The sequence below is a fragment of the Dromaius novaehollandiae genome, chromosome 2, assembly GCF_036370855.1.
Source record: "Dromaius novaehollandiae isolate bDroNov1 chromosome 2, bDroNov1.hap1, whole genome shotgun sequence".
NCBI classification, from domain to species: Eukaryota; Metazoa; Chordata; class Aves; order Casuariiformes; family Dromaiidae; genus Dromaius; species Dromaius novaehollandiae.
Window position 1 is genome coordinate 142,077,032 of NC_088099.1, and position 262,587 is coordinate 142,339,618.

General features: G+C 39.7%; 3 protein-coding genes and 1 long non-coding RNA gene across 8 annotated transcripts; 2 read left to right on the plus strand and 2 right to left on the minus strand.

The window, feature by feature from the left end:
• Window positions 1-108,463: 108,463 nt before the first annotated feature.
• Window positions 108,464-113,989, minus strand: LOC112994971 (uncharacterized). Its single transcript, XR_003262068.2, has 3 exons — window positions 113,406-113,989; window positions 113,147-113,317; window positions 108,464-110,502 (listed from the first exon to the last, which is right to left on the minus strand). It is a non-coding gene; the product is annotated as an uncharacterized LOC112994971 (long non-coding RNA).
• Window positions 113,990-114,036: 47 nt separating this feature from the next.
• LRP12 (LDL receptor related protein 12) lies at window positions 114,037-165,469 on the plus strand. Its single transcript, XM_026119589.2, has 7 exons — window positions 114,037-114,478; window positions 141,938-141,994; window positions 149,072-149,207; window positions 150,701-150,903; window positions 155,927-157,028; window positions 157,643-157,775; window positions 162,225-165,469. Exons 1-7 carry the CDS (start codon window positions 114,400-114,402, stop codon window positions 163,086-163,088), a joined length of 2,574 nt encoding a protein of 857 aa, XP_025975374.1. The 5' UTR covers window positions 114,037-114,399; the 3' UTR covers window positions 163,089-165,469.
• A 9,056-nt stretch (window positions 165,470-174,525) lies between these two features.
• On the plus strand, window positions 174,526-242,678 carry DPYS (dihydropyrimidinase). Of its 5 annotated transcripts, XR_010387985.1 has the most exons (12): window positions 174,526-174,916; window positions 178,990-179,148; window positions 181,632-181,811; window positions 182,896-183,085; window positions 187,338-187,494; window positions 188,492-188,633; window positions 190,639-190,781; window positions 199,997-200,204; window positions 202,697-202,802; window positions 204,285-215,697; window positions 216,800-216,931; window positions 242,434-242,678. XR_010387985.1 is itself a non-coding variant. In XM_026119601.2 (10 exons), exons 1-9 carry the CDS (start codon window positions 174,647-174,649, stop codon window positions 202,769-202,771), a joined length of 1,524 nt encoding a protein of 507 aa, XP_025975386.1. In that variant the 5' UTR covers window positions 174,526-174,646; the 3' UTR covers window positions 202,772-202,802; window positions 242,434-242,678. The 5 variants fall into 5 exon arrangements, 1 of the variants encoding a protein (XP_025975386.1); XR_010387984.1 differs by having other exon boundaries at window positions 204,285-216,931; XR_010387986.1 differs by having other exon boundaries at window positions 181,632-181,727; window positions 204,285-216,931.
• On the minus strand, window positions 212,209-225,936 carry DCSTAMP (dendrocyte expressed seven transmembrane protein). Its single transcript, XM_026119604.2, has 4 exons — window positions 225,875-225,936; window positions 219,010-220,061; window positions 213,042-213,365; window positions 212,209-212,311 (listed from the first exon to the last, which is right to left on the minus strand). Exons 2-4 carry the CDS (start codon window positions 220,033-220,035, stop codon window positions 212,228-212,230), a joined length of 1,434 nt encoding a protein of 477 aa, XP_025975389.2. The 5' UTR covers window positions 220,036-220,061; window positions 225,875-225,936; the 3' UTR covers window positions 212,209-212,227.
• Window positions 242,679-262,587: the final 19,909 nt, after the last annotated feature.

The window sequence follows — 262,587 nt, forward strand, 5'->3', positions numbered from 1 at the left end:
GGCTACACTGCACGAAAGCAAAATTTGCTGCATGGTTTGCAGGCCGGTGTTTGCATTTTGACATACAGTCAGTCATTCAAAGTACATTGTGCTTTGCAGTATCATTTATCTAGTTTCCAATTAATTGAGAGTTCAAGCTGATTAACTAAAAGTCCAGTTCTTGCCCCTGAACACTAGCCTGAATCACCTATTGTCTTCATGCTTACGTAAAATCCCATTATTCTGATGCTTTGAAAGTCTAACATTTGTGCTGTATTGCCTTCATGAAGTAACTAAAGGCCCAGAGAAATGCAAGTCCTGTGATATCACAGGATCATTCAACACAGGGGAATCTTGCAGTTTCTAATCATGAAGGAGTAGCATACTAACAGTTCATGAGAAACACATGGTGTGACATTCTGAGGTCACTTTTCTATCTCATATATAAACTTACAATAGTGGATTTTGACTGAGCAGTATTGGATCAAAGAACAACTTCAGGGAACATAAGTTAAGATTCAAATATCAGCTAAGTGATTGCTTAGCTACAGAAAGAAAAACATCTCTCCTGAAGTGAGAGAGTTTTCTTGTCCTGAGTTTCAAAGGCTTATTCTTTACAAAGTTTATTGGCTTATATTTGGATTAAACTCTTCACTTTGAAACTTCTACCAAGGGTTTACTTCCAAAGCCCTACACTAGTTACATAGACAATATATCAGGGTCTAACAGGCCCAGTTGCCAGTAAGGAGATTTATATCTAATTTATGCTTATATTTGGGTGACAGTGTTTTTAGAGAAGGATGAGAGAATATCTTTTAGCATTGTTTGGGATCAAACTTTATATGGCATTTTCATTGTAAAATGGTAAATAAGTGATCAGCTGACAGCGTAAGCATGAATGGTATGTCATAGATGATTCTCAGAGTGTCTATTGAAGGAGCTGTAAGCAATGAGTATAAAAGCCCCAATTACACATTAGGCTTTGTAGCAACTCATAACTATGGATAAATCATTTATTAATGCATCTGCTGATCATTTAGTAGCATTTTATTGGCCATTTATAAATGAATATGTAGTATAAGATCTAATCGATTGAGTGAGAACTGCTCACATACATGAATGGAAACATTCTCATGCTTAATGAGGAAAGTGAAATGCTGTCTGTTTTGGATTTCTGACAGCAACTCAATGGCAGAATATATTTATATTTAACTTGCATGATAAGCTAACAAGTATATTTGATTACTGCAAGAGTGAGCATGACTTCAAAATGGCATTCTAGCTGTATAATGGCATTCCTATATAAATATCTAATGCTATATCATTTAGGTTGCACATGCAGAGCTTTCAACTGCACTACTTGTGAGTTTGGTAGACATCACAGTTAGATGTAGGTGAAAATGCATTTCACATTACTCACTTTCTGGTAAAATTAGTCTTGCAAAACACAGAGGTAACAGACCAGTGTCTGCTCTGCTTGTTCTATGTTATGAGAGAGTGACGGGATCAGAGGAGTGCCCTGGAGGGAGACAGACATCGCACTATCCGTCGCAGCACTATTCGCCGAGGGAAGCCGCTTCTGAAATCCAGCCTGGAGCAGGAATGAAAAATGAAGGGAGTCACCGTACAGATTTGGGAGACTGCAGTTTAAGAGAGACTACTGAGAAGAGCAAGGGGAAAATACATAGCTAGGCTTTTGCGGTGATAGAAAAAGAAAGACTCTAGGGATTAGAGAGGAGTGTGCGAAGTTTGGTGCAATCCAAATAGCTTCCGCATGGACTGAACCAAGCAGGGGAGTAGAGACAGACCTAACGGGACTCAGTTACAGGACAGGGGTTTTTCTCTTGCTTGCAACTTCGGTGCTTTCTGCCACAACTACTTTGCTTTTTTCTATTTAAGAATCTGTTAATCACCCTAGTTTAGATTCCACTACAACCCAGCATTTTGAATTTAAAAGTTTTTGCTCAGGAAGGAGTCACTTGCAGGGTATAAAATGTAGGCAGATGCATCTCAAATTCCTGACCAAATCAGAATTCTGTCACCCTGTGTTTTCAGTGTTTATTTTCTAAAAGCCTCATCTCTTAGAATCAAGAAATAGCAGAAAAATGTTCATTAAAATGGAGTTCCCAGACCATGCAAGGCTAAGAAAATTTTGAAATCCACCTAACTGATACCAAAAAGCTCAGAAACAATACAGTGGGGGAAAAAACCCTCTAAACTGTATTCTTTTCAAAATTGTGCTATTTTTAAACCAGTCTCAGGCTTTTTGCAAACTTTAGGTTGGTAATACTTTAACTGTTTTACTTCAGTACTACCAGGGGATTGTGAATTATAGAGCATTACAATACCGTAAGAAGTTTACACTCCCTGAATAATAATGAAAATGGTTAAAAAGATCTCTCTGATGTGATGCATTGTTAAAGGTGCTGTCTTCCTGTGTGCAACCTGGCAAATGATAGGGATTAAAATCCCACACAGCATTTAATTGACACTGGTGGTCTGGGTACAGTAAAAGTTGAACAAATAGATACAATGCTTAGAAAAGGATGTTTATGTGCAGGCTGGAAACACATGAAAAGGATTAAGTTAATAAATTATTGTAACCCTATCACTTGACCTAGGTCCATAACTCCTGGCTATTGTAACATCTGATGCTTTTGTTCTGAATCAAATACAGAAAAAGATCTTATCAATCCTTAAGTGTGATAGGCTATGTCACTATGATATTCTAATAAGGCAAAGTATGGCTGCCTTGACTCTACCTAGATGTTTTGAGTCTGCTACACTTTTGTTAATAATGTCTCTTCTTGCATTCCCTGGTAGTACAGGTTTGTATGAACTGATGATCTATCAGAAAAGACTGAAAAAATGAATTATGAAGTGTGGGTCATTATCAGTGAACAGCTCATCATCAGTCACGTGGTGAGATGGTGACTGGAAGCAGCTGTGATGGGGACAGGGTGGAGAACAGATTGCACAGACACCACAGGATCATCTCCCCAACATAGCAGATGCTGCTAATGGGATTTGGATTGAGCAGTAGGAGTACAGATCCCTTTGCACTTCCTTCTGGCACCCACAATAAATCTACCACTGGACCAGTTATAAGCCACAGCATCGTTATATTCCTGCCTGAGTTACTGTGCAGGTCCTCAATTCTTAAAATCTGTCATTTCACTCAGAAAAGCTACCATTTGCTCTCTGTTTCAGTCTTCTGTACCAATTTTGAACTACAAATATTACTTTGGCAGGAATTTCTCATTTCTTTTTTTTTTAGTCAGAGAATCTTCCAGATAATCAGACTAATCATTTTTCTAATATATACATATACCATGAGGTCAAAAGCATCTCTAATGTGTGGTCATATTGAACTGCCACTCTCTCAGTGTGTGACATGGAGCAAGCATGCTGCACTGGAAGATGCTAAGAGGGAACAGCTACAGCCTCTTAACCAAAGAAATCCTTAATGTATTTTTCTTAAGCTTAACGTTTTGCAGAAGTATGCTGACTTCGACGAATTCTCATCAATATACAAAAATAATTTCAATAGACTGAAGTGGGCTGCTAGGACACACTATCCTGCCAGATTCAGTGACTCTGGGGCAGTATTGTCACAGACTACCTTGGCTGCATGACTAGAGAGTTTCCAGGTTCCCTGCCAGCAGACTGGAACTTAGAAGTGCCTACACCACCTGCTTACAATGAAGGTCTCCAGATACTCTGGATCTCTGTTGCAGCCAGGAATCTGGCCACAGTGAATGCTCTGCAGGACTCAGTTTTAATTGTGACTTTCTAGACTTCTATACTTCTAATTTTGAGACAGAGGAATTTCCTGAATCAAGGGAATTCCTCAGAGTAATGCAGACCTTTCAGACAATTCAAGTTTCCCCATTTAAGTTCCATTAGTCAGAAATAGCTTCTATATCCTTTGACCGGGGACAGTGTGACGAGTTCCCAGGAGCTGGAATAGCTGATTGTTCCATTCTTCTTAGAAAAATGTAGCAAAACATAACAGTTTCTCCCCCCAAAAATTGGTTCAGATTCAGTGTGAGGTTAAGACAATGCAATTTAAGTATCTCCGCATAAACTTCCGTATGTGCACTAGGTATCTGAGTCAATGCAGTTCAGCATACTGCTCTGTGTAGCCCTATGTCCTTTGAGCTAACCACGGATGTCCCACCGGTCCTCCTGCTGCCACTCCAGGTGGTCTCCTTTAGGCTCTGTGTCATATGGGTAAACTTTTGCATGTCTGAGATACCTTAGGGCATCTCAAATTATATTACTTACCTGTCTAAGGGCAATCATATCAAGTCTAGTGGAGTCAACAGAGCTTAGATGGGTAGATTCCTTTACTGAGAACATGGTAGGTGTGTACTTTAGATGAGCTAACTTAATCTATAGTCTCTAGCAACTAGTTCTTCATTGACTACAATGAAAGCTTATAGACTTAGCACCCATCTAGGCATCTGCCTGTAGAGCCCTGAATTTAGGTCTTAATCTAGGGCTAACGACACTAAAAATAAGTTATATAAGCAGTCTGTAGATATCTGCCACTAATTCCCCTTAGTGCAACATGTATTTCAAATCACATGGTGAGGAACTGACCATGTAACCCACATTTCACAGCTGCATCTAATCATGTCATATAAAAGAAATGGTCCAACCTGCTTATTTGGAAGATTTGCAGATGTTAGTCTAATGACACCATTTGTGGTAGATAGAGAAATATGGGAATGAACTATCTGGAGAAAATTCATGATAGATTCTTTGGTGACTATATACAGGTACAAGGAAAACACTTTTATTTTAACCGACATCTATAATCTTAGAATATGTCTGTGTCAATGTGCAATGAAGGCATATCCTAATAGGATGAAACCAACAAGCTCAGGTACGAGTAACAATTTAGCTATGGAAGAACAGGGGTCAGTATTATCTAATATATCCTGCTCTTCCACAATCTGCTCTGTACATCTTTGTAGTTTTTGCAATGGCTTATGATCAGGATTGTCCTACAAATACACACACATAATTTATATGTGTACAAAGCACAACAGAATTTACCAAAGAAGATAACCTTTCTGATTAAGTGGCTGAGAAATGAGGCTAGCTGAGTCTAACATTGGATGAACTCCGAAACATCCATGGCATATGGAAACAAACTAAGTGCTTGCTGGCACAAAGTTGAAGATGGCTCCGTTGTGTTCCATTAAGAGGATGAATGTGTCCTAATCACAACTCCTAAAATAGTCGCAAACTCCATCAAAAGAAATTCATTCAGACCAGGTGCACCTCTTTTCCAATAAAGTTTTGATGGTAGGTGATAGATGGTAAACATAAATTAGCTGTACTGGATCAAAGACCAGCTGTAATGATGGGGAGAGAAGAATGGCTGCATTCATCATATCATAAAGCAGAAAGACACACAAAATGGTGCTAGTTAAGCTGAGCTGAGAATATGTGAAGGAAAGAAAAAGGAAAGGAGAACTAAGATATAGAAGGGAGACTATGAATCATCAAGCACCATCAGTATCCATATCTCACAAAAATGATTAGAGCAATGTGAAAAAGCTCTTATTTTCCAACAGGGCTTTGCAGACCATTTAGGACCATTTCATTATGTTCTTATTGAAACCTTTAAAAATGTTATGAAAGATTTTTGCATCACAGTTTTCTTTTGAAATGTTGCATGCTTTAATAGTAATATTAATTTTTTTCAAAATATAACATCCAAATACAAGCTATCAATAATATTAAAGCTTTTGCTAAAAATGAAATTTGGCCATAAATGAAAGCCAGACATTTTTTACACAATAAGAAAAACCAGGAAAAATGGAAATTTAAATATTTTGGATTTTTCCATATGAAACAGTTTTGATTTGTGAAATCTCATAGTACAAGAAAAAATTAAACTGAGCTTTTCTAATCTGACGTATTTTACATAGCTAAATGATCCCTTTCCCACAGAGCTCAAAGTATAGCTGAAAACAGAAAAACAAAAATTTTGATGTCCTGCTCTTTTCCTGGACTTTATTCATCTTTTGCCAATAATTCACTTTCCCTAAGAATCTGTCCTTTTACAAAAAAGCATTACTCCCTCCTGAAGTGCCTAATGATTCAAATTTATTATTCAAAACTATCAGTATTGAGATCTGGTCTTTGAGCTTCATTAAGCCTATGGCCACAGGCTGCAGAATTTGAAGGACACTGGGGATGTAAAGGGGAATCTAAATTTCTAAAGTTAAAATGCTTGGCCCGTTGTTGGAGAGCAAAGGCTGAAAAGAACCTATTTTCTCTAGTACTCAAAACTGACTACATAAAGTTATAGGATTTGAATCATCTGGAATTGCTTATGTTTGCATTGCATGACATTACAACAGCAACAAAAAGTAATGCTTCAAATGTAGTATTGAAAGTATGGAAAGTCAGTCTGTCCTTCCTTCCTTTTCTGCAAGCCTTCTTTGGGGTGGCTACCTTCTGTTTGTATAAACCACTTACTGAAGTGGGGTTCTGGCTTATCCTAGAATTAGATCAAATAATCAGAATAGCAATAATCATCAGGATAGTGATAATAACAGCAGCCCATCAGGCTCACCAGGCAGCTACAAGTCAGCATGCCTGATGGTATTACAAAAGATACTGCACTCTTGGAAGCATTTGGAAACTCCGCTGGTGTTATGCAGGATTTCTTTGGCCTTTCTTTAAGAGCTATGCTGAGTAAGGACACAATGGATCTAAAATGAATTCATTTCCACACTTACGCAGAACAGTTTAACCTCAACAGACTGTAAAGTCATTGAAGGTTTTATTTGTGAATCTCTTTGCGATTATGCTTTCCCTGTGGAGAAACTCTGCTGCTGACCTACCTATAGCTAAGGGGGGACTGGTTCTTCCCAGAATCTGTGATCTGCCTCCTAGGCCATCCCGGACATAATTTACATATTAAACAAAACAAAAAAATTTTACACTTCTTGAAATTAACAAATGATGACAAAAGCCAAAATAGAGCTGTCCATTGGTAACCCTCTCCCTGGCACCAAAGAAGTACTTAAAAGGCCAGCTGTGCTTCTGATTATCTAGTAAATAAATAAATGCATTTTTCCTTCTGATGAGCTCTTCAAGCCTTTCTGGAAAAGGCATAGAACTAAGTAGCTCACGTTTCAGAGTGCGTTTGGACTGATTGTGTTTTCCAGGTTTGTGAGAGATTGCTGCCGTGCTATAGATGCTGTAAGACTATTTGGGTATTCTTCAGAAATGATGAGAAAAATTTTGCAGCATACAAAATATTTTGTTATATTGATGTAGTTGACTGTGGTGTGGCTGGGTAACCAAAAAAAGAAAAGTTCTTTTTGTATAGACTTCAATCATTTCCCAGTACTTAGATGCTAGAGTAATCAATGTACTCTAACATAACTCAGGTAAACTTTGCATAACATGATGCTAAGTATTTTCCATATCAAATGATTTTGACCCAAGTTAAATGAGTAACAACATTTTCATCATTTTTGACAGGGGCACACTTAGGCTGCAACACAAAAATAGAGTAGCAACACACCTAGACCTCACGTGGCTTGCTGTGCTCTGTGTACACTGGAAGACAATTTCAGTTGTTCATGTCCCATCTCCTCATGAAATGAGTCAACCTGTATCTGTCCAGTGATTTTTCATTCTGTTAATGACTGCCTTTCACAACACTGATGAAATTGCCTCCTTAGAAAATTAATGCTTAAACCTGCCTTGGCCCATGAACGTCCAGTGTTGTTGTAGCCATGATGGTCTAAAAATGCAAATGAAACAAGGTTTTGGAATGACCTGAAGGAGAGATTGTACACCTGAAAGCTTGTCTACTTTTTCTGGTTGCACTAGAAGGAGAGATAAAAGATATTACTTTTTGCCCCACAAGCTTTCCCCAAAGCTAGAATGAATTTATGTATGGACATTGACTCTGATCTCTGCTACAGACAGCTGAGGTTGGATTTTCATTCCTCCGTAAGAGATACTAATCTGTCAGGAACTCTAAATATACTTTTCCATCAACTCTTACAGTGATATACAGGGTCCTTCCTAAGTCATCTCTTTCACGGCCACCACCGTAGGTGTTTGGACAAAAAAAAGATAGAAATCTTCCTGTGTTTGGCAATGCTTTACTTACATGGAAGCTTCTGGGAGGTACAGACAGTTGGGTGTACTTCAGAGCAATTTTAAGGTTATTCTGAACTACACTGTAAGGGCTTTAGCATGTGCCCACGAATGAACACTGGCAAAGAATTGTTCCCCTACTTGTCATCTATATGGAACTGCAGTTAAGTGCCTAGTCATATGTTTATACACATTCGAAGCAATGAAAAGACTGTGTGTATCCCAGAAAATACTAAATCAAATGCATACGAGTGTTTTGTTACCTGATAGTTGATTTAAGAAGGATCAGTTGATTTCCCATTCTAAAACATTGATGACCATTTTGGATGTGACCAAGTAAAAATTACAAAGGTCATAATTTCTCATCACAACCCTTTAATTGCCTTGGATACAATAGATAATGCAACAAAGTGCAATGTGCCTGTATTTCTTACTTTCTTGCACTTTGCCAACATTTGCATAGTTGTCTTGACAAGCTAGTCTTATTCTTTTGAGATGAAATGCACAGTTGGAAAACACAAATAATTCTTTTTTACTGAGAAAAACATCCTTCTGTTGGTTAATAGTAATCAAAAGTCATTGAAGTGTTTACTGGATGGCTAAGCAATGGGACTTACTAATAGCTCTTCCTTCAGAAAGGGTTATCAGCCTGTGCTTCACTTTCATGTTTTGTGTCTTTTATCTAAGAAGCACTTTTTAGGCCAACAATTCATGACAAACATAATGAGGGTCCATGCAGATTTCAGATTGCTAATCAACTCACATAATTTGTCAATGAATGCCAACCTATCATATCTACTTAATGTATAGCATGCTTAAAATAAGCAGAACTGCAGTGTATATTAACACAAAAGGGGTATTTCACTGCCAACAAAAGACTGTTGTACACAAATTTTTAACAATGTGTTACTGATTCCCAAATGGTGTGTTACTGATAATAAAACTAGCCTTTACAATCATCCCTAGAATGAGTAAAGCACAGCACTCTGGTAGAGGATGCATTTGCAGAGCAGTACTTAGCTGTTCATCTTTGAGAAAATGAAGAATTCCTGACCAGGATTCAAGATATTTGGTAACTAAAACCAGTGCTTCTGAGTTAATAGTAACTGAATCATTTACGAAAGATAAATGACTGAATAAGGAATTTTAGACCTCCCAGTGCTATGAAGAAGTTCATGCAATTATAAAACAAGATGAAGCTATGCCACCTATATGAAGCTAATTTGGGACCTATTCACATGTCCTCCTTTTAATTTGGAACTACCACATGTCTTGTCACTAAAAATCAAGTTGTAGCAATGTTTGTAGAAGTATTATTATCAGGCCTATTATATTTTTTTATAAATCAGATTACTTGTGTTTTAGCTGCTGGCTGAATAGCAATGTCAAATACAGAGTTAAATTTTTAAAAGCAAAGCTGGACATTCAAATACTTTCTCTGAACACTTGTAAAACTAAATAGTACTACCTCAGAATTGTCTTGCTAAAGGGAATATGACAAATGTCCATATGGCATTTCTACATGTTTTAAAAATGAAAACTACCAAATATGCATATAATTCCTGCAAATTTATCATGTAGTTCTACAGCTAGTTTGAATTTCTGTAATATAGTGCTGTATTGACAAAACCCACACATCTGATGTGTTTGATCAGAAATAATGGAAGAGTAACTTTATTAACAGCAGAAAGAACACTTTTCAGGTAAGTATTGTTATAATTCTTCCCCAGGCAGTGTGGGTTTGAAATTGAAGGTATTTAAAATGCAAGCTTAATAGTATGATTTCAAATGTATTTAATAAATCAGTACAAAATCCTTTGTTCATTTAGAAAACTATTACATGAACTGCCTTACTGATTTTGTACAGGGATACTGACACCCCGTAAGAAAAGAATACTTAAGTTAGTAGAACTGAGCCCTGATTAAATTTTTAAGACCAATTCCTGCAAGGAAAACGGTTAAACCAGGCTTTCACCATGGCCAGTTGAATACTTCCAAGTGCATGCTAAGTTAGCTAAGCGGCTAAACTATCCTCTTTTAATCACAAGGATATGAAGGATAGTGTCAGTGAAAGGCTCTGTCTGAAGTCTGGACTTTTTAGCAGTATACTCAGCTTTGCTATTGGCTCTGACTCCTCAGTACCTGTTTTTCTCTTTTTGTAAATGGGAAAACAACAACTCTCTTTCTATTGTGCACTAAGTTTTGCCAATACTTATAGAACAATATGAAAGTCTTAGACAAAAACTGTTACAAAACTACAACATATTTCAAGGACAAAAAGTTTCAATAAATTATTGAATACAAGTCTTATATTCAGACCTCCCACCACCAACAATAATTAGTGTATTAATACTTACTGTAACTACTGCTTTATTGTATCTTAACATCTTTACTGTGTTGAAAATGGTGTACTTTAGGAACCTATTGTAAGCCAACCTGCACACTAAAACCGCTGTTCTCAACACCTGCCCTTTACAACTTGTGTTCTTCTGGGGGTCAGGGCTGTCCCATAAAAAGAGTACAAAGCATAGGAAAATGGGGAAAACTAATAGAAATGCAAACAGAGAGTATTAAGCCGATATTAGAATTATCTTCAAAGCTTGCCTGTTGGTCTTATTGGCCTTTAAGCATACATTTGCAAATTATATAAAGAAAAAAAAAACAAAAACCAAATGTTCCAAACTCTAATTGTTGTAACTTATCCATGCATTCCAGCAAAAATTTTCAGTGCACTTCAGAAATGCTTGTTCACTTGCTGCAAACCATGTCACAAATCTTCAGTGCAGCAGCTAATATTTTACAATTGATCAAATAAACTAGGATATGTATTATAAATATGTGACTTAATGAAAACAACTTAAAGATTTATGCTCCATTTAATGTACTTAGCTAAAGTCTCATGGGATTGCCGAAGGAGATAAAAACCGCAACATGGGTTAATGCTTAGTTATCTTTTGGTTAACTTATATAGCTTAGTAATCAAAGGACATGAAAGGAAAACCTTTGATAAAAAATAGCCTATTTTTAAATTCCACAAAAGACAGCTGCCTTTAAATATAATGCAATGTAAACTTTTATACTTACAAACAAGAGCTTGTAGCTAAACTTCATTTGCAAATTGTAGACAAGAAACTGCTCTTAGTTGCTTGGCATCCCATTAAAAGTAAAAATCAATTTGAGGAGAAAAATGAAGACTGTGAAATGATAACTAGTGGTGATATGTCTACATACTTTTCTCTTCCTGTCTTTCTCTGGCTCTCTGTCTTTTGCAAGAAAATGGTGAAAAGCAAGATTCTGTGATGTAGAATGAGTAAAGAAAAAAATTTTGAGGAAATATAAGTCTCTGTCAAAGTCTCAGCATTTTGCAAACTGAAACCAAAGTCCAGAATGTATTTGCTCAATCAGTCCACTGAGGAACAGTGTTATTCTGTTTTATAATTATCTTACTTTGTGTGTGAATATTGCTACTGATGTAAAAAGCTCAAGTGACATAATGCTGCTATTACAAATATTAAAATAAAAATTACTTCATAAATAAGTATACACCAGGTTGGTTCCATGCCTGAAATCAGTGTTTCAGCCCTCTCAGGATACAAGGCAGACCATCTACTCCACGTTTGATTTCAGTCTTTCTAAATGCAGTGTTTCTGTTCAAATTCAGCAGACCGACCAAGTTCACCTGTCGCTACGCACTGGTGTTTGGAAGCGTCTCCTCCTGAAGCTGATCAGCCTACATACTAAGCAGCGGAGACTGGAACAAAAAGACAGATTTCACTTGATGCCATTATTCAAATGGTGTGAATAAACACAGAGGATCCAACTTCAAACACATCTATACCTATAGACAGATGCTTCTTTCTCAAGTGTTATACTATTGGAGAAGAACAACTGATCTCACTAACTGAGAGAAGACACTCAAGGTCAGGAAGAACTGACAATATGTATTTCATGTTTTCTTCTATGGGATTTTTTTTTTTTTTCTGTTTCAGGGGGAGGGAGGAGTAGGTTGGCCTCGTGCCTGTATGTGTGCATTTCTATCTGATAAATTTGTTTACTTCTTGTCCATGTACACTCATGAATCCTACCCCATCTTCATTTTTGTTTGTCCCTTTCAGAGAGTTAGCAGCAAATTATTATTCTGCTATTACACCACAGTTTATTTTTCCCTAGTGAATGTGAGGCCAGGCTTGTTGGCTAACAGTAATGCATTAACCCAAAGTATAATAGTGGCCACTGAAGTCCAGTGGCTGCTGTCAAACACAGCATTTGTCAGAGAGGTTGGAAGATCCAAGAGAAAAAAATCTTCTAAAGAACTGTAGGATTGTATATCTTGTAATATTCATTGTGAAACTCTGTTTTGATGTTCATGGTTCTAAAAGGACGGAGTTGTGGAAAAAATTTCTATCTGGCTGTCCAAGTAGGCAAGGAGAGACAAGAGTGCATGCTGAGAGGCTGTATCAGTAACACTAGGCTTCCCCCTTGATAGCTTAATGTCAGCAGGGCTGGTCTTGTTGAAATTAATCCAGTCACAATAGTGGCATAAAGACATGCATTTATACCTCTATTGACTTTTCACGTTCACGGGATAATTGTTGTAACATTTTCTTAAAGGCCAAAGACCTTTTGATGATAAATATATCTCATTACATGGAATTTTATATGTAATCATCACATGAATCTCAGTGTAATTCAATGGATATATTTGCCATATGTTAATCCTAGCATAACAAGCCTTTAACCTATCTGACTTAATTATAGGCATATCATCAGATTTACTGTTAAAAAAAAGCTTTTATTTCTTTTTCACATCTGCTCTTAAAAACACTTTCACTTTTTTAACTCTTTTAACTAGGACTTACCTATCACAGAGTCCATCTTCTCCGCTCCTCACCTTGCTTGAATGCAAATCCCAGGGTTGCTTGATATCACTATTTGCTCTGCTGTGAAGATGTGAAGGTAGGCAGAGCTAGAGGAGGTTTTCAATGGAGCTGCTGAATAGATCCACACCTTGAACAGACTGCTGCGGAGCTTCATTTGAAATTCCTTCCAATTTTGCAATATATAATTTATCAATTTTGATGAGATTTTTCATTCAGGAGTGGTGACCTTTTCACTGCTTATGAACGTGACATGTAAGACAATGTTAAAAGCCTTCCTAAAGTCAATATATATAATAGCTACCAATCTACCTTAACAACCAAAACCTGTGGACAGTGAGAAGTGAACAGCAGATACAAGGAAAATGGAAGGAACTGGGTTTACTTGGATTAGAAGAGGCTCAGGAAGAAAACCTAAATGGTGTGTATATATGTGTGTGTGTGTATATATACATATATATATATGTATGTATGTATACCTAAGTATTCAAATGCCCTCCTTGACTTCTGGAAGAAGGATGAGATAAAAATGCTTTAATTTGCACAAAAAATATAGATTGGTTATTAACAAAAGTGTTTAGTAATCAGAATTTTGAAATATTGGGCTATGATGGGAGTTATAAGAACAGAATAGAAAACATCAGCTGGAGCTTGACTAGTATCCTGTGATCTTCCTTCTGTGAAAGTGGTTGTGCTATATAACTTCCTGAGGTGTCTTTCAGCCTTGCAGTTCACTAATTCCATTACTGCGCTCTTGTTAGTTTCCCCATCCTATTTCTTTCGACTGGTTTTACAGCACTACCTTCGCTTGAGCATAGACATTTTCCTGGGAGCCAAATTTTTTTCTAAATTAGTGCTTGTACCACACAGCCTCTTTAACATGTAAACAGATCTTAGATATTTTTTGAAACGTGAAACAACCTGGCAGAATAAGAAATAACATAAAAACAATGTATAACTTCTGTGAAAATACCATTTTCACATGATAAATTCAGTAATATATTAAGGAGAAATCCAGCAAAATCTTAATTAGATCAGGTTAAAGACCAGCTATTTAGATAAGCCAGGTGTATTCACGTTTACAGTGCCAAATGATATTCAGCCTGAAGGGTATAAGAATCTATATGAAGTAATCCCTGAATCATCAGTGATTGTCGCCAAGATGTCATCAAGGATGAGGGAGGTTCCCAAGGTCTCAGAAGAGCGGACATAGTAAGTGTTTTTAAAAAGCAGAAGACAAGGACCTTGGAATTACAGACCACTAAGCCTGACTTCAATACTCAGAAAGATACTCCAAAAATATTAAACAATCTAGTCGAAAGCACCAAGAAGATAACAAAATAAAAAGAAACAGCCAGGATAGATTTGTCAATAACAAATCACATCACATCAATCCAACTTCCTTCTTTTACAGGATGATTGGATAAGAGCACAGCAGAAGGCAGAAGATGTGATAAATCCTGACTTTAGTGTGGCTTTCAACACTGTTCTGCATACTATTCTCATAAACAAGCTGGAGAAATGTGGTCTGGATGATTTCACTAAAAGATGTGTGACCAAATGTTTGAGAAACGGTACCTAACAGAGTAATTAGTACTGACTCTGTGTCAAACCGGAGGGTTTGACTGGAGGGTCAAGTAGGATCCTGCAGGAATCTGTTCCAAGGCCTCTTTGCTCTAGAATGATTTTCATTCACAATCTCAATGATTTGGTAGAGGATACAGTTATATTTTTGATACTTGACATTTGTCGGTAACATCCAAAGAGTGAGTGGAATGAGATAAGGGCTGGAAAGCTTTTTGGCAGTTCAGTTACACTACAAACTGATTTTCATATCCTGGAGAGAGCATTCACAAGGGAGAATATGAAATGCAATCAGTATACCTGCACAATGCTAAACTTAAAGAAGTCAAATTAACAACTGTTAAATGAGGAATAAGTAAGTAGGCAGCACTAACATAAAATAAAAGGAAAGTTTGGGATTATAGAGGGCCACAAATTAAACTGTTTTTTGCTGTTACAGGAAAGGCTAGAGTTCAAGTGGAAGAGCTGATAGTATTAGCAGGAGTGTTGTGTATAAGTTATTGGAGGTAATTGTTCTGCTCACCTTGGTATAGCTCAGACCTCAGTAGGAATAATGTTTCCCATTTCGGTCACTATATTTCAAGAAAGATACAGACAAAGTGGAGAGAATCCAGAGGAGAGCAACAGGAATGATAAGAGGTTTGGAAAACGTGACCTACAAGGAAAGGTTGAAGGAGTTGGTTTTGTTTAGTCTGGGAAAGAGAAGAGCGAGGGGAAACGTGATAAGGTCTTCAAATATGTAGAGCTTGTTACAAAGAGTAAGATGATCAATTATTCTCGGGGCCTGAGTGGGATTTGTACAAGAAGAAAGCAACATAATTTGCAGCAAAGGAGATTGAGGCTACAAGGCTTCCAATTGAAAAGGAAGTTAAGGGTTCACAGAGGCAGGTTGCAGACTTGCTTTCACTGAGGGTTTTTAAGAACAAGTGAGATATGTCAGATTTGTTTTATGTACACTCAGGGTAAGGAATGAATTAGCTTATGTCCACAGATACTTTCCAGCCCTATATTTCCGCGATTCCCAGGACAATGAAGCATTGATTCCACGAACATACAAAAGGGATATATAAAGAGAGATCCTGCAGGATATGTGTATAGACCGCTTCTTGACAGTCATATGTATGACTGCATTGTGGACTGTCCTGTGTGTTCCAGCAATTAAAGAGCTCAAATGTACCCAATAAAGTCTCTATTATGCTTGTTCTTCAAATAAGAAATAATATGGGTTTTTACACATAGATCAAACGAGTAAGATGTCCTATCTACTCTTCTCACAAGTGAAATGAACACATTCATCTTGGAAATATGAGTAATATTTTGTTTCATAGAAGAAAAATGGCTGCCTTTCAAATCATTACCCATGAAGTGGCTAAAATGAACATAGATAAAGCCAATGTCCACTCTTTTGGTAGTATCCTATCTCATTACAGTGAATTAGATGACTATAAAGTTCTGTGATTTTGTAGCTGATAACAATCACCACATAAACTGAGACCAATATCACAGTCTTTGATCAATGGCAGGAATTCACTGCAGCATCTGAACCTTAGAGACTAACTTAACTGTTCTTCCCATGTTCAGATAAATGTGTAAGTAGAAGCAGTCAGGGTGATGTGATCCAGAATGTGAACTAAGCATTTGAGAACTTTGCTCTAAGTATGTGTAAGTATTTGTGCATTATCACATGAAATTTGTTAATGGTAATGAGAGCTGAACTGCTCCCATGAGGAGCTTAGAGGGGTAACAGCACTGGTTTGGTAAATCAGCACACAGGGATGCTTATTACCAATACTAAGCACTCAGAACTCATGAGTCAGGCCCCTACAAACCATGAATTTGGCTTTACAATAATAAGATGTCTTAAATATAATAACTGTAAGGTTTGTTTTATTTGCCTTCTGGGTTTTGAGCCTGCTGTGTGCACTCAGTTCACATTTTCAGGCTTTTCTCAATGACCATTAGAGTTTCATTTGCTTTGCAAACTTTGTGGGAAGGAAAGAAAGAAGGAAGGAAAAGAAAATATTTATATTTTCCATAAAATCTTAATCATCAACAGCTCTGGGGATGGTTCACTGTTCTTTTTGATGCAGGTGAACTACTTTGGCTGAGTCTACTCTAATAAACTAGACAAGATTAAGGCCTAAGTTTGAACACAAATATATGAGCATCTACACTGCTTCACTGTTAATGTGCTGCCTAGCAAAACTTTAGCTCATGCCATCTAGCTTTCTCTGTAACAATAGCTTGGCAGAGTTTATGGGACAGCACAAGTCAGGCACCACTCTCAGGACAAAAACTTCTTGTTTCAGGTAAGGGACTGGGGGGAAGAAAAGAGAGTTTAGCTGTATGGGCACAAGCCATGCTGTGCTCCTTGCCTTCTTGGCCAGAGAATGGACGCCAGGCTTACTTTCAATATCAGTATAGTTGTAGTCTGTATGCATGTTCAGAGTAGAATAAAGCTATTTTCTGTTCCCTGCTTGTTGCCCTGTGATGCTACTTCTTGCATTCCCAAGACAAAATCTTATGCTTTTTATGTGTCTTAAAGTGTATCCACTACATTCATTTTTTACAGGTAAACCACAGAATGTTTTTTCTCACAGAACTCTTCATGGACTCTTCATGGTAGAAGAGAAGTTGGAATTCACAAGGAGGACAAACACTGTCCTTGATTCTAAGTTTACTATCACTGGCTTAAGGAAGAGTAAAACAAAGTGTGTATATATGCAAACAAAGCTAGCTGACCAGCATGCTTCAAAATCCAGATGCTGAATGCTCCACTTAAACTGCACATAAAGAAAAAAGGGTGAAGTCCTGGTACTATTACCCGCTCGTAGTATTTTAACATGGATTAATTTCCTGGATTTTAACATTAATCTTTAATGAACAGGAGGATTGCTACTGGGAGAAAGCATTGTACTTAGTTCAGAAAGAAAAAAGAAGTCATTTTTGACTTCTCCCATGCTACGTTACAGAGTGTGAGGGAACACAGGGCAAGCTGGTCTCCACACCTTTCATACATAAATTAAGAAAATACAATGAGTAAATGCAAAAGGAGAGATTTAAGTCATCTATAACCATATACAGTATATTAGTAAGTAAATATGATATATGTAGACCTAGATGAATGTCACATTTAGATACATAGTCACATATAGACATAGATATACACACAAATATGTGATATATTTATATTCCACAGACCCTTCCTTATCTCGGAGTGCCTCTCTCAATAACAGCACAGTTGTAGCTTTTCTTGGAACCCATCTGAACTTTCCCTTTATTGTGAGAACACTAAATTAACATTAAACTAACCTTGAATTTAGGATTTCATTTCATGCAAAGTAAAGTCAAAAGCCAGCAGGTTACAATTGGAGCATTACAGAATGTGGCATCTCCACTGATACAGTGGGTGGGAAGAGTAAGCTATTAACATGTCTGTAACACTTTGCTTTATACACAAATACCCTGCTTTTAACTTCAGCCTTGGTCACTAAGGTCAGGTAAGACAGAGCTGACTAATAGTGTCGCTTTTCTACTGCCTTACATTGCTCACCCCCTGCAACAGCACAACAGCCAAGAGCTGGAGTGGTAGTATAGCACCTAGCAGTGGGTAGAGACAAGCTAATCAGGTCTTTCTATTAAATGGTGTTTGTTAGGGAAATGAGTGTAATACCTCCATAGGTACAAAGCTATTGAAAAGGGAGCTATTTAGCCATTCATGAAACACTGTTGTGTTAACACAATAATGAATGGGACAAGGTCCGTTATTGTCAAGCAGGTAGTGGACTTTCATGCCATATGAAGGAACTCGAGTCCCTAAATTGCTCTAACCTAGCATAAAGAAGCTAACAAAACATAGCTGCCAGCCTATTATTTCAAGTTTAAAATAAAAATATATGTGATGAAATGCTCCAACAGAAGCTGAATCTTCAGAAGTTCCAGCTCACAAATGCATGCTCTAGACTGCTCTGTGCAGTGGGGCACTGATATAAAAGTAAAAGTTAATGAAGCATGAAGGACTCCTCCAAGCACATCATTTCTGCGTATGAAATAACAGCACATTTTTTTCAAGAATTATTTTAAGCTTTCCTCTTCACTACGCTTGTATTTGAACCTGACATTCCAAAGAGGAAAGAGCCACCCTATAAGGAGCCCTTCTCAAGACCAGTGTGCTGGCCCACCAGCAGAAAACAGTGAACAAGAGTGAGGGCTATGGGCAATGCCTGCTTCCTCCACCGTTCCTCAGCTTCCTGCCATTCACACTCTGAGCTTCAATGTAGTTGAGGATCCCTCTCTATGGAAAACTTTCAGCAGGAAGGCAATGTGAATTTTGCTCCTGAAGCTGGCTATTTTGGCCATAGGTGCTGCAATAACTGGAAGGCATGTCTTAGAATGATCTAAGCCAAACCTGGCACCGTGGAACTGAAGCCATGTCCCTAAGCCTCAAGCAAGTAGTTACACCAAAAGGACTATCCTTCTTCTCCAGCAGAAGAGCCTGGTATCCTGATTCCTTGATGGAAAACACTTTTTCACCACTCTTCTATGCTAATTCAGGTTTCAAGAATTGGAAGGTAAGCGGTGTTAATTTTATAGGTGATCTTTTTCATTCATATTATTTTAAATCCTTTCAAGACTTCAAGCAATTCATGATCCAATATTCTCTTCCTAATACAGTTTTTTATCAAATACAGCATTGGGTCATTTCCATTCATAGAGATCTAAATACACTACCCTTAACTAATGGGATAGAATACTTTATGCTAAATGCACTTGATATAACTAAATTTGTAGCTCATGCTTATAATGCAATTTTTGATGTAATGGATAAAAAATTGGAACCACAAAAAATTTTAAAGAAAATATATCTGGGTCTTCAAAGACATTATAAAATGAGAGAATTGTCATGCATTTGCATAAAATATAATAACTAACACACAACTTCATTTTTTTTAATGATCTTTACTGTATTTCCAAACTGAAACAGATACACAGCGTATGCCAGATCCAAAATGGCACTCTTAGGCATTGTTCATGGAGTTAAACCTTTTTCTTCCCCCAGATATAAGCTTTGGACATTTTATCTTGTCTGAAAAATTAATGTCATATGCAATGGAAATGGGAAAAAGATCACAATGATGCTAAGAGGATTTCAGAGGTATCACAGAATGTCCTGTGTGCAGAACTGGCTTAGACAATGATAGCATGGAGAATACAAACAGAGAAACAAAACTGTCAAAAAACCAGAATATTTCCTGCACGTAGCAACAGGTAATTCCTCTAGTGTAACAGTGTGTGCAGGTTTTTCTAATTCTTTCACCTTATAGTCTCTTAGGAACTTTTTTCAGTTTAGTGAAATTTTTCACAGAAGGAGGAGGATGTAGTAATTTGAGTGTTTGTTTAGTCCTTGTTAACTAGAACTATATTTTGAACAATTATTCCTAGATTTACAATCATCAGGCAAAAATCTTCTCATTTTTCCACAATACCAGATGATTCATTTTACTTACTCTAAACAGATTCTGGATTAGATAGACATTTGTAGAAGATGATGTGCTGAGAAGCAATTACAGATTCAATAAGGACTTCTATTCAAAACATACACATGGTGTTGAAGTAATGGGATGCTTTTAATATTGCATTCAGTTTTGCTCTGTGAGGAGATGCTGAGGAAGCTGGACTCATTTAGCCTGGAGACAAGACCAAGGGCTGTCTTAGCAGCCTACCAGTACCTACCAGGAGGTTGTAGAGAAGACAGAGCCAGGCTTTTCCCAGTGGTGCATGGTGGGAGGATGAGAGACAACAGGCATAAACTAAAACAAGAGGCTCCAACTTGGATATAAGGGAAAACTTCTTCACAATGAGGATAATCAAGCAGCAACAACAAGAGGTTGGGCAGTCTCCACCCTTCAAGGTTTTTGAAGACCATCTAGGTAAAGCCTAATACACTAACAGCATAATAATACAGAAAATATTATAATCACATACTCCAGTCATAGCTTATAGTAATTGCCACATTTTGTTCGGCCTAATTCAAGAGGACTCTCAAAAGTCAGCCTAAAGAAGTTTAAGTGGAAAAGTTTATCCCCATCTCCTCCACAATCAGTGGAGAGTTATAGGCTACATCAAAGAGTGATTCAGTGCAGCACTGAACTTCAGACTCTCCAACATGCCCTCTGGAGAATATTCTTTCTCTCTGTGGCTAGAGAAAGAGTACTATAGGGTACTATAGGTAAGAGTATAGGTAGAGAGAGTACAATTTTCTCATTATAACTGGTCTTTGCTACTCTCTCACTCCTTCTGCATCTCATATGGACAACTTATATAAGGGGAACTATGGGTTAGCTGAACTAGTATTTTGCTATGATATTTCCTTTTCTATCACCATTGGTGTTCTAATAACACAGCACACATCCTTGGGACCTTCTTCACTACTTCCATATAACCATCAGATTTTTCAAAGGGACCTTCTTCTGCTACTCGATTTAAGAAGTTTTGGAGATCCAGCATAATGTGTCTAATTCTGCTCTAAAAGGCAAGCACTTACTTCTCCTTCACAGAGAGGAACTATTGAATTAGGTCCAAAGCCTCCTATTTCTTCTGTGAGTCTGTTCTATATAAGTCAATGAGGCTAAAGCTGCAGGCAAAGGAGAGGAATTAGTCCTGTTTGATGTATGAAGAATTTAATAATTTTTACAAATGTAGAAAAATTAAATTTTCATTTTCTTTGTGAGCATTTAATTTTCAATGTTGTCTGTGATACTTAGTCTCCAGAAATCAGAATCCAGAACTGTGTGTCAGTTAATGGGATCTGCAGAATTACCACAATGCATATCTGGGTTCAGTTAGTCTGAGTTTACAGCCATGAAGATCTGGCATGGTTTTTCTTTTTCACTAGAAATCTTCAGCTAGTGAATAACACAATGGCCATCATTGTGTCTTTAGAGTGAAGCCTCTTCTTAGCTGTATCACGGCTCAGCAGATAGTATTTGAGTCTGAGTATCAGGCAGGGTTCCTATAGAAAATCAAAGCAATACTTCTCAATACAGATTTAGGCTACTGTTGGAAGGTGAATTGCTGAAATTCAGGCTGAATACAATTTGAAACACGTGGGCTTCCAGTGGCCCCCCATTAGGATTTACCTTTCTTATAAACATGGATCTGCACTCTCTGTAAATGCCACTTACCAAGATGGGAGAAGTAAAAAACCTTTCTTTCCTTTATAGTATTTCCAAAATGATGTAGATGCTTGGTGAATTATTTGAGTAGTGGAACAATTATCTTGAAAAACAATTGCATATTTTTTTGGTGATTGACTCAGTATGCTAGAAAAGGCACATTTTCTAACCAGTAGAAGGCTAATTGAAATATGAAAAATAAAGCCACAAAACATAATTTTTTCAATATACTCTTTGAAGATGTCAACAAAAGAACTTGTTTGTTTTTTCTGCCAGTAATAAAACTGGGAACTTCTACCATATAGATAGAATAGATACTATCAATAAAATATAGGTGCCGCAGGGAATTAACCAGATAGATAGATATATTTATTTTTATAAGGTTAGGCTGCTCTACACCTTAAACATCACAAGCTTTGTAAGAGAAAACAGTTATTATAAACAGTGCTGAGTGGATAGCTCTTCATATAAAAGTCTTTTAAAAAGCTTCAGAAACAGTCTAGAGCAGTTTGCATTATGAATGTCTTCCTCAGCCTCAGAAATGCCTGTGAATGCATGTGAATTTGTGCATGCATGCGTGAACAGACATATGTAGAAAGGGAGATTTTGGCCTTTTGCCTCTTTGGGGAAGTATAACTTCCCTTCTCCTTCAACTTGTGGCCATTCTGTTTGCACTTGGTCTAGGGAGGGTGTGAAGCACGATCTGGTAGGACACAAAGGGCAACTCTTCTACATATACCCCTCATACACATACATATACCACTCATGTTGGCACATGTTCCTCTTTTAGTCCTAGGTGACCTGCCTGGGTCTTCAACATTTCAGCAGAAAGCTTGGGCTTTCTGCTGCACTGGACCTTTGGGAATTTGCTAACAGCATCACACTGAGCTAGGAAAGAAGATCTCTTTCCAACAGAATGGCATAGGCAAGACTGTGTTTTTCAGCTCATGGCTCCCTCTCCTTCCCTCTGCTTCTTGGGCCAGGAAAATTCATGTTTTTCATGACTTGACGAGACATGGGTATCAATAGGCATGCCATTAGGGCTTGCTTCACTGAGAAAACTAAATGCAAAACAGGATCAGGAGAAGATGGGGAACATAGCTGGAAGGGATGTAATGATGTATATCATCTTTGTACCGTAAGAAAACAAACCCTTTTTCCTCATCACGTTACACCCAGGGAGGCTGGCAGAACCTCGGCAGTAGTGCTGGCCACGGATCATCACGGCGCATGTGGCTGAAGTGGCGGAAGCAGGAGAGGCAGATAAAGGGAGGGCCATCAGAAATCCTCTGCCTCATAGAAAGGAGAGTTTGGGTGCTGCCAGCTGCCTCCAACTAGCTGAAATGGATAACAATGGGGAAGGTTATATGGAATAAGTCACACATTCCCACACAAGCTAATCTAGTTATGACCAATTTACAGCATACCTGCCCTGTCTTGTCCTTTCTTTTTCAGTTTACATGACAACGTATTATAAGACTTTGTGGTAAGAGCTCAAAAACCCAGACTCAAACTTCTTTCAACATCACTGAAGAATTAAAGGAAAAGGGGAATTTTAATACCGTGAATACAGGACTGAGAAAAAATAAAAATAGGGAAGCTGACCACTGTCATGAATGTAATGGACAGAAGTCTTTCTTGACTTTTCTTATTCAAATTTGCATATGATAGATTGTGGCTTAAATTTCTTACTCAACTACTCAGAGTACATCAGTGAGACTTCTCACTTAGGCACTGCTAAGAATATGTACTGCAGATACGGAACTGTTGCCCAGATTTTTCTAGAATGACAAAAGACATACCCTGAGCATGAGATTTAAAAAAATAATTAGGGGATATGTGAATCTATGCCTTACAAGAAGGCAAGTGTATCATACAAAATATATGTGAGTCAGGATAAAAAGGTCCTATTCAAATAGACTGCATTCTGGTATGGGAATTCTGTGAATAACTATTTTGAAAGTTGGTTTAGAAAATAATTAAATGTAAAGTCATTTTAATATACAAATGTCTGACAGGAACTTGAAGTCCAACCCTTAACCCTGAAAAAAAGATAAAATAAATTTAGATTAAAAAAGGATTTGAATTTCTCTAAAACCCACAGAAAATGTTACCATTTAGTAATGACATTCCTTCTCCATTTGACCTCAGCTTGACATGCTGAATTGCTCTGAACATCCGCTGCCATGTACAGAAAGTCCTACTTCTTAACTCTTGCTATTCTAATTTGCACACAAAAGTACACTAAAAGGAATGTTAGGGTTCTGACATAAAACAATAAAAGCAGCAAATTCATAAGTAATGAGGAAACATACTCTACAAAATGTTCTTCAGTGCAAAAGGGCTGCTAATACATCACAGGGAAGATAGAGCTATGAGAAAAAAATTGAGTTTTCTGATACATAATGCCATGTTCCCATTTCACGGAAGAAAAGAGTAACTGTGCAGCTGGTAAACAGAGAATAACATAGCTATGTATGCTTACAAAATATGGCTAATTCAGTGAAGAGAACCAAACCATTCATTCAGAGGCATGGAAAACCTACTGCCTACAAAATATTTTGGACCTCCATTCTCCTATGTAAACTATGTCTGTGAAAGCACAAAATGCACCTTCCGCTCTCTTCCCTCATCCTTCTTAGTTTTCTCTCAAACCTATTGAGATCAATGGGAGAGGAGAAACAGAGATCAAATGATACATAGGCGAGCACTTGATTTTTCATATATGTGGGTGATTGGTGGCTGTTTTGAAAGATAGGTTGAATGCTAGCCTCATGCAAACAAATATATGATACTTTAATCACACAAATAGTTCCATTGACTTCCAGTGGACTTCATGCACCACCAAAGTTAAATGCATACATGTAGGCAGAAGGATGGCTCAGCAAGTAAAATGGGATTTCAAAAAATACTCATTATTAGCTCACTAATTTCAGCGAGACATAGGGCTACGTTGCAGTTAAATCATTGGGCTTTGGAAAGCAGCATTGCAACCTCTTTGGGAACCTGCTTTGAAGAAGTGAAGAAGGAGATGTTTTGATTTGAGTTGTTGAGGAATTTTTACATCGCTAAAGCACCAAGCACAATTGTCAGTGTTAAATAATTTATTGGCAAAATTAAGGAACATATTAATTTTCCATACTGGAGAATAAATTGATGAAGGTGTTAACTACTTTTGGTATCATCTCAGCTATAAATATATATGTATACTTACACTTTGCAAATATATTTTGAGTAGACATATGTGTCTGTGGTTGGAAGGCAGGCTACTAGTTACATAAAGGAGTTTAACAGTTTCTTTTGGGCTGGCTGCAGTGAAAGACAGTGGTTACATATTCCTGCTTCAGAAGAATTTGACTCAACCTAAAACAACATTGCCAGCATTTGTTGATATTACTGTATAATTTTTTCTGGGGAATTGAGGTACTATGGAAAACAGATTCATTCATTTTTCTTAATAAACAAATCAACCTTACTCTTACTCATAGAGTCATGTTGTTCATTGCTTGCAAGTATTCAGATGATCATCTAGTATTTGTGAAAATGTTTTTTAGTTCTGAAATTATAGCACAAGCAGCATTTGTTTGAGAATGAATATCAGAACTGCACTTGTATTCATTATTTTTCATACATCGGTTTTCTATTTTAAAATGTCTTCCAATCAAGGAGCAGGAAAAGATCACATAACTCAGGAGAAAAATGTCAGTCCTTCTACCAGCTGAAAGAGAAGCAAACACCTAGTTGACTCTAAATCAAAACCCGGTAAAGGAATGAGATATTCCTAGCAATTTCAGTGGGATTTGGTGTCAGGGAGAAGCAAGAGTGAAGCTGCTCCAAGAGGAAGGACCAGCTGAGAGCTCACGAGCTGATGACCCCAGCACAGGAAAGGGCAGTCAGTGCCCTTGCTAATGGTGCACAGGAAAACTCTGTAAGAGAGTAACACAGGTAAGAAACAAAAAGAACTCGAGCCAAATTTGCTCTCTTGGTGCTAATAAAATAAGTGTCTTAGCCAAGCCGGTTTTGAATATCTTGAATAGTTCTGCCAAGGTCCCTGATATACACTTTCCAACTGCCCTGAGTCTGGGAGTCAAGATTTTCTTTGTAGTCCCTTCATATTATTCCCATCTTAATTTCTTCATCCCAGTAGTTCCCCCAAAAAATTATTCATTGGCATTTTGACTTTACCCCTTATATTCAGAAAGTAGGAGTTGTGTTCACCCACCATCAGCTGAAATATATATATTCAGCTCTTGGAATCGTTCCCCTTAAATTATTGCTTCTAGATTCCTAACCATTTTAAACCTCTGAGACTTTGGTTCTGGCTTCATTTTTGTACCTCACATCCTATATGCACACTTGCATGCTATTTGCATCTCACTTAACATCCAGCTTGCTGTCTTATATCACTCCTACACCTCTTATTCTATCACTCTAAGGTCTCTGATGCTATCATTTCTATATCTCTTGTTCTTTCACTCTAAGGACTCTTGTTCTCTCACTCCTAAATATTTCTTGGTATGTCAGGTGTCTCCAAGTTTCACCCACTCCTTAAGTCTGTTGTTGTCTGCTCTGTTGTGATCTGTTATTGCATACATGAAACAACTAGGGATATTGGACTTTTTTGAAAGACAGATATAATTTTGTTGTTTCCTTGCCCACGTTTCTAACCTCTCTAAGAACCTTTCCATCTTTTCTTGTTTCTTGTAGCACCTCTCAGCCAGGCTTCACCTATTGTTAACATGCTGGCTGCTGCTCCATCTCCAGATCATCAGTAACATTATTAAAGCCTGGAGCTACTATTTAAGAGTATCACTGCCCTCCTCAGGAGAGAATGGCAGACAAACTCAAGGGTGGCTCAAACACAGGCTCCGTAACAGCCACACCTCACAGAGACTTCCCTTCATCTCTGCTAGCAGAAACTTTACAACGGTGGTGTTCCCTGTAATGGTCAGGCAGCCTGCAGAATGAGCCTGCTGCCTGCAGAAACCCTGGATGCCTGTTCTCAACAGCCAGAGGATGCTTTGTTTTTTCACTTCTGGGGAAAACACAATGAACAAATATTCACTCCTCAGGTTTACTACTTGAGCAGTAGTAGAAAAGAAAACTTCATTCTTTGCTCTTCTTGTGAAGGCCTGCATCTTGCAGCTTCTGCCTATGAGTTCCCTTCCTGTTTCTGTTAGTCCATATGTCTCAGAGCAAACATCCCTTGTTGTCATGAATTGCTTTCTTTTTGGAAGCTCCTTGCTTGCAGAGACATATCGTTGTCTAGTCAGAAGCAATTGAGTCTTAAAGCTGATTTTACTTCATGGATAGTTTCTCTTATAAACCCACTGCAGTAGTTATCCTGCACTGAAAGATCTACACTTTCTTCTCAGCTCTATCTTTGCTGTGGAGATTATGCGGTGTCCCAGCATGCTGTAAAACCTTCACTTAAGCAGGATCAGTAGCTCCCACTGAACCAGATTAAAGAGAAGGTGGAAGAAAGCCCTCAGTGCTCTCCATTTAGTTTAAAGAATTGCCTCCCTAGTTTGCTGTTATATGGTCCTGACTCACCACTACTCCAAGGCAATTATACTGAAGTAAAAGTGGGGTGTGACAACTGCTGAATAACTGAATTTGGAAATAGGAAGCATTTTTTGCAAGGTAGCATTTCTTTGGGTGCCTGAATCTCTGCTTATCTAAAAGCTACTGATTAACTGCATTACAAAAGATCAGTTCCCAACACAGAGAATTAGGACTGGCCACATCGCTCTCATCAACATTAACTGATGTGCTCATCTATAAAGTCAGTCCTTCTTTACCTTTACAAGTAGTGAAGTATTCTGAGATAAGACCCTCACTGGGGGAAAGTGAGTAATATTCACTCTTTCTCTCCTGGTTTACCCTGGAGTGACTCCACCAACATCAGCTATGAGTTGTCCTTTTTTTGTTCCCCTATAAATAAGCAAGCGAGTGGCCAGTTTTGCTTCCCATTATTTATAAATAACAATGCAAAGCTTTATCTCAGAAGGGAATTTTAGTAGTGAAGTTACAGATCCCTTACAAGAGGGATTTATAATGGGAAATATACAGAAAGAAGCTATACCCTCAGTATTGTAATTAAGCTTTTAAAACATCCGATAATTCAGTGTTATTTGTTTTTCCTTTCTTTGATGAACTGATAAATGTCACTTGAATACTTGCGTAAGTACTCAGTAGAGTAGCTGGTTTTCTTCAAAAGAAAATAGCATACAGACTTATTCCTCGGCTACTGTATATAAATTCTAAATAGTACCTTGGCAGAATTATGAAATAAAAATGAATGCTTTTAAAGGCATTTGTGGAGTCTGGGGAATAAATGATAGAATTTTCTTATATTTCTCATATATGCAGATAACAGATACATTTAATGCAAGAAGGAAATAGAATTTTAATAGAATTTTTAACTAAAGATCTTGAAACAAAACTAGACATACATTTTAATTGAATTTCTGGCTCAAATTACAGCAAACCATTATAAATCATTAGGAATCAGTTTTAAAACTGCTTTCACTTTTACCCGTATTACAAACACAGAGGTAAGCTTTTACAGCTACAGATAAGTGTTAATAAATTACCCGAATTTCAAAATTAATGGCTGCCCGGCTGCTTTGGGGAGATATCATTGTGTTTCATGAATATTTTGATTTTGTGATTAGATCAAAATGCACTGAATTCCTAAACAGTCATAACTAAGGTCTGCTGATCATAAACTGTTCTTTTTTAATAAATTATATTCCTCACAAATCTGCTGATATGGAATAATTAGAAATTGGTTGCCTGCATTTACTGTAATATTTGCATGACTTTAGATCTCCACCTACTGATCTAGTGGCTGGCAGGAAATGTACATTTTGTACATTTCTAAATATACCTTGCCTGCAGAGATAATGGTTTATATTGTGATGTTAAGAAGGTTTTTATTTGCAAAAAACAAAGAGGTGTCACTTGCCAGTTCTGGGAGACATTGATTAGGCTGTTTATGTCATTCCTATTCAGAACTTATTATTTACAGCTTTCCTGTTTCCTTTCCTTTGTAGGAGATAATGATCTGTCTCTTGTAAACTGCTTAAAGTGTGCCTATTTTCTCTTTTTTTAGGGAGTCTTGAAATACATTTTATAGAAGGCAAGCATATTGAAATGGAATGTAAATGGTGTAAAATACAGCATATGAATTGAAAATGATATCTGTCAATATAATCTTTAAATTAAGTGGTATACAAATATTTATAGTTAGGAAATGAAAATTGCAAACCCATTTTTCATTGTGGAATGCACATGTATCTGAATGTGATCCTGTAAGACATATACATTCTATAATTAAATGCACTTAGATTTGGGGGACTGTTCATTTTAAGCATACCGTACATGTGCATATCTGTTTTTTGCTACAGATCTTCAGTGAGGGAGGGAGTGTGCATCGCTATACGGCATTCAGCTCTTAGAATGTCCTAACCACATGGCTTCCCTATAGATTCTGTATAACCAGATACCTTAGGGTGCATTTCAAATATAGGAAGGTGCCTTCACTTTTCTGGCAAATGCAATAAAGATTTAACACATTTCTTAATGCTTACTATACACCCAGTATTGAAGAGACAGGCTACAGCCTACTATATAATACACTTAGATGATGGGAGTAAGACAGTATTGGGGATATTCACATGCTAAAATTAGAATAATCCTCTATTTCAATAAAGCAAATAGCAATTGTCACCATTGCTGTGGCTTTATATTGTGAATGATATATCCAGCAGAAAAGACTGATTACAAACAAAATCTTCAGCTGGATCACAGCCTTACAATTTATTTTAATGAGAATATATCTTTATTAAGAAAAGTTCACCCTGCTGTCTGTTTTCTCCCAATTGTCATTACAGTTTTTACCGCAGCCTGGTGAAAATTTTCTTGCTCCCACACTGGACAAGCGGTAGACCTGTAAAGTGATCACGGACAAAGCTGTTGATTACTCACAATCATGCTCTTTCGACATTTCAGCTAAGTCTTTGTGATGTTTATTTTGTGGATATTTATCCCATTCTTCCTGGCTGTGTGACCTAATTGCATTAGTACTGAGTTACATCAGCAATATAGCCTACACCCATTTTAATTATCCCCCAAATTAATTTTTTTTAAGATAAGTGTAAAATCAGTGCTGTAGAGGGAGAACGGCTCCAATGCTTACGCTTGGTGAACGTGTGCCGATTGATGCTTTGTCAGTAGCCCTCAAAATTGCCACAGAAACATTATCTTTGTATTAAGGAGTGATTTTTCAACGCTAAAAAATCTGATAATTTGGTCGAGTGCAGATTAATAAATATGACGATAAAAGAAGGAATCTCATTTGTTATATCCTTTCCACTGGCCATACTGGAACCCAGATTCCCTGGCTAGGGAATATTTCCCTGGCCAGCCTGGCTCCCTGGCTGCAGGTCCCCGATTCGGGGCCGGTGTTATGCTGGCCCTACTGAAGCGTACTGCTTGTAACCAATCAGTAACTGGTGGTCGGAAACAAACCCAAAGGACAAGGTGTATTATGCAGAGGGGTGTGCTACGTTCCCTGTCTGTTTACATATAGGGCACATAAGGGGTATATTGACTGTTAGGGACGCCGTTAACGATAGAGAAGGAAGAGGCTTCCATAGCACCAAACCTTAGGTACTTAGGTGCCTAAACTGGAAGGGTAATTCGCCTGTAGTTCTAACACAGGCTTCTTCAGCGAACGATTCAGGCAGGAAATTAACTTAGGCAGGCTAAATTTTCCCCTGGAGGAGGCACTCTCTCTTCATTAGCTGTACTGGAAGCTTAGGGATACCAGCCTCCTAACTTAGGCATGTAAATTAGTCATCTAAAGTTGGCCAGGGAGAATACTAGCCAACTGGCAAACTAATTACACAAATAATTAATAACTGTACAAAGACATCACATGATACAAATCATTAATAATTGAGCTGAATTTTTTTCTAAACTACTGAATCGGAATTTAGCTCTGGGAAACAAGGAAATAATCTGGAGAAGAAGGCTGATACAGGAACGAATAAAGAGATGGCCAGATGCATCCTCTGGGACCCCTGACATCCATGGAAAATTAGGTGCTCTGTGGATTGGAGACATACAGATAGAAAAAGCCCATGGCATAGAGTTAGAAAAATACATGTTTTACTTTGAAAGCTATGTTTGACCAAGATATCCTTTAAAAGTACTATGTAGGACATGAGAGCTGCTATGGTTACACCAGTGAAGACTGTCTTATTTGAACCTAAAGATTTCTGTGAGAATCCTAATTCTACCCTTAGAGGATATTACTAACTCCCATTGATGTTAGTTCTTCCTGGGACAAAGTTTGGGCCTGAGGATTGTTAACTGGTATAATTCTTATGAAGAGAGAATATACAATTCTTCTTGCAAAGAAGTAACAAGGGATAATCTGAAGTGCTCTAAGCCACCATCAGGAAGAATTATTATCTTTTCTTTTTACAAGAAGAAAGAACCTACATTTAAGCTAATATTGACAGATCTCTGCAGACCAGAAGAGAAACAATCCCACAGCCTAAGCAAAGCAAAGAGATCAGTCTCTGACATCCTTTCAGAGACCAGCTGCTGGTGAAAGAGAGCAGAGGAGCAGCGAGCCAGAGGAGCAGACGTGTGCTGTGCATATTCCTGGAACCCAGTAAGTAGGCCTAGCTATTTAGCAGATTTTGTAAAGTATCTTTTGTGTGGAGAATAAATAGACTAAAATATGATCCTGAAATCTTCAGGATCATACATGGCATAAGAAACTTGGTTAGCATCAGTGTTCTGCTACTGAATTATTTGTACCTGTGCATGTTTGCATTAGCGATAGTGACTTCAAAGTGCTGTGGTGACAGTCATTCTGTATAATGCTGAACAGCCAAGCATGTTTTAACAAGGGGGCAGGATTACATTTTGAACAGTTCTGGTGCTATTTGCTTTGTGGAAATGCTTAATTGTATGCTAAATTGACTGTAGACTTGATCTTTTAAAGCTCAGTTTTTCAAGGGTACCTCAGGGAGTTAGCATCCACCTCCCATTGACATGCAGCGTGATTTGGGCAGGGAACTCCCTTAGGCTCTTGTGAATATCCCAGCCTTATTGTCCTTTTCTGTGCAAACATGTGACAATCATTGTCCTGACTGGGGGGGGAGGGGGGGGTTAATTAGTTAATATTTATATCCTGTTGTGGAGATTGTAAAGTAAGAGAGAAGTGCTAATTGCCAGTATTATTATTATTGAATTAGAACAAGAAAAAGCAGGGGAAACCTCTCCCGCACCCCTCAAGTGACAACTAGAAGTCAGAAACCTATTTGCATGGGGTTTTGAGGGAAGATATGTTGTTAAAATACTCTGGCGTAAAGCGGGTAACTTTTGCACATCGTATGTCTATATGCACTGGTGGCCCCCGTCTCTGTGGCACAGGGGATCTGTGAGATGAAGAAGCAGGATTGTCTCCTTCTTGCCAAAGAAACACAGGCAAATCTCTCTGCCTGGGTCATAGTGAATATTGTGTCAAAGATACAGAACCCAGATCCCTGCTATTGCCCAGCAGCGCCTAAACAACAAGACTTGTTTTGTATATACTCAAAACCAACATTTAGCCTGTGTCATTCAGACTTGAGGATTTGAGATTTTGCTTATAACTTTCCTAAGACCTTCCTCAAAAAATGCACTGAGTCTCTCAGTCTCCTCCATCCGTCCCTGGGCATCCAGGGACTTCTTTCTCCCATTAGTGGCCTGACCACCGTCTCTGCAGGGCTGTGCTTCCTGGACGAGGTGATTGTGACAAATCACTTGGTCTAGAGATGAGGAAGAGTATTTTCCCCTTCTGGGTCCATTTGGCAAAGATCTCAATGGAAGGGCCAGTCTGGATTAACTGAATAGGAAATTTATGTTAGAAGGAGAAATGGCAATATTTAGCATGTTGCTGCTGCAGTCGCCATCCCCTGCAGATGAAGGCAAAAGAGACCAGAGGTACCTGAGGCTTGGGACAGGGCTGGTAACAATTTGCCTGTCAGAAGTTGCTCTTCATCTGTGCTCTATTCGACCAGAGCAGCGGATGAGAGGGTTGAGAAATGAACTGTCATTGGGACAGACTGAAAAAAGCCAGTCTCTACTTATCAGTCACGTGGTATAAAACCTTTCACCTCTCCCTGGAACTGATTTAGTGCCTGATGTGTGGGGGAACAGCCTATCATTATCAAGTTAAAACATTCTGCTCTCTGTTCAAAGCCATCCTTGTGCCTGATTTTGTACTTACTAATGCACATACTATTACAATGACACACCAAAGCAATATCATTCTGCGATGTAAAACAAGATCAATTTAGGAAATGAAACCCTAGCCTCCACATACTCTGAGGAGGCTTTGTGACTAATTAACAGTGGTCCACAAAGCAAGAGAAACGCAGCATCGCCTCTCATATACTTGTATTTTTTAGAGTAGCCCCTGACAATGGCTAAAGAAGGGTAAATTATAGCTCTGCTGAACAAGTCAGATGTGCAAAATACCGATGCGTTACCCAGATTCCGCCTAGCCAGAATGACAACTGGATACACTAAAAGCAAAGAGTCTGTTTAATAAAGAGAGCATTACCTATGAATATTTATTCATATGCATATGTGTGATAAATTTCTTCAAACTGCAGTTGGAATCATGACTGGCATGTGGAAAAGAGCACACAAATCTGGAATAGACTAAAGGTGGGTAGACAAAATCAAGAGGAAAAGGGGTATCTTTAAATATGTTCAACTCAGGAGAACAAAGAAATCTAGGAGTAGACTTCCACAGCACAGCAGAATTTATGTTAGAGGTACCTGAGTTAGGTGCAGGTTAGGTGGTGTATCCCCATAGCAAAGAAAAATGCTATGAAAAGATAATGCTTTGGAACTCAGAAGCCATATAGATGTTGTTGAAGATTATTCCTTCTGATACCAGGAGTTGCTCACCGGCTGCTCACTGGGATTCCTGTAAGATACGGTGTAGTGTCCTGCAGGCAGGTGTGCATTCAGACCTGCTGGACAGTGCAGAAGGAAGGGCAGCCTCAGTCACTGTTGCTCTTGCTTCTGCCCTGACCCATGAATTTTTCTGCCTGCTCCTGCATGAGAACAGGAGCTGGCTCTCCCTTGGCTGGGCCTGTTCTCGCTTTGATTAACTGCTTATCCTGTTTTGGGGCAAGCTCCTTAGGCCGACATTTTCAAAATTAAGCACATCAACCAGACACTTGAACCCCTGGTAGGCACTTCAAAGAGTGGCCTGATTCCTCATCACGTAAAAGCTACAGCTGTCACCAGATTTACTTGGAGGTATTTGTGGTCTGCAGCTCTAAAAACTAGGCCATTTTTATTTAGAGTCCTAAAAACAAATTCAAGTACTTAGCTTTAGGCAACTTCATCCTGAACCTTGGTCCTAAGCTCTTTTTTAATTCTCTGCTTAGTAAAAGAAGGCAAATAGTTACTGTGTACATACATCAGTGTTGTTCTGAAGATTAGTTAGGATTCATAAAATGTTATGCAATATAGTAAGGCATATCCACTTTTATTCTATAGACACAGCAAAAATAAAAGACAATCACCTTTGTTTAATTTTTTCTGTCACCCACATCACAGTATTATTCAAGCTATACATTAAACTTGTGTTTGCTGCATGGGCTGACCCTCTCTGGAGTGAGAATGGAACTGTTGTGGGACAGTTGCTTTGGATCACTGTTGCTTCATTTTAAATATACAGGGCTTCTTTGTGCTGCTGTTAGAGGATTCAACGCAGAAGCCGCTTTCCACATGCTTAGAATGAAACTCGATCAAGTTAATGGTGGGGGGAAGCTCAAGAAAACTTTTCCTCATACAGGGGAATGTTGTCATTCCACTTCATAAACAAGTAATAGGAGGGCCAAATAAAATAATATTAAGCGTTTCATTTATAGCTGTGTCTAAACACATTACACTTGAATCTTATTGTCTTGAACCTGTGGGAACATATATAAAGATGCTCCCTAGCTTCAAGGAGTTTAGAATTACAGGTATGGATGAGCTTTATGTAAAAGTTGGATTACAGAGTTTACTGTAAAAATCCTAGGATTTCACCAGTAATTTATGGGTAGATCTTGCTGGAAGAGGGTAATATAATTTAAGATTTTGGAGGAAGCTATTTACACAAAATAATCTGTTCCTACTTTGCTCCAATAAGAAGTTAAATGGATTCAGTGGGCAGGTTCACACAAATTCTGTTGCATAGGTGGGCTATGAATTTACTCTGAGGAATGATGCACACCCACAGCTGTGCTGATCCCCTTACTACGTTTGAGAGCAATTTTTTGTCAACAAGGAGCTCATAATCAAGCTCACAGTCTTCTTAGAACAGTGATTGCCTCTAATCCTGCACTCATCACCAAACCTGGAAATAGCAGCAAGATGCATAGAAAGATTATCAACCCTTTTTGCAATAAACCTGTCTCATGACTGGTGCCTCTTTCACCTGCCACTTCTTTGACATTCAGTCACCTAGATAATGATGTGCAGAGATCAGCTTAGGGTTGGAGGTCAGAGGAAGACATAGAGAGCAATGATGTATGTGGAGCTCATTATGTCCTCAACTCTAGTTAAAGAATCATAGGATGTAATCATAGATTTCATGTTTAGCAACTCCTGATATCTCATGGTTATGCTATTTCCAAAAAATAACTTATTGCAAGTGTGAAGCAATCGGCAAGGAGGATGCAGCTTTCTCCCTGGTTATGAATATTTATTGTTATTCATGCACATTAATCAGCCCTTTTCAAAATAATAAAATTATTTCAGAAAATAGAGGAAATTATGGTTTTGAAGAAATAATTCAGCGGAATATTGTCCAACAGAGGATCAAGTATTAACTATTGCTCAAGCTGTTTTCCAGTTGATTTGTGGTGTAAAAAGTGTATTTTATACAAAGCTCTTAGTTTGTCCTAATGGATAAAAAACTTCAATATTTCCAGTGTATAATCATAGCCTTTCAGTATGTGATGCAGTAGTTGCTGCATGGGATGAAGTCTTGGGCATCTCTGACAGATGGAAATATCTCTTTCACTTGGAAGTATCTCAGGGTCATATGTTCTACCCCAAGGAACCTAGAGGGTAATAGAAAAAAAGGAAGATTCCACATCATATAACTTTTTAAACATAATAGGAATTTTTTGTGATAAAGAGGATTTATATTTGAAAGTTTGCCTATCAATTTAATATATTAAAAGTAAGAGATTAAGGTGTACAGATAAGAGAAATCAAAGTACTCAGCAGAACAATCACTGTCATAGCATGCGATGCCCAAGTAGAAGATGATCCTTAGAGAATACACACTTCTCCAGGTACTAAGCTAAGAAATCCTTCATACCATACATGACAGCACAGGTCATATACATTTCAAATGTATATGCCAAAAAGATCGATTGGATCCAAGGCACTGCATGTTGTAATGGAAATACTATAGCACAATATTCATTGATTGAAACTGAACATTCATTTCAAAGTAAATTAAGTATTGAAATCTTTTCAGGCTCCTTCTAAATCTGAAAAGTTATTTTAATTTCTGCAGTTAATTCATGCATTTCAAGACTGAAATGATAGAAAAAATTGCTAAGGTAATGTCATCTGACTTCCTATATAGGACAGGTTTATATAAATTAATATTCTTTACAAATAAGCAGAACTGTAATAAAGTAATACCTATATTCTAGAATTGTTTTCCTTTCATTGAAACTTTCCACAAGACTGCTCATTTCAGGCAATGTCAGAGGGGATATTAATTAGTATTTTTTGTGTAGCACCATGAAAATTATCAGTTGTTGTGGAAGTTCTCCATACTGAGACAATGCTGGTGGTAGTCATTTTGCTAAGAAGTTGTATCCTTTCTGCCAAAATATTAAAGGATCACAATGACAGACTGAGATAAATATCTGCTCTAAAAATCCTTTCATGCACCCGAGGAGTCTCAAGGAAGAAGAATACTAAATGACCTTTCCACCCCACTAAAAGATATTTCAACAATACTGTGAAGACAGCCTCCTGCCTCTGTTAGAACAGGACTTAAAAATATTCTGGCATTTTGGGTTGTGTGTGAAAACTTATATAAAGTAGTATCAAATCTGGAACAGAGAAGAACCCCACCCCCTGCCTCCCTACCAGTCCTCATTCCTTCCTTACCTCAACACACAGTATTGGGATAGGGCTTAAAAAAAAACCTGATAACAACCCAAAAACTCTCTATCATGGGGAAATCCCCAGTGATGTAATCATGGCAATGTCAAAGAAGTGGATATCTGCTTTTTGAAATAGGGACATGGCTTATTGGTGACTTAGGTTCGAGTCTTAAATCCTCTCAAGTAGGAACTGTGGCATCTTAAAAATATATGAAAATTGGATCAACTCTTTTAGGCCTGAAATTTTAGAATTAAGATAGAACTAGTCATAAGAAAGATGTTGAAAGTTTTCCAGTGTGAGCTGCTGTTTTGACTGAAAATATTGAATGAAAAATATTGGTGAAAAATGCTTAGAAAGTATTTAGTAATCCTGCTTTAATTTTTTCAGTATTAATGTTTTATGACTTACATATTTATTTTTATATATATTAACTTCAAAATATAAATAAGCTTTAAAGATAGTTGAAATATTTCAAATTTATTGACAGAAAGGATTCAAGTGGCCATAAATGAAAATCTATAAAATGGTCCCCTCGAAAGAAGGGAAAACTTTTTTTGAACTTTATTTTACAAAAGTTATAAAATATTAGATTTTGTCCCTAAACCAAAAATATCCTCTTCACTTGGCAGAAAATCTGTTCTTCAGCTAGCTCTATTTTGGGAACTCAGCACTAAGCATATGTGTATCAGAGTGGTATTAGCCCTAGTTTCCATAAATTACATGGAAGTTTGCTTTTTCTATGGCTAAATCTGTTTGAAAATGTCATTCTCATTGATTATGCAGAGTTTGATCATTGCTTAAACAGAGTAATTTGACCTACTGATTTAAAATGTCAGGAAAGGCAGTTCTCAGTCATACTTGGAACAGATATTTCATCTTAAGTATTGGGTTTCCCCAAGGCCGATTTTTCTTTTCCATGAACCCCTTCGTTCTGCCTTCACGTCCCTCTATCCAGCTCTGCACTTTCCCTCACTACTGCGCTTTCCTGTAAGATGACGGCTCTGCTCCCATGTAATATGTAAACTCTGTTGTCTCTCCTTAAAAGCAGTGAGTAGTGCCTGCAGGCAGCAGCACAACACAAATAATCAATACTCAGTGGCGTTTGCTGAGGGACTGAAGGTGAATAAACCAGGATCTAGGCTTTTTTCCCCCCTCATTCAATAAGAGCCTTGTCGCTCTCTACTGATTCACCCCTACTTTCCTCTTCCACACATATCACAGCATCACAGCTCCCCTGCGCTCCTGGCCTGATTTCGGTAGCTCTCCCCAGCTGATGCACACGCAGTGGAGAGATGATTATGTTAAAAGACAGGTAAAGTGAATGGGAAAAGTTCTTAATAGGCCAAAACATGGCAAGACGGGACTGGGGTTGCTCTCTTTTCCAAGCAATTAAAATCATTCCTCTGCCTTCACAGAGTGTGTCTCTGCCCCGTAGAAAACTCTGGGAGGATAAGCAGTCTTCAAAGCATGACACCTTTGAGATATATCAGAGGATTTACTGAATATTTTATAAGAAGTGATGATGCCAAAACTAACCAGTAGCTGTTAGAATTTAAAGTCCAGTGTGCAGAACTCGTCACAAGGAAACAACGATGCTGCTGCTGATGCAGATAACTAGGAAAGCGGGGAATGAGGGTGGCTGGGGAAACCACTGGCTAAGATGGTACCGCAGTGCCTCATGTCCTGCACAGATACTATCACATCAGCCTCAAAAGTAGCCACTAAAGTTACAAAGAGACAGCTATTTCAAAGCATGCTAAGGTTCAGTTCATCCTCTGGTGTTAAAAGTGTGCTGAACTTCAGTTCTGGCTTCAGTTCTTTGCAAGAGAAGTTTCAACGTGAACTAACGCATGTCTCAAATGATCAGTCTTTAAAATTTCTGCCTCTCTAAAGCTGTTCACAGATACACCTTTTAGAATACATATCTTACAGGCAGCACAAAAACATTTTAATAAATGCTAACATGTTTGTAAACACAATGAAAATGGTATTTCCCACTGAGCAGTGTAAGATCATTTAAATAAAATATCTGCCTTTGGACATCAGACCCTGCTGGTGAACCCAATAGGATTTGCGCTTCATTTTGCTATTGGAAAGCACGGCATATATGGACATGTTTTATGAGAAGTGATAAAAAGAGAAATCTCTAACCCATGACATCTGTACAGATTTCTCTTTTTTAAATCTTTGCATCTTAATAGACTTCCAAAATTCGTCCCTGAAAATGTGTTGACTTGTTCTGAATGCCTCATGCTAAGAGGTGAATATCAGTGTGAGAATTCATTATTTTAATAGAACTAAAGTTTGACAGAGGTAGGAGAGCAGAATGCAAATGTCAACATTGCTGGAGGTACCAGCAAACTGATAAAGCCCATTTATTTGTATGACTATATTCTCAGTACAACAGTGTCGCTTGAATATCTTCATTCACTTTATGTTTATTCTAGCTTCTTTACAAAGATTTCCATCTAAGACCAGAACCTGAAGTCCTAGCTCGGTAAATACTGTGTTCTCACTCAAGAACATATTATTTGGGCCAAATCTTGAAAACAGTTAAACCTGTGAATATGACCAGGTTTGCAAGGTGCTGAGCTCTTCTGTGCAGTCTGCAAGCCCATCAGCCTGCATAAGCAGGAGTTACATGTAAGAGAGCATGACCACCCACGTGGACTGAGGCGCAGGTGAGCCGTGAGGACTGGGATGCACACAAGCCCTCCCAAGGTTTGGTCTCTTGATTTCAGTAGAGAATCGAAGACAGGAGGGTCCTGCTGGGCAACCGAGTCCTGCCGCCTGCTACCACAGGCAGGCTTTTCATCCATCTGCTGCTCTTGCACTGTTTGTTCTTGTGCAAGGAGTGTCTTTTAAGTTATAGAGCTCTTCTCTCTGACCCATTTATAGAAAGCAGTTGTATCTCTTCCAAATGTTATTGTAGACAAAGCAAACCAAGCTCTTTCTCATCTGAAACAGTGGGGTTTTTTTCCTATATCCTCCTACTAGCCCCTTTCACACCTCTTTCCATTAGGATTTTTTTTAAAAAAAAACAGAGATGCCAGAATTTTGCACAGGGTGACAAACGAGGCCTTACTAGTGCAATGGCGCTACTACTTTTAACTCTGGTGAGATCTCTTCTGCATGTCTTTTTCATGGCTGCTCCATCCTGGCAGCCTGCAGCCTTCCTGGGGCCACGCGGCACACCAGGCTAACACCCGCCACTAATACAGGCATTTCCAGCTGATGACCTCGCTCAGCTCTTAGGAGGGTTTTCTGTTAATATTTTTCCTAATAAAGACTGAGTTGAAACTGGTGCATAACTTTGGAAACAGCTTCGTGGGATCTGAATTTTAGGTAGCTATCGGATAGCTTTGCTTCGAACAACTTTTTTCATGTGTTATAAACTGCCCAATCTGTTTAACTAATTATGCATATTAGTTCCCCTTTCTGAAAGAAAAGTTATCTAAAACTGGTTTTATTTTACTTTACAAATATTATCTTTCTGTCCTATAGAGTGTATGAAGAAGACTTCTTAAAAATATGTACCCACAACAGTTATATCTATTAGTATTTCTATAAGCCATTATTGAGGCTAATGAAGCAATATTCTCATTAATTTCAGTGATGTATATTCAGTAGCATAATTTATGACATTTGCAACACTGGATGGCTACCAACTAGGAAAATCTAGTTATGTGAGATACAGCACTGAAAAAAATCTGAGGGAACACATTTTTAAACGCAAGGTCTGAGTGCTGATTGACATGCTTTGTACGATAGTAAAATCTGGCAGGTGCATTAACTTGCATTCCTCTGATCTGTACACATCCACACTTGTCTTCTTAGGGTACTTGGTAATAAGCTTCTTTAAAGATCCCTGAGTAAGCACTGAAGATAATATCTGGAGTATGTAGCACTCAGTCCTTTTAGAATGGCTTTTTCCTGCTCCTTTCGTTTTCTTAAGAAAATGTCAGTTTAATCATATCTTAATGCTTTGATAATGCGTTTCTTTACATAGCTGTAGAACACTCACTTCAGTGTTTTAAAAGAATTAATGTAGATGTAAAAATGCCAGTTAAATGAGATTTCTTCCAACAGGCTAACAAAATTGAAGAGCAAGGCTTCAAAACTTGCAAAACATTTGCACAGTGACACAAATATGCCTTAATAGAGCCCACTCTGCATATATAATTGTAGAAAAAAATGTGTTTTCATTCTGCAGCTTCAGAGAACCTGTATACACTCTCATGTGTTGTCAAATGTTGCAGCCACCTTTTTCACAGAAGTTGACTTCTGATCTCTACCTAGCTGTCCACAAACATTACCAACCCAGAAATTGTGATGGCAGTTCTCTGTGACTAAATATGAGTTGCCAGAACTGACCAAACTCATAATGGCATGCTCTTCTATTGCTTAAGACAGTAAGGAATTGCCTCATGTTTCCACTGGCTGGCTCTGTACCAATAGGTATGTTAGGAAACAAATTCATCTTCTCTTAGAAGAAAACACAGTGAAGTCCCAGTGTGGATTAATTACCATTGAAGAGCAGGTGCATGGTAGACCAGACTGATGGAAGAGCCTTCTGAGACAGGCGTCCGTTCCTCAGTTGAGTTCTACCCAGTTCACAGTCTTCCAACAGATGAATCTTGAACTGTTCATATATGCTTGCAAAAATTATCATGATTTTACCTTTTAATGAATTTCTTACAAGTACAAACACTGAAACAAAACTTCACATACAGCAAAAAATTAAATATTATGAGATGTGTTACAAAGGCATACTTCGAATACTGTATCACATTCATTTATGCATACATACCAAAACAATCAACGGCAAAAATGCAAACATAATTTTTTTTTTCCTGTTCCTCATCTCAGAGAGGATTTATGCTGTTTGACATTTAACTTACGGAGTCTGCATGCCTAAGAGATTCTACAAAATTCCTTCTTCACCCTTGCATTTGACTATCCCTAGAAATGCACTTTTTATTATTGATTTGTAGGCTCAGCTCCCCAGATAGGTCTAAATGGAAAGGTTTTGTGAGTCTTGTACGCTAGTTTCTAAGATTAAAAGAGGCCCTTTCCTACTTTCCTCCAAGAAGAGCATAATTTATTATGTTCTGCAATATATATTGCATGAGATAAATTGACAAGTTGCATGTCTTTGGCTGTAGTCACTTTCTATAAGTAGAAAATGCTTGTAATTCCCTATGTGTCTTGTAAAAGTAAATATCTACTGTGAAATCCAAATGCAATTTGGCAGGACATAACATCAAGTAAGATGATCCCATCTTCGGTATTTGCTTGAAATGTCAGCCAAGACTCTAATGTTTCAGCAGGCCTACAATAAAACCAAGGAAAATCCTCATCCACACCTATATGAATGCAATGAACTTAATGAAATGAATATAATGAATGAATGAACTCGTGAATCTAGGATATGTGTGGTCTGGTACTATTTTTTAAAAACTCTTACTGCTAATTGATTTCATATGAATAAATGTTTGGAGAATGTGTCCTGCTTTTTATGCCCTATGTCAGAAGCAGCATGATCAAGGCTGTAATTGTAAGAATAGAAATAGTGAAGCACAATGATTCAGAGAGTTCTTCTTTCATTTATGGCCTGATCTAAAGCCCGTGGAAGTTAATCAAAAATTTTCCAATGATGCAGTAGTCTTTGGATGAAGGCCTTACACTGGTACGAATAAAAAAAGCAACCATGAAATCTACAAAGTTACATGATTGTGCTACAAGTGAAAATGAGAGAGAATTAAGCCCACATCATTTATTAAGAGTTCTGTTTGTGACAATTTATAGCTATTGCCCAATTTTACAGCCTACACAGCTTGGAGACAAGAAATTTGATAGGCTTGGTTATATTAAGGGAACGTCCCATACTGTAGATCAGATGCGTTTAAGAAGGGCTAGGTGTGTTCCTGCTTAGCAAACTCAGTTAGTTAAACTTTAATCTTTCTTTTTTATTGTGTGTATTAGCCCTTCAACCAAAACCATATGGTCCTTAACTGTTGAAAAAACATGTTAACATTAAGTAACACAGGAAGCTTAAACAAAACCATGTATTATATACCAAAACCATATTTAATATCTTTGTTTCAAATGCATTCAGTAAAGCAGATTACTATTTCAGCAAACGCCACCTTTTCTTCCTGCTCCGGGAGGCTGATTTCCTCCTGCACTGATGAAATCTTCCACTGTTCTATTTTGTGATATGTCAGCTTGATTCCAGCTCCTTTGTTTAATGTGTTTTCCCTTGGACTGATTCTTGTTGTAATTATATAGACAAGTCTGTTCTTTGATACCATGCAGGCCCCCTGCATATCCAAGGCAGTGCAAGCTGGTTCCTCTTTGCTTCTCTAGATCCACGTTAGGAAAAGGCAAGGTCACCTAACATCAAGAAAAGCCATTATTTCTTGATGAATATTAGGTGGGTCATTGCAAAGACTATTTTGATGACTAATAATCAGACTTCTTAAGTACTAGGTCAGGAAGCATATATCTTTTGAAACTGAGAACTGAGAAGTAGTCACAGCGTTTCAGAAATCAGAATAGAAAGGTGAGTAACTGGGTCTTTGTCTTTGAACTCCAGTATAGATATTCTGACAAAAAAGTTCTTTGCCTTTAAAGAATAGCAAGATGCAAAGAATGCTTTATTGGTATTCTCAAAAATGTAATTTAACTTAGATGAGAGAGAACAAAACTGAGATCTCTAATGTAGAGTAGCAGAAGAAAGGAAATGGCAGAAAGAACTGCTACTGTTGAAACAAAGAAAGTGCAGAATTTGACACAGAGATAAAGTCTTTATGAAAATTAACTTACAGGAACTCTTTCTTTGAATGAATTTTTAGCTGTTCTCTTCACCAGTCTCAGACTTTTAAAAACTGATGGGGCTGAGACTGTGTTTGTACTATATATGGATGTGTGTAAAAACCACATGAGCCCAAAGGCATCTAGATCTAGAATTCATGTTTTGCTCTGTATCTAAATGTTAGGCTTGATTCTCATCTTCATGATAGGATGAACTAAGACTGCAGACTTGAAACAATGATGTCTTAAAAAATCTGTAGAGCTTAAGATACTTGAAAGTAGACTTAAAAACTTTGCATTTTCTTTTCCCAAATGATGATTAAGGGCTATATTTTGTGGGTGGATCTCTAACTAAGGTTATTTTGTTCAAATAAAATGTCCTCAAAACACCTGAGAGAAAGTACTTCATCAAGTTGTCTGACACAAGGAAGATGCCACAGCTTTGATGTGAAGAGAAATCTCTTTTTCATCCAGTCTAATGAATGCAAAGTCCAGCCTATCCATCCAAATTCTTTATCTGTACCTTCTTCCCAAGCTCTTTTGGTCCTCCACCAAGGCAAAATTTGTAAATGATTCAGAATCATCAAATGGTGTATCAGATTAAGGATGCCACCTCTTTACCATTATGTACATCTGATGTTCACTTTCTCCTGTCGCACATTAGATCGGTCTTACAGTGAATGGCAAGCTCATAGGGCACGGATCACAGTGGTTAGGTAGTGAGTTTTTCCAATGAAATCTAGTCCTGACTGAACTTGAATATTGTGTCATGGCACATATCAAATAGTCTTAAAAACTTAGTAAACTACTACAGATGTTGAGCTATCTGATTAGCCAAGATTGCCTCCAACTGTTTCAGCTTGTACTATTCCTTGCAACATAAAGCTGTCATTATATTTGAATGCTGGGTGTCGATTTGTCACTCTAAAATTACCAAAAAGGAATAAAGATATCAGATTATTCAATTAACTCAGTTTTGCCCTGCTTCAATTAGAGGTCCTAAATACTCTAATGAAAATGTCTTAAGCCCTCCGCAAATGAAAAGTATGTTTCTCATGGTGAAAATTAGTGGAAAATACCTTTTATTGGTAATGTTTCCTTAAGAAAAGGCAGGCTGCCAGAAGCATACAAGCACACATTTATTGGGTCCTTACTCAATAAATCCCCTCCTGACATTAATTTTCTTGCCAACTATTGTCTGATTGCTAAACCTCCCATTTCTGGGCAAGATTATTGAAGAGATGATAGATAGCAAATAGTGTCTAGCAGCATCTGCTCTTAATTTTTAGACACCAATCAGTCAAGCTTCAGACCTTGACATGGCATCTGAAGGGCATCAGTCTCAGTGACTGAAAATCTCCCTAGGGCAATGGGACAGTGGTAGGTGTCCTTACTAATAGCTCTAGGTCTTAGTGACCTTCGATCTTTGATTCCAGAGACTGTCAGGTGCTGTTTATTTGACTGTGGAACCTGAAAAGGACTAAAAAAATTACTTTACCCTTTCTTATGGTCAAAAGGATCCTGATGGGTTATGATCATTCACTTTTCCACTTTGAGAGTCTTTGCTGGGGCAGTCTCTGGAGTACAGCCCTGACAACCTTAGCCCTTTTCTTCTGTGCCGAGGGGAAGATGTGCTAGGAAGCAGCGAATTTGAACAGAATGGGGCACATCTGCAAGTACACAGCTGATAATATTCTGCTCTGTCTCGTGTTTTCTCAGTGCTTGATAGAGACTTGGCCCTGAATGAAGTCCTGCCAGTTAAAGTCACGCTGGCAAATGGCACCCACTAATGAACCAGTAAAACTTATAACCACTACATTTAGGAAAAGTATCTGCCTGAGCATTTTATAAAGTGATACGTGGATCCGTGGTTATACTACATTCATTCTGCTTCTGGATTCCCAAATATCCATAAATATGTTTCTCTTCTGCAGTTACAAGAGAAGCAGATGCCCTGATTTTCAGCCATGATTCTCTTTTGTCTGGGGTAGACCATAATGTGCCTCATATATGACCTGCTGTCAAACCTGCTCTGAACATTTACCTAGGGGATGTTTGTGTTTGTCAGCATGAAGAGGAATACTGAGAATATATTATATCATCACTGAATTCTGAATGAAATCTTTATGACACTCAAATACAAAGCTCAACAGTCAAGCTCCACCTAATTCGGAGAAAGCTCCCTTTTCTCTCCCAAAGCCATCCGTCTATTGATATGCTAAGTGGAGCCAACTGAAGAAAGGGTGGTTTGGGCAGCGCAGAGAACTTGCTCTCTCGTGGTCTTCTACATAAATCAAGTTTCAAGACATCCAGGATGCAATGCAGTAAATACATGAACAAAAAGCTGTGTCCAGGTGTTGGCAGTGGTGTCTCGCTCATTCTGTTTCGAGGCTTCCTCCCTCTCTGTCTGGGGGAGAGCAGACTATCTCTGCCTTCTCCGGGGAAATGGTTGCTTGTTTACTCGGTTGCAGCAATGATGGATGTCTTGATTTAAAAAAAAGGAAGAAAAAAAAGCAAAAAAAGGTTAAAAAAGGACCAATGTCAGCAAATGAGAGCCAAAGAAAAAGCCATAGATTTAAAGCATTAATGAGAAAAAGATTCTGAAATAGCTCATTGAAAAACCTTGTTTGTGTTGATGGAAGCATCACAAAATAGTTAGCCACTGTCTCCAGGACAAATTTTGTGGACATTTAGCTTTTGTGTAATACTGTGAATTCTGAATCCCAGAATGACCCTCCACTGCCTCCTCCTTTCCCCCACTGGCAGCCCTGTGCCATGAATATCCCCCCATTCCAAGAGTTCATCGTGTACCACAGCCATCAGCAACACCACTCACCAGCTTCCCTCCCATTTGGATTTGGGACACATGAGGTTTTTGGAAATCTAAATCCCACAGGAATCACTGAATCTGCCATCTTCCACTTCCAGCTTCACAGGTTCAAATAGTTACAGCAGACAGTATAAATATAACCAGGAACTACAAATCAGGGAGATCTAAAATTGTGTGTTTAAAATCTTGTAATCATAAATTGATTACAACACATTCTTCAGAGTTTGCATGAGACATTTCTTGCAGTACATCAGTGGCTGTAGTGCAGTACCCTGAGGTTTAAGACCTGTAGTATAACAGGATGTGAACAGGGGAGTAAGTGAATTTGCAAATAAGGAACATATTTATACAGAGTTATAGGTATTGAAACAATATGAAGTCTGAGCAACATAAACCCAATTCAAGTGGATTTGAAGCTTACTTTCATGTGTTCCTACCCAATTTGTATTGTATCTCAAAATGCCCAAGAATTTATTATAACAGAAATCTGAGAACCCGAAGGAGGAGCACAGAAAAACAGACCAAATACCACAGGGGCACATGACCCGCAAGTTAACATAAAATGTTTGCACTCATAATTCAGCTTGAGACAAATTTTAAATTCATTTCCAAATAGAATAAGGTGTAAATACTCTCCTTGAATATTTTGATCAAAATTTTTTTTTGAAGATATGTTTTCCTGGCACAAAATTGTCCTAAAATCATTGGGAAAATGTATCTCAGCTAGGAATAATGTAGGGAAGATAGAGTAACTGGTAGGAAATATTAATAGCATATACATTTTCAGCAGACTGAGGGACTCTCATAAATAAGAGATTATAAATCAGATTTATAGAATTCACATAAAAAGCTAAACTTAACCAGAATGTCATGAAGAAACATCGAACAGTGAGGTGTATTATACTGTGCAGTGATCTCTGAAGGGAACTGTAGGAGCTCCATCACTTCAGTCTCTTAAGACTGGATTAAAGAAAACAAAAATATACTTTGGGAGAGAAAATTGAAATTGGAAGATGTGGAGGACTAAACATTTCTAGTAACAGATCATCTCTGTCTCCTGTTCTTTTCGCTTTATTAATATGAGAAATACAAAAGAACAAGATGCAGAGCTATGCATCACAGCATATTATTATTTCCATAGGCAGAATCTATCTGATGAGGTTTAAAAAATCCTGATGCTATACTGGAGAAAACTGAAGCATGAAAAACCAAGCTGAAAACCTGAACAGTAGGTACCCAATTTCTGATTCTGATTATTCACTTCCACACAGTTATGAGACACTATATAAGGGACTTGTCTATTGAAAGTCCTTGATTACTGCAAATTACTGCAGTGTCACAGATCCATTTAGCTGTTTCTCTTAAAAAAATCTGTCAAGCTTTTGAACTGATAATATTAACCTGTATTTTTTTGCCTTTTGCAACAGTTATTCAATCAGGCTTCCTATTGTGGAGAACGTAAAATAAATTACTTGAGAGCCTGAAAAACTATAGTTTCAAGCTAATACAGCTCAATCGTAGCTCTTTTACTCTAAATAAAATTGTATGTATGATGGTCAGATAAAGGTTTCTTTTAACAACTCAAGCTAGTGATGAAGCAAATTATTTTAGAAAACAGTTCACTGCAGAATCTTTTTTTCTCTATTGTCACTATTGTTGATACTATTTGGTAAAAATCAATCCTAATGGTTAAACTGTAACTGGAATATGTATCTTTATTCACAAATCCAATATTAAATAATCTGTACTGAGCAAATCATGTAATCACGTCTCACTTCATTCCCCTACAAAATGAGTGATGTCCCCTGCCCAGCCTCATATCAAGCTTGGAGTCTTAATTAGTTAAAGCCAGCTAAGTGCTCTAAAATTCCCAAACAAAATATACGACAAACTGAAATCATCCTTGTTTTTGCAGCTCTCTTCTATTTCCTTAAACATCAACAGATCTTTTCCTACATTCTTTTTTGTTTTTTGTTTTTTGTTTTGCTATTTTGTCTACCTAGCAAGGTTTTTTCCCTGTGCTATTATAAATCTCAGGTTTAGATTTGGGAGAATAAAAAGCCTCTGTACAGATATCGGTGTAACTGTGGATGTACACGGCACATAACAGCAGCTGAGATACCACAAAATAAAGGTAGAGTCAAAGAAACATACTTACCTAAATAAAGAGGTGCTGGCAAGGAAAGTCAGTGAAAACCTTTACCGTCTTTACTTGGAACTAATATGAAAGGTATCAAAAGATTTCAACATTTCAGGATTTCAAAATAACAGGAATTCATAAGTCTTAAGAAAAAGGACTTTGCTAAAGTGAAGTACGTTCAGTCTTTGCAATGTAATTGAAATTGCACTTGTAATTCAGGCCCTGGAATTAACCTACTGAAGCAAAGCTTGAAAAGATTTAGATTCACTCTGGCTACCAACAATACAATAATGTCTTACACTTCCACAACACCCTGTCTATTGGTGATGCTGCCAAAATGCTGTAATCTGTCATTCTGAAGCTCAGAGTTGCTAATTGTTAAAAAATGAATCTGGACATCATTTCTGAGTTTCTCTGGCTGAAAACTTATACAGACGCAAGCACTTTTTAATCAGGATAAGATAACAACTGGGCTCTTCATTGAAACACTTCTGAAATGATTTCTACTATGGTGTTTAACTTCAATTTTTTAACTGTGAAGAGGTGTGTTCAGAGCAGAATCTCAGCGCTTCCAGTCCATTGACTGTGACGAAAAGAGTATCTCTCAAGGCATTGTCACGTTTAAGGCACAATTCAGGTCATCTGAGCTACCATTTTATTTTCTAGGCATGATCCCATTGGGTGTTCAGCGCCAAGGAGAGCGGCCAGGGCGGGAGAGGAGGGAGCGAGGACGGGGCTAGAAGAAGGGGCTGGTTGAGGAAATACGAGCGCGTGACTGCAGTGTGAGGCAGCCTTCCTTTTGCAGCTATCTGTGGGCTTCCCATGCAAGCAATTTAGTCAAACTCTGCTGTTGCACCTTTATCAAATTTGGCAACAGTTCAGGAAGTAAAGTCAGGCAGGTTTAGAGCTTTATTTTTAATAGGCATGCTCTTTTCCTGCTTCCTACCAAACAATACTGCAAAATGAGTAATATTGTTGTGATGAGGAACTTAAAATTTCAACAACACATGCAGCATTTTTCAGAGGTTCTTGATTATTTAGAAGCCTAATTAAATGTCCAGGGGACACTGAAGCCTTCACTGTGCCAACCTTAGCACCCTGATCGCAAGCCAGGTTCCATAGATTTCAGGAGGCTTTGGATCTGGCCCTCTCAGAAGAAGAGAAAGCTACAGTAATGTACTAAAATTGGTGCTATGTAAATAGCTAAAATAATGGAAAACATAATGAGTTCAAAATTACACACACAGAGATAATAAACAAAATGCTTTGTGCAGATGCTGTTCCCACATGAAAAGAAGAAATATTACTAGGAGTACCATCAGGGGGGTATTGCTGGATAAATCAGTATTCTTTCCTGTGTTTTATATGATACCCTTCTGGGAATGGTATTTGTTATCACAAAATACGTATACTTTTTGTCTCATAAATAAGACATTATTTGGTATTAAAATGTGGTATTTTCTGCTAAAAACACCCTCTGCAAAACAGTGCCATTTTACATACATTTAGCCTCCTGCTTTCTCTTTTAAAACATTTATTAACCAGAAAGACCTCACTGACATGTAAATTTCATTTTCTATGCCCAGCAGATTAAAATACATCTGTTTCAGACATCATTTGGTAAAGAAATAATTTGAATAGTTCATTTTATTAGAAAAAGATTTATGTCAGCATTCAACTATGACAAGAGAGGGGATAGTGGCATGTGCACAATACTAGAAACAGATTTTCTGTGAAAAGTATCTGTATTGAACAGCATTGTGCCAGAAATAACGTTGGCTTTCACAGGACTAGGTTAACCCAGCAGGTTGTGGACAACACTGGTGTTTCCAGGCAGAGATATTCACTTCCCTCCCATCTTAATTCACGCAGGCACCTGAATTAACAGTTGACTGAATCAGTGTAGATTTAATACACATGAGGTGAATATGCATGATGAGCTACATGGGAGTCACTCCTGTCTGGCTGTACCGGGCTCCACGTGTTCGGGAGGGGAATTTTGTTTTCTTGGGGGCCGAGTCGTACTGCTTCGAGAGAAGTTACCCTTTTATTATACTTTTATTTTCTTATAATTTGCACCAAAATCAGTAGGCTAGACATCTCTTTCGTAGAGGTATGCAGATACAAAGCATAATAAATACAGGAATAATACATTGAGCTGCAGTATCCTATGCTATATTATCTAGCAGCCTATTATAAAACACTGGGATACGAGAGGTGATAAAGTGCTACACGCGACTAGGTAGTTTAGGAGGATGGCACACAGATCCCATCTGATCTAGGGCACTAGTCTGAAGGCAACCTGATTTTTTGTGATTGAAAGTCATTCCCATCCAGTCGGCTCTACACAGGTTGAGCCAATGATAACCTCACATTTTTAAGAGAAAGCACTCCCACTAACAGCAACTGAATTATAGTTTCTATCAGGACTTGGCAGAAACGACTACAGTATTTGTAAATATTTGATTTTTTAAATTTCATGACAGAATGTATGCTATAGTAAATAGTAACAAAATATTCATTTCCTGAGAATATTCCCATCAAATTCAGAAAAACACTTAAGCTTGTCAAAGTTACAGTACACGTTCAAGAACTTTCCTAAGTAAGGCAGCTGTCCTGAAGTGAAGCCCACAAATAAGAGATGATGTGTGTGAGCAACTTACTTAAAATAATTGCAGCATTCAATGAGCTGTTATGATTATTCCTGAGACACCCTGGCAGGTAGGTTCAGAAGAGGGGGGCACCTAAAATTTTGGTCCCTCCTCTGCACCTCTAATGCGGGCATACCACATTAGCAAAGCTCAGCTACACATCTGGAGACTAAATCACCACAAACCTTCAAATGCAAAATACAAAATAAAGCTGTGTGACACTGGCTGAGCATATTAGAGCACTGTAATGTATTCCTGTTCACATAAACACGTGATAATAGTGAACGACCAATGCAGGTTCATACACAAAAACAGAGTACCGAAACATAGCAAACAAAAACAGATGAACTTCAACAAAGCCATCATTAGAGCTTGATAAAATAACCAAAAAAAACTGCTGAAGTTGCAGATCCCTGTTTATGGAACAGATCTTTTCAGACATACACAGAACTATAATACACTCACCTACAAGATAGTGGCCATTGCAAGATATTAAATATATATATATATATCAGGTTGAGAACTTAGACTAATAAAATATAGATAGAATAGAAGCAAATCTGGAGGAGAATGGTAAGGCTTTTTAAGTACTGGTTATGGTATTAAGAAGCTTCAGTGATCATAATTTCTGTTCTTTATGGCAAAAGGAGTATATAAATTTGCCCCATGGAATCTCAAAAGGTGTAAATCTCTCCATTGCCCTGGTTCCACTCTGCTAAAGACAACTGGTAAGAAACTGAGTGGAAAATCCCATTTGTTTCAAGTCTCCCTCAGACTCACCTTTGAATTTGGCCAGCTGAAATTATAGATTTAAAAAACTGTTCTTCACATTGCAAAGCAGTATTATAAGTATGCAAGAAAGAAATCTCGATTTCTACAACAAATAATATCTAAATGCATTCAAATTATTTCTTAAATAGGTATCTGTTGCATTGCCCTTTGAATATTTACAAAATTTATTTTTGCGTATGTATCAATATTCAATTCTATGTAATAATCTTCAGTATATATATTAGCCTGTGTGCATGGTAAGCTTGTTTTTATGCATGTATTATGTTCTCTATATAAATACACACATACAAATCAGAGAGTTTTATACACTAGGATTAATTTTATCTGAATTTTATGCTCACACTTGGAAGCAGTTACAATAAGTTTCCAAGGTATAAGAATATTTTCCTATTTTTGCATTATAAAAGAGGGAGTAACAAATGAGCTTTTGACCAGCCTTTCCTGTCTGCAGTGTGTGCTGCTACATTTGATTAGAGATCTCATGAGAAGGACATTTGTGATAAGAAGGTACTATATGTCTCAATTTAAGGGTCATTTTCTGGTTAAATAAACCAAATTAAACTGGCCATAGCAAAACACCAAATGAGAAAGTCTTTTGTATTACAGCAAATATCTGCAGTGTTCCTTTTGTCATGGACTTGATTTCCGACTGTTTGTACCTTCTGAAAGATTTACAGTAAATGAGGAGTAGAGAAGATGGCCACTTCATTGTGTTGAAATAGGCTAGGACCCATACTCCATTTATTTTTCATGAATGAAATCAGGTATGGCAATCCTTGGTTAACCCATTCCTGCCTCAGACAATCCCTCTTTTATTCAGCAAAATAAAATAGCCTTAAAGAAAGCAGACTAAAGAGAATCCTTGTTACTACAGACTGGCTGAGAACTGTGTGTCTAAAGCTGTTTCCCTTATGAATTAAATTCCTGGCAATGAAACAAAATATATATTACTGTATCTCTGAATTAGACAAAGTGACACTCACCCTAAAGGACTGCAAGCTGTCTTACAAAGTGTGTGTATATGCTTGTTATGCACGCAGCGTCTCAAGAAGGTAAAATTATCTATCAGAATAATTTTTGGAACTACCAGGAGAGTTGCCTTTTAACACCGGAAGGAAAAAGGATGCACAAAAATATTACTTGACATAATTATGTTTTTCTTTTGAGAGCAGGACATGTAAGCAGCTTTTATCGCATGCAGCTGGCACAGTAAAGCCCAGGTGCAGAGCGCGGCGGGAGGCAGGCGGAGGCTTGCGCCCGGGCCGAGCAGGCTGCGGGGCCGAGCTTGCAGGATTGGGCCCACGCCTGCTGCCGCTCTTGCAGAGCGCTGTGTGGATCAATTTGCTGGCAATGGTTTCATCACCCACACTTTCAGTTAAATATCATTCAGTTACCAAGGCCTGTAAAAGTCAGAGAGCCAGAAAGAAAGAGATCTTGGAAAGATCTGAGGGAAAAATGGCATTTTTTATTAGTATAAAGATTATTTAACTTTAGAGCTCTACTAATGATAATTTCTGTGACCAAAAATGTCCCCTTATGATTAATCAATTATGCAAACCATCCCCATTTCAAGGCTAGTAAAGACTTATTTAATGACATTTTTCATGCATCTCATGTCTTTAATATATTATTTTTTCCCTTTGCTCTGACAGAGCAATCTGCTCTGCAGAAGAAGTGCGGTGTGCCATCAAATAAAATCATTCCCCCTATTGGGAAACAATTGTTTATTTATAATACATTCTCAAAATTGATCCTTTTAAAATAACGGATTGTTGCCTAGTGTTCAGCTTGTTTCTCTGCAGCATGTATTATTCCTTCATGGGAATGTTTTAGTAGAGATTGCTGAAATATTAATGGCATAAGAAACTGAGAATACCAGGTCTGTCGCAGGTTTTTTTTGCTGTCCCTTCTTTCTCCTGCCTGAGGAATGATCCCATCTCACCTTGGAGCTACCTGTCTCCACAGATGCAGAGAGAAGTGATTCAGTCCCTTCACTAATTCATTTCTGGGAATCTTCTGGGCAGCGACTGGCAGTAATCCCAAACCGCATGTTTTATGATGTGGACTATTGTGTCCCCTGTGAAATGAGCTGAGACTGTCAAACTCATTTTAGTGGAGGCCAGCCTGTAACAGAGTCCGAAGGCTGGGGGTCGGCACATGAGGTGCCATGCTGCAAAGTGATTGACAAAAGCCTCGTTTACTGCAGGGGGGGGAAAAGAATCCGTAAAGAAAGGAACGATTTCAGACAATGGCTCAAATTATGATTCACACTTTATGGCTGAGCTTGATATATCCTGAAAGAAAGAGGTACTTACTAAACAAACAACAACATGTTAACAAGAGGGATTAATTTATTACCATGAGTACAAGTCAGAGAGAGATCTGGGGAAGATTGAAAGAAAGCGGCTTTCCCAGCTATCCTGCGCAGGTTTAGCTAGCACACAAAGATCCCATTTATGGAAATAACAATGCTGGGGTCATTAGCAGCGCTGCGAGTGAGCCACTCCGCCGTCTCTTCCCTTGTCACCGGCCGTGTTACACGGCAGCAAGACGATTGTCAGCATAAACTGCATCCTGCGCGGGGAAGTGAGGAAACAATTGCAACGTGCCACTGCACTTAAACAAATAATTAGCATCAAGACGCGCGTGTTCCCTCCAATTCCAAATGCATTCCCTTCTCTTTCATAATGTGCGGTGTAACCGTAATTAAACTTGTATGTTTAAAAGTAAATATTTATTTACTGTAGATTACCCTTCCCCCCACAAAATCCTAGTAAAAATATAAATGCCTGAAGAGTAAACTTGCATTGCATGTACTCTGCCCGTGATAGAACAGATTAAAATAAAGAAAAAGCAGGATAAAAGATAGTGTCTTACATGGCTGACTCAAGATCCCCATCTAGCGTCCGCATGAAGATTAACAGAACCTTTGTAAAACTAATATTTTAAATTAAAAAATGGAAGATTTCTTTCCTTGAGATTTTAGGTATCTTCATTTTGTGATGCACCATGACACAAAAACGGGTTCATTTTATGGCCGCTGCTTGGTTTTCCTCACTTCATTTCAGGATTCACTTTGCTTCTACGCTGTCCCCTTCTGCCCTATTCATGTTCTCATACTGCCCTCCTCACCACTGCTTAGGAGTATCTTTAAGGAGAACACTAAACGATAGGACTAACATATGCCATGTATTTTTCTCCTGTCTTCTCTTTAGTAGCAAACTATATTTAGTGTCATGTTTAATTAGGATATATTGCAGGGAAGAGTCGCTTGTAAGTCCAGCTGGATTGCTGTTAATTGCTTTTTCTTGGTAGAGGTGTCATGGCATAGGTACATATTGATCTGAACTTTTGCCATGAAAGGCAAGGTCGAAGAAATGGGCTGTGTGCTCAAGGCAGCAGGTACTGGGATTTGAGACAGTCCTGCGGCCTGTCTCTACCACTTAGGACTGCTACATCCCCCTCCCGTAGAAGTAACCAGCCTAATGAAGGGTGCGATGATCAAGGGGTGTTCCCACAAGTAATCCTACAATGGAAAAAAAAACCAAAAGCAGCTAACTAAAACAAATATTTAATCCAAACTTATCATGCACACTAAAAATCTTTAAACAGAATACTTAAAGTTGTGTGGGGAGGTGCTTTTCCCCTTGCTGTCGTTCTACCTTTTACTCTTGCTACAGTCTAGGCTGAAAACAGGACAAGATTTTAAAAGACTTTCATGGTGTGTCAGTAGTAGTCCTTCTCAGCTAGCTTCTTGCAGCTAGCCAGCTTCAGGAGCAATGCAGGGAAAAAAAGAGCAGCATCGGCTTTACAACAGCCGTGCCCAGGGAAGGGCCACCCGTACCTCTGCCACCTCAGCCCAGTGCTGGCCCGTAGCTCGGCTGTGCCTGCGAGTGGTGGCCCGTACCTCCTGCCTGCAGCGTAGGTCCCTGCAAGGCTTGTTTGTCCGGGCAGGGCATGCAGGGTTGTTACGCTACCATTCGATAGTCCTGCATGGAGAGGCTCTTTGGGCACAGGGTGCATTGATGGCTGCATGGCTGCAAGCCTTGCTCAGGTGTGAGGTGCTGGAGGTATCCTCAGCCCTGGCCAAAATCAGCTCAGCATGAGCAGGAAGAGAGTTAGAGAAATGCCAGTTGCGCTTAAAAACAAACCAGAAAAAGGCTGAGCTGCTGAGAAAGGCTGGCTTTCCAATATGAAATATGATATAATAATAATATAATATAATAATAATAAAAATACATAAGAAAAAAAAAATCTCTTCTGAGGTGTTCCTCAGCTAAAGCAGTCTGGATGAAATGAGCCTGCCAATACCTGAGGCTTGTGCTCCTTCCCTTCATATGAACTAGAGCACTTGTGCATACTTACAAAGCTGACCCTGGTTTTCCTGATTCCCAGGTTTTTGCAATATTCCTTATATTTACAGTGGGGAGTGCCACTAGAATCAGTAATATTTCTGAAAGTGGGATCAATTTTTTAAGTGCAGGACTGTAACTAAGCACGTTACTGCCATGCTGAACTCAGCTAGTGAGCACAACTCTCTGAGCGGGCTCCTAAATCCAAGTGGATATTCTGTAAGGCAGGGCTAAAATGCTCCATCTTTCTATATTTAAGTTTTCAGATCGAGAGAGAGCTTTCTTACACACAAAGACCATCTACTTCTGCTGCACTATATAGAGGATTAACGTTGTGCCTCCCAGCTCTAGTCAGAGGCATGTGCCAGGAGCTGTACAAGCACAAGTGAATTAATGGGATCATGTCCCATATGCCTTAACATCTAAGTGACAAGATGGGTATAGACAGATTGGAAAGAACAAAACAGTTACTGCACATGATGGACAAAGATATCTATATACCCATTATCCAAACAGCTTCAGATTGTTTTGTAGGCACCAAGGAAAATGAGTTTTAAAGATGGAGGTTAAGGAGACTATTTTATGGAGCTACTGCGGAAACCCCCCAAGTCTGGGGGCAGCATAGGAGAAAGAAGGAAGATACCTCCACCAAAAAGTAAAAGTAGGCAGCAGCAGTTGGCAGTCACAGGGTGGATGGAGGTGAGAATCAACCATGTCAAAACTTAATCAAGAGGTGGAGGGTGAGAGAGAGGATGAGTACCTGATAGCTTAAGTGAAAGAAACACAGGAGCAAAAAGAAGGTGAGAGGTGGTAAAGGCCCTTCCGTCTAGTGTGGCCAATATATTTCACGGGACAGCAGTGTCTTTATTCCTGTGTGATATTGCTGAGGCACCAAGGAGTGAGGATCAGCAAGGTGCTTTGGCGTACTATTAATCATATTGTTCTTTTCTCAAAGTAAGAATCAATTGCACCATTTAAAGGTTAACTGGAAAATCATAAAGTTCACATATATTCTATATGTCCTAGAAGTATAAATATCCAAAAACTTTTTAACTTCTTTTATTTTTAAGCAAAATCCGATCACTTCTTTCATAGGGCTTTCTCAGTGCAAAGTACTGTGCTTCATATACATATATGTATAATATGCTTCCTTTGATTCACAAATCTGTAGCTTTCTTTGCCTGCACTTATATAAGCTGTTACATATTTTGTTCAACATAAAGGATCAGAAAATGGCAAATTAACAAATAAAATGAGCATTAACAGATTACTCATAATTTCCTATGTACCAAAGAAATAATCAGGTTCTCACTGGTCACTGCGTCTCTTCCAGTCTTTATAATAAGGCCTTGTTATCCTTGCTCCTGATGCTTTTAATAGGAGCTCTTCTACCCAGATTTCTTTCCTTTTCAGGCCAGTCCTAGAATTTCTTCTCCACCACGCCTCCCTTCCCTCATTTTGTATGATTACCCAAATCAGGTCTCATAGCTTCCAGTCTAGTATGTAAACATCCTCCCATTAGTAGTTCGGCAGGGATACATTTTGTAGAACTATGTGGTGCTGTTTGATAAGATAGCAGGAAAGAAGCTATTTTCTGATTTAAAGATAGTGTATCTCTCTTGACAGTTTGTGTGGCAGTTTTAAAAGTTCTAAAAACATTTGGATTCCCATTAGTACTCTGATGGCAGGGTAGAGATAAAACATGTCAAATTTTTCAACGTGCAAAAATTTCTTCAGTTCTTGAGGTATAAACTAGGCCCTATTATATCAAGCATTAATTCTTTCAGAATACCAAAAGCCACAGAAATGAAGGGATCCATATAGTGGAAGAGACTGTATTAGGAGAGACATAGGCAAACTCTGGCAAACATGTTTTGACTGTGTAGTTCTCATTTGGGAAGGTTTTATCCAAGAAAGGGTTGGCAAGAGCAGTATGATCTCATTGCTTTTGGCATGATGGCCACTTTGCAGGGATTTGTTGGTGAAGGATAAGCTTTCAGCTGTAAAAACTGACAAGGTTTACAGTTATAAATTGATTTACCAGTATTCTCAGCATTTGACCACCAAGCGTGCTGTCTAGCTTAGGCTTTCATGTGAGGCATACTTGGAGGGCTTTCATGACAGCATTGTTGGCAGTAATGCTCTGGCACTGTAGGCTGGACACCCACAAGAGGTATCTGTTTTCTACTGTTTTCTTCTTTTAAATAATTGCATCTCAAGGGTGGTGTTGTATACTTTCCAAAGGATGTATGGATTTGGTGACCACCTCCCATTCAGGGTAATATGGCCTCATAGCTCATTGGGTGCTGTCTTTATTGGGCATACTAGCAGTATTTAATAGTGGTTTCATGGCCTTTTCTTGGGATGTCCATGCAGATAAAAACTGCTGTACCTTTGGGAAGCCTGTAGTCTTTTGCTCAGTCCCCTCCAACCAGTCCTTGTCTGGTGACTTGATATCATTAAGGATGTATTTACGTTGTCCTTAGGTGGCATGCTACCACACAGTACCAACACCAGTATAGATAAATGGAGACAAAATCTGTCTTGGGCTCAGGATAAAAACAGAGAACAAGCCTGCCCTGCCCTCCATGGTGCCAATTTAAAACTCTCACGTGTTTAGCCACAGAAGCTGCAGTCCCAGATTTTGACTGGTAAACTCTCCCTGTGTGCTCCTTGTTCCCCAGGGGAAGCTTTACTTACCTCCTGCTATGAACAGTCAGAAGCTGAGCTATAGCTATAGTTAAACCAGACATTGTTTATTCTAAAGAAAGAGATAGGAGTTACTGACAAAGCCAAGAAATAAAATAAAAGACTGATCAGAGCCTTCCCAGAAGAATCTGAACATCGTTGTGAAATAGTGGCAGTAGTAATCTTCCATGGCTCTGACTCTCTCCTCTGTATCAGGAATTCCTGACAGGTTGCCCAGAAGGGAGTCTGCTTTTCTTCATTTTCCAAAATATTTGGTACTTGTTTCCAAGAAGATGCTGTGGCAATACCACCTCAGTTCTCCCAAGGGAGCCAGCAGAGGAAGCAGCTCTGAACTGTGCTCATCTCAGCCACAGTGGTGGATGTTGCTTGAGAACTGCTTTAAATCAGAACATTTACCAGATGCTCTGCCCCACCAACTTTGGCAGCTGTACCACCAGTTTCCATCCCCATGATGGAGTAGACCTGGTGTACAGCTTAGATCTCCCACAGGCTCTCTCTGCATACAGCTTACTGGGACTCACTACCTGGGTTCTGCCAGCAAAACACAAGAATTGAATCCATCTGAAGGGCCTGGGGCAACAACAAGGGTGATATCTGTTAAAAACTTTCACCGAATCTGCATCCCACAAGACGTAATCTTTATTTTCATGTAGAACTCCAAGTTTCAGAAGAGAGGACAGGCTTGGATTTAAAATCTACAAAGGTTTCTTAAAGTTCTACCAATTCCTTCTTTCTTTCTTGTATCTTTTGGCTGAAGTCTGGAGAAATCGTTATCATTTGCCCTTGGAATTCAATGCTTCTCTCTTTTCAGGCTGCCTGAAGGATCTTCTCCTTATCTCTCATTTCCACTAAAGTCAGAAGCATTGTGTTCTTAGAAGGAGTACCCTTGGGTTGGTTTTGGGTGAGTATTTTATAACATCAATCAATACAGGAAACATCCTCACATTCTGGCAACTCCAGAATAGTAGGCTGTCATTTTTCTAGGAAATCCACTAGATCTTTGCTGTCAGCTCCAGCAGAAGCTATTGAGATTTATTCATACTGAGAGTCTGGTTCAAATATTAGCTTTTTTTGAGAGAGAGTTTCAGCTCCCTGAACATGGATTATGTGGCATGTTGTAACAGATCTTTATTTAGCCTGCATGCAAAAGTGTTTGTGTATATGAGCCATTGATCTATGCAGTCAATCTGATTTTCCCCCACATCAACATAAAGCATTAGTACTCACTAACTTTGCTAGAAGCCAAACACCATCCAAAAGACAAATCCAAGGTCTGCATTAGTAATCAGGGTATAAATACGTGACATTACTATTCTGTTCTCATTCTTTTCCCCTCCCTTATGTTGGAAATCAATGAGTCATTTGCAGAGGTGTGGGGCTGAGTGTGGGGGAGAAGAGAGAGCTGGCACAGAAGACATCTTATGATATGTCATTTAATGGAATCGATTCAATCCTCAGAGGTGCTTTTATGATCCAGAGTAAAAGCCCAAAGCTGTAATGGCTTAGCAATATGCAGAGTTGTAAATCATTTACTTTATTGAGGGACAACCTCAGTAAATAGACACAGGACCGCAGGAGAACTAAATTCTGCTTTTGCCACTACCATTGACCTGTGCTGGGACTTTGAGCGAATCACCCCAGCTGTCCGTGCCTCCCTGCGCCCTTCTTATTTTGTGTATTTAGATGGTGGGGAGGGGAGCAAGAAACACTCGTTGACATAGCACATTCTACAAAGAGGTTTCAATCTCTAGAGACTGCTTAAGGGGAAATTATTATTATTAATCATAAATTCCAAGGCAGGCAGAGAGCTGGTGTGATAGGCCACAGTGGCTGCTGAGTATTAAGGGATACACAATATTTTCCAGTATCACAGGTGGTGGGAAATGCTCTGTGCCTGAGGGCTTTGACCACAGGTTTGCCTCTTCAAAAGGTGCAGCCAAAGAGGGCAACTGCGGGAGCAGACAAAATTCATTGCCCCTCCTTTAGGGCTCTGTTTTTACAGAGGTGGGAAAGCAGGGAGGGTATTAAAGCAGCCCTTCTGCTTTCCTTGTTATCCCCTGTGAGTAGCCAAGTAGCCAGTTCGCTCCTGCCTTTGAGCCACAGGCAGGGTACCAAAAGCAGAGGTAGAGCGGGGAGGGGGCAGAACTGAAGAAGACGAGGAAAAAACTCACAGCAAACTGAATGGCAGCATGGCTGAGGGCTGTGAGGATAAGAAAAAATGATGTAAGGGCAGAGCAAGGGCAGACATCTAATGACAAATACTTCTCTAGGAGACTTTAATCACAAAAGCTGACAGTCTCCATTGAATGCTATATCCTTCCACTCCTGACCACAGTGCCAATATATTTATTAGCATCCTCAAGTCCTACTTAATTATATTTATTAATTGTCTCCTTTTCCTCTCTTATTTTCTTCCTGGATTTCATTTCTTCCTTTCTCTTTCTGTTTTTGCTTTCTGGTTTTTTCTTTCTAATTCTATTAATTGGATGAGATAGAAAAGATTTTGTAAAAAGCTTTATATAAAAATAAAGATTCCTTCACTGGATAAGTGCCTGATAAGATGAAATTACATGTTGGCACATGCTGTATGTATTATGGGAGTGACATAGTCTCTGCAAAGGTCAAGACCTTGCTCTGTTTGCTGAAAAGATGGAGAGCAAAGAGATCCACAGATTCCAGTTCTACGATCCTCAGATGCTTGCACTTGATTAAATTAAAACAGGGAACAGAACAAAAACAAAAAAAAGAGAGAGAGAGAGACTGGGTATGATGGATTTCTGCTCTGTCACATCCATGCTGTAGCTCTGGAATACACCATGAGACCGCCATCCTTCAGTAGGCATGCAGAGTTGCACCTGACCCAGGACGTGGTGGAAATACCTGTGTGAATTCCCACCAGAGCTCCCCTGCCCCAGGGGAATGTCCCTTCCAGCAGCTCAGGCGCTTCCCTCCAGCTGTGACTGCTGTCTGCCACAACCCATCTCTTCAATGTTAGCACCTTGACGCAGGCAAGATCTTCACTGGAAATAAATCAGTGTAGCTTCACTGACTGTAGTGAAATGATACCAGAGTAAAACAATTTAGAACGTGCTAAAATCGTCTTGAAACTAACTGAAATGGAAGCCATTAGGAAATTTTCTCTCAAGATTCTAAATTCATTCAAATTGAAAGGTTATTACTTGAAATAAATAGGAAGAATCACGTATACAACAGATTTCACATCTTCCCATTTAAAAATTAACCAAAAATGAGTCACAGATTTGTCAAAAATACTTACTATATGAAGTAAGTGGAAATTTTATGAATTATTTCTTTCTGGAATTCTGCATCTCCAGGACATATTAAGAATTTGGTATTTGCAGTCTGAGATATTTATTTTTGTTTTGACTGAACATACAGATCAGTGATGGATTGCTGCTCATTAGTATGAATTTTATGTTGTTGCACATAAGATTTACTATCCCATAAATAATATCAGCAAACTCATTTGTTAGCATTGCCTGACAAAATGAAAACAAAAAGAATATAAGCACAGCTGAATATAATCTATTTAAAAATGGGATATTCACAGAATCTGACATTTTTAAAGCCTCTTTGTATAAGTCCAGTTGAATGTATGCTGCGAAGTAGGCAAATCTCTAATATATTTAGGGAAGAAATGTGAATTTATGTTCCTTTGCGTCATTATAAATAGTCTCAAAGGGAACTGGAAGTGTATGTGGATGAGTTTCAGTGATGGGAACAGCTGGGGCAGCAGTACAGACCAAAAGATAAGCAGAAGGTGGACTTTGGGCACATGAAGAGAAAACAAAGTAAATTCAGTCCGTAAATATGCAGCAGGCAGAGGGAGGCAGTACATGCTCTGAGGCTTCTCTGATGTGTAGTGAGCCAAAAGTCAAAATAACGGCGGTGGTAAGTTAAAGCCATTAAGGGTCTTTTTCTTTTTTCCACCCGCGCCTCACAGCTATGCCCAGTTCATGCCAGGCTCTCTTCCCTTGCAGGAATTGGTAGCAGCCTTAGTCGCTTTCTGGGGATTTTTCCGTGCTGAAGCAGCAGAGGGCAACAGGAGACGAGCCTGAGCGGGGTCTCCAGCGGTGACCTGAGACCCCGGGAGTCTGCAGGGCTCTGTAGCTCTCAGGAGCAGGCTGCTGGGATACTCCACGGAGAGTATTTTGCTCTTCATAGTCTTCCTGAGTCAATTTGCTTCGTTTAAAGCCTGTTGTGTTTGTTCTTGAAATAACTTCTCCTGAGGTGGAAATCTGTATTTGCTCTCATTTGATGTTGGTTTTCACGGGCAGTGCCTGTATGGTACAGCATTACTCTGGTTTTGTATGAAAGTGGTATGGGTATCTTGAAAGCAGACAGCTCCTGCTAAGTGATTTTAGATTTTCCTGGGAATTGCCCTCCCAGAGCTTCTTGTAAAGGTATAGCAAGGGGTAGAGGACATATATTGCTAGTTTCTGTTTATATGCAACTATGAAACTTAATATTATCTTTCAGAGATAAATGGAGGAAAACTCTTCTGCGGCTCTGTGATGGGTTTTTTTGTTTCTTTGTCTTTTGGCTGAAGGAGTTGGTCAGACTGCTCTCTAAATTAGAAGTGCAGTAAAGCATCAGGAAGTTTGGTGCAACAGTGTTACGTGTGGCTGTTTATGAAACTAGTGACTGTGTGCTCAGCTTCCTTCTAAGGTTTGTGTTGCTCTTCCTTCCTTGATGGTACAGATTATCTCTTTTCCTACATTATTTTTATTGAAAGATGAGAAAAGTGCAAAGCCCCAGCTTGCAAAGCATTTGCAATCACAGCTGAGAAATGAGTCATGCCATAATAGAAACTTCCCAATAACGCTGCAAGATTGGTGTGCATAAGTTGTAGTCACAGGTTGTAGGAGGACAGAAAGACTAATTGTAAGTATGTGCTGTTGGCAACATTTTCAAACGCAGGAAAGATAAAAAGACTGTCAAGGAAAAGTGAAAGAGCTGATAGGAGGGAGGCAGCTGCTCACAAAAACAAAAATGGGGGAGGTGGGAATGCCCTGTAGAAAGTGTGTCCTGTTAGACTGAGCTGATGTTTCGAATTCCTCTGAGATGAGGCTGTTTGACTAGCCCACTGTTGATAAATAAAACATTCATAAACTAGGTCAAGATTAGAGCTGTGAGACACTAACAAAACTGAATGATGAGCAGCTCTTTTATGGTGTTGAATAAATACACCAAAACTCATGAGCTGAAGCTATTAAAAACTGTTCATTATTGAACCTTAAAAGTCCAGGAGAAAAATGAGGGCCATAAGGAAGAAATCTCTGGAATAATTCCTTGGGAAGATTAAGTATTTGAAATACTGCTTCTCAAATTTGGCTGAAGCTCTTCAGCTTCAGGAACTTGAACTTTGAACAATTTTTATATTTATTTAGGAACTTGCAGAGTTCTGTTCAGTAAATTCAGTCTATACCATAGAAATAAAACTGGAAAATGAAATGGAAAACCATTAAATAAACATGTTTCTTTCTTCTTCACGCTTTTAGTTTGCACTGAGTTTGACTGACATCTTCTAAAGCATTGTTCTGTGACGCCAGCGCACATTTAACACCCTGTGCCCCCATGGCTGGGAACTGTGAGGGTACCTTGAAGTTTCTTTCTAAGACAGTGGCGACAAGTAGAGGATCCCTCACACTGGTTCAGGAGACATGACTGTTGGCTGGGATGAAACTTTATCTGAGGTCTGGTTCTAGACCCAGACAGGTGTAAGCCTACTTGTTAGGGCAATGCAATTAAACTGTGGGGTTATTACTATTTCATTTCTCATTCCACAATCTGTGTCCCTGGTGTTAGTCTCACACATTATTCACACTTTGATTTCAATTTGACTGAAGTCTTAAGTACAAAAATCATGCTTATTGAAAAGCTGTTCAGTCTCCTGGGTGATGTAACCCTGCTCCTGACTTAAGTGCAGCTGGTTGCTACTCTAATACAGATGAAAATAGCACTCTAGCGTGTTTGTAAAACATATCCATAGGGCTCCATCCAGAGGTATTCAGTCCATGCAATTTTTGCTAAGACTGATGATGTTGGTATGCTGTCGGGTGTGCTCTGTTACCTGAAGTATCTGCTTCTAAGATGTACTTCTGAAGAATCACTCCAGCACCTCGGGTTGCTTCAACATGTATATTATTTACTTATCTGAGTACTTCAATACATTGTAAATGAAGAAAGTAAAGAATGAAACACATGGGATCCAGAGATCACACGCCCAGGAGATCAGACTTTGAATTTGGCCAGACAAAAGCAAGCTGTGTGAAAGAGAAAACATAGTTTCATATCATCATGGATTTCTGGAAGAACACATTTTACCATTTATCTGTTCAAACACCACTGAATATGGATGTATATATCTGGCGTTAGTAAAGGCCACTAATCTGAGACATGAGATAAATTCTGCTTGCAAATTGCCAGCTGATTTCCTATGCTATATTCTTCGGCAACTCGTTTCACTCTCTGCAGTTCTTTGTATCCCTTTCTCAGCATTTTTGCTTGAACAGTGAACTTTATGGAGTGTCTCTCACTACGTGTCTGTACAGAGTCTAATACTGGGTGGCGAATGCTACAATAATATAAATTATTATCCATAACAGTGAAGTTAGTAACATGCTGAAATGACTTGATCAGGGACAGAATGCTGGTTTCAGCCAAACTCATGAGGCTTTTAGGCCTTGCCTGATTTAGACGAGTCTGAATTCATCAGTAAGCATTCTCATTGTCTCCATTTTACTTTGGTTTTATTTTTAAAGCCTCAAAATTCAGCAAGCAGTAACAATCATTTTACTGCATTTTAAAATTTGTGATCATGGAGTACTTGTTCAACAGTAGATTTTAATATGTCTTTCTAGAAAACAAACTTAGGAAAGTGGCTGTAATAGATCTAATTCCTTTTTTCTCCAAACAAGAGCAACAACATTTCTGCTGCAGACACTGGACAACTGCAGTTAATAAAATGAGCGTATATTGTTCATATTCCACTAGAGGCTGCTGTTTAGTAAGTATTGAAAATCTGCTCATGCCTTCTGCCAAGCTGCTGAATGGATCTGGAGAGAAGGGGCAAAGTCTTGATGCAGTGAACAAGCTGCTTGCTAAAAAATAATACTTGTGGGGATGCATATTGTTCTTCTGTATACTTCCTTTTTTAATACGTAGTCAGTGGCCACTCAGATTTTCATTACTAGTGCAGTCAAAAACACACTGACAGCATTTATATACTATGAATTTGTCCAGAAATTCAAAAAACAAACTATGACATGTTTCCTTTTTATAACAATATTTCATTCATTATTGGAAAGAAAGATATTGTATATCTGTAAATTTATGAAATGGATCTCACAAGTTATTTATACTACTTTGTATTTGTATGAAGACATTATAGTATTTATGACAGAATGAATAGAAGGAACCCAGGCAGCAAGGTTATGTACATAATATAGGTCTTGCATTTTGATTATTACTTTTCTTCCCATATGGTGACACTTGCATCAGTGAGTCATATTATATATGTGCAGTAGTTTTTATACATATTTGCACATACTTCTCTTCAAGACACTTCTCTCTGAGATATTTTGTGAAGGTGAATCAAGCAAAGGACTTCCCCAGCTCTGGGCATGTAGAGGCCCAGTTAACTATCCTTGTACGCATGATCTTTATGTGCCTCATGGTTTTAAAAAAAATCAGTAATTTTTCTCCAATATATGAACATAAACAGGTCTATATTGATATTGCCACAAAACCTGATTTTTCAAATCATAATTCTCTCAGCAACAATTTTTCTAGGGTAATTTGACTGCTTACTGTGTATTCTGGACAAAGATACACATTAACACATCTTTTTACCAGTGCTCAAAACTTACACCTTCCAAAAAGAAAGCCTGATTAAAACCCTGATTTTCTCTTTTGGTTCATAAATTGCTTTTGTGAAACTGAATACAGAATTTTTCTGTTACTCCTAAGAATTTTCCTTTGTGTCCTTGTGATGACACAAACCTCTTCAGTAAATTAAAATGTGGGTCAAGATCTAGGCATAATGGCAACACCATCTGTAGAAAAGGATTGCATATAAGCTACTTAATGCAACTTTTGAGCCAATCTTCTGTTATGTTGATCCTGTTGTTTCTTTCAGGGGTCAGATTGTGACCGTGATGCTGTTTGTAGACTGAGTTACATCCTGCTACTGATTAGGGAAATTCATTACTCCTAAAGTTATCTCTGTCTCTTCCAGCTTGCTGAAGACCTCTGTCTAGAATTTCACTATCATGATTTTAAGACAGCTTGAATTTTATAGCTTATAAACTATTGTTGCTTATGGTAGGTATCTGGACGTTAGATAGTATCCTTAGTCCTTTGTTCCTGCTCATATTCGTTTGTATCTTTTTCTGTTTCTATATTAAGAATAATAAAATTACTATAACAAGCCATCCAAAATACTCCAGTCTACTAGATTCCTTGTCTACTACTGTAGCCTCGCTTCTTAGTAAGGGAGATCAAAGGTCTGAACACTGGCATTTGTAGTTGGCAGTCCATAACTTACTTGACCTCTGCAGCTTATATAATTAAGCTCTGCATGTCCTTTTCAATATCTGTCACCATTTATCTCATCGACCATACTGGTTTCTAGAGGGAGAAAGATGGCATACAGACCTTGGTCTGTGTTTCGCTCTACATTCACTCAAACTGACAGGGACTGCCCTCTTATCTCTTTCCTGGTTACAAATACTACTGAGGTATTTTCACACTTTATTTTTTCTTCTTTCCCTTATAAATGTTATGACTCTAACTTACTACTTAGTTTGCATACAGTTCTTAAGTGACTTCTGAAGCTAATGCAGAAAATGAAATGAAATGAATTTGTTAAACAGACACGGACATAGTAGCTTCAAGGGAGCAGAAACAGAAATCCACTCTTCTGAAGAAGATGTCTCGCTCCTGATAGTATGAAATGAAGGAAAAAGCGAGACTCCTACCTCACAGCGCACTAATGCTGGTTTGGTCACTTCCCCCAGGCTCAAGGATACCTGTGGAAATGTTATACCAAGGCAGTGTGAGAGGGTGATAGGAAAGAAGTTCATGTGCATGACTTCACTGGCCTCTAAACTGCTAGCTCCAGACTATTTCTAAGATAGAGAATATTTGTGTGGATTGAGTAAAGTATTTCATTTCAAGTTTCAGCCTTCACTTGAAGGTAATTTTAATAAATTTTCTCATTTTTGTTCTAATGTGAAATTAGTTTGTTTTGAAAATGTCAAAATAAATACAAAGTAAAACCTGAGTGAAAGGCTAAAATTGAGATGAAATCAAGAAAAAATTCTCAAAGCTAATTCCTCCCTGCCTGGAATAAAAAAAAAATTGTTTTAATTAAAAAAAAATCCTCAGCTTTCTAAAAGGATGAGGGAATTTCCCCCAAAACACGTGTTTGTTTTGCTTAAATCAGCTCATTTCAGCAACCCTGCTGTGTATGCAGCTGTGCAGTCCCATGGCATGGTTAAATCCAGGAGAGAGGAGATAGCAGGCCCAGCCTCAGCAAGGAACTCAGTGTGTACATCTGCCTTAATGCACAGTGCAAGATTGGGATATGACACTAACCTCAGAGTTTTTGACTACAGAAGACTGAAAAATGACTGAAGTGCGAATTGCTCTGCCGAATGGCAGATAGTACAAACACTGTCTGTTACTTCTATCCTTGTTTCCTCTTGGCCTGCTTTTCTCGTGGAAGTATTTGAATGCCTTCCAGTAACACATTAAGTGAACTCACTAACACCTATCACGTGTTGTTCTTTCCATCCTTCTCTCACCCCTTCCTTGTGGAAAAATATTTATCCAACTTGTTGATTCCTGTTGTTACAAAAGCTAAGTAGCAGCATGCTAAGCAAGGCACTTGAAAATCTTTTTTCTTTTTTTTTAGATGGCAGGATAAAAGTATGAGAAACAAATTCCAAAATAGGAACTCTCCCAGATTTTTTAACATCTTCAAAGCTGGAATGGAGATTGAGCCATGGTAGCTGTTCTATTGTTTTTCTGTTATATCAGCATATAGCAGGAATCTACGTGTATAATCAGAATTCTGATACTGTATTTCTGTGCACACATAAAACAGGTCAGAAAAAAGCCTTCAGAAAAGTAAAGGGAAAGGACACATGCAGAAGGAGAGCCTCACAAAACTATTTCAGAAACAATCATAAGCACAATTGCTGTGTATGTTCTCCCAAAGCTCCACCGAGTCACCCTAGGGCACCCCAGTAGAGCAGCTGGGGAACACTGTGCTACTCGGCTGTGCCTCCACTATTTGCTCCACCTGGTAGAGAGGAAAAGGAGAGGCTGCTGTCCTTAACGGTTCGATACTGACTGCAGTTTTAAAAGCACAAAATGCAGTTATGTGTCTTGCTAAGGATGACTTTCAGAGGGAATTGGAAACTATGGGTTTAATACCAGAAATCAACGAGGAGCCCGTCCTGCGAGGTGGACCTCAAATACCTGTTAACTGGCTGCTCTCCCTGCTCAGTGGAGTGAGCTACTGCCTCCAGACTGAGCGCTACACAGGAGCTCTTTGAAAGTAGAAACATGTCTACAATTGGTATTGGTACCTAAAGCCAATGCACCAGCTTCAGGCTGCCGTGAGCTGCCTAGAGCCAGCCAGGCAGCTTTCGCTGAAGGTCAGATGTACGCCTCAGGGGCTGTGAGGTTCGTTGCCTCTTCAGCCCAAAGCAAGTGTGCACCTCGCACCTTCTAGAGCAGTTACCACAACCACCACAGCCAAAGTAAGCTCAGATTTCTCCTTCTACTGCTGAAGAACTGCTTCTGGGTAGAAAGGAGAGGGACACCCATGGGGTCAAAAAAGGGAGTGCAGAAGAGGGGCTATGACTGTAACATAACAAGCTAGATTGTTTATGCATTTTGTATTAAACATCCACTAGGCTAAAACAATAGCGAAAAACAGAACAAATCGCAGTTCTTTTCCCATTTGGCTGACAAGTTCTTATCACTTTTGACGCATATTTTGGAATTTGACAAACGAAAAAACATGTTCTTGCCATGAAATAATTCAAGTGAGAAGTTAGAGGAAATTTTAATGGTCATAAAATGAACAGGGTCTCAGATTTGGCTGACAAAATCACTTTGGCTGACAGCTTCCATTGTGGTGGATGTGATAGGTTTAAAAAGAGATAGGAGGCAAATTATAGGTTCTCTACAAATCAAACCCACCCAGTCGATTTCTGCAGTAAGCAGTCATTTCGGCAAGTCTCTGCCAGTTGGAGCCCAGGGTAGAAGGCATGCTGCACCTGCAAGAGGCTTCCTTGGAAAGTCTGACAGATGAATACACTGAATTGTCAGAAATACTTTGCAGGGCTGTAGAATTAAACTTTGAAACTTTTATCCTTTGTTCATAATGTTTAAGCATTTATTTTTTGGGCTGCTTGGCACATATTGTTGAAGGACTAATCCATGCCACCTCTGGATAGCATATTATATTCTTCCTGCAATCTGTCCTAAATTATTCCTGGTTATCTTGCTTAGGTAAACATAAATGTTGTGTCACTTTCTCTTACCTCCACTTTCATTTTAAAACCACTTGCTGGTGCAGCACACTTGTTGCTGAGGAGCCAGTGGAAGAGAGCATATAGACAGTGGGGATGAGGCAGCGAGACACAGCTGGTGCTGGGAACGGAGGTCGAGCATGCAGGCGCTGGGGAGGCCCCGGATGGTTTATTTAGCATTTACTCTTGTCCCTCCAGAGAGAGAGGGAATAGCGGGTGGGTGGAAGGTGTGTCTGCATCTGCTGTGCAGATATGATGGTGCAAGTCCCCTCCCCATCTCTTTCTCCACTCAGTAGTGGCAAAAAGGTTGTAACTGGCTTCGTGACAATCATTCACCATCACCATCTGATTTAAATGCTGCTATTAAATATGGCACGCAAAATTCATTCTGGGTGTAGCTTTATTGAAAGTGGCACTTAAGTGCGCTGAGTGAATACTGATGAATGTTCTTTAATTAAAATGCTATAATAAAAAATACAGAACATCTGCACCAAGGTGCTAAGTAATCTGTCTAACCAGATGTCTGATTTTAAGTTCAGTCATATTACAGCAATATTATATAAAATTTTCAAACCGGAAACAAGGTTTCTGCTTTTCATATGCACATTGTATTTCTTTTTACTCAGTGCAAATCTTTTCAGACTGCTTTTGGTTTTCTTTGAGGTTAAATGAGCTATTCTCCTTTGGGCTTCCAGTTAGCCAGTTGACATGCTACATCGGTAGATGACTCATATACAATGTTTATTAACTAGCAAATTTCCCTCCTTTATGGTGGTTTAACATCCTAGTATTAATTAAATCTAAACTACCAGAAACAAATATACATGCCAGCATGAACTTTTATGATAAACTTGGTTTGCAGAAAACATTTCAGATAATCATTCCCAGTGTGTGTTGCAGGCAGTCTTTTTGAATATGAGACCTTTATTTGAACAAAGCGACCCGACATAATAGCTCTGCAGGGAACTGCTAGCCTCTCCTTTTAGTATGGAGTCTGTGCATTTTAGCATAGCTTGACAATATTGCAACATAATCCCGCACTCTGCGTCAGTTCTAACAGGTATATTCTGTGAAAAGACAGAGCAAAGGTCAAACCTGAAAGAAATTAGATCAAGAAAGAGGAAACTTTTTTCCGGGAACGACTGATCTGACACTCATACAGCAGATTCACACACCAGCATCCTTTCATTCCGTTTATTGTATACCCTTGTCTTCAGAAATGAAGTTCTAGACTGGCACACCTACTTCTTTTGCTATCACTAAAACTTATCCAGCATTTACCAGTCAGTTAAAATACTGGCGCATACCTTCCACATTTAGATATAAACTCCTCTTTACCCTTAAGGTTCTTCCTTCTTTAGTTCCAGCCTGGGTACCAAAACTCATCCTGGGGCAAAATGCCGGTTCCGGCAGAGCTCCGCGGAAAGGTCAGAGCTCTGAAAACGGTCTACGGCCTGCTGCACATGGAGTAAGTGCGGTGCGCCTGGGACTGCAAGGCATACATGTTGCCGCCTCAGCGCAAGCTTTCTAGGATAAAGCCCTCTGCTAAAAATAGCTTTGCCTAAAGTTTGACACAGCTTTCCAGAAACTCAAAGAAATAAAAATGTGTTTTTGATTGTGCTTCCAAATGACTGAAGTTTACCCCAGCTAACGCTTGTCATTCGCTTCCCTACAAAGAGAGCAACATTAAAAATGTTATTAAAAAAAAAACACAGAGAAAAAGAAGGAAGTTTTCTAAGCAGGGAAGTGTGAGTTTAACTTGCAGACCAAGACTGTAATGAGAGACAGGGATGCCAAAAGACCTTTTGCCTGCCAATTTTTATGTGAGATGGGTAGCTTTTTCCACAGGAAAGTGGAATGACCCTGAAACCCCCCTAGGCCTGTGGCTGTTGGAAGCATAATGTTTGTAGGAAAAAGGAAAAAAATAAAGCTTCTTATGTTCTGTAAGAAAAGTTATTTGGGGAGGCTAGAAGGGGAAGTCAGGGGGCAGAAAAGGAGGTGCAGTCTGTGTACAGTGGAAAATTCAGAAAATGTTCAGCCTGTTTTCAGAAAAGAAAATAAATGGTGTGTACGGACAACCACAGGGAGGGCATAGAGAAGCTGCATGGAGTATGGGGAGAGCGTTATGTAGGTCAGGAGGGGGAATGAAAGAAGATGTACGAAAAGAAAGAAATTGGGGCTGGGGCAAGTGGATCCCAGGGAGAAGTGGCAGAGAAGTGATCAGTGGGATCAGGAAAAGCAGATGAGACTGGAATCAGGAAGGATTCGCTCTCTCCTTTTCCCACTGGGCATGCTGAATGACCCTCTGTACGGGAAGAAAGGTCCTCTTTTTCTAGAATACAGCAACGGGACGTTTGGATAGTCCCAGCCACATCTTCATCCTGCCTGAAAACTTCTTCTGAGTGGATTTTGAGTTGTTCTTACATTTCTCCCAGATTTCATGATATGCAGCAACCTGGTCAGGGTAATTCCTTCAGGTAATCTAGCCAATGTGGTGTATCCTACATCCTGAGCAAGTCCACTGTCTAGGGGCAGCGCATGTACAGTGATTCCCAGCACTTTCAGGAAGAACCAGCTGTGCCGTATATTAATTTTTTCAAATGTACAAACAATCCTGGCTGCACCAGGCCTGTCTGTATTTACAACATATGAACAGAAGGCGTCAGTGTGAAGTTACTGTGGAGGCATGATACAGCCTGTGTCAGGCAGTCTTTTCATAAAGACCTTAAGAAAATGTTGAGGTTTGCTTGTTTCAATAGGATTTTCCAAGTTTTCTGTTGAAAGGTGGAAAATTAACTCATGCCTTTGGCTGTCAATCAAGTAGGCCCCCATCAGCTCCTGGGAGAGCATTACTGAAGCATTCAGCAAAAAGCAATTCATTCAGTGTAATTCCTTTCTCCTTTGAATGTACTCAAGACATTTTTTTATGTTGCCTGGAAGTGGGGACTGGGGTCTGTTCTTGGTCTTCTGTACACATGCTGCTATGTGCTCTTGCTTCGGCTTTCCACGTGGCCCTGTCCTGTGATGCTTGTGCCCCACTTCCCGCCCTCTGCATCATCGTGCTCTGCATCTTGCCCATAGTAGCAAAAAAAGAAACCCCTCCAAGGCAACATAGCCGAGCAGTTACAGTTCTCTGCACGTGGTAGCAGTACAAGGGGGGAGGCAGGGGCAGGAGGCAGGGGCAGGAGGAGCCCTGCGGGCAGCTGGGGGGATGTCCTGGAGGCTGCCTGCTGTGGTGCTGGCTATGCCCTGAAGCGTGAGGTCCCAGTGCAATAGTTGCCTCTGATTTATGCTTGCAGTAGCAAAAGCACTGGGTAGCAAGGAGTAAGTGTTCCTGCGTGAATGGTTTCTAGAAGGCAAATGGCTTGAGGGAATAAGAGAAGGAGAGATGAGCTAGAAAAGCTGTCACTTAATTTTATCGTGCCATTGATCCTGTCAGGATGTGGGGGTTGAGATTCAATGTATGTTTGCTCTCTACAGAGCTCCACAGAGAGCAGCTTGAGCTTTCCACAGCACCCCTAATCGATCCAAGTGTAAAGAGAAAGCCTGTTCCTTGGGCTGTGGAGTCACAAGCAGCCACACAAACCAGTTGCCATCTCTCTCCTTCTGTACCACTGACTTAACTATTCAAGCTTATAGGGTATCTAAGATTGAATGATTTTAGATCTTTCCGAATGTTCACCGCCTGGTCCTTCAGCTGTATGTGATGTGCACTAGGGGGGGCGTCCAGGATTCTTTCAGATTCTGGGATTAGTTGTGCTGAACCCGAGAGATCATCATTTGTCAAGTGTGAGAATTTATTGAGAGATAAGAGGTTATAACAAAGCTAGAAGTATAGTAAAGCTAGAAGTATAACAGAACTGAAAATATATATACATATCAGAGCTCTACAGTTAAATCAATGGGAGCACAGCACAACAACCGCTCTCTCCCTTTATGGGCCACCCGTCCTGCACAGTTTTCCCCAGATTCTCGAGCAATGGGTGCACAGGACAGCCACCACTTTCACCCTTCATGGGCCACCCTAACGGTATAATATTTCCCGGTTTCTCCTCACCACTGTTTCTCCTCACCACACTGTTGACATCAGGGGTGTCCCCACTGATGGGTGAGCCCTCCGGTCCGCAGGCCAGCTGACCGTGGGTTTGAGTCCACACCAAACGTATGTGGCTTACTCGCTTTTATACCCAGTCAGAGCAATGCCAGCCCACAGCTACACCAAAGCTACATGGCTCTAGTCAATACCAGTGTGCCCATCAGCAGGTCACCTCCAGCTCAGCCCACAGCCCTGCTCTGTGGGTAACAACATGCCCATTAACAGGAAATGTCTACGACGTGGGTCTGCGGTGTCACTTCTCCCTTGTCTGGTCTTGTCACACATGGGGTCATTAGAGGGCGTGCCCCCAGGCTGCAGCAACTCCACAGGGTGGTGGCGCTGGTGACGGTGCACCCGGGGTTTGTTACCTCTTGGAGAGTGCCCCAGAGCAAACTCCTCTTCTATGGGCTGCACCATCTGCAGTCCCACACTTGCCTGTGTGGCACCTGTCACTATGCGAGCCTTTGTCATTGGAAGGGCCATAGGACTAGAAGGAACCACCTTTATTATCAAAAGTTTGTGATAATTGCACACAATTCCTGCAAATTTAATTCTGCTTTTTCTGTGCTAGCCACAGAAATTCCTACAGCCTCCTTCACATCTACTGCAAGACTTCTGTTGTGACTCTCTGCCACCTGATTATGGCTTGGCTGCTAATGAACTGAGATATAGGATGAATGCAAGGGAAGATACAGCAAATGCCTTTCCAATCTATTCCATTTGCCTTTTGCAACTTGGCATACAAAATTCTCAGAACAGCAAGGTTACTAGAGCAAGGATTTTCTTTTTGTCCTTGTCTGAGCCTTTCCTAACACAATGGAGCCCTAACCCTTGATGTGTGCTGTATCATAAACCAACAAATTACTGTAGCTTTTAGGTAGTAAATAGTATGAACCAGACAAGAAAGAGATTAAGCTTTATTTCTAAGGACAGTGCAGAAGTAATGACTCAAAAGAACATTCTGTGGTCTAGAGCATCTGAGTTTGCAGGTTGTATAAATGATCTCTTATAGGCTTCTCTGTCTTAACACACGCAGTGCAATAAGAGCACCCAAGAGAAAGAAAGTGTAGGCTTAGTTTAAGGAATAGTTAGCACAAAGAAAGGAAAGGTCCTTTATCCCAGCAAGAGTGTTCTTTGGAGTTCCACAAGGATTTGTACTTGGATCTCTGCTATTTCCATCCTATATGAATGGATCCAGACAGATGTACCAAGTGTAAACGGGTTAAAATATTCAGACTGAAGTGTTTCAAGAGCAGACTCAGCTAAGTGTATGTTAGCAGGAGGAGATATCTGGAATAAATAGTTTTCAGAAAATGTTTTCTGGGAGTGGGATGTAAAGGGAGGCGGTAGATACCTTAGTTATTCAGACAGTCTTTATTTGTCTCCTCTATTGTTTGTTTCCTTTCTGACTACTTATTTACCTTAGCAAACTAATGTATGAATTAACTAGAACAAAGTGGGGAAAAAGCGACGCCTGTGGAAAAATAAATGATGATCATCACATTTATATAAATGTGTGGGTAGAGAGGTTTATGCACAAATGTGTGTTGACCATCTTGCTCTGCTTTTCCTCTGGTTTATTAAGAAGTTTTAATTTAAGCAATGAAAAAGCAGTTTCTTTCATATGTATATGACTAGTTACATCTAATTCTGCTGTCTTTCTTTTTTTTAAGAGAAGGCAATTCGCCACGTGGTTCATGTTTTGTAGGAATGCAGTATGTATTTATGTAGCTCAAAGTCTTTTCTGCTAGCTGAAAGTCATGTTTGTGTAACTGACAAGTCAAAACAAGTTCATTTTTTATTCCAACTGGGTCCTGAGGATGTTTAATCAACAGGGTAGTCTGAACAAGTCTAGAAAATTAGTGTTGTTAATTAATAATTATTCCTGTTGCAGAGATTGAAATGTTTTAAATGAAGAATAGAAGACCAAGTTACACAGATTTAATGTCTTCTTTTTTCATTCTATTTTAAAAATATAAACAATATATTTTTATTAGAAATGGTAGAAATAATAAACATTTTCCAGCTGCTGTGGTAAATAAATCCCATCAAGACAAACATCATGAATAATCTTCTGAATTTGCATTGTTTCTGTTTACAAACTATTCCCAGAATGTCTTCAAGTCTTAGAAGTGTTTGCCTGAAGACACAGGCAGTACGTACGTCCACCCATGGATTCTCCCCCTACTTCGACTTCCCCCACCTCACCATCCATAACGTGGGCTATGCCAAGTTATGCCACATGGGATTACTTCTGGTCTCTGGTTTGCATAAATTTAATAAGGGAAAGGGAATCTAATTAACATTAAAGATAGCTGAGTAAGCAGCATAAACTCATATATTTTCAAAGTAAGCAGGTTAGCTGCCCAAATACCTCAGCTGCCGAGCTTTGCACAACTGCATTTCCACCACGGTTCATGAGATCTGTGGTTTTGGAAACATTTTTGACAACAAAGAACCAGACTTTCACATGAAGCCATTTCAGAAATCAGACATAGGTATGAATAAGTGAACCCAGGGAAGCTGAATTTGATAATAAATGTGGAAATGAAAAAGGCCCTGAAATTGGCTAAAATGTATTTATTTTCCTAGCTGTCATATTCATACTGTGCTTGCTGCTACCAATGGCTTCTCTTTTATATAAAATATGCACCTGAATAGTTGATACTAAACCATGCTCTTGCTGTTACTTCATCATCCAGTTTGTCTTGTCTTTGTCATACTCTGATTTTTTTTGGTCTCATCCACTATTAATATACCATCCATTTGCGCTGTGGATATAACTGACTGAGTGCTTGCCTGTTGTCTTGCATAATGCAGCTTCCACTTGCTCCAGCCATCTATGTGCACCACAATACAAATCATTTCAGCTGCAGTGCTCTGCTACATGTGATTCGTTTGAAAAGGAAAATCGTCATAGATTCGTGAATTCCAAATGCATTCTGAGTGTCTGCACCATGTAGCAATTTATAGCAACTGAGTATCTGCCCTTAATACTTGAAAGAAGTATTTTGTTGGGAAGCGAATTGAGGCTCTTTCTACATCAAATATGTGTGTTTGTACTTTTCTGTTGTGCTCATGTATGTGATTGCCAGAATTTTCCTTTAGATATTCAAAATGAGATACAAGGCATAGATGCTAGGAGTAGTAACTTGTCTGCCACAGGGACACCCTGAGAATTATATACTATCGCCAGTGGTGGGCAGTGGCAAAGCTGGCGCCTGCGCAGGACAACAGATTGCTGAAAGCTTTCCAATGGCACTGACCCTGCTGCTTGCTTTGCCTGTGGCAAAACTGGGAAGGCTCACACTGGGAGCTGAGCTACTGCATGAGGACGAGGGCGAGTGTAGGCAGCCCAAGCCAACGGGAGCACCCGTTCTGCCTCTCCAACAGCAGCAAAAGCAGCTAACACTGTACCTTTACCAGCTTTCCCTGCTGGTTGTCCCATGGTAGCTCTGCCTCCTCCGTCCTTAGAGTGGCAAAATTCAATTTTACCAATGCATCTGAGAATATATGTCTCTGTAGAATACAACTCCACATTTTGTTATTAAAATACTGTTTGTTTGGGGGGTTTTCCTTCTCCCGCACAGAGCCTTCCCTTGTGGCGACCTCACAATATTTTCTGCATGGCTTGAATGGCCTGAAAAGCAGCACTTTAAGGGTTATAAAAACGTGCCTAGATTTTTTCCAGCATTAGAACTAGTAGAAAATCCTGAAAATTATCTTTTTTAAAGGGTGAAACTGAGTATTGTCCCACATTTTAAAAATTCATCTTTTGATGAATATGAAAAGCTCCTTGCAGTACAAAAGTTAACACAGGGCTTGATCTGAAAGTGAGCATTAACCAGCAGCTGATCAGATCATGAAAATTATTTATTTTAGCTCTTTTGACATGCTTGTTCAGTTTTCCCACCCATGAAGATTGTTAGAGTGCACATGCACCCAGCTTTTCATTTACCTGTTAAGGCTAGTGTGGAAGAAGTGTGATTACCTCCTATTTTGTTAACCACTGCATGATTCTGGCCTGCTATTAATAGACACAGACTTAATATAAAATCCAAATTCTAGATCTGAAGCCAGAGCTAAACTTTCTTAAAGTTCCATACTTTCTCCAAGGGAATTTTGGGATCAAGCTGCTTTCTGATTCTTTCTGAATGATCAGCTAGGCAGAGTAAATATACTCACCTTCAACATTTCGTTCTCTAGAGGGTACCTGGAGCAATTCAGCATAAATTTTTAAACTTCCACATTTTCTTCTTAAAATAGGTACATGCCCTTTTGACAAGTGGCATCAATAGAAGCCCATAAAATAGCTAGTTTAATACCATTTAATCATGCAGTTTTGGAAAGCATTTGCATAACAATGTATGACAGTTACACCTTCTTTAGATGGTCCCTCAGAAATGTACTCAAACAACTTTTCTTAATTAGTGGAGGACTTAAACATCTGCATGTAATCTGGTTTCTTCCATGGTTCAGAGTCGATGCCAGAAGTCTTCTGATGTGTAACTGTGCCAGGTCTTCCCTGATCCTTGCCAGACTTCAGGGGAAAGGATTTTGCCATCTCTCTTCAGAAGTTGATGACAAATTCCTCCTGATTTTAGTGGGGACAGGGTTCGCCTCAGCACATGGGGCTGCTGCTGGAGTGGCTGTCCTGTCCAGCCAGGGCACAGAACTGAGAGCCTCATGATTTGTGATCATTGAAGATGCCTTTATAAGAATGAGTGTATTAAAATGCCATTGATGGATCCAGTTTTTAACTGGTTCTCAGTTACACCGGTAATCAGTTAGCAAATGATATGAAAGCAAATAAGCTTTTAAGACCCATCTGGAGGGAAGACATGTAAGAGACGAGCATATTTAGCCTTAAAATTATCACTGAGTTAACTACAATCAGTGTTGCATCTCATGTTCTTTATGGCTTTGCAATTTAAGAAAGAGTAGTTGCTTGACTTTAGTTAGGTGCATTTGGAATATTGGTTGCTTAGCCAGTGAGGCCTAAACTGATTTAAAATGAAAGAGCAAGGCAGCAAGTATAATTATTTTCCATGGAAATTGTAAATATTTGCTGTCTATTGTAACCATTCTTTGAATTTACAGTTCTGAAGTGCTTATCATATCTTATCTGTGATTTGTTAGCTAAAAAAGTGGGGAAGAGTGAGAGGATATGGGAAGCTATAAATAACACTGCAAGCTCTGAGTGGAGTAACTGTGTAGCTAAAAAAAATTAGCTGAACAACTTCTTGCAACTGTTTTTGTTCTGTGTCCTGTGGTTCAGCATAGCCTACCTGTATCTGCCACAAGATGGATGCAATTAATCAAGAAAAATCAGCTGACCCTCCCTCATTCTGTTACTTCTGCTTATCTCTGCGAGCGACTTGCCACAGCCGTCCCTCCAGGAGCTGTGCCCGGTGGCTCTCTCGAAGCGAGTCGGGTGGCCAGGAGCAGCAGAAGGGACATTTGAAGAGCGTAGCTGCAGATCCTGTGCTTGCCGTCAGTGGGACTTCGGCAGATTTTGCCTCCCCGTTTTGTTTAGAGGGTTGAGGACGGCAGGCGGGAGCTGGGTGGATTAGACGCTCGCCTGAATGCCATGCACACACCGCAGGACTGTGTCCTTTCCCTCACTAAATAACAGGAGTTTAGAGGAGAGTCTTGAGACTATTTCCAGCCCTTTAATCAGTCATTCACTGTAAAATCTCTGGTTGCCATTCATTTCAGCGTGGCAGACAAAAGGCTAAGGGCTGACTTGTTCCCCAACTACAGACTATGGTCAGAAATTGCTAAATGAGGGGTTTTCAGTGTAGCAGATGAAGACGTGACTAGTAGCCAGTAGCTCATGCTCGACAGATTCAGTCTAGAAATTGAATGCACGGGCTCAGTTGCTTTACAATTTCTTTGTTGTTGCTTAAACGGTGAAGGTAAACAACCAACCAATGAATGTTGTGGATTCCCTATCACATTTGATAATTTTTTTAATAAATCCAAACCATTTTAAATAGATCTACATGTTTTTAAGTGGTCATTTATTCAGGGAAATTCTATAGCCTTGTTCATAGGAACCCCTCATAGTCTTTTAATCTGGAAGGTTTTGTAGCTACTTTACGCACAGAAGCAAATTAATATGTATCAAACAAGAGTATAATTTCCCACTGTGCCTGCCTGAATCTGGTGGGAAGGGAGAGAGACAGGAAAAAGATATATAAACAAATACCATGTGAACTAAAAATAGGATCTGCATAATAATTTTCAGCTGGTGGAGAGGGGGGTTGATGAGTTCCCACAGAACTGGGAAGTAGCACGCATCACCCATTCTCAGGAGGTCAGTAGCCATGGGGGGTTTCATCCTTATTCTTCCCTTCTGAAATCCACTAGCATAACAAAGCATAGAAACAAAACAGAAAATATTCATTGCTGCCTTGTAAGATTTAAAGTCTTTTCCAGCTTTTAGGCACTCTTCTGCACAGCTAATCTTTTCCTTTTGGTATGACTAGGAGGTGCACATCTAAGTCCGAAGTGACAACAAGAAGTAATCGAGATAACCCTTGTTGTGGTGGCTCCAAAACCCCTGAGGTATCTACGCTTTGATTCCAAAAATTCTCACCCGGTGATCTTACATCTGGTCTCCCATGCTTGCGCAGCTGGTTCATTTTGGTTTTGTTATCAAGCATTCTTACTCCCTAGCTATCATAAAACAATGCTTTCTGAAATCTTCAAGCCTGTATAAATATTTCTGCAGGGGGTTTCCTGTGTGCTACCACCGTGCCCAGGCTCCAGCCACATCAGGATGCTATTGTGTAGCAACAGTACAAACACGTAGTGAGAGAAAGTCCCTTCCCAACATGTTAGCTGCTTAGGTAGCAAAGGGTTTTCCTTTCATCTGACAAACGCAGAGTTATGGCACAGAAAGATAAAGTCAGTTGGTGAACACAGGAACTGACTCCGGGTTTTGTAACTGCAAACCCAAGCCCTTAATCACGTGGCAATCCAGCCAAACTCTGTTTTAGCTCTGAGTTGTTCTTTGTTTGATAGAAAGCCTTTTCTTTATTATTTTCTTTTCAACTTTTTTAAGCAGCTGTTCCCTGCAGTAGTTGCTGCAGAGGTCCTAAAAGATAACATTTCCTTGAAATTGATTGGTGTACTATCATTTCCTTGACAGTCTTTGGGGAGAGGGTGATTTAAAAAGCTGAATAATGATAAGCATATGCATAAGGACATTGCTATAAAACAAACATTTTTTAAGTCTGATTCTTTTTTTAGAACTATACACATAGTGACAACTTTCTGAAATCAGCACTGTTGATCTAATGGCACGTTAACGTAGAGTTATCTTTCATATAATAGTCGATACTTTGAGCGTAGGAACAGTGCTAATGTTCTTATTAGCAATTATATGAAAAGACCATTTAGCATAGTTATAAACTATTGCTTTGTAAGATTTAAAAGCAGATTCCAACTCTTAAGGCCTGTACTATATAGCTAATCTCTTCTGTATGACTAGAAAACGTGCTTCTATTGAAATGTACGTAAATGAGACACATCAGGTCAGTGTTAAAAAAGTAAAGAAAAAAAGATTAGCAGTAACTAAATTGAATGAATTACATACACACTGACAAAAAACACCGGATTTTCTCTGGATGCAAGATTATAGATATTTTTCCTGAATATCATAATATGTTTTCAAGAGTCCCTAAGGGCTGACATCTGAATCTTATCATATTTTTTGGGAGAGGAATTATTTCTTAAAATTATGGACTACAATTAATTCCTTAAAAATGGTTCAGGAAGAGATTAATAAGCTATATTTTACCTGAGGAGAGTTGGCATTTCTGAGAGCAGAACCTACTTCCAAGGCAGTGTAAGAGTTCTGCGTGTGCTCAGTGTCATTGTAAATTACCCCGAAATGGATTTCAGTTGTCAACATTTTGGCTGGCAATTGGAGGTAGCTGAAACTTTTCCTATAGAAATTTTCAGCTGAGTGTCTTAACCTTTACTTTTGTTCAGGTCAAACGGTGAGGAACCCGGGTTTTTCCGAAGCTCAGCAGTGCTGTTATCAATGATGGACAAACTGCTGCTAACGTTTACACTAGGCTTCAGCTAAACTCTTGAGGTCGTGTCAGTAAAATATCAATATCTCTAGCCTTTTCTTTGTTGAATGCAAGTTCATTTGGTTATTAAATATGTTGGCTCCTAAGAGATTTCAATAAATAACCAAGAACATATGGTTTTCTGATATGTGGTATAGCAATCTTTAGGAACAAACTGGAATTGTTCAGTACAGCTAAAGTACTCCAGTTTAATCCTTATCATTTTATTTTAGATGATAACTCTTCTGTAAGTTTACTTCAGTATATCTGAATTGAATTTTCTTTTTTATGATATTTTCTTCTGTGGTAAAATTTGAAATTTTATTTAAACTTGGGAAATCTGGAGTTGTTAAAATGTCCAAGGAAAGGAAAATTCCAAATTTTGATGAGCTTAACTCTTAACTTTTGATGAACTGTTAACTTCAGCCAAAATATCATCATTTTTCCATTGTTTGTATATATCTGATGGACAAAAAAAGGTTACAACACAGGACTCCCACTCCAGGAAATGTTTAAAGGCTTAAGAGAGTATTTTTCTATGATATTCCTTTTAATTTTTTTTCCATGTTGTTAATAAATAACAAGTGACTTTCCACGCAGCCTTTCTGAAACAAAAAAAGTATGAACTCTTTAAGTAAGTGAGTCATTGACATATTTTTAAATGTTTTTTTCCAATACAATTTGGTCCAAACTAACAAAACCTCATAAAAGTTAAGGTTTCATTACATTAATGTTTTCTGCTTTAAAACAAAATATGATTCTAATAATAACAAACTTTCCGAAGCAGCCTGAGATTTGAAGTTGGAAAATGTTACGTAAATGTCAAGTATAGTAAAAAACATAGTAAAAATGAAAGGCACCAGAGATCAGTTTCATTAAAAAAATGAAATTGCACATTGCTATAAAATACTGTCAAAAGCCTCATTTTTTCAGTGAGGGTTTTTTTTTCCTATTTGTTAACTTCTCGCATGGAATCCAATACAGAAATGCTGAAGCAGGCCACAGAGAGGCCTGAATTCTGTGTACCTACAGCTTCTCCTGCATAATAAAACAATGCTAGTTGCAGGATTAGTTATTTCATTAAAGATTCTGACATCAAAAATAATTTGATAATTAAAGTAACAGATAATTTAATATGCAAACTAGATCACTATCAATTTCCCCAAACCCTGTGCAATCAATGTAATAGAGTTCTCCTTTTACAGTGCTGTGATTAACCTTTGGATTTCCACCAATACCATGGTCTGGCAGCACAGCGAAGCATCAGTCATTTACAAGCCTATGCCACAGTCTGTTGGTTCAGGAAGTTCAGCAAAAGATCACTTTCTTTAGGAGGCAGGATTACACTTGTCCAACAATTTTAATATTCCATGGACAATCATGTTTCTGCATCATATCCTGAGGATTATATCTCATTGTTATCCCTAGGAGCTGAAAGGATCTTTACTTTGGTATTTTGTGAGGAGAAATAACTCTGAAATAGCTTCCTTCTGGAACCAAAGGAAGAAAAGCAAGCTGGCATGTTAGCTGAGGGAAAGTGTGTCCCAGAGCCAATGCTGCTGCCTTCTGACAAGAGCTGTTTGGCTTGCAGGGGGAGCCTGACTTAGCTGTGATTTATAGTCCCCTGTTTCTGGGCAATTTTGACAGTTCTAGCAAAGCCCTGTTGGTTAAGTTCACGCTTTATTTGTTCGTGTGATTTATTTTCCAGATGTGACTGAGAAAAAAAGAGAGGCGCTAGTCTCACTCCTGTTGTAGTACCCCTAAGTCAGGCTTCCTAGGCCTTTTGTACCACTCGAAACGTTCCCATCCCTCTCCATATTTTCTTCATTTCTGTTTTCCCGGTGAAGAAAGTCTTTCTGTCCCAGGGTGCTCCTCCCATCAGGGTTTTCTGCAATTACCTTCTCTCACAGCAGCACTTCTCATTCTCCTCATGCCTCCCTACCGTACGACTGCAGTCTGTCTTGGAGATAAAATCATTAAAGGTGCCAAGCTGTTAAACTCTGTGCTGGCCTTTCTAGTCTACTGTCAACCAGAGATGTGCTTAAAATTACATTTGTGTTAAACAGATACTCTGACCATATCCCTAAATAATGAAAATGGTCAGAAATGGCATGCTTCAGTTATATGCTAGACATAAAAAATGTTGCTGGACTGGGGGCAAGGGCTTACAATTTTACCCAAAACTTTGGTTTCTCAGACTACCCTAATTAATAATTTCCCTTGTTGCCTTTTCCTGGCTCGGTCACAATTGCTATTGGCCTTTGGAAGCTCCACAGTCTGCCCAGCCTGCGCTCTAAGGGCAGATTTATATTGTAATTTTTATGTGGACCTGAGTACACAGTTGAGTCAATATGAGCTTCACATCCACAGTATTTTGACACAGCCTGTATTCAGGTGCAGGCTTTAGGTGAGCTTTCAGGAAAAGGTTTGAGCTCGTTCTCCCTTTATGCTTCTACCTCCAACGAGGATAGGACAGACATGATCTTGTCTGTTCATTACACACATTACTGAATAATACTTTGCAAAGATACTGACTGCCAGGTGAACAGAAAAGTTGTCTTGATTCCATCCCAAAAGGGCTTGCTGTCATGTGCAGCAAGGCAAAATGGGATTTGTAGGCAAATCTGTTACAGGAAACTTCCTTCCAGCAGTGTGGATGCAGGGACTGTACAACAGCAAGCCTTACTCTCAGGCCTATTTTTCTGTGCATAGTAGAGGAAAAAACATATTGGTATTCCTAGAAAACAGGAAGGTCTGATTATAACTTTTCAGTTAACACTATTTCTGTTTTCTAAGAAAGCTGAAATGAAAGACTGTCTTGAGTACATTTGATCTAAATTAAAATCTTTAGAACTGAACTAAAACATTTTATTTGAAGTCAGTTCAACCTTTGAATGTTTCTGATGTTTCATGAATTTGTATATACATTTTGGGCTCCTCCTCTCCTCTGTGGTCTGAGTTTCTTATCTCTTATATGCCTCTCTCATGATGCATTGTAGCCATGTTGTCATGGCAGGAAATGTTGCCTAACCCTTAGGAAGGAAGGAGAGCTCTAGAATGACAGGTCCCACAAGGCGCTTTGCGGGCAATGTCACATGGCCTTGCATAAACTTTTGTCAGTCCTGGTTAATGCAGGAAAACAAAATATGTTGATATGAAAACGCTGAAATGTCTCATTGTGGTTTGGGGAGAAAGAGATCTTTTCAGTTATTCCAAAACATTTCAAACTTTATTTCTCAAAATGTTTTGATATTTAGTCTGTTCATGGAACAAAACTAACATCAAAATATTTGAGCTTAGAACACATCTGAATGAATAGTCGTGGGAGTCTATATCAGTCAAAAAAAGAAGGAAAGATGCTCTGGATGACAAATCAGGAAAGAAATAGATTCCCAAAAGACAGTGACTACACCACAGAATATTGGATATACAAGCTAGATTAGGCTTTTATGGGAATGATACAGAACTGCTTGTCATGTATAGCGCAGTTGATTAAACGAGGTGACTCAATTTGTATTTTCATTTGTCTAGGATGTGCTACTACTTAACTGTTTCCTCTATGTGGGTGTACCTCCATAAATCCTCCCCTGGCACCTCTACTAGGAAACTATCTTATTGAGTTGAGATTCTTGACAAAATCTTTTTTTTCTGTTGTTATGTTGTCTACCAAAGCAGCGAACTGAAATTAGCTGGCTAGTGTTTCTCACTAGATTTGGTCTGTGGGAAACTACATTGATGGGCCAGTGCTGTGAAAGCACTATGTGCTTTTAAGATATTTACATTCTGTGAAAACAGGTGACTGGATAGAGGAGGGAGATACCGTAAGTGCCCTCAGGAAAAGATGTTGGGTGAGTTCATCCCCTTTTAGATACTGGGTAATCAACAGCAGAGGGATGATACACAAATGAGCTGACCCTTCAAGAATTTGCAGATGAGCTTTCACCTTTCTGGACAATTAAGGCAGAAGTGAGGAACAAGCTGTAGAAACCATTTATTTTTCTGCTTATGATGTTTTAAGAGAAGATTTCTCTTCCCTTTTGCCTGATACTCCTGTGGTAGTCATTCACTCAAAGAGACAAGTTTTGAATTTGGATTAAGGAGCTGATGGAGAAAACTTTCTTCCTGAGGTGTCTGTGTTCTTGCAGTCCACCAAAGCTTCCAGCCACCTTCTAGCAGTTCCACCCAGTCTAGCAGTCCTGGAAAGTGTCAGTGGAAGAAAAGAAACTGAAAATCCACATTATATATATCTAATTAATCTCTTTCTTCTATATCATGTAGCTATCTCAATATATGAGCTAGATATGCTCTGGTTTCTGTTTATGCCACAGCACTATGTTTGGAGCAAGCTTCTATAGAATGAAAAGAGTTGGGAAGGATCTGATTTATGAGTTCTGCTTTGTCCTTTTTTTTGCTTTGACATCCTGCTATCAAGTAGCTCTTCTGAGGAAAATGAGATGAGCCTATTAGGATTTCTAGATCTAACTGGTATTAAATAGAAACAACTAAAATACTTGGGCTTCATGAAGCATGGAGTTAATACTCTATGACATTTTGATTTAAAACCTTGCTTTGTTTCAGAACTGGAAGACATTTTACTGTAATTAATACAACACGCAGGGAAGGGACATTCCATGAGGACCAAAATCTCATCTTTAGGAGCAATGCTATGCCATAAAATCTGTGCTAATTAAATTTGTACATTCTGCAAAGACAGTGGAAATAACCATTTACTAAGGAATGGGTGTCACTTAGTCAAATGCCACTTTGACTTTAGTGTAGATGTTCAGCAGAAATCTTTTGCATGAGATTTAGATCTCTTTCTAAGAGCAATGCTTTATCTAACTTCTAGAGAAAAAAAAATCAGTCTAAATATATGAGAGATCAGTGTAGATGATTTGTACTGATCTCAGTCTGAAGGCCACTACCACTGAAGTTGGTCCTCATCTACAGAATGAACTGAACCGAATTTCCATTCGAAGTAAACAGTAAATCTGGGAGGAAGTCCAAATCAGAATTTGGATGCCATGGCTTGTCTTTCTAGATAATGTCTACACTTTTCTTTCTATAGTTGGCTCTTAGATTTATCTCTATTACACTGCTGTCAGTGCTCATTGATTTTGCACATTCCAGCTTGAGGGGCCATTTAATTAACATTAATCTGTTTTGAATATGCAGCCTGCCCTGCATACATAAGATGTGTACACTGTAGTAACCAGGTTCTTGTAAAGTACTATCTTTATGTAATTAACCATTGATAACCTACACCTCATTTACAGATAAGCTCCTTTTATAAATTGCCTGTAATGCAATGATTTTTATTATTTTTTAATGCAAAGTCCTTTGCAAAGCTTGTGGATGTAATTTCTTATTACAAAGGCTGACTTTTAACACCAGTCTGGTAACTAGACTATACAGCTGGTTCTTGAAGATAGGCCTTTGAATCATTTGCCATCTGGTTACTTGAAAGTTTATGTAAAATGAATCTGCTGTCATTCCCCAGATGTCCAGACACTTTTGCCATTTATGTTAATTGACCCAGTTTGCTGGCCAGCTCCAAAGAAAGGACAAAGAATGACTAGATTGTAGAGATCAAATTTCTCTCTCTCACAGAAATGATGGAAAAGATGAGAAGACGGAACAGGAGAGCTGGCATTCTTTCTCAAATTTTACTTTCCAAGAGGATTTCTTCTTGCAGCAGTCAAGGCAGGAAGGAATTTGTAGAAAACTTGAACGAGAGTTTTTTATTTCATTTGAAGAAAAGATTTAATTCCCAGAGGACACAGTGTCTATTAGGGAAGTGGAAATGTACATTCAAGGTGAGAGACCAATATTAGCCAAGCTAAAAATTATTTTAATGGGTCACAGAAGAGTAACCGGTTATAATTTTTTTTGCCCTATAATCAAGGTCAGGGGGAAAGAACTAAAGATTTATTCCAAGTAGTTCATATATGTCTTGAATAAAAAATTGTGAGAAAGGAAAAACACAAGTTGCCTGCCTTGTTATTGCAGGTATCAAACTACAGAACCATAGTATCTAATCTGAATCATTCTTTATGAAAAGGTGAATAAAATGACTCGGAATTGTGAAAGGTGAATTTATTGACTGTAAAGAACATTAATACTGGAAATATGGAAAGATTTGTGGCTCCTATGAAAGCTAATCACTAAAGTCAATCAGGTAAAAAATCGTATCAAGTCTGAGGTATCTAGCTCTTTGATTCTAAGATTAACCAGAGTCCAAGAATTTTGCTAACAGGAAAATTTCATATACAGGAACTTCAATGTTTCTGAGCTGCTGCTTACATCAGAGGCATATGCAGACAGTATCCTTACAGTGGTAATCAAGTGAATCATGCGTATTCCATGGACTAGATACAGGAGACACCTGAATACCCACCATGTCAAAACTAGAACCTCAGCTAAAGAAGTACAAGAGGTAACTAATTGGCTTTGACTTAGAAGCACATTGCTGTTTTTTAAAATGATTTGATATTAAGTGCAAACCTGTGATCCATATGATAACCACTTTCAAAATTCTGGATGCTCTTCAAGGCAAAAGGTCTAACATCAGAACTAGATGTAAAATCTCTTGATATTTCACTGTCATTTTGTTTTATACAGGCAAAGGCTCCAATGATGGATGAAGTTAAAAAGAAAAAAAAAAAAAAGCAGATGAACAAGTGCTATGCTACTTAGATCTGTTCTGGAAATTGGTAGCTGCTATGTCGGTAAAAATACTATTTTGCTGGTGTAAGCAAGGCTGTGGACAATCATCCTCTTCCAGGCTGGGCCATTATTGTCCCCAGGCTGCTCATTGCTTGCCTGCCACTCTCCATAGCTTTGCAGGTGTAAAAGAAACCATGCGACCAGTCCTAATCCAGCTGGATATCCTGAAACTGGAGGCCTGTGTGGAATGAATCCACTGGCCATGCGTGGAGTGAGTGGAGAAGGGAAGCATCTCCCTACCAGCAGAACGGGGATGGGGACAACCTCCAGCAAAGAGGAGACAACAAACAGCTTGCAGAGTTTTGCTGCTTTGCAACAAATGTCAAAAGATTATTTTAGGATGGATTGCTGCCATGGTTGTTCCTCTATAACAGCAAAGTTTTTTTCTGGAGAAAACAGTTTTAAAACATTCTATAGAGAGTAGCATGAAAATATTTGTTCATAAAACCTGCATGTAATGAATATGCAAGAGGATGTGCAGACACGTTTAACTTTGGCTGTTTTTGCAGTCCCCATATATCTGAAGATAGCTTTTATATGGAATACAAACACACACACACACACACACACACACACACACACAAACACATATATATATGAAAAGTGTTTAACATAATCCAATAGTTTTTCTATATGAAAGAACATAAAATGTCCTGATTTGATGAAAAATTGCAAAAAAAAATCTCAAAACTAATATATTTAAATTGACTGGTATAAAATAGAGGCAGTTTTTAAAGGCTAGGAACATTTTCAGCAGCACAGACACTTTAATTCATGCTCTGTGCTGAACTAATGGCAGCTGTATTCTCCAAAATTGCACACTTGGCCCTGTCCTCCCACACTCTCTCACAGCTAACCAACAAAAGCTCTCAAGGATTTAAAAATAATCTTACTGAGCTCAGGGCAAAGGAGGCTTTTACACTGATGATATGCTATGGGCCTTTTGTAAATCAGTTTATCAAACCCAAGACAAAACTACAAATTTGGAGACAAATTTTAACGCTAATTATGCATGTGGTTATTATTAATAAAATAATAAACTCATAGACAGTGGTCTAGTGGTCATTATGTACTGACTATTAGTTCTGCAAGTGCCTCATTTAGGTTGCTTTTCAGGACTCAAAATAAAGCATTAAAACTACCACTGGCATTTTTAACTAATGACAAATGTAGACGATTTTGATGGAACCTTAATTTTCTGGGGAACTGATACTTATCACCATCACTGGTGCTAATCAATTGGGGCCAGTGAGACGTTCCACTGACCTCCGTTAAATTTAGGCAGCAGTGTTTGAAAATAGGGCACCTAATTCAAACTATGTTTTTTGACAGTGTCATGTCTAGTCCAACATACGGACCAAAACAAAGATGCTTTAAAAATGTTGTGACAGTTGGTGAAAATGATCATAACAAAGGGAGGTGAAGAAATCATTCCTTTTTCCAGAGGAAGCACTTATCTATAAATTATATAGATATATAGCTATAGATATAGATATGTAGATAACTACTATTTATCAGCAGTAGGTACTATGTAAGGACGGGTATTGACACATGCAGCCTTACAGCAATGGTACCAAAAATCCCAAGGCTACAAATGAAACAATGCAACCAGAAAAAACTGTGGCAATAGCATGCTAATAAGGCTGCTTACATAGTTACAAAATATAACCTGATGTATTTTGCTGACTGTGTTTAAGATTTTTCAAGAGTTTCCTCCTCCCTGTGAATGCATGGCATAGTCCCCAGCTACGTAGCAGCCACTTGCTGCTGCATGACCCGTTGCACCAGATAGGGCTAGTCACTGTGCCATAGGCAGACTCCACGTTTGGGGCAGGTGTCTAATCTTTCTTAATGTTCATAGTGCACTGTGGCTGTGCAGTGCATGCACAATCATTTTAATGCTTTCATCACTTACACCATCCATGAAAATGTTAGATCAGATTGACCAGTCTTGACTATGGATCTGCATTTAGCTTAAGGGTAGTTCAAGAGAGATTCTGCCCCAGGGCCACATAATGCAACTGGAAGCAGAGCTGTAGCAGCGCAGGAGCTGCTGGAGAATCCAAATACTAGACTGGGTTACCCTTGGGCTCAGCTATGTACCCACCGCAGTTTATATTGCATTTTCCTCTTTATTAACTACTGCCTTCAACTCTTAGTACTTCAGCCATATGAAAATTTGGATAGAAAATTGTTAGGGTCAGGATTAAGATCTATGCTGCCAAACACAGGAGATACGACGTCTTTGCTGTGTATCAGCCACTGAGAAAAACACCACTCCAATGTAGCAGGGCAACAAAGTACAGACGGGGCAAAAATTTCATTATCAAAGGGCTTTCATATGTCAGGCATCCACCCAGACAAGATTTAGAGGACTGGAAAGGAAGACAGGTCTGGGCAAAACCCAAGCATTTGGTGGCCTTGCTCACTATCAAGGGCATCCTGATTCACTCCCTGATTCCAGGGCAGTGCCACAGCCTGCTACGTTTTGTGGGGAAAATTTGGCACAGCCGGTAAGCAGAGCCAGTGACTCATTGTGAGATGTCTCTTGCACCTTATACATGTCCTCGTGGTGCAAGCAGCAGCTTTCGTCCTACTTCTTGAGCCACGGGCCAGAGGTGCAGCTGAGAGGGGAGACACCGCCAGATGTGCGAGGGCACAGTGCAGGAACTAGTTGCAGATTTTCAGCTCCTTTTGAGACTTACTGAATCTGTGATTTTTAATTATTATAAATATGGGAGTCCCTTTCCCTTCCTCCCTCCCTGTGTTACTCCAGCACTGTGCCAATGAAATGCTGCTGGCTGCTGAAATCAGAAGGCTTGCATTTAAAAACAAGAGTAGTCAGTGGTGAATTTAACATATGGTTTTAAACTGTAAGCAGTCACCAGAACTGAGCTGGTGAAAAAGGATGTGGGACTAAGTGAGGGAATAGGGGAAGAAGATAGAAATGGTGGGAAGCTAGAAAAAGCAGGAGGAAGGAAAGAGCCTGGGAAAATTAGGGAGGAAGGGGATGGAAACAGAAGCATCATTGTGGGCAGAAAAGGGGGCATTGAAAGTGAACACACAAACACTGGCAGCACACTGGGAGAAAGAGAAACACAGAAAGCAGGGAAATGAATAATGTATTGCTTCATTTGCACTTTAGTTCTTAAGTGGATTTTGAAGTTATTACTGCAATCTTAAAGTTTTCCAACTGAATTGGAATCAAGTCCTCACTTCACCCTTCACATCCTATTAGGCAGTTCTTAGATCATAACTTATTTATAGGCTCTCATAATCTCCCGTCCTGACTATTGTAGCTTTCTTACAACTTGACCTTCTTGAGCCGTATGTGTCTTCCATAAGGCACAGACTAAATGGAGCCACCTCAGCATCCACCTGCAGATCACTTTCCTTTTCATCATTTCACTCTGAGTTTTGGGTTCCCTTCTACAGCCTTCTGAACAAATTCTCCACTTAGCAGATTTTGCATCATCCCATCTACTATGTTTATAGGGCTGGCTTGCAAGTGTGATTTGTTCTCCTCTCCAAAGATACTTCTGTGTCTATGCCATGTTGCCCTGTATGTCTTGAGTCTCTTCTGGGTACTCCCTTCCACTTTGAAGTCAAGTAGAACCAAACTGGTAACATCAAACCGTATTTGGTGGAGTAGAAGCTACATTTCAACACAACAGAATTTTCCTGCCAAACTCAGTCACCAAGATGTAGTCTATTGTAAGCTGCATCCTTTCAAGTACTCTTTGTGATTTTTATGTCCTTTAGGACAAATTTTGCTTCTTTGGCTGGAAAATACAAGAAAACCGTTTCAGAAAGTGCTGAAAGTCTTTATAGGAAATGGCTGCGGTAAACAGGCCTTGACTTGTGGTCTGGCTCTCTAAGCTCTTGCTTTAGGCTACTGGGTTCTCTGAATCCCTCCAAGAAAAGGAAACGGAAAGCAATTTCAAAGGTGATTTGATTTATGATTGAATCAGTTTGGAACTGAGAAAGGAAGAGACAGCTTGACTCCCCACCTCTTGTATAACCTGTTCAGCCCTTCCACCAGCTTTTCTTCCCCCTCTAGCACAGAAGGACTTAACCCATTGTACATTTAATTATTTCAGTAGCTTGAGGTAGCTTGACAGGTCAGGCTGCCTTCTTCTACAACTGCTGGATAATGTAGGGAATTAACAATAGGCGGTGATGCTATTATACCCGGAGACTAATGCCTGAGAAAGGACCACCACTGTGATGACTCACTGCTTTTCTAATTAGCAGATTACAGATTTCCTGATATCTTTGGAGAGGCAAAGCAGTCGTCACCAGAAACAACCGGCCCTACCAGCCCTACCTCTGTTAACCAAGCAAATGGTAGGCCCTGTCCTTTGCATTCCTCGCCAACACACGAAGAGCTGGTCACACTCAGAGAGAAAGTGAATTACAATCACAGCAGAAGCCTTGCTGTAATTTCATTTGTTTCTCATCATATTCTTAAAATTATTTTGTTTGTATAAAAGTTATTGTTTGGCTTTAGGGATCTAGACATCCAAAATATTTGATCAAGGCATTTTAATTAAGATAATGAGATAAAGATGATAACACAGTAAGTATGATTAACATATGATTTTGGCCTTTATTACAGGAAAAATATGGGAGTTGACAAGATGTATGTGTGTCATCAGATCAAGTTTCATTATTTGTTTTATAGAATTGATATTATTTCCAAGCTCACTAAAATAGTGTGTCTCCAATCTCATAAAATGGTGCAGTTTGAGATTCTCAGAAAATTGAAAACCTCCATTTGTGCTTTAGAAAATTGCCTTTGAACATTTAAATGACTAATGTTTTCTTGTAAAATCATTTTGCATGTCTTTATAGTATTCTGACATTAATGAGGCTGACAGTTAAAATCAGAACCATTAAAATACATGTGAGCAATTAAATGTTTCCTTTGCACCAGGAAAGCCTGAGTCTCAGTGAAATTACCTATTGTATCTGAGGAAACGTGATGTTATAAACCAGGCTGTTAAAGCTTGCTAAAATATTCAGTCTGTGTTTCTTCTATGTGTAAGAGGAAGCAAATGGGGTGGAGAAGGGGTTGCTGTTTAAAATTTGCCAAAATCTAGAAGCTTTACTCAGTTTTTATCCAGCCTATATTCCAATTAAACATCCATTGGCTTGAGAAAGTGGGACAGCCTGCAACACTATGTACAGCAATGCAGGCTATGTCTATGCTGTGTTTGGTGGTAACACTAATTCTCTAGCCTAACTTCAATCTTTGTTGCCCATTTCTGGTAGCTCAGCTCTCTATGCTGGTCACACCAGCTGGGACATGCTGGGATGCTAGTTTGTGTCCCACAAACCTTTAAGCCTTGCAAGCTCTTCTAGTATACACTTTCCCTCATCAGAATCACAGCCTTTTCACATCCCGCAGTCACCACAACTCAAGTTATGCCCAAGCCCTCACCTGTCAAGCACCTGCACAGCAATGCTGCCTGGTGCGCCCATGGCTGACAGCAAGTCTTGGGAGACCTGGGACTGGAAGGCCATGAGATGCCTACTCCCAGCTCACCCAGACTTACCTTTTCGCTGATATCGAAGTGAATTAATGTTGTTTATGCCAACTGGCAGACTGCTTCTGCCCACCCTACTCAGTCATGTCCACAGCTCAAGACAGCCATCTCTGGGGAGAACTGCTGTTGGGTAAGAAGACACCAGCAATTGCTCCTTGGACCATGTACTCCTCTACATCATGCACAACCAGTATTATTTACTAGCATCTTTTTTGGTTTATAACTGCACAGATAGCAGAACTGAATGCAGATGTGTATAGTTACACTACTACAGAATGTTTTCCCCTCTGCATATGAATGCCAGCACCTATATCTTTTTTTTTTTTTTTTTTTCTACTTTATTGCCAGCTTAGTTTGAATGAATGGACAAGCACATATAGCCTCTGACTCATTTTGGCACCTTATACTGATGTTATTAAACTTTGGATCCATCACATGCTGTTTTACAGTTCTGCAAGCAGTTATAGTTTAGGAAGTATTTGGTCAAAGTCTCCAGTCAAGGATGGGCCAGTGTCCCATCTGCTTACAGCAGTTTTAGAGTAGAGAAACCAAAATGCACTAGCGTGACCACTTGTCCTGCCACATCTGTCACAATCAGCAGTATGCACAAAGCCTCAAGAGGAAGAAAGCACCCTCTGTTTTTTCTGCCATGAGTTGGCTCCCATATACAACAAAAGAACAGGCCTTGATTTTCATATCACAGGTTACATGTTCCACTCCAGCAGCAGGAGGATGAGACTGGCCATGATCTCAAGCCGTGAGTTAATATGGTATCAGACAAAGCCTGCCTGCTGTGAGATCAGTCTTTTATTTACAGTTTGGCAAAAGAACAAGGCAACTCTGCCTAGTTATCATCAGCAGAAAAACCTTTGTCCGTTACATCAGGTAGAAGATGTATCTGTCCCTCTTAGGGACCTCCCTATCCACAGGGAGATGTGCTTTTTTGCTGTTCCTTTTGAGGTACCTATACCCAAAAGGCAAAAATCTCATTATCCTTCTCTCTCCTTGGTCTGGATACCTTTTAAAATATTCCCTCTGGAAATCAGGCCCACGATTTCCAGAACTTACACTAACAGACTCACAGAATTGTTGGGGTTGGAAGGCACCTCTGGAAATCATTTGGTCTCACTCTGCTGCTCAAGCAAGGTCAGCTAGAGCAGGTTGCCCAGGCCCATGTCCAGTTGGGCTTTGAACATCTCCACAGACAGAGACTCTACGACCTCTCTGGGCAACTTGTTCTGGTGCTCAACCACCCCCACAGTGAAGACATGTTTTCTTATGTTCAAGTGGAATTTTCCGTGTTTCAGTTTGTGCCTGTTCCCTTTCATCCTGTCACTGGGCACCACTGAGAAGGGTCTGAACCAACCCTCTAGACACCCCCCATCAGGTATTTCTGCACATTGATCAGATGCCCCTTCAGCCTTCTCTTCTCCAGGCTGAACACTCCCAGCTCTCTCAGCCTCTTCTCGCATGGGAGAGGCTCCAGTCCACTAATCATTTCCATGGCCTTTCGCTGGACTCGCTCCCATACATCCACATCTGTCTTGTACTGGGGAGCCCTGAATTGGACACAACGCTCCAGATGTGGTTTAGACAGGACGGGTGGTCTGGTTTGGTGATGGCATCTCAGTCAAGGCTGAGCTTACCAGCTTTTGGTAATAAGAGTAAAGCTGCAGAGCTGCTCCAGACTGAAGATTTTTGTCAGGATACTGAACATGTTCCACACTGAAGTTTTATTTTGAAGGAAATTGTTTCCTGCTCTGCATGCACCAGTCTGTGCTGTGACTGTGTGTATATGTTGTGAAATTATCTGCCTACCTCCACACTTTTCCTCACAGACATACCAAAGTACAGGCGATGTGGATGACTGGAAGACTAGGACTCCTGCAAGAAATTCAATCCAACAGCATAAACTCACCCACTCAGAACATATTGCCACTGTTAGTGCTAATAGAATTGAATTCAGCTTTTGTTTTTCAGGAGCCAGGTGATAAATAACTGTAGTTAGGAACTTAGCCACAGAGCATCAGAACATGAACACGAACAAGATCATATGAGAAAGCACTGTAATTCCAAAATATGCTTTTATGCCCTAAATATTGCAAGTTTTCCATCTCTCTTGCACAAAATCTGCTTAAAAGTACTCTGAGCAGAATCTTTACTGCAGAGAACTCCAACTGCTTTTCTACCAAAGGTGCACAGTGCCAGTGCATACGTTCCTGTATGAATTGTGAAATGGAGAAAATAGAACATGAGGCAGCCATGACTAGGTTAACAGTAAATTAGCATTTTTCTATTGGAGTGTGAAGAGGGAGGTGAGAAGTATTGTTAATTCTCAATCTCCCTAAAGAGTCTTAAGAAAACTAGTCAGTTATCTTGGAACTTAACATTTTGCAATGCTGCTTAACATTCAGCTACATTAAGTGAAAACCAGCACGGGCTGCTGTGCTGTACTTATTAAAGCTAACAAAGCATTACAGGAAAAGATTTATGGTCACTAACTGGGAGGGAGGAAATGTGTCCAGCAAGATGGAAAAGAACGTAATTCACAGTGCAAATGTTATTTTTATTCAGTTTGTATATATATTATCTATTATTTACCTAGTGTCCCAAACTTAAAATACAAGCATTTCTGAAGAAAAGGAATGCTTTCATTAATGAAAAAAACCTTTCATGTAACAAATGAAGAACACAAAGTACAATGTTTTATAACATTGACCAATTGCCTCTGTAGTGAAGACACATCCATAGATTTAAACACCTAAGGATATAAACTGATGTAAGTTACAGTGGAGCAATTTCACTGCAACCGGTGAAGTTACAAAATGTTCACATTTGTATGAGATCTTTTCTCCTATTAAAAACCCATGCATAAGGTACTCTTCTGACTGTTGCATGATAGTCTTCTTAATCTTGGAATACAGTACAAAGAAACACAGACATATTGCATAATAATACTCATTTAACAATGCATTCTGGGTAGAAGTTTTAATCAAAATGCAAAAATACACAGCATCTTCTAAGTTTCCCATGCTAATTGTGTATTGGGGTATTACAGAAGATAAGTGTCATGCTTCTGAATAAGGAGAGTAGGTGTGGAGGGACAATTTGGGTGAGTTCTGAGCTCATGCAAGCAAGCAAACAGTGAGTCCAGCAGTTGCTCAGCTCTGTCCTGATTTTTTCCTCATCTCTCCCAGTATAGGTCTAAGAATACCTCCCCTTTAAAAACAACCAGGGACAGGTATATGACTCCCCAACAGAATGGGAAGATAAATAGCCCTTGTTAAGAGAGAAGTTCTTCTCTTATGCCTCCACGCATTTACTTGCCACCAATTTCCTGCTTGTTAGGGGTTTTTTTCCCACATCATCTGTAGTTGGACATTGCTTTGAAACCTGAAAGGCATGAAAGAAATCTCCTGTAGGAAGACAGACTATCTTTAGTGTTTTCCTTTTCATATACTTGCAGTAAGAAAGGAACCTCTGAGAAGGGTGGCAGTGAACATTGGGGAAAAGGCTGGAGAAGAAATAGGTTTTGTAATGCTTCATAATAGGCTTGAAAAGATCCTTTTAGTAACCTTTCTGCCAAGCTCAAAGCTTTATCTTGTTGCCTTTTGACTTGAGTGCTTACCCAGTATTCAGAGCTGTGCTCAATTATTCTGCTTGTAGGGGAAACTGATTTTTACAGTAAGGTCTTTTTTTGGTGAAATTCAGTTTATTTACCAAGAAATCTATACAGTGTCCTGTTTGTGTGGATGCTAAGAGCAAATAGCAGTAGGCAGTTCACTTCCTCAGATTTTCCAACCTGTCCCTTCCAGTGAGTCTCATCTCTGGGGCTCAGTACGTTCCCTTCCCACGTAATTGCAAGTGCGGCTTTGCAGCTTGTTGATTCTGCCCTACCTTCTTTTCTCCCTTTTGCCTTTCATCAGCAGATGCACATACCTGCTGTCAGTCAGCCTTCTAGTCCGTGTGGTTTGGCTGTGCTCAGGCCCAGCCGTGCTGGCTTCTGGCCTGTCATTTCAGATTCGGTCACTCCTTCATTTAGCAGGAACAAAGGCTGCCTTGCCTACTCATGGACTCTATCCAGGTAGTTTGCTAAGGGTAAACACTGGCTTCTTCCAGCATAACAGCATAAATATCTTCCTCCTAAAATTCCATAACTTCAATACTGAGAATATTTTTCTCTTTCTGTATGTTATCTTGTGGTTAGCGTTTGCAGAAAGCAAAAGGAAAGAGTAATGCTGGCTATTCTAATTGATGTATTTGTTGAAATAGTTTCTTAATATATATTTATATTCAGATTGTACAATGTATCCTCTCAAAATGAAAAGGAAGTCCCTCTGCGCATGTGCAATAAAACAGGAACATGAACACCCACCCGGTTTGGAAAGCAGTGTGGGCGCTCCAAAGGCGGAGCTGGAGCTTTGGTTTGGACCATTACTTGTAAAAAACCTGATTCATCAAGATATAAAAATACTAGTGTAGGCTATTTATTTTTATGCAAAATATTTATAGATCCAGAGTCTTAAAAACCACAATTGTATCATTTAAAAAGGTTTAAAAAGCCGGTTTGAATGTGAAGATTCCTTAGGGAAGGAATTTTGCTCTGTTCTATTGAACAGAAATATGGGAAAACATCAAAAGAAGAAATGAAGTAAATATGTTACTTAACAATAATATTGACATTGACATAATAATATTGACGACTTGCACATAGAACCATTTTTTTTATTTTTAAGCTGATAACATTTAACCTATTACTGTTTATAGAAGGAATTTAGCATACTTTTGGAAAGAATTTAAATTACAATCCTAGCTGTGGTGTGGTTTTGTTAATATTTCACTTCTGAGTCTGACATCGTCAAGTGTATTTATAAGAAGCAGAATTTTTTTTAACCGGAAGAGCTGTCCAAAACCAGACTTTTCATTTCACCACTAAAATATCAGTATTTAGTAGCAGTTAACAGACTGAGTGACATCTGTGATATTTTAGTTATTTATTATTTAACAATATTAATTAAGATTTCATTGTGGCTGCAAGAATGAAAAATATTGACTTAAAATACAATTATATGCTAGTTCTTTTACACTGAAAATTTTCTTGGTGTGACTTTCCCTAGATTTTCCACTGATAAGAATATGGTTGTTGTTTAAATAATGCTGAACTTGTTCTTTCCTGCAGGGAGTGTATGACACACAAGCCAAATGTTTTAATAGTTGCAACAACTAAATATGACAGTGTTTAAATTTCTGGCTAAAGTCAAATTTTGTTGACTGTTTGGTCTGCTGAATTCTTTTATAAAATGTTGCCTGCTGCATTGGGAAAAATTATGTCTGCTCTCTTTGTATTCAGATCAATGAAAGACAGCATTTGAAGAAATGCTGCATCAGATCTATTATCAGCACTCTTCATGTTTATAAAACATAAGTTGATTGATCTGTTATTTTGATGTTCTGCAGAGCTGCCCAGATAATCTCTAAGGATATCATTGAAATTGAATATTTATTAGAGACATAGTTTGAGAGTTTTCATTTCATACCTTTAAAGTCTATTGAACTTAAGAAATTGGCATTTTCTTTTTTTTCTTCATTTTTTGTCATCTGATTGCTGAAATTCTATCTCCTGTATTCCATCAGTGAGCCATTGCAGCAGCATTTTGGATTTTGTTTTGTTAAGAATTATGACAGTAGATCAAATGGTAAATTGGTTATCTAACAGATGTTTTACATTTTTCAATTCGCCAGTCTCTTGTTTCGAACAATATTTGTCTGATTAAGGCATTGTACAATTCCTTTGTATTTCTGTGACAGTTAACTCAATTGTTTTTTTTTTAATTTCTTAGTAATTAATGTTAAAGGACTGTTTACTGAGCAAGCTAAATAGATATAAGTAGTCATTCTACCTGTGGTAAAACTCATAAGTTCTGCAGTATAGTCAGTACAAGCTGCTTTTATGAATTAAAAATGTACAGAGAGAAAGATTCCTAAAACTTAAAATACTTTGAAGAGGACAAAATATAGGTCAGCCAATCTGACAGTTGGAAGGCTCCCAGTGTGACGCTATGAAAGTCAAATGTGATTTTGCTTGCAGCCGCTGGTTGCTAGCACTGTGCAAAACAGGATTTAAGTGCATGAAAAGTCAAATTGGCGAGGAGAGGTATGGACTCGGACCCTTTTCTCGGCAGCCTCTGTATGCTGGCATAACAGTAGCTTTCCCAACAGCAGCATTATCTGGGATGCAGCCACATGGCATATTTGACTGATTGCAGATATACTTCACCTTCTGCATTCCCATGCGTTCCAGGTTTTCAGTAAAGAAGTAACCAAGTTACCTGGCAGGGTATTTCCATTTCACATCCAAAACAAAGCATTCCACCCGGTACACATTCATTTCTGCCCCAGGGGACCAGATGAGAGCCCACATGTGACAGGTGGTAGTCATCTCCCTAATCCCCTACAAGATACTGAGATACCATGGCAAGAAATGCAGTATAAAAACGTATATGGAATAAAATAGCATGAAATATTGCCTGGGTATTTTGCTGTTGACTTCAGATTAATCTAAAATTCCACCTATGCTGGGAAAGTTTTCTTCAGAATTTCCATCAAAACTAGATTTTTTTTTTTATGAAGTCTTTCTCCCCTTGTTACTAGGCAAGTTCGCTCTTTACTATTTATCATTGCACTGCCTTACCGGAGAGGGATCTCAAACTCATGTTACTATTGGCTTTGGACTTCTGAAGTTCTATGAGATTTTATAGCTGTATCTAACGGTTACTTGATCAAAATCTGAACAAAAATATTAAGGTGTCATATGCCTTTTTAATCCGCATCCTCTGATTTATTATTATGAGTCCTCACCAGTGTAGATACATACAGATTTTCTTATTTATTACCTTAATTAAGTTTACTATAGTTCAAGATATGTTTAGCAAATTGTAATTACTAGTATTTCTGTATATATAACAATAATTTTAATCAGTCCATCTTTACATTTCCAACTCCTTAGATATGATTCTGGCTCTCCCTTAGCTTACAAAATATAATTACTAGTCATTCAGTAATTTTATTAGCTAATACCCTAAAGACTATGCAATGCATATCTTCTAGACTTGATCATTTGTATATATTCTATTTCTTCATGTATTCCCTTACCTGCCAGATCACCAGATAGAGTGACATAATCTTCATTGCTTAATTATATTTATTAGTCAAGGGGTTTCTACCCCAGACATATAGCTTCCTAATAAAATCTGTTGAACAGATTAGCAACAGGTTTGAAAAAAGCTCTTGACACTGGGAATATTATCTGCTGGTCATCTAAGAAGAAGTGTAGGAGAATAAATACCCATTTATTATGTGCAGAATGCCTTGTAGTGAAGAAGCACAAGGACAGAATGAAGGCTGTATGTACACCTATAGTTAAATTTTCTTCACTTCTGAATGCACTGCAATTCAAATTATTTTTCCCCTTAACATATGTGTGTGTGTATTCCTTAAGTGGGTAGGGCATTTTCTTGGAGGGATGGAAGAAGGGTAAAAAAAGGAGCTTGAAAATCTAGTGAAACCTAGTTTACAAGCAAATTGCACTAAGCAGCTATAAATTCCACATGGGAGATTTTCAGGTGTTTGGTGGTCATCTATATACGTGGAGCATTTCCTAAGAAATTAAGTTTAATGGCTGCAATTAAAATGAATCAGGGACCTCATCTTGACGCAGGATATTTGCATCCCTACTGTCGGTGAACCTCTACCTCATGGATGCACCTTTTGCTTTTGCACTGTCCTAGGTTTTCTGAAAAGAAAGCAAATAAGCATGTTTTCTATTCACAAGTTGCACTAGAAACCTGCCGAATTCCCAGATATCCATTTCATGGTTGTACTTGCCTTTTTAGAGGCAGTTCTTAAATCCAGTTTACTATATATATTATAGTATGCTTGAGATCAGAATCCTTGCACTATTGGCCCTGTGCTGTCATGCAACAAAACTCCTCATCAACAAAATCTTCACATTTTAAATGGGAAAGCTGGGCAAATGGGCATCAACTTACTCTTTAGCTTAGAAACAAAGACTCAGAGATTGATTTTTCTCAGTGTCACTGAGGAAACTCTAGCTGTGGCAGAGTTTAAAAGTTCTCTCTTGATTTAGTCTCATGTCTGAACAAGAATAGTTTGTGCCAGCTCCCAGGAATGTCCTGTCACCTGCATTCCAATCTTCTATTATTCTTAACCATCTTTTTTTTTCTTCTGGCAAAGCCTAAATGTCACAAATTGTTGCAGAGCTAAGTAGATCTTACAGGTAGGCTGGACTATCCTACGCAGAATACTCTGCACTGAGAGTGTGACTTTAGTCTGGGTCTGCCTAACAGGCAGTTGAAGTAGGCAGCAAACCAAAATACATGTGATACGTTCCACATCTCTGTGCTACCGGTTGGAAGAGCAGGAAGCGAGGAAGTAGTGCACAGAGCGCTAGATTGCACAGGAAAGCTGCAGCAGTATGTGGAGATTTTGATACCCTTTCCTTTGTCAAGGACGTTGTATTCCTTAGAGCAACAAGTGCTCTGTCTGTACCAAACCTGGCCAGGAGAAACCAGCACGCTCACTACTAACAGCAGCAAAGTTGGAGGCTGTCCTGACAGGTTTTTTGATGTCCCAGGTTGCTGGAATAACATTTTGTAGTTCTGCCCATATTTTCAGCAGGCTTTATCTCCTCCTACAGGAGTAAACAGCTAGAACAAGACAGAGATTTGCTTCTGCTTTTTATATTCACATCCAGACTAGGACGCTAAAGTCTTCCAAGGGAGCAACCAAGTGAGTTCCATCATCCCCTCAGCATCTACAACAGCTTCTCTAGAAACCTTTATCTGTTTAGGGTATTTAGAGATTAATAGGATGGCCAGTATGTGTACTGTCTCTGGACACACAGATTAAGTGTGAGGAAATAATGGCTTTCCCTTAATTTTTATCCTTCCAGCCCTAGATCTGTGATGAATAAGAAGCTGGGGGAGAATGAAGCAAAAAGACTAGTCTTTCACTGTCAGCTAACTGGGTTTCTGTGGCGCTGACCAGTCATCAGCAACAGGGCTGTAGATAACGATGGAGGGTTTATTATTGACAGAGCCTTTGTCTTTACCCTTTTGACCTGGACAGTTGTGAATAAACAAGTAAGATTTGCACACTATGAAAAATTACAAAATGCTTTTCTGAATTTTAAGAGTCTCATGTGCTGGTTCTGAAGAAAATATCCTAGCTGCCAGAATTTCCAGGAGTCCTATATATCCCCTGCAATGCAATTATGCAGGCTCAGTAGAAAAGTATTCTGCACATTTGGAGCTAAAGGACAATATAATAAATGACTGCAGTGAACTTCATTGCTATTGCATCAGATTGCATCTGAATCCACTACTAGTCGGTTTTCTGGTGTTGGAAATCAGCCCTTCAGGATCTCCTTGTCTTCTTGCTTGCACCCTCTTTGATACTGCAATACTAGTTCAAGTCTGAGGTATATTAGAAGCAGCTGTTTTGCAACAAACAAACAAAACCCTTTGGCTACTAGCCGTCATCATTTTCTTCCCTGTGAAAAAAAGCCAGCTGCCTGTCTGCAGAAGAGCAAACTTCATCCAATGGCTGAACTTTTTATAAATGAAAAACTTGGAACTTGAGCCAAGAGTGGTTTCAGGAAAACCTGGTATCAGTGGAACTTCATTTACTTTGGGAAACTGCTAATTCCTGCAGTTCATGATATGGCCTGTAGCTCTAAAATCTCTGAATACTGCCAGAGAAATATTTCAGTGTTACTGTGCTGTTCACTTGGTGTACATTTTGCTTTTAACACCATACTCGAAGATTTCTACAAGTCTGACAGGAATATATTGAAAACATCGTTTACAATCAATAGGCAACGTAACATGAAGTGCAAAACTGTCTGGCACAGAGGAAAATGTAAATGTGAAACAGCTGAGCTGAGTCATTACATTTTTTACTATGCTGAAAGAGGGGGAAGGAGACACAGTGCTTCTCAGAATTCAGGTGCTGATTCTAACCCACCGATTTTAGTGGCTACAGGAGAACAGCGAATTCAAGACAGTCTCTTCAGCTACATATATCCCACTATTGCTTACTTACAGCAAATGTGTCAATAAATACAAATGGGATTTGGACACCCAGGTTGTAATTTACCACCTATCATCTTAATCTTACTTTCACGTTTTCCTTTTTGCCTTTAATTAAAAGATGGAGAAATGGTAAAAAAAAAAAAAAAAAAAAAAAAAAAAAAAAGTGATGGGATGTCTTCCTTTGATTACTGAATTTGTAGGATATCTTTCTTTACTCCAAGGTACCTCTTTGTCACAATGTACAATGCAAATATTGAATTATTAACCTCAAAACATTCTATTTTCATTTATATTACTGAACATTGTTCTTGAATATACTAATGCATGCCTTTATGAATACACACAAATTCCTGAAATGCATTTAGTCTATCTTCTTTACAATTTAATATAGATTTAAATTTACAAATAAAGGCAAACTTGTACAGCAGATTGCAAATAAATGTAGTATTGTCAGAGTTGACTAGAACGCTCTATAAAGTAACTTTGTAAATGAAAAAAACTGATCTGAGTTCCAATTTATGTGCATATTTTGCACTCGCTTCACAATTAAAAAGTTCTTTGTGTGAACTTGCAGAGCTTTGCAAAGCCCTGACATTCTTAATCTATTACTACATAGTGTTTGACTTAGTTTAAAAGGGTGAGCATATGATGGTATTGCCAAGTTTTATGAGACAAGTCATATGCCAAGTCTTATTCCAGAGTCTTACGATTTTTAAATAACCATGTGATTTGGGGCAAGGAAAGGAGAGATCCAGAATGACTTGTGGACTGTTTGGAATAGGCACTAATAAGATTAAGGTACCTAGATAGCAGTGGAAATATAACAATGTGTGTATATACATACACAGACAAAAGTATATATATATAACGTATATGTATACATACACACACACACACTGTATATGTGTACATATATATATACATATATATATGTACACATATACAGTGTGTGTGGGTGTACACACTCTGTCATTTTGGACCTTGACAGAATAACTGTTGCTTTCACAAGTTGGGTGGATATGTGTCTCTTTGGAACATTTTTTGTTGAAACCAGTAGATGTCAATCACCATGTCTGGATTTAGCGGCCTGAGAGAAGCCCTTAGAAGCCCTCTCCTCTGACTTTGGCGGAGCTGTGGGTTATGTTAAAATCTTACTACAGTTAAATGATCTGACTCATAGTTCTCACTAACCTTCATCTAAGAGATAACATCTCTTCGGGGTTTATGACTGAAGTTTCTCCTGCCAAATCAGTCTTAGTCATATAAACATTAATAGGTGCATTAAGAGCCAAATTATGACTTTGAATGGTAGTTTCCATTGGATGGACAGTGGAAAGGAAAAGTAACACTGAAATAATGTAATCCCTCTCTGAATGTCTGGCTCCTGTAGAATCCCCTTTGAAGCTGGAGGGAATCCCACGTAGCAGCCACAAACAAGCCTTCCTCTACGAGTTCGCAGCACACGGTACTCTCCAAATTGCAACTCACATCTGCTAAACGGCATTAGGTATGGCTAAGCCAAATGAAATCTCTCAAGAATTTTCAAACAGCAACATTCCAGCTGCCATTGTGTAAGAAAAACAAAGCAGTTCAGTCTTAGTACTGGAAAACAGTAAAAATAAGATTTGGCACATAGTAGGGAAGGAGACAGTGCACTCCTGAGCACTCTGAAAGGCACAGGCTGAGATCCTGCCCTCCAACTCAAAGTCCTCCCTTGGAGGTTATGGGTGCACTGGATAAACAGCTGATCTGGAACTGTGGCTAAAGATTGACTGTATTCGACAAAAGATAAAAAATCGATTTAGGCACTATATTAACACATCACATTGGTTGTGTTTCCATTTGGCCCTGTCCAGATGCAGAACATGGTTATTTCAACAAAACTACAGTTTATTCTATTTGTTAGATCTTTGTACTATATGTTAGAAGTAGTTGACTATCTTCGATTTTCTGCTAGTTCTCTCTTAATGACCAAAGGGAGGATGATATGTTTTTGCAGCCAGGTTAAGGACCTTCTAATTCAACCTAGTTAAAAATCAAGGATACTACCAGTTCCAGTATGCAGATTGAAAGAGTAATTGCTTCAAAAATTGTGCATGAAGTAAAATAAAGTGAACTTAGAACATGAAACATTGCACAAAAAACTGTATGTTTTTTTATAGTTCCATCTACTCTAGCTAATTAGCCTCTTAGGTTCTGAAAATTGCTTATGAAAAGTTATGTTAGTATTTTCTTTGTAATCATTAAACCTTTTTTTTTCTTTCCTTTGATATACCCAGGTCTTTCACCTGGTCCTCAGGTTTGTCTGCTCTAGAATTAAAAGAGTATTAATAGCTTAGGGCTTCATTCTGTCCATGAATCAGCTGAACAGCTGCGGTCTTTCTATGATTAGATAATTATTCAAAATTATTTGAATGCTTTATACAAGTATCTTAGCCTATAAATTCATTTTTGACGAAACTTTAAACTCAGAGCTTTCTTGTGGGTTGATCATAATGCTTTATAGAGTAAAGTGTATAGATGTGTAAAAACCATGTAATTTTGATAGAGATTTTAGTGGTAGAATTTTCTTCCAGGTATCAACAAGCAGATCCTGCTCCTTAGTCCTGAAAAGCTAAATCCAAAGGTAATGAAACGGCTGCTAAGAGCAGCTTTAGGTGTCTAATGACTAGACTGGAGTGAAAGATTAGATTTTCTTTTGTGATGTGACATGCATACAGACTCAGATTCTCTCCTATCTCTTGGTGCCATTCAACCTGTTTAGGTAACCACAGGTGCTTATCTAGCATCTTTGCACTAGGTAAGTGCACTAGAAATCCTGTAGTAAAATAATGCTAATATAGTAATTCTTATGCCACTGCTGGGACTGGCATTAAAGTTACAGATAGGATACATACTTTTGCTTGCCATCTAGATCCACATTGCCACAGTAAGATCTAAACTGCTTTAGTTAACAGTAAGGAAAGAACAAAAGCAATCTTAACACCTGTGTTATTAACATATTCTAGGTGGTCATCTAAGCATTATGCCATACTGTGTAGCTTGCAGGCTGAATTAGGTCACACTTTGTCACAGAGCTTATTTCAAATTGAAGTTACTTCCTTTCGATTTTATTAACAAACCAACAGGCTTGTGCAACATTTCCAGAAATGTCTAAAACTAAAAAAATAGTCAATAATAATTCATGCAGCATATGACAGAAGTGCTATTATTGTCAGTGAAAGTACAGAGCCTGTGAGGAGAACTCACAATTTAATCTGAACAGTCAGTTGAATATAACATACTTGTAATAACAGCTAAAGCACAGTACCTGAAACATGTAGGAGAGACAGTCCAGATTCAATGAAAGATAGGAAAAAAAATATTATTATATTAGGGACATGAATTTCTTTTAACAGGGCTAAGAGAATTTGCACGCTGTTTTCCTTAAAATCTTGCCTGTATACAAATCCCTTTCTCCTCCTGGGGATCCAGTTCATCTGTTTAGATTCTACCCAAAAGAACTTACAAACTGTCTATATACATACAGTCCCAAAGGGATAAAGCATGGAAAAAGAGCATTGTCTTATTGCAAGTGGTCTGAGCAGTTTCAAGAAACTAATCTGAATCCTAGAGGCAGTTAGGGCAGCACAGTGCTTAAGCTAATATGCCCTACAAAATCAGTTTGGGTGCAAGGCCGTGGTGGCGCAGCTACACTGTCACTGGCTCTAGACATACTTCACTGTTAAGCCAGCTCTATCTGGACAGTTCTCCACTGTGCAACGTACAGCATGTCCTATGTTTGCACAGTCCTTAGCATAATGGGACTCTATTCTTGACTGGCCTCTAGCACAGCGATACTATTTATAAATGCCAGGGGAAATAAATGATCATATAACACATTTGATGTATTTTCTCCTGCATGCAACAGCAATACTGATATGTACACCAGCACAATGCAAGCAAATGCTGATGCGTGCTATATATTTTTAACACAATGGCCTTGATCCAGACATTTCTGGCACCATCTTCTATTACCTTTCATCATTTTGCAGTGAAGTTATGTAGGGTACTCTAGATTTGAGACAGCTGTGGTCTGGTATTAAAATTGATGTTGAATAAAAATCTAGCTTGTTAGACCATTTACACAACTGCTGTGCAAACAACTGTTTGCTTGTTAAAAAAAATCAGACTAAATGAAACAAACCGTTCTTTCCCAGTCTTCATATGTTGTGCTGCAAAAGAAATACAAGTCTGACAGAAAAATCCACTTTCTCTGCCACTTTTTTTTTATATACCTTAAGTTTATAAATAAATGATTTGGAAAAATTAGTATCATAAAATTAGAGTATTTAGAATTCCACTTATGTCCTTTGTATGATAAAGTATTTGAGTTCTGCTGCACAAACAGGTGAAGTAAATTTAGATACAGTAGAGGTCTCACCAGATATGAAAATGTGTTACTGAAAATATCAACATTTCTTATGACCTCAGCTCAGAGAGGTAAAAGTGCAGAAAGTAAGGAGATGGGTAAAGGAAAGTTATTGTTACTTCATTTAGCTGAGATCCAGTCAACACCTTGAATTTACCCATTCTTTCTGTGTATTACAATGGTGCCTCAAGGTCCCAGCCAGGACTTGGCATTAGAGAGACATACTGTAAGATTGTCTCTTACTGTTTTACAGACAAGACAGAGTAGAGAGAAAGGAATGAGTTGGGGAGAACTTCTGCAATGGCTTGTAAAACTGCTGTTGAATCTGTGGGTGGCATTTGCTAACAGCATAGACTAGAAGGACAAATAAAGGAAAGGGAGAACTGATGAGGAATGGGCTTGAAGAGAAAAAAAGTGTAAAGATGTAGAGAAGGAAGTGCATGTGGCAGGCAATAAAGTGAAGCTGAGGTGACTGTAAACAGCCAATCACTAAAAAGAAAACAGTGTTAAAAGTAAAACTACTGTAGTGGAAGAATAATATGCTGACACCATTGGTGGTTTCCTGATAATTCTTGCTGAAGTTGCCTCAGTATCTTTGCATGTTAGACTTGAGGTTCAGGCGGGCAAACAAGTGCCTGTTATGACAGTCTTGGTTGGTCCAAGGTAAATCACGTGTGCGATTTCAGGCTATTTTATCTTCACCTGCCTTGAAGTATAAAAGGATGATGGTGTCAATTTCTGTGCCAGCTTAAAAGTTACTCACACTGATAAATGTTTATTAGTCATTTTCAGGTAAGAGTAAAAAATACACATATATGCAGTCATGATTAGAATTTTATGTACATAAAGTTATGTCTGTGATTTACTAGGCACTTTCCAGGCATACGGGAAAGGATATTCTTTTCCTCAAACATTAAAGAGAGTAGGATAGAGACAGCTGTAGGTAGGGGCCAATAAAGGGAGTAGCAAAAAAAGGAGTATGACTTTTTAGTCAGATAACTGTGCCAGGGAAGAATTCTTTTGAGATATTTCAAAGTTCATAGATTTGGTGAACTTGATAAGGGGGCTACATGGGAAGATGTTGTCTGACATCCTGAGTGCCTTATCTGAACTACTAACACATTCTCTCCCCTGGACTTACAAGCTCCATTTCTCTCCTGTGCAGGCACACTGCTCCTGCAGAGACCATTTCTCTAGATCACTACTTTCTTATCTCACCCTTTGCTTGCCAAGCTCATTTACTACCTAGGCAGGTCTCCTCTGCATATCATCCTTTGTTACCCATCAAAACTCTCGATCCAGTTCTGGTTAGAGGGAAGGGAGAGCTGCCTAGCTATTACCTTGTTGTTGTCTCTCAAACATCTCTTTTATGTTTACTCAGACTCCTCTGAGAAACATCACTGTGAGCAGACAGATGATATTTTGAAACAACTACCTATCAAACTGACCAATACTCTGTGCTTGCCCCTTCAGTGAAGAGGTGGTAAGGAAGATTGTTTAGTTGCCATGCAGGCTGAAATTAAGAGTGCTACAAAGATGCTTTGAATGAGGAAGAGCGAGTGAAAACTGGCCACAGTGGAAGCAGCAAAGGATAGAGGAATATGGGTATGAAAGCCCCAATGCCTGGGTGGGACTCAGCCTGGGGGACTCAGTCTGGGCCCTGATGCTTTCAGCAGTGCCTTGGCCGAAGAACTATAAAAAGACCGAGGCTGGGAGCAGCCACAGGATCTGTCTTGCTGCACTTGCAGCAGGGTGGAAGAGGAAGTGGTGGGACACTGGCTTCTTCAGGAAATCCCAACTCTCTAACCTTTTGGCCATGCTGGCTGAGCACTCAGGGCTCAGATAAATATGACTGTACGTCTCCAAGTGCGTGTTTTCCCTGTCAATTCTGCTTTCTTCCTATTTACATCAATCAACTACTCTCAATAAAAACTAAATTGAACGTAGCTTGTGTCTGGCTAGTTACTCCTTTAGAAAACAGTTGAACAAAAGAATTTCAGTGCCTTCTTCCCAAATCTATCTGTTTTGACCTTGAAGAAATCTTTGAGATCAGTGCACATGATGCCACTGGCTGATGCTTTGCACTCTGCTGCCATTAATGATGAATCTGGGTACAAGGTAAAGAGTAGCCGCTTGTTTGCCTGAATGATTGAAAGCAGCTCTGCCAGCAGGGATGTTTGGGTTGTTTGGAAAAGCTTTTAATCCGAAAAGATAATTAATGCTGTCTTCTCTGTTGCACAACCAAAATCTATGGAAAGAGAATCACATCAATATCACACCTCTCAATAACGTACAGTTGCATGGTAGAAACTGGGCTGAACTTGAAAGACAAAAATTAACTTTGGGAGGAGTGGAGGAAGGTGAAGGTTCATGTGCTGATTTGTTTATATAATGTTGTCCTACCTCTACCAGATAATGGCAGGCCTAAGTTCCAGGAGGGACTTGCATCTAGCTAGTACAGCTGTAATTACTGTGGGAGGGTTCAAAGTCTCTGCGTTTATTGGTTCTGTGTGGTGTCTGTCCATAAAAGCAGCCGTATCTTTCTCCGTGGCTGCAGATCAAGCTTCTTAGGAGTCTTTCCAGGGTCCCACTAAGAACATAACTAAGAACTAACATAAATAAGAATAACATAAATAAGAACTAACATAAGAACATAACTAAGAACAGAAAGAGGAATGGAATAGGTTGAGTAGGAAACAGGGTATCTGAAGGTTTCAGTGAGAAAATTGTTCAGACTTGTAAGCAGAAAAGAGATGGTTGTTGACTAAGATACTGTGAATGCTTTACTTTTTTATATAAACCTATTATACTGCTTCCTTCTCCCTTAAAGTGTTAATTTTCTATGCATACCCATGGCTTCTGAGAGGTGAACAGTCGTGTTATTGGTCATAGGTTCAAAATGTGACTGGACCAAATTCATCAAAGAATAATCCATTGAGGGATTTCCAATTCAGTGAGGTTCTGAGCCACAACTTCCCAGAGAGTGGGGGAGCACTCATACTTGCCTGGTTCATAGGTTCAGAATGTGACTGGACCAAATTCATCAAAGAATAATCCATTGAGGGATTTCCAATTCAGTGAGGTTCTGAGCCACAACTTCCCAGAGAGTGGGGGAACACTCATACTTGCCTGTTTTACATTCTTTGGCAAATATTATTGATTCTTGATCTTCTTCATGATGCTCATCCTTAAAACAAACACCCCCACCACCCCATGCAGGCCCTAAATATACTCCTCTTACTCCCCAAATAGAGAGGGTTGGGAAAGAAGCATGGGAGAACAAATAATAAATGAAAAAAAAACAGGTCAATAAGGAGGAATAGCATAGAGTATCCCCCAACAGCACTCACCATTCACAGAGACCACTCTGGTTTGATCCAGTATATCTGTTCTCACGATGAGGCACCCCAGCACTGGATGTGATTTTGCTTTTGTAAGGAATGGTATTTTCTTTTTCAGGTAGATCAGTTGATCTAGTAGAACAGAGAAGGCTTTGGGCACATGACCGCTTGGCTCCAAGTCTGCAATAGACACTGCTAAATATAGAAACTGTGTTGTGAATCCCACTTGATTTTGCTACCCAGTTAAACAACTGAAAGTGATAGATACCTGTGCAACCGGAGAATGAAGTTATTGAACAGAAAAAGGTAACTGCCTATGAACAGAGTGGATCACAGCGCAGGAGTTATGGGGAAATTATGAAGAGTCATAAGGCTCTTTCTGTGGGGTCCATAATTTGTTGTGCATCTACAGCAGAGCGGGGCTCTTCTGTCCCCAGACACATGCTAGCCTTTAGGTCTCCCTTGTGAAACGAGGACTTGGAGGTCAGAAATACACCACCCACCACCTCCTCGGGGCTTGACAGCTTGCGTCCAGCTCCACCCGCAGAGGGTCCGGCGGGGTGAAGGGACAGACAGGGCGCCCCGCGCGAACCGCGCTGCTCCGCGTGCTAGCCGGGAACCGAGCCTGGCCCGCGGCGTTCATTTGGGGCGGGTTCACCCTGCCCTCGCCCCTCCGAGCCGCTCTCCGCGGGGGCAGGCCGCGCCGCAGGCCCGTCCCGCCGGGAGCCGGCGCCGCGGAGCGGGGAGGGCCGCGGCGGCGGCCCCGGGCCCAGGCCGGGCCGGCGGGCAGGGCGCTGCCGCAGGCGGCCGCCGCGGGCAGGGCCGGACCCGGCGGAGCAGCAGGGAGGCGGGACGGCGCCGCGGCGGGGCGGAGCGGGGCGGCCCCTCCCCTCCCCTCCCCTCCCCTCCCCCGCCGTTCAGCGGCTGTTTCTCCGCCCGGGCCGGCGGCGCCGGTAGCGACTCCATGCGCTCGGGCCGCTAGTGCGCAGCCGCGGCGGGGCGCAGCCGGGGAGGAGGAGGAGGAAGCGGCGCGGCGCGGCGCGGGGGGAGGAAGGAAGGAAAGAGGCCGAGGCCGGCGGCGGCTCATGGCTCCCCGAGCGGGCGGGTGAGGCGCGCGCGTGCGGGCCCTAGCGCTCCCCGAGGCGGCAGCTCCGGCGGGCGAGGGGCCGAGGCGCGGCCGGCCCTCCGGCGGCGGCGGCTCCGTGTCCGGGGCTCGGCGGCGGCAGGTCCGGCTCCTCGTCGCCTCCCTCCGGGCTGGTGTTATGGCCCCTTGGGGGAGCGCAGAAGGCTCCCCGGCTTGGAGGTCCGCGCAGCTCCTGCTCCTCGTCGTCTCCTGCTGCGGTAGGTGCCCGCGCGGCGGCGGCGCCAGCCGCTCGCCCCCGGCCTCTGGGCCGCCGCCGCCGGCGGAGGGGGAACAAAGCGGCCTTTCTGCCGCTCGGCCCGGGCCCCGGTGGGTGCCTCGGCCGGCCGCGGCCTCCCCCCGCGACGGCCCCGGGGCTCTCCCTCACGCTTCCCCTTCCCTTCCCCCAGCCCCGCTCTGTGGCGGCCGCGACTTGCTCGGCTTTTTTTCCTCTTCCCCCCGCCCCCCAAGCTGAGGGGGCGGAAATCTCCTCCGAGGAGTCCCTACAACTGCGTCTGGGATTTGGCGCGGCTGCCAGCCCGGCCTTTATCTTCGGCAGCTGTGCGCGGCCGGGACCTCCGGGGCTGCCGTGCGACCGCGCCGGCAGCCAGCCCCGAACCCCCGGAGTCACGGCCGAACGGCGGCCCGGGCGGGGCAGCGCCGCGGGCAGGTTCCGCGTCCGGCGCCGGCGGTGCGGCCTGGTCCCGGCGGGGTGCGGGGGTGCTCAGGGCACAGCGCCGGTGTCGTGCGAGTAGTTTGTGACACATCAGTACAGGCCTCGGAGCAGTCCCGGAGCCTCTGCTTCTGCTCAGCTTTGTTTTTTCCTTTTTTTTTTTTTTTTTTCTTTTCCCCTTAGTTCGGACTAAAATGGGGTTTCGTTTCAACCAAGCCGTTTTGTTCTTTAAACAAAACTGACGTTAATGAAAAACACATAGCTGTTCCAGTGCATTTACTTACTTTAGTCGTTACAGCATATAGGTAGCTTCCATAGACCCAAACCCAGATACCTTGGAGTGAAAATTGCCTCGTGTTTTCTTCCAGAGTTGTGTCTGTCTCCCAGGCTTGAGCCTCGGCTCTGCCTCTGGGTCCCGCGGCGTGCAGCACCCTTCTGCGCGGGGAGGGCATGTGCCTTCCTCTTAGGAAGTTATTAGCAGTGGCCCTGATTTAGCAATTTCTTAAGCAGTCGCCTTCGTTGTAAACATGCGAGTGAGCATATTGAATTGGAATCTGTTTAGTAAAACAAGCCTGAGGCCTGGACTCGAAGATACTTAGGGATTTTCTGTGCAAAGGGCTTCGTCTGGCACATGCCTGTGCTGCCAGTATCAGCGCAAATTCCAAGTGTAGGTGTACCACATAAACTTGTAGGGATATTTCCCATTTTATTGATAAAGTACACTTACATATGTAGAAGTTAGGTAGGGTTCTTCTAACAGAACTACAGCCAATAGTTATGCTGGCACCAAAAAAGGCTATGCTGCGGAGAAGCTCTTAAACATTTAATTTTTAACGCTTACTCCCTAGTCACACTAACAGTGCTAAGTACTGACCACTCTTGTCAACATACATGCGCAAAAGCAAGAAAAAAAAGTTTTAGAAAGTATATAGGCTGTTAAAATTTGATAGGTCAAAAGCTAAAGTGAAGTGTCAACTTGAGAGGAGTTCGTTTATGGTAGAAAAGGAAGTGATAGGAAAATTTCAGTCCTGGGCATGTTGAGCTATCCTTACGTTTGTATGCTTAATGTACTTGAGAAACTGGATTTCTTTGCAAAGGTTTTTAAGGAATTCTGTGTATTAATTTCTACTGCAGTAGGTAACTTGAGACAGTGATGCTGTAACTTGTGTGGTATTGACAGTATTTCCACTATAAAATATTAAACAATGAGCACAACTTTTAGTCAGAGGTTGGCTGTAGTTTAAAAAAAAATCCTTACTGAGTGGCGTTTTACATAGGTCTTTAATCAAGGCTTTCCAAAATATAACCGAGAATGAGGTCTCTATAACTTTCTTTTGTGATTGCCTTGCTGAGAAACACATTGCCATCGGTCGCCTCTGTTGCCAGGAAGGGGAATCAGCTTCAGATTACTATCAGCGTGCTGCCTCATCCTTCATGAGGGATTAGTTTGCCCTAACAGTTTTTGGTTATAAATGTTTGAAGTTCTGTCCAGTTTCACTGCTTGGAGGAAAGGAACTTTTTTCTCCCCAGTCAAGGGCACCCAAAAGGAAAGCAAGTATTCCTTCTATAAGTATAGCTTTATCTCTAGCTGATGTTTTTGTTTCTCTTGTTTATTTCTTGTGGAAGAGGGAAACAGGAGTGGGAAGGATTCCCCATTAAGGAATATTACTTTCCTTTACAACTGCTTTTAGCTCTTCCAAAGTAAAGTAATTTAATATCAACATGAATTTCATCAGGACACCACTGACAGCAGTGCTCTGGACTGTGATGTAGATCCTGAGCAGATCCTTATAGATTTCATTGTGTTACTGCATGTTAAAGCTTTGAACGTGGTAGGTGGTACTCCAGGTAGAACACACTTTGGAAAAGCAGCAGTGCATTGCTTCGATTGGCTTCCGTTACGAAGTTGCACAGCTGTAATATCTAGAGTTTTCCACGAATTAAAATACCAAATTCACCAAGATTGATATGTGGGCCTTGCGTTCTCCAGAGAGAATGTGTTTCTCTGTTTTCCTGTGGTTAATGAATTTTTCAAACCTTCCTTCTGATGATGACTATAATCATAAAAATTTGAGAAGGAGGAATACTGATGTGTGAAATACTGGAATAGCATGGACTAGCAAGAATTTTAGCTTGGTAGAGTACTGGGCAGTAATACTCGATCTTGATATGTCTAGCCTCCATGTTGAGTTTAGAATTTTATATCAGAGAAATATGTGATTGTGCATCTCTATATATAATTGTGCATCCCTGTATATAATTCTGGTATGGCTTTTACTGGGAAAAATATGAAGGCACTTCTGTATATCTCACAGGCCACAATCAGTTGTCTATGTTCAAAACAGAACTGTGTGTGGCATGAAGATAATTTCCTTTTAGGGGAAAAATCTCATTTGAGAAATTGGTCTTGTTCTTAAGGGCAGAGTTTTCTAAAGCAGAGTTTGATGAATGATCAACTGGAAATCAAATTAATCTTACTTGTTTTCTTGTTAAAACATCAGCTTAGATTTTAAGCCAAACTTCTAATGTCATCATTTTGTTTTGCTTTTGTTTAACCCTTGGCAGGATGATAATTTATATCTTACTGGTTCTGTAATGCAGTATTTTCAGAACCAGTTAGGGAGGGATTGGCATTTCAGAGTGGAGGTTGAGTTACGAAAAATTTCTCTGAAGAGGCATAGTGCAAAAGGTAGGGCATACTGCATGTGGGATGTAGTCTGAAAGTGTAGATACTCGGCTTCCTCACATTTCTGGAGAATTTTGTTACCTTAACTATACCTGTCACCCCACTATATTAATTTGAATTTGTGTTCCACTGAACAGAAGATTATAGCGAACTTTTATAGTGTTCTCTACAGTTGGTAGTAATCAGTGCTGATGTGCAGTAGGTAAACTTCCCTGTGCATTTATGTGATGCTTCTAGCATCACCAGGTGTAATGAGTATAAAAGAAAGATATTCTGGGTACTAGGACTGCGTGACTGAAACAGTTTAAAGGTAAAAGTTGGTGTCAGATACAGATCAGTCTTAATTCTCCTCATTTCCAGGTTGGATTTGGCTCTTGTGAGTACTTCTTGAAATATCAGTGACCGAGATTCATTATAGGAGGTCAGAAGATGATGTCTGGTACTGAAATTGAAACAATGCTGTATGTTACTACTGAGACTGCAACTCCCTTGACATTAATCTGGCCCATCAGAGAAAGACGTTTTACACTTACAAGCTTTATAACATTTAGTTCTGGAGTTGTACCATTCCAGGTTTCTATGGTACAAATGTTACGTGAGGTCACATATGTAAGTGATTATTTAGTTTTAAGTTTAGGCAGGTAGAATCATTGTAAAAGTTCACTGGTCTGGACCCAATTTCTATTTCACATCAGTTTGATAATGATGGTATGAGGAAGAATAATGGCTCCTTCACCCTGTTTGAAATAATAGCTTGAACATGTAAGCAAATAAAGCCTGCCAGACCGTTTGTTTAATTTCCTAAAGAAGCTGCACTGTAAAGCCAGAACAGACTGTACTGGAGGAATGGTTTGGCTTAATAGAGTATTGTACCTTAAATTCCTGAATGTCCCTTTTTATCATTTTTATGATATACTGGACAAATACATTTTGCTAAGCCATAAATGTTATTGGCAAAACTGGTGCATTTAGTATATTAGAATGGTTTTGTAGTCCTTGAAGGGAAAACATCCTGATTTTAATGACTTATCAATTTATATTATCTAAAAGGTTCATCATCTATCTGCTGTTCGTGCAAATATATATTCAGCCAGTTGTTCAGAGCCAAAGTTAGGTCTGTAGTCAAAGTATCTGTGATATCACTTGGAGAATATTTGAGGGGAGAAGAAGAAAACCCAGATTCTGGACAACCTCATAGCAAAAGGAGTTTGAAAATTTAATCTAATGTAACCAGTGTGATTGTAGGTATGTCCTAAATGAGAATACCTTCAGCCAGAGGAAGAGCAAAGAGGTGCTTGTAACTGGAATCAGTACAGAAGCCACCTGACTCCATTCCTGTCATCAGAGCAAAGCATAATTAGCACAGCTCCCCCTCTAGTCCTTGCTAGGAAAGGAGGAGCTCTGCTGGGTTAGTGTTGGGAGGGCCCTGCAGGTGAATTTCTGTGTGACTCCTTTACTTTACTTGATCCTACTTCAGTATCAGTTATAGACAGGTGTATCTGTATTGTTTTCAACTAATCCCTAAAGTTATTATTTTATATTTGTCCTAGCTAAAACTTGTGATTATGATTAGTTTTGTGGTTCACTAACAGATCTTAAATTCTTAAACCAAGGTTTAAGAATTTATCTTTGGTATATTGCATAGATCACTTTTTATCATGTGCCTCAGTTTCCCAAGCTGTGGAAAGAATTTTTTTTCATACTTATGAAGTATAATTCACTAGTGCCCTTACAAAATATTTTAAATTCTTGAGTAATTTGTACAGCGTAAATAGCATATTTTTTCTTTCCTAGATCTCTCTGTTTTCCAGTTTGTGTTATATTTATACTGTCCCAGATAATTAATGATGATGTTAAATACTTGATCAGCTGAGATATCTAGCTAGGCATTATTCAAGAGTGCAATTTGTCAACAACCTTTGATTTTTTTTTTAAACTGTCTCACAGTTCACACAATAGAACTCTAATTCAATTTAGAATTGATAGCTATAGCATTTTACAATACTGATGATTATTGAGGTGTCAGTTGGTAGATACGATTCAGCCTACTTAGTTGATGTGATCGTAAGAAAACATATAGTACCAATGTACTTGAATGTTGTGGAAGTTGGTTGTAGATCTGAGTTTAAGTGCTTGAAGCCTCTCTCCTGTGTTTATTCCCTCAGTAGAAACAACTGCTTTAAGTATTTGAAATGGTAGGTTATATGGTACGGTACTGTGAAAAACTGTGTTGTTCTGATTGTGTTTTTTGGTGTTTTCTCTATCTGAATTTTTTGTGGCAGCTGTTACTTTATTAAAGCTTTTTTATACGAAAGTTTACAGTTGCATTGAAATACATACTATTGATTCATGTGAATATCTAAGTTTTAACTACTAAAATTAACATAAATGTTAGATCAATACAAATACTTTGAAAAGCAGGTCACTTCTGAATTTTCCGTTTTGGACTTGCTTCTGGGAACAGATGCTTAGAATTTGGTTATACTATGTAACTTTTGCTACATTGTTAGTTTGTTGGTGATCGAATTATTCTTTTGAAATAGTCTTTTTAACAAGGCAAGCATTTGTGGTAGCTATGCACTAGAGTTTTTCCTTCTGTGGTATTTGACACTTGTAATTTTAGGCTTTGGGGGAATTCCTTGTAACTTCCTCATCGGTTTCATGAGCAGCAACTTTCTGGAACTAGTCAGGAGGAAAAAAAAAAAAAGAAAAGAAATATTTGTTACTAGATCAGAAGTAAGCTAGCGAGGAATAATAAAAGCCAAAAAAAAATTAAGGAAAGCTTATAAATGGAGCGTGTTTTGGAGAAAAAAATGTCGAACTAACACACTTGGTTTATAGCTTGAATTGTCATAAGATTTTTCTCCCTCTTTCTTTTCACTGCAGTGTCCTGTGAGTTGTCGGTGCTTTCCCAGATGCCTTTAGTGGGTTGCCGAAACTTACTTGAAGTGAAAGAAAGCCAAACTTGCTTGCTGTTACAGTAAACTGTAAACTTTCATCAAAGCAGTGAAAGTGAACCAAACATCTCTGTGCTGTGCTACAGTGTATGGTGAACGAGTGAACTGGGTGCTAGGATGTGAATTGCCTGTGTTTACCCGCCTGACTATGTATTTGTAATTCATGACTAGCCTTCCCTTAACTCAGATGTTTCCTCTGCTAAGTGGAAGCCCCTGTGACTGACTTTGGTAACAGCCCAGAGCAGAATTTTTAAGTCAGGTGCTGCTAGAAAACAGTAGAGTGATCTTCTAACAAGCAGTGTGAATGCTCTTTGACAGGTGGTAGAAGACTATAATGAAGTCACTTGTGTTTAAAATTTAGGGGAAAATTATTCTGCCAAAGGGTCCTGTAACTTTGGTTTTTTACTCCAGCTTTGAACCTAGTGTGAGATATTGTAGGTCCCTCTGAAAGTACAGACTGTGGGAATAGTTTTCCTGAGGAAAACAATTCAGGGAATTTTGTTTATCCTCTAATTTATACTGTCTTACTGGTAATAAGTTCTTTCTACTCAGTGATGTCTCTTAAAAATTTAGCGGCCTTCTCCTTTTAGGGAACTTACCCTATAGGGAGAACTATTTAGTTACTGAAGGTCAGCAATTTATAACAGAAAATTTAAGTATTGTTGGTGCATCTTGTAGAGGAAAAACATATATATTCTCACTTCTAGATTTTAAGTGTATATGAATTTCCATAATACTTTTGGCTCCTTTTTTTCTACACCATACAAAGTCTATTAGAATCTAAGAATAAAGTAGTATCCTTACAGGATGTGTCACTTTTATGAGATTCTTTTGAGTATCTCAGGTAAATGAAAATAAAAACTGACATTTTCAAATTATAGTAACTGGGACTGAGACAGATAATGAGTAGGTCACATGAAGTAAAGAAATCGTTATATATAAAAGTGTCGCTCTCATTGTAGAGTTCTAAATGTGGGTTTTAACTGCATTTTCCTGTAAATAGAGCTTAAAAAAAAAAAAGTCCTCTTCAAAGAGAGGATGATTCTTGAGTCCTAACAAACATGCTGTATTATTCATCATATTCTTGTATTTACACCAGTCTGCTCTCCATGCTAGTAAGCAATTACATTTTTCTGCTTGCTCTCTTCTAAAGAAGTGCTTGGAGACAGTGCACAGGGATTTAACTTGCAATGCTTGTCTAAACCATATGGAAATATTACTAACTGGACTTGGGGATTACATATTTCATTTTTGCCCCCAACTGGTAGTTTTTCTAGAAGTCTAGAGACAATACTTTTCTTCTCCGTGGTGCAAATATTGGTTTAAATATTCTGCAAGAGAAACTTCTTGGCAGGTCAGGAAAATGAATGATAAAATCACGATTCATATGCGTCTTGATCACAACAGCTTGCAGCTGGAAGTAGTGTCTGGAATCAGTTTGAGTAGTTGTTTAATCAGTGTTTTTTTTGTTTTTTTTGTTTTTTTGTTTTTTAAAAAAGCATCCCTCACCAGAGCAGCTTTCTATTGTTCCTATGTTTTGTGTCTAAAAGTACTGAAAAAACAACCAGTTCCATTGCTCAGGATTAGCTAATATCCGTGGTTAGAGATGGTTCACAAAGACTGGAAAACCGGGGTAGCAAGGCAGGAACGATTGGGATGAGTCTTGAGGAGGTGAATTCATGGCTCCTTGACAGAGTGGCAGAACCATTTTTTAGTGTGGCAGAGAAAGTGCAAGGTGTCTTGGGAACAGCTGCTGCTTAGGACGCTGTGAAAATAGAAGGGAGTAAGGGAAGCAGCCTTCTTTATTTTCAGGAATGTTATGGTGACTGACTGAGCATCTAATCAATTTAAGATGTTACTCTTAAGTATAATCAGCAAGTGAGAGAAAGGGTTTGAGTGCAGGAGAAGCTTGAGTGTAGCCTGGGGTCTAGCCTTTGGGCCTTCCAAGAAATACCAGACAGGGAAGCATTATAGAAACTTCCGCTTCCTGCTTCATACCCATACTTCAGAAGATAAGTGAAAGAGTTGACAGATCTTTGAGCATTTTGGTAATGCAAAGTATGGCTTTTATCAGCATTTTGAAACATCTGTTTTGTACGCTGCTGCGTACTCCTGTTTCTTGCGGGTACTGGTGTTTGGGAGTTGTGCTTTCTCCAGCTGCTTTACTGCTGGATGTGTCCAGGAGCTGTGTGTTCCTAGAATCTAGTTTTTTCTGACCTCCACATTGCTGCTGATCCTGTTGAAGCTGTTTTCAGTGACTGTTGGCTCCTACCTAGATGTTGTCCAGTCATTTTCAATCTCTGTCTTGAAGTTATCTACTGTATTGTCTGTCATTTATATGAACTGTAACAAAATTTCTGTAGTACCAGAATTCTAATGTGAATGACAATCCAGTATACCAAAGCCAAGTGGTGGTGTTACTAATGTCCAGTGAAGTCCACAATATTAGCTTTCTCTTTTTCTTATTCCAGAGTGGAAATCCGGGGCAGTGCTGCCCTTATGTCTTTACACTGTCGATGAATGAGTCTGGAAGAAGGAGCAGAGCTGTATTCTCCTTCCATAGAGAAGAGCCAGCTTGCTCTGGGATCAGTTGAAACAGCCAGTGCTTGTGTGTGGTGCCTTTGGGGTCCACGAGGAGTTGTGCTGGAAGAGGAGATCCTTTATTCTAGGTGTACAGATTAGAAGGAGCAACAGGGCTGCAAACTGTACCACCTAGTGAAATCCCCCAGGGGTGATTCCCTTTGGTGAAGTCAAATCTGACAGGAGTGAAACGTTAAGGTTGAGGGGAGTCGAGAGATCCTCTCAGCACTGCCAGTTAACCAAAAGTTCTGGTCGAGCTTCATAGTGACTTTTTTAGTGTCTGTATTATGAAAAATTCACCTGTATATCCACCTTAAAATGTTAATTAAAAGCGTGAGGATCAAGAATGTATACGCGGGCTCCAAGTGAAAAGGTCTGCTTGGAAGCCCTTTTGTCGGCTTTCCGGAACTCTCCTGAGTTTGTGGCTGGGCAGAGGAGGTGAATCTGAACTCTGTGTAGCCACTTAGAGCACTGGACATGAAGGAAATCACGCATAAAGTGATTAATCAACAAAAATAAAGATGAATTTAAAGTTTTAATCTGAGATCCTGCTTGGTGACCATAATGCATATATGGGAAACGATGAAGCACTTGGGCATCTGAATTTGAAATAAATGTCCACACTTTCTCAGATACATGTGCATTGCTAAAGTAAATTGGCCACATCAAACAGCAGGGTTTTTTTTTTCTCCCAAGGGAGGTAGGTGACTGAAGGGAAGGAGGTCTGAACTAGCTTTAAAGTTGTAAGATGTTGAACACAGTTTATAAATAATAGTTGAACAATATGCTTTATATAACAGCAGCTACATAGAAATTAGAACACGTAGGCCTTATGTCTGAAATTGATCTTGTGCTTGTTACCGTGCTATGTCATTTTTTTCTGCCAATTTAAAATTCATTGCTGTTCTTTAAAAAGGGTGTAGGAGCAAGTGCTGATTTTTTGTTAACAAGTAGGCTTTTAATAGAATGGAATGTCTGTCTATAAATGTAGGGTTTTTTTATTTTTTACCCTTAATATTACAGAAAGAATTAGTGTGTTAAAGCCTAATTTACCCATTATTCCTTTTCTAGTTACATTCCTTAATAAGGAAATCCTATTTGAACCATTTTTTTCTTCCTTAGGTTCTTTTTGTAACAACACAGAATGAAGCAGACCTTCTCATGGCATGGTCATCTATTTAAAAAAAATATATACATTACAAAGTACTTATTGCTTAGAGTGAAACTTCTCAAGATGCTGATTTTGCAGAGCACTCAAGAGTTATTGTAGGCCATCCATCTCTGTTGTAGATGGTCCATGCTAGAAAGCTATAGAGTTTGTTTTGCCCTGAGAGGAAAAAGGCCAAGAGAAATAAGATCTATACCATCACTTTTAGTTGCAGCAAGCCTAATAGTTACTCTCTGGAGACTGATCCAGGTAAAGTATTTCAAAGGTGAATATATAGACCTCAAGAGAAATCAGGTTGTCTTGGTGCCCCAACACTTGAAATAACTGAATACAAGTTAAAGTTTTCTTATAATGGCAGTGTTGAGCCTCAAAGTATGTCTGTAGATCTAGAAAGAAAAATCAAGTAAATAATTGTCAAGTGGATAGCAATCAGTGGTGTTATTTGTGAAGTATAAACAGTGTAAGAATCTGCAAGTATTCTGTCTTCATAGTATGTACTTCATCACAAATAAGTCTTGCTCTTCAGTTTTGCAGTCTATATCAACTTGAAAGTACTTGCTAATTTTAGAAAGTAATATGTATATACGGTCAATGCAAGATGAGGAATGTAATGGGAAACTTAGATACCATGACATACTCCAGACTTCCTTTATGCTTCTTTCCCCAAACTGTACTTCTTTTAGTGATAGCCTCTTCCTTTTCTGAATAGCAAATACACAGCGAAACCAATGCCCTTAAACTGTGGCTTATTATTATTATTCATTAGACACAGTTGCCAGTGAGGAATTGTAAGGGATGTAATCTACTTTCATCAATGCACAAGTGTAACAATGCTTTTCATGCAAATTGAAAAGAAGCTACAGCCAAAAGAATACAACTGCCTATCAAATTCAGTAAATGGTATTAACATAAAATACTAGTATCTCTTCACAGCTATTTTCCAAAGTATTCTTCCTCCCATTTTTCAAAAATCAGTTTCTTTCATTCATACAGTGGTTTTGAGTGTTGCAACAAATAGCTGCTGTTTGAGTTTCTTTCCCTAGTTGGCTGTTACTTCATATGTGCCATCTCTTTGTGAAAGAGCTCTTGTGTATCAAGCAGTGACTTGCTGGTACTGAGCTTCTTTTTTAAAACCAGGCTTACACTGAAAGAATACTGCAAACTTAATTCACATCTAAATTTACTGTGTTTTACTGATAGGACACTCTTGGAAACAAACCTTGAAGGAATATTTTTCTTTTAAAATAAGTTGTCTGAGAGCTCTTTATTGTCCGAGGTTTAAGTATTAAGATAGGTTAATAACCCTTCACACAGATAGTATTTCTATAAAGTATTCTTGTTTACAGGGTAGAAGGTGAAGCACAGAAAATAAATAGCTGTTCTGCAGATGTGCATGAATACAGAGTCTGCTACTGATGTGGTAGGCGAGCATGAAGTGGGGAGTATTGGTATGGCTTAACTTAAGGCAGAATCAGTAGGGAAAAGTAGGCTTATTTAAAGTTTGACAGGCTACAGTGTCTGACTTACTTATCTGATTTGCTCTTCAAAGTAGTCTCCTTCCTTCCGTTCTCTCAATATAGGCAGACTAGTCCATTTACTTAAATGCCCAAAGTTCAGTAATGTTAACGTCCTGCAGTGTGCTAAGCATGTGATCCTGGAGATTGGCTGTGCACGTACTCAGTTGGAGGAGGGAGGATAAAGGATGAAGAGTGCTCCTAAAGTGTTTAAATGCTAATGGCACCCTTTGGGGAGGGTGCAATTGCTGGAGTTTTCTTTGTGGAGCTGAAAAGAGCTACCTTGAGAGTAGTGTGTCTGTTCTTCTGGTGTTTAAAAGTCCAACTCCTATCCTTTTCTGTTTTCACAAATGTAACTACCAACTGATTTCTGCCACCCCCAAAGTGCCAGTCCTTTTCTGCTCATAAGAATCAGTCCATTGTATAGCTAAGCTATTCTTTCTTAAGTGATGCAGACTGCTTTAAATGGTCTAGTGATGGTCTGCTGCTGTCATTTAGAGAGCTCCTTCAGACCAGCTTTCTCTTTCTGGAAGCAGAAAAGTAAAATATTTTCTCGTGGATTCTTAAATTCTATGTGGATTTTCTTACATTTAGTAAAAAGTAATTCTGCAGTGAAGCCGTCTTTCTGGAACATGAGTAGAAATGTATCCATTTTCATGAAATTCTTATTAACTTGATTTTTGGGATTGTTATGCTGCTGTTGAAGGTCACAGAAATAGTTTGAGGTATTCAGAAGCTGTAGGGAATGTGCAGATGCCTACAACTGTTCTTGTGCTCTGTGATTCACAGGAAACTGGTCCGAGGTAGATATTCAGATAGCAAGTGTTACTGAAGCAGTGAAGAGGTGCAAACTGAATAACTGAAATGGCTTTTGAAGTATCAGGTTGTGAACTGGATGAACTAAGGGGTGGACAGTAATCATGTAACCTGCCCTTCAGTCATTTAGTGTTGATCTGAATGATACTTGGCAGGAGTTTTCTCAGAAGATGAGTGGAAAGACATTTTGTTATAGTATCCTGTATCTTTTATAAGATATTTTTTAGGAAACTAATTGGAGTACAGCAGAAAATTCATAGGTTGTTAAAACTGTTATCAGACAGGAAGTAAATGACTCATGTAAATGTCCAAGAATGTGTTTTTCATCAAGAAAGGGATAAATGAGAAGAGCTGGAAGAACCTGGGTCAAGGCAAAGATAGAGATAAGGTATACTGGGTGTAGGGTTAGTATAATGGAAGGTAATTATAAATATGAATGTCAAGGTAAATGGTGATAAGGAGTTTGGCTACACCTGTTAGACCACATTCTCCTCTCCAAGGCATTCATTCCTCTGATTACGTGCAAGCCTCTCTTCCTGTTTGTGCTTTTGTCGTAGCAGCTATGTCCTGGAGCGTGTGTGTGTGTGTGTGTGTGTGTGTGTGAGTGTTATTTATATTACTCACGCCTGCCTGCTGCCTTTCCCCTCCCCATGGGAGCTGGTAGTTTGGTAAGATTTCTCACTGTGCTGCAGTGTGAAGCCTTCTGTGTTTTCTGTGCCAGGTTCCCAGGATCTGGAGGGGTTGGGGAGCATGGTACATGTGTGAACCCCTATTCCTAGTTCTACCAGTGGAACTGGCATGTGGGTAGGCCTTACCCTTGCTGGGTCAATAGCTGAGAACAGGTATGTTGGAATGAAGCAGCATCACGCAGTGGCGAAACTGAGAGGAATGGTATAGTCTCAAGTACAGCCACGTTCATCAGATCCACTGAGGTGAGAAGCAGCAACTTATATCTTTGTCGTTCATCTCTACAAGTTTTTTCATTAAGATGGTAACATCATGTAGAAGTGCATGGACCAATTCACTTCTCTTTAAATATGCCTGTCTATTTCAAGGTCATCTCTAACTTTTTTGAAATCCATTTGCTCTTTTGCATTGCTATGAATTTTCAAAACATGCAGGTTTTGAGTGCAGTTGAACACCAAATTTTGATTTATCGGACCCAGAGATAAACAAAGCCTGTCTGATAAATTTGATAGACATTACCAATTTCCTGCAAATTGCTCAGAATTCAAATCAGTTCTGCTGCCCTAGGCAGATGTATGTGGTTGACAGAGGCTGCTGAACAGCCAGGAGCAGCTGTGCATGTTTGAATGACTGTGAGGGAAAGCAGGCTGTAGTTCAAACTCTATATTATGAAGAATAGTGACAGAAAAATGGAGGACAAGGGACTTTTCCTGCATACTTACAGTTACTGTAATGTAGTAAAACTCTTGGGATTTTTGTGACCGAGACTGAGACTTTTCCTTATTTGCTCTGTTGAGAATAAACACAGAAAGTGTGTTTATGGTCATAAAAAAAACCCTTTATTGTACACAGTAGTACCTCAAGTCATTGTGATCATTTAATTTCTTTAGGAAACAATTGCCTTTCATTTAAAAAAAAAAAATCCGTATAGTAAATTAACTCTGTGTCTGTGTTTCATTTAACTTTCCCAGTGATAACTTGCCTCTCTGAGGGATGTAATTTGACAGCAGGGAACTGAAACACTAAAGTGTTTAGAAACAAACTTTTTGTTCTGCCCGCTTTGACTAATGTTACATATGCTATGGCTGTCTTCAAAGTTTGCTGTACCCTGCCGAATTGCAGCTGCCTACACTGGCTGTCAAGTCAAATGCTTAGTCAACTCTATAGAAAGAACTTCTTTTTGCTTCATTTTACAATTGTGGGGATGTGGTACCATCCAATACTCCTGTATTTAGGTCCTGAAAGTGGAAGATTGTGTTTATCTTTTCTAATTACTAGTAATCGCCATGGCGAGAAGGCATCAATATCCTGCAGTACTGTGCAATGTGAAAAGAAGTGTTCTGGCTCTGAGATGTGCACCTCTTTTCATCACACGTAGAGGTGGCAGTGTTAACTGCCTCTTTTTATATTGCAATACTGTTTTATAGCTGTTTTCAGATAATCTCTCTTGCTGTCTCTATAGCTACCTCTAGCACAATTAATAAGAGTTCAGACTCTCACAAATATTTCCCAAAGTTTCCAAGGGACAGACCTTATCTCTAGGGTTCAGAAGTTTGAACTTTGATCTGGCTGTTTTGGGGGAGAGAGGAAGGGTGTGGGAAAACTAGGAATGTTAGCACTGGATAGCTGTAGGTCAAAGTTGTGTTTCACTCACTATACTGTTAGTCTCTACCGGTTCCTTAGTACTGATCACTTGCCACTTATTGACATAATTCAAGTTTGTCTGTTCTTTCTTCCATGTTTCCCGTTATCTGGGTAGATGCTCTCCATTGGATGCATAAAGCCATCATACTCATTTTCTTCAAACCCTCTTGGTGTGGTTCCTATGAAGCAGCTTTTGGGCTGGGATTTCTCATTGCTTTATGTATCATGCTTTTTCATTGTCCCTTCCTTCACCTTGTGCAAAGTAACATACATAGTTTTCACAAAATAGTGAGCTCTGTGGAGCAAGAGTTGTTTTTCTTGTTTGTACAGTTCCTGACAGAATAAAGCTATAATCATGATGAATACTTACTTGGGCTGTTATGAAAAACTGCAGCAGTAAGTTACTGTGTTTCATAAATATCATAAGCCAAGTAAAGCAGAGTCTAAACTAACTTTTCACAAATTTATTTTTAAGATACTGCATAGTGTCTGAAATTAAAGGGGTTAAACTCTCTTATGGGTATTCTCATGCTGATGTGCAAGTTGCAGCACCAGCATCATTCTTTCAGGACAAAAATCACAGGACTAATGGTGGATAATATGGAAGAAAAAAAAAGATCCTCTTCCCAAAGAGAGGGGAAGAAATGCTGTTTTGAGTCTTAGAACTTTATACCTGTTTTTCCTGTTGTTTTTTAATTATAGATGTAGACTTCTGAACTTCTTAAAATGCTTGTGGGGCTTCCTGAAGCTTCACGGGTTAGAATCAATGACCTGTGCAGTAGCTGTAACAGAGTTCTCCAGAAGTGTACACAGGTCTATACATTGGAGAGAGAATAAATTTTACTGGACTGTAAATTTTATTGGATATTTCCCTTATCATTTGTTTGCTTGTAGAAAACCAATGTGCTTTCAACAAATGAGTTTTGAAAGTAGCAATACTGCTACATACAGAATTCTTACCAGTGCTGAACTTACCTAAGTGTGTGTGCACACAGTTCTGTACCAGAGTATGCCTTGGCTATTTTAAGATCTGATTCTTAATTAAAGAAGTCAGTAATCTCAGTAAAATCAATTTCATATCATACAGGCAGTCTGTCTCTTATTAATGTCTGTCCTCTTTTGAATAGAGGCAATTCATGATGCATTTTGAGGAATGCAGTGTGTTACGGCTGGCAAGTCATAACAAGTTAATCTCTTATTCTTTTCTGAAGTCTTGACGATGTTTAATCAACAGTAGAGTTAGTTTAGGCAAGTCTAGAAAGTTAATGTAGCTAATTAACAGCCTTTTCTATTGCAGTGATTGAGATTTTGAAGCTGACAACTGTAGAGAAAACAGCTATGTGGATTTTTTTTTTTTTTTTTTGTAGTGGGAATGGAAACATCTACATATTGTGGTTACCTCAGAACTAAGTGACATCCCTCTTTCTACCTGCTGTAGCTAGAGCAGATCAAGTTATTCGTAAGAATGCTATGAATTTTGCACATTGGTGTTTGCACGAGATTCATAAAAGGCTTTGTTTGACAAATGCTTGAAGGCACAGGCAAAAAGAGTGTGGTGTCTTAGGAGTTCTTTCCTCCCTCGGCTGTTGCTAACGCTGCTGTTGCACTTCACAGGAAGGGTGGCCTGTTGAGTTCTGCTGTGCGGAGTTACTTCTGTGCTCTCAGTGAAGCCTTAATAAAGGGCAGAGACACTGATTAATATTGAAAGATGGCTAGGCAGGATGCATGGTGCTTTATGCAAGTTCAGTTTCAGTCTGAATAGGTGCTAGGGGTCTAAATTTAAACTCTGGTTACCAAACTTTACATAAACAAGTCTACACAAGTATTTGTAAGGTCTGATTTCTGTAAACTTTTTTGTCATTTAAAAAAAAACGAGCTTTCTTAGGAACTTTGCACTTAATCAGAAGGAAAACCAAACACATTAAAGAGCATAAAAGTTTGTGAAAATCAAATGTTTATTTCTAGTAATAAGTAACGGGAAGGGAGGAAAAACAATTTTATCTTTCAAATGGGGATATTTTTCCTAATGGACTAAACATGCTGTGCTTTTATGGCTTTTATATCTGATTGGTTTATATGTGCAAAGTGTGTGTGTGAACAATCTGCACAAAATTAGTGTTGCTTCACCCTCCTTTACAATAAAAGGCTTGCATTCGGTTCAGTTATATGTCATTAGAGCGCATGCAGCTAGGATGCTTTGCAGTTGAATTCTTCCTCCCTGGTGCTGGCGTCCCGAAGGCAAAGCGGGAGCTGCGTGGGTGCATACTCGAACTCTCATTGCCTGCTTTGCTCCAGCCGGTGCTCCAGGCAGAACCCAGCTAATCCAGAATTCACTATGTGGTTCCTCAGTCCACTGCCTCCCTGCTTTTTGCCTCTGTCAGAAATAGGAAATTTCCTCCTTAGTTTCTGCCTAAAATGGAGAACCCATCTTTTGGGTAAGGACTTGAAGCTTTTTGTAACTGATTTTATTTTATGAAGCCAATGAGCCTAAAAGTAACATTTCTCAGTATTTTGAAACTATTATTCTTTGGACATATTTTAGGCAGTGATTTTTTTGACTAATGTGACTGGTATTTCTCTTTTGGCATATTCTGTTTTGAGCCATTGATAATGAGTTGGCCCCATAAATAATCATATGGCCTGGTACTTGGAGAAGTGTTTGCTTTCTCTTTAAAAATTTGTATGAATTTCCCTTCCTTCTCCCTCCCCTTCCCCTGCACCCTCTCTGCCTCCCCCACAATATTGAGTACTCCTACACTTCTTAAGTCTTTTTTGGAAAAAACCAGTTGTAAATCTGAGTCATGCTGTCATCTGGAACTAGAAGCTCAGGCATTTTGAGGGTTCTTGATAGGGATTCATGGCTTTCTCCTGGGTTAATAGCAGAAAATATTTTCATTTCTGCAAGCTTATAATAGATTTATGGTGGCTGTTGTATTACTTTTTGAATAATGATTTCATTTCTTCTGTTAACACTTTTTCAGGACAGAAGGAAATCAAATTATGAAGAAGAAAGGATATGCAGCAGTATTATATGTTAAGAATATATGACCTGAAACCCTGATTCTACTTTCTTATTTCTGATAGAGCCCTGAAATCATCTGCTTATCTGTAGATGTTTTCTTTTTAGATGTTTTATATCAGCCATATGTGGATGGTTGCCTATGAGCGCTTGTTCCTGTTGTTGTTAGAAATTAAAAAAGGAAATCAATCTAAACCTCCGTGGAGGAAAAGCAAAAACAGGTATTTTACTGCTAGAGCAGTATAAAGAAAGTATAGTAGATAAAAGTATGAAGCATGTGGGCAGTTTGAATCAAATCTGAAACATTTTTTCCGCTACCATGTAAGGACTCTGCAACCCACACATCAGAAATTTCCTCTAGTCTAACACTTCAGTTTCTCAAACGTGAAATACTTCTAACTTTTGAAATGGAATTTCATATGAAAAGAATACTGTTGTTAGATATGTATGAAGGCTCAGAACAGTCCTTTTTTAAAATAATTGAGTTATTTTTTTATGGGGTTTGTTTATTTTTATTGAGTTTTATTTTAAACATAGCTGTTCAAAACAGCTGAGAACCCTCAGCGTTTTCAAGGTTTGTAACTAATGCAGCGATGGAATGTTTTCAAATAGGAGAGCAAACTGTTAGGTTTGCATTCATGATAGGGTATAATAAGTTAAGAATAGGTGCCTCAGCCTTATAAAGGAGATATTTCAATTAAGTGTGGATAGACAGTATGGTCTCTTGGTTCTTTTTACTAGCTTCTGATCTAAACCTTTTTTTCTGATTTCTTAGAGTATCAACTTTTTTTTAAGTTACTACAGATTTAGCTGTAATTTAAAAGACTCTACCCACTGCTTGAACTATTTAATTGTTTTTAGTAATATCTTCATTTTCTCTAGTCATGATTTAGTTAATTCAAAACATTATACTTAGAAAACACTAATGTAAAACACTGCTACCTTAGAATACTTGCAGCTTGCAGGCAGCCACCTCAGTCAAGTAACTTTAAACCTGACTGAGCATAAATATAAGATTTGACATGAATAGAACTACTTATGTGCTTAAAATCAGGAATCTTGTTGATGCTGAGCCAGCGACTGTGTTAGATGTCCAGTTTCCACTGCTTGCTGCCAAATATATTAGAGTTGACTATAAATAGTTTGTGGAATTTTTGAGTGAGAACAGAAAAAAGAAAACCACGTTCTCTTCTGCCCCCACCTTTTCTGACTATGGCTGGAAAGTTTTAACTGTGGGTTTTTTTTTTTTTTTTTGTTGAAACTTTCACACAATTCTTCTCTTCTATAAAGGTGTTTTTGTTATTAATTTAAATTTTTGTATTTCAGTGCAAATACACACAACTAAAAATGTCTCCTGGAATTTGCAGGTGTGGCCCAATGGTATTGCTCCACCTGGAGCACTGAATCAGAGTTGCCACGGTTACTGCTTACCGCCTCTCTTTTTGAGACCTGTGAGACTCAGCTTATCTTGCTAATTATTTGGGCAAAAGTCTCCTTAAAGTGCTTCCTGGTCTGTGCCTTGCGAGCGTCTCTCTTGCTGGTGAACCCAGAGAATAGGTTCGTGCCGAATGAAACACAACCAAAGCTTTGCATGTTTAACTGGCAGCAGCTAAGAGCTGTTGCTTCTCATAGAAGGGAGAAAGAAGACGGGAAAGTTGCTGAGAAGCCACACCGTTAGTGTGGGAGTGCGTGAGCTGGCTTGGTGCGCTGCAGCACCTTCCAAACATCTACTCAGCCCAGCCCTGTAGTGCTGGGGCAACTGGGGACTGTATTTTGATGCTCCAGCATCATCTGGCAGCGCCCTGTATAGCAGGGCAATGGCGGTGAAGGATTACGGTTCTTACGGTGTTTTGTCTCTTTTTGTCTCCTTCTCTCAAAACTACATCTGCTTCAAATTTTGCATTATGCTAACATCTCATTATGGTGTTATATAAAATTTTTTGAATGCTTTATTTTCTTTTGTGTGCTGTGACAGCATTCACAATCAGTGTAATATTAATGAATAATATACTCTGTTTAATGAATCCAAAAAGAGCTTGCATAGTTCGTACTAAACAAGGAGAATCTGAAGATTATGCTTGAAGTTCTAGAAATGGACGGGCCTGAAGCTGCTGCGAGCAGATAGTTAGTACAGTGTCTGTGTTAGCAAGTCTTACAGCCTAGCAGGAGTGGATTTGTGGAGCAAAACAAGTTGTGTTGAGGATTTAATGTTTACACTGTGTGCATTTCTTAAGGGTTTTCTTTGGACTAGCTCTGGTTTGGCCCAGAGGACTGGATACCCATTAGCAGTAGGGGTGTATCTCCCAGATTAGTGTCATCCAAAAGGAATCCAGTTTGTACGTTCCAAGGCCACAGTGCAATGTGAACCAAAGCATGTTAAGTGGGGCAGATCAGGAGATTCAGAAGTAGACTCCTGATCTGAAATAAGATACTAATGTAGACAAATCCCAAGTTTGCGCTGTAAAATGGAAATAGGAAAAAATAGGAAATATTTCATGTTTTAGCCGAGCAGTTAATGGATCCGTTACAACCTTTTCATTCTATATTCTTCAAAATGTTCATGTACATAGTGAACTTTCATAGCAGAGTATCCTTTTTAATAGTATTTGAAGAGAGAATACAGACTTTTTGGTGGGGAGATAATGTTACAATACTAAAGCATTTAAAGGAAGTATAATGTTTTTCTTTCTGGATTTCTAGGTCAGTGTTGTCAAGGCTATAGGAGTGAGGATGCATACATAGTTGTATATATATAGTTCATTCAAGTGTTGATTAACTTTGAGATTAGACTATTTGCAGAGAATGTATTTAGAAACTTCCTGGCTACATGTACTTATGAGGAGAGATGAATGATTATTGAAGATCTGTTTTTTGAAAGTATCATGCAGCTATATCTCATTTGAGTCCTTTTGTGAGGAGGAAAAGACAGTATAAGAATGCTGGGAGGGAAATGATATTTCAATGTTGCACATCAGGTTTTAAGTATACAATGCAGACTTTTCACACCATAGACATTCTTTTATACCTAAGCAATAACTTTCAAAGCACAAAGAGGTTGATATTGGTTATTTTTAAAAAAGAAAAGGGTAAAAAAAGATCCTGAATCTTCCTAAAATAATTGCATTACAGAATTGATTCCATAGTTCTTGTCTTAGTTTTCTAATAAAGCTGCATCAGAGTTAACTTAAAATAAAAACAGTGCATTAAAAGATAACAGCATTGAGTATTGTAAACAAATGCCATGCTATATCTGCTATTTTTACAGTGAAATTTTGTTTGTTTCCTGCTTTTGTATCATAAACATTTAAATAAGCTGCTATTTCAGTATAGTTTCATGTTAGTCATTTTTGTTCTTTGCTTAATTAAAGAAATTAATTATGCTATTATTGTATTGGAATCCACAACACTCATTTCCCATGAACATTTTCTTTCACTGTTGGAAGTTTTAGATGTATTTACAGTATCTCATTTGTAGCAGATGTTCTTCCATTACAGGGATTGGGAGTAAATCTTGTCATACTGATGCTCTGCCTGCTTTTGGTAGGAAATTCTGGCTGATGTCTGCACAGCAGTAAGGCTTTTATCTCAACATTTCTGTCATATTGCATATGTAATTTTATATTAAAACAAATGGTTATCTAATGCTTCCCTTACCTGGAAGTTTAATTAACATCTTACTGCACAGCTTTAATCTTAATCATATTTTACAAATGACCAGCTGAAATTCCCAGGAATCCAGTATTTTATCCTGAGGAAAGATGGCGAAGAACTGCACGCAACTGATTAACACAAAACTGTTGATGTTTAAAAAAACAAAAAGTAAATTTTGTTAATGATACTTGTATAGATTCTCCAGCGAAACTGGAGATTATTGAGCAGATGATGCCTAAGTCAATCTTGTCACTTCTAATGGTGCCTTTTTTAATTGCCTTTTTACATGAAATGTATAAATACAAAAGCATGTGTTGCCTTTTTTCTTTCCCTGTGAAGTAAGCTGCAGTTGGATATATAACAAAAATTTCTCATCAAAGATGCAATGCACTATACAAAAAGCAATGGCAAAGATATTAGTCTTTGAGTAGGAAATGACTGCATATCACTAATCTTATCTTGAGTAGTCAATTCAAATACGCATTGCAGTACAAACATGTTAATTTGATTTCATGTGCATCTCTAAGCAAAAGAATGCCAAGTTTGCAAACTAAACCATCAGCAGTCAGGAAATATTAAAATGGTGTGGCCTGTAAGGGCTGTGACTGGTTTCTGTAGGAGTCTGGGGAAGACGCTGCTTCGCTTTGTTACTGAATACAGACACATAATGCATGTTGCCTGGCTTCAGTGGACTGTGTCCTCTGAGCTCTGCCCCACCTTAGTTTGGAGGGTCCCCTGTGACTATAATACTGTTTATTTCACTAACTGTTCTGGGAGGGAAAGTTTCAAATGCTTAGACTGCTGTCTTTTTTTTTTTTTTCCTCCCCCCACCCCCCAATATTTCCATTTGTTCAACTTTCAGTTCTCTATTTCTTACGTTCATTTCACACGTACCTCTGTTCCTGTCTTCTGAGGAACCCAAATTCTCAATTTCTGCAGTACAGTTAAGCTGTAGTAGGAGTGCATTTTTCGAACAGGAAGAAAAACTGCATGAGAAACCAAAAAGATATTCTCAGAGACTTATACATTGTAAAGAATAAAGTATCAACACAAGTCCTTTCAGTTCATTTGGGAATTTATTTGAGTTTGAGGATATGAATGGTAGCAAGAAGTGTGTTTTTTCTGAATTGCACAACTTCAATTCACTGCAAACTACTCCTTTTAAATTATAGGAGTTTGGCAGAAATATATCCATATATCTATGGATACGTAACTCTTTGCAGTTCCTATAGCACTAAATCCCTGCAGCTAATGCATTAATTCTAAATTTATAGTAGCATAACAAATACAAGTGGAAACTGTTCAGGAGATGAGGAGGTTGCAAATGATGAGCCAAAGGACTAAGGAGGATCCAAAATTTGTCAGTTAGAATTAAAGTTTGATTGAAATTTAATGCAAGATAACTTCAGCTGACAAGCATCATGGTGTAAACAAGTCAAGTTTACTCTTTCTAGCTTACAGGATGGACAGGAATTTTAAAAGTAGAATGAAGAAAGGAAGTTTAAATGGTCAGAGTGCGTTGTCTCAATTAAAGCATGATAAAGAATATTTAGAAACATATGATATAGAGGAAGAGCTATCCTGATAATTGTGGTTCAAGAGAAATATTCTGTTCAATCTGCTTATGTAGCATTATGCACCATATTATGTTCTAACTTAAGGTAGTTTAGAAAAAGCTATCTCTTTGTAGCCATTCTGTTATGGCAGTTCAATTTTATACAAATCTGTTTTTAGGGGTTTATAGCTTGGCTGTTAAAGCTAATGGCAGAGACTTAAATTGACATAAGAGAGTTCAGCTTGAATGCAGATACGTCTGCATTTTTTTTGTGGGCAATAATTACTTGCTTTAACAGCAGAAAATAACAGCTGCTTAAATGTGTTGGTTTTCACTGTGGATTTTTGTTTTTTATTTTTTTATTTCAATGGTCAAGTTGATTTCTCTTTAGGACACAGTTTGTATTTAATTCAGTCCCAAGATACGTGTTTCCCTTCCAAACAGAAGTTTTAAAGTTACATTTTGAAATAGTGATGGAGAAATTTGCATCTACCAGGTTTTTTTTGTGCACTTTTACAATACCCATCACTTAACTATATGTTCTTATTACTGGTTTTAGTCAAACCGAAGTTTAAAACGAGGTTTTCATTTAAGAGCAATTATTTGCTCTTTGGTTTCAGTACTTAGATAATCTTGATGTTCTTCATCTGAAACCCACAAGTTCAGATAGCTGGAATGCAGAAACTCATCTTGTTTAAGCTGGACCTGTTGATGAAGAAGGCCACTTAATTTGGGGTGGGAAGGGGAATCCATTTGGCTAACCATCTCGAAAGTGCATGAATTCCAGTGAATCTCAAAGGAGAAGCTTATTTCAGCACTGCAGGCTTAGTTTTGTACTCTGAATTTATATGCGGTTAGTCATTTGAATCTGAGATTCTTTCTGTTTTGAGAGAGGGAGATCCTGGGCATACAGCTGGAAAGGAAGCTTGTAGGGGGCTAAACTCCTGAAATGAAGGCTACTACTTTAGGTTAGCTTTCATGTTAGTCTGAGCATCTCATTTACTGTCTGGGTTTCAAATATGTAGACTCTTACAGCTGTTTTTCCCGGAGATATCATACTTTTCAAGTGTTAGAGCAGTGTTTTTTCACACTTTTTCCCCTTCATTTTTCTCTGCAATTTGGTGGGACAGGTTTACTGCTATAACATTTCCCTTGCCCTGTGTCATGTTCCCCCCACACCCTGGCCTGTCTTTGTTTTTTCAGTCTGTGATGAAACTCAGAAGATATTTGGACTGATTAATGTCTTCTGACACTATGGCTTTTTTCCTCTTTGTATTTTTTTTTCCACTCCAGACTCTGTATGGGAGCAGTAGGGGCTTATGGCTTTTGTTTGTTTGTTTTGACTTGTTTTCTTTTGTTTCTAACATGGCTTCATATAAGCCTGTGTGTGAGAAAGGCCCCAACTGCAGTGGAGCTGCTGGTAGAGCCGGTATCTTCTTGTCCACTGCTTAGGTCAGTCAACTGTGAGACATGAATCAAAACGAATTAATTCAAGTGTTCATGGAACGACTTGTTGTCTCTTTCTGCCTGCTAGTAAGACCAGGTAGCATCTCACAGGGTTTGAGTGCAATAGAGAGAGACTGACTAAGGTCAAAGGGACTGGGCTTTGTGCTTTGAAAATGCAATAAAATTATGTGGATGAGTCTGTCAAAATCAGAGACCAACCAAGTAGTTAAGCCGTTCTTTGAACATTGAAGGAATTTTTAGAATCATTGAAGATGGAAAGTCACCTCAGAAACTGGAGGTTGTTTATAGAGTATTTGCAGTGTGGAGCAGTCTGACTCATTTGGTGACTAGGTGGCTGGTTTAGATTGCAACCAGTGAATCTTTAAGCACATTTTCAGCGAGGAAAGCAAGAGACTCATTTGCACTTAACTAGAAAGCTGATAAAAAGGTTCCATGTTTCCATGTTTCTATTTAACCTAAAATTTACCTATAGTTTAACATATCTCATGTCCCATTTATCAAAGACTCTATTCTGGATTTTTTTAAATGTTTATTTTTATCTTGAGCCTTGCCTTTTCTTTTTCTTTTTTTTTAAAGTTAAATCCAGTTCCTGCCCAGATCTTAAGCTGCAAAACTAAATTTGTCATATATTTTGGGTTAATACCACTTAACTTGTATTAATGGTGTTAAAAAGCTCCTGTCCATTTGTCATATTATTTATAAAATTATCATAGTATTTATAAAAGGTGATCATACAATCTTGATTAGACAAGTGATCTTTAGGGAGTCACAAAAGCAGCAAGCAATGTACTAAGTTAGTTTTCTGACAAACAAACTTGCTTTGGTGCAGGCAGCATGGATTAGTGCATGAGCTGCTTTGTGTCTGTCTTTCAGCGCTCTGCCTGTTTATTAACCAGCTCTTGTAACTGATGTGGACAAACTTTATGTCGAATTTTGTTAGATTGTGCCTGTTTCAACTTAAAACTTCAGGTTGGAATAGGAATGAATAATAGTTATTTAAGAGAAATCTAAGAAATATGAAAGCATACTGGTGCACTAAGGAAAAAGTTATTTACTCATACACTGTGTTAATCACCTTTGAAATTTTTTAGTCTATTTATGTTCCCATATCTTAATGGAAGTTACTGTTCTATTATCTGATATATTGATAGTCTAGTGGACCCTGTTTATATGGTTACATATGACATAGTTGTTGAGGTCGTATAAGAAACATTGCTGACTCCTTTCTGAAATTTTTAGGCTGTTACTAGCACTTAAGTGACATCTGAGCACACTCTTTCGGTGACAATTTTCAATAAAAAAGGAAGGAAGTAATAATCTGAGAGGTCTGTCAAGTTCATCCTTCATGTAACAAATTATTATTGAGAAGGAAATATAAAATAAAACCTCATTTGATATTATAGTACTTGGATCCGAGTTCTGACTTCATCAGACATTAGTGCCTCTTGAATTTTTGAAGTTGGTTTGAAAATAAATGTGACATCACTTTGTATCGAAAGGTGTTAGGTCACAGAGCATATTTATATTAAAAAAATTACTAAGTCCTCCATTTTGGACATTGACTTAAGTTCTTTCTTAATCTGATTTCTTTAAAGTCAGTGTACAGAATTTGAATGTGAGTACCATTTTAGTATGCTTCTGGTTATTACAGATTTACAATTTATTTTTGTCAGTGCTCTTTTGTGAATACATTGCACTTCTTTCTATCACTTCAGCATTATGTCAATATTTGCATGTTTTGTTATTGTATTTTTACCAGAACTTCTCTCACAGGAGGTTTTTTTTTTTTTTTTTGGGGGGGGGGGGTGTCTTTTTTCTTTTTCCTGGTCTTTATGCATGGCCAGCTTGTATGTAATTCAAACTTTGGGGGTAGTGGCGGGAGGAAGCTTCTCTTCCCCTTCTCCTTCACACTGAATGTCAAACTTAATCTTCTCCCAGACACTTTGACTCCCTTCAACCAAATTTTAATATCAGCTTTTCCATATTTCTAAATGTTTGTGAATTCCTTTTTTATGCTGTTCTTCTTCAGTGTTCAATAACAACTACAGCAATAATTAAACATGCTAGTAAATTCTTTTTGAAGGTATAAAAATGGTGAATGAGCTCTACTATAATTTGAAAGATGAAATCTCAATAGGAGATTTTTAACTTAAAAGGTCTTGAAATGTTTTCCTTAAGGTTAATTGTAATAATAGAAAACAAGGCAAAATCTGAAATGTGCTTCTGTGGAATCATCAGTTGCAAGTAAAATTGCTTCACAACAAAGATGAGGGTTTTTTAATAAATTTAGAACTAAATATTACTAAAAAAACAAAATTATCAATTTGGAGATTTTTTCTCTTATAGGGGGATTTTATGTTCCTCCCTAATACAATACTTTTTGAAAAGAATAGTTTTTGTTTTAAAGTACTTTTCTTGAACTTGAGGGTAGCTGCAGTGTTTGAGAGCTTATTTTTTCTTCTTTATTGAGACGAAGCAACTTGTATGTAAGTATTTATTATATGTAAATATCTATAGTTAATACTTGAAAAAAACACTGGGGAAGGTAAAAACAAAACTCTTTTAAGATTCCAGGGATTGAGGAAGAGGAGTAAACTTTGTGTTTTCTACAAATTCTGATCATCAGACTTCTAATTATGTTGTGTGGATCTTTTGGGAAGTAAAAAAAATTGTCATTGCCTATTTGTTGCCAACCTCAGGAACAATTTCTGAAGCGTTTTATTTGTAACCACTGTAGCTGAGGAGCACCACGATGCTTGTTAAGATATATCTGGTTTAGATCAACTTTAAGTTTAATACAATAGGAATTTGAATATTCTTTGTGTGTTAAGGTTCTTTTTACCCCCAAATGACACACTTCTTCATCTAGGAGGAGATGGGGAAAATGCATTAAAATAAACCTTTCCTGGAGAAGAAAATAACAGTTGAAGCAAAGTGCTGCAAAAAAAAAATCTAAAATGTCCGAAGTTCATCAAAGCTCTAACTGCTATCCATATTTTACCTAACTGCTACTCCCTCTTTAACTTTCTAGTATGTTCAATTGTTCCTAATACGTTAATGATGCTTGTTTTTATTTTCATTATATAATAACTGTTTCTCTAGTTTTCCTCAAAGTTTTACACTAAAATGGGCCTAGGGCCTTTAATATTTAATGTTAATTAAAATAAGTTCAGTTTTGTTCTTTTTGTTCTGTAAAAGGGTATCTGAAGAATTTTTACAAATTTTATCTTGGAAATTAGCTTATTCATTATGTTTAATTTTAGGAAATGGTGCTCTTGCAGAACATTCTGAAAATGTGCATATTTCAGGAGTGTCAACGGGTAAGTCATCTTTCGTAATGTTTAAATTTCATGCATGACTTAAATAGTAAATATTGAAAGCCACCTGGTATCTTATGAAGAGATATTTGGCTATAAAAATTATTACTGCCTTTTGCAGCATGTAATAAGGAATGAAGCAACTGGAACATGGAAAAATTCTCATAAGATAAAATTGATACCTGCATGCTCGTGAACAGATTATGGCTTTCTAAGTGGACTGCTTAATTATTTTTCCATACAAACATTGAACTAAGAGAAAAGTTGGTTTAAGTTGAATTGGTATTTTCTTTCCGCAGTGAAGTTTTTGTGAAATGAAATTTATTGAAATGTAATTTTGGACACTTACTATCAAATAATAAAAATCCAGGAGTTATGCATTTCAGCTGATTAGATTGAAGCAGTAACTGAAACTACTATACACTTGACTGCACAGTTTCTTTAATAAAAGAAAAAGAAGAAATTTAGAACTCCTAAAACTGAGAAACTGTATTCTCCGAGCATCTCATCAGGGTACAATAGCGACTGACATTGTTCAAAGGTTGCTACGTTCTTTTCTAGCAAACCAAACCCAGGGCTTCGTTACCGTTCTGCTGTTGTATGCAAGTCTTGGGCCTCATCTGGGCAACAGCTGCAGTTGGGAATATTCCGTACTACTGATGTGGATGCAAGGCTATTAAGGCATTAGGTGATACCAGTGCGTAGTCTTTGTTCTTCAGATCTTAAACAGCATCAGCTAAGCTGCAGATGGTATTTTACATTTCTATAATACAGATATATTCAGAGTGTATGGAGTTAGGGAAGTGAGGACTCTCAATGGGTAGAAGAATGTAAGCCTGATGATTTTCCTAGGAAAACTCCTACTAATCTCTGGAAACCAAAGTGATTTTTGAAACCCTTCTCCTAAAATAAGAGTCAATAAACAAACTCCTCCTTTTGACTGCAGTTTGCACATCTTGCTGTAGGTATTCATGCACTGTAGCTTCAAATGTTGAATTGCTATTTGTATACACAGTTAAATTTTTAGATGTATGTACTGTCAGTGGATGGTCTCTGTCACACCATACTACCTTCTCTTTCCCTTTCATATTTTGCCACACAAAGACATGTCAAAGTCTAATTGTAGTAGCTCTTTGCTACCCATTCTTCTGCTGAATCATCAAGAGTGTTGCTTTTCAGCAGCAATAATGCACCAAGTGTCATATACAGTATATTTATGGCACACTGTAAGTAACAGCACGGTTGCTTGCCGCTCTTTGAACAATTGTTGCTGAAATTGGGTTGTATCTAGCAACGAAGACAGCCTAAAAACTAGCTATGCAGTTTTCAGGATATGTTTTAATGACCCCTCACCCTTGTGTTTACTGCAGCGGTGCATGTCACGGGTCGCGGCACAGGCAGAAAAGCCTTTGCTGGGCCAGAGGTGAACCAAGTTTGTGGCTCTGCTTTCAGTCCTTTGGTCAGCATGCTGCCGCAGGCGGTGCCGGGAGGAGGAGAACACAATGTACTTTTCTGTGCAAGATAACAGCAGCTGGTAGAGAGACCTTTAGCTCCTGAGAGGAAAGATCCACTTTCCAGCTGGGAGAAGAATAAATATCAACACTGTTCAAGTTTCTTTCTTAATGTAAAGTGAAAGTTCTTCGGTGTAGAATTTGGGGGGTTGTGGTTAATGAAACCTTGAAGAAAGTGTGAAGGCAGGCCCAATGGCGTTCTCCTCACGTTTGTATGTGTAGACGTCTCGCAATATAGGTGCGTAGTCCCAGTATAAAAGATGAGGATGGACTGTATATGATTTGTGAATTCCTTTGAAATAATCTGTGGGTTTCCCAAACATTTTTTTTTTTAATTTGCAGATCATAGTTCCATTAAACATACCTGAACAACTTTCATTTATCGGGAGAATTTTAAGTCAAGAGAATTTTAAGTCAAATAGAACCAAAGACATCTCACTTTTAATCTTTCTAGATCCTGCTTTGACTTGGTGTTGAGACCAAGCAAGAGATGTTCTTAGACAGTTGCTACTGAGAAAGGATTTGTCTTGATCGTAAATTTCCTGTCATGCTGCCACTGTAAAGCTACATGACCAACCTAACTAAATTATGTTTTAATAGCACAGACTTCTGTAGTCTCTGGTATTTATGCTTCTGCTCTGTGTTATACATGCCAATGTGCAGGTACACTTCTAATATGTGAGAACGCATTTTCTACCAACAGCAATAAAGGAATGTTTCCTCTTGTGTATGAGCTATCTCTAATGAACTAGTGTTTATGCCTTTAAACCTTGAAAAATTGAGAAATATTTTGAGGCAAAAAGCATGTACTATGTCTGATCTTTCAGGTCTGTCTTTGGGGTAAGGAGCACCATAAGTGTTCAGCTGCAAAATCATTTTCTTTCACCACCACCCCTCTTTTTTAAGGCTTCAACACTGGGAAAACATGTTGTTCACAACAGCACAAATTGCTATGACTCCTTTTTATCCATTGTGTCTCTGTATTGCAGAGCAAAGGGCATTTTAAATTAAAGCTTTTCAGCTTGACTTGGAGGCAAAGATTCCTTTGCCGCCTTCCCCAGTAGAGCTCCAGATCAGACTTGAGGTGGGTCCTGAGAGTTACAAATGCAATAATTATCCTCCCTATTTATGGTTTAGACTTTATCACCACATTATTCTCTTTTTACTCTAAGCTGTTTTAAACACCTTCAGATCATTTATCCAGCTGCATTCATGTCCTTACCATGTCCAATATAATGCATACCTTATCATCTTGTAGTTCACATTGAAAGCTAATTCTTTTATCTTTTCAACTAATCTCCTGGCATTACTGTGAAGATAAATCCTTAATCTCCCTTTCCCTGCTTTTCTGAAGTGTCTGTTTTCCTTGACATGTTGTTCACCGTTATTACAGGTACTTTATTTCTCTAGATCTTGCTAGGCAATTCTTGCATAGGTTTCTTGATTATTTGCTTGTTATAGCTTGCAAATCGAATGTTGTTCCATAATATTTTCATTAGCCCTCTTTTCTGTTTACTAGTCAACATCCCGTAGGTAATTTATGGTCACACTCTAATGTGGGAAGGTGAACAAATTTCTGAAAGAAGAAAATAAGGAAAACTTTTCTACAGCATGTGCTTAAAAAGTCTATTAGAAAATCCATGTATACCAGAAAGCCATGTGCACAGCTGATCCTCTTAGCAGTTTTTTTTGACCACTGTGTTGCACCTTAGTCTGTGAAACATCTTCAGTCCTAATTACAGCATTGCAATCTACTGAACAGAGATATGAGGACAAAGTAACAAACAGAATTACAAATAAAGTTAATAAAAGCTCGTAAAGGAAAGAGCGTAAAACAGGAGAGGCATGAGCAGAGTTGTACCAAAGAATGTAGTGGTGTAGAGGGAATTGAGAGGAATGCCAGCAGAGACAACGCCTATCTATAAATGCGTTGTACAGGAGGGATTCAGTCCCTCCCAAGAAGTTTTCTAGCCACCAGCATGAGACTTGAAGATAGTTTGGACTTGCATCACTGTGTATCTTCACTTCTATACAATGCTGCTTTCTCAATTTGTGTGTTGTGCTGCTGGCTCAGTTACAATCTCATCTCCTTTTTTCTGACTCTGCTAATTTTCATTCTGCTGTTTGTCTATGCATTTCATAATGCTTTTTGTAAATGACCACAGGGCTGGTCTGTCTTCCTGTAAATTTAAATTCCCACAGACATAACTGACCTGTACCGTGGTCAGATGCCTAGACTGCTGCTAGCAACTGCAACTGAAATTTGAAGTGCAGAATCTCCACAACTTAGTGAAAAAAATGTTTCTATCTCTATTGACAAACTTTCTGAAAGCTTTATGCATTGTCAGTTGAGTTGGTTTTTGATTCCCTTCTTGATTCACATTCTCCATGTTTATCAGAACATGAATAAAATGTGCATTAAAATATTCTTGTCAAAAGCTTTAGAAGAAACACATGCTAATTGAGCAGAAGTTTAGGAATGATTTAAAAAGCTTGCTATTTATTTTATATAGTAGATGCCCTTAAAACTGTATTATTTTAAAAAGGCCTACTTGATTTTTAAAAGTCTTTTTGAGAAATAATTCTCTCTGCAAAATGACAGTGCAGCTTCTACACAATAATCTTAGCTTTTATAAATCCTTACACTGGTGGGAGATTTCTGTTGTCTCCTTGGTTAAGTAAGAGATTTAAGTGCATGAAAGTGTACCAAGTATGCAGGTGTACTTAGCTTATGTAGCTACTCTTTGGTTAAGGAAGTTGTCATTTATTTTTCATGGCCAGTCCCTGTTACTTCTTGCACCCTCACTCTTTCACGTGGAGACTTTCTTTAGCTCTCGCTTTTCTCTCTTCTACAGTATATTGTTCATTCCCTGTGATCATGACCCTTGCTTCCTCATGCGCTCCTTACTCCGCGCTCTTGCTTTTCATGTTGGACAGTGCTGGAAACAGGCATGTTTGCCATCAGCTGTTTGGTGCTGGTTTCACAGTGGAAACAGAGAAAAAGCCATGTTAAGTAAGAGAATAAAGAAAACTTAAGGAGATAACTGGTATTTCAGATACAGGTTAAAACGTGAATCTGAGTAAGACTGGAAGTTGATAGGGTACCTGCAAATGTTAGCCTGCTGTGCAGGATTTCCATGTGGAGTTTCTTGCATTGAAACTTGCATAGCGAGTGAACACTATTGCTTGTGCCACTTCTGCAGGGATCGCTCCAGTAAGCGAGTTACAGTTGTCAGGGTGCATAGTGCCAGCATGGGAAGTGGCAAGGCTGATTTTGTAGTAGTTGCTAGCTGTGTTTGGAGGTCCCTGTTCAACAGACACATGCCACATGTACACTTACAGCATGCTTAGGGGTTTTTGAGGTGAACTTTGTAATCCACTGAGAACCTATGCTCATTCAGTCTTATTTTGATGTTCCAGTGTGAGATTTTCTTTAAGTTGTCGTCAGAGCAGGCAAATTTAAAAGCTTCCTTAGTGGCTCTCTGACAACCTCATATATCAGGTTTTAAATATCCCGACTCAGAGGAATGTTGTAATGGTGTAAAATTCATCTGGAGGCAACTTATTTTAAGCTGAGCACTATTTCAGTAGTAACCAAATTTGTATGGAGTTGCTTGCCAAGATTTGCAAGTTGGGTATAAAATGGTTTACACACGTTTTTCCTTTTTTCTGTGTGTAATTTTTTTCATACCTGCTCAAAATGTTATCTAACTTAAACATTAATTTGTGAATAACTACTTTTTCTTGCCAGTCCTTCCATTTCTTGTCTAAACAGATGCAAAGTGTATCCAGACCATTCACACAGAAGTTGTGTTCCAAAATGTCATGGTGTTAGAGCACCACCTACAGGGTTTACTGCAAATTAAAACAATTTCAGCAAATAGTTAATTGAATATTCCAATAAAAGAATATGTATTTTGAAATGTTTGTTTCTTTCCAAAGTGTTTGAGCAGTTCCTAAATTCTATAGCCAAGTGTATTAATACTTATCTGTAAACGAATTAAGTTCCAGTATGAAACATTTGCAAACTTCTTAAAGTAATGTTTTCTTAAAACTGCAGTTGAAAAATATAAATTTGTTGAAATTTGTTCTGATAAAGAGAATGCAGGAAAATCTGACAGCATTTTTCTTTTGATCCTTTTAAGTCTGTTTTCAGGAGCATATTTTTTATGCTATGTTAAAATATTTTTCAATAATAATTTAATAATTTAACTATATATTGCCTTGTGTTAGAGCTAGTCAATTTCCAGTCCCTGTGCTCTTCAAAAAATGACCTGAAGAAAGGACTTGATTGTGGAGGAAAAAGAGAAATCAATAACCTGTTTGCAAATTATTCCTATGACAAATACAGTCCATTCTTAGTACCAGTTGCTCGTGTTTGTTCACCACATCAGTTCTGATCTGTTTTACTCAAATATATATTTAAAATTGAATTTTTAACATTCTTAACATCTTTTGATGATCAGAAAATAATGAAAATGCCTCCAGATCTTAAATAGGTCTTGTGTTTGAACTACTTCTGTGCATAACTGATTGTACTATCAATAAACTTCTAGAGCTCACAGGTTTTGGAGTAGTCCTGATGAAACTTAAAAATAAAAGCAAGGAGGGGAATTATTTTTAATGTGTTTTCTGACCTTTGAAACTTCATGGGTCAAAATTTCAAGCTCTGTAGTTGGGAGTATTTTGGCCTTCCTATTTATATGAAGGTTGTGAATGTCATATATTCACAACTGTTGGATGTAAGGCCCTAAAGGAAAAGGAAGCCCAAAATTAATAATCCCATTACTTGCAATAAAATCAGCAGAGCTATGAACACTTCAGTGAAACGAACAAGCAACTGAGTTAATGCCATTGCAGAAAGCTACGCCTATAATAGAGTAAGAATACAAATGGCTTAGTTACTACAATTGAGTAGAATTAGTCCTATAAATAAAAGCTTTCTAGTCCATTATCAGAAATGCAGTTCCACAAGCCCCTTCTGTAGACCTAACTTTTAGTATTTATAAAGGAGGTGTGCAGCAGTGAGTGCCCTTTTTCTTCCAAGCATTTGGAATCATGTAAGTGAAGGTCATTTCTGTGCCAAGGGCTGGAAGGGACCATTCAAATGATGGCCAGGTGCTGGGTCTTCATAAGGAAGTGAATTTCAGCTACTGGATTATTTTGCTTTAATTTATTTTTCACTTTTTTAATGCATTTGTGAGTATAATGTGTAAACGCATAGCCAAATTTAATTGAATCTTTGTGAAGACTAAAAGTAAAAATAGGAGATATAAAATATTTCACTTTATGCAGACTTTGACATCTTTATTAATACATTAATCTTTTAATCTGTAGTACTAATTGACATTAGTATAAACGTTTGCACTTGCAACATTCAAAAACATCTTTCAGTGGATATGTTGCACCCTGTGAACATTATGAGCTAGACACTGTTTTTATTGCTACCTTAGCTAACTCACTGTGATACTTTCCCTGATAAATTCTGATTTGACTTTGTCCTACTTGCTTTTAAATTAGCTGGATTGCTTTCATCATCATTATTATTATTATTATTTTATATTTGTAGCTTGTGGAGATATTCCAGAACAAATTAGATCACCGAGCGGGACAATCACAAGTCCAGGGTGGCCCTCTGAATATCCTGCACGAATCAACTGTAGCTGGTACATCCATGCAAACCCAGGGGAGATCATAACTATAAGGTAACATTGGTACTGTGTCAACCACATGGATAGAAGAAGTACCGACTAGACTTTTTTTGACAGCCAATTATGTATAAACTAATTTCTTCTGCCTACCTGTAAACGTAGATCTGTTTTGTCTGTTTTTTGCTCTTCCTTTTATCCCATTTGGTCTTACACAGCCATGTAGCATTTGTTTCCTGAACCACCTATTCTATGCTGTGTGTGTATTATGTATAGAGAAAAAGTGGGATTTTTAAAATTCTGGCAACCCATAACTTCTACTGAAAGCAGTAAGAACTAATGGATGATTAAAATGGCATCCATTTCCATTAGGTAGTTTGGAAGCAAGAACTGTTTCTGAAGAACAGGAAAACTGGGACCAAATACAGGCATTATATAAATTTAGAACTGTATTTTAGAAGCTAATGAGAAAGTACATGAGCATTCTGTTTATAACATCAAAAAAAAAAAAAGCTACTTAAAAGTCACTATCTATGTGGTTTATATTGTGACAGCGTCAGTATTAAATGATACATTTTAACAGTGACGATGATTGTTTTATTCCTAAGGTAAAAACTTTTGCTGCATCTTTACCAAAGGAAAGATGTAGCTTTAGCTGCAAACTTACTTCAGTTTCCAGTACAGACCTGCTGACCTAAGAAGAAGGAAGAATATTTATGAAGTATTTGCTTTTTTTAGTTTAAAGTACTAAAATCTTTCTACTAAATATCTGTATTAAACTGGCATAAATGCACAGTAAACTTGGAATTGTTCATCTATTAGAAAGTTTTTAAAAAATTTTTAATAGCTAAAAATTTTTAAAAGCCTATTTTTTAATAACTTTTCTTTTTCCTCTTACATTTCTTTCCTCTGCTCATCTATCTAGCATATATTTCACATTTGATTTCTGCCTTAGGGCTCCGTTGTCTGTGCTGACCTGTTTTCGCCCAGACAGTTCGTACTGCTCTACCATGGCAGCACATCTTCATATAGTTGTAGCCAAAGTTTGGGTAATATTTTCCATGACATACCTATCAGGTAATAGAGTAGTGCAAGTGGGAGCAAATCTTATCTGAAATCATATTTTTGAACACTTTAGGTGTACTTAGAATGTCAGGTCAGATCATTGGCTGAAAGTAGCATTAGCTAAAATTCTGATGAAATTTGGTTTAAATAAAACCACTTAGTACATAAAATTACTAAATGAGTAATTTCATGACCAGAATTACTTAAAAACTTTAAAATGAATGCTTTTTTTTTGGTAGCAAAACTGAACTTCTTAAGTAGGGGATACAATATTTTGGATGATAAAATGAATTCTTAGTGTCCTAATAATGTCAGATATCTTCACCACAAGGTGAATAGTAGGTGAACCCCTGGATGGAGAAGCCATCCTTTTTGTTTCATGCCAGAGAAGTACTTTCAGCTAATTTCCATTTCTAACTGCAGTAATTCATTAGTTTGGTTGTGTAGTGTCCAGTTTAATAACAATTTTGACCTCCGTTTTTCAGCTTTCAAGATTTTGATGTTCAAGGATCACGGAGATGCAGCTCAGATTGGTTGACAATTGGAAGCTACAAGAATGTTGAAGGCTACAGAGCATGTGGCTCCTCTATTCCTTCACCATACATCTCTTCACAGGATCATGTTTGGATCAGATTTCACTCAGATGATAGCATCTCTAGAAAAGGCTTCAGATTAGCCTACTTTGCTGGTATGTTGCAAATAACTGGTACAACTTTATGGGTTTGGTTTTTTTCCCTTTTACATTTTAAGAACTATTTACTTTGCAGCAGGGCACATACAGTCACTTCATGCAGTTAACTCAGGGTTTTTATCAGAGAAAATGTGTGTTGCAGGACCTATTTTAATCACATACCATGTTGAAAAGGTTTACACTCTTAAAAAATTGTATTAAGATGATGGACTATTCTAGCCAACTACAGGTTCATTTTGCACATGCAAAAATTCTGTTTGGATAGTTCAAATATGCAGTGTTAAGCTAGTTATCAGTTTTAATAGTTTGAGGCTGCTTTGTGGGCAATTCTTGGTCTGCTGGCTCCAGTAGCTACTCTAGTAGCTCTCCAGAGAGAGGAGGAAGCCAGTCATGGGTAAAGAGTAGTTCCACGCTGTTTTCTGCCCTTACAAAGTGTTAGAATTGAATATAATGATGTGATCACGGTGTTTTAAGTCCTTATCATCAGAAATACTAGATTAGATTCTTCATTGTTTTTGTAATAGTTTTAATGCTCTTGCTCCCTCCCAGTTTGTCTACACTGCATTCTCTGGCCTGCTCCAAATCTTTGCACCCCAACTTTTAACTCTTCTTCTATGTATAACAATTCATACTGCCTTTTCCACCTATCCATTGCCACCATTGTTCAAAATTATTGTACTAAGCTTCAAAAACCTTGCCCTAATCTCTCCTAGTCTAAACCACATTTGCTCCTGTGCTGTATTCTGCACCTTCTCGTCTTACCTTTGTCCACAACCCTTTAGTGTCTTTAGGGTCTTCCCTCTCTCTCTTCTGTTTGCAAGCCTACCCAAAAGCTCCCTCTACACTTCAGCAACTTGAAGTTTAACATATCTCATGAGAAGTAATGCAGCCTTACCTTTGATGCTGGCTCAGCTTTCAGGGCAATGCTCCACCAGAATTTTGCTTACTGCTGGGCCAAAAGAGATGACAGGGAAAAAGAAGCTTCTATTTAATCAGTCATCCTTAGCATCTGCTTCTGCTCTGCTCATCTCCATGTCCCTATAGGCTTAGAGGAAAGGCAGCATTCCTGAGTGACTTCCAGGAAGAAGAAAATTTTGGATAAGGGTGTGGAATGGGTAGGGAAGAGGAGGTGAGCCACCGGCTTAATAGAATATTTCTGGAAATCTTTTCCTCTCTTTTCCTCAAATCTTAAAACAACTTCATTATATAACCCCTTTTGGAAGAAGCTATAATAATAATATTTTCAAAATTTATTCAAGCAATAAATATTTTCCTCCCCTGTGTTATTTGATTTCTACACATTAGCATCATGCAGTAGTACTTCGTTTGTTAACACCTTAATAGACTATTTTAGCCAATGTTTTTAAGGCTACTCTTTAAAAATATATATTTAAATATTTAAAACAACTATACTGAAACTTTGGCTTGAGCTTGATTCTATGCTTAATATGATACTTCGGAAATACTTCATGTTTCAGGTGGTAGGGTAGCGTTTACATGATCAGAATAGTCCTCTAATGTTGTAGAAGGCCCTGTGTGTAGGAGAAAAGCTGAAAAAATCTGTTCTAATAATATTCTGGTTGTGTGTGCTTTCCCATGTGAAAAGGGAACTCCTGAAATACTAACAACATTTTTGCAATACGTTCAATTATCCCAATGTTTTATTTTGTATACTATGGATCAGTAATCATCATTTCTTTACGATGAGTTTGCAATATCTGTATTACATCTAATTTCTTAATAAATACACATTAAAAATTGTAAGTCTATTATTACTTCCCTGATTTCAATGGCTAGACTTGTATGCGAGAGCGGCAGGTTTACATCCTTGTCTGTCTACAGTTGTCATGGGTAAAGAATTACAATAACTTGTATGCATTACTGACAAGGCTCTGGTTTTTCATTTAAGAATGATACTTCTTATTACCTGTAAGTGTAGGTGGTGATGATAATGGTAGTGACAGCAGTGGCTTGACATATAATTTTCTATATCGTAAGATGGCTAATCAAGAAATGCAGTAGAAACAAAAGAAATCAAAAGCCAAAGCAGGGATAGTGAGTTCTTCCTGTGTCAAGAAGCATATGCTAAATATCTTAGAAAAGGAAAAAAATGTAGTAATAATACTTCAGCTGTGCAGATGTCAGTTAGGTCTACTTAGGCTGGAATGATGGAAACTACTTATAAGCAACAGGTCCAGAGGGGACTGTTAGGGATCCTCTAGTTTAAAATCCAGTATAGACAATAGGCCATGTAAATTCTTTGAATTAATTCTTGTTTAAAGTAGCTAACATCTTCCAGAAAAATACCCATGTTTCATTGAAAACAAACAAAAAAAACCCCAGAAAATGTTCCAGTTAGGAAGGTTCTACTAGTCTTTGATTTGTTCCTGTGACGAATTAGTGTTATGAATTTGGATCTTGTTTAGCCTTCATCTTTTAGAATGAAGAGCTTTCCGTTATCATATTTCTGTTTTGTTTTAGTCACTTTAATCATCTCTTTCGATGATCTAGGGAAAGTGATCTCTTGATGTCTTTTGAAATAAGACTAGACTAGAAGGGGTTTTTTTTTTTTCTCCATCACCTCTTTTAATTTAGAAGCATCTTTAATTATGGGTACCAAAATATGACAGAGTTTACTAATTGTGGCTGATGTAAAGTGGAAAATAGAGATAATAAAAGTAGAGAAGTTATGTTCCCTGTAAATGCGTGAAAGGTTTTTGTTAGCTCTTTGTCTACAACTGCACTTGGGTTCTGCTGATTATCTTGTGTTATCCTGAAGTTCTTTGTAGGCACAGTGTTCAAGAATAGTTTTATTTGTATACAGCTACATTTATTGTTCTTAAGTTTGTGACTTTACATAAGCTTAGTCAACACATGAACTAATAGCTTATAACCTATTCATTTGACAGTCAAAGTTCTTTTGACAGTGATCTGTTCTCTCTTATTATTTTACCACTTAATCGATATCCGATTCAAATGTAAACTTTATTGGTGTAATGACTTCAGGATCATGGGTTAAAAATGCAAATCAGGGTAAAGTAGGCAGGTTGTTTCTGGAAAAATTAAAAGCCTACAGAAACAAGAGCTTAGGTAGAAATTATATCCCATCTTGTTACTGCAATATTTTCTTTAATATTTGCTTCTCTCGTATTTATATCTCCATCTTATCTCTTTCCTCTCAACCTTTTTCTGGTTGTATGTGCTTTCTAATTATTACATTTTCAGAAAGAAAGCTTTTGCTATTTATTTAGTATCTATATGTTCTGCAAGGTAAAAGCACCAAGCAAGAGTATAATCAGTATTTCAGCTAGTTCACTCACTAGTTTGTGCCTATTTCCGATCTGTTGCCCTGTCTGTGGCCCAAAGTCATTCTGTTCGATCAGGACAAGTCTAGTAGTTCACTTGTACAAGCTTCAAAGGAAGTTTTATTTTTCCTGTATTCTTTTTTAAAAAGCCTTAGCACTTGTGCAGTTTTTCAGATGATGAGGTGGTTGTTGCACTTTTTTTTTTTTTTTTTTTTTAATCGATTATTTCAAGGTAAAGTTTTTTTGTTTGGGTTTTTTTTTATTGCTTTCCAAGATACTGAAAAGAGATACTTGAAGAGGGGAATAGATGTGGTATGACTTGACCAATCACAGCAGATTAGTTGTAGGAATGGAAATTCAAACTAGATATAAGGAGTTTAGCGCTTGGAGTCGTTAAACATTGGAACAGGTTGTCCAGAGATGTGGTAGAAATCTTAAACTTTGAAGATATTCCAAACTTCATTGGACAAGACTCTGAACAACCCAACCAAACTTCAAAGTTAGGCTTGCTTTGAGTGGGAGATTTGACTGGGTGACCTCTAGGGATCCCTTCCAATCTAAATTATTCTGTGCTAAAGCAAATAGTACCTGCTTCTCTGAGAGTCTCTGTTTCAGTAAGTTTACCATGCTGCCTCTAATGTTTCTTTTGTAAACTCCAAAATACAGTGTTACTTTAGATTTAGTATATCTTTGTTTAACTTCCTGAATTTCTGCTGTGGAAGACTATCTGCATTACAGGTTGTTGGTTTTTTTTTTTTTTTTTTTTTAACACACTTTTGGAGCACTGACCACATCAGTCTGTTTTGTAGCCAAATTTACGGTTTATGCTATGGTTTTTAGGAACTGTAGTGACTTAAAATGATACAAGTATATTTGATTTGGCTAAGTTGTTACAGAGCTGAAATGGATTGTTTCCAAGGTATGCTTCAGTGCTTGACATGCTTGGAGCTTTAATAAATTGCTGAAGAATAGCTGAAGAAAAATATTCTTGAGGCTGCAAGTGTGGTAGTAGCCAGTAGACCACATTTTCCTAAATGAGGGTGTCTTCTGACATTTTTCAGAATTTAAAAAAAACTTCTGTGTTGTCTAGACCACTACTTGCATCCTTAACTTTTGAAACTCAATTTTGTGTTTAGGCATATATGAATTTCTGTCTTTTGCTGCACTCTGCTCTCCTAATTGCTGAAGGAACAAATGATGGGAAGGAGGGGGGAGAGTGGTTTCTCACTTAAGGTGAGGTAAAGGGTGATCTTAACTGTCAACTTTTCGCTCTTGCTATAGATCCCTTGGTGCAAAGTACAAACCTAAGAAAACAGGACAGTGGGCTGACGGCTTTTATATGAAAGAGTTTGATCAGGTAACTGCAGGAAAAAGTTATTGTAGTTTCAGTGAGGAAGGAGAGAGACAATATTTTTCTGACTTAATTTTAGCACCTTACAAGGCAGATTTTCCAACTGCTGTAAACGAGCGTAGTTTTCTCGACTACAATTATTTGACTTAAAGCAGCTAAGAGTGAGGCTCATGCTGATGTGTTGACAGTATTTAGACTGCAAAAAACTGTTTTATCATTGAAACTTGTGGTGATTTACAGAGACTTTAAACAGTTACAGGTTTTACCATTCTGAACCACCTGGTGCTGCAAATATATATGCAACACAAACCACAAAGTACTGCATTCTACAAAGAGAATATTTTTATGATTTCCTTTTTTTCAGGGAAATCTGATGAACCGAATTGTGACTGTGACCAGTTTCACTGCGCTAATGGGAAGTGTATTCCAGAAACTTGGAAATGTAATAATATGGATGAATGTGGAGACAACTCGGATGAAGAAATCTGTGCCAAAGCTAATCCTCCAACAGCTTCTTCCTTTCAACCTTGTGCTTACAACCAGTTCCAATGTCTTTCTCGCTTCACCAAGCTTTACACTTGCCTTCCAGAATCTTTAAAATGTGATGGTAACATTGATTGTCTTGACTTGGGAGACGAAATAGACTGTGATGTGCCAACATGTGGGCAGTGGTTAAAATACTTTTATGGTACTTTCAGTTCTCCCAACTATCCTGACTTTTATCCACCTGGAAGCAACTGCACCTGGTTAATAGACACTGGTGATCATCGCAAAGTAATTTTGCGATTTACTGATTTTAAACTTGATGGTACTGGTTATGGAGACTATGTCAAAATATATGATGGGTTAGAGGAGAATCCACGGAGGCTTTTGCGTGTGCTAACAGCATTTGACTCTCATGCTCCCCTTACAGTTGTTTCATCCTCAGGACAGATAAGAGTGCATTTCTGTGCTGACAAAGTGAATGCTGCAAGAGGCTTCAATGCCACCTATCAAGTAGATGGCTTTTGTTTGCCCTGGGAAATTCCATGTGGTGGAAATTGGGGTTGCTACACAGAGCAGCAACGCTGCGATGGCTACTGGCACTGTCCAAATGGAAGGGATGAAGCCAATTGCACTATGTGCCAAAGAGATGAGTTTCCCTGTTCTCGAAACGGTGTTTGCTACCCTCGATCAGATCGCTGCAACTACCAGAATCATTGCCCTAATGGTTCAGATGAAAAAAATTGCTTCTTCTGCCAGCCAGGAAATTTTCACTGTAAAAATAACCGCTGTGTGTTTGAAAGCTGGGTTTGTGATTCTCAAGATGACTGTGGTGATGGCAGCGATGAAGAGAATTGCCCGGTCATTGTGCCCACTAGAGTAATAACTGCAGCTGTCATTGGCAGTCTTATTTGTGGATTGCTGCTTGTCATTGCACTGGGATGTACTTGCAAATTGTACTCACTCAGGATGTTTGAGCGAAGGTAGGTAGAACAGATAGCCTCAAGCAATTAAATCTTAAAATACTTTCATTTATTTTGTTATTAGAGCACTCTTTTGTATTAAAGCATTCCTACTGACATATAATTATTGTTATATGTGATTTCTAAAGGTGGTGTGGCTTCTTTCTCTTTGACAGAAAAAGAAGGTAGTTAAAAGGGGTTAGAATTATTCTGATCACTTTTGTGTCGACAGTTGAGATGTGGTTGCCCAGAGAGGGTGTGGGGAAGCTGCATTTCTGCAGTTAAATTAATGCCTCATGTCTACATTTCAGAGTATGTTTCTTCTATTGTGGACTGGCTCATACCATGACAGGATTTTTTTTTTTTTTTTTTTTTTTTTTTTTTAATATTACAAGTATCTCTCATGGGGCCTTGTATATTTAGTCCATGCTTTTTTAGGCATGTATTGTTGATTTGTTTCTGTTCTTTTTGTCTCCGGACAGACCTGTAGGAATGACTACGAGAATTTGTTTCTTTTTTTTAAATAAGACTTCATCTGCTGAAATTTACTATTTCAGATCATAAGTGTGATGTAGTTTTACTCTTAAATATGAATATATATTATAGACTTACGAAATTTCTTTTCTCTTTAAAAGATCATTTGAAACTCATTTGTCAAGGGTTGAGGCTGAACTGTTAAGAAGAGAAGCTCCTCCATCTTATGGACAGTTAATTGCCCAGGGTTTAATTCCACCAGTTGAAGATTTTCCTGTTTGTTCACCAAACCAGGTAAGACTTCAAAATGGTGGGCAGACATTAAAATTTAAGAAAGCCGAAATAAAAATATTTTACCTTCCATCTGTCTTATTTTGGTTTTATAGCATTCCCTTTTCTTCCTTTCAAACCAATACTTTTAAACTAAGATTAGCTACTAGACAGAATCATTATGATGTGGTAGCATTACAGTTTACTTTGAGGCTTTATTTTCTTAGTGATGGATGCCGATATTGCACATTATAGAATCCCTCTTGCATGAAAAATAGATTGGTGGATCCGGTTTTATCTTCTCTGTTGAGGCTGCTGTATAAGCTATTAAGACTGCAGAAAAGCACTTAGAAATCTGAGAAAGAAGAATTAAGAATTCCAATACAAGTAGTAGTTCAGTCATTGCACGTGTATGTCTAGGTATGATCATGCCCACCGTGCATAGAAAAGGTAATGAAAGAGACACCGCTATAATATATGGTATTAATGGTTATAGGGGGTGACATCATATTTATCCTTTTTATTCCCCATAGGGATCATTAGCACAATTTTTATTTGGCTGATGAATAAACTTCTACCAAAGCTACTTTTTCATTTAAAAATAAGTAAATACATCACCTTTCAATTAAACCAGTCGTTTGTGGATTAGAAGAACACACTCAGTCTGGGAATCTGGCCATGGTGCAGTACTACAGCTGGCTTTAAGTTGTGTTGTATGTTGCAGCTAATGTAGAAAAGCTTATTATTACTTAATATTTCAGAGAAGGAATAAAAAGCTCATGGCAGGACCATAAGAAAGAGAACTGATTTTTATTTTCAACAAAATTGATTTCATTGTGCTTATTCTGTTGTAGATTTAATATACTCATTCTTTCATGTTTACATGCTCGCAAGCAGCAGGGTGTTTGGGTTCAAGTAGTCTTGCAAGCATTACTTGTGGTGATAGAGAGCTCAAACGACATCAGTTATCATGTCCTCGTTGCATCTCCGATATTTTCTTGATTGGTGACCATGTGCTGTTTTATGTGCCTGCTGTAGCCTTTGAATTGAGAATAATTGCAATCTTTTGCCTCCTCCCCTGTCCCACTATGAGAGTCTTTCGGCTGCGTTGCTAATTTATTCACTGTCCGTTTTTTCTCCTTTTATGGTTATAGCCTGTCCTTAGTTTTAGTCTGTTCTTTAGTCTGCCCTTTTTGTTAACTAGATGTTTTGAGAATCCACATGTAGCTTATACTGATCTCCTGCTGATGAAGCAAAAGTTAATATTTAGCGACTAGTATTTGTCCTTTTGTACATAGGCAAAATGTAGCCAATCTCAAAGAAGGACCTTTGTTCAAGCTTCCACTAACTACTGATCCTGAAATCTTTTAATGTTTGATTAACTGTTGTTCTCCTTAGATATCAAGTATTTCAGGGAAGCTTAATAAACTTCCATTTTTTTAAGGAAGATGGTTTGAGTACTGTGAATGTAAAGTGTACCCTGATACTGTGACGATAAATGTTTACTGTATTCATGTTGAATATTTTGACTAAGTTAAGAGGGGCTTTTGTCTTGAATGTTTGAATGTGTCTATGTAAGCACAGAAGTAAAGCTTCTTATGTCAACTCACGATTGATCTATGCTAGGTGTAATATGAGCGCGAGATAATTTTACACAAAACTAGATGTTACTTTCCCAATAGAATATAGTAAGCCAAGCCGAACATCCAGCTTTGATAGTGGCAAGTAGATGCAGACTGTAGGCTGTGAGCAATGGGTAAATTCAACTTTTGCAGAAAAAACATCTTCTGCCCCTATCTTGGAGAAGGGAACCAATAGCTCTACTCTGTCTGGAAGTGGGTTTTATATTTAAGGACAGTTTGACTGCAACCAAGATTCTCATTGCATGGATCAGCATGGTTAAAAAAAGAACAGTATGTTTCTGTTTAAAGGCATTTCTGTGCTTTTACAGATTTGTCTTCCTGTCGTCTTTTCCAAAATTAAGCTTCACCAATTTGTGACATAGGCATATGGCTGTTCAAGATGGATAACATAAAACCTGGTTGAATATGTTCAATTTCTTTTCAACTTTTTAGAAGGAGTTATAAGTTAACAAGTATATAGAAATAGATAAGTTAAGTCTCCGTATTAGAAACAGATGGTTTTCAGAATAGCTTGGTCTTTTTGGCTCCTCTTGTGCTGGTTCTCTGGTAAATTGTAGCGGCCTTGTACTGCAGTTTTCATCAGTGAAAACGGATGAACAGGCTTTGTTATCATTCATGGGTTCCTGTCCAAGTGTCTGCTGTCTGAACTTGCCACTCTAGTACAGCAGGGACCCAGACTGCAGCTGTGCTCACATCTTTCATGAGATAGGGCTTGGTCAAGAAAGTCTGTTAAGACACAGCAGTTGCCATGCCCAGGTGTATAAGACCTCAGGCCTGAGTTACCTGCACAGGTAACTCAGAACAAATCAATGTGCACTGTGTTTACAGTGCATCCCTACTCTGTGTGGGATTTTCCAGATTGGATACATGGGAACTTGCTTAGGAGCTATATGATCAGGATTTCCAAATGAACTTAGTTTGCTCAGGCCTGTTTTTCATCATGAGACCCCAGAGTTTATTTCAGAGGACACTTGAAAACATGAGTAGCTATACTGGGAATTACTAGCATAAAAATAAGGAATAGTAAGGAGTAGGCTATCACCTTCAAAAATAAGGAAAAAGTCATGGAGTAGTGATGTTTACGTGATAAAATTTTTGATCTTACTTAAATCAGTGAACTTGCATTGTGTAAAAGTTTCTTTTTCAGAAGAGACGATGTCATTAAAAATAAAAATTTAAGAGAATGTAAATTGAATTCATGAATTATAAAGCTTGAATTAAATTTCTAATATAATTACACGATGGGGGATGTCAGTATTGTCAGGATGTGTTCAGCTTTTTTTGATTTTTTGAGCAATATTTGCATCTTAAGATTGCAAATCTGTGTAGGACTGAAGATACTTTCAAAGTTTCCTAGAGGTTAGTAGTCTCAACCAAGAGAAACTTTGGTCGTTCTAATTTGTGTAACGCTTTTTGCCTAAAACTGATGCATCCCTAGAGCTGGATTTTCAAGGATGGGTAGCAGCCTCTCCGGTAGCTTCTGAGTGTAAGGCTACTGGACCTAGGTATTTATGTGCTTGAGTTTAAATATCATTCTTTGGAACTGTTGGAAGGGACAGGATAACAGTTGTACGTGAAGTGTTGTGGTTGGACACTCTTGTGCTGTGTATGCTTGTGGCATATCAAAGACCGGAAGCAAGCTGAAGACAGCATCACAACATCACAACATTGAAGTTTGGTGTTTGTAAACAAAGTGAAGTATGTGCATATATGTCAAGTTTTTGCCTGAAGGAAAGGCTGTATTCTGCAAAATATTTTTGGCAATAATCTTTACTTAAAAGATGTCAATATGGATTTTTCCTCTAATTAAACACATCAGTAAATGTTTATATTTTCTGAATTGCTGGGCATCCAACAGATCTCTGTCACCGTAATGTTTCTGAGAAATGAGCTGCTTAAGTGAGGTGCTATTTTCCCTAATTTTGAATAAGGGAACCCCAACTCAGAAGTGTTAATGTGATGCTGTCTCCTTACAAATTAGAAGTTATACAGGGTTTTGAGCAGAAGAATTCAGATATGCATTGTTCCTTAACTGACTCACCAGAAAATTTATATCAAATTCAGGAAACGTATGGTTTAGAGCACACGAGATAATTTTGGTTAAACAGAAGCATTAACGTATTTGAAACTGGCATTAACTGATTATGCCAGAATGGAAAGAAATCAAACATTCTAGTCTTTCTAGCAGAGAGAGGATATTTACTTTTGTCTCTATTCTAGGCAGCCCTATGGCAGTGCGTAAGAAAAGGTCACCTCTTTTTAAGTCTCAAGGATTTTCAGGAAATTTTCTTTTTCAAATCCTAAACTTTGTGGCACATCACTATATACTGTGCTCTAAAATCCACAGTGACTACGTTTTCTTTTTAATAGAATTGTAGGTAGCTGATCTTACATATCTGCTGTACTAGAGCTTCTGCACTTGGTCTGTTGCTCTGCTTTTCTGTGATCAGTACACCATACCTATATTATATTACATCTGTTTCATTCTGCCTGTCTTTACAGAGGCCTTTGACTTAGGCAGGAATGTATCTCCTTCACTTTTTTTATTTCACTTTTTCTTCTCTAAATCTTCCAGCTTGTTTTCCCTGTTCATAATGTGTTTTTTCTCTCAGAATCTAGGCCTCTTTCATGCCTGCTTTATGTGTAAAATAGCCTTTTGCTATGTATGCCAGATCCTTAATATTACAGAATCAATGTTTTTTATATTTAAGAATCTAAATTTAATCTTTGTGGTTACATGGTTTTTTTGCACAGTAATTATCATTCTCCTATTGTAAGACCAGTGCCAACATACTGTCAATACTTGATTGTTATTTGTCTTCTCGTTTAGGCTTCAGTTCTGGAAAACCTGAGACTAGCAGTGCGATCTCAGCTTGGATTTACCTCAATCAGACTTCCTATTGCTGGCAGATCTGGTAACATTTGGAATCGCCTTTTTAACTTTGCAAGGTCACGTCATTCTGGATCGTTGGCATTGGTCTCAGCAGATGGAGATGATGTTGCCAGCCAAAGTACTAATAGAGACGCTGAAAGAAATAATACTCACAGAAGCCTATTTTCAGTTGAATCTGATGATACAGACACAGAAAATGAAAGAAGAGACACAGCAGGAGCAGTTGGTGGTGTTGCTGCCACTTTGCCTCAAAAAGTCCCACCTGCAACAGCAATAGAAGCAACAGTAGGAGCGTGTGGGAGTTCCTCCACTCAGAGCGCCAGTAGCGGTAACACAGATAATGGAAGAGAAATGACAAGTGTAGAGCCCCCAAGTGCAAGTCCAGCACGTCACCAGCTCACTAGCGCACTAAGTCGTATGACTCAAGGCTTACGATGGGTACGCTTTACTTTAGGGAGATCAAGCTCAGTGAATCAGAACCAAAGTCCTTTGAGACAGCTTGATAATGGGGTAAGTGGAAGAGAAGAGGATGATGATGTTGAAATGTTAATTCCAGTCTCTGATGTAGCATCAGACTTTGACATGAATGACTGTTCAAGACCTCTACTTGATCTCAGCTCAGATCAAGGACCAGGGCTTAGACAGCCTTACAGTGCAACACATCATGGTGTAAGGTCATGCAGTCGAGATGGCCCATGTGAGCGCTGTGGCATCGTACACACTGCCCAGATACCCGACACTTGCTTAGAAGCAACAATGAAAAATGAAACTAGTGACGATGAGGCATTATTACTCTGTTAGGTACAGATTGTTTAGGAAAGATTGTGTACAAGTTGGAGCAATATCTGTCATTGTTTTGTACTTCACAGTTAAAACTAGTTTTTAGTTTTAAAAAAAAATCCAGGACAACGTTATGTTAAAATTATTTTAGCCTGTGTGGTTGTTTAAACATTTCTTATACTGGATGACCTTATGGAACTAATAGAGTGAATGTTTTAATGGCTCTGAATACCAATGTGTGTGTATCCAGTATAAACTGATTATTCTTTAAACTGAAGTTTATCTCAGTTAGTTTCAAATTTAGTTTATCCTGGTACTGTAGTTCAAAACAGAAACATGGCTGCTTAAGACTTATTTGGCTGCCTGTTTAACCCCATAGTAACAGGTGAATTTGTACAGAATTATTTTCCTTTAGGAATTTACTCTGTTGTATTATTGCCAACATACTTGTAACTTAATATACTAAATGCTGGTAAGAATTGTTAATGTAAAATATGTATTTTTTCTTTGAGTTTATACAACATTTTGTCTAAATATTCTTGAATTTCATCATAATGTGAACTTATTTAAAGGGAGGAGAAATTTTCTCCAGGAGCATTCTTTTTCTTTCAGAAGTACAAGATGCAATGATGTGTGAAATTTAGGTATAATTAGATAAACTGATGGCAAAAGCTTTTATAGCACTGACTTTATTAAACTGCAATCTAATATGGTACAGCCAAATAGTATGTAAAATCCCCAGTCATTAGTCTCTTCAATTTGAAGTAAAAAAGGGCCGAAGATATTGTAATATGTGTTAGTTCTGTAAATATCCGATATGTACAAATACACTACAGAATAAGTTCCAACTGGTAAAAGATCTTTCCCTAAAACTCTAGGGTATAAAGCTTGTTTGGACTCAAGGGATTTGCACTAAAATCATATTAAGGTCTCTAATGAGCTTAGTGCACAAGCACTATCACTTTAAGTACTATTATTGTCTAATATTGCAATGGCTATATATTTCCATGGCTCTTTACTTGGGGTGTTGCATTTTTGTTGCAATTGAATTTGCTTTACTAATTCCCTATTTATTCGTTGTATTTAAAACTGGTTTACTTGGTTACAGACTGGTTGTTTAAAAAAAAAAAAGAAATCCCTTTCAGTGTTTTGGTTTTTGTTTTGGGGTTTTTTGGTAATATTACTTGTGGGAGCAAAACAGATCAGTGGAAAGAGCTCATAATCTCCAGTTTTGTGATAAGCAGGTTACTATGTGGCTACTAGCGTGTCAGCAAGAACCTACACCTTTTTAAAACAAAAATGTCAACTACTGTTTTATTTATTCTTTGCCAGTCTGTTTTTAGTAGGCTTAAAGATCCAGTATGAAATGTATTTGTGTGTGATTGTATGCTATTTATTAAATTTTAAATACTTTGTTGAATGTCATTTTAAAGCATGTTTAAAGTCTTGTGCATTTCTGTCGTGTTATGCTGTCGGGCAGAACTGACTAAAATGTTTTAATATGTATCAAAATTAAATTGAATTTTGTTATGTTTTTGAGGTACTTTTAAAGATAAATCCAAGGTCTGTCTGGCTTTTTATTTTACTTTTTTTAAAAATCCTCATCTCTGAAGTACAAATCACATGCAGAAGAAGCAAATAACGGAATAGATTCCAAATTGTATATATCCTTTCCCTTCTCTTCATTCACAGACACTGGGATGAAAAAGTGAAAACAGTTTTACCATCTGGTTGATCTTATTCATAAGATTTAGTAGATAAATTCTGAGGTCAGGACATGGTTATATAGATTTGTGCTTTTGAGGAACTTATGTGCAATACAATTGTAAAAGACTTCATTATAATGGCCCATGCAGTTTCAACGTTAAGAACAGATCACATCGCACTGGTACCAGATCAGGTACAGTTTGGCCCATAACACATACCAGAGTAAAAGTCATTAATTGCCATTTTTATTCACATTGAATAATATCTAATTCTGTGGGTAATCTCTAGTCTGATTTCAGTGGCGTTGTTTGTAGAGCAGGTAAATCTGCGATATGAACATGGTAACACACCCTGAAATATATTGGAGTATGTCTTGATATAAAATACTGGGTTTTTAAACCTTCCTAACTTATTGCTGTTAGAAAGTGGTTTTGAAATTTTTTGTCACTGAGGCAGATACATTTTGAAGAAAGCATCTTCACAGAATATCTTAGGTTATATACACACATACAAATGATTTAAACTTTTTCCATTAGATGCCCAAAATAGCATGTACCTGTGGACTCCGTATTGCAGATGTAAAAAGGAATACAATGTTTAATTTGTTTTAAAGGAACATTGCTACACATGAAACTGGGAAGTTGGATTTGATTGAGAATTTGGAAAACTGTAAATAAAATTCATATTTGTATGAGGCTAACTTGTTGCAGTGACTTTTTTCTTAGTGATTTTTAAAGGGAATGATCAAATTTCCTTTTGATTAATACAATACTGATCTATTACTGAGACTTCTGTTAAGTCATGTTGCTTCATTTCCTTTTATTCTGAAGTTGCTCGAAACAGTATTGTATTGAAATGATTCTTGATTTAGCTTTGCTACAATGCTAGGGAGTTTTAAAGTCTGAATGATATGCTGTTGAATATCTTGTTTTCTGTAATAAATCACTTTCATATGAAAGCTCTGAAGAATGTAGGTTATTTTTCTCCTCACATAAAGGTTTCTAAGCATAGAAGGAGTTTGTTTTGCCGTTCAGTTTGCACTGAAATGTTAAGGAGGCTGTTTGAGCCTCTGATGCTACAAGACCTTGTTTTGTTTCCAAAGAATGGAAATGTCCATCTGCAGTACATGTTCAACGAGATTTCTGATATAGTCTTCTTTCAACATAGATCCCAGAAGAGAACACTGAAATTAGTTATATATATCATTGTGTTCTTTTTACTATCCAAATGCCAAAGCAAAAACTTCTGGCAATGTTTGGGTTCAATCTGATAAATCACAGTTCAAATTTGGGACACATACTTTTTCAGTGAGTCTTTACATATAAATTTTTACTGCAGATAAATATTACAGGTTTTCCTGTTTAGACCAGTTTTTGCTGCTTTTGTGAAAAGTGTTTTCTGTTCAGTTCTATTCTCCTGCTGCTGTTTAAGTGCTGTGTATCTTCTGCAAATCTTGTTTCAAGTCAATAGCTTTAATATTCCTGTAGTTGCGGTGAGTGCCGTGGGTGGGTAAGGTTTTGGGGGGTTTGGATAGGGTGTTTTCAGCTGTGCCTCTCTTCTTTCTCAACTTTCTGAGAATCTGCAGCTGGTAACCAAAGTCCTCCAGCATGTCATCTACAATTTAATTGTCCAAAATGTTGTATGTCCTGAAAGGATGAGAAAGAAATCTGTCCCCATGTCAAGTCACTGAAAGTGTGGAGAGGTAAGCAGATCAAGAGCTAAAACTGTTTTTCCTCTGCCCTCCTTTGGGATTTGTTTGACTACTACTAACTGCTTTCCCTTACCAAAGTAAATTAAATGAGCTCTGGCATGTTAAATAGAAGACTTGTCTGCACATTGGACTTGATACAAAGAAGTTTTGTAATACAACATTCTTTTCATGTCAATATATGTATGCAGTTTAGCTTTCCATTCACATCCAATACCACGCTATGGTCTATCTGATAAATAGTGACTCAGTAAAGAGGAGTTAGTATTCACTAAGGGGGCTGTATAATCTAACAAATTAGGTGTGCAAGACTTCCTCCACAACTGATGGAGAAAATGAGAGAGGAAGCTCTATAAGTTTATGTTAGTGACTCTAATTCACACCTTGGGAAGGAAATTAGGGGGAAGACTAATCTTCCTAAATTACAGATAATCTTTGTGAATCTCTTGGCCCAGATTGATAGGCTTGTAATACACCGTAATGCAGGTTATCCACAGTTGTATTTACTAAGCAAAAAGATTTGGAGGTAGCTCATTTCCTTCAGTCTCCTGTGTTCCTTTAACATACATTGGATTGCTGTCATTTTTATTTGTCTTGACTGGTCAAGCTCTGGCAGCTGTGATGTAGGATAGGTTGCTAAATCAATCAACTCCTAATTAATTGACTGAAATGCTCTTGAGATCAAATTCTGAATGATGCATATGAGGGTAAGAATTTGAGGATCTCCTGTGGGATGTTCCTCACATGGCGTGTGGATATTGTTTCATGCTTCTGAGGTGTCTGAATGTCTTAGTACAATGCTGTATGAATGCACAGCCTAGTCATGTGCTCGCAATGCGTTTTCAGAAGTAAGGCAACAAAAAACCAGAACTTTCAGATGCCCTTGTTTTGAGGGGGGATTTTTTTCTGTGTGAAATCTAGCAGTAGAGCTTAGCTCTCAACATTATTTCCTTCTTGTGACCAAGTTGCATAATATCATAAGACTACCAACGAGAGAGGGATATAATCTGAAGGAGTTGAAGTTCACTTGGGTTCAGTTTGAAATATTACTGTTAGTTACTCTACTTTGATTAAAATGGTGGCAGAGTTGTAATAAAATGGACTGGAAGCTCTAAAAGAATAATAATAGTAATAGACCTATTGCATTATGCAAAAGATTTGTATTCAGAATTAGGAAATGGTGGAAGACCTGAACCAAAACAAGTCATAATGGATAGGGCCTTTGTGCATGTCAAATCAGCATGTAAGAGAAGGTGAGAAGGGGTTCTGGTTCAGGGTGGTCTTTCTAGCAAATAATAATGTTTTCTTATGCAAAATATAAAAGAGAAATGAATAGGCTTGTTCTAAAGAATAAGGAAGATATTCAAGATACAAGGATGTGTTGTAGATGTTACCTGAGTCAGGTATTTGAATTCAGAGCAGAAATCTCAGATTTTTTGAAATCTGTTACAGCCATGTTGACACAGCAATCAGCAGAATTGCAGTTGTACCTTTGCAATGGAATAGTCATGCTTATGAAGGTATGTGCTGCCTACAGAAATGTCTACAGAAATTCAGAGATAATTCTTAGCTGCTTCTCCAGATATAGAAAATTCATTATGAGCAGTTGGTAAAACTTACTGTTTTGAACTTGTTTTCTTTCCTATGATCAGTTAGGAGGGACCTTTGACAGCCACAGGAACAGGAAGTAATTCTGGAGCAGCAGATGAGACAAATGTAGGAGCAATATAAAGGATAGTGAGGAAGATCCTAAGTAAGTATCTTTTCTCAAAATTTATGCAGTAGTATGGAAAGGAAGAGAGGTGTTCAGTTTTGCTTTCCACTGTCTGGTTCATTGGGCAGAAGTTACGATTCTTGAGTTCATGGTCCTTCAGAAGACATGTTAACTTTGATTTCCACACCCCTGATTCTTTTGAATAATGTTTTTATGGTGTTTTTCTACATAATGTGTTGGTAAAATTAACCATTTTCAAATGAGGCTAATCTCTGTGCTTTCATGGTTATGTTTCTTCAAGCTTGGAAAAATCACAGCTGTGAAAGAACTGGCTTTCTTTAGCTCAGATTATCCACTAGAAAGCAACCGGCAGTTCTGGTGAGTGTGTCTTTTTCCCAGAATATCTTGAGTCCTAGAATTTCAGTTTTTGAGTTGAACTGTCTTCTTGTTCTCAGATTTTTAGAAGGGGTCTAAACTGGGGTCTAATTGTCTGTATTGGACACTTAATAAGCCACTAAAGCAAGTGAACAGGGGGAAGAGCACAGTGTTAGGGTTCCTCGGGCACTGTGCTGCCAGGTTCCTGGTCTTGTGCTCTCCTGCTTTGCCATCTGTGGTCCATCATTTGTCTTAAGTAAGTTCAAGAAGCACTTTAAGTAAAGGGGAGAGAATAATCAATACCTGTTCTTCTCAGAAAGTAGCATGGTCTTCAGCACATAAAACAGCTTTGGCTGCCCTTCCTCAGGTCACTGAGATTTGGTGTCCGAGGCTGGATGCTGCTGTGTTAAGGCAACAGTTCCAATATGTTTGGGAAAAGAGTGGTACTGGGAGCTTGAATATGGCTCAGTACTTATACTAAGGAGAACATATTCATGGTTGTATAGGAGGTGTGGAACTCTGCATGTCAGGAGATACTGGATTCAACAGCTTTCATTACCTTTTTTTATTATCTTTATTATAGGAAACCAATAGAATGTATTTGCTAATTTGGGAAAAGATTTACCATTGAAGAAGCCTTTGGAGGTTAAATTTTATAACTTCATCACCTCTATATTGTGTCTGCAAATCCATCTCATAAAAATAGTCAGCAACAGATTGTTCAGGAAACTAGTCGTGAAGATTTCACAAGGGGCACCTAGCTTACCATTTATAGTATATAAATAATGAGTTCATGTAAGTATTTAATGTTATGTTTTGGACTTTTTAAACTCAAAAATATGATGTAATAATAAGTTTCAAAAGAGCTTTGTGTGAAAACATTTTTTCAATATGAATATAAATTAAGAAACAAGAAGTACTTTCATGGATCAAATCAGGAACACTTCAGATATTGTAATGCTTTAGCTTCCAACGTATTTCTGTTATTAAAATGCAGAAGTTCAAAAGTGAAGGACAGTGAATGCTGAAATGCTCGAGGGCCTGAAGAAAGCAAAAGGAGAATATGTTGGAAACCCTTTGTTGTTCTCAGTTCAGTTTGGAGAAGAAAAAATTGAAGTTTCTTCCACTACTACATTATTTTCTCTTGACTATTCCTTAGTAAGATGAAGTAACTTATAACAAATGACTGTTCTCACAGTTACAAAAACTTTCTTTTATGTGCAAGAGCATCTGATTTCATTGAATGAGTATTTAACTCCTGTAACAGAAAGTTGGAGTAGGAAAGGAAATTCATGGGGGACAGGTATTATGGGTTCTTTTACAGAATTGCAGAGAAATGCATATGAGGTATACAAAGTCCTGCTGACTTTCTATATATTAGAAAAGATAACTATTCATTCCCTTCCGCAAATCATGTCAAACTGACAGATCTTTACAGTGATCCTCCAAAACAATATGCTTTATCCAGCATTACTGGTAGTAGGAGGGCTTTCCCGAAATAGTGTATCGTAAGAAGCATATGAAAATGGAGGCAAAGGGAGTATAAGATAGGGTAATTATAATAGAATTAAGAAAGAAATAAAGTGGGATTTAGTGCTGCGATGTAGCAATTAAAGGCTCCATTAAAAAAAAGAAGTGTGTGTGTCAGCCTTCAAATTGATGGCATCATCATTACAGTGACTTTTAGAAGATGTTCTCATGGCCTTCTGCACGTTCCAAAGTTCGGTTGTCACTTCCTTATGAATTCCATAGTTTCTTGAGTTACTTCTTTTGGATAGGTAGTAGATGTGGGTTGGGTTTTCCTCAGGGTTCTTTAAATCAATTATTAGATCACTTAGAAATCTCTTTGTTCATACTTCTACGATAGCTGCAACATTAAACCAATCATTCCAGTGTATAGACTTCCACGATTATTTGCTTTGCTGCAGACCACAGAAACATTAGCATAAGATGCAAGTTCAAGTTTGCAAATATATCTCAAATTATTGAACTACTATGTAATATTTTAGGATGAGTTACTTTACTTCACAGGAATCTTCTCTGCACAGTGCAGAATCAGCAACTGATTACTGAGCAAAGACTTATTTTAAATTGTGCAAAGAGAAGGGTAAAAAGACTAAAATGTTTTGTGAGTGAGGAAGGATTACACATCCGATTAAGAGCCAAAGCCCTTGTTACAGGACTCAATGATTACTAAGAATACGAGGGTCAGTTGTCTTCTCACAGAGGGCTGAGGAATTGTTTTTGTCCCACAGGTGATAATCCAGGCCATTCTGTCTAGGGACAGCTGCACTCTGAATATCAAATATTTACCAAATTTACATTAATACAGCTGTTGTGAGATTATGGACTAAATAAAAGCACAGCTTAGAATGTCATTATCTATCAATAATCTATTTAATGTTTTCAAAAACACCTGTGGGATAGATTCTGATTCCCTATGCACAATATGATAGGGCCTGGCTCTCAATCAACTTGGCAGTTTGTGGGATCTGCAGCTCCGGAGTTGGCCATGAAGTTACAGGTAGGAAAACTCAGATACTTCAGAGCAGGATCTGCAAAGGCTAGATTAGCCATGAGGAAATCTCAGGAGAAGTGAATCTCAAGCCCCATGCCTTATAGAAACAGAGATAATTAGTATTTTGAGCTGTGCTACTCTTCATGCATTTAGGTGTCTTAAGCCATGTGAGCCCTTTCTTGTGCAACACACACAAAGTGGAAGTGAATACCCTCATGCCTAACACAGTCTGCTGTGATATGTGGACCTGGGTTCATATCTCCCTCTGCCTAGTTTGGGAGAAGGATTTGAGTAGAAACTGTTTGACCTGGAAGGAAGAAAGAAAGAAAGAAAAAAAAAAAAAAAAAAAAACAAAAGCTTTACCATTAGCCCAAGAGCATATTTGGATGTGATTATCTAGGTCTGTCACACAGACTCACTGAGTAAAAATATGTTCATTGTCCACAGGGGCAAATAGTGAGAAAGTGACTATTGATTGGTAGTTTGGGCACCAAGTTGGGAGATTCAGTTTTAAGTCTTTATGCCAAAGAATATTTAATAATTTATTGATGCTGTTCCACTTTGTAAGTCATTAAATATTCACTGGGGCAAGTACATGAACTTGATTGTTGCATCCTACATGACTGCCCTGATGATCAGGCAACAGAATCAATCTCTACTCCTTTGCCACCCCTTCTCCTCACTTGACAAATATCACTTTATTTATACAAAGTGAAAGTTGTATCTGAGGCACATGAATCTCAGATTGCCTGCAGCCCAGTTATTCAAGTACCCATCTGCATGGTGGGAGAAGCAGGTTCACTGTCTCAGTGGCAGCAGGGATTCAAAGTGGTAAGATGAAGCCAGGTGGGCCTCTGTCCCGAAGCACAAAGGTGAGACACAAGAAGAGACTTTTTGGAACCAAAGGCAGACTTCTGGTGCTGCTTTCCTGCCCTTTCAGAGAGAAAGAAGGAAGGTGAAACTGACAAAATGAGTGTTTTCTAGTATGTTACGTCTAGTGTCTTTTTATAGAAATCTCTTTTCGGTAGCACACTTGTGCACACTCTCGCAGCCCTCATAGACAAAGGTTTTTCCCTTGATGCCCTCGTTACTGAACTGGAAGAGGTCAAGGGGATGAAGGACTTGAAAATTTCAGAGACAGTCTTGAGCAGTGTCATTGCTGAGTAAGAAAAGCCAGTGTTGCTGAAGGAAAGAAGCAGAAAAGTTCATGGCACAGGTGTTCAAGAACAGGGTAGAGCAGGCCATGCTACAAATGAGCTCCTATCTTTTTTTTTAAGGGGAAACTCTCCCAGTGATTAGTCCTTTCCAATAAAATATGCTCATGCATATCCTTTTTTGCCAAGGAGCATCTAGAAGCAAAGATCAAAGCTGAAAATGAAGGGTAGAGAAGGTTAACGGATGCAAAAAGGGGCACACTGCATGAAGATATCCACAACTTGCTGAAAGAAGGACAGTTTCATGGGAATCTGTAGTACCAGGGCACTACAGAGATGAAATCTATGGAAACGGTAGTAGTCTAATAGTTTATGCTAAAAAATTAAAATAAGCATGCTTAGGAAAAAAAAAAAGTAACAGGTATCATACACATATACCATCTATCTAGATATGTTTTCTCTCCATGTGTATAATATATGTAAAATTAGCATACCTTATATGCTATTTGGGCCAGTATTTAGCTCTATAGTGGATGTTTACTTAAAAGCTACAGAATCTATCAGTATCTAATTGCTTTTCGTGTATCCCGTATCACAGAGTATAGTTCCAGTTATGTCATACTGCTATTCGTTGCAACGTGTGACAATTCAGCTTGTATTTATAAACACGGTACATGCGCAATTTTAAAAAGGGAAGCAACTGTTTGAAAGGGTCGGGATAAAAGTTTCAAGAGCACTCTGAATGAGTCAGACTTTTTCCTTTGAAATCAGGAGAGGAAAAAAAAGAGTATGTTCAGAGCGTGTTAAGTTTATAAAAATCTTTATTTCCTAATTACAGTTTATGTTCGTACTAATTTCCTTGACCTTTAATTGTATAAGACCCAGGGAGGCTGGTGTGTAAATGCTGAGATCGTAACAGCACTTCTCACAGAGTGGTGGAGGTTGGAAGGGACTTCTGGAGATCATCTAGTCCAGGCCCCCTGCTCAAGCAGCGATGTTTATAATAACCCCTGGCTGTTCTTTACTTTTCTTGTTTTTCTCCCCCCAAGGTTTTAGAACATTTTCTAGTCGTCTTAATTTTGCTTCCCCTCCTTTTTCCTGGCCTAACTGCTAAAAGGTCTGAGCTACCTTTTTCAGCTGGGGTTTTGAAAGTCCTTTCCACGAAGGCCATGGCAAAAGCCCTCAATTTCCTTTTCCTGTTTCACTTACGGCCTGCTTAGCTAGTTTTGCGTGTCTGAGCCTCGGGAGATGGCCCTGCTGGGGCTGGGGGGAGAGCAGCGACCAAACACGCACTCAGCCTCGCTGGCTGGGAGCTGTCTCTGGCCGGAGGAGAGGAGAGGAGCGCGGCCATTGCATGGGCTTGGGGGCAGCGCGCGCAGCTGCCGGGTCTGTGTGGGCACAATGGCCCCTTCTGAGGCAGCGGAGGTGCCGGCCACAGCAGCAGGAGCCTTCGGGGGGAGCGGGCGCCTCGGGCGAAGCAGCCACTATGGAGCAGAGCACCACATACCGCAAGATGATTTTCATGTGGTCTTCTGACGGAGGCCGTGCTCCCGCCGAAAAGCCACCTGTGGTGGAAAAGGAGCCTTTGCCTCAGCCGTCCATAGTCAAGGTGAGGGGGCGGCTCGGCGGCCTCCCCGCAATGGGCCTCCTCCCTTCGGGCAAAGTGGCAGGTTGCGTTTCTCCCAGCAGCTGGGGAAATTTTGAGGGAGAGCCGCGCGCGGGTCCTGAGAAAGGGGCGGTGAGATAGCCAGCCCTTCTCCCGTCTTCTCCAAAACGATCCGTGAGGGTTGCTGGGTCGTCCGTGCCCCACAGAGGTAGCTCAGCCCCGTGGCAGCAAACGGGCCCCACCGCATGGGGCTACGGTCAGCGGGGCTTGGCTGTTTGTGCCGAGGGAGACGCCGAGGTGGGAGTGAAGCTCGGGGGGCTGCTGCTGCCCTGTGGTGCCCCTCCGCCCGCAGACAGGCCCTGCGGGCTCCCCGCCGCCCCTGCAGAAGCGCTTACGTCGCCTTTGGGCATCACATGTTGGTGCACGGCCGGATTTCCAAAACAGCGTTTCAAAAACCCAGCTGCAGACGGCAGCCCTGCAGAGCTGCCCTGGAGGGCCCCCCGCCCCCGGCCGCCATGTCCGGCTGAACCACAGCCAAATTCTGGAGGTCAGGCTTTGGCTCGTGGCCCAGCTGGCTGGCATCGGGCTTCACCAGGGGCGGGAGGCGGAGCTGCGGGAGGTAGCGGAGGCGATTGCTCTGATCGCTATATAAATACCAGCGCGTGGTGCGGGTTTGGGGCCGTTCGCAGGTAACCTGGTGCTCCGGGAGAAGGGTGGGCAGTGAGATACCTTTGGGGAAGGGCAAGTCCCGGAGCTCAGGCCTCGTGGTGACCTCGTAGGTGCCTGAAGAAGAGCCAATGCCATCCCAAACTGTGGCGCAGCAGAGGCTTTTGATCAAGGGGGGCAAAGTTGTGAACGACGACCACTCTGTGGTGGCTGACGTGTACGTGGAAGATGGAGTGGTGAGGCGAGTGGGAACCAACCTCTGCCCCGAGCCACCCAGCGGGCTCCTCGTGTTGGATGCAACCAACAAGCTGGTGATCCCTGGGGGCATCGACACGCATACGCACATGCAGTTCCCTTTCATGGGCAGCAGGTCGAAAGATGACTTCTACACAGGAACGAAGGTAGGTATGTGTGCAGCTACATGGGCGTGCGTAGATGTGTCTGCTTGTCTGATGTGTGCATTCAGAAAGAGATGTCCCAGCCGTTATTCCATGCTTCTTCTAAAAGAGAGAAAAGGATATGAATGAAGCACAGAAAATTGAGTTTAACAAGTTGCCCTCCATTGCCTGGGTCACTGTAATAAGCAGTTTGTATACTCTGAGATCTGCCTTCAACCAGCAAGGTATTTGGGCTCCTTCACAGACTTTGCTGGGTGAGGGTGGCAGCTGTTAAGCACAGCTGCTTCCCATGGCTGCCGCAACACCGAGTGCAGCTGACTTTCTTGCGAGCAACCATCTCTGTGCCTTTCAGAGCAAAGGTTAACCAAAGCAACATTTTAACTCCCACCAGTGCATTGCAAGCACCTTTGTAGTAATCTGATCCTTCTCCTCTGCTAGCATGGGGACAATGAGGGTTTTTCTACTGTCATTTATTTCTGCCTTTACTGTTTCTCTCAGTAAAAGTCCAGTTCACAGATACTTTCTAAAAGTATCTCATTTCTGCCAGTTTTGCACTTGGAGTCTGTTTTTCTCCTTTTTTTCCAGCTTTTTAGTTGATCTCATTACATCAACTGCATTAGCAGTGTATCAATTGCTAGTGTTAGCAGTGCATCATCTTCATGCAGTGAAGATGCTCATGCAGAGCACCCAGAAATTTGTAAGCTACCTTTCTCAATGCCTTACTGTGGAGGCTGAAATCCTTTGCCCACAGCCATCTCTTGATGGCATTGCCCAGTGTGTAGGCTTGTGTGTGAGTCAACATCCTCAGAGAGCCTGTCTGTTGTATCCTGCCCCTCTCATGGCAGAACTGCAGTCTGCCAAAAAGGAGAAAGCAATAGTGCATCCATTGTAGGGAAATGGATTGCATTGCTCTCTTCTGATATGCAAAATATGAATTTGCCTCTGTAAAATAATTGAAATAAGAAGCTAAATTCAATTCATTTTAACAAATGGCAAGATGCAGTAACTGCACAACTATTAAGACCCTTTCAAGTTGGCAGTCCTGCTTAGACTGACTGTACTCTAACAGGAAATTTCATTTCCTGCTTGCCTCATCATGTCATGAGTATCGTAGGGAGAACTACAACTGGCTTGTATGTTATCCTAAAATTACAGGCATGTTTCTTTCAATAACAATATTTACTCCAGCTCATGATAGATTTGCTGCCAGTGCTATAATGTATAGAAATATTTTATGCTGCATAGTCTTAAATACTGGAATTTTTCTTCTCAGTGAGCAATGAAGATATTGACACCCGTTAAAATAAACTGTAAATATTCTGCTGAATTTTGACAAAAAAATGTTTTGTCCCTCACAGCAGATCTTTTCTACCATAGCAAAATGGCTGCTATGACAAACACGTCATGTCTAAGTCAGACATAAGATAAGATATAAAAGGAAGACTACAATACTGAATTTCCATCTCCAGAAATGATAACTGGAAAAGGATTTTAAATTTGATCATGATATTTTTTTCCCCAAACCTGGTCTCTTCCACAGCTACATGGTAGAAATGACAGAATAAACAGCAATCAATCTACTATTATGTAAGCCTCACAACTGTCTTTCTCCAATATCTGTAGACAGGCAATATTTTTCAGAAATATTTAAGTTACCAACATGGCTTCCACAAGGCACTTCTGATCTCCAAGCTGCTTTCTGTGATGAATGGACAGAAAAATATCAGGTCCACAGTGTCTGTTCTGCTGGTGTGCAGACATCACAAAATATGTTTCCTCATTGAATGAAATGCAGAATTAGATTTTTGAAGTACTTAGGTTTACATGATTTACAGTGCACAGATAAATATTAGTTTTGTCATTTTCTGCAACAATCCTTTACTTCTTTGTGAAGACTGTTTTTCTAAACTAATTATCAGCAATATATTTAGAAATATGAGATCACAAAAGAAATCAAATAAATATGACTTGAACTCTGAAGCTGATATTGGTTGACAGAAGAAAACATTTAAAAGAAACAGCAAAAACTATGGCTTTCTCTTAAGATGCCTGCTGAAGGTGTCTCATTCTTAAAGTGCCTTCCTTGACTTTAAGAGAACCAAAGCTGCAGACTAATAGATGTTGTTGCCTACGTTGTGAAAACCTAAATTAGGTGAGATACCTAACTTCGAAAAAAGATGGTAGGTTGAGGTAGCATGTTGGTTCTTTGAACCACTCTTTGGAGGCACTGGACAGGGCAAGTGCAAGACCTAGACTGCATACACAAAGCGGGACATCACTTAGATGCCTAAAAGAAGGCTCTAGATCCATTCTAGTGATCAGATGTCTAAAAGCTAGATGTTTTTAGACCTTCTTTACCTAGGTCAAAGTGTGGAAAATGTTCAGAGCTATTTACATAAGGTCATAATCTAACAAATATTTTAGCAAGAGGATCAGAGAGCCGAAGTTGTGTGCCAGCTAATTGCAAAATATGCTACAATGATTAGCTAAGATTTATCTCTCCAGTTGAATAAATAAAGGCACAGAGCACCTCTATTTACAAATGTTACAGGGAAAACGGAGACTTTCCATGAAAATGTGGACCTGATGGCACATTTTTTTTCTTCAGGTTTACAAGTATTCTTTAATTTTAGATCTTATTTTACAAATAAGAAGTCAGGCTGTTTTGTTGAAAAAACGTTGACAGTTTGAACATCTTTCCTGGACAAAATATTTTGTTAAATTCATTCAAATTCATTCAGATTCACACATGTTTATGTCACTCTCCAAACTTCTGCTTTTTTGCAAATGATTTGTTCATTCCTATGTCAGTATATTTGCTATTCTGCTCCTGGTTGCTAACTGAAGACAGTTATTTGAAATGTACAAAACCAAACAAGCTGTTGCTTAAAAACCTGTCCCCTGCATGGTGGCAGGGTGGCAGGGAAAATAATTTTTTAATTGAAAAAAATACTAGAACTTTATGAAGAAAGATCTATGTGCTTTAATGAGGGAAGAGTTAAGCAAGCATCTTCTAGAGGAAAAAAAGGAGGAATCTGGTTGATCCAGAAATTGGAAGAGTAATGTAGCATGAATTTGAGCTGCATGTATTTTAATCTGACTTGGTTGTAACTGTTAAGCAAAGGGATATTCTTCAGCATAATAGAGTCTGAGAATTTCTGTGGCTAATGTAGAAAACTGCAAGAACTACAGCAAAGGAATTGCTGTACTGGATCAGGCAGGATCTGGACTGGATCTGACAGTGACCACTGAAGATTTTTCAAAGGAAGAAAAGAAGTACTCGGTTGTCCATAAAGGAGAGGGAAAGTTTTTGGTTAAAAAGCAATTTTTAGTCCTCCTAACATATATGAATTTTTTTTAAAGTTATTTACTTGCTGATATTTATATGGAGGATGTAAATATCTCATCCTTTTTGGAAACCTGTTGTGCATGGAGGTTATTGAGGAGTTTGTACTAAATGATTCCCTGCAGGGGAATTACTTAAGATCCTTTTGGTTTTAGACAAGAGTTTGAGGATTTTCACACCAAATCAAACTTTCAAATTGAATCTTTTTTTTTAGTTAAGCTCCCTTATTCAAAGGTATTGTGTATCTGTCCCTTAATGTTTTTCTGATACACAGGCTTGTGTTTCCAGCTAAATACTTTCTTCCAACACTGGGAGAACATTTCTCAAGTTGATTATGGTCTTCTGGTGCTTTTCTTTCTCTGTCATCCCACCTGCTTAAGGAAACTCACTGATGCGTGAATGCTGCAGACTCCTCTCCAGATCTTTGATAAGGTTTTCGATGTGTGAAAAAACTTCTTCAGTCTGAGAATTTCCCCGTGATCCTCCTGAGTACCTGCTTGAGACATTGGGTGTTAAAATCCTTCTCACAGGAACCCAAATAAATTTCCACAGTCATTTTGTAAGTTCAGGCTTCACTTAAGTAGCTCTTGGTTTTTGAGCTTGCTGAGCTCTCACTCAGTAGCTTTTGGCTTTTCAGTGTATCAGGATTAATAGGGGATTGGAGAGGGTGGGAGAAACTATGAATTATTTTTCTCACTGATTTGCTAAAAAATAACTTTCTTGCTTTCAGGCTGCTATAGCAGGAGGCACAACTATGATCATTGACTTTGCCATCCCTCAGAAAGGCTGCTCCCTTATTGAAGCCTTTGATACTTGGAAGAGCTGGGCAGACCCTAAAGTCTGCTGTGATTATGCACTGCACGTGGGAGTTACATGGTGGAGCAACAAGGTAGACACAATAGCTGATTATTGACCCCATGAGTCCATACAGCACATACCTTGAATTTTTCCTTATGTGGAAAATATAGCTTGCTGGCAGTGTTATAACTGGTATATTTTCATGTGTGCAAACTACTTCTGAAATAGCCCACACCCTTCTAAAAGTACATTTGAAAAAAAAAAAGTGTGCAGATAACACACATTCTTGGATGATATTGCACAAATTCAGAGTCATAGTCAGGGAAAAGGAAGCAGCCTGTGCTTCCTGATCAAGACCAGGGAGAGGAAGGGGGCAAGAGGTGCTTGTGTAAATTGTGCTTTGTATTACTTGAACACTTTATAATCTATATTCCTGCTGATTCTCAGGGTTTTATTTTATTTTTTTTTCAATAAGGCTATAAGGAAAAATATGATATTTAATGGTATTTTCAAAGGAATAGTTTTATTCCTGACTGCAGTAGTATCTGTTTAAAGTAAAGCAGGATTGGAGTCAACAATTTTTTGAATGGGAGATTGTCTAGAAAATCTTTTTGGAACTGAAGTATGGAGAATCATCCTGGTTGTATGAATGTTTACTGAGTGCCTGAAAGCTCTCCGGAGTACCTGAGAACTTTTCAGGTACTTAGCATCTATCTGAACGTGACCCGTGCTTTAAAGGACCACTTTGGATCCTAAGAGAACTTGCATCAGTATATAAATATATTAAGTAAAGTCCATTTTTAAATATGAAGTATGAATGCTTTCTTCAAATTTTAACCTTTGAAATATAGAAACCAAAGACTTCACTCTGTGAATGCCATCTTTGGTACTCTGTGCACTGAGCACTTAATAGACTGACCCCAATTTATAGCTCAAAGCAAAGACATGAAATAAATTTTCTGAGAAAGTTTGATGAGTGGGCATTTGAAAAACAACCTTAGTAGAGAACAGTAGAATTGTACTGAAAATTCCAATAAAACTAGTGTAAATCAGCAAAATGGTCTGCTTAATATTGAAAATTTAACAGTGTTTTTTAAAGGCCAAGACTGAAAGAAATAGAAAAGTCCTATGTTTTGCAGCCATAAAAGACGTGGGTAAAGTAGTTGAAGACACTTTAACATTTCATGCCCTTCTCATTTGCTATTATGTCCTCAGCATTTAAATTCTTGATAAAAGCATACATTCTTTAGAATGCCTTTCTTTGGTCAGGGTAGTTAGTGAAGGGGAAAAAAAAAAAAGACATTTTAGTCTTCTGCTTCCATATTTGTGCCAGAGCAGTGTCCTATGTCAGGTATTTATGTGCTTGATAATTCCTGCTCAAGATATGCTTTTCTTTTCTCTTTCTCTTCTCTTCATTTTGTTTTTCCCTGGACAAGTTCAGAAATTTTTGACAGATCCAACCATACTATTAGAGAAACAATTAAAAATAATGATTTCCTTTTCCAAAGAAATTCAACCCGAGGTAATTGTAATAGCATCACAGATACAAACCAGTTGCTATCAATCACCATCATTTTACTGAGAGGGGAGAGCCGAAGTTAGGCAACAGATAGTTATAGCTAACTTGCTGCACCACTGTAGATTCCCCTTGAAGGCGTCCTAGGGCAATGCTCTCACACGCATCCACTCAGAGCCAGGAAGCAAGTGCAGATCTTAAAGTTTTCCCCAAGAACTAAACAAATCTTGATTGTTGGTGCTCTTTCATAGACAGAAATGTGACTCCCAAGATTAGATAGTGGTCAAGAGGATGTTTCATCATGTTAAGTCTAGCCAATGAGACCCCACTTTATCATCAGGGCAAATTTGATATGTGTGAGGAAGATTTTAAATTGAGAAAAGATTTGGAGGCAAGAAACCTTTGAGCTAAAATCTGCATCTTTCTGCCTTTTGGACAGGCCCTTGTTTTGCTGGGCTTTGCAGACTCTGCAGAAACAGGAAATCCCATGAAAGAGTGCATATAAGAAAGGAACGAGGCACATGTAGAGTTTTAGAGACATTTTGTTTGGGGTCAAAGTATTTCAAAGTACTGAGTGTTATTTAGAGTCAGGACATAACTCTAGAAGATGGGATCCTTTCTGTTACTCTGTTATTTGCCAGAAGATGCACCTTATTAGGATCAAATTCTGAAAACCAAATTTGCACAAATATCCATACTCTCTCCTATGAATTAGATGCACTAATCGTGATGTTTGACAGGGTGTTTTCAGCATCAAGAGGTTTTCATTGTAATAAAATTCTGCTTCAATCTCTTTTATAAAAGTGTTCTGTTCCTGCGATTAGCTTGTGCCTCCAATACCTGCACTGCAGTGTTGCTGATTTATATATTTTGAGAAGCAATCTGATGCAACAGATATAGTATAAATCAACCTTTAAATATTTCACTTGGAATGAGTATATGTTTGATGAGTGAGTAAAGGCTGGTTGTTGGTTCGTACTTACAATTTCTTTATACAAAATCATTAACAGATAAAATAAAATATTACTATTTTGTGAGAACTGTTGGCTGTCTTTCAGGTGAAGGAAGAAATGAAAAGTCTTGTCCAAAGCAAAGGTGTCAACTCCTTCAAGATGTTTATGGCCTATAAAGATCTATACATGGTCAATGATGAGGTATTATATGAAGCTTTTTCCCAGTGTAAGGAACTTGGAGCAATTGCTCAAGTCCATGCAGAGAACGGGGAGTTAATTGCACAGGTAGGCATTTGACATTTTGTCCATCAAAGTAAGGTCTGAGCACTTCAATAGATGCATCAGTACCATCACTGTAAGATAGTGAAATGCTTTTTCTCCCCTTATTTTGCTTCTAGGAAGCCAAGGACAAACATCTTGTCCAAGATCACAAAGGATAGGCCACAAAATTGTAACCTGGAGTCCTGGGCTCAGGATAGACAGGAGGCAAATGACCCTGTTGTAATATGAGTTATACTGCTGACAAAGCATCAATTAGAGTCTCACCATGGGTCAGGTCAAAGAGGGAAGGCTTGGCCAAGTGCTTACACATCAGATGTATGGTGCCTAACCCTGGATCTCTTCAAACGTAGTCAGCTTATCTATCAGGAATGAAGCCAGAAGCATGGAGGAAATTTCACTGACTAGGAACAGAAGTCTCCAGGTGCCTCTATGCATATGTAGCCTCAATTCATTCTGCTTCTCAGCCTTGCCATCTTAGTGCTGTGTGGTGAGACCTGGAATATAGACTACACTCCTGGTGTCTTTGAGTTTTTTCAACTATTCTAGTCAAAGACACTTTCGCTCCGCCACAGAGTGAAAAGAAATGAATTTACTGCTCAGTAATCTCAAATCAGGAGAGCATAAGTTCCTGGAACATAGGAGGGGCAAAATCTTACACATCTTAAAACCTCAGAGACTCATTCAGAGGCTCTAGGTATGTGTCTTTGTACTTAGTAAGGATCATTCCATCTTTTCCAAAGAGGGGTTAGTATTATCATCTCAGTTACTGACTGAGATCTTTCAACTGTACATATCAAGAGAAAGTAGGTTTTTTTAAAAGCAGCAATTTATCCTCGACAGCTAGTGGAACATCTTCTCTGAAGTCACTTAGAGTCACTTAGACATTCTGAGACGTGGATTTATTGTGAGATCACTTCGATTTCAGGTAGCACAATGATAAATTCTCTTGAGAAAAACCACCATAACTGGCTTGCTCTTACTCAGTACAGCTACAATGGCTGGTTTAGGATCCACTTGGCTGGCTGCACATCCACCATATCATGGCTGCACTGTAACCAACTATAACATGTTTTTCTGTGGTGTCTAGGGTGCAAAGAAGATGCTGGCCATGGGAATAACTGGTCCTGAGGGGCATGAGCTGTGTCGTCCTGAAGAAGTGGAAGCTGAAGCTACACAGAGAGCAATTACCATAGCAAACGTTATAAACTGCCCCCTTTTTGTAGTCCATGTAATGAGTAAATCTGCAGCAAGGGTGATAACTAATGCACGAAGAGAAGGTAACAGTCGTAATAGTCTTACTTCTTTCAAGCTTGGGCTCTGGCATTGGAGGAAAGGAAAAACAAAAATAGTATCAGTGTCCTACTCTGCCTGGTGCCATAACTCCTAGAATATGGATATATTTCTTGGAATGGGATGTCTAAAGAGTATATGTGTGTTTTGGGGCCTGAGGGGAGCTAAGCAATGTGTAAGAACAGCAACTGGGTTTGAGACTTTCCCTTCTCCCCAGAGCAACCTTCTTCTCCTTCATACTATACCTCCAAGGTCAGAATAATGGCCAGGACAGCATTACAGCATTAAAAATGATGTGACCAGTCTAAGACAACATGTGCTCTGCTATTCACCTAACTGGAGTTACCATCTGTAGGCCTTTACCAGCTGTTTAGATGAGAAAGATTATGACAGCAACCATTCCGTGTTTTTACAGACATTGTGCCATGACCAGGACTCCTAGTCACTGCACACTTACAAATCATGGTGTGATGAAAGCATCCAAAAGCCCAGGTTCCCTCCAGGAAAGGATTTTGCAGGTCATGCACTGCAGGACGCGTAAATGGTTCTGTCCTGCCAAGGGAGCCTAGCCCTAGGACCATCTGTTGGGCAGATTAAAAGAAGTCTGCAGGCTATAGGGACTGAGGATGATTTATGTCCTCATCTGTATATTCACCCAGAGCTGTGCTTGAAGCAACAGCACTGTGAGTGGACATTACGTGAGTGGAAGAAACATGACAGAGGCACATGATTTGGAGGGCCTGATTCTTAATGAATTATTTATCCCTGTTATCTTTTCACACCTCAGCTTGCATTCATCTGATCTAGCATGAATATCACATGGACATCAGTTTCTTCATCTCTCAAATTTAGATAATGCTTACACTGGGAGCTTAGATTATTGATATCAATGCAGAGTTTGAGAGCTTGGATTAAAGTGCTATCAAAACCAGCATGATATCATTGTGCTAGATATAGCTGGATATGTTTACCTGGAAATTGTGTTGGTTATGACTTCTCATATGACTCTTTTATGATTTGAGTTTAAAAAGGAATCTTTTACCAGCGTACTGTTAGTAGCAGAGATTTTTTGGTACTGTGTTATATTAGTTTTCTCCACTAGATGACACTGCTGCTGGTAATGTGGATTACATCCATCAGGGTACACTTTTACATTCAGGGGTGAAGTGTCAACATCAGCTATGAGAAGCTGTAATGACAGTTAAAATATCCAGATTGAAGATGAAACACTGGCTGTGAACGTAAAAGGTCCAAGATAGGATAGGATGTTTTGTAACACACTATACCAGTACAAAAATCTATGCTGATAGTAAATACTGTAAAATATTGTTAAGCATGTGTCGTATGAATAGTCTGCTGTGCCAACATGATAACTAACTTGATAAAAGTATGTTTCTTCAGTGCATGTAAAGAAAAGATTGGCGCATCTTACTCTTATTGTGATGCAAATTGGACTTTATAGCCTCCAAGATTCATGCAGTCAGAATCATCAGTTCTTGACTTTACATACCACAAAATATAATATCTCAATTTCAATTTGTATACTTTTTAGGAAACAGAAATCAAAGTCTGATTAAGGAATTTCCAAAGACAGCTGATGTACTGCAAAGATAGGTACAACAGTTATAATTTTTAATGAGACTGATCTGTATAAACTCCGACAATTAAAAATTTACTGTTGTTAGTTTCAGTAAAAATTGTTTTACATTCTCCAGTTAAAAGTGAGAATACAAAACAAGTACTTCCAGACAAAAAACTAAATTCTCAAAGTATTTTATGAATGACACAAGCTCCAAACATTTTGCTAAAAGATATTCATTCAGACAGGTTAAAACCACTCTAATATGAAAGCTTTGTAAAAATACAGAATAGAAAAAAATACAGCAAGGCTCTGAAGCCTTTTGAATATCCACCCTAATACAATTTGTTCTTCTTTACTTAAGATTATTTTTCCATCTTTCAATGCTCGCTGCTCGGTATTTGCAATTTTGAATTTGTTCATGTCCCTTCCCAAGCACTTAGCACGGAGTGTGTGGGTGAGTCCACAGTGTGTGGATGCCCCTCCCTCCCTGCCTGTGTCAGAAGAAGATTGATATCTCTTTCCATTCTATCACTAAGGGCAAAAGTCTTTATTTTCTGGGTCATAGTATGCCATCAGACTTGAAGTACTGCTCCTAGAATTGCATGAGATGGTGATTTTTCTTGTCAAAAATGTAAGTCAGAGCCCAGTGCTGCTTTGTCACTCATATAGCTATAGAAGGTAAACAATCGTAGCATAGCTAGAGACTGAAGGCCTGATCCAGAGTTTGCTGAAGTCAGTAAGCATACTTCTGTTGGCTGCAGCGAACTTTGGCTCACAGCTTAAAGGCTAAAGCACAGATGTACGGACAATAAACGGATATTAATTCTTGTACTAGAATAAGCAAATTTTAGGGGAAATGCAAGTGACCTTCTTTCCTTCTCCTTCCCTCTATGCCAAAATCCACTATCTGTGTCTTTTCTGATCTCCAGTAATATCAACCATCATCTCAGTGGGCTTTTTTCAAGCAACAGAACACTTTCTACTTACTATTTTTTTGGAATGCAGGAAAACGTAAGAAATGGGAAGACCTGATTTATTACTGCATTACTCCATTTTTATGCCTATAGGCAGTTGAACTAAAAGAGCCTTAATGCAGCAGAAACTTAATATTATCACACCATTCAGTCTAGTGAGTCACAGTCCAAATCAAACGCAAAAAATTGCAAAATCAGCAGAAGTGTCCAAATGTAGTCTGTTGAAGCTGCCGTGCTCAGAGTCAAAGCCACTCTAGGAAATGGCTTCTATCCTTCCCACTCATGGGAACAAGGGGAGCTGCTCAGGTCTAATTCTGACTGCAGAAATGCTGTCATGAGCTGTGGTACGTGTGCCCTCCCACAGAAATTTAAGGAATGGCACTACTGCAGTTGAAAAAAATTTGAAAAGAATTCAGCTCCTCAGAAACTACCTATGCAAATATTTCTACCATACTCCAGTGTACAGAGAGAAAATCTACAAAGATTTGCCTTATTGTTTTATGACAGTACATGTGAATGTCTAACTTACACTCAGAAAGCCAGAAAAAGGTCAAAGCCTAGTCCCATGAACAGTACTAATAGTAATGAAAAATGCTTCTTAGTGGTGGTAGCACTGAGCAATAACAGGCTGAGCTCTTACTAGGGGAATTTAGAGATCGTTCTAACAATATTGTCCTTGGCTTGTGAAGTGAAATGTGTGATCTGTAGTGAGATACCCACTGTCCGTAAAGGGGAGGGGATGTTGAAACCTCATACTAGGATCAGCAGCAGCTGCCTTCAACCTGCACCAAGAGTCCCATGAGCAGGTGTGTGGAGTCTCAGCTCGCTCTGGTTTTTTGGTGACCATCAAGGGAGTAGTGTTATAGCCTGTTGCCTACAGATCAGCAAAGCAGCTGGACCACCTCCTCAGGGAGTGAGACACCTTGTTTCATCTCCCAGCTTGTTCGGAGAATTTTTAAATCTGTGTTTCCTAGGAGGAGGAAATATAGTTAAAACCTGTTAGCGCTAACTAAAGGCTAATAGCTGGACTGGGTTTGAGTCCTCCTCTAATAAATCTAGAGTACTGTGCAGCAAAGAATTAAAGATTAAAATTTTGAAAAGAACACTTAAAATTAAGATATTTACACTTTTTTACTTTGGAAATGTTTTTACAGTCTTGAAATTTATGTCTGCTGCGATGCTCTTCTTCCTGGTGAGCAAGCCTGCAATTATAGCCTGACAGTTAAAAATACCACCTTGCACCATCTGTGTGCTGTATATATAAACTTACATTGTTACATATTCAATAATTTCAGAGCATCAAAATAGAGGCTACCAAGAAATATACAGAGCTTGAACAGAATTAATGCAGCTGAGGACTGTGCTCCCTTTGAAATCTCAATCATATGCCTAGTAAACAATGTGTAAAACCCATTATAATATATCTGTCAACAATTTAATTAAAAAGCTTTCCCAAAGAAAGTTCTTATGAAAAAATATATTGGGAAATCAGCAGCAAAATTTTCAAACAGAGGTGCTGTATTATAGCTTACTTTACTGTGTTCTTCCATATATCGATGTTTAATTTGAGGCACTGCACTGAAGTTTAAAACAGTTGCAACCAAAAAAATCAGGAACAGGGAAAATACAATATAAGGATTTTTATGTTATTTGATGATGATACTACTGCTCTACATTTCTCAGGGAAGGTGGTTTATGGGGAGCCTATTGCTGCTAGTCTTGGCACTGATGGTACCAACTACTGGAATAAAGACTGGCAGCATGCTGCAGGACATGTCATGGGACCTCCACTGAGACCAGATCCTTCTACTCCTGATTTTCTCATGAACTTATTGGCCAAGTAAGCAGATGAACAATGACAGCTGATGCCCAAAAAAAGCAGTGAATTCTATTTGAATTATATAATAACAGGTTGATGCCCTGGAGATTTTCAAAGTACAGAATGTTACCTTATCAGGAAGGAAAAATGGAAGGTGAAAGCATAGATAAAAAACATTTTTTGTTACAGAAATTAGAATCTGTTCAGATTTTGTTTCTCTGAACTCTTATGTCCTCCTGTCTCTATCTGATTTGCATCAGTAAGGCTTGCCTTTCTAATATTGCAGCAAAATTTGGAATGTGACCAGTGGGGTTGCATGTCAGTAGGAAATCTGTTAAAAATGTGGCCGTAGCTAGAGGTTCTGGGTTTTGCTTTCAACTCCCTTGTTCATTTGAAATGCAGATGCTACATAAAAACTAAGTATCCTGACTCTTCAAGGCAGGTATACTTTGTCTACTCAGTAATCTCTCCCTGAGAAGAAAGTAGGAACAGAACTGTCCTTCAGATATCCATAGGAAGCCAGCTGATAAAATGTATGTTTTGCTGGTACTTCTTTTCCCAGTAAAGCTTAACTCAACCAAAAGGTTGGATTTGACCTGAAAGTCTGTGAAGGTATGCCTGAACACTGTCTGACTGACAGTTGTGCAAATCAGGAGGAATTTCATTGGGTCTGTGGAGTGACACAATCTAAAATTGCTGTGAGGATGGAACCCAGCCCTTTGCTCTGGGCAAGGTGTGACAGGCCCTCATTCGTGGGACACCTTTGTCATAGCCAATGTAAATATGTTATTTTTGGTATTCGGTTTCTTCTGAGGGGGTTCTGAACAGAAAACTGCTTCACAGGGAACTGGCTGTCTCTAAGAAGTTACTCTTCTTGGAGGAAGGGACTGAAGAGCATCTGGCAGGGCATATCAGCTCTTTTTCGCAGAAAGGATGGCTGGATCTATCCAGACCGCTAATAGATTTTCCTGTGTGGTACTATCTGCTCAGTTTCATAATGAACTTTGTTTCTCCATAGTGATGACCTGTCTGTGACAGGGACTGATAATTGCACCTTTGACACATGCCAGAAAGCTCTGGGGAAGGATGACTTCACCAAAATCCCTAATGGAGTGAATGGTGTAGAAGACAGGATGTCAGTCATATGGGAAAAAGGCGTTGTAAGTATATCATTGTATATCATATGTGTGAACATGAAAGTGGTTGATATTTCCAACAAAATATAATCTCTCAAAAGTACCGGCTCTTCAGTTTTTATCAAGCATATTTATCACAGTATAACTTCTTTGATCAAAAACCAAAACAAATTCCTCACTAACACACACTTTATGGTGCTGGGAAACAGAAGAGGATTCTCAATGCTTAGAAAATAGCACTACAGAATCTTCCCTTGCTTACCAGCAAAGGATTGCTATTGTTTCAGTGGTGGCAAAAAGTACATTTACTTGCAGTGTTTTTGTTACAAGATGAAAGAAGAGTAAAAGGAAAGAGCTCCCTACAGTTTTGACTTGGTCTGCTCTATGTTTTCTCCTCCATAATCTCTCTCGAACTTAGCTGGTGGAGAAGCTTCCACCCTGGGTGTGTGGCTGTCAGCTTCTGCTTTGTGTTTTCAAGTGGACGAAACATACTAGGGATATGAAATGCTTCTCTGACTTACAGCTCATTCCTATGATGTGATGAGCACCTTCAAGTCCCGTTGACTTCAGATTCTCACTGCCCTCATGAGAATGGTCTGTGCTGCTCAGGAAAATGCCCTTCAGATTCTAAACAAGTGTAAATGTGAAAGCTAGTGGCTGGTCTTTTCTCACAAGGGCAGCCTGGTGAGGGGGGCACTCATGATTTGTTACCTACTGGGTGTTATTGCTCTGGCCAATGCAGTACTATTGAGTTCTGGAGACCCTGGTTCAACTTTGTTGTTGTTGTTGTTGTTATTATTATTAAGGTAGTGAAGTCTTGCTGGAAATGCACTGCATTCTACTTTGTCACTGTAGAATTATCTACATCACACAGTCCGGCTTGGTAAGGATGTGGTTCAGGATTTCCCTTGTTTATCCCTACTTGGGAGGCAGCTCTAGTTTATATGTAGGAAGCAGACTTTTGCCAAAATTCATCTTTGGCACAGTATCTTCTAGTGTGAGTGGTTAGGGTGTAAACTGGGATATAATTTAGCCTGTTGTTAGTGTGAAAATGAGACATGAATATGCACATCAGACCTGCTTTTAAACAGTGTAACATCTTGGACAAAGTAATTCTTCAAAAGGTTCTTCAGTCAGTAATATCCTCCCTTTTCTTACTTGTAAAATATTACACAGCTGCAACAGTTTGTCCAGAAAGCTTCCTTCCCTTTCCACATACCATTATTTAGGATAGAAGTGTTCATCACCTTCTTTCTGCTTTTCTTCTCAGATGACTGCTCACAGACCACCATACAAACATGTTTGTGCAGCATTCTGGTTCCTACACTGACCTATGTGCAACATTCCTGCTAGTGTAGCTGGCTTCCTGAGCAAACAACAGTCATGGAGGCTGAATTAAATTTGTTAGATAGCAGTGGCCAGTCCCGAGACACTTCATATGTTATTGTCTGCCATTTCACTGACGTGCCTCACTCACAAATCTGGTTTTTATACTACTTGATCTTAAATATTTACTGGCCAGTACTATCCTCTGCATCACTGCTGAAGGTATTTGCAAATCACCTTTCCTATATTGCACACAGTGCCTTGCCTTTCCCTCATGATCTTCTAGACTTTCATGTCCACATTATTATAGTCAGTCTGATATTCACATCTCCTTAATACTTTATCACATTGCTTTATGATGTACTGTATTACAGACCCAAAGCTGACCAAGTAATTTGATTTCAGTGGTCTTGAGTCTGGCTCTACAGAGCATTTGGCTTTAAAGTTGTTTTTTTTTTTCTTTTGCTATGGGGAAGTAAGAGGAAGATATCATATTCAGTGAATGTACATTGCAATATGTGCATCAGAGACAAATAGTTATTTTTATGTATTTTAAACTCCTCAGTATGATGTTTACAAGAAAAAAAGGGCATGATGTTGGTGGAGGACTCCGTCACTCATCCTAGCCTTTTTAACAACAGAAACATTTTTTTCATTCTTTGTTTGAAAAATTAATGACTTTGTTTTGTGTACTCTTCTGCAGTACAGTGGAAAAATGGATGAAAACAGATTTGTAGCTGTTACCAGCACAAATGCAGCAAAAATCTTTAACCTTTACCCAAAGAAGGGGAGAATTGCTGTGGGTTCTGATGCTGACATCGTAATTTGGGATCCCAAAGCTACAAGGTACGTCTGAGTAATTAATTTCTTCCAGGTAGCCTCTCTGCAGAAAAAAGAAGCTCAAAGCATTTGTACAGCAATGAGCCTCTAGGGTGAGGTTATGGCATTTTTTCTCAGTAGTTCATGTGAATTATTTACAGGTTATTTGGCTCTTACAATAGTGTACGTAAGCAGAGATCTTTGATCTCTAGATGGACTTTAAAAAAATTCTGCTAGATTGCTGATTAAGTGCAAAAATAACAAGGTCTATACATTACACCACCAGGGCTTGGTATCCTAAGAGTAAAAATAACCACTTTGAGACTTCAGAGTAACTCTGTTAAGTGCAGGAGTATGTTTAGCTTCCCCTCACTGCAAAGAACAGGGAGAGGAGTCCATGTTCCTGCAGACACACCCTTTGCAAGCCTGTGTTTTGAGCTTAAGGCTACTTCAGACGGGTACCTATTTGACGGTGGTCAGGAAAAGTGGTGAAAGCATGGAGTGCTGACCTCTTCTTGTCCCCTCCGTAGCTGGTAGAGCAGGCATAGTGGTAGAGCCAGTGACCTTAGTTCTGCAGCTTCAGCTGTACATGCTTATGCTTTCATTTAGCAGCTTTCTGATCCTGTGCCCAGTGAGTCTGCTAGAATAGAGCTTGTCAGACGAACAACAGGTGCAGGAAAAGTTTGCTTGATCCCTTTCCCTGAATGACTTGATGCCATGATCCATTTAATACTACAAAAGGCATGCAGTGTCGAGCTGGGAGCCCCAACTCACGCAGCACATGCTGTGCATTACAGCTGATTCCTGTCTTCAGGTATGTTCACATCATTAGCCAGCTCCATGCTCAGACCCCTATGAACGTCTCAAGGGTTAAACCTCTTGGGTCTCCCACCCTGGAGAGTTGTCTCTCTCTGCTGAGATGACTATGGGCTGTGCGAGTGCTCCTCCACTGCAGGAGGCCTGCGGGGCTTGTGCCTTGGTTTCAGGCTCAGCTCTAGCAAGCAGTATGAGCATACCACTGTCCTGAAGTGATGGACTGACCCCCCTGTTTAAGAGTGTTTGCTGTTCCTAAAGCCTGAGCATTAACTAACTCTTAGATTACACTAGATTTTCAGTCTTTGCTTTAAAAAAAAAGAGCTGTCGATACCCCCAATTGATGAGGAAAGCTTGGAAACATGACTAAGCACATCTGAAGCTCAGAAACCAAATAGAGGGCTGGGGAGGGAAGCCCTAAGCCTAAATTTGTCTTAAGGAAAACTTGCTTGACTAATGTTCTGATTTCTGAATTTTTGATAATGCAATTTTCAGCCACTTCAGTATATTCATGAGTAGCCAAAGCATGTGAGAGTGACAGAAAAAGTGTTCTGTTTTGCTAAGTTGCAAAGCTTGAGGACATGGAGGTTGCTATTCAGAAGTCCCACAAAAAAACTGAAAGCACCAGCAAAAGTAGTTTCAGCAGTGTCAACCCCAATAAACATAGAGGCCTACCACTGCTAGGTCAGAGAGGTTTGACTGCTGGGTATTGAGTGGTTTGTGTTCATTATGCCCTCTGGCATGTTGAGCAAACATATTTTGAGATACTGGCTATAAGCTACTTCAGGACAATGGAGCTATGAACTCTGATTAAAAAACTGAAGGATTCTTTTCTGAGCTCACTTCTGCTCTGCTAGGGCACAAATGAAGCTAGAAAAACAGCAGAGTTCTGACATTGTTCTCAAGGTACTTCATCTTCTCCTGAAATTATTTATCCTTTTCCTTCCCAAGCATTCCTTCTGCTTCCCTTCACTCCCTCCTGAGCCCTCTCATTGCCTTTTGCCCATTCCATCTGTGAAGGTGCAGTTTTACTTCAAATATTTTTTCAAACATTAAACTGTATTTGCTTACCGAGCAAGCTTATTTTAAGTTCAGCCAATACTTTCTTTTTTGATCTGGGTACTGTTTTTGTTGTTTTTCCCTTTGGCTTTCCTGGGAACAAGCCACTGTGCAGGTACAATTGTGTGAAATACATGAGTAGGTATAAATAAACCTCACTAGTCCTTCTTTATTCATTTCACTGCAAATCCTGAAGAGGGCACAAACAGCCCAGCAGAAGAAAGGATCTAGCTAACAGACTTCAACCATTTAAAATATTACACAAGGCCCAGCCTCCTGTGCTTTTGTTGCATCTGGGGAGTGATTTGTATTTTCACATTCGGCTTGTTCCTCTTTTCTGCAAATTCTTTCTTCCTCTTTTGAAGATGACTTTTTTTTTCTTGTTTGTAAATCTAAATCTGGAAAGAGCAGAAAACACAATTTTCCAGTTCTGGCTTGATGTTGTGTTACTATAGTCTTAAAATGATGGATGATATCAGCCTAAAGACTTAGACAAATGCTGAAGTATCACTGTGAAGAACTGGGATTATTATAGTCTGGCAGGGGAAATCTATAGGGAAGATACTGAAATTCGGAAAGCTAGTGAGGCACTTTAAAATACAAAAACCTAAATCCCTACAAAATCGGCTGCATTCCCCCCTCCTGCATCATTGCACAATAGCAATGTGATGGATGCTATCTTGGCATCCAGTGTTTTCCATTTCTAGGTTGCAAAAACCTAGCAAATTCAGCATGACAGCTCTGCAAGCCAGGAGCAATTGCAAATCACGGTTCCACTTCCAGCACTCTGCCACTTTAGCTGAGGCTTCTGTTTCAAGGGTCAGCTTCACTGACTAGCTGATTCCTGTAGCACTTGCTGGTGATTCCTGCAGAAAATATACATGAACAATTATCAGATTTGTTATTGTATTTAAGGGCTTCCAAATACTGGTTTTAGTGGGTCTGCATAAAAGCAAGAAGTATTGGGAAGAAACACGTTAATGTATAAATTCATTAGAAGCTGCATTAGGAAAGATGGGTTAAGAGTTAATTGAAAGCCAATGAAACAGCAGTATAACTTTTCCTCTGACAGATTACATCTATTTCTTAGTTTCCTAATACTCATTATGTATTCTGTAAAGAACACAAAAATACTAAAGGAACCTGTTGTTTTACGCTGGTCATGTGCTTCCAAACATCATCTTGCAGACCTCAACACCCACAGCATCCCAAGTACAGCCTGTGCGCACAGGATTGTTTTGCGAGAACTCCTTGGAAAAATGCATGTAGGCAGCATACGTGTACTCACTGTACCATCTTATTTTTAATCTGTGCTTTGACCAAGAATGTTCACTGACTTCTCCCAGCTGCACAAAAATAATACAACAGCCTCAAGTCTGTTAAACAAAAGCAACTGAAAAGACTGTTCAAGAAGGAGAGGGCACAGTAAGCAAGCAAAAGTGAATGTCACCTGTCAGCAAGTCAGTGTCCTCTATAGCTGGTGCCTTCGGCTATTTGAAAGCAAGTAAGAATACAAATTCTCTAGGGCTTGTTTCAGAAATGCTCAGCAAGGAATCTAAATACTGCAGCAAACAATTCAGACTCTGGAAAGAGCTGAGCCTCCCCTGTAAAGTAGGGGCCAGACAGTGCTGGACATCTCCTAAGAGATGCTCAGCTCCTTGCAAATATTAGGCCTTGATAAAACTCACTGGAGCCTGTCAGAGCCTTACCTAAAAGCTCTGGATCAGGCTCCAAAAGGCAAGATCAGGACAAAATGAAAACACCCTTAGGGATAAGAAAAAACAACTTGGATGGAATTTACGCATCTAAATCCAATTAAATGATCAAGGCAGTTCATTACAACAACCACGCCACCTGGGAAGGCTTCCTACCAGTTTTTTTCCACTTACTAAGGATAACCTAAAAGTTAGCTAGGTACTTTTGAATGCTGAGGCAGAGCTGGCTATGAAGGTAGCAGTCTCTGCCCTCATCCTCCTCAGGCCCTCTGAAGCAGACCCTCTTGGTACGCCCAGCAAGGGCTCCACGTGTGCAGATGGAGCTGGATTCGCTGCTGAGCACAGTGGTGAGAGCTGCAGCCCCGGCCACAGGGACATTTTACTCAGTAACCTGCTAGCTCTGATATGACTAGAAAAGATATAGTTTCTGGCCCCTGTTTCCAGAGTTGTTTAATGTGTTTTAGGAGAAAAACTCACTAGCTGCAAATCAAAGAGAAATCAGGATGCCCCAGTCTGCTGGCATATATTCCCCGAATACCTCTTGTGTGTGTCTATTTGATGTTGCTGGATAAATCTTGCATTTGTTAGAACCAAAATCTGTCCAGTGTCTGTCTCATCTGTAGTCAGTCTTCAGCCTCAGGGGCTTAAGTGCAGAAAAGTCACACTTAAGGACTCTTTGCCAAGCAACTATATGTAATTTTTCATAACATGAAAGAGGAAAAAACCAAGATTTTAGCAGTAGATTAGAATAAATAATGCTGTGATTGTCTTACTCTTTTGATGAATGAGCATGATTTTGAATACTTAGTATATGGATAACTGCTCTGGACATCATAAGGCAAATGAAATAAAAAGTGTGGCAGACAAATATGTATGCACAGGGCAAGTATGTTCTGGCATTTTCAATAGTTCCATATATTTTTACTCAAGTGCAAGCCTTTGCATGCATGCACACTCACTCACATGAATCACAGACTTCCTTCCAAAGGCCTGGTATTTCATATAGAGGGAACACCAAGAAAGAAAGAACAATGGGCAAAAATGAAAATAATACAAAAATTTTCTTTTAAACGTAAGAAAAGCTTTTTTACTGTGAGGGTGGTCAAGCACAGGAACAGGTTGCCCAGAGAGGTTGTGGAGTCCCCATCCTTGGAGATATTCAAAACCCAACTGGACATGGTTCTTGGGCAACCTGCTCTAGGTGACCCCGCTTTGAGCAGGGGTTGGACTAGATGATCTCTAGAGGCACCTTCTGACCCCAACGGCTCTGTGGTTTTTTGATCTCTAACAAAATAAGCCTCTATGAGAGAGCATGATGTACGTTTCCCTAGTTACTTGCTGTCTCACAAAATGCCAGCTGCTCTCCTCAGAAAGCTGAATCCTAGAAATATAAACCCCCCAAAAATCTTTTCTTATCTTCTTCTTATATAACCTTTTATTTTTCTCCCCAGTTATCACTTCCAGATCTTCTTTAGTCATTGAAGGCACTCATTTGCATTTTCATCTCTTTATATCATTTCTGAAAGCTTAATTTCTGATTACTGTCCCCCCACTGCCCATTGTACAGCCTGACAATTTCCCCTTCCAGCCCTTATCAATTTGGAGTGACTGAGAGGAGCAAACTGATGGTATTGTTAACAAATGGGTTACTTAATTAATCAGAAAATAACTTTGCCATCATTCTCCATCCATCTTAAAATGATGAATCTGAGGAGATATGATTGCATAAAATAAAGATCGCATCCCTCAGATGAGTCGCTCTGACACAGAGCTCCCAAAACATTAACTTCCTGCCTCTTCTTTCATCTGTTATTTTATCCACAAATCCCTGCACTTCATATGGCTACTTGAAGACAATGCTTATTTAGGGGTATTTCTTTAGGAATAAAGGTAGGAATAAAACTTTACTAATATGTGCCTGCCTATATCTTATGTGCAGTTATAGCAGTTCCTTAATATAGAATAGACCATGGGCTTTGTGATCCACTTTGTAGTCTTATAGTTAGAATGTTTGCACACAGACTTTGTTTTTTTCTTTCTTCTTTTTCCTCTCTTCCCCCCTGCCCCTTTGCTTTTCTTTTTAATAAAACTGTCTTTCTAACATTAACAAAGCCCAGCTTATTTATCTGTATAAATGAGCGGTGGCTCAGGACAGCACAGGAAGGTAAACCAGAGATTTATTTTTCCTCTAGATTTTAGAAAAGCAGGTTAACAATATGGGTAGTGCAAAGGCAGCAGATAGTAATGTGAAGGGGCTACTCACAAAGGCTGATTTTAACTTCAGTAAACTGGCATCTCTGTCATATCCCCAGCTTAAATATACTGCACAGTAAGCTTTGAGAGAAGTTACTTACAACTCCAATTTTCATCCTTACACAGTTGATTTTCTATAGTAGCTGTCAACAAAGCAGTTGTTTTCTCTTGAGCTATGGACTCAGGTCATTTTAACTGTTCTTATTACTATGTTTTCACTTAATTAAGTAATCCTAAATTCTGTGTCTTCCCCCTCCTGAGATGTTAAACCACTACCTTTGCCTTAGGGATGTTGACTACAGAATTCCTTCATATATCTGTGCCTGGAATTTTTAAAGAAAACTATGGGAGTTATGCATCCAATTTCCATTGAAAGTAATTAAGTTCTTTATTTTCTTATGTCCTTCTTATGTGTCCCCTGCTCTGAAAATTACAGTGTAAATCTCCACAGCAATGGAAGTTGAGGTCCCACAGCTTGCCCTAGCCTGACAGATCCACCTTCACTGGGCTGGTATAGCTTTATTTCTTGTGTATTATGAGGAGTAGAAGATAATTCTTAACATATAAAGCTAGTTTCCCTTCATTCAGCTTCCCCTCCTGCATAACTGTAACTTGCTCTTTAGTATTTCAGGCTCTGGCTGGGGCCTGAATAATAGAGGCTACATGTGTTTATGATGATCTTGGATTGTGTTTGACTTGAAATGAAATCTAGCACCCTTAGTTCTTCAGAAAACCTCAGGGTTTACTGAGGGCGTAAGTTTGGAATTGGCCACCTGTACAGTGTTGAATTTCAATTTGTAGTTTAATTAGGTATAATATTCTAGAAGTGGCAATAAAGCACTTCCTTACATAGATCATAAACAAATACAGAATTACCTGTCACTGAATCTTCACACATACAGAGAAAATCTGATAATTTCACTTAAACTTTAAAATAGTTGCTAATAGACTACAATTTGGTTGGATAGAAGCGCTGGATTGAAAAAAGATAACTTCAGAAGCATATCTTCTTCTTTGGTACTAGAGAAATATCAATATTTTTTATACTGATAGTCTAAAATCGTTTTGTAAGACAGGCATATCAAAAGCAGCTGAACTGAAGTATGTGAAAACACTGATATAAGTAGCAGCAAAACAGGGCCCGATGTCTTTACAATATCCTCTTTGTGGAGGAAAATATTCTTTGAAATCTTGAAGAAATCATTCTGACCTCAGTCTCCATTTGAGGAAGGGTTGTTTGGAACCAGAATTAGAGAATTTTGCCACTTTTATCAACAGATTCCCATTCAGGTTTTTGAAGCTTGGAGGCAGAATCTGGTTTCTCACATTGAGTAATCCTTTATGTCAGATATCACTTAGGATGTTGAAAACAACTGTTATATTCAGTTTCAGTAAGGGTGGCAGTCTTGGTCTACTGGATTATAAATTGGCTATAGATGTTCTTGCCATGAGCTGCGTGATCAATAGTATTCAGACACTCAAAGCAAACGCTGGAACTTCCCTAACCTTCCCAGCAGTGGTGCCCGTACCAAGATGGCTGATGGAGCTGCTGTCGATAGCAGTAAAAAGTCCATTGCATAAAGTTGCTGAACTGTGAGCACCAGACCCAAACATACTGTCTGGTTATGTTTTAATTGGTTGTTCACTTGTTACCAAAACTGTAGTTGACATTGATAATGTTGAAGGGTTAAACCTAATCACAGAAGTATTTTAGCAAGAACCATCAAGGAGACTGCACTCCACCTTCACCAAGGGCAGTACAATCTAAGGCTTGTTTCAACAGAAGAGTTATAAATGAGTTCTGTACAGGACTGTTGTTTAAACAAGCTCTAGGAAATTTATTTTGCCACCTTGTAAGGTTTACCTGTACAAGTGGATTTTTCCTTTAAATGTGTTAACTTTCATTAATTTTGTGTCTTTTCATGAAGGACATACTTACATGTGAGGCATGTTTAGCTCCAGTGCTGCTGCTCTAGCACACTTAAACAGCTCTTGAAGGATCCTGCTTATTTTTCTGTTTGTTTAATGGAAGTACTTTTTTTCATTTTTCTCTTTGTCTCAGTGCTAGTGGGCAAATAGATATGATATCTACCTAGAGAATTCTAAAGATAATTGTGTTGCGGTTGTTATTACTTACTGTTGTACCAATTGGACCCATAAGGATAATGAAATAAACTAGAAGAATATATTTACAAACTCTTTGTAGCATTATTATAACACCCATGGACAAATTTGTTCCATGGTATTGGTAAGACTGATGACTACAAGAGGGTTTGACTTCTTGGCTTGCTCTTTCTGCTGTGACTCAACAAGTTGATGCTGACACTGGTGAATATGTGCGCTAAATTTTTTGTTCAAGGTTTGCTAAATAACAAAGATGTTTTCTCCTGTGGACAGATTGGCCATTGAGAGTATTTTTTTATGTACAGCATTTGAAAAGTCAGTTGCTACTGAGACTTAAATATAGCACTTAGTAGAACCAATTGCTCTTCATTCAACAGAACAATATTAAAGGAAAACAGTGTATCCTTCCAAGAATTCTTTTTTCCTCTGTGTGTATAAGTAAATCATTTGAAGTACTTGATATGTGATTACCTTTGAAAATAGTTATTCTCCAAAAAGGATACGGATTTTTTTTGTGGTTTTCCCATTTTAAAAAGGATGTCAATTACAGGTTTTAATAATCTGGACAAATTGGCTATAAGACTTACTTGCAAAAAACGGTGAACATAATAAGGTCTGTCTACTGGACACAATAATCCTATAGCTCAGATTACTACTGTTGAGATATAATATTATAATTTGCTTAATAACCTTGGAAGAAAGATATATAGGAGTATGATGTTGTCATACAGACAACATGGAGGTACTTGGGCTCTCAGTCACTGGTTCTATCCAGCTCATATTATGATTTACCAAAATTCATTACCATCTCCAGTGGAATAGTCTTTATATTATTTGTGTTTCTCAGTCTTTGAAATATTCCAGCCATACTTTTAAAACTTGAAATTTCAAGTCATTCTAGCTAAAAGGTCAGAGGTCTTTTCTCACTTTATTGTGCAGATATTTGCTTGACAAGGCAGAATGCAATCAGGTAATCCAAATAAAGTATTACAGTCTGATTTTTTTTCACTCATCTCTTTCTAGTGGAAAATTTTGCATATCAAGGCTGCAAAGTTCTGTCCTTTTGACTCCCCCTTCATTCTTTTCAATTGCAATTACTGTTCAGTGAAATGTTAATGCTCTATTCTATTTTTACAGCTGTTCCATGATATACTGTACAATGTCATAGTTTAATAATGCTGCTAAATTTTCTTCTACTATCCATTTCTCAAATTTTTATAATGAAGTAAATTCAGGGATCATAATAATTTTGGATTCTGTTTTCTTTGGTAAACACAGGACAATATCTGCAGAGACCCATCACCAGGCCAACAACTTCAATATATTTGAAGGAATGGTCTGCCACGGAGTCCCAGTTGCAACAATTTCAAGAGGCAAAGTGGTTTATGAAGGTGGAACTTTCAATGTCACAGCAGGGGAAGGCAGATATGTCTCCCGTCCACCATTCCCTCCATATGTCTACAAACGAGTGAGGCAGCGGGATCAGGTTAATTAAACTAATAAATCTCTGTAATGCTTTGTAGAACATGAGGATAGCTAGCTCTTGGGAAGAGAGGTTTGGGGATTTGGTGGTAATTTCCCTTACTAATCAAAATGTGCCAAGGTGGGAGGAAATGAATCTAACGGCTGAATTTTTATTGTTCTTCCTCTTACAGAAAAATACCATAGTTCCTGCTCTCAGGGAAGTCCATGCAACTTGTAGATCAAGTCTGGGTGCTTTTAAAATAGACTACTACCACTTCCAGAAAGAGTGGGCAAACTCTTTTGATCACGGATGATCTGAATATCTGCTACATTTCACCACTGATTTTACTGGGAAATCACAGAGGCAATGCCCCACACTCAAGAATAGATCTTGGAGGAAAATATCAACAATTTTCTAACTCTCTCATGAATCAGATATTTGGGGCTAAGCCATGCAGAATGTTGAACACTTGGCTCTGTTTCAGCAAGAAAGTGTTAAAAGCTGAATATGTGCATAGTGCATTGCTGGAACAAGGGAGAGAGCTCTGTTCAAGTTTTTATTCTGTGTTTTATTAAAGAAGGACTTTGCAAAACACATGCAGACTGAATTTTCAATGCTTACTTACCATGCAGTGCTTATGAAAAACGTTTCTGATGCCTTAGCATTGCTTGTTGTGCATGGGATTTTCAAAAGCACCCAGCCTATTTAAGTATTTTTAAAAATTGGAAACTGAATCAGTAGGATTCATTGCAAGACCTAGAAGTTGAATCAGATCAGCATCCATGTGAGAACTGGATTTTTTTGTTTGATTTTCCAAACAAAAGGGAACACACTTTGTGCATGATTACAAGGCAGTGTAAATTGGGTAAACTGGAGCTATTTTAATTTGCGTTATGTCAGCATCTGACTACTCTGACTCTTATTTTGAAAATAGAGTCTTCATTTAAACCTCTACACACTTCTTATATGTTCTATCTACCTTCTCAATATGAGTGAAGGTTAATGCTTGTTGGGGAGGGGACAAAAATCCTTACTGTGCCAGAAATTCCCAGAGCTATTGAATGAGTGGACCAGTGGCCAAACCTGTGAATTTGGCAGGAAAAAAGCATGTTCCCTGATCATGAAAATGTAATTGAATTGAAACAATTGCCCCAAAGGCCATGCAGTTCCATGGCCAACTGCAGATATTGCTTCACAGGTCAAAAAGTAAGAACTGTTCATCTACGCTGGCCTCATTCTGTCTTTCTAATTTAGATAGATTCTCTTTGCAGAGTACCTCTTAGAAATCAGTCCTCTGGACCTATCTTCAGTGTGATATGTATCATGCACAAAATGCTACATGCCTGTGAGTCTATTTAATCCACTGGATATTGAAGGCATATAGCACTTTGTAAATGAAGGCTGCTTATTATTATTGTACCTTATTTGTTGTGCAGTGTTGGTCCCTCTGGCTTTTAATGTAAAATAAATGCCATGTAATGGTAATAGAAACTAGCTATGGAAAACAAACTTATAGTAAGGTTACACTAGGAAAAACTTGGGTCATTTCTTCACATGTAAGAGAAAATGCTGTGGTTATTAAATGATGACTAGGTGCTTCCTCCAGCATAGCTGAGTTTTAGTGCATCCAGATCCTGGCATCTCTGCTAAAGCATTATATCCCAAGTAGGAGAAAGATGGGTCCTAAAACAAAAGAAAATGTAAGAGAAAGTTGGCAATCATAGAATTCTAAATAACTTCAGTGACTCTGGCAGATTGCAATTCCTGTCGGAGCTAGGGAGAATTTTCCCTGAACCAAAACATCAAGTACATATTGTTTTCAGAAGTGTTTTTTCAACCAGCTCAACCTCCTGTAGCCAGCAGCTGGGATGGTGGACACAGGGCAGGATTCACTTTGTTTCATCGCTGTTCATTCACCTCTCTTTGCCTGTTTTAAGAGCATCACTGGAAAATGTGAGCATCTTAACGAAGGGCAGCCTTACAACACAAATGCATAGTGAGTCAGCTATTCAGGGATGCTGCTCAGGTTCAGGTTCTCAGTATCTATTCTCCCCTGGGATATCCTGGGGTATCCAAGGTTAAAAACATTTAAAGAAGCAATCAAATACTGCAGATTAGCTGATCTATGGTCATGTTTTAGTGTATCTTAATTGTTTGTGCCATAATCTAGAATTTTCTCAACACTCCACACTCTGTTTAGGCTAAGGAAGTGAGAAGCAGCAATAACATGAGGTGGAGCATGGTCAGTCACTTCTGAAAAATTGATTTTAGAATTGCTTTGTTACAGTGCTGATGGATTAAGCTACCCAGCTCCTTACAAAAGCTGAGAACTGAATAGTTTAATCCCAGTATAAGGGATATTTTCAAGAGAGAGAGTTGATGAAAATGTTGTGAAGCATAAATACATAAATACAGAGCTGGGATATATTAGGTCTGCTATTCTCATGATGTACAATTAGCAAGTGCAAATGGAAGACAAGTATCAGTGAAAGACTTGAAATGCTCTGTTGCAGGTCTGCCAGCCCGTTCCTGTTAAGAGAGCACCATATACAGATGTGGTCTCAGCAACGCCCATCACACCACAATAATAGGCTCATTCCCAAGGTTTGGCTCTTGCAGGTAACTGTCTTTTTTGATTAGTGAAAACTACTTCACTTAATGCTTCTCTGAAACTTCAAGAAGACAAAAGTGCAGCAGGCCTTATAGTGTGTGACAGGCTTGTCTGAAATGAGCCCTCTCAGATGGTGAGTTGTCTCGGTATCTTTAAATTTGATGAAAATGTGCAGCAGCCCAGGTATGGAGGGCCTCTTTCTGATTGAAGCCCCATTAAAAAAGTTCTGCTGAGAGAAGCAAATGGAGTTTAACTGCTAGAGTAAGACATGGATATGAAGACCCATGGAAAAGCTGAACTCAGTTAACACACCACTTTTCCAAGACCAGAAGTACAAACAAAATTAAGTGGTTTTGATTTTCCTTTAAAATTACATGCCAAACAACTTGATGTAAAAATAATTAAATTCACTAATGTCCCTGTCTTATGGGCAATAGCTCTCCACCAGTGGTGCTGTTTGAGTTAAGCACATAGATCAGTATTGGAAGGAAAACAGTTGTCTCCATGCAGTAGAGGTGCTACAGTTGATTCCAGTTGTGGTCTGATGGATGGCTGAGTTTCTGTAAGGCTCAATGCTGTTAAAAGGGAAATGATGCCCTCTTCCCTTTCTCCAGTGTTTCCAGTGCATAACCTGGTTATAGACACTCCCTCATCTGTGTCAGTTCTGTCGTTAAGTAGATCCTTCCATGAGCTGATTTTTTTGCTAACTCAGCAGAAAGTAATTGCCTTCCCTTTTTCTGAGTTAGTTTTCTGTTGGGTTAAAGAGTTGGACTGTCTCTCAGAAGAACCCAGCAAGCATCAGGGGCAGGATAAGATGGCTGGGGAGAAGGGCTCAGGAACAGCACCTCACCTTTTAACTGCTTAACAAACAGGAGAGAGAAATACTTCAGGAAAAAATAAAAGAAATAGGTAAGACATAGGCAAGCATAACTGAGATATGCTGCTGCTGTATGCCAAATGCAACTGAAGCATTTGTCTACTATATCAGAGGGATTGATTAATATGAGCCAGACAAGTCAGCGGGCAGCAGTAAGCATGACAAAATCCAGGCTAAGTTTCAGGGTGCACATACAGAAATAGTTTCCCGATAGACAATGTGAAGCTTCAGTTTTCATCTGACATAAAATGGGTCTATTCTTAGTACTAATTAATACAAGGACAGGAACAAAACTCCAAAGGTGGGAGGGTGAAGTTAGCTTTTCTACATTTCATTGTATTCTTCTTTGAAAGCTCCCTCACAGTGAACCTCATCCAGAGCATCAGTAGCAGCAACAGAATGCAGCATGCTATTTGTTTTCCTCTGTCATAAGGGAGAAAGCTTTTGTAATAGAGAGGACTAAAGGCTAAAGCCGCAATAGAGTGAGGGAGCAATAATAGTTTTTTCTAGCTCTTAGCACTCTTCCCCTGTTATTACCTCTCTGGGTTACAAATTGGAAAGCAGAGATTTTCTTTTGAAAGATTATGTCGTATTGTCTTTCTCTTCTCTGTAGATAAAAGTAACCTCGCTCTCCCCAGTGAAGCCATGCATGCTGGTTCCAACGACTAGTCGATCCATAATCAACTTTTCAAGCACCAACATGTGACAACAATAACCAATAAACATTATACAGGCCTTCCTGCTTGAAAGTTGTCATAGAAATTTCTGTTTAAAAGGAATTCGTTATTAGAACCGAAAAATGATTTTAAGCAAATGGAGTAATAGTAAAATAATAATTATAATTATAATGTAGCAGCAGATATGTAGGTTCTTAGAAGTAGGTACGTCTGGAGATTGTATTTCTTCATATTTTTCTTTAGAAGATATCAGCTAATCTATAAAGTAAAAGCAATGAGTTTTCAGCAAGGGTTAAACATATTCTATATTCTTCCTCTGTTAGGTCACTAATTTCATGTGTTACAAAGATTTCTGTTACATTCAGGGATTCAGAGAATTCTGACAACAGATAGCTGAGTTTGATTTTTGGTTTTTTCCCTTCCTGGATGGAGACATCAGGTACAGCAAGATCCTGATTCAGGGCAACTGTCACTGGTTGAAAAGGCGCTGCTACATTGCTCTGTCCTTATCTTTGAAGGAGTTCATACGTTCGAACTGTTCCATTTGCATAGCCAGGTGTTTATTGATCTGGTCAAGTGACTATTTTATTTTCCCTAGGCTAACCTATAGTTACCATGCTGATGAACTCACTTATAATACCGTTCTGCATTGTGTTCTGGCTTTATAGAGGGACATACATGCGTAGCCTATAGGTCACCAAGGGCAGAGAATAATACCACAATTTCAAAAACCTTTTTTGACTGAAAATGTGAGGTTTTCCCCCATGTAAATAATACTTTGCTTTTGTAAGATAGGATTTTTCTCATTTGCCAGATTTATCCTGTTTCCTCTTTGAGGGGTAAGAATATTCTTTGAAGTGTGATGACATTACCATGCCTAGACAGGTTTTGCCGTGGAAACCTAGAATGTTTTTTAAAATTTCATTTTCACATGCAATAGCCTTTCTTTTTAAGCAACTGTCACTAGGCAATATTTGAAAGAAAAATGACAAAATATCAAAAAAAAAAAAAAAAAAAACTGCCACACCTATACAGGGCGTTTATTGATCCTATAAGTAGCAGCAGTATAATCTGTCCTTCTGTGCAACCCATGGGCCAAACAGACACAGAAAGACACACATGCCCACTGTATTTTAAGACAGACACAGAAAGAATATGATAATTACTGTTGTTTTTAATTTGACAATGGAAGGTAGATTTGTAGTTCCTGCTATATGCATATAGGCATGCAATGAGGTATGAGCTTGTATGAGAAACAAACTCCTAGCTGATCAGTAGGTCTGATGTCTCTAAATAGCAAAGGAAACTTTTCTTCATAACATGACAGAGAACAGTCATGCAGATCATTAAAGCCCAAAGGAGCAAAGATAGTGATTTTTCTAAAAACAGATGTTTTCACAGTGTGATAACAGCAAGTAGTTTTATGACTTACATAAACACCAGTTATGTAAATCGAGTTCCCTAAACCATGAAAGTATATTATCTGTGGAAAAATATATCATCTTTTTAGGCATCCTACACAGTTTTTTTAGAGTAGAAATAAGGAAGCTTCTCCATATACCATTAGCAAAGAGCTCCTGATTCCTCTATTGGTATATTCTGCTCTATATCATGGCTTATACCACTCATAAAGGGAATCCTTTGGGTTTTGTTCACAACAGATTTATACTTTTAATTGCAATGACTCTTATAACTAGTTTGCAGAAGTCATGGAAAAATTCATCTGCATATTCTGCACTGGGATTTACACCAAAGTGTCCATTGTATTTTTGCAACCTTTAGTGCAAAAATCATTGAAACCTGTCAGATTTATGATATTCATGAGTATTTATTTTCTCATGGCACACAGAACACAAATCCTGCCTTTATCAGTTGCTGCAAGGTGCCAGCTGATAGCCCTTGGGAAACTGTGTGACATTAAGTATTTCAGCTCTGTTTTTCAGGCACTGGAGCCTACTGGAGTCTGGCAGTTGAGGCTGTCAGGCTCCAAATCTGTGCAGTCTTTGTTCTTTCCCCAGTTAAGCAGAGCACACTTAGTGGTAGGATCTTCGTAGGGGTATAATTTTGGAACTGTCCAGGTCCCTATTCCAAAACACCAGTAGTGAGTGACAGCCGAACCAAATATAGTAGGAAGGCTTTTCTAATAGGCATATAGTTGATGTGGAATGAAATGTGATTATAAAATGCATCTATGTCAGCACAAGTCCTGAACTGGAGCACTGGAAGGAGCATTGGACCACCTCTTACTCCTGCCTCAGTCTCTAGTCCCTGGCTAGACTTCTGAATTCATCCTGCAACCTGATCTTAGCTATTGCTTGCTTATTACAGACTTGTTGCTGGAGCTGTGTTATAATTGTTATTCTAAGACAACAGCTGCAACACAGTGGATTGCAAAGTTGGCCTAGAGATGACTTGTGCAGCCACACAGTTTCCTTGGTCCTTTCACAGGGAAGCAGGAAAAAAATTACTTTCCCACAGATGTTTGTAGCCTGGCTCATTGAACCACATTCCTCAGGCTGCTGCAGCCTTTACTGAGAGAAATCTTTGATTTTGTTTTTGATTTTCAGTGCTTTGGTCATTCAGCCAAAGTGAGCAGATAACTTATTTTGTCATGGTTAAAACACAGAGCAACTTCTCCCTTCTTCGCACTTCTCATTGGGATACTGCTGGTTTCCTTTCTGTTCTTTTATGGGAAGGTGAAGATTCGAATGCATCATAACAGTAAGGCAAAGCCTCTGCTAGCCATGTTTATCTCACTCTCCCTAGCCAGTCAGAAAGCTGGGGTCTCTAGTGCCCTGCACCCTCCGGTGAGGTGGAATCCAGGGCCAGGAGCAGAGAAAGAACTAGGGACAGCCGATCCTGATACATTATTTTCTAGTTATATAACATTGTTTTCATCCCCATAATTTGCCAGAGAAATTCTGGCATGGCCAGCACATGTTTATTGTCTGGTTTTCTGTTAGCTATCATTCACTGCTTGTAAAGAGCTTACTGCTGTGGTGCAACCACCTCCACCTGCAGTGGTTTGCTCTACCAGCCAGAGTACTAGGGGATCTCTATAGACAGCAATACTGGTGTACATAGCTTTCCTGGGCCACTGGAGGGCAGGACTGGTATTATGTATCAAGAATAGCCTGAGAAACAAGGTACTGTCATGCACAGCAACACCCATGAAGCATGTTCACATGTTTTGAGGCCTGTGCTCATGAAGTTCACAATAACAGCCTTACTTTTGGACTGTATTTCATCAGCAGGAAATAGAGTTCAGTTAATCCTTATTTTCCACTTTTGCAGCATAAAACAGAACCAGAGGAACTTGTCCATTCTTTTTTTTTTTTTTCTTCTTTATTTGCAAGCACCTCTGGGTGATTCAGACTGTGCTGAAAACAAAGTGAGTCAGAGCCACAATATTGACAGAGCAGGGATTGGGGTAAAAGCAGTTGTAAACCCAGTGTCCTCTGATTTAGCATACTCAGCTGCCCATGAAAAATGCTATAGCAAAACTAGCACAGGGCAAAAAAAAAAAGCCTTTAGCTTCGCCATGGAGCGAGCCCAGGTTTGGAGCGTGGGGTAGTAACTCGGCGAGTTCTATAAACAGTTGCTGATGGTAAACAGCCTCGGTTGTATCATACATCAGGAGGGTCAGGAGTGCTAGCATGTCTCTCTGAATTATTGTCACAAGGCAATCAGGTCAACCTTTCATTAATTTTGCAAACCAGATTTGATCCAATTGGGGGATTTTTCACAGTCAGTGAAACAACTTCTACACTGTTGAAGGACGTTTAAAAAGGAAGTTGAGCTCTGCTGTGAGTTCAGAGAAGGAAAGGGATAAATGAGTCAAAGGCCAAATCCAAACTTCTCCTCAGACTCTTGTTCTGACTGCTGGTGATACATGAATTTCTTCTGGCAAGCTCTAGAGAAGCAGTTAGAGACAAAGTCCAGTAAAGGGGAGAGGTGCTAAAAATTCCAATTAAGCCAATAAATGAATAAATAAAACCCTTAATTTCAAATGTGCTGGTAGTTCACTTATGCTTCCAGAAAGAAAAAATACATGCTTTTATCTATGTGGGAAAATGTTCTATAAGAGCAGAAGAAAATATATCAAAAGAGGAAAGAAGACTCTAAATGAGGAAGAGCAGGGGAAAGAGCCAAAATAAAACATAGGAAATGTGAGGAGAAGGTAGGCAAGAAGAGGAACAGAAATTGTGGAAAATACTGTTTTTTTATTGGAACTTGCAGACCGATTTATTTTTAATAAATAAGAAGAAAAAGCAATGATGTAACCACATGATTGAAGGGATGGTAAACAGACAGGACAAAGGGAATCGCTGGGCAGCAGGCAGAGCAGACAGCTGAAGATAATGAAAGAAACCCCCAAACTTCCCCTGCTTGCAGGACAGAAACAAATAGGAAGAAACGGAAACCTAGTAAGGTCTGTGGAGACTGAGAGTTATGTCTCTGTGCAATGCTGGGAGAAAGACAGGCCATCCTTTTTTCATCTGTACAACTATAAAGAAGATTTCAGGGTATTAATGGGTATTTCCATTAGCAGGTATTTCTTCTCCTTTCTTCTCCACCCAAGGGCAACTGAGGCAAAGAACTAAAACTAGATCAGTAGATCAGGGTAAGAACCCTGTAGATCAGGGTAAGAACTGTCCTATAACCGAGATGAATCCCAGTGTCTCTGAGGCCACGAAGGTGACTTTATTTTAGAATTCAAAAAGAATGTGCCAAATGTGCCATTTTCCCAGGTAACGCAGATTTAGGGAAGTAGGGAAGAGCAGAGTCATCTCCTTTGCCTACCATTCAGCTCATTTTCAACACAGGGCTATGCACAGGTATAGTCACATAAGCAAATTGTCCATTAGTCCACTCAAGTGTGCATGTCCAATACAAGTGTAACAGCAACAACATTTGCAAGATGGCACCCTCATGCTGGCACAAGCACAGCACAAAATAACCCAAGCTTCTGCCCTATATTTCTAACGTGTTTTCTGCAATGCTTTCTGCACAGCCACAGAATCACAGAGTAGTTGAGGTCAGAAGGGACCTGGAAAAGTCTTTTATCGTTGCCATGGATCTTGCCCATATGAGTAAGCAAGCTACGCAATACACAGTTTGGTACACAGCATTCGGGTATGACACTGTTCTGTAACCCCCGGTCTCCACCACCCTACCATGGACTACTAATAGGCTCTTTTTTGTAATCAGTCAGGCCCACTATGCTAAAGTGTCTCAAATAAATATGAAGTGCAGGCATGGTATAGTCCTGACAGTGTATTCACAAACTCGAAATCCTAACAGTCTTACTTTAGGTATCTAGTCCAACCATTTATCCCCTTCTGAGTTTCAGAGGAACTATTCCAGTGTGCTACAAAGCTTTCTCTTACTGCTTGCAGAGCAAAAGAGAAAAAGGTATGCTGGGTGGCTAGACAGTAATACAACAGGAAAAGCAAAAAACTCCGAGACAAATTTTGCACCCTTGCCGCCAAATGAAACAAAAATCTCACCCTTGTGATACTGGTGCTAGTCAAACTTGCCACCACCTTCTCATCAATGAAAGATCAAGGCACCACCCTGTCCTTCAGGACTCAAGGAAGCACGTCTGACTCATACCAGCACTGAATTTTTCGGGACTCAACCAAAAATGCTCAGCTCTTACTCGACATTTAACTTTCCTCTTCTGTCTGCGGTGATAACAGGACAAAGGAACACGTCCTTTTGTCAATATACCTAGACAGCTAATCTGCATTGTGCAAGCAAATTCAGAGCACTCCTCACCCTCCTGACATGCTTAACTTTTCTCCCTTTCGCCATGATGATTTTTGTTACTGGTCCATTCCTTGACAGCAGTACCTGGAATGAAAATGTTCTGCTGCTATCCAGAGCTACCCCACATTAGCAAAAGAGGTCATGACTGGGCCACTCGGAAAGTGCCTTCATTCAGCACAACCCTCAGTAATGTATGGTGCTCATCTAGCACCCCAGTTCCCAGAGCAGAGGAAGCAGCACACCAATGACCTGTAACACCCATGTCTATGGAGGAGCAAGGCTTTGTGGAGGGAGAGGGCAGAGCTGGGGCCCAAATGAAAAAAAAAAGGCTTGCTGCTTAGACCTCTGCTTGTCTAAAGCAAAAAGAGATCCAGTATCTTGATGGCTCTTAGCAACGTCTTTAAAGGGGTGAAAAATCTGAAGTGTGGCCTCTAGCCATGCCCTACAAAGTTCAGCAAAGAGTTGAACATCAATTTTTTTTTCTTGAATAGCTAGAGATTACTAATTCTGATGAGATTTAATTATCTATATGTCTTTGTGCTGCATATTTATATTAACTCATCGTGTTTGCTTTGGAGAGGGGATTAGGAAAAGAGAAGGAACCGGACAGCATAGCACTGATATCCCACATAAATTAAGACATTCTGCAGGAAGGTCATATCTCCCTGCAGCAGTTGCAGCTTGTGTGTTTCAGGTGGAAAATAACTTTTGACACTTGCTACTAGAAAGTTTTAAATAAGTCTCTACTCATTCAGATAACAGAGGCTCCTGTTAATGGCTGACCTGGGACATGTACATATTATAAAGGACCAGAGTAGAGTTGCTATTTTTATGCAGGCTAGAGAAGGAAGTTGGCTGTGACTGAAAACCAAGAGCACACTGGATGTTGTGGGTTTCATTTTTAGCTATACATTAAACCTCTAATGCCACTTCAGTCAAACCATTCCTATGTCTTTATGCTTTTAGCATCTGTTTATTGTGTCATATGAAGGTCACATCCCTGATGTTAGTTCGATAGGTGAAGCACTCAGCATTGGCTTAATTCTGTATCATTTAAGTTACTGGTAGCTTTAGCACTGTAATTAAGCCAATTTTTGCCATGTCTGCAAACTCCCTCAGGTGAAAAGATCCGAAGCGTTGTTCATCTCTGCCTGTGAGCCCCTATGCTTCAAAATCAGGTCCTTTGCACCCACAGCACTTTATTCCATTGTATTCTAGCTCTCGTGAGCACTCCCTCTTTTTTGCTTGCTACTTTACCTCTCTCATGACCATCGAAGTTATGGGACAAGCTGCACTAATAATATGGTCTACAGACGTGTAAGTGGGAGATTGAAACTGAGTGAGGGTGCCAGGATGGGAGACTAGGATTAGAAAGTTCTGAGAGACAAATCAGAGAAAGTAAGTGAGGGAGCTAAGGTGAGAGAGATGGAGAGTTCAGCTGGGCTAGAAGACTGAGAGAGCATAGAGGTCTGGAGAGAAGACTCACAACACCCTTACCATAGGGAAGAGACAGCTACAGAGGCAGGAGCGGGTGTAAGAAGCCAAGGATGGGAAAGAAACAAACTAAAGAGTTTGGGGCAGTTGAGGGTCAAGCCTAATAGAAATGTCTAGAAACACCTAAGCCCACTAGGTCAGGTTTTTGACCTGCCCAAAAGCCAGTGGACTACCTCTGCTGTGTCTTCTATCTTCATTCCTGACAAGCACAAAGAAGATATACCTGCTGCTACCATTATGTCCTCTGTTAGCTCAACTGAAAGAGGTTGGTGCAGTAGTCAAAAAGGCTCCAAGCTGTTTGATTCCTTCCATGCAAAAGAACAGACCATCCATGACCATTTAAAGTGCAAAACAATGCGGACCCCAGCTTAAAACATAAATGAATATTAGTGCAACAGGTTCTCCTCTCTGGTGAAGAGCATGCTATCTCCTGCTGCTTCCTGATAAATACCAGCTTTTCCAAAATACTGCAGACCATTAGCCTTTGATCCTACTTTTACATTTTAAAATTGAAATACCATCAGAAAATACTTTCTAGAAAGATGGATGAAATACATAGGGCCTTGTGGAGCCAGAGAATCTCAACCTTATCCAAAGATTCACTTGGTCTCTTTCACGCTGTGTTGTCATTTAGCACACTCCTCTCTTTCTTCCTCACTGCCACTCTTGCCTTGAGTATTGGAAACCAAAAGTTAACCTAAAAAGACAGAAAGATGATGCTAAGATCATAGCGTTACTGAGTTACAGACCACCCAGACACTAACATCCCACATAGTCAGGATTGAAAGCTACTTTTTATAAAAACTCATGTATGTGTCTGTAGTTATCTGTTCAGATTTACCATTTTACCGTGTTTATATTTCCATTAGTACATATACATACCATATATATATATATATATATACACAGATTTATGGCAAGTGTTACCAAAAAGTTCTGTTACCTAATGCTATTTGCCCTCCGACTATGCTTTTAAAGCAGAAATATATGATCTTCCATTTTGCTAAACAGCAATTGAATAGCTCTCTTAACATTAAGAGACTGCTCAGAAATACCTAACATTTGCTGTCTAGATTGCAAGAATACTTTTCGTGCTGGAAGTTCTTTTTATACATTCATGAAAACCAAGCTTCTCCTCTGGAGACCTGCAGGTCTGAGGAGTATTTTCTTGCCAGCATGTAGTCATTTGGGTCATTTGGCTGTACTCATGTTCTGTGAGATGCATGTGTGTTGAGGGGCAGAGCAACATGGTTACAACAGGCAACTCACTCCAGGCCCACTTCAGGAAAGCATTTAAGTATTCCCCATTTGGGAAAGTTTACTAACACATAATTGAACTTAAAAAATGTTTAAATATTTTCTGAGTCTGAATGTGGCTACTACCCTGAGAGAAGGAGATTTGTTTTTCCGTACTGCTGATGGCTTACCGTTCTAGCAAATGCAATCTTCTTCACAGTTTTCTGTTGTAGCTTTGCTCTTTTCCTGAGTAATTTTGCATGCAGATAATATATCCGTTTCATCTCAGTGTCAGGATAAAATGAAGCTGACACAAGTATTTTAAGTTGGGTGAGGACACCAGAGAATAATCCCAAAACTGTTAAGAAGACGACGATAATTCCAAGTGGGATCCATGTCGCGGACAGATAGAGTTCTGGCTTAGGGATGCAGTCATGCTTAAACAGAGAGATCTTGAAAAGGTCATTCTTTACAGTAAGTGCTCTATTACCAATGATAAAGTTGTTCTCATTTCTCTGCACAAGAAAAGGGGAAAGAGAGAGTTGATTGTAGTACTGATTGCCCCCTTTTTAACTATTTTTCCCATTTGATATTCAGTTTTACAAAGGACTATAAATCATCTAGTCCATCTACATTTTGTCCATCCTACAAAGGACTACTCACAACAATATATTTATTAACTGTCTTTAAAATGTGTCAGATTGCGTTTTCACCATTTCTATAGGGAGACTGTCCCACAGCTTAGACTGTTAGAAACTTAGCTGCTTGGTGGCTCTGACACACAAACACTTAGCTAATCTGGCTGTGGTGGTGTCATAGACTCCCACTCCCCTGAATCTGCCCATATCTTCTGTTAGAGGGTCCTCCCTTCGGAATAAAACCATGGAGCAGAATGTGTCAGTCCCTTAATTTGTAGCTCAGTACGTACTCAACAGTGCTTCCACACTTCCACCTAGGCCAGTGCTCTGACCACAAGGTTATTGCGCAAAACAAAGTCACCTCTCCTCCTCTAAAAGGTGCCTGATCTCAGAAGAGCTGATGTCTTGCACTGTTTGTGGACGGAGATGCTGAATGACAGGAACTAAATGAGATATGCTGCTGGGGACAGTATTTCCTACTGGCAAGAAACTTTCTGCTCAGCATGTAGGAACACTGAATCATCCAGCTCTCTTTTCTTTTCTTCTCATCCCCTCTTGTCCAGGGGATATATGGCTCTTCTCTGTGGCTCTTCAACCACGCTACAGAGATCAGGTACTTCTGTTAAGCACTCATTAGATAAGTCAGGTGCCCAAAATAAGCCATTCATTTTCAGCCTGTTCTCCCTTTTCTTAACATTTCCTGTTATCCCTTTTCTTAACATTATCCTGTTCCAATCTACCTCAGTCTGTTGTTACTATATACTGAACTGATATAGAAACAAGGAAAACTTGCATTAGGAACTCTATGAAACACAGATACAAAAATGCATGCAGACCTTAACTGTTCATGCCAAGAATAAACACCTCAGGAGGTTGCTGAGTGTGTTCTGCTTTCAGTCGCTTTCTCTGAGATCAGCAACCCTGAGGTTTGTTATGACAAAACCATTAAGATTAAATTTTACATTTTTATGTGATTAGCCTTCAGTGGGGAACTAGAAGCAATCTGATACTTGCCAAATTTTCTCTTTTGGGAGAGAGTCTATCAGCTCTCCAAAGGATTGAATACTGCACATAAACAGAACAAATCTAAAGTGTGGAGGCCATGAATCAGACAGGCAGGGTCAAGCTCAGATTAGTGAATGGTGAGACTAAGCTCCTTCCTTGCACTGACTTGGCTTTCACCCCATGCAGATCATGAGGGGCTGTCCTCAAGGTGAGAAGGGCAGGAACACATGCAAAATGGCATACTGAATCACACAGAGGATGGTTGAGGTTGGAAGGGACCTCTGGAGATTATCTAGTCCAACCTCCCCCCCCAGCTCAAACAGCAGGGAGTGGGTTGAGCAGGTTGTTCAGGATCGTGTCCAGTCAGCTTTTGAATATCTCCAAGGTCAGAGACTCCACAACCTCTCTGGGAAAACTGTTCCAGTGTTTAAGCACGCTCACAGTAGAAAAGTTTTTTTCTAATGTTTAGGTGGAATTTCTTGTATTTCAGTTTGTGCCCTTTCCCTCTTTTCCTGTCACTAGGCACCACTGAGAAGAGCTTGGCTCCATCTCCTTCACTTCCTGCCTTGAGAAATTTACATGCATTGATAAGATCTCCCAAGCCTCCTCTTCCCCAGGCTGAACAGTCCCAGCTCTGTCAGCCTTTCCTCATAAGACAGATGCTTCTGTCCCTTAATGATCTTTGTGGCCCTTTGTCGGAATTGCTCCAGCATGTCCATGTCTCTCTTGTGCTGGGGAACCCAGTACTGGACCCAGCACTGCAGACGTGTCTCACCAGGGCTGAGTAGAGATCCCGGGTGCCTGTTGCTCTTGCTTGATTTCCTGTTTGTTGAGATGGACCATTCTTGAGCTTAGAGGAAGTGGTCCTTGAAAATCAACCAGTTCTCTTGGACTTGTCATCTCTTGAGGACTGTGTCCCTGGGGATCAGGACCGTTCGTGGTCCCATGGATGTTTTGGTGATGCTAGAGCACAGCTGCTGTTCAGCAGGAAGGTTTTTATGAGATGCCCAAGATGTGGGAAGGCAGGCACTCTGGAGTAAGAGCAAACGTGAGGAGTAAAGCCCCCTTTAGCATGTGTGGCAATCTGCCACTGCAACATATCTCACATTATATTGAACAGATGATGACAGCCTGTCTGCTTTTGCACAGGAATCTGACCTCTCCAGGATGATTCTGGCTTGCTACACATGCACAAATCACACAGGTACAGCAGTTTCAACAGCTTTTTTAAAGAAAGTTTGGGTAATAGTCTGCACTTGGCAGCCCGCATCCTTTAGGTGAAAATGAGTTTTCCATTGACATGAATTGGTAACTTTTGGCTTATGTCTACCATACAGATCCTGAATTTCTCCATTTGTTAAGAAAGAACTGGTCAATAATTTAATTTTTATCCTATGGAAATGTTTGATATTTTGATATATCATGCAAAAATATCATCATCTGAGGAATAATAGAATTTGACTTGTGGCCTGACTTTTCATTTTAACTCATTTCAGTACAAGGTTGCACTTGCCTGAGGTGCCCCCATGTCTCAAGCACGCTGTGCCCTAAGGCTTCCTTTTCCCTCATGGCTCAGTCCCAAGCAGATGAACTTCCCATGACACACCGGGACCACCAGGCTGCCACAGGACTGTCTAAGCTAAACCTGCAACAGCCTAACAGTGTGTCATTGGAAGTGTGGTCTGGCTGAGGAGATCAGCTCAGAGGGACAATATGCCACAGGCAGAAGTCAGAATGGAAATCTCTTTGTCAAAGATTGTATGTCTTGTTCTGTTTACTTGTAATTTTGAGCAAAACACTTACTGTATTGCTCACCTTAAGAATCTTACTCTCTGAAGTCTCTTTTGTCAAAATGAGCTTTGGGGGGATGGTGAGAAAAGGGAATGAATCCTCAGTATGATCAGCTCTAAGAAGAAGTAATAGAAAACATTGAGTAAGGAAGCACTGACAGAGGAAAGAGCTTGTATCACATTGCACTAATAGTCAAACATCCCCTTGAAATGCTTTTATCTTGAAAGTATCAAAGGGTTATATGCTTTGGGGAAATGTTTTAAGCCTGTTCCTGCAAGCTATCAAATTGCACAGCTTTCCTGTGCCTGTGCAGCATCACACAGCAATGGTGAAGCTGGCATCAAATGTGCATAGGGATGTCTCCCTTGCCCCCTGCTCCAGCAGCTGCTTATGGATTTTCACCTAAATGATAATTCAGAAATCGTCCTTGGACTAGGGGCTAGAAGTTGGGAGGCCTCATTCCCAAGGGGATATCCTATCATTAGGCTATATTGTCTTTACACTCTTCCTTCCAGATTCTTTACTCTTGCACTCCTGGCTTCAGCATGGCCTAGCTGGAAGATGAGGAGAGGAGAATAATTCACCTACAGGGAGCAGTAACCTCTCCAGACAGTGAAGCTCAGAGCCAGGGCTCTTGGTTACTCAAGGTATTTATGCAAGAATTGTACTTCCACTCACATCCTTTGCTACACTCAAGAGAGGGCTGGTCTTTTCATATCCTGAGGGGATGCTTGCACTCTGCATGGGCCTGAAAACCTGCCCGTTCAATGAGACAATTGCTTCAACAATGTCCTAATAGCTCAGGGACAGTGTTCTTGTAGAGGTATTGAAATTTTCAGTAAAGTCAAGAAAGAGAAAGGAGAGCCCTGGTTTAGCTCTCAATGATTCCCCAAAGACCTTTACGTGCCTTGCTCTCTCCTATGACCATAGAGGGAGCCCCACCGCCTGCTGTTGTCCTTCTAAATCACCTTGCCAGACCCAGGTGTCTTCATCTTTGGATGTTACAAGGCCTGAGTAAGGTGCCTGAGTGACTAGCAGACTATGACCACAGTGGCCTACATTTTCACTAGGAAATGTTAAATGTCTAATGTTCTGCTGCTGCTCCTGTCCAGAAATTCAGTGATCTTGGCTGAGCAGGTGAGCTCAGCATATAGCTCCTGACTAAGCATGTTTGGGGTTCACAAAGTACACATCTTAGCAGCAGGGTTGTTTGGGGAAGTGTAGCCAAGTGGATATGCTCCAAGGATACTTAACATATGGGGAACAATACAAAACACCCTATGCTTGCATAGGAGCCAGAACAACCTTGCTGTTGGTTGTGCTGGCCCCTGTCTTTTATATAATAGTCTACTTGGTACAGTATGCTGAAAGTGGGAAATCTGATTTCTACTGTGGGAATAATGCTCTTAGAGGTGGAACAAACCACACTAAAATTACAAATGGCCCACAGTAACAAAGAAAGCAAGAAATCTTGTACATTATGAAAAAAATCAAGCAGAAAGATGAAAAATCAAGTATAAAGATGAAATATAAAGATGAATTAAGAATCAGATCTGTAACTGAGAAAGACAAGTTTCTTCTTAAGTGTAGTATTACCTTTCCTGAAAAAAAGCCAGGGTATCCATCTTCATGCTTTTGTACTAATTCCTTTTTGAAATATTTTGTGATGACAGTATGTTCTCTAAGACATCTTCTTTCAACAATGGCACAAATGCAAGAACTACTAACAAAGCCATAAATAAGCTACAAGTAACCTGTTGCCAAGCAGTTTTTGAAGACTCAGATTATACCATGGTAAAGACCATGATTTATGAAAGGGAACCCTTTTGTGTGAATTCTCTGTAGAGACTGCAGGTTTTTTTATAGATGGATTTAGCCATGCTGGAGAGCCCTACTTTGGGCTTTTCCAAATTGCAGGCAGGACTCTCCTTTATTAGAAATGCTTGAGAAAACTGTTTAAGTAAAACAAGTGGTCTTTTCACTCAAGATGAAACTGAAGTTCTAATCCCAATATACAAGCAGTTTTTCACCATGAGGGTGGCTAAGCACTGGAACAGATTACCCAGCAATGCTGTGGGATCTCCAGCCTTGGTAGTATTTAAAATTTGACCAGACCAGACCCTGAGCAACCTGATCTAACTTTGACATTAGCCCTGTTCTGTGCAGGGGTTGGTCTAGATAACCTCCAGAGGTCCTTTCCAACCTAAATTATTTGATGATTCTATGCCAGTGCTGTTCCTACTGGAAGAACCTTCAGGTTTTGGCAATATACTATTATTTGGTGTGCATACAGCTATGTTTTTTTAAATAATGAGCTCTTCACTTTACTCAGCTGAAGAAAGATGGGCATCTCTTACATTAGTTTCACAGTTGTATTATAACTATAAAAATGGTGCTTTACAAACATTGTTGCCATGAGATTCCATGTTTAAGCTTCTGATCTTCTCCACATATATAAATGAGAGGATGAAACTCCTTCTTCCCATATTTATTACTCTTGAGAAATATGATGACACTTTTTGGAAAGATCAGGGAATTGTCTTGTTCCATCCAACATATGTATCTGATAAAGGTAATGACTCTGTTTGACACAAATGTATGAATTATAGTGCCATGAAAGAACAGACGGCTGCAGGAGCAGACACTCCTGCAGCTGTCGAAGAGGAAAGGAAATTCTTCTACACTAAACTAAACTAAGAAATATAAAGTATTGACAAGTACTTACTTGCTGAAAGAGACTGAGTCCAATCTCTAGATCTGGCAGTTCTTGGAGATGCTTATTCACAGAAATAATTAACCAATAAAGCAAGTAATCTATTGCTGCAAATAGGAGCCAGATGCAAAGATGAATAATTACAGGGAGAAGAAAATGCTGCATGTTTTTTCCATCTTTCCATATGAGGCAGAAAGATGGGATTGTCGCATAATCTTTTCTTTCATTTCTGTTAAGTGGCAGAATGCAGGGTTTTTGTTGCTGCCTTTGATGTTCATCAAATGCAACAAACTGTTTTGTGATATAAGTATTTTTAAACTTTGCACTGTGAGACCCCACAAATTTTTTGATAAAGAGACCTGTACCTAAAGAAACTAGAAGAATCCCCATCATAGGCAATACTCTCTGTCCTATATAGGGCAGTACAGTCAGTATAAAAGATATCTGGTTAGCAACTTTCTGGATTTCTTGTTTTGTGTTATTTAGCTCTTGTTTCAATGTGTCATCTGAAATTGAGTAAGATGGTGTGAATTCATGACTTAATGACACTATGTCTTTAGATAGTTCAGTGGAAAACTTGGCCTTCTGGTAAATCCATTTTATTGCCTCAACGTAATGTTTTATGAAGGCAAATTGCTCAACCTCTAAATGACAGGTTATACTATCTGCCAGAATCTTCAGGTTGTGAAAAATACTTTGGATGTTGCCAGCTACCACAACACCTGTACCAGCAGTAATAAGAGCGTTTCTGCCTTCTCGCAGTCCGCAGGAAAGAATGAACAGAATGCTAAAACAGCGCAGGTGCTTGAAATAACAGAGTGCAACAGTAAGCGCGATCCAGATGAATCCGGAAATCAGTAAGGCATCCAAAGGCCGGTGTGCTAGGGAGAAATTTATGCCAAGAAAGACGAGAACACTGGAGAGGAAGCCAACTGTAGAGCAAACTGCAAAAAGCTGCATCAGATACTTCCAGCCAGGCTTCCTTTCTGATATAAAAATTCCCCAGGCAATCTGGGCTATTGAGACAAATGTTCGCATTTTCTTCTGATTATTGTTGACTCAAACTAAAAAGAAAGGAAAAAAAATTCTATTAGTTGCAGGGTCACGCTATTGACAATAATATGATTTTAATTGACTGATCAAATCTTTTTCACACTGCAAAAAACATCAGAGTCTTACTCTGACTGAACTGCCCCTTGTGAGGCTCAAATAGACCATGGAACTGAGAGAGAAAAGAAAACTGGAAATTCCTCCAATTTAGAAAACACATGAATGTGGGGGAAAAAACACAGGTTTGCTTGGTCACTTAGTCTCAAATGTCACATTTATAAACACTGAAGAGATGGTTCTGAAATGCATTTTGTCCTTTTTTTTCCCCTTCAAAATATTTGCATCATTTTACTTTCTGTATGTTTTGATTTCTCATTTGGTATACATCCGTAACTGTACATAAATGAATATATAAATATATATATATGTGTGTATGTACACACACACACACACACACACACAGGTGCATATGGGAAGAGAAGGCGAGGGCAGTAAGCCTAGCCTACCACTCAGTGCTTCCCCTGGGATGGTAGCTTTGCCAGGAAGAGAAAGAGGAGCACGGGAGCTCCCGGGGGAGTGCCCTGCTGCGGGAAAGCGCGGCTGGGCCCTGCGGGGAGCAGCCGGAGCTGCTGCCAGGGCAGGAGGAGCAGGGGGAGCAGCACGCGCATGCTGCCAGGGACTGCGGAACGCACTGCGCCTTCCTCTGCTGGCGGTAGGTCAGTACAGAGGCAAGGACGTATGTCTCAGAGGCATCGTTCTTTCTTCGGTCTCTCCTGGGATAGCACAGCAACAGACTGACCCATATACGCAGTTAACCCTAACTGCTCATACTGTTACCATCTTTCCTGCTTACCAGCATGCCTATACTGTAAATTACAGAGTACTTTTGTGAGATTAAAGCAGTTCCTGTTTGATGGGAAACAGTATCCACCGTGTGTTCATATTTTTCCTTCTTCTTTTACAATATAATATTCACTGTGCAATTTGTCCAAAGATACAAAACTAATTTATATGCATATTACCCTTTCATCATACTAAAACAAATAAGAACCTAATTAAATAAAACAAACTGTTTCAATTTTATAATAGGGAACTGTTGTCTTCACAAATACATCCTGAAGATATTACTTTGTCTTTTGTTTAGCTTGAACACAGCAGGTAGCCAGGAATTAAACTATTATTTTATATACATACTATATTTTAACGGCATTTGACTTCATGAATTCTGTTAGCATTCACTTTAATGTTTTCCCTTCCTCTCTTTGCTGTTATTTATGAGGTATGTCATTACCACTTTTACATATAATAGGAGCTGAAAGTGATTAGAGCACCCGCCTGATTCCAGCTGGACCCTTCTCGGCCTCCTGTGCTCCGGGTGCTATTTTTCTTACCCTCACTTGTGCCTGACCCTTTCGAGGGCTGAGGGCTATCCTGAAAGATGCTTGAGTGTTTTCAGTGCTTAATAACTTCAGCAGAGATAAAAGGTGAGCAATAGCTCTCAGGTTGGGCTGAATCCCTGGCACTGTCACACCGCTTGGCAAGGCTTAGGAAACTGCGTCCCTCCAGTACCTCAGTGAACTCATATGTAAATTGAGTGTAACAGCAACTAGCAGTTCTTTCACAGGAGTGACGATTAACATCGGCAAAGCATTCAGGGAGCTGCTGGTAGAAGTCTCTATGTCTTTGGGTAAGTGGTGCAAGCAAAACTGGGAGAGGCAGCATAGGAGACATTGGACTCCAGCTTTACGGTCAGCAGAGCTAGCCTCTGCTTATATAAATGGTCTCCCTTCCCCTCTTCTTATCTAACCAGAAATTAACTAGGCATTTTTAGGAAACATTATTAAAAAGGAGACATTTATAATCCTTCAGTCAATCAGAGCCTGACCTAAGAACTACTAACAAACCCCGCCACCAAATCCCGAACTTCGTAGATCAGATCTTTAAACAGTATATCCTGCCACATCTTCACTGTTGATCTAAAGAAAAATATCCTACACTGTCAATGGATTAAGAGTTCTTCATTTTAAAAGTCAGAAAAATCAAATGCAAAAAATCTAGCATTTATGCCACATTATGCAAAAACATCTATGTGAGAAAGACACACCCAGAGTTTTCTTTTGCAGCATTGGTTTTATTGCTGTACTCAAGCATAGTTTCTACATGGCCTTGAATGTTTGTACATACACGTATAGTGTATTCCTGCTAACATTTATAAACATACAGCTATATAGGCTGCAGTATGTGCCTGAGAGTTTGGCATGATTTGCATGCAAGACTGACTGACTCCAGGAATTGGAGAAAGAGAGAGTCAAGAATGAAGCTGTTGAATGAACAAAAGCCCTACTTCTGGGACTGGAGACTGGAGATCTGTAAAACATGGGTAGAAACAGAAAATAATCAGAAAATCTCCTTTTCTGGGCAGACATACAGTTGCTGTGTGCTTGCATGAGGAATCACTGGACTACTCAGCAAATACAGAGCAGGTTTGTCCCTAATCTGTGTGAACACAGAGTTTTAAGTCAGGAGAGGTGTCGTGAGGAGCTGTTGATTTTTGGAGCCTGCACAAGAGATGCTCAGGTGAGACTGTATGATCTCCTCAGGCAGCGGACGGGGGGAGCATTTGCCATCCTCTGCTGAGCCCTTCCCTGGAGCGCAGCCACTGCAGAAGTCCTGACCTGGATGTACATCCGTATGAGTCTTTCCATGCTCCCATTTTCCCCAGTAAGACACCATCAACAGATGCAGATATTCAGCATAGGAGAATCACCCAAAGGATGAAAACTGTAGGCCTAAAAAGTTGTGGAGGCCAAAAATTCCGGTATCAGCAAGCTCTTAAACAGCTGTGAAGGCTTGGAGGGGAAAACAACACCCTGGCTCAGAGCTAGAAATAAATCTTTGGCTCAGCTAAAGAGTCCTTAAAGTAAGTAGTAAACCTTGAGAGCTTTCTGTAATGATTCCTCTTGAAAATATAAATCACAAAAGCTCTCCTGAAGCTGCAGATACGAATTCTAACAGGAGGGTGACAGGAACAAATATTCCTTTCAACTGTAATCTGAAGCACAGTATTTTTCTCCTCTGTCCCATAACATGTGCCAGTGTGGGGACTGCTACCATTATGTATGTAGCATAAGGAAAGAATTATTCTTAGAAAACAGTTTTTTGCCCTTAGGTGCCACTTTCTTTCAACCATATTTTCTAGTGATCTAAGCCACAGAGGGCAGCTGGGAACTCTTGAGCTCTAACTCTGCCTTTGAACCTGTTTTTTTCTGTAGGGCCCAAAGAGAACCTGTCTATGCCTTTGTTTCCCTCGCTAGGAAGTACTTATTCAGATCTGGAAGGGTGATATTTGTCTACCACACTGCCTGCTGGCAGGACTAATTATGAGAACAAATTCTCAAAAGGGGCTTCTCCAGCAAGGCGTTTGGTCCATACTTCTTAAGGCTTATGATGTACTTAAAAGTCCAAGATTAATGCAATGTAAGTAAAAAGTATTGTTCTAGTTGCAGTTTAAGATAAAAGAGGAAACATTTAGAGAGATTTTTAGATCCTACTTGTGATATGTCAGATGCTGGCTGCAGTTTTTCAGTAAGTAGAGGACAAGTGAAAAGCATCAAGGGTCCCTGGAAAATGTCTTTCCAGCTCAGCCACAAGCCCTCTGCTAGAGTTCTGCAATTTTTATACCATACGTGTTCATATCATGTAGGATTTCTTCCCCTGCTTGCTATGGACACTCCTCCAAAGTTATCTCCCAAGCATTATGGCCCCCTTCTTCTGGAACTGTCTCTACCCAAATACCTCATTGCTTAGACCAGACTTACGTTTGTGCATATGAATTAGTCATCCATCTGAACTCTCTGCCTCTTCTCAACTACAGAGAAGGAGCAGCAATCTCATAAAAATGTGTTGTGGAAAAACTAACAGAATCTTCAAAATAATTAGTTTCCATTAAATATTTTAGATAGTTGATGTAAATTTTAAGTGCAAGTAGACCGTAAGGATACAGCTGACTTGGCAAACCACGACAAACAGAGTCACATCTTTAAGTCTTTTATTCTGATACAGACTTAACGCAGGCAAACGCTGGGGCCTACAGTTCCCATTGAGTTAAGACTGATTAGTAGCACCTAATTCATACACCTTCATATAAAGCCTGGTATAACCTTTCACTGTGTAGTCCTATTATTTGAGCAGAGCTCATGAGGATCATGCCTGCTTTGGCAGGCCTATGTCCCGTGCAGTGCACAGGCTGTGCATACAAAGCCCAAGTTTCATTACAAACCAAGAGGAGCAATAGGTTTCATGGGAAACTTATATCCCATTGATTCTAAAGCTTCAGCTACACAGTGCTTTTTGCCTCATAAATCCTATTTGGATTTTGCACAAGAATTACAGAAGGAAAAACACACAATAAAAATACAGAAACAAATGCTTCCTTTTTTGGCAGTTTTAGCAGCCTTCTTTCCCTGCCTGGATCAGTTACACTGAAGTGTAAAAGAATTACTTCCCTTTTTCGGATGCCATCAGAAAAATACAATACTGAACTACGTTTTAGTAAGAGACAAAAATGTGGGAGAGAAGTTCCACATTATTTTCCTTGTCATTGCACAGCATTCAGCAGAGAAACTAAACACCAATATAAAATCCAGCAACATTAATATAATGATCCTCAGGGCTTCACTAAGACCCTTGTCATTTCTTGCGTTCACACATTTTGTTTTTAACTGGGGAAGAATGGTATTAAAAACAACAAACACATGGGAGGACTGAAATATATAATCAAAGTGTGCAAATAGGAACCTGAAATACCAAACAATGCAGCAATGCAAATAAAATACCAATTCATTCAAAAGCCCCTCCCAAAAATCCCAAACAAAAGCCTCAACAGATCAAGATCCCCTTTTCCTTTTTTTAAATACATGGCTCAGGAAAATTCTAAACAGTACAAGATATTATTGAGTCTTCAGGATGCTACGAGTTGGTTTCACATCATCTAATTGCAAATGTCTACAGTTTAACGCCCACATCTGAGTTACCTGTCTTTGTGTCAATGAGAAAAAGGCAGCTACCCAGAGCCATACTCCTGATGTATTTTAGAAGTCTGCCTTAGAGTGAGATGGTTTGCATCATACAGGAGCTTTTTTCTCTATATTGACCATAAAAAGAGTCTGGATTTCTCAGATGGAGCTATCCAAAGTTAAACAAGATGAGCTTCACTCTATGTTTCTCCGTTGTAAGCACAGATAACATTCGACTGAGCTGGGCTCTCAGAAAAGGACATAATAAATGATCAGGGGTGACCATAGAGATTGTGCAGCTATGGAAAGAAAATGGAACACGAAGTCAAATTTTCTCAATACTAGCACTATCAACAGTGTTACATTTGGAGGCTCTGATGCTGCAGACCCACATATATGTGCTTCACTTAAAGCACTGGTAGGAATGGAGGCACAGTTTGGGAAACCCAAAAGATAGTTTGCCTGTTGACAAAACTAACTCCATAGCGAATAGAAAATTCCTGGATTTGGGATGGAAGGGATCTTGAAAGGTTACCCAGTCCTTTCTCTTACATATAATATCACTATACATAGTTTTTGGAATAGCCTAGGACTAAATAGCTGCATGAACTTTAGAAATAGCCCCTCCAATTAGTAAGATGAGAAAAATGAACTCAACTTCAGCAGAATGACCATGATTTACTATGGTTCTTAAGGAGCTAGTCCTTAAAGCAATTTCTTTTTTCCAGTGTAATCATGTAACTTAGAACAGCTAAATCAGTCCATGATTGCTATCAACAGTTACTTGATATTAACCCTAAAGCGTTACTTACGGGCCCTCCTGTAAAGCACATGAAGGATCTTCACATTGCTGTGTCTCTTGGTTTTGGTGAAGAGCAGAGACTGGCACTACTGAAAAACTTTTGCATGAGTCATTTCTCCCCCACCCTCCCTCAGTGAGTCAGGCACACCACAATTTTGAAATTATTCTGATCTTGACAAAGATTAATGAGGAAGTAACTTAAGCCCAAGACCAAAATAGTATATAATTTGCAAGTGCCACTTTCCACCTTTTTCGTGACGAAGTAATAGATATCAGCAAATGAATTCTGGGCCAAGATTTCAATGACTTAAATTTATGTTGAATAATGCCTTAAGTCTGGAACATCTAAGCTATTTTGGTGCTTCTCATTTAACCTAGTGGCAACTTGGTGCCCAAATAACTTTCAAATTCTAATCCTTTTTACCCGACAAATGTTCTTACTGTGATCTATGTGAATATTTTGGTAGAGAATCTGTCAGAATCTGGCCCTTAGAATGCTACCTGCCTTAAATGTCCAACAAAGAAGCTCAGACTATGTAGGCTGTAGAACAGGGTGGTCTCTAAATTTAAAATATGCCTTTTGTATGTGGTTTTAGAATTGTACTTAAGTATTCTTTAATGAGAGACAGAATGGCACCAGACATTGACATGGCACTTACATTTTCAAAATCATCTACAGATATTTACTAATTCTCATGACACCCCTAGTCCAGCAAGCACTTTTCACAGCCTGTATGAAACAGGGTCTTCATCCCATTATGAATATTTATTATTTGTATTGTAGCAGACCTTTGAGACTTTCGTGAAGAGGGATCTAACAAGTGAGAAAGGATTTCAGTCGTACTCTGGATCTCACAAGAAACTGCTACATGATGAGCAGTGTTCATGATGAGCTTACCAGGCACTTACTGATTGCCAGTTTTAGGGGTTTTTTTGGTTTGCTTTTTTGCTTCTTCGCTTTTTTTTTTAACAGATGTCCCAAGAAGAATAAGAGAACAGAATCTAGCCCACATTTCCAGCATACTGAAAATGTCTGGTGCTTTATTTGATAAGAAATTCCAACTGATTTTGACACTGTGTGGATCAAATAATGACTAGTGATTAAATTATTGTTAAGAAAGTGAAAAAAAAGAGAAATGCTTCTGCATTGGAGAAGTAATTTTGGGACTTCTAGGACCTGGTATGTTTAAATAGATGTCCCCAAGTTTGGGGGTCCTTTAGCATAAAAATTCTTTGCAATTTAAATAAATTAAAACCTACCATCTTTATTAACCAAGAATTTGGTTAATTCATATGGTTTGTCTAGTCTGGGTTGCTTAGCAGAATCACCCCCTAGGACAGCTCTGTTCACAGCACACAGCCTTTCTCACTAGAGAGCAACTCTTTCCTCCATCTGGTATGTCAGCATGGTCATCTACATCAGGGGCTGTGTCTACACTGACAATCAAGTGTGGGAGTGGGTCTGCATCCAGCTACAGACTCATGTACCACATTCTTCACCCGCACCCAAGATTGGACTGGGAGTTAGCTGAAGAACACTGCTGAAGGAAAAGCTTAAGGCCTAGTGTAGTGCCTTTGTACAGATTTATCCTGCCCTTCATGCAGTCTTGATGAATTGGGTATGAGTGGGGCTGAGCACTTTACAACCCAGTCTAAGACCACTTTTTTTGGACATAGATGCATATATGTCACCCGAACACTGGTTTATTCACCTACCTCTATTTTTGGCTCTTGAACTTCATAAATACTAGTAACAAGCAGCCAAACTAAGAAGTCACCAGAGAGAGGTTTGTGAGCCATATCAGTCATGTAAGATGTACAAATTGTGTTGCAATAGCTACCCAAATGATGGGATGGTGTGCACTCCCAGTAAGTTCATGAATGATATCAACTGGAAGGAGTCATTGATATACAGGAGGGTAGAGCCCTGAGGGACCTCAATGGTCTGGAGAAAGGAGCCAAACAGGAACTTCATGAAGTTCAACAAAGGGAAGTGCAACATCCTGCATCTGGGAAGGAATAACCCCATGCACAAATGCAGGTTGGGGGCTGACCAGCTGGAAAGCAGCTTTGCAGAAAAGGACCTGGGGCTCCTTGTGGGAAACATGCTGAACATGAGCCATCAGTGTGTCCTTGCAGCAAAGAATGCAACAGTCTCCTGAGCAGTTTACTAGCAAAAGTCTAGACTGAAAGTCAACGGAAGTATCTCTCAGCCTCTACTCAGCAACAGTGAGACCACATGTGGAATGCTGTATCCAGTGAAAAAATTCTGGTACAAGAGAAACTTTGACATCCTGGAGTAGTCCAGTGGAGTCCAACAAGATGGTTAGGGCAAGGAGAGCCTGACAACTAGGTTTGTTCAGTCTTAAGGAGATCTTATTGCTGCCTTTAACTACCTAATCCAGAGAAGACAAAGCCAGACTCTTCTCAGAGATGCATGGTAGCAAGATGAGAAACAACAGACTCAAGCTGGAACATGGGAAATTCTTAATAGATATAAGGAAAAATGTTTTCCGTCATGTCAAGCACTGGAACAGACTGCCCAGAGAGGCTGTGAAATCCTTATCCTTGGAGATACTCAAAACTTGACTGAACAAGGCTCTGAGCAACCTGGTCTAACTGGACCTGCTTTGATGAGGGGATTGAAATAAATGACTTACAGGTGTCCCTTCCAACATAAATTATTTTATTCTTCACAAGAAAATATTTGCCTTACCAGTCAAGGTTGAGACATCAAATCCATTTAAACTTGCTGCTGATCTGGATTGGCACAGAATCGTGTATGTGTGCTGTGTTCCCTTGCCACAATCACTCTAGATAAGCTGGATCAGTATTACATATCTATCAGCAGTAAAACAGTCTATAACAGTAATAATAATAATAATAAAAAACTTGTATTGACACAAATACTATTACTTTAGTAGCTTTAAAATCCTAAAAGAAGGGTGGAATCAGTCTGTCTTCCAGGAGTTTATCTGAATAAATGACCACAGAGTAATTTAGAGGCATGGTGCTGGCATCTTAAATATCCTACAGCTTTTGTAGCCTCAGTAAACTGTTTCATATAACAGTTTACTTATTTGGTTATTTTTGAAAGACAGTAGAAAAATAGTAAGTTTATTTATTCAATATGGCAAATGAATTTCCTTGTTGTTCATGATTCTGAGAACAAAAACCTGAGAAGGGCGTCCAAACATGAAAAGAGTTGAAAATCCGGCAGACATTTCATTGTCACAGTGTTATGAGAACACAAAACACAGCAGAGCCTTTCAATAAATTCTGATACATTGAGTAACCAAATTAGATCACATCTCCTAAAACTTGAAGGAAAATCTATAAAGCTTTCATTTTGCTTTACCCAAACCTTTGTCAACTTTTTACTTTAAATAAACTATTGGTTCCTGCAGACACTACATTTATGTGCCTATTTGTTTATATATATATAAGTGAGAAAAAAAGATACTTTTGGACAGGTATCCTCTCCTGTTAAAATGTGTCACAAACCCTGCCAGTCCTTTGATTGAGCCATCAAACTTTTCAGTCCTTTCAAACAGTTCTCAACAGAGCCATCCAATGAAGAAAGAAGACCAGAGAATCACTTTAAAAGAAATCAAAGTCAGATTTGCTTCTTTACAAAGAACACCACCAACAGAAATAGTAAGAGCCCTATACGCAGTCTTCTAAGAACCCATGATACCTTTCCAGTGACATCCTCCATGCACTGTCTCTTACAGCCACTTTCAGAACCAACTTGCAATTATGGTTTTAATGTTTATATTTAAACATTCAGATCTATTTTTGGAATAAAACATACCCATTGCTTTCCTTGGAAATGTTATAGGTGGTGTGGGCCATTGCAGAGATGCTACATACTATGGCTAAGGAATTCTGAATTGGAGATTAACTCTCCTTTAGCTTCTGATTTCAAAGACCCAGGGCTGTGGATCAGGCTCAGTTCTGTCCTCAGTCTATTTGTTGACTGGAGAGTCCAGTCCAATCAGCAATTACAGAAGTGCTGACATGAACATTATCTATTTGTCCTTGGTTGAATGGCCCTACACGTAATTTTCCAGACAGCTGGTTTTGCAGCAGGTACTGATAGCACTGAGGTAGCAGGACACAGTGGCTCACCATAAGAACCAGGTTTCCCATCTACAGAGTAGTCATATCTTTGCTGTTTCAATAGCAGCTACTAAATTAGCTCAGGAAGCAGGCAGGCAGCACAATGAACATAGCACAGTCACTGAATTATGCATAGTGTAAGGGTATAATTAGATATAATGCAAGAAATACCATCTATAACTGGAGGAAGTGTCTGTTCATTATAGGAAGAATGAAATGATCCTTTAATCAGCGCATATCTTTCATAGTATTATATGAGGGAAAATTCAGTAAAGTGACCCCAGCAAGTGCACGTTAAGTCGGACCAAGTCTCCATCTAGCCCAGCATCTCAGCCTTGCCAACAGCCTGTAGCAGTTGTTTTACAGAGTCACTGAGGTTGGAAGGGACCTATGGAGATCGTCTAGTCCAACTCTGCCCCCTCAAAGCAGGGCAAACTTGAGCAAGTTGTTCAGGACCATGTCCAGTCAGGTTTTAAATATCTCCAAGGACAGAGACTCCACAGCCTCTCTGGGAAAACCATTCCAGTGTTTGACAACACTCACAGTAAAAAAGATTTTTCTAAGGTTTAAGTGGAATTTCTCATATTTCAATCTGTGCCTTTTCCCCCTTCTCCTGTCACTGTGTACCACTGAGAAGAGTCTGCCTCCTTCTTCTTCCTACCAGGAACACCCCTCCTGGGTCACCTGTCTCTGCTTCTACCTCTTGTATGCTTCCTTTTTACTTTTGAGCTTTGTCAGGAGCTCCTTGTTTATCCATGCAGGCCTCCTGTCACCTTTGCTTGATTTTCTCTGTGGGTGATCCTTGAAAATCAATCAGCTCTCCTAGGCCTCTCTTCTTTCCACCATTGTCTCCCATGTGATTCTTCCAAGCAGGCCTCTGAACAGGCCTAAGTCTGCTCTCCTGAAATCCAGGTTTGCGATCCTGTTTTTTGCCTTGTTCCCTCATCTCAGGATCCTGAACTCCACCATCTCACAGTCACTGCAGCCAAGGCTGCCCTGACCTTCACATCCCCAACCAGTTCTTCCTTATACAAGGCCCAGCACAGCACCTCTCCTCATCAGCTTCTTGATCACCTGTGTCAGAAAGTTATCATCTATGAACTTCAGAAGCCGCCAGGATTGCTGTGTTGCCCTTGCAGCAGATATCATAGTGGTTAAAGTCATCCATCAGGACCAGGACCTGCAAAAGTGAGACTTCTTCTAGTTGCCTGCAGAAAGCCTCATTTTTTTCTTGGTGAGGTGGTCTATAGTGGACCTCGATCACAACGTTGTCTATGTTGCTCTGCCCTCTGATCCTTACACATAAGCTCTCAGCTGGCTCATCTTCTATCCCAAGGCAGCTACATGCATTCCTGCTGCTCTCTCACACCAGGGGCAATTCCCTCTCCTCTACTTTCCTGCCTGCCTCTCCTAAAAGCTTACATACATCCATGGCAGCATTCCAGTCATGTGAGCCCTCCCACCACCTCTCTGTAATCCCAATGAGATTGTAGCCCTGCAACTGCACAAAAACCTCTAACCTTTAATTCTTCCTGTTTGTTCCCTATGCTGCATGCACAGTGCAGGCCCTTCAGATGGGCTCCCCGTCATGTTGATCTCCCAGAAAAGGAAATCAGCTTCCCCCATAACATTGTCTTGTAGGCACTTTTTCATCTGTGCGCAAATGCTTGAGGTGGGCTCCTTTCTGTCCTGTTTTGTTGATTATAACTCTGTCATCCATATTACCCTGCACCCTTTTTTTGCCAGCCTGTTCCACCTCTTCCTCACTTGGCTGTGGGTAATTATCTCCCTCCCTCTTTTACCTAGTTTAAAGCTCTGCTAATGAGTTTGGCCAGCCTGTTGGTAAAGATGTTTTTGCCACTTCATCAAGTTGATCCTATCTTTTCCTCACAGTCTTCAATCCTTGAAGAGGGTCCCATGGTCATAAAAGCTGAATGCCTGTCATCGACATCAGCTGTACAACCAGTTCTTGGCCTGCAGGATCCATCCAATCCTCAAGCCCTTCCCCTTCACAAACTAGATGAAGTAGAAAACCACCTGGGCCCCCATGCTCTTGGCTTTCACCCCCAGGACCATGTAGTCCCACTTGATACACTTCAGGTGTCCCCTGGCTGTATTGTTGGTGCCCACACAGAAGAGCAGTGGGAGTAATAGTCCAAGGGTCAGAAAAGCCCGGGCAGTCTTCACAATGTCTTGGATCTGTGCGCCCAGCAAGCAGCAAATGTTCTGCTATGCAGCAGGTCAGGTTGGCAGATGGAGGCCTCCAGCCCCCAGAACAGGGAGTCTCCCTCTGCTATCACTTGCTGCTTCTTCCTTGTGCTCCCACATGGCTCAGGTTTAGCAGGCTTGAATGCTTCATTAGACAGAGCTCTCAGCCCTCGGTCTGCTACAAGGGCACTGAACCTGTTCTGTAGTTTCAGATCTGCAGGGGGAACAAGAGTCCTCCTGGTGTCAGAAGTCACAAGCTTCTAGCCTTTGCCATCATGGGAGTCTCCGTTTCCCAACCCGATAAGCATAGACTCTGCTTGCTCCTCTAACTATTTGTAGGTTCAGGCTCTTGAACCTGCAGGGTCTTGGAGAAGATCCAATCTCCTTTTTATCGTCCCTGATACTGAACATTGTCCTCCAGCTCCTTCACTTGATGACACAGATCCTCCACCAGCATACACTTCCTGCAGGCAAGGAGCCCATCTTCTCAAGCCCAAGACCTAGCAAAAGGCCCCATGCGTCACTGCAGCAGCAGACCTGGAGAGCTGAATCCTCCCTCAGGAGCTTGGTCCAGGTTGAGACATCTGATGTGCCAGGGGAGTTGCTCCAGGGGTGCCGGGGACCATGCCCTGCGGTGCGTCACCACCATTGCTGAGCACACAAACACTGTCCTCAGCAGAATTTCTGGCTCCCTTCTGTTCGCTCTTCTGCACGAACTGCTTCACAGACTGCTGTGTCTGTTGGCTGCCTCTGTTAAGGAAAGAGCACAATAACAAGGCTTTTTGTTTCCAGTGATCAGCATTAAGGGACTTCCATGGCAGAGTTTGCAGCTGGGTCATAATGTTTAATATCCACCAAATGTTCATTGCTATTCACTTTCTTCATCTCTACATTCTGGCGAAGGCATTTTTCTCACTTGCGATGCTGTCTAGTTGTTATATAAGGCAGTGTAGTAATATAGTTTTACAGGCACAGGTTTTCTCTCTTAGCCATGGAAGTTTTGCAGCACTTCATATTCCTTTTGGGGCTCCAGGAAGAACAGAGTTCCCACAGCACTGTACCAAGCAGTGGGAGCATGCAACAGGAATTTTCATCCATGGTCAGCCAGTTGCGGCACTCAGAGAAGGTTCACAGCCTCCCTGCTGCTGGGCAGATCGGCAGTCCTTTGCCGAAGGAATCAGCCCACAGATGAACGGGGGTGGAACATTTCTGCATCTGCTCATGCTACCTGCAAGAAAGGAAGTGGTTTGTGGTCATCTGAGTGGAACAACTTTTTCCACCCTTTATCAAGAACATGGAATTATGGGTACACTTTACCCATACCCGTCACTTGAATTGCATCTTGGCAGTGACTGGCATCAGTGCTCCTAGTCTCAGATTTCTTAGAGAGCTGAATAAACCTGTGAATTACATACAGCCAATGCAGAAATGAGCACTGTAGCCTAAAAAGTATTCTAACATTTCAGGTATCCTAGCTCCATGTAAAGCTGCCTTCAATGATAACTGCATGCTCATAACGATCCTTAGCTAGTGATTCCCAACCCATATGTTGCAGGTAGGGACACCTCTCCGCTGTGTCAATGTCACTATTCTTTTTGGACAATTCCTTTAAAGCAGCATAGTGACCCATTTACAGTGCACACTCAACAGCTGTATCAGTACTGCGATGAACCACGTCCGCTAGGACCAGGGTGGGTCCCGGCGGCCTGGGGTAGCTGGTTTTGCTGCCAAGGCCAAGGTATCACAAACTACAGCACAAGTGTGTGTTGGCAGAACGTTTTCTCATGCTGATGACAGCTGCTGGGGCTGCCTGGCCCCTGGACCAGCCTGCTAAAGGTGTTCAGTAGCGACCACTGTAAAATGGCAGGAACTGAGAGCTTACTGTCAGCACAGTATCACGGCTCACTGGTCTGAACAGCAGTATCGCAATGGCTGCTCTTCTTGTCTTCACCTCTCTCTCCACTGGTGTGGTACAGATCCATCTGCATACGCTGAAAAAGTGAGGATGCTTCCAGAACCAGTGCATTTCCGACCTCTTTTCTGACTTTCCTTTTTAATCCCTGCAGAATGACTGGCAAAATTTGCTTGCACATAAAAACCACTGTCTTTGCTCAAGATCTGTTTTGGCATTTCCTTAATGCATTCGAACTGATACAATACTGTGATTAACACAGGTTTGATAAGGCAGTATTTTAACCATTGTAACATGCATCCTTGATACATATTTTGCTGGATTTGTCTTTAGGATGATGAAGGTTGTTTCCTTTTGTGACACATCTGTGTGCTGCAAGAACAAGCAGAGTCCATAGCTGTGAACACTCTCTTGCATTTAAATCATTTGCTGTTCTGATCTTCCTGCTTCTGCCTAAAGAAGACCGGCTAGCAACTAATAGTGCTTCCTTCCTTTCGGGGTCCAGAGAGCTAGGAAAGAAACAAAGATCAGCATTTGTAAATATTTGTGCTCTTGTTTTTGAGCCATGGTTTTAATTAGTGTTTCTGTTATACTGCTACACTAGAGATTTAGATTAAAATAAGACAATTAAATTTTCTTTTCTAAATATCAGAGGAAATGAAATAATGACAGTGGATCATTACTCACAGTGAGCAGAACTCCAGTGGATGAGTAGTGCGTCTGGAGCCAGCGACACAACAGCTGTGAGTAAATGGTTCTCAGAGTGAATCAGGATTACTGAAACTCCCTTCTAATGGGCCCCAGTGAAAACCCTGGATCCAAATACTGCTGAATTTGGGTAAAGCTTGTATCTGATGCTGGTAGCTGAAGCTAATCTTTGTATGATATGTTTGAATCGTTATGAAAACACAAACTTGATTCTTGCTTTAAAGAAATATCTCTGTAAGATGAACTGGGGAAGAGGTAAAGGCAGAGTTCCTAACAGCCTCCAGGAAAGCAGCTTAAGAGTTTTCAGTTGAATAAACATCATTTACGGTCACATAAACAGTCCTGACTTGGTCCTAGGAAAATGAGGTCTTGAGGCCTCTCTGTGGAGCCCTGATTGAATGTCCAGCTGATATCATAAAGTGACTGCCCAAGGCACAAATTCATCAGATCCTTCCTTTAATGAAAGCTGGAAGTGCCTCTCTTGGCTGCTATAAGCTGCTGTAAGTTGCATTACTTTGTGTTTCGTAACCTCTTCTGTTTTGGAGATGTCGCTTCCAACAAATTACACAATAAAGATGAACTTTACCATCAGCCTTCCAGCCTGGCTACAGCTGGTATCTCCAACCACAGAGACAAGAAACATTTTTAAAGAAAACATAAAATTACAGTTTAAAAAAGCATGGGTAGCAGTTCCACAGCTATAATGAGGAGCAGCACATGTCTGGCTGGCTCTACTAAAAAGAAGATGCATAGCCTCTATGAGATGCTGTGCTAAAGGGTCTATATTATTTGAAGTATCTGAAAAACCTTATGGAAAAATAAATGTTTTGCTGGATCATGGCTGCCTGTGGAATTCCTGCACAACAGGGCATAGCCTGAACTGTTGCGCAAATTTATGGATGCACATTTTTTGCTGGAGCATCCCCTGCTGTAGTCATGCACCTTGCTTTGGGCTCAGCTGAGTCCCTGGCCTCCGCATTCCTGGCCTGCTCACTCACTACTGGCCCAACTGCTCTTGTCTTTTTGCTTTAATCTGACTCAAAACGATATTGCTTATAAAAGATGCATTATTATTAAACCTTAAAATAAGCTGGGACACTTTGGCAGTGTTGGATTACTTAGAGATTGCACAAGAGGTTAGTCCAGACAGTCTGAGAGGGGAAGTAATCTCCACCAAGCAGCAGCGATGGGGAGCGGCTGGGGCCAGTGAAGCGAGGTCCCAGCTCAGCGGTGGGCTGAAGACACTGCACAAGGTCCTGCTTAGTTGGGGCACAACTGGGGACACTGACAAAGCACTATACATTTTCCAGGAGTGGGTTCCAAATCATTTTCATCATCTTAAAAATAATCCCAAGTTATTTATACATTGATAAGATTTTTATTATCTTTCTGATTTCTCATTCCTTTTTTTTTCCTTTTGTACTTTCCCTCTATTGTTCTCTCAATAGACTATTATCTTTTTTTACCAAAGCTAAAGATATGCAAGACAAAAAAATTGACTTTTTCAAATAACTCTAAAGGAAATGAAAAACAAATAGAATGCATCACAAAAAAGGTTTGCCCCAGACAGTTACACTGCAATGAAATACCAAGCTATTGCAATCTAATTTTCCATAATATATGCTATTTTAGATAACTGAAGTTAGCATTGCTTCAGGGAAGGCACCCATACAGAAAGGACTGCCAAAGTCATAAAAGAAAAATGTTATACAGAAAAAAGAAGAAAAATGTAATAACAGCTTTTGTTGGACCATATCTTACCAGGAAATCTGATACATTACTAATAAATTCCTTACTGTATGCTACAAAAAGAATCAGTGAGATAAGGAAAGAAATAATGTAGCCAAAGAACAGTAACTGGATAGCAATCTTTGCTTAGAATAACATAAGTAGAATTTATAATGGATATATCAAAGCATCTGGCATTGTTGCTATAAAATAGGCCTGTCATTTCCATCTTTACCCCCCAGTTACCCTGAAGAAGCTTAGAACTTTGCTAACTTGGTTCGAACACAAAATTTTATTTTCCAGCCTTGGATGTTTGGGTTTTGTTAGTGACTAATAAGAAAGTTCCCTCTGACAAAAATAAAAAATAGAAAAAGTACAGCACCCTAAGGCTTGCAAGACAATACTTGTCACTGTTTTTTCCAAAGCCTTTCCTTGTGTTGTCTGCTTCGGGCCAAAGACTGAATTCTCCTTCTGCTGTTTTCTGACTATCACGCAGTTTAGTTAAAGAATGGCTTCTTTAAGTTAAAAAAAGGGGGTGGGGGAAGGGGAAGTGGTTGATGCAGTAATGTTAGTTCTTGTATACAGTGAGTATATGATACTAAAAACAGTACAGAAATTGAGGCTTTTGAGGCAGAATAACTGGTAAAACCAAGGGGTAGGCACAGACTGGAACCCACAAAGCACTGTAAAACAAACCTCAGCACACATGTTTGCAGGCTTATGGAAAGAGATAGGCTTTCATTTGTTATTAATATGTAGTATTATCGGTTCCCATATGTCCTATAAAGTAACTGTACCACCTTCCCGTAAGCACCACAACCTGTGTCAACTACAAAAAAATTAGTTTTTCTGTGTCCATTAAACAATTAACACCATATTTCAGCTCCTGAGAGGTATAAAATCAGTGCAAATTAGAGCCTAAACCATGTAAGAACTTGAGCACCTGCATGATCTGGCAGTCCCCCCAGCTCATTAGTGATAGGGCAAGAAGCTGCAGTTCAGTGCTACTGAATAGATATGCTAAGGGGTAGTGGTGTCTTCATTTTAAACAACATGAAGAAGAAAGAGAGCGAGCGCAACAGAGCTAGAACAGGAAAGGGTGCAATCAGCACATATATTGTCCTAAAATTTGGCCTTCATCATCGTCCCTGCAATAATCCCCCTGTGGGTGCGGGCTCTTGGGAGCCTCTGCACAGTGACGCACAAAGAGCAATACGGCAAACGGCAACAGGCACCGTTAAAGCGATGCTCCTGTTTCTGCCTTGGCGGGGCTCTGGCATCCAAGGGCACGGAGAGAAGATGATATGAGCAGGACTGACCTGGGAAGGAGCTGCAGTAAGGATGATGACAAGGGGAGACGGGAAAGATTCCTATCAGGCCATTGCAGTGCCTGGAACGGGTTCTTTCTGTTTATTAGGTTTGTTGGACTGCAGCCAATTAAATTACTTTTTAAGGAAGCAAGAAAAGAGACAAATATATGTTATGTCAACTGGAAGCTGTAACTCAAGACAGTTCTGACCAGAAGGAAAAAGGTAGCTGAGATATGGAGAAGTTAAATGTTTATTTCTAAATAATGTTGCTATGCCAGTAAAAAGTATGTGAGCTCCCAGTAATAAAACCAATAAGGATGGATGCCAGCTTTTCTTCTGACCTACCCAGAGGTTTCTGAGCCCCAGATTCACTAATCAAATCACTGGATTAGCTATGTCATGTGCAGAGACATTTATAGTGCAGAAGAAAAAAAGGAAACATTTTTTTTTATTGATGATAGGAAACACAGGAAAATGCTGCTAGCTGACTACAGAAAGGGGAGAGCGGAAAAAAATCTCTGTGCTTATATCAGTTTTTGGTGTCTTAGACCAAATTCATTAACAATTCATTAATCGAAGTTGTTAGTTAAGCTCTCTCTCTCAGCATACAGCTATTAGAAAAGAAAAATAAAAAACAACACTAAATATTAAAGTATGAGTTTTATAAGAAAAGTGGTTTCTACTCTAGTAAATTTACCTTCTGCATTTTTGCTGAAAGCAGCATTCAGGCATCCAATGTATTATCCCTTCTTCAGTAATCACACAATTAGCATTTATCAACATTTGCACATTATTAGGAAAAAAACAGCTAATCAGCAGTTTCCTTTCCAGCAATCATGCAAAGATTGTGTACAAGATGAAATAAGCCACTCCAGAATTACAAAAGATTCCACAAATATGAGAAACTTGGGGGGAAAACATATTTTATGATCAGCCAATAGGTTACAGCTTGAAATGTTTCATAGGTAATAGGGAATTTGAGGGAAAATGGGGATGTGAGGGATGCCAACAGGTGAGGAAGCTCTAGGAAGACTGCTTTTCACCTGAAATCAGCTGCTGTCAGGTGAACAGTTTAGGGAATTCCCTTTTCTTCTCTTTGAGTTTTTCTTAAAGTGCTCAGACATATAGTGTCTGCGCCAGCACCTAGAAACTATTGTTCCAAACTGGCTTTAATGGGGAGATTTACAGGAAAGGTCTTGAGGACGCATTTGAGTTAAACTGTGATTACTAGTGGGTTGAGTTACACTGTGCTGAAAGAGCTTGATAATAACCGTGACATTAATAGGATTGGCTGGAGATAAACCAGCCAAATCTCTGGAAGCAGGATGGAGTGAGGGAGCTGGATGCTGGATCTTTCCTGCATGAGGACCTGCAGCAGTAGAGAAATACTTTACAAAGAGAGTTAGCCCAAGATATGCTTTAAATCTTAAAGGTAGATTATATGTTAAAAGCTCTACATATGACAATTAAAACCGATGACTGCTGCTGCAAAACTGGATCCTAGCTGACAAATGCCCTATTATGCATTCTTCAGAGATCCAAAAAAAATATCAACACAATTGATGTCAACTCCACTTTCTTTGCCTCTGGCATTGTGTAAATGTTTGAGTCAGTTGGACGGTGTTAGAGGAGGACGCTCAATGCACTGTAATTACTTTTCCTTTTTCTTGATTCACCAGTTCTTGATGGATCTTTCCTCCTCATCATAATTATACGGAAAGCTTTTATTCTATTTTCTTTATCCATTCTATGGAGATTATATAAATATTAATGAGGTGAAATATCTGTAAGAGGAAAAGCAACCAAGTGTTTTAAGCAAAGGTACGCAAATATCCTCCTTGTTTCACTGAAGTTTCATAAGAAGATTTATATCTTAGTTACTTAACTAATAGGTGGACCACACAGCTCAGATTGGGAAAGACAAAACCCTTGTCATAGCTTTAGTCAAACTGATTTGCTGCCATTTGTTCAGAATACCAATGCCACAGAGTTTAGTCTTGCTCTAGAATGATGAGCTTTGTTACTATTGAAGTCTATTATGTATTAACTGTTCATTTCCTGTAGCTTGTTGCATGCTTATTCTGTTAAGGTACAATTATTTCCTTTGGTATTTTTAATGGGATAATTTTGGGGGGGGTTTTTTGGTTTTTTTTTTTAAGTGCCACAGACCACAGTCCCTACCAAAAGAAAAGGCCTGATTCTTTAAATCAGTGTAATTTACCTATGAGGTAACTTGGTTTTGAGCCATGCTGTACTCTGCTTGGCAAAACTGTAGGGAAGCTGGGACTGACCTTTTCCTACAGCTGCAACCCTCCATCCAAGCAGAAAATCTAGTTTTCCATCATGTTTTCAGAGACACATGATGTCTCAAAGTTACACAAACTATGTGAGCTTTTCTAATAAATTGATTATTCATTGTATTCCATATCTCAAACAAGTCACAGATACAGACAAAACAATAAAATACACCGACACTTTCCCGCTTCTGACAGCACTTTGTGATTTTACATTTTGTCCAGAGACCCTTTGCCACAACCAGCTCCTTCAAATCACAGGGCCTCTCTGATCCTTCTCCCTTTATAAAATGCCTGAACTTTCTTTCGGTAGACTCTGTCTTCTATGTCAGGATAAAACCATGAGAAAAACGATTGTCAGGTTGTTCAAATCCCCATCAGACCTTGTGTTGCCTAGTTACCAGCTGACCCAGGTGGTTTCTGGGCCTGACCCTGTCCTTTGCCCAGACATTTAAGCAGAAGTATTTGAGAGTTTCATAAATGTTTCTTGTTAAGCCTGTGTCCCTGGTTCCAGCAATTTGGATCCAAGATGAAGGCAAAACCTGTGCAGAGATGGTAGGCTGGTCCTGTAATCAAAATAGCATTTGTGACCTCAACCAGAACTATCACAGTAAATAGGATATGTACTGCAAAATTGCCACGCAGCAGAGATGGTGGCTGTGTACTTCAGCCTGGATACATTAGAAACTAGCTGAAAATGCGCTCGTTTCAGTGACCAATACCTAAAATGATGCAGACCAGACCTGCCACTGCTGACAGATTTCCTTGCACACTGCAGACTTCTGGTCCACAAAGGAAGCTCCTGACTTTTGGTGAGGCTCCAGGTGACTGGCCGTTTTTCCCCATTCAGGGCGGCTACACACATCACAGGACCACCTGGCATTCAGCTTCATGGTGAATGTTACCCTCGCTGCCTCCTCACGAAAACCAGAGCTGCAGCACACAGCTCCAGCCGTTCCCTGCAGTCCCCCGGTGCTGACCCAGCATACCCAGTTCCCTCCTGTGAGAAGAGATAACTGTTGAGAAGGCAGCAGAGTGGAGAGAATTAAATTCGCTGCTTTTTGATAACTTTCCCAGGTGGTGGCAGGATTGAGAGCTTTCACCTTGGCCCTGGTCGCCCACCATGTCCTGGCCACCCACCACGTCCATCCTCATGCCATGGTCAGTAGCCTCTTTACACAGTCCCCTCTTTACACAGGACTGGGGGCTCTTCCTCCTCTTGGACCCCACCGTGAGTGTCAGCTGCATGGTCAGGCGACTGCAGCCTGTTTCCAGGCTAAATCTGCATGTACTTTATGAAGGGATGAAACTGTGAAGGGCAGGATGGGTAGTTCTGGGGCAAGAAAGCATGACAAAATAGGCAGAAAGAAAGGAAAGAAGCAGGGAAACACTGTCCCCTGCTTTGTCTTGCCATGTAGACTCTTGGTACCATAGTCATTCGCGTTCTTCCTTGCTTCCCCCCAGCTCCCCCAGGCCACATATCTCTCTTTTTATGTAACATGAAGAAAATTCACATGCTGCCTTAGCTGCTAACAGCAGCTCAGCTCATGCTGACAGAAAGGAGCTGGGTTCCCAAGGAACCATTTGCCAGGATTTTGCCTCACCCACATGTAAAGCTGTATAATAACTCTATGCAAATTTGAGGTTTACTTGGCTTTTTGTCAGCAAAATACAGCAAAATACCTACCCTTTAGATCTCTTCTTTGATGGTGCTTCCTCATATGTCCTTACATTTAATGGATTTTTTTCCGGGTTCATAGTGGCAAGGTGTGCACACACATGTCTGTGTCAGCAGTAACAAAAGACCATTTTGCAGCTTGACTGAAATGTCTTAATTCCACTTGTCAGAGTGGTGTAAGAAAAAAAAAGCATCTCTTTAAGCAGTCTTACATAACAGATGCCGGTGTGTGACTCATTAGTGGTTGTACTTAGTGCAGAATGTGCCCGGAAGTGCCTCTGGGTGGGCAGGTACAACCTTCCGGGAATATCTGATGGCAAAAGATTCCTCTGCACTTCCTATCCTAAAGCAGCACTGTTCAGCTCGTAACCCAAGGGCTGCTGGTGATCTATCCCCATCAAATGATTGCAAAAAATCCCCATGACTATGCTAAGCAGTTTTAAAAACTCTTCACAGGAATAACTCCATGCAGCTGACAGGTATGTATTCTGCCCACACCCCATGCTTAATTAATTTTTAATATAACTGTAAAATATGTTTTTTGCAAAACAGTAATAATTTGTTTATCCAAATGTTAGGTGTATTATTTATTTATTTCTCTCCCTTTAGACTGCCAGCCAATACTTGGAAGACCATACAAGATGGCCTGTGGATTTTTTTTCCTCGAAGCTTAAGCAGTCCTCTACATTAAAAAGGTTAGAGAAATTGCTTTAGTAATATAAATATATCACATTAAAAAACAGTTATTAGCTTGTGTGGCAACTAAAAATGAGACTTATTTCTGTTTCCAAAGCTCAGAATTATTGTGGGTATTTTATTTTGTTTTTATTTTTAATTAAAACTCTAGTACAGCATCTTTTGTGTTTGTGGTAATTATTCTGAACTTTGTGTCCCAAAGGAGCAATGTGTAAATAGTTCACCCTTTTGTGGCTATTTGTTCCTGCTATTAGCTCAGGAAATGTGTTTTCCAAGCTCTGCATTAGTTTAGCCAGCTGGTGACAAAAGTAGTCATTTGTGTTAGCACAAGCAGGGCAGAGTTAAGCAGTAGAATAGACTACATTTCATATGCTAACATAATGTGACCATCTGAGGAAACATTAATTGTACCAAATGTTTTTTCTTAAGTGTATTCTTAATTATTTATGTGCTAGTTGTCAATGTGAATGGAGAATGGTTTATAAATCATTGACAGCTGTCATCAGAAGCTTCAGCATTTTGAGGACTTTTCAGCCTGCCCTGCTGTTCAGGAAATCAATGTTAAGGCTACTATAGATTTAAACTAAAATAAATATGGGGATTTAGGTTTTATACCAACATACATTGTGTTAATAGCTTTGGTTTTGAAGGACCCACTATAAACTCCGTCTGGAAAGGTGACCAAGACTCTGCCCTGGTCCAGCAGCACTGGAAGCATCTACCAGGCATCAAAGCAAGAAAATAACCAAGAAGCTCCCTTCACCAACACAAAGGCAATCAGTAGTATAGCATGGCACAGGTATTCATGAGCTAACATATCAGCGAACTTGGAGAATTCATGTTCATCCAAAATAGAAACTCTCAAGTTAGCCAAATCCATCTATACATGCCATCAATTTACAGCGAGTCCCGAGTCAGGTAGAAGTTACAGTACAGTCCCTCAGCACGTCCTCCTTCTCCCAGCCTAAGCTGCCACCACTTCCTTCTTGTCTGTGGTGGCCCCGGGGGCTGCCACCTCTGCTATTTCAGCTGCCAGCAAGCCAATCTCAGCTGATCCCTGCTGAAAAGCCTGCCAGGATTTGGGTTGACAGTGCCCCTGTCCAAGTGGATAGCTCTGCGCTCAGCTGCCCCCACCCCGACTTCCCAAGTGTGGCTCAGGACTGCAGGCTCTAGCTCTGCACGGCGCCAGCCCAGCCTGGCAGGACTTGAAGGAGCAGGCAGCGTGCCAGGCAGCAGCAGCTGCGCCGTCCCTGCCACCCCGGGTGCTCCTCGGAAAGGCATTCGTGTGGCGCTTCCTGAGTTAGGACCAGCACTTGGCACGGACCGTGCATCCCCAGATCATCTGCCCACAGAGTGGCTGGTATGCTTTACCTCTCTAAAAAATAACCCTGCTCTTCTGCAGTGTTTCAAATACTCCTTTCTTACAGAGAAAAAAAGGAGCCAATCCTATAACAGACTGCTAAATGTAATAAATCCTGCTAAGTGGTCTTTATGCAGTAATCCTGTAGGATAAAATTTCCTCACAGTTTGTGCTTCAGAACACAGATCTTTCAAGAGGTGGGTGATTTCTCCAAAACCCATTGTGTCCAGTTGACGAGAATCCCATCCCATCCCAGCCTGCCCCACCAGGCCACATCACACGGCACCAACATCCGCACCCACTGCAGTCGGTGCCCAGCCTGTATCCTTGCAAGAGGTTGGTGGGCACATCCAGAATACTGCTTCCAGTTTGAGCTCCCCCCAGTAAAAGACGGACATTGATAAACTGGAGAAAGTTCAGCAGAGGGCCACAGAGATGGTCGGAGCTGGAGCTCTTCCCTGTGAGGAGAGGCTGAGAGAGCTGGGCTTGGTCGGCCTGGAGAAGGGATGGCTGCAGGGGCCTAGCAGCAGCCTTCCAATATTAAGAGAAGGTGACAGAGAAGATAAAGCCAGGCTCTTTACAGCTGTAAAGGATGAGAGATAGTGGACATAAATTCATACAGGAGAGGTTCCTAATGGATATAGGGAAACATTTTTCCCCATGAAAATAGTTGAGCATTGGAACAGGTTGCCCAGAGAGTTTGTGCAGTCTCCCTCCCTGGAGGTTTACAAGACGTGACTGGATAAAGCCCTGAGCAACCTGGTCTGATCTCAGGGCAGCAGGTTGGGCTAGAGACCTCCTGTGTTCCCTGCCAGCCTGAATTATCCTGTGATTCCCTCCCCAGGTGCTAGATCTAACATTTGTCTGTGTTGAATTTGTCCTTTTGGCCCATTCCTCCAGCCTGTCCAGGTACCTCTGGATGGCAGCCCAGTCCTCGAGCATAGCTGCACCCCTAATTTAGTGTCATATGGAAACTTCATCACCTCCTCCAGGTCATGGGAAAAGATGTTTAACTAGACGGGTCCCAAGACCCTGTGGTACTCTGCTTGTTACCAGCCTCCGGGTAGAGTACAACCCGTTAATCACTACCCTCTGAGTCTGACCACCCTGCCAGGTTTTACCCATCTATTTGTCCATCCATCCAGACTGCAGTGTCCTAACTTGGATATTAAAGCTCCTTATAATGTATGAAAAATCCAGCACATCCCTTTCCAACACTTACTTCTTGAGCTTCCTTAGAACTGTCACATGAACCTGTTCATTCATTTTTCACGTCAACCTTAGCACCTTTAAGAACTTCATGACATTTCCTTTCTTTGTCTCAAATGAGTCTGGTAGTGCAAACACACAGATCATCCAAACTTGACCTGGAGTTTAAAGTCAGAGTAATCCTGTGCATCAACTACATTTGGAAACATTGCATTGTAATCACCCTAAACAATGAATATTTCATTGATTATTTTATATGATACTGTAGTTGACAGCTGGGAGTTTTCTCTTGTCTGACTGTTAGCATTTACCTGTAATGCTTGTATTATCTTAATGAATCATGGACACATGAACAGGAGGAACTAGAACTATTCTGTCCTTCACAAAATACTGCTCTTTATAACACAGTGTGCTAAGGAAATTAGACATTTGGGAACAAAGGACAAGTAAGAGTTGGCTGTTTTTGTGCTGCCCTGGCAAGGCAAACATGGTTTTGCTGGCCAATGTGCTCTGACTGTTTTGGTCTGCTCTGAATCTCGCCTTAAAAGCTGAAAAAATTTAAGTGGTTTTAAACCAAACTCCATAACAGCAAGCTCCAAATACCAAGGGATGTTGTTCAGTGTTTGCTTATGAATTCTTTGCTGGCTTTTAAAGCCCAAAGAAATTTCTAGACAATACCTTGTATTAAAATAGAGAGAGTTACTCATCAGCAAGGTAAGGGTAAAAGGTAAACACATACCCCAAATAACCCACTCCGAGTCAAGAAAATTCAGAGCTGAGCTTATTTTTCAACATGAACCAAGTTGACTGTTACTGATATATTACTGAGCCACTCAAAAAAGTTAAACATTTGCATTGACAATGCAAAGGGAAATACTTTAAAACAAGGTCTTTAAAAATCACATAATCACAGAACGGTTGAGATTGGAAGGCACCTTTGGAGATTGTCTAGTCCAACCCTTCTGCCCAAGGCAGGGTCACCTAGAGCTGGTTGCTCAGGACCATGTCCAGTCAGCTTTTGAATATCTCCAAGGACAGAGACTCCACAGCCTCTCTGGGAAAAATATTCCAGTGTCTGCTTTGGGCAACTTGTTCCAGTGTTTGACCATGCTCACAGTAGAAAATTTTTTTCTAATGTTTAAGCAGAATTTCTCATATTTCAGTCTGTGCCCTTTCCCCCTTCTCCTGCCACTGGGTACCACTGGGAAGAGCCTGCCTCCCTCCTCTTTACTTCCTCCTATCAGGTATTTATACGCACTGATAAGATCCCCCTGAGCCTACTCTTCTTCAGGCTAAACAGTCCCAGCTCTCTCAGCCTCTCCTCCTATGAGAGATGCTGAGTGATGCCTTAATGATATTTGTGGCCTTTTGCCGGACTTGCTCTGGTATGTCCATGTCTGTCTTGTACTGGGGAGCCCTGCACTGGCCCCAGCACTGCAGATGTGTCTCACCAGTGCTGAGTAGAGGGGAAGGATCACCTCCCTCAGCCTGCTGACAATGTTCTGTATAATGCAGCCCAGGACGCTGTTGACTTCTTTGATGTAAAGACACACTAGTGGCTGATGGTCAACTTGTTGTCCACTGGGACTCCCAGGACTTTTTCTGTGAAGCTGCTTTACAGCTGGTCAGTCCTCAGCAGGAAAATCCTTTTTATCTACTCTGAGGCTACAAAAAAAAGGGAAACATTCAAAAAGATACTTTGGCACCTAAGAGCAATTTAGGTGGACTTTACATACTGGTGGTCCAGACAGCCGTTCAGTACTACGTAGTTCCCTTCAGGTCGCAAGAGGCAGTAGGACTGGGACTCTTCTCAGCTGCCTTTAAATCTCTGTGTGTGAGCTAGTCACTCTCAATTCTATTTATGGATAATGTGCCTTGGGCACGTGTAGAGTACAGTTTATCCTGAGTGCTCTAGGAGGGAAAGGGCCGTATTGCACAGCTGCCTGTTTCCTTCCATCTGCTGTAAAAGGAGTCTAGATGACTCTTTGGGTCAAATGAATCCCTCTATTGGTAGCCACATTTTCACAGGAAAATGCAGCACACTGGTTGATGTTACCCTTTCCTTCTCCCTCTTTCCCTGAGTCCCACTGCTCGTCACCATGCAAGCACATCACGCTTGGAAGTCCAGATGATGAACCAGAGTAGGGAACTGATGTGGGCTGAAAAAACTCATAACAGAAAACGATTTTTTTTTAACCTACCTATGTTTCCAACAGCACAGCTGCCCAAACAGTTGTGTCCACACTGGTGCGGGACAGGAGCAGGGCTGAAAGGAGCTGCAGTGAGGTACAAGCTGAGTACAGCCAGTCAAGGTCTTCTCAAGAGGCTGGCTGGTTAAGGGTGCACCAAGCATCTCATCAAATCCAGCAGTTGCAAAGCTGCCTCTTCCAGTCTGGGCTGTAATGGTCTGGCTTTCCAGGCACCAGGACATACTCCTTCTCCTCTGCTCCTCAGCCCTTCCCTGGCTAGCCCTGTGCTGAAGGCATTCTCCTGGAAGAAAAAGAGAAATTACTTTAAATCACCTCAGGTAGCATAAAGACCTGAACCACAGTCTCCTTCCACTGTGCAAAAGATGTGCGCAATGTCTTTTTTCCAGCTCTCTTGTCAGTGAAAATAATGTAAGCCAGTCACTGGCATCCAAAGGACATGGCTGGGTGAATTCCAGTCTCTCAGAATTGCTCCAGGTAGGCATTTGTGGCCGGGGTAGACAGAAAGAGAAAGAATTTCAACTACTTCTTCAGAGTCACGGTTTCTTTAAACTTCTCCTTTCCTTTTTCCTCCCTTTCAGCTTGATGTTCTAACTCCAGCCTTCTTTCATGACAAATAGTATGGCTCAAGCGTGTCATTCCTGCAGGGCAGAGTTAAGGGTGTTTGGATGTTTTAAGGATTTATTTCCATATTTCAAGTTATTTCATTTTGAGTTACAATTAAAAGCAATCCAAACACCATTTGTCTGGTTTGCTATGCACAGTTTTAGTAAACTTATAACTTGGTAATGTTCCGTACTTCCATTCCCTGGCTATCTCACTTCAATGCCATCTAAACATGTTTAGCAACATCAACAAGTAAACCAATGCAAGCTTTTCTGTGCATTTTAAACAAATAAATCACAAACATGGTTATTTCTAAATGAAAGTGCACCTTCCTATACAAGTTCTTCAATAGATATAGGTGTTCTGTACTAAGAAAAATCCCTCAGATTCTGACTATTCTTATAATAAAGCACTTGTGTTACTGAAACCGGAGATAGAAGAATGACTAAACTTACTGAACCAAGGACAGAGTTGGAGCATTTTTTTCCCAGAATATGTATGAGACAGCGTACATTGCAAAACCTCAGGGTCAAACTAAGGCTCAGAAAGTGGCGTGTCCCAACAGAAAGTGGAAGTTACTTACAGAGGAAGTTGTAATGATTGGAGCTGCGAGGTGCAAGATGACTGCAGGTTATAGCAGCATCCAGTCTGGAGTGATCCACAAGTGTCTTCTGAAACGCTGAGGGCCCCAAGCTGAGTCTGCTGCAATGTCACCATCAAGGCTAGAGATGATGCTGTGCTCCCATGGTAGCAGCTGGAGGTCTGCAAAGGCCATGCCTGTGCCTGGGGGAAGGCACATTTCTTTTTCTCTCATGGCTTGGGCAGGTGCGAGCACCAGCCAAGGCTTTCAGCTGTTCCTGACCTCCTCCAGGAAAGAGACATAGGCTGGATTTTTTTGCTTACTATTGGCAGTACGTATATGATTTTCCTGGAATGTCTGTGCTAAAGCAAAAACATATACTATTTAATATGTCCTGTGGTGTTTGTGTCTTGGTTTCTGTCTCAGGTCTTGTCTACAAGAGCGGAAAATTCATAGTATACACTTGACGTGCCGCCTGAACCCTGTAAAGGGAGCTTTTTTTCTTTCTTTGACCAACAGCAGAGAACACACTGCGCTCTATCAGAGCAAGTATCACCACAATCAATGCATCATGCCTACAGGTTTCTAAATTCAGTGTGGATGTCATCTGCACAGCACCTGATCCAAAACCTGTTAAAATCAATGAAGTTCACATAAAGTCTAAGTATAGAAAACAATGATGGAAATGTCAGGTTGGGTATTATGCCCTAATTTTTAACAGAACTCGCTAAAATACTTTAACTCATGTTTTTTTATGTGAGAGGCACAGCAGATATAGTGGCATAAATCAGTAAATGCACCGGTGAAGTTGCTCAATAGGAAAAATAAGTGACTCCTTAATCACACCACCATCTACACATGCAGACAAGCAATGCAGAATTCCCTTCCCAGCTGAAGCTGTAGGAAACTCATCTGTCAGGAGAATACAGTTACTCAGGACATCGGGATTATCATCAAGTTTCTTACATAGCACAGTGACCAAAATGATTTATCTTCTAAATAGCAGCATCACAAAACCAAGCCCTTTGACCAGGTGCTATGTCCAGCCCCATGCTTAGAACCGGTGCAGCACTCCTTGGTGGAGAACGTGCTACATCCTAGGCTGGCAGTGCTGCTTTCCTGTTGCTACGACGCACAGAACAAGCAATTTTGTGTGTTGCAAGGCTGAAGCTGTGAATGGGAACAATTAAATAAGTGTAGAGTCGGAGGCAGAAGTAACTTTAGTATTTGCAGAAGCAGTGCCTAGAGCACAGGTCTGCACAGCTGTGTAGAAGTGTCCTGAGCTTGTGCATCTCTCTGGCCAGTCAATATCTAATTGTTACACACAGAATAGACGACATTTAGAAGAGTGGGTAGTATATTCTGAAAATGCTTCTTAGTTTGTGCCCTTCTGGCAATGCAGGCAGAGAAACGTCTAGTGTGTGGAACTAGGCAGGACTTAGGGTGTAGCAGGCATACCTAAATAAAGCCTCAGACACCAATGCGACTTACTGATTAAAATATGAACAGCTGTGCTGAGTCAGGTCACTGTTGGCAGTTGCATGATGAGTGTCTTCAATGTCTATAGAGGCAGTCAGCAGAGACTAAAGGTAAGTCTGGACTAAGGCTCTGCTTTATTATTAAGGGGATATGTGTGCACTGCTGCAGTTGGACAGCTTCCAAGAGTGATGTTGGGTGTCTGAAGCCAAGGTGAGTCCTTGACACAGCACTGAAATCCCAGGATAGACCTACCCGTGGGGTGTAGTTCTGTGGTCTGAGCCTACGCTGCTGCCAGGTGGTGGTTCCTCCCTGCCTTTTCCCTGTGCCCGCATATTCCCACTTCTCTCTACTGCCAGCCTTGGGATCCACAGCTGCGTGGTTACCGAATCAGAGAACTAATGCTTCTGGAAGCGAGTCCTAGGAATAGTATGGCTTTGGTTTACTGGCAGCATGGATAGCTTAGCTTAACCTGACCTGAGATCCCACCAGATCTATATGCTTTGCTTTGAGCAACAAAAGGTTGCTCAAAACACTCATAGTCAATATAGAGTGCGTAAAAATGATCTTGTGCTCTTCCAAAGGGTGACTTGCTGAAGAGAAGCGAAGGGGAAGTCTGAAAATATGGACTCATCTTTTCCTGACATTAAAATAATTACAGAAAGAAATCTGCAGATTGCTTATATAAGTGAGATCTTTCTGCCAGTTCTTTTCTCAACTTTCTGCTCAGGCATTTATAAGGCCCCTACTGGGCTGATTTTCCTCCTTGTAACTTATAGGAAAGACTTAGCTAAGTTTAAAGGGAACTGAGTGAGGTCCATTAGCACAGCACAGTTCCTCAGGTAACCATAAAGTACTAGGGTATATGTAAAAGCTGAAGTAAGCCTTACTAGCTATGGGGTGAGAGCATGACTTCAGGTGGCATTTCTCTGCCAGTGATCCCTAATGGCTGCATCTGACAAACAGCACAATGAAAGGAACTTAAAAAATGTCTCTGCTGCTGACAGCTGTGACTACTGTGGTGGAAGATATGGATCTGTCCAGGATGACTCATAGGGTATTTCAAATACTATGGTGACATGTATTTAGTTTTGGATGTTGTTTCCCATGTTCTGTGGAGAAGCACCAGTTATGGAAGTGTTACATTTCATCTGACCCTGACACTGTAGGAAGGCAAGATTTCAAATATCTTGGGGGGTACAAAATGTTTGGTTGGCTTTGTAAATCTTTGTCCCCTTGCTTTAAAACACAATAGCTGGCTCAGAGAGGCTGTCTTCTCGTTTTTGGTCTGCCTGCAGAACATGTTTGGCTGCACAATGTAACTGTGGTTTTCCTTCCTTTTAAAACCAGGATGTCATATATTCAGCTATTACCATCCTTTATTTTTGTTATATAAATGCATAATAGTATAACAAGAGGCTGCCCCCCACCTATAGCACACAACACTGTGTTGTTCAGAAACCTTCCCACCAGCGTGAAGGAGGGTTTCCAGCCCTGCCGCTTGCCTCCTGCTGCCTTGCAAATCTTCCCGGGGGCCAGCGCCTGTCTATGGCCAGCACGGTGCCATGCGCAGGGTGCTCTCACTGCCTGCACGAGGATGGTAAAGGTAATTCCTTAAGCCAGGCACATTTTGCATAGAATGTGGAGGTGGGAGATAAACCATGACTTTCAGCCCCTCGAGCTGCATTCTGGAGGAAGCATTTTCTTGTTCGTCCTTTGGTTTGGTTCATAGCACTTCTTGTTTTCATGGCTGACATAGCAAGGCTGGAAATCTTGTTTTATAAACATGGGAGCAGAGGTTCTCCTTTGCAGAATAAATTCCTCTCATCTCAGGGTTTGTGCCTTGTGCCTCAGGACTTTGTAGGCTGTGGCACTTCAGGTGTTTTTTCCAGGTTATCCAGTGCATTTGCCTATAGATTTCATGGAGTCACTCCCTAGTCTTCACATGAGTTTTTTAACATTGGTTTTGGTCTTTCCTATTTACAGCAGCAGCAGTTTTTCTTAAAGTATAATAATGTTGGTCTTACATTGTCTAACCATGGAAAAATCCCATCTCCTTCTGCTGTTGCTTCTGCTTTTGCTCAGCTTTGCCTGGAACAGGCTGGCACATCCCAGACCACAGCACCTGGACATCAGGGGATAGTGTAACCATGTAGCCCTATAATATAGCATTGCCATTGCTAGTAATAGGCCATAAGCTTTGTACTGAGTTTGCAAGGGCTCAGGACTGAGGCTGTCTGAACTTTTCTTGACCTGCCCGTAACTCTCTCTTACTTCATTTAGCTCTGACAGCAATTTCTCTAAGTGACCAGGTGTCTATGGCTGATTTGTTTGGGTGGTATAACCATGGGTTTAGATAGATAGCAGTAATGGGCATTTATTCCATGTAGAATGAGATATTTACCACTCTAACTTTATGATGTAGCGTAGAGAAACACAGGCCTGGCACAACAGCAGAGGCCTTGAAAAGTGGGGATACATGGTGTGGTGTAGAGGAGTGCAGGTGTGGGATGAAATGGGATGGGGCATAGGCCTGGCGTCGGAGACCTCACGGCTATAAACAACTTGCCCATGGTCAGTTAAAGAAATGTAGATCTGGGGCTGGACAAAACTGGCTTTAGGGGTAACAAAGAGAACAAAGAACAGGTATCTAACATACATACAAGGTACTACGTACTGTAAATTTGGACATAATGTGGAGCTGCACACCAGTGAAGAAAGAGCAAAAGTACAAACACATATTAGCAAACATAAAAAAATGACCCCTAGCAGATCTCAGAGAGAGGAAGAAGAAACCATCAAAGTGAACATCATATTTCTCCTGGCAAAGGACTCCAGATGCTACAACTCACCACAGCAGCCCCCACTGCCAACACCAGAGCAAAACCACAGACCTGAGGACCCACAGGAGCAAGGGAAGGGAGAGCATAACACTAGGAAAAGGGATAGAAAGTAAGAAGTATGTCTATAATGATTTTAACTGTATTATTATTATTATTATCGAAACTTTTTCTGGATAGCCATATTCTTTTTCTTTCTGTAATAATGACATCTGGACTAATAATGATTTTTGGATTACACTGTTAAGACTTTAATTATACTAACAATAGAGTCTTGGCTTTCTATACAACGTGTGTTTCCTCTTCATCTGTAGACAAGATTTGGAGCGTAACAAGGGGGAGTTTGATCTCTGAAAGTAAGGAGCTGCAGGTCCTTAGGTCCAGCCCCGCGGTAGGATCCCGTGGCCAAGCTCGCAGCGCAGCGCGTGCAGCAGAAGTGGTGCCTGTGGACCAGCTAAACCACCAGTGCACACCTCAGGAGGCCTTGTGTCCGCCAGCAACGTGTTGTGTGCCTGGTCCCTGCCTCTCAGCCAGCTCCTGGATGACATGACCCCCTGAACGAGACATCTCCTCTAATGAGGTGACCAGATGATGTTGTCTTCCCCGGCGTGTCCCCTTGCCTGGCTTCTGGCAGGACACAGCCGTGCTCCCCGGTGCCCTTCCCTCCGGTGCCAGCCACACAGTGGTTTCCAGGATCCGTGCGCTGGTGTTGTTCCTGGAAGCGCGCTGCCGGCCCCCGTGCCGCTCTGCAGCATTAGCAAGCAGCAAGGTGTCTATCGTCTCCCAGCTAATGGTTTCAGGCGAAGGCAGCAACAAGACTTCCATTAGGTCTAGTGCACTAACCTGGCGGGTATGCAGGGTCCATTGCTTAGTGGGTGATTTATTGGAAATAAACCTTCTGTCTCTCGACTTCCCCATCTCTCACTCATCGTGTGTTAATGCTTTAGTGACAAAAACATGTATTTATGAGGGTAGCTTCAGGAAAGCAGGAAGGAAAAGTACTGCTGGAACTAATGATTAGCTAGATCATATGGAGGCAGTAAGTTTCCTTGCCCTGCGCAGTATACGATTGCTTCATGTTGGGGATTTTTCTTTTCTTACTCTCAGACATGCAGATGCCTGAAACAAAACCAACAGGCAATTTAAAAATGAGAAAGAAAAAGGCCAGAAAAGTTTACTATTTAAGCTTTCACCTGCTGTTACTATTTTTGTGCAGCACCCTCTAAGCACAGAGCGAGATACACTCCCTGCTCTGAAGTGTGGACAACATGATTAGGCGAGACAGTATTTGTGTAGATAGGGAACTGAGATACATAGGACTGTGCTTAGTGCACTTAGAAATGACTGCCGTGACTCACCCGGGATTTCACAGGGAGTCGGAGAAAGGCAAGTGCCACAGAAAGGGTCACTGAGCCCAGACCCTTCCAATCGCAGCACCACACCACATAATCCCCGTAGAAACCTCTCACGCTCTATCCACACAGGATTATTTCTCCATACCAAACCAGCTGTCCTTCCCTCTTGACATACTGTTTTGGTTCCTTCAGTGAATGTTAGTGCATTCTGACTTGTTAAAATTGTGCTAGTTTTATTAACATTTTGAGAGATAATTATGGTAATAAGGAACTACCTGGACAATACATGGCTACTGTACAGCATATGGAAATTTAATGTGTTTCATGTCTCAGCTTTAACAATTAATGAAGGCATCAAGTTCCTCAAAAGGACCCCATAGCAGCAAAAAGCACTATTGATTTCCACCGTATTCTGGAGGTCTGGAGCTAAGGTTTTATTGCAGGACTAGCCTGAGCTGCTTCCTGGGAATAGCATGAGTGGTTTAACGTCCACCAGCATGCAGAGGCAATGCGGAGATACTTGCATTACTAGTGCTCCGGAGAATAAAGGGAAGACTCTGCTGCCCAGGGCTATCAAGCCAACCCTAAGTTTGTCTCCAACAATTGGAGTTCAGTGCCTGCTGGGTGGGGGAAGGTCTGTGAAATCCATCTTATTTACCTAAAAAAGGGGATGACGGGACAAAACCCCTTTCCAAAATCAGTAAAAAGACTCATGCATCGATATTCTTACTGTTGAAAGCAGTGATCTGGCATTTGCCTTTGGAGCAAAGCTTTGGGTTAATTAAGGTCAAGCAGCCCTTCATGTTACAGCTTGCATACTTATCAGTCTGAACAATGCTAAACCGTCATTAATTGAAAATCCATATTATAACTGTGTTTCTGACTTTTTTGATCCCAAAGTCTTTGGAAATTAGAAACAGAGCTGAAATCCAGTGCAGTTTTGGCTACGTGTTGTGCACAATTGCTCTTGTCACATAGATCAGAGAGACGCTGGAGAGAAGTGAAATTGGTTGCTGCAATTAGCAGAGGTCAATGCTTGTGAAACGATTGCACCATCTTAATGTGCCTGCTTCTGTAGATTTTAGGATTTAGCCTTTTCTGTGTGAGGTGACTAAGAGCAGAATATAATGCTGCCTGAGTAGATTGCAAAAGGTTTGCTCTTTTGTCTTCCCTTGCTTTTTTTTAACCCTCATGTTTTTCTGGGTCTCGTTTGTACAAAGTGTGATTTTTTTTTTGAACTGTTAATATGAGATTCTCTTCCAAGAACAAGGCCAAAATGTAAAAGCATGTAGTCTACTGGTCACATAGCAAGGCTGAGCATGACAAAGTGATGCACCTTGCATCTACCAAAGGGAAAAGTGCCTTTTGAACGGGAGGATGGAAGAGAGGGCAGCAGGACCAGAGCAAAGAGATTCACTTCGCTCCAGAGCTTGTTCGCGTGCCGGTCTCATCACTGTGTCTGTGCTATGCATGTGCTCAGCCTCTGCCTCTTAAATATATTCATATACATAAAAAAGATTTGGAATGTCAGGGAAAGGTAGAATAGCGAAAGCTCTGAGAGCAGCTGGCCACGTGAAAGCCCGGCACTCTGCGGTGCTCCACTGCAGCTGGAGAAAGCAGCGGCGGTGGCAGCGAGGGCTCTTCAGAGAGGCGTCGTGCTGGCTGAGCGTCTGGCTGCAGCTTTTCGTGGCGCTGTGCACTCCAAGACCGAAATAACCAACCCTGAAGTTCGCCGGCTGCCACACAGCACGTGCCCGGCAGCGTGACGGCTCCCGCGGCAGGCGGCGAGCGGCCGGGGGACTCACATGCCCCCGGCAGCCAGGGCGGCTTGCAGGCGCTGCCGTGTGCTAATGACACTTAGTGTAAGCCTTTTCCCCCCGAAAGTAGGGCCTTTCCCCCCCCCCCACCCCCCAAATGTGCTGTGATCTGCAGTGGTATAAATTAATCCTCCAGCATAAAAAAATCTATTTTCTGCAAGGATGAAAAGGAGAACCTAAACCTTTTCTCCACAGGCAAGGCAGAGCCCTCAGAACTAATTAACAGGGAACAAATTGTGCTGATAAGTCTTCATTTTTCCTTCCCTGGGCCAGCGAAAAGCAAAAAGACTCAGAACACCATTAAAATTAAAATTTATTGCAGGGAGCAAACCTTTTAACATAGGAAATGGGAGGCTTTAGTGGAGATAAAACCTTTTACATTTTGGTTTCCTGCCACTGTTCAGTGCATAACTCAAGCAAAATGCAAGCCTGTTATCTCTCGCGTTTCCTTGGGCTCGGCAGGGCCCATGGTGACTCAGAGCACCGACTGCGCTTGATGCAGATATTCCTCCGTATCAGCCACTGTCAGCTGACTGCTTCTTTAGGTGGCCTAATCCACAGCCAGCCTGGAAAGCATCTGCTCCTCACAGGGTAACGCTTTATTTACCTGGGCTAAATTCTGAAGAAATCCAGTGTTTTAGAATCGAAAAATACATTACGCTCAGCAGCTGTTGTCAACACTGATTTAATAGCAGGTAATAAAACTTTTATGAAAGTGCTTTACAGTGCTTTGCCAAAAGCATGTTTAAGGGCTGCTTCCCAAGCTGTGGAGCTGAGCCAGCAGACTGATTTTACACCACTGCTGAATCTGGCTCCTTGCCTGTTTACCCTGACTGTGGGCTAAGTCCTGCTCTGCTTTCTGTGCTAAAACTTGAAGATAAGTCTTAAAGGAAATGAGAGTTTTGCCAGAGGAAAAATGCTCAAGAAAGTGTCTTTTTGTGTTGCTCATTTTAATAGTAACAACAACAAAAATCTTTGTATATTTTTTTTCTTTCCCAAGTGACAAATCCTTAAAAGTCAATGGACATAAATCCACTGGGTGAAGTTTTAACTGCATTAGTGGACAAGAATTTTATTGTTGACTCTGATGCAAAAAGGATTTGAGACAGGCACCTCCAAAGTGGGCTCGTCATGTTTAAATAATAAATCGTTCTTAAAAATACAGTACAGCTCCTGGGTTGGTCTTCTGTTTTCTCGGCTTGTACTGAAATCAAAGAGGCTAACTTGCACATTCCCGTTCCTTCCTTTATGCAGTATCATCTTCTCTACAAGCTGCGGTTCGAAATAAGGTGCAGGTTAAAGAATAGCCAGCTCAGCTGAAAGTTAATAACAGAGCCAGAAGATGGCCAGACAGAGAAGCATAGGTAGAAATTACGGCACTGAGCTTAATTTCAGCAGATTTAGAGATGATACATGATAGCAACAAATAAACCTGCACAAATCCAGTCTCCAAGGCAACAATTACCTTCATTGTTTACCGACACATCTGCACAAACAAGATTTGGATGCCCTGATCATTTCCTCTTCCTCTGAGTCCAAGGGAAAAGCAACAAATGTGAGAAGGGATCAGCATAGCTAGGCCCCAGCGCCCCTCACTGAAATGCCTATATCAAGCCACCCATCTCTTTTCATGCTCAAGGATAGCTTTTAGTACGATTTCCATGCTTGAAAGATTCCCAGTGGTGCTGAGAGCATGTTGTCCCTGGATTAGTTGCATTATTAACTGAATATTTTTCACTGTTTAACTCAAAAGAAGAGTGCCTTATTGCATCATTTCAAAGCAGTGAAAACCTGAGCATTGTGTCCTCGGTCCTGCTAAGCCTTTCCTGCCAGGCTGGGGACCTCCGTACCAGCAGAAGTTTTGTTCTTGAGTAAGCCCGCCCTGAAAATTTGCAAGGGAAGCTCAGGTAATATATAGAAAAAAAACTCTGGCAAGTGTTGCTACTGTATTTCCCTCTGTGAATTCTGGCTTTTTTTTTTTCTTCAGATGTTCTCTTCAGCTGCTGGCCTGCTCCTCTGAACTGTGCCAATCACTACAACCTGTCCTAGGCACATCCTTGGACTTGACTTGCCTGAGTTACAGAGAAACCTTCATTACATGGTCAAGTTTTTCGCAACTAACATCGTATCACGCACTATTTCTGGGCTAAAATCTTTGTTACAAAACCGATGTATTAAAATCAGGCTTAACCTGTGGGTGTAGCAGTAATTTCTGCAGTCCTTCTCCAAGCCAGACCCCCATTAGCACTGCACCATGTACAGCCCCGTTTTCACTGAGGACTGGATCCACCAGCTCATCCCATAGCAGAAGGCATTTTCCCCAGGCAGAGGTCCCACTGGTATTAATGGACCTACTCAAAGACAAAAAAAGAAGGAAACCCAGACCAAACTGATAAATATACTATGTGTATGTAACCATACTGCACATCTCTCTATCTCTGTGTGACTCTCTTCTGGGCCTGTTTTTTCTAGTGTTAGGACATTTCCTTTAGGTGCCGGACACATATGTCCTGGATCTTTAATAAGAAATATTTGATAGTGTTCAGCTGCCATGGGGAAGTATTGCTGCCGAGACTTGCAAGTGAAGTGGGGAATTATGTCAGTACAGCTTGACTGAAATGACATCCTTCTCCTCAGCATCTTCAAAACTTACAAGTTTTGGCTCATTTTCAAGTGTTCTCCCTAGGTTTTGCATACAGAGCCCACATACCTACTTCAGAACTGGGGGTCCATTGGGCAGTAGAGTCAAACTAAAACCAGGTTTTAAAACTCCAGTTAATACACCCTAGAGGTGTCTGACAGTACCATTGCTTTACTTCTAACTGCCATCTCTTCTCAGAAGTGCTTCCTTTATGACGGCAAAAATGCTCAGCTTCTCGAGCTCATGGCCCGACACTTTGGAAAAGGGAAGAGACTTTCTGAATAGTAGCTATTAGTGAGACAAAAATTCAGTAGCGGGTTTTCCAGCTCAATAATGTTCTCTCCAACTGGAGTAAATGTGCATCTAAGAGACCATATCTTACAATTTTAGGAAGAAAATAACACTTGATAGTAAAACTGGAAAGATTTAGGGGAATTAAAAGCTGATGCACTCTTTCAGACAGTATTGACAACAGATGTAGGATGCTTATGTATGAAGGCCATGTCACTGTTGTAGACAGAGTAATGGAGACATGGGAGCTAGTCTGCATCAGAGGAAAAGAAGCCGAAGCATGTACCTGCAACAGCTGTGGTTATTTTGGCTGCCATCCTGAGGCACTTAACGCTTCTCCCAGGCAGCCCCAATTCTGTATGGTGCAGCAGGTACCTCTGCTGTACTGGAGCTGCTCAGGAGGCCTCAGTCAAAAGCCCATTTGAATCAACAGAAAGATTCAGCTAATAGGGTTCGGCTGACTAGATGTACGTCTGCGCTATTCCCTTTTTAGTCAGTGATGAGAATAGGTACAGCTAACCTACGATCCATCCCATCTTAAAGGAGACATCTAAGTCAAGTCAGATAAATTGGATCCTATAAGTACCTATTTATTTCCATTGTCTATAAAGAGTGCCTAGAAGAAGCAACTTAAATACAAATACATGCATCCACCTAGCAAACCTCTGAAATTAGGTGAGATGAATACTATTCCTAGAGACTTACAAGACAGCAGAGGATCCTCAAGCTTTAGTACCAAAAGAGAAGGAAAATCTGAGGTGAAGGCAGAGAAATACAGGGCAGGGAGGTAGGGTAGGAGGTGGTGAAGCTGACGTTAACACATGGTGAATGCACAACCGCAGGTTGGGCACATATGTTACTCATGCTGAGGAGAACAGGGCCAGGTGCCAGGGCAGGCAGAGAGCCCTATCTCCAATAAAGATTAACAGCCACACACACACACACACACACACACACACACACACACACACACACACACACACAAAAAAAAAATCTCTGCAGTGTCATTGAATGCAAAAGCTAAGACAGTTCTCTTTTGCAGAAACAGAAGGCAGAGACAACATGCCTCTTTTATGCAGGATACCAATGGGTAGAACATTTACCTGGCTTGGAGGAGTCCCAGGCTGAGCTCCCCCATCTCCCAAATGAGAAGAAACACACCTCCTGCCTTCTCACAGAGCCTTCAAGTATTTCCTAACTACCAGGCTATAGGGCATTTGGCAGAGGACGCTTGTCAGCCTCTGTGCTGAGCCAGTTGTGCTGGGTATAACATCCCTGAGCACTGACTTGAGCAATAATTTGAACAAAGGTCTCTCACCACAACTCATGGTACCTCTGTATCCCTCCAGAGCGTGGCAGTCCCTCCAACTCCTCACCGCCATTTCATTAGTCATTATTCGTATATGCATTTTAACTTTTAGTGCGAAATCTTAATGCTTCTAATAAATCTAGCTCAGGCTATGTGCTGATCACCATCTAATTTGTCAACCCCCATCATCACTGAAGGTCTCAAGGGATCTGTGGATTTTCACATTCACAGTAAGTCTCCTGTCATTTTTCTGAGGCTAACACGAGCCCTTCTCCCAGTGAAAGAAACGTCCAATGAAAACTCAGTGGGACTTAACTACATCACTGCTTCCTCCAGCCTCCTTCTCCCCTGCAGAGTTTTGGGTAATATTTTTTTCTCAAAACGAATCCAATTTTCTTCACTTCCAGTGGAGATGATGTACGGGATTTGGCTTCATATGTCAATGGCCTACTGTGGGGCCCTACAAGGCACACACTTATCCCTTAGCTTTCCTTTTCTGCATGAATTGTGAGCTGTTTCCTTCTAATTTAACATTTTCTTCTTGGCCTCTACCCAAGACAACACTATAGTTTTTTTTTATAGAGAAGAATTTGTCTCAAACAACTCAAGCTGTATTAATAGTATGACCTGGATATATGTGTTCAGTAAATAATACAGTAGTGAAAAAGACAAACAACACATTTGCGGGTAAGGAAACTTGAGAAAGAAAGAGGGTGTCAGTGGAGACTCATAAAGATGATTTTTACACCAATTCATTTTACTGTTATTTGGCAGCCTTAAAGACTGCAGATCAGCAGCAAGATTAGGGATGTAGCTAGCCTGGAAGACCACAGGAATTATTGTGCTGGATCATAACCTCTCATTCCACCTGGGTTTGACAGTACCAGCACTAAAGGCTTCAAATCCCTTGAAATCGCTTGGTGGACAGGAGCAGGATAACCTGCTCCACACAAAATGCTTATCCTTGTCTCTGATGCTTAGAGATCAACCTCAGCCAGAAACACAAGTACCTTCATCCCTTCCAAAAATCATAGTTAGGAACGGTTGTGTTATTCAGATCAATGACAGCTCTTTAGTGGAAAAACTAGGCTTTATAACTCCCACCTGCATGCTGGTTTATTTATTTTAGCTATTTAAGTGATTATAGGCCAATAGCACAGCTGCTGAACTAGGCTAGACAACACACTGGTTGTGACCAGGGGATGGAGAGGAATGAATTCAATCACTTACCAGCTTTTTTCCTCTCCTCAGGCTTTAATTACTTTGCTTGGTTCATTCATGTCATCCTTGTTAATTGTGATTAACTGGCCATGAGCCTGTTCTCTTTTCACAGATTCCAACAGGTAGAACCAGCTTATGCAAAGTAAACACTTGGGCTGGGACAGCAGCCTTCTGGCAAAGCTGAAAAAGGCCGTGGTCCTGTCGCTTGTTGGTCCTGAACCAGATCCTCCACAAGCTGCCTGGCTCATCTTGTCATTCCCACTGATGGAGGGGCCAGGACACACGCTGTAGCCCTTTCTAGCCCCCCTTCTAGCCCCACTTAGCTTGGCCTTCTTGGGCAGGGGAGGCCTGGCCCTCCTGTGCTTAGGGCCAAAATCTCCAGTTTTGCTCTCATTTTTTTTAAGAGCCTGGTTGTAGTACAGTAGCTTTTTATTCCTGAAACTCCTGTTGAATTCAGCCCTTCTCCTTTAACAGCTCTGCACTTTAGATAAGAACATTTATTTCAGACCACACGGAAGAAAAAGAACAGGCTTCAAAACCTGGCAAGAACGGTGTCATGTACCCGCTTTGGAAAGGAATGATCCATCCTTTGATAGGATATGGATAGATATCATTCATAGCTATTTCCTTTGATCTGTCCCATCTGGCTCTGCTTTCCCATGTGCAAAGGCTCTTAGGCTACACCTGTAAATGAGGCCTATCCGTCCCCTGAAGCACTGGCAGGTCCCATCCGCACAGTGTCACCATGAGCATGTTCCCTGCCCTGGCTTTAACCCGTGCCAAAGAGCACTCTCCCACAAAAAGTTTTGGGGATAGCCTAGGCTAGCACTTGTTCCCAGCAGTTTGGAGAGGAAGGGAGGAAGGAAGCGAGGAAGTTTGGGTATGTGGACAGACAGCAAGCCATGCTGCTTGGTCTCAGAGCCAGTAAACAGGACACTTGTTTTATTTAGCAGTATAGCTGTAACCTAAATGAATTTGGTTCAGAGGCGGGAACAAGACAGCAGCGCCAGGAACAGGCTGTCGCGGTGCTCTAGCCACCAGGATGGCACCTTGCTCATCTGCAAGTGAAAGTCGAGCAGCTGTTTGAGAGCAGAAATGTGGCTTAGCCCTGTGGCCATGGTCTCTGGCCAAGGCCGAGGGCAGCCACGGAGTCAG

Bases quoted from the DNA above. Each gene is read 5' to 3' on its own strand.
- LRP12 (XM_026119589.2), top strand. From the start codon at position 114,400: ATGGCCCCTTGGGGGAGCGCAGAAGGCTCCCCGGCTTGGAGGTCCGCG. The intron at 150,904-155,926 runs GTATGTTGCAAA...CCTTTTTTTCAG, and splicing joins CAGATTAGCCTACTTTGCTG to GGAAATCTGATGAACCGAAT. The intron at 157,029-157,642 runs GTAGGTAGAACA...TCTCTTTAAAAG, and splicing joins CTCAGGATGTTTGAGCGAAG to ATCATTTGAAACTCATTTGT.
- DPYS (XM_026119601.2), top strand. From the start codon at position 174,647: ATGCCATCCCAAACTGTGGCGCAGCAGAGGCTTTTGATCAAGGGGGGC. The intron at 181,812-182,895 runs GTAGGCATTTGA...TGTGGTGTCTAG, and splicing joins ACGGGGAGTTAATTGCACAG to GGTGCAAAGAAGATGCTGGC. The intron at 187,495-188,491 runs GTAAGCAGATGA...GTTTCTCCATAG, and splicing joins CTCATGAACTTATTGGCCAA to TGATGACCTGTCTGTGACAG.
- DCSTAMP (XM_026119604.2), bottom strand. From the start codon at position 220,035: ATGCGAACATTTGTCTCAATAGCCCAGATTGCCTGGGGAATTTTTATA. The intron at 213,366-219,009 runs GTAAGTACTTGT...TTTCTTGTGCAG, and splicing joins GACTCAGTCTCTTTCAGCAA to AGAAATGAGAACAACTTTAT. The intron at 212,312-213,041 runs GTAAGCCATCAG...CTGTCTTTTTAG, and splicing joins AGATTGCATTTGCTAGAACG to GTTAACTTTTGGTTTCCAAT.